This window comes from Cyrtonyx montezumae, unplaced genomic scaffold (genome assembly GCF_038088225.1).
Source record: "Cyrtonyx montezumae isolate F1298 unplaced genomic scaffold, pur_monq_1.0 scaffold_10, whole genome shotgun sequence".
Classification (NCBI taxonomy): domain Eukaryota; kingdom Metazoa; phylum Chordata; class Aves; order Galliformes; family Odontophoridae; genus Cyrtonyx; species Cyrtonyx montezumae.
The window spans coordinates 43,417,099-43,625,420 of record NW_027071826.1 but is presented as its reverse complement, the minus strand read 5'-3'; the positions used below and the strand labels follow the sequence as shown (position 1 = coordinate 43,625,420).

General features: G+C 39.4%; 2 protein-coding genes across 2 annotated transcripts; both read right to left on the bottom strand.

Moving 5' to 3' along the window:
• Positions 1-68,138: 68,138 nt before the first annotated feature.
• On the bottom strand, positions 68,139-110,899 carry LOC136060550 (mucin-5B). The gene is made up of 49 exons (XM_065755195.1): positions 110,763-110,899; positions 109,126-109,326; positions 106,928-107,183; positions 105,490-105,604; positions 104,195-104,282; positions 102,879-103,012; positions 102,303-102,528; positions 101,417-101,542; positions 100,472-100,589; positions 99,349-99,487; positions 98,697-98,798; positions 97,974-98,043; positions 97,590-97,727; positions 96,760-96,924; positions 95,827-95,921; positions 94,920-95,046; positions 91,643-91,895; positions 90,625-90,677; positions 90,142-90,242; positions 89,688-89,839; positions 88,392-88,530; positions 87,152-87,262; positions 86,212-86,391; positions 85,629-85,865; positions 84,575-84,731; positions 84,258-84,386; positions 83,738-83,822; positions 83,488-83,525; positions 82,604-82,759; positions 81,856-81,921; positions 81,423-81,515; positions 80,485-80,726; positions 79,970-80,147; positions 79,438-79,688; positions 78,835-79,018; positions 78,144-78,336; positions 77,152-77,330; positions 76,592-76,661; positions 76,325-76,446; positions 75,949-75,980; positions 75,430-75,607; positions 74,596-74,700; positions 73,724-73,764; positions 73,026-73,148; positions 72,050-72,145; positions 70,723-70,851; positions 69,853-69,892; positions 69,074-69,197; positions 68,139-68,542 (listed from the first exon to the last, which is right to left on the bottom strand). The coding sequence occupies exons 1-49, from the start codon at positions 110,857-110,859 to the stop codon at positions 68,368-68,370; spliced, it is 6,609 nt and encodes a 2,202-aa protein (XP_065611267.1). The 5' UTR covers positions 110,860-110,899; the 3' UTR covers positions 68,139-68,367.
• Positions 110,900-119,055: 8,156 nt separating this feature from the next.
• MUC2 (mucin 2, oligomeric mucus/gel-forming) lies at positions 119,056-185,049 on the bottom strand. The gene is made up of 73 exons (XM_065755598.1): positions 184,980-185,049; positions 183,195-183,459; positions 180,504-180,618; positions 179,704-179,794; positions 179,187-179,296; positions 178,733-178,949; positions 178,157-178,282; positions 177,505-177,622; positions 177,080-177,218; positions 176,315-176,425; positions 175,166-175,235; positions 173,721-173,855; positions 173,027-173,191; positions 172,337-172,431; positions 171,463-171,589; positions 170,562-170,817; positions 169,677-169,729; positions 169,302-169,411; positions 168,712-168,863; positions 168,141-168,279; positions 167,490-167,600; positions 166,969-167,148; positions 165,774-166,013; positions 164,532-164,688; positions 163,358-163,486; positions 161,214-161,361; positions 160,656-160,699; positions 159,841-160,063; positions 159,492-159,508; positions 158,618-159,241; positions 157,597-157,767; positions 156,000-156,608; positions 154,593-154,832; positions 153,346-153,999; positions 152,456-152,695; positions 151,545-151,784; positions 150,674-150,913; positions 149,790-150,029; positions 148,554-149,198; positions 147,680-147,919; positions 146,797-147,036; positions 145,910-146,149; positions 145,020-145,259; positions 144,131-144,370; positions 142,886-143,554; positions 141,995-142,234; positions 141,112-141,351; positions 140,225-140,464; positions 139,336-139,575; positions 138,453-138,692; positions 137,568-137,807; positions 136,679-136,918; positions 135,793-136,032; positions 134,878-135,117; positions 134,006-134,245; positions 132,461-132,921; positions 131,393-131,567; positions 130,576-130,823; positions 129,507-129,690; positions 129,179-129,383; positions 128,366-128,544; positions 126,790-126,859; positions 126,383-126,483; positions 126,192-126,223; positions 125,851-126,028; positions 125,107-125,211; positions 124,617-124,657; positions 123,444-123,566; positions 122,882-122,980; positions 122,143-122,271; positions 121,442-121,481; positions 121,068-121,197; positions 119,056-119,643 (listed from the first exon to the last, which is right to left on the bottom strand). Exons 1-73 carry the CDS (start codon positions 185,047-185,049, stop codon positions 119,391-119,393), a joined length of 14,838 nt encoding a protein of 4,945 aa, XP_065611670.1. The 3' UTR covers positions 119,056-119,390.
• Between the last annotated feature and the right edge of the window lie 23,273 nt (positions 185,050-208,322).

Here is a 208,322-nt window from a genome sequence, read left to right as displayed (position 1 = left end):
TAATTTCCATGAGTTCTTTCATTATTTTTTTTTCAACTACATTTGTTTAAACTGTGTAAGTCAGTTTATAAAAACTGGCAAAGCTGTGGTTCATTTGCTGGGGTCTAGACTTACATCAGGACCTGTGCTCCATGCAACATGATGACCCTATACCACTTCCTGAGCTTTTTTTTGTTTTGTTTTGTAGGCTACTGAAGTATTGCAAGGAAGATAACAAAAATGTGCTAGTGAGAATATGAGCATAGCCTTATTCTATTAACTGTCATAATATCACCTTGATATTTTGTTACGCATTTCAGATAAATGACTTAATTTTCTATTTAGTGATTGTTATGTCCTTTAATCATAAGTAAAACCCTTTGTCTATCCAAAGGACTTTAAAATTAGTTCCATTTTTTACAGGATTAACCCATTTTTGAAGAGAAGGAGCAATCTCTATCTTCTGTTACTGAAAGCCAAAGGTACTCATTATTTTACTTTTTCAAGCACTTTTTATAAAAAGCAGACAAAAAAAAAAGCTCACAAGCCACACATAAAACATTCTCTTTCCAGAGGTGAAATCATTTTTCAGTCCATTCCCCTAGAGCTTCAAAGTAGGAGTACACACAAAATCTGAAGGGCCCAGAAGGCATTTTAACTCGTTGAGAGTTTGTCAGATACAGGGTAGGTTGCAGGGGAGGCCATGCCAGCTGGAATTTACTAGGAAGGCAGACCAAGCTGACTGTCTGTTGTGTCCCACATCAGGGCAGTCCATGGGTAGCACCACTAGAGGGGCTAATGCTGAAATTAGAGCTGAAGGGAATTCCATATATCCTTTCCTTCTTGCACCAGCTGGGAATCTGCAGTTAGGATTGGAAGGACACATTATACTGCTTTTGGTGATGTGAAATGGTCCATGCTTCTGGGTTCCTCTCCTCCATTCCCTGTCCTCAGAGTGCTAATTCTTCTTTCTCCATGTACAGTATGGCTCCAACACTACCTAGTGCCACATGCTTCAAGTGTATCGCATTTCGTGGTAATACTACAGCTAGCCTTCTGATGGGTTACTCTTAGACAGCACTACTTTTTAATATACGTTAGAGTGGAATTATCTGGAGGTAAAAAAATATGAAGTAATTCACTAAGATTTATCTGAAGCCAAAACACATTAAAAACTAACACTGTTGTCATCTTAGTCTTTAGAGAAAGTTGACAGGTGGAATATGAATAAAATAGAATAAAAATCTGTGAGTATTAAGTGCTTTTTTATAATATTTAAGGCAAATCTGTTAGTTTCCACACTCTGAAAAAACAAACCTCTGCTCTCAGCTTTTGTAAAATCTCATGCTTAAGGATAAATGAACATTTAAAATATAAAGTATAATACTTTTCAAGAAAAATCCCTGCTGTATCATTAGCTGGTAAATCAACAACAAAAAGAGTCTTATATAATGCAAACAGATTCTACTAGTTTATTACTTCTTAAATGTGTTTTTGCACTTTTTGGTTTGTATATTTACAGAAGATGTACTTTCAGAGGCTCACATCAATAGTTAAATGCCAATCTTGAGGTACAGTGATAGAAATATGAATTATTCCAGATTTCAGATTGAGAAAATGTGTTAAGAACATGGACTAGAATATGAACCTTGAAGACACTTAATTTCCTCTTCTTAGGAAGGAAAGTATTTGGAGCAGAGAAGAAAATTTTTCGTAAAGGTATTTGTTAGCTTTGCAAAGCCAAGAAAAAGGTTTCAAACTCTGAAGCAGGTCATAAATTCTTTAAAATTGTAAAAATGCCAAGCAAGTAAATCCTCCTACCTTTGATCTGTATGTAGGCAAGTGCTAGTATTGATATCCATAGTGGTATTTGTGTCCCACTACCTGTGCCCATCTTCTGGAAGTCCGGTAGAAACTACCGAACAACCTGCCTCTGAGAAACTACTGGCCTGCACCTGAGTTTTATATAGTGAGAGAGCAAGTTTTGGCTCAGTTCCCAGATTGCTTCACAAGGTCCTTAAAAGGTGGGGCTTCAGACGTTTTACTTTTCCTTTGCAAGTGCACAGGTAAATAGAGGATGCTCTGACTTCCCTAAGGTATTTGCACTGTAGGAGGAGTCTTCTTTCTACAAGTCTTGCAGATGAAATGTCAAGAGGTGAACAGGAAAAATTTTTGCTCAGGCTTAGTCCTCAGAAATTGTTAATATTGTAAGATAAATATAATTAAAGGGACTTCTGAGTGATGTTTGCACAGGATCTTGGAATGAATAACTCCACATTTAAAAAATTTTCCTCCTTACAGTTAAAGATGACATTTATGACAAAATTTTTATTGAGTTTTCACCTATGTATGCATCTACTTTGCCTGTGAAAATGGATAAGATTAAAAGCCATCTAAGGTCGGCATTTATCCACAGTACGTAGTGAAAATCCTTCTGCTTTAGATAGTTGGCAGTATGAACCCTTCCTTGAAGATTCTTTCTTCTCACATGTGCAATTTTATTGCTACTTCAGCAGTTTCTCTTTGTGAACATGATCTCATCATAATAAATGTGATTAATTTTTACAGTTAAAAATATATTTTTTTTTACAATTAGAATGGATATATTTTTCATGATTCCTTTACCTAGAGACACAAAAAGACTAATTTACAAGAATATCCTTTGGAATGTTCAGTGTTTTAGGAACAATGAGAGAATGAACAAGGTTTTGTGAATATGTTAAATATTAAGATATATTACTATAGTGAACTAACCTTTTAGAATATTTTACCCTGGGCTGTAGATAAACAGTTTTTCAGGATGGATATGAATTGAACAGTTCCTGTCAAGAGGAAAGTACTAAGATGTTTTCCATATTCACTGAGAACAGGACAAGATGTAATAAGGTGTAAAGCCGGGAGTGGCTTTTGGGTTGGACAATGGGGAAAATAAATTCTTTTTGCACATCTAGTGAAGCACATGTTTGAGAGGTTGTTTGAGGAGACTATTGCATTTCTATCACTCGTGTTGTTTAAGAGCAGTTTAGACTAACACCTATAAGGATGCTGTCAGTGTAGCTGATAGTGTACTGGGGCAGGGGAATGAACAAGATGACCATTTTAGATTCCTTTGAACCCATTTTTTTCTGAAAAATATTAATATATTCTGTCTTCGGGAGCAGTTATATTTGAATAATTAACTTCATTATTAAGAAGGGAGAAGTAAAAAGGCACTTTTTTTTTTTAATCCATAGGAAGAAGCAAGAAATGATCCTATTTTTATTGAGTGCTTTAAAATTACAAATGAAAGTGACATAACTAAATAAAGTTGGAAGTGCTGAAGAAGAGAACTGGTCACTGTCAGTCATTAGTACCCCTGGCAATTTCACTGATATGTGTCAGTAGTGTAGAATTAACCTTAGTGTTATCTGAATGAGGGAAAGAAGATGGCTACAAAATGCTTGCATGTGTGGGAATATATGCAGTACAAAATTAAGGGAAATTTTACCACCTTAGTTACTATGAAGATGAATAACTGAAAAAGAAAAATTTTAACAGAGGTAACTGGTGCGTAGTTAAAGTTGTGATAAAAGGAAAAAATAAGGTAAACTCATCTGGCTAACAAGCTTAAGTTTATTAAGTGATTCTGATGAAGTAACACATCAAAGTGAGAGGGAAAATATACTTTATGAATCATTACATTGCTACCACTGAAAAATCAATTAATATCAACAGTTGCTATGCTGTGGTTTCAAATACATGGGTTAATACTTCCTGCATGTTCAGGGAAGTATGACTTCTCTGAAGCCCAAAATTTGTCACTGTTGATATTCCCTTTGCAAGCCATCATAAATTAGGCCTAAACAGATTTATACTTAAATGTAATTCTTTTGACCTCTAAGACACCGCCAGAAGTGTTTGCACGTATCTGCATTTTTTGTTACAGATTATATTATTCCCACACTCCTAAACGATTACTTCCTTCATTAGTCTTCTTGCCAAGTTAACTTTCATTATCTGGCACCGAGTCTTTTAAGAAATTATAATGAAATGTATCAAAATATATGAGACTTGTGAAAATAATTTCCAAATATTTATGATAAATTAATTCATTAGTATTACCGATTATTCAAATGAAGTTGTTTTTCACCTCCATTCACTCAGTAGACTTACACAGGCAAGATGGAAGAGTATTTTTTAATTCCTCCTATTCAAGGAAAGAGAAAACATTTAAATACTGAATTTCAAATACATATACGCTCATAAAGTAACTAAACTTTGTTTCCTGGGAGAGATCTGAAACACCATGACTGATGTTGGCTAGGTCAAGTGAACAATAATGTTAGCATTAGCACAATAATGTGACATTACCACAAGTTCCCAGAGTAACTATGTTAGTAACTAGTAGAGGTGTTTTTCTTGTCAAAAAGCATTCAGAGGTTGAACAGCACTGTTGTAGCCCATTTCTTCCCTCACAACTTCTCTGTAAATCCAGGTTGTTGCTCCCATGATTTTTGCATACAGAATAACCCTTCCAGTTACTGGCTACATCTGCCAGCTGGTTCTTCACATCAGCTCTACTTTCCGTCATTGCTGCTCTTCAGTCTCATTTCTTTTCTTCTTCCTCCAGTATCCTCTATCTTCCTCTTCTTGACATACCCACTCTCCTAGCTTTTGCTTTCACCAAATTTGTCCTGAGTTTTTTGTCTCCTACAATAGAGGCAAAATGGAGAGAGATGTCCTTCAGGAGCCTGGAAGGTTCTGACTGGCCATTAAGAAAATCTTATTTACCATGAAGGGGGTCAGACACAGGAACAGGCTTTCAAGGCAGGTGGTTGTTGCCCTGTCATGGTTAGGCTGTTGGACTTCATGATGTTTGGAGGTTTCTTCCAACAGAACTGTTCAATTCTATTCTTTTCTATTTTCCTCTATAGGAAGCAGTTTAGTGTTTGTGTTTCTTGGTCAAAGTTTAGACATGGTAATAGGCATGATGAAATAACAGAAATGCTTCTTTAAAGCAGGGAAAGAGAAAAAAATGTTATTTTCTGCAGAGACAGTTAGTGCCTTTTGTGAGCTTGTATTCTAAAATCAAGCTCCATTTATTTGCTTTCGTTGATCTTTGAATCCACAGTGCTGTTCATTGCTCATGATTCTTTTATGACAGCATTTCCATGAAGATGCCCAGAATGCAGTTTTAAATGCAGGCATTTTTAATGTTACCTACTGTTTCTCCAGAAGTATAGGAGATAGAGGATGTGAGCAGCATTGTTCCTTGAGGTTTATGTAGCTATAATCTGCAATTGCAATTATGTGAAATTAGAAAATACCAGAATTTAGATTTATCCTAACATTCTTCTCTGTTGGGCAAATGAACTGTGATCTAGTGTTAAGTTTTCTGATAAAATATGCATTATGTAGTGGCACATGACTTTTCCAGAAGATTCTTACAGCTGAACCTCTGTGGTTTCCACTTCACAGTTAATGAACAAAAGTGCTTTATTTTGTTTATCTCTACTCAGTAGTGGACCACATCTTGTTTACTGGTTCCTATTCACACCCTTCTCTGTAACAGAATGACTGATTTCCTCAAATAAGTCTCTGTAGTGCTATCACTGTAGCAACTGATTTCTCACAAATTGTTATTACTAAGTGTGATTTTACAAAATTAAGGCAGATGAAACACGACTGAAGTATGGTCAGTAGTTCTACTAAGTTTGGGTATACTGTTGAAGGAAATATCTTTTTTTTCAGAGTATTTACATACCATGTAGCATGGCTTACATTGGTTTTGTCAGTAACTCAATGATCAGCATTTCTCCACGTTCTGTCTCAGTGTTTCAAACTAATTATCCAGAAAATGAAGAAAGTGCAGTGAAGAATCGTGACTATAATTTGGTACAAATCTTTTAGCTGATATCACCAATGAAGTTTATGGAACTCAAGCAGCCTGATGATACTGTCCTTGATCTTTTCAGCATTTCCCTCATTCAGTCAGCTCAGTTTTAAGTTATCCAACAAAGAAACAAACCAGGAAATCTTTCAGGCTATATTCTTTTGCACTTAAGCTTAATTCTTTACCAAAAAATCCCTACTCTGCTCTGAGTAATAGAAGGAGCTGTAGAAAAAACAATGTGCATCCTGCATCAAGAGGAAACAAGTGACAGTAAGGTTGTCATGTCACCTGCAAACATCCAGGACCTCTCTGTGTATAGAGGGGATCAGTACTTAATCCTTTTTACAGCTTGTAAACACAAACATTACAACTGTGCATATTGATATTTGTGATTGACTTTATAGACTAGAATACACATGTGTACACACATACTTGAGCACAGGTTTACATTGTGCATTAGTGCGTGTTGCAGATATCCTCCTGCTAACAACAGCCAAGATAAATTTATAATACTAAATAGGAGCATGAAGTTGCAACTAAGTGAATTTACCTTTCTTTGAGGCACTGGCACTGCAGCATTGTGCTTGGGATCTGATCTGATATCTCTGAACAGGACTATATGCTCATAGTGGCAGTGGTGAAAACCACTGAAAACTGGACAACACTGTTGTGTACAAAAAAAAAAATCAGTCTTTAGAAGCAGGTGGAAATGTTTACAGTCTCAGTAGAAAGGCAGAAATAAGCAGAATGACTAGTACAAATGTAAGCTGGTGAAAGGGATGGCTGAGCTGAGCAGCACAAAACCCTGGAAGGAACAGTAGTGATGCACAACCTCGAAAATGTCTATGTATTGGAACTGGTGGACATCATAAAGATAGGTTTGTAATACAAATAGAAAGTTGTAATACATATACAATAGAAGGAACATATTGTCTAAAAACTGGATATATAAATTTTTATGTGTATATATATATGTATATACAACATTACCACTATATGAACTTACATATACATTATCCATACTGATACAGTGAATTATACAGCTGCTTCCTAAGGTGCTAAGGTTTCCCTCATCCTTTGTATTTTTCCAATTTCATACTTTCTGTAAAAACATTTGTTCTTTTGCACTCATTTTCCTCCTCTCTTTTTCCTTCTTAACTGCTTAATTTGACAGCAGGATGTTAGGAGAGTCTCAGACAATGGGACTACATTTGTCACTATTTGTAACTGGATTGTCATCAACAATATTGAGCCAGCAGGCTTGTTTGGTTTACTTTGTTGGCTTCACATGCACATTTTTGTGGAGATGTGAGAAATATCTGAGGGTTCTGACGCATGCCGTCTTTTCAATGTATCAGAAATTAAGTCTATTCCTACATGGCAATATCTGCTTGCCACATTCATTTCTCAAGATCCAACTTCTCCAGGCAATGTTATGGTGATCTGTGGACCACAATCACACTCACACATTCAGACTTGATTCCGGGTTCACTCTCCCTGCAGCAGGTTCACGAAGCACATCCAGTGAAATAGAAACCCTGTGAATTGTAGGATCTGATTATGTAATTGTAGATTGTGTAATAGTGCGTATGCACAAAGATGGCACGTTACAGCTTCAGATAGCCTGCAGGCATTATTCATATAGACAGTACTTTCCCAGTGAGTCTGAGTAAGTCAAGGAGAATTTCTCATGAAAAATCCTCATTTCTCTGAGCTCTGTGTTGTCACTTATCGTGGGCTGTGTTTTTTTGATATTTTCTCCAAATATGCATGGTGGAGGTGACTAATTCGTGTGCATGTTTTGCTAAGGCAAGCTGTTGACATGCTTATCGTTTTGGAATGTCTAAGTATGATATAAAACAAAAATGCTGTCAAACTTGAACAGCTAGACTTGCACTGTATTGAACATTAAATACGTCATTGGGTGAATTGTCTACTGATCTTTTTATAGTCAGTTTTGGGTTTTATTGTTCAGAAAACTATGAAAATCCTTATCTGCTTTGATTTGTTGCTGCAAGTAAATTTAAACTGGTGTTCCATGTTCACATTTTGTATTTCAGAACAGCATTGAGTGATTTTGCTTCCCATGACCTGAAATGCCTGACAAAGATGGATGACTAAATGAATCTGCTCTTTCTGTTCTTATAATCAGGCAAGTTTTATTGATGGTAATGTGACAGTCAGTCTTCAGCAGGAATATGATAATATAAGCTGGTAGTGATTGCTATCTCTCATGTCTAGTTTTGACAGAGTATAACATCAGCTCCTTTAAACGCTATATTTCCAACTGAATGAAGGCAGAATCTGCATTATTGTTAATCAGGTGAACTGAGAGAGGCCCCCATAGACTTCAGAGCTAAAAGGAGGCTTTGCAAGCTGCTAAATGGGAAAGTTATAGTGGATTACGAACTGTTTGTGGTCACCTTAAAAATTGAAACAACAGCATTTCTAGATTCCTTGAACTATGTAAAATTCACCTGATTTTCATAATAAATTACTTCCTAGAGGATAGATACACCTTTTCATTTTATTCTCCAGGTTCTCAAATACTTGATTTTCTTCCATATCTCGTCTGTTGACATAGTAATCATTGTGGTAAGGAGAAATATGTGGAATTTTTTTGTCTTTCTTTATCTTTCTGATACTTTTGTCCTGCATTACGTTATCTTGAGACTTACTCTGTGTATAGTTAGTTCTGATACATGCTTGTGGAGTGGAGCCATTATATAGGTACAGAACAGAAAACCTGTGATTTCTTTTTGTATGCTACGACAAAGTACATTTATCTCTTGTTTATATTGTCCCACAGCTAGCTTTAGGGAAGTATCTTTCTATCAGTTGTTCATGTGCCTTCAGTGCTTTTTTTCCATATTTTTACAACATGGGATAGAACAAGGATAATTTGTGCTAGAATGTATTTAATGCCCTCATTGAAATATATAATTTGCAGATGTTTCAATTTCATTACTGAAGTAATAGCAGATATGGCTTATTAGTGAAATAACTAAGCTTTAATCTTGAATAATTTAAAGTAATGTTGTGGAAGCAAGTTTTTAATTGTTGTTTCAAACTAAGCTCAGCACTATTATACTTTCCCGTCTTACTAAAATGGGAATGTTGCTTTGGTGCTTCTGGAAATTTCTGCACAGTACAAATACAAAGTGCTGTATTAGAGCAAATAAAACATGATATAATGTATCAAATGTAGATCTTAACTTATAATACCTTACAATTATTTTTCAGTGAACATCAGAGTATTGAAGAAAGTTTGTCTACAATGGAATTTATTAGAAGTTCATAAAAATGATTACAGAGCAGATTTGGTAAGAGGATGACTTTTTTTGAAATTGAAAGTGGATTAGACTTTTTAATAACGTTTATCTCAGATTAATATTGACACAAAGGGTTGTCTTCTATTATTGACTTTATCAATGCAATAACATTTTTGATAGAGAAAATGAGGAGTCTTTTTTTTCTGTCTTTACAAGTAGGAAAAAATAAGTCTACTAAAATCCCCAGAAAGTAATAGAAAATTTTGCTGTATGTTTCATAGTAGACAGTGAGCTCTTAGGCTTTCTGAAACAATTGCAACCCGGGAAGCTGTCCATCTCCATGTTCTCATTTTGGCTGACAAGAAGAGGAACAGGAAAAGTAAGTTTGCTTTTATGGTGTGGATCCTGCAGTTTTGGAACTCCTTTGTATGCTCATTTGTTTTCCCTGAATCATTAATGCAAACAGGTGGAGAGCGCTTTCTTTTCTTACAGTTTTTGGACTGAATTCAAGACTCCAGGAAACTCAAGTCTTCTGTGCTGGTGTACTTTCAAAATACTTCTGCAGAACTCAGTGGAGCTGCACAGAACTAAACTTGAGCCATGCTCTTCCAATGATTTTCAAAACATTTCCTAATGCATTTCAGGGCTCAAAGATGCAAAGCCATCAGAAATAATTGTGACAATTTTTGTTGAACCAGACTGCATCTGTAATTCAGACTAGGTTCATAGGTTCATTAGGTTGGAAAGGACCTACAAGATCATCTAGTCCAACCATCCTCCTATCACCATCCCTACCCACTGAACCACTAAATCAAATCCCTTAGCACCTCATCTAAACGCTTCTTGAACAGCGCTTGGGATGGTGCCTCAACCGCCTCCCTAGGCAGGCCATTCCAGTGCCTGACCACTCTTTCAGAAAAAAACATGTTTCCTCAGGTCTAATCTAAATCTTCCCCGGCATAACTTGTGGCCATTCCCTCTCGTCCTGTCATCATTTATCAGGGAGAAGAGGCCCACCCCCTCCTCACCACAACCTCCCTTCAGGAAGTGGTAGAGTGCAATAAGGTCTCCTCTGAACCTCCTCTTCTCCAGACTAAACAATCCCAGCTCCCTCAGCCGCTCCTCATAAGACTTGTGCTCCAGACCCCTCACCAGTTTTGTTGCCCTTCTCTGAACACGCTCCAGGGCCTCAATGTCCTTCTTGTAATGAGGGGCCCAAAACTGAACACAGTACTCGAGGTGCCGCCGCACCAGAGCTGAGTACAGGGGAATGATCACCTCCCTGCTCCTGCTGGCTACACTATATCTAATACAGGCCAGGATGCCGTTGGCCTTCTTGGCCACCTGGGCACACTGCCAGCTCATGTTAAGCCGAGCATCAACCAACACCCCCAGGTCCTTTTCCTCTCTACATTCTTCAAGCCATTCTGCCCCAAGCCTATAGCACTGCATGGGGTTATTGTGGCCAAAGTGCAGGACCTGGCACTTGGTCTTATTGAAACTCATCCCATTGAGCTCAGCCCAGCTATTCAGCCTATCCAAATCCCTCTGAAGGGCCTCCCTACCCTCAGGCAGTTTGACACATCCTCCCAGCTTGGTGTCATCTGCAAACTTACTGAGGGTACACTCAATCTCCTCTTTTAGGTCATCAATAAAGATATTAAACAGGATGGGCCCCAAAACTGACCCTTAGGGGACACCACTTGTAACAGGACGCCAGCTGGACTTAACTCCATTAACCACTACCCTCTGGGCACGGCCCTCCAGCCAGTTCTCCACCCAGAGAAGAGTGAACCTGTCCACACCACAGGCTGCCAGTTTCCTCAGGAGAATACTGTGGGAGACCGTGTCAAAGGCCTTGCTGAAGTCCAGGTAGACTACATCAACAGCCTTTCCCTCATCTAGCTGTCTGGTCACCCAGTCATAGAAGGAGATGAGGTTGGACAAGCACGACCTGCCCTTTGTGAACCCGTGCTGGCTGGGTCTGATCCCCTGGTTGCCATGCACGTATCATGTGATCTCCCTCAGGATCATCTGCTCCATAACTTTCCCTGATACCGAGGTCAGGCTGACAGGCCTGTAGTTCCCCAGGTCTTCCTTACGGCCTTTCTTGTAGATGGGAGTCACATCAGCAAGCCTTCAATCTTGTGGGACCTCTCCAGATAACCAGGAAAGCTGATAGATGGCAGAAAGTGGAGTGGCAATCACCTCTGCCAGCTCCCTCAGCACCCTTGGGTGGATCCCATCTGGTCCCATGGACTTGTGGCAGTTCAGATGAAGGAGTAGACTACACCCTCATGTGTTCATTTATCCTTTGTTTTTTTTCATATTACCTATTTACATTTGATTTAGAGCATATCTTTTAAGCCAGTGTCCCTTCTTGACTCGAAGATTCCCCAATGCAGACAGTTGTCTCCATCTCTTGATAAGCTGTTCTGGCTGTTATATATGCAACATTGCTGAAACACAATCTTATTTTTCTGAAGGAAGAGTCAAGGTGAGGAAGCATACATTCATCAGTCATTGAAGAGTTGCAAAGCTGAGTAATACTAAGGCAGTTTGCTAAAAGACTGATGTAAAGATTTGGCTAAAGTAGGTTTGACTGCCTTGTTTTCTGCTCCCAGGTTGTCAATCCTTTTTTATTTTGTCCAAATGAAGGTAGATCAGATCAAGACAAAATACTGCCTGTAGGTGAAAGCAGTAAGAGAAGCCATTCACTGCATAGGGAGTAAAATGGGTTGCACGTAACCAGGGTTTTTTTTGCCATATTGGAGCTGTACAATGGTTACATCAGTATATTCTTTTAGGCTTTATGATGTATTCAGCTTTGCAGTAACCACTGCTTATCAAAAGATATTCCATGAACCCAGAACCTAATTTGAAGCAGTTTATCATGGCTTGCATGAATTCCTTGTATTTGCACTGATTAAACTAGCTGAGGAAATTCAAGGTGTTTTCTTTCTGTGATCAGTTTTCCTCATTATTACCTAGTTGTTCCAAGCTGAATTTGTAAATAGGAACAGGAGAACATAATGTAAATTCTGTACATTTTCTGTACTACAACATTATAATAGCCTAGATTGTCAAGTAGTAGAAACAGGTTTTGGTGTATTTGACCTATAAAATCTTATGATATTCTGCTAAGCTTTATTTATTGAATAATTCCTTTGCAGAAATTCTGAAAGCTTATTATGTTGTTCTCAAAGCAATAAGCAAAACCCTTGCTCAGCTTGCTCTCAAGTCTGCAGAAATTAATGATTATGTTTTTATATGCAATGCAACCAATTAAACCTCATGGTCCTGGGTGGTGATTCACCTTGAGAGCACTTTGACAGCCTACTTTTCCATGAGAGAAACAAGGGGAAAATTCCATGGGCTCATAATATAAGCCTTTTTAACCACTTAACTGCAAAAGTCCAGGGTGGGGATGGAGGTGTTGTGTTAAATAAAAGCAGATCTGCAGAATTGGCTTCTTGTTCAGAAGCTTAAAATTTGGAGGCATTCAGGGGATGGTTGTTTATACTGGTAAATAAAGGGATAGGATAGAGACACCAGGGAAACATGATCAGAGCCAGAATTACAAACAGTGAAGTAAATAAATGGGTCAAAGATCCTTCCCTTGGGTAAAGAGAAATTCCTGTTTTACACTTTACAGTTCCAGTGTGTAAGATTAACCAGGAAAAATCCTATTAAGATCTTAAATGTATATCAAGCCCTATCCACTGTCTGGAGGAATGCATAACAAAATTCAGTATTTGATAACCCAGAATAGCTGGCAAGAACTTCTGGCACTGATGAATATTTTAAATACCAATACTCTGGGTTTACATTTCTATCACTTTTCCATTTGACATTCCCTGAAAAAAAAAAAAAAAAAGAAGGTGTTCTAAATCTCAGATCCAGATTCTGTAGTGTGAAAAGTGTTGTGTTTTAATGAAATGCTGGAAGTCTGAAGCTATGCTTTTGTTGGCAGCCTTCTTGACACATGCTGAATCAAATGGGGAAAGAAATTTTATGATACTCTGCTTTCGAAAAACAGCTCCAGATAAAGATATTCTTACCACTGCTTTTTGTTTTTGTCCCAAAATCTACAAAGACTACTCTTAATGGAAATGGTGCCTCAGAACATGCTCTGGCTGGGATTCTGAGAATTTTCCTGTGGTCCCTTGTGGGAAGTTTGGGAGAAAAGAGAGGAGAAGTGGAAGGAAGTATCTGGTAGAGTAGTAACATTACATCTTAGCTCTGGCCACAATCCCAGAAGAAATTTGCATATGGCATACTATTTCTTGAGGGTACAGAAACATTGGTTAAAATGAGCCAAGAAAGGGCCTTCTGAAGAAACAGTCAAGAGGACCAGACCGATCTGAAGATGTTATGAACAGGTTTCTTTTTTCATGTGTCTCTACCCTAACCTACAAATACCAAGATTTCCCCTCACAGTTCATAATGCATGTGGAGTTATGCAGTTGTCCAGCTTACTGGCAGTTATTTCATATGTCCCCAACACTTTAGTTCTCATTAGTATATCTTTGAGTGCATTATTTGAGGATAACTATAGGCTGATGGTGATTTCTGATGCTATTGTTGTCAGCAAGAAACATAATTATGATAAGAACCACTGGTAGTTATAGATAGAAGTATAATTTGGTAGTTTTTCTAATAAGGATGATGAAGCTGCAGTATACATTCCTGGTAGCTTGCATATAAAAGATTGTGCAACAGTGCTTTGAAAGTGTAGGAGTCTCAAATTTATTCAGTAGTAAACAGGAAATAACTGAATGGAACTTAGTATGATGCTATTTTACTAACAAACTAACTGGAAATTATAGCAAACTGTATGCCATTTTCTTGTCTGTTTTGTGGTACCTAATTCTCTGCAAATGCAACCCCAAATCTGCTCAAAAAATTTGTATGTTCTGGTTTTTATTTTAGATACCTTTTATAGTTTATCTGTATAATTTTGATGCCTGTTTATTTTTCCAGTGTACCTGCTGACCATCTTGTATCATCAAGAAATATCATTATCCAAATCATGAATGTGGAACTGCGACCAGAACTTTTCTACAAAGAGCTAAAATGGTTTGATATCAAAAAGGACAATTATGTCTGTAATTCTAAGGTAAGTGTTCCAGTTTTATGTGTAGGCATATACGTTTACAAATACATTTAATTCCATTATTAGTAGTATTTTAATGCTAATATATTGTGAGTTATAAATTTTCTATGTTATTTTAATAAATAATCAGTTTATAGAACTGTGATGTGTAGACAAGTAGCTGAAAGGAAATTTGTCAGGTTGTGGTAGAAGAAAGTACAAATCTTCCACTTTATTTTACCCAAAATAAATACCAAACTTTCTCTTGATAGTAACCAGGCAGCCCATAACCATGGATGTCCTAAAACTGGAATTCTAATTCAGCTAAAATTTCACTGGTGTGTACTACATGGTTAAATCCACTTGTTTCTCTAATGACTGTGGGGTGAAAAAAAATATCTGACAAGGTTTCCTGGGAAATATGATGTAAATAGAAGAATCTTTCATTCCTAGTTGTGTGCTGTGGACCTTTAAGGAAGTTAAATATCCTGAGCTGAATATGAGAGTTAGTCAGTGTACATGCTGAGCATACCAATATACATTTCGTTTCTTTTATGCAACAGAAGAGACAAATGATACTGTCTGTCATGGGTAGCTGGAAGTGATGTTGGATATCATCAGTATGAGCTTCTTTCCTAACTGACTAAACAGGGAGTAACCACCTGAAAGGAAGTGTTCTAGCTGATTGCCATGAAGTGGTACAGTGATGGCAAGAAATAAACAGAACCCTCGGAAATCTAGCGTGCTACTGTACATGCCCCGTGCTCTTTATGGAAGTATATTCACTTGCAGATCAACACATTTCCCTCAGGAAATCTAACTCTGTTTTGATCCAAAATACAAAGTTAGGCTAAGATCTAGATTATGAAGTGTACTGAGCATGAGATACTGTTCAAACTTACAGAGATAAAGTTAGAAGACAAAGCCAAGTTGGAATTAAATCTGGCTAGGCAAATAAAAGAAAACAAGAAAGGCTTCTGTAAGTACTTTGTTGTCAAAAGGAAGACTGGAAAATATGGGTCAACTACTGAATGACTTGATTACACAGGACATGCAAAAGGCTTAGATACTGAATGCTTTTTTTGCCTCAGTCTTCACTAGAAAGACTACCTTTCAGGAATCCAAGGCTCCAGAGGCCATGCCGGAAAAACAAAGATGTATATTTACTGGAAGAGGATCAAATACTTAAGCAAACTGAACATCTGCAAATCCATGGGCTCTGATGGAAAACACATGCAACTGCTGAAGGAAGTGGCAGATGTCATTGCAAGGCCACTGTCGATAATCTCTGACCAATTGTGGTGATTTGGAGAAGTGTCTAAAGACTGGAGGAAAGCAAATGACACTTGTACCTTCAGAAATGGCAAGAGAAGCCAGGGAACCATGATTCACGTGCTGCCTGGGAGGAATACAGAGATGCCATCCAGACATGCATAGATGGGATCAGGAAAGCCAAGGCATAGATGAAACTGAACTTGGCAAGATGTGAAAAATAGCATGAAGGGGTTCTTTATGTACATTGGTCAGAAGGCACAGACAAAAGAGAGTGTATCCTCTTTGAGACAGGAGAAGTGGCTTCAACAGACATGGAGAAGACAGAGGTACTCACCAAGTCCTTTGCCTCAGTTTTCACTGGCAGTCACGCCATGGCAGTTCATGTCCCTGAACTTCTAGGTGGAGGTCAGGCAAAATCCCTCCCACTGTAAGAGCAGAGCAAGTCCAAGATTACCTCATAAGACTGGATGAGTACAAGTCTATGGAGGCTGGACAATGTGCATCCCAGGGTTCTGAAGGAACTAGCCAATGTGTTTGCTAAGCCAATTACCCAGCGCTTCCCTGAGGAAGGGCAGCTGATATCATATACCTGGACTTGTGCAAGGCCTCTGACATGGTCCAACATGATCTAGACAGTGGGATTAAGTGTATCCTCAGCAAGTTTACTCATGACACCAAAGCTGAGTAGTGCAGTTGATAGAGTGGAAGGAAGGGATTCCATCCAGAGTGACAAGGACAGAATGAGAAGTAGGACCATGTGAATCAAGAGACATTTAACAAGACCAAGTACTAGGTATTGCACTTGGGTAGGAGCAATCCTGTATGTGTATACAGACTGGGAAAAGTATTCCTCAAGAGCAGCCCTGAGTAGGACTAGGGGGTCCTGCTGGATGAAAAGGTGCGTGAGTCAGTAGCATGCACTTGCAGTCCATAAGGCCAACTGTGTCCTAGTCTGCAGCAAGGACAGGGAGGTGGTTGTTCCCCTCTATTCTGCCCTCGTGAGGCCCCAGCTGGGGATCTGCATCAAGGCATGGTGCCTCTAGTATAGATAGGATGCAGAGCTGTTGGAGTAGGTCCAGAGGAGGGCCATGGTGATGATCAGAGGGCTGGAGCACCTCTCCTATGAAGAAAGCTTGAGGGAGCTGGTCTTGTGTAGCTTAGAGAATAGAAGGCTCCAGGGTGACCTCACTGTGGCTTTCCAGTACTAGAGGAGTTTACATGCAGGAGTGGGACTGACTTTTTACACAGTCTGATAGTGACAGGTCAAGGGGGAATGACTTCAAACTGAAAGGGGATATTTTGGTTAAAATCAGGGAAGAGTTCTTCAGTCAGAGGATGGTGAGGCATTGACATAGGCTGTCCCTAGAGGCACTGGATGCCCCATCCCTGGAGTTGCTCAACACCAGGTTGGATGGGACCCTGGGCAGCCTGATCTGGTGGGTAACAACCCTGCCCATGGCAGGAGTTTGCGACTTCCAACCTAAGATATTCTGTGGTTCTGGGATATGAATGGGTGTGATGGAAGTTTTTTCTGCAGGAATCTTGTATTTCCTGTTTTCATCTACTGTTTGATTGACTGTTAATTAGCTGTATCATGCCCTGGACCAGCTATCACTGGCTTTTTCTGCCCAATCAGGCCCTCTGGCTCCATTGAGAAGTTGCTTCCTGTGACATTTGATACGCTCATTTAATATCATGGTATCCAGTCTTCCAAAAGTATCTGACCACTTCACTGCCTCTGCAGCTAGTGAGACAAGAGGCTACTTCATAAATTAACCTTTGAAATGTTGTTTTCTTTGGCATTTGGAGCCTATGCTGAATTTTTAAAGAAGGTGACTTTGAGAAAAACCTGCTTACAATATTTAATTTGATTTTAATTTTATAACCATATAACCTTTAAAAATAAGATAAAGACATTATAATTTAGACAAGTCCTTTGGTAAAACTGAAAAAGCATCCCTTAGTTGTTACAAAAAACAAATGGAGACAAATTCTTGAATACTGTCAACTGCCTTACTTCTACTAACATACTTCTAGCTCTAACAATTTACTTAAGTTACGAATTTGGTCCGTGAAGTACTGTAACAGAGGTGTATACAGTCCCTACATCTAGCCTTTAGAAGAGATACTAAGTAAAGATTCTCTGCCCTCTACTGTGGCAATTTAAATTTAGCTCAGAAAATTAGCATTGGAACTGTGATTTTCCAAAAGCCTGAGAAAGTATGGGTCTGGATCATGCTCTTTTCTCTTACCAACCAAAGGTAAGAGGGATAATAACCAAAGGCAACCAAAGGTTTGTTATTTTACAATGCATGGCTCAGATTATGTGTCTAGTAGAAGTGAAGTGTTGGGAATTCGGGAAATATGGCCCACTACAGGAATAATTAATACAGGATATTAAATACAGGAGGGGAAGGAGATGAGTGACTGCCAGTCTTGTAGAAGGATGCAAAAAGAGTTGAACATGTACAAAGCAGATGAACTGCTGTCCTTGCTGTATATAAATAACAGTCTCAAGACAAAACTCTTTTCTGCTAGACATGTAAGGGCAAAAGATTTCTGTCTTTCACAAAGGTCTTGCAACAAAGGAACAAAACAACAGGCAGCAAAGTAGTTGTGGATGGCAGGCAGGTAATAGTCTACAGGAAACTAGATAGCGGTCTTAGAAATAGATGCAAATGCCAGAATGCACTGAAGCAGGATATATTGTGCAGCTGTTCCCTGGAACAGAGAATTCTTTGAGTAAATATTAGCGAAGAATTACCACAGGTGTTTATCCAGGACCAATTAAAAATTGATGTGTGCATGAAATCAGCTGATCTGCTCAGCCACTGTACACCTGTTCTCTTAGAGACATGTCTTTGACTGGAAGGAGCAAGTGCAAGGCTGAAATACCAAAACACCCTGCCACAGCCTGTTCTGCCAGGCTTGCAGCATTGCACAAGACCCTCATAAAAGGAGAAACTCATGAAACTGTGTGCAAAATGTGAATACCCTGCAGGAAAAACATCTGCCTCCACTAAACATTTACCTCCAAGATGTGACTGTTAAGGCTGGGGCTGGGTCAATGAGGGAAATGAGTTGCATTTGAACCTATTTACCCTCCAGTTATATATGTTCAATCAGTCACCTATAGCAAATGTTTCACTCTGTAGTGACAGGCCTGAGCTAGACAAGACTCTTTTTGTAGAAACAGTTCTTCAATGAATGAGGTGATAGGACCCCATAAACCTCAGTTCAACATGTATTCACAGTACTATGGTGATGATGAAAGAGGCTCTCAGTTGGTAGTCACATTTCATTGCTACTTCAACAGCCACATCAACAGATGGCAGTATCTGAGGTGGTCTTGATAGAGACTGGTTTCTTTGCCTTTTTTTTTTTTCCTCAATAATGCTCATGCAACCAGATTTGACAGTGAAACATGTATCCCTAGTTCCCAACTAGTGTTCTATGTGAGAGTGAAGATGCGATTTGGACCCTAGAATAATCTCACCTGAAACATTTCTGGGCTTCTCATCTTGACTGTTTTAGCACAGCTAACTTTGGGTCAACTCCTGTCCTCAACTCTATCAGACACAATCAGTTTGTTCACTAGTGACCAGTCAGCTGTCATAATACAATGTGATGGTAAACATTAATTATGTTAATGATTTATAAAGAAATAATTCACCTCAACCTGTACACAGGGATATAGTCAGATAGCCAATTAACCATATGGGATTGTTGTTCTCTGAGTTGCTTCAAGAAATAAAGTTGTGTCAGTTTGAGGTTTAACAGAACAGTCCCTGCTCTATATCAGCCCAGGCTTTTATCCTCCTTAGTGTTGTGTATATGTAGATGAGTGGTGGATCTCTGGGAGGTGTCTGGGAGAAAGCAGAGCATCTCCAAATGTTTCTTCCCTCTGGATATTTACACTAATTACGCTTCCCCAAATAAGACTCCATAGTCTGGAAAGGTGCATAAAACTTAACATGTTTAACTATGTCTGAAATCTGCGTCGCAATTATTAAAGTCTCCCAGCCATCAGTTCCCCAAAAAATCAGATTAAAACCCAAAGCTATTCCATAAAACAGTTTTACCTTTTAAAAGGTATCTTGGCTGTGCAGAGGAGCAGGACCAGTAGCAGGAAAGGAAAAAGTGGAAACAAGTCTTGAAGTGTGCAAGCCTCCCACTGAATAGTTGTTTTTGCTGAGATACTGACATTGGACCAAAGGATTTTAGCACAGCCAGTATAATTTTCTGGATCTCTGAGAAGGTAGAAGTTATACTCCCTACTAGCCATAGTTACTGCTCCTGATTTTTGGGAATAAGCTGATTATTTGGTCACTTGCGTGTTAGAAGATGCCAAACTAGAAGAAATATTACACCATGGTATTACCTTCATAGGTAATTATGAGGTGTGGTATGTGCCCTGAACATAATAGAATAAAGGTGTCAAAATAGATTACTGTGGCTCTGCATACTTTATATCCCAATAGAATTATATTTGGTACCATACATAGATCTAACATCTTGTGCTACTTTCTGTTCTCTAGAAAACATGTAAACCATTTTAATAGCTAATAAAACAAAAGCAAACTAATTTACTCTTCCTTTTTGTATACTAACGTGTTAGCAAATAGAGCTCGTATTCTCTTATCTGGTTAATAAAAATGTTAGGGGTATATGGAAATATAGGGAGAGATGTACTTTTCTTTTACAAAGAACGTAAGGAAGGTATAAAAACACACATATAAAAACAGAGTACACATATATGAAATCCATAAACAACATAATAAATGGCTTGTTGTAGGTATTTGTATATCATACATATACAAAGTCAGAAGATCATTGAAAGAAAATGGTACTTATATAGAAAAATGAGAAGCAAGTATCATTAATTGAGAAAACATCAAGCAGAAAGTTGCTTGGCTTAAAATAAATTAGAAAGCAGAAATTCATGCATTTTAAAAGAAGAAACTATTGAAAGGGAAAAGAAAATACGTACATGAAGGAGTAATAGAAATATAGCTTAATTTGAAATAAATTCATTGGAGGACAAAGTTAATGGAACCAAATTGTGAAAGAAACTTCTTATATTAACTTTAAGCATTAAAAAAACTAAGTGAATATATAAAAAATAATGTTCAGGAACAAAGATTATAGTTATAATTATGGTTCTTCCTTTCTAGACCTGCAAAAATTTCCCATTCCTCTACCCCTTTCATCTAATCATTTTGAAGCACTTTTTTTTGTTAATATTCCATACTATAATAATATTAGACAATCACATACAAGTGCTTCTCCAGATGCCCATTACATGTAGCTCTAACTGTAGTGCTGTGCATTAAAGTCCATTAAAAATGGACTTCTTCACCCACTCGAAATTTTCATTTCTTCACCTGTTGCTCTTTTCAAGTGCTACCTTTCAGTGTTCTTTTAACTCCACTGAATTCCTTGGTTTGGAATTGGAGCAGGTATTGCTCAAGGAGGCATGTAGGCTCAAACAATCTTGAGAAGTCCACATTATAGGTTTAAAAGAGTGAGTGTTCATAGTCAAGTCTGAGTAAATATTTGCCCCCAGTAGTGGAATATACGGGTTTTGTTCTAGGATACTAATACTTGCTTCCTTTGAAGCCAGGAAACTCCATTTGTCTGAAAACAAACACTGAACCAGGAACCTCACAGAAGCCTACATTCTCCCATTAACTGGAAGATGCTGCTTCAACAAGATCTTGGTTTTCATTACAGCTGGTTAAGGTATGTACTATAGGTTGTTTTGGGGACATTATAGGAAAAGTTGTTATCCTCTGTTCACCTCTGCAACTCTTTTCCTTTCAAGTTCTGTTCATTTTAAAGTAGGAACCACTGCTGTAAGAAAATTTTTACAGGGTAAGAAAATGTGTTGGAAAATCACTTGTCCAGTGGATATGTAAGGAAGACATATAAGGGGTGTCAAAGAAACATCTTCATTACATTATTCTACCAGTCTTTTCAGATGTTTGTGAAAATGATAATGGAAAAAAAAAATCCTGATTTTTTTTTCTTTTCATTTCCTCTGGAGGGCTTTCCTTTATTTTTTAAAGTGAATTGCTATTTATTCAAAAAGCCATTTTTTACTTTAGTACTGAATTCAGTGGGATATCCTGTGACTATCATATTATATATTTTATATCTAGAAAAGTAAAAGAAGTAGAATTTTTCTCCTGTTGTCATCTATTTTATAGCTTTTGACCACACCCCTGTCTCTGAGATGATGTTCCTGTGATAGGTCTGTGGTAAACCACCAGGGTGAGAAAGGAGCTTTAGCTCTTTGAAATGAATGTAGTTAAATTTGTGTTACACCCTCTGTGATCTGATAACAGCAAATCTAACACGCAAACCTTTGCAGAAGGTAGGTAATCCACTTATTTCCAGACTTGAACAAATATTGACAGAAAACATCATACTTGTGGGTAATGTGCAACCACACTGATGACATATCAGAGCCCTAACTAGAACTTGTGTGTGGAAATACTGCATGTGCAGAGCTTAGCTCCGTCTTTCCAGCAGTGTAATAAGGCTTTCTTTTACGTTCAAATTGATAAAGCCAAAGGAACAGCACCAAGCTTCCAGGGTTGGACATCAGAAGTTACTTCTGAATGCTGTTGCAATTATGTTTGCTACAGAAATAACGACTTCAGTTGTAGCTATACTGCATGTTCCAGTCAGCTTTTAGGTGGGACAAATGGCTTCCTGCCAGCACCTCTCCATACAATAGAGAGGGAAAAAGAAACTTTAAAGCCAGTTTCTGGATACAAGAGACTCAGATACATGCTTTTTTTTTTTTTCATAATTTTTTTTTTATGTACTACACATAATACCTGACTTCATTTTGGTTTGAATGATAGAAGTGTGTTTTGGACCGATGTAAATTAGAATGCAAGTAAAATCCCTTCTGTAAAATATTTTTTGAAAAGTAGCTCATCTAGTTTTATAGATGCTAGACATTTTGACATGTTGACTATACTGAAAGTATTCTACACTTTGGAAGGACATCACGTTTTTTGCCATGCAGTGAGAAATTTGAAAATTAATCTTTTTTTAATTGTGATGGTCTCAAGATACACAGGGCAAATTTTTTAGAGAAAGGTACTTATTCAGTATGATACATATTCAGTAGATACATATTCAGTATGAAAATCCTCAGGCTGAATAATTCTCTCTTTAGCTGGGATAAAGCTGGATCCCTGCAGCTTCTTAAGTTGCATAACATTACTGTCTGCTTCCACTCTGGTTCTTTAGCCTGGAGGTCCAGACAGAAAAAAAGATGTTGAGTCTGAGATGTATCACAGAAGTTCAATAGAGTGAAAGAAAGGAGAACTGCTCTGTTATTTTTAGAAGATAAACTGTTTGGTTTTAATCCATCTCTAATTATGTTCCATAACTTACCACAGTGAAGCTACAACAGTACGTTTTGTGAGGACCAGCATTTTTCACCTCTTTGGGTAGATAGGAAGGCTTGTGTCCTCCTGATGCCCTTGGCTTAGAACTGCTAAAGGAAGTCTGTAAAGGAAAGTCTTCTCTTATCACTTGGCATTTCTGACTGGCTAATCTGATTTCAAAGAATAATTTTTTATAGGAGTTCCTGGTTCAGATCCTCTTCCCTCCTGAAGCTGATGTCAAAGCATGCCCAACAGTAACTGGATGAGCAAGTAAAGCTTGTTGTGTTCAGATTCAGATATGCTAACAATTTACTGATTTAGTAGTTAATAACCAGAGAAATAACAAGCCATGCAAAGTTATTGGGTCGGACAATCTGACTTCCTCCTACTCTGACACCAAAGAACAAGTCTAAGTGATTTTCAAAATCGATGTCAATGTGAAGTCTCCCTATCAGGAGATATTTAATATCCATCCAGACAACCTGTGTTACCTTCTATAGAGTACCTTCTTTAGCAGGGGGGTTGGATTAGATGATCTCCAGAGGTCCCTTCCAAACTTTATGATTCTGTGTGATTCTTTGTGTGTGATTATGTTTATCTGATACCCTTAGCTAGGTAAACTGATAAAAAAACTGTATTTTCTCCCTTCCAACCTCCTCCTTTATGTCCCATTGCTATTTATATAGTTTTATTGTTCATGCTGTCTCTTGCAGCATGGATGAGTGAGTGAAAGAGGATACCATAAGCTATTTGGCCAAGTTCAGCCTCTTCCAGGGTAACAACATGGAAGTACCATCATAATAGCCTTCACTCAGACGTATTAAAGACCCACCGTAGGGTATTGTTTTGAGAGAGGAAGATCTACAATATACCCCTCACAGGATCAAATGGTTATTGTTAGAGCTGTGTGGTGATGTGGCCACAAGTTGGACAGAATAGTCAGTATTTTCCAGGTGTCTTCTCTGTGTCCCAAATCAAATGTCCAGTTCTGTTTTTAGAAGTATATATTCCTAACAACATATAAAACTTATTATAGAAAATACACATCTGCTGTCACAGAAAGAAAATGAAACTTTTCACAATTCCTTCACATGGTTTAACCTGTGTTTTTTTTTTCCCTTTTTCTTATATTTTTTTCCTGTTCTTTTTTTTTTTTTTTAATCAGCTAAATGTAATTATGCCTCTGAAGCATTGACTTGACCTGCTCAATAGAGACAGGCTTGGGAGGGTCAGTAATTAGACTCTTGTTCTTATTTATTCCAAAGTACTAAGGTAAAGCCTTTAGGGACTGTATTCAAGCAGTCAGTATTTTTACACTGGTACCCCTGGAAATCCTTCTGACAGCTCCCATCACTCCAGGTTAACAGGGAGGAAGAAATTTGGGAGAACACAGGACTCTATTCTGCATGGCTGTTGTACTCAGGGCTCTTGCGGTCTGTTGGTCAACATGTCTGTGTGCATGGCTAGTGGCAAGCCATATTCCTTTACAGTAACATTGACAGTGCATCCATTCCCTGCAGAAAAAAGCTTGTGACCCCAGAGGTGGGCCACTTGCATCCTGTTGGCACAGTTCACAACAAGGATTGTCTCAGTTTGGCTCCTTTCCCTTGGAGAGACGGGGAGCAGCTGTGCAGGAAGTAAAGAGTGCCCACACCATCTAATGCTTTCTCCTGCACAAACATATGGTGAGGTACATAGCTAGGTTAAAGGAATGCACAGCAAGGCTGAAGTCAGTTCTACTCACGTACATGGCCACAACACCAAATGAGGGCTGCCACAACTTGTGGGCTGTCTGGAGACATCCCACAGCTGAGGTCTGACCTATACTGCTGCCAATAATGCCAAAGTAGAGAGACACTTGAAATGTCCACCTCTTGGGCACCAGCCCCCAGAGCAAATAAGAAGGGGGCTGATTGTCTTGCCTGAAAACTTTAAGAGGTTTGTTTTTCAGAGTTAGTTCCAATTCCTACCAAAATATCTTAAGATTTCCATTACTTAAGAGTTTTAATCTTTAATTCCTCTATAAAAAGATTTTAAGCCCTTTTCCACTGATAATTCTAACACAACCCATATATGGGCTTGTTGTTGTATCTGTTATTTTATTTCCCACTACAGCTTCTCATAATTTCCTTTCTAAAAGGAAAGCAAAACTCTTTCTGGCTCTAGGAAGTCAGAACCTAATATGAGATGCCAAATTTCAGCAGTGTGATAATTACAGGGAAGAGTGAAATTAGTTTCTGGACATACACACTGAGCTATGACTTCACAGTTGAAGGCATCATCAAAACAATCTCTGGCTGCCAAACCTTGTTTCCTCTGGAGCAGACTAGCCACATTCCTGCTGGGAATCTCTTGATTTGAATTTCCTCTGGGCCCTATATGAGGTTTCTGTTGCCCAAAGACATAACAATTCTCTGTGTGGTTTGGGCCTTTTTCAGTGTAAAAGGCACAGATCAGTGAGAAAGGAGGCAAACAGTGAACTGAATTTTGAGCATGGCACTAGGACATTTGATGATTCAAGGCCTAATTGGATAGTGCTAAAAGACTGCATGGAACACAGCAAGCTGGTCCTGAGGTTAGCACCTCCATTCTCCCTTGTGAGGGAAACTCCCAAAGGGAGATATCTCTTTAATTCTGATTTTACCCTGGGTGGAGTTAGTTTGTTTCCAAAGAGAGCCTGGGAGTAAGTTGGCATTACTTGCAGTATGAGCAAGCAATTGAAAGCATGGGAGGGAATATGAAGGACTAGAATTCAATTAGATTTCTTGTGAGGGAAGACCTAATGTAAAACTTTTCATGCTCATAGTACCAAGGATCTGGAAAAATTAGACGGGAATATATATTTTTTTCAGCATTAATTTTCTTTCTGTTCTACACTGACTTCTCTGGCAAACACTCACCATCAATTTATTTTAGGCCTCCAGAGCCCTATTAGTCTTCAGGCCTTCAAAGCCAAGGGTTAATTTTATCCAGGTAACAAACACACAGAGACATTAGTAGTCTTCTTTACTGCACAGTATCTTTCTACCTGGAAATCCCCATTTCCTTTTGGTCAGTGTATGAGCAAGCATTTGAAGCAATACAGAATGCAATCCTACAGATCATTATGGCAACTTGTTGCTCTGAACAGGAACAACGTATTCATTAGTAATGAAACATATGCTTCCTTACTCATAAGCGGTTGAGTAGTTTTCATTGAATGCATGAGACATGAGGTAGCAAACAGGGAGGTGTTTTTGAGGTCCAATTTCCTTTACAGAGCATGTAACTGTAGATATTTCTAGTGCATCTAGACGTGGTAAGAGATACCAACTTGATAATGTGGAAGTTTTCAAATCAGGAGGTTGTCATTCACAGCTGCTTTGTTTTCTTCTATTTATTTATTTATTTATTTATTTATTTATTTATTTATTTATTTTGCTTGAAGTCTCTTCTGTAATTTATCTGCAAGCTGATGTGAAAATAAGAGTTTGGGACAGAAAAGTATTTAATGAGAATGTTCATTTTTCTATTTCATTTTAATTTCAAGTATGGTGCGCTTGAAAACTTTAAGCTTGACAGTGGATTTCAGAAGTTATTTCAGAGTGATGCAGAACTTCATGCTGGCTACTTGTATGCAACTAAGCGAACCACATTGTTGCCTTGGCCTTTGGCAATAGCTTATTTTTTCCTTCTATACCACTGGGAGAAGAATTCAAATGTGTGAAATGAGAAGGTGAAAAAGGATTTAATGGGTTGTTTGCTCTTGTCTTACTTTATTGTTACCTGTATTATTTACTACTGCAAAGGTTATTAATTCAGGCTGTGTTTCTTCCAGTCAGCTCAAAATTGTTCCGAATATCTCTAAAAATACATCCATTGCTTTCCTGCAGGCATAAAGATTATATCATAAAAATCTGTTGATTGAGTACCTCTCTCAGGTTCTCAAAATTAGCAGTGTAATATTCTGTGTAAAATTTGAGCAGCATAACTTTATGCCAAAAAAATCTGAGCTCTAAGGCAGTGGCCTTGGAAACGTAAATTAGGTCATTCTCCATGACCACACAAAGAATTGCCTTTCTTTGAAGCTGATAGCAATGTTATAGGTTAAAGACAGTTACCATAGTGGGAAGCCATTGGACTGTGGTTCAGTTTGCACTGCACAAAGTAGCAGTTAGATTGTGGTAAATGACAGTCAGTAGAACTAAGGCTCAGAGTTGCTTCAGTGGTGGAGGTAATAGGAATTTACCTTCAATATTAATTATTCAATCCATTGAGTACCTGTTGTACTTCATTATCAGGATAAACCTCTGTAACCTGAGATTCTCCAATTCTCATTTGGAAAATATAAACTTTGTTTATATCTCGATTACATCAACTAGATGAATTAACCTTCTTTCAAATTTATTACATTGGCCTTTAATGTGACACACTTAACCAACTGATACAAAGAACTCCTTTGCAGATGCATAGTTAATGAAAGAGAAAATTTAAAAGTAAATAAACAAAAATAACCTAGCAAAGACATTTGAATTTTGAGATCACAGAGCAAAAAAGAAGGGGGCTGTTTTTCTTGATTGAAAACTTTAAGAGGTTAGTTCCTCTTTCTACCAAAATATCTAAGCATTTCATTACTTAAGAGTTTTAATCTTAAATTCCTCTATGAAAAGATCTTAAGCTCTATTTCAGTGATAATTTTAAAGTGAGCTGTATGTAGGCTTGTTGCTATGTCTGTTCTTTCATTTGGCAGTATAACTTTTTAGAACTTACTTTCAAAAATGAAAATGATTATGCTAGCACTGAGCAAAAAGGCAACAGAATGCAAAACGAAAAGTACGAGACAAAAAATAAGAAAGTAAAAATAACCTATCTCGTCTTATTATTATATTTGTCCTAAGGAGGGAATGAAAGGTTAAATTGATACAGTGAACTCCTTTGCATATATGTGTACGTAATGAAACAGGGAATTGATTTGCAGCCTTGCTGAAATGACTTTGTAAGGTCAGTGGAGCTGCCAAATCCCTTCTCTTTTTTTTTTTTTTTTACTATTACATTTGCGTAATTCTTTGTTTAATAGTATTTTAAAAGGTTTGAAAGTGAAACAAAACATTCCTAATACACTCACAAGATGTTTTAATCAACTGAAAGATTTTGATTCTGTTTTAAAAAATAATCTCAGAAAGAAAATTGTTTACATGCAGTGATTGGTTCTTGATTTACATCTTGCAACTTGCCCCTATAATAATACCTAAAAATCTGAACTCTAAGGCAATGGCCTTGGAAACCTGTAAATTAGGTTGTTCTACATGACCACACAGAGTTGCCTTTCTGTGAGGCTGTTAGCAATGTTGTGGGTTGAAAGCAGTTGCCCTAATGGGAAGCCCTTGGGCTGTGGTTTAGGTTGCACTGTAGAATGTAGCAGTCAGAGATTGACCGATGAGTCAGCTCTGACTTAAAGCATTAGTAGCTAATGCCAATGACAGCACTAATATGGAATATAACTAGTTAATTAATGTTTGAGTGGACTTTACTAGGATTCTTATACTTATTGACTGAATTCCTTGGTTTTGTTAATGGACTCAATCTCCCCGTGACTTCATGAGAAAAAGTGGTGAATGTCTATTTTAATTAATAGAGCAGAATTTAAAAAAATAATAAAATAAAATAAAATAAAGGAAGCTAACAAAGCACCAGTAAAACAGCAAAGAATTTGGCACCTATGGGTTGTAGAAAACCAAAGGAAAGGGCTTGCCAAAGGTCAGACAAGAATTCAGAAGTCATCTAAGTCTGATCTTCAGCATAAGTCCAGGGCTGGCCAGTAGCTGTTTTTGAGATAAAACTTCAGTTACATGGGAAATACTTCATTCACAGTACTCATTTTTCTTTGTTTAATGTGGGAGAATTGTTTGGCAGCTTAACCACACAAAGCTCAGCTTTCAGAGAATGCATTCAGCATAGCTACATGAAAGCCTCAGCTGAGGCTATCCGGTCATTGAAAATCAGTGGAACTAATAGTTGCTTAGAAGAAATAAGAGCTTGGTCTCAAAATGTCACGCTGCTTTACCAAAGAAACAGTATAAAATCATGATTAGCTGAACTACTTCTACCAGTAACCATAGTTTAAAAGGGGGTTAAAACAGCTTTTTCTGAAGGTCAGAGAGGGCCAGAGCATTCACCAGTTACCTTTAAGTAAACTGCACCTACAGTATCTTAGACCCTGTAATGCATAGAATTGCCTTTGTGCTAGATATCCTATTGACTCTGTATGACTCATGTTTTATGACCTCACTGGAGAGATAACACTTTAATTTGATAAAAAGCTACATCAATTAAGAAAAGCCCTGCTGTCTGATAACCTGATTAAGAGCTGAGTACTCAGGGTGGTGTTGTGGGACCTTTCATTTCTAATCAATTCTGGCTTCTTGTTCAGCACCTTTGTGGAATTATCCAGCCTTTGGCAAACTTGCGTATGAAAGATGCTTATTGCACTCAAAGATAAATTATTCTTTATTTGTTCACTTTCCTGCAAGGTGGGGCCCATCTGCTTGTAGGGATCAGTTTACTAACGACTTGGTATCAGAATGTTCATTTTCCATTTGAGTACTTTTAGGACTTTTGCATTTTTAGCATCTTTAGCAATTAAAAAAGGAAGAAAAAAAAAGTTGTAGCATAGAAACTTGGGCTTTAAGATCACAGATTTACATGCATAATTGAAAGTTCTATGACCAGAAATGTCAGCAATTTGTATGCAATTTGAGAAAATACCCAAAATCCAGAAGTGGAAGAAAGGTTTTCATTGTTTATGTAATCCAGTGACTGTAGATTGTAAAATTCATCAGTTATTTCCACAACAAGGCCAAAGCCTTCCCTCTCTAAAACTATTGTCATACACTGCTATCAGAAGGTAATGGAAAATTTGATACATATTGTGAGACATGCTATTAAGGTTTATGTTCCCTTTTCCAAGGGTGGAAACATCTATGAAGAAAATGCTATTAGTTCACTTCATAGTTTGGTTCTCCTTTTTCTGTTGCTCCCTTTGGGATGTCTAATCTTTGGATCAGTGTTGAACTTTTACTTACATGGCCCTTAACAAAGCACCTGTATAGGAAGGAGATGTGTCCCTTTTTTCTGTTCCAATTTGAACACAAAAAACTTCTGATAGCACTAGTATAGATAGCAGTGAGATTTTGCTCCTTGGTAACCAGCAGTGTTTTGTGGTGGCAGTAGGACTTGCAAGTTCTGGGAGCCATTGGTGGGGCAATGGAACTTGGGATAACCTGTCTCCACCCTGCCTGACAGCATGTGTACAAGGCAGAAAGCACTGTATTACTGGGTTTTTTTTTTCCCTTTTCTTTTTTTTCCCATTCCCCTTTTTCTCTTTTCCTTTCGCTTCTCTTCACTTTCTTTTCCCCTTTCCCCTCTTCTTTTTTTTTTTTCTTAAGGCTAACCCATCTGTTTCAAATCAGTTTCTGAGCTTACTTCTGCTGTTTGAATGGCTGCAGTTTTACTTCGTGGGCTGAGATGCAGTTTAGAGTTCACTCTGAGAGTGAACTTTAGTAAATATTCTATAAGCAAGCAGATGGCATCTCCCCTCCTAGTGCAAGGCTTTATTCTTCTCAGCCTCTCCCAGAACCTCCCCATTTCAATCCAAGTCCTTGCGTCACTTCTTAGATGAAGTGTGGATCAAGTCATATCCTTCATCTTAATCATAGCCTTCTTTCATTCTCTCTGGTCCTTTTCATATTTTTGGGTTTCTCGAAGCAGTGCTTAAGTGGAATAGACATCTGGAATACAATACTAAAATAGCTTCTTTCACAAAATCTTAGTTGACTTACCTGAACAGCACATAATAGGTAGAACTGCGATGTAATAATGTTTTAAGTATTCTCTGTTCATACATAATCACATCCCAGTAAGCATTCGAGCAGTTCATAATTTTACAGCATTATATTGTCTTCAGAATAATTTATGTGAGAGCCTGAAGGCATAAAATCTGATACTGCTGTCAAGCCTCAAAGGTTGTGAGTACCAAAAAAGTTTCTGCAGACTTGGGAGAGAATGAAGCCAAATGCAAACAACAGTGCTATGTAGATCATGCATAAAGAACTACAATAGGCATATACAACTACAAGCTAGGCTCCCAGAGTCTTTATTTTAAATCCTTGCTTCACCAGTGACTTCTTATGACATACAGTGAAAGTGTCTAACTTTGTGAAAAGGGAAAATGCACGACCTGCTGTGCAGCAGGCTTTAGCCTTGTACCACCATCTTCCACACGGGCCCTACCATGGTTTGAAACGGGATGCAAAGACATATAGCAGAGACTCTCTGTGTACACTCTCTGTCATACTTGAACAGTCATAGCTATCAGGGAAAGTCCCTGGTGACTAGAAAAAGAGAAACATCACTCCCATTATTAAGAAAGGGAGAAAGGAAGACCCAGGCAACTACATGACAGTGAGAATCACTTCTGTGCCTGGGAAGATCACGTAGCAGGTATTTCAGGAAGCTGACAGTGTTAAAGCACATGCAAGATGAGGAGGTGATCCAAGACAGCCAGCATGGCTTCACCAAGGGCAGATCACACCTGAACAGTCTGGTGGCCTTCTGTGATGCAGTGACAGCACTGCTGGACAAAGGAAGGGCAACTGATGTCATTTATTTGGACTTGTACAAGGCCTTTGATAAAGTCCACATAACACAGAGAGTGGGATCAAATATGGTTGCAGCACAGTAAGTTGCATGAAGCATCCATGGCATACCTTTCACTTATTATTAGATTATTATTATTATATGTTATGTGCTGGGGGACATAAACCAATGTTCACATGCAAACTGAACTAGGAGTATTGCAGACATAACAAGTTGCTATTTTTCAAGAAGTATACACCAGGAAAGAGTCAGGTCAGGACCTTCTTATCAAAAAAATGAGGTCTGTGTGCATTTATACTCAAAACAGCAAATAAAAAACGGAGGCTGTACTTATTGGTTCTGGATTTAAACAGTAAGGAAATGCTTAGTTAAAACTGGAAGGTGTGAGACCAGCAGTTGTGGAGATAATTGTAAATTGTACACACACTGTTCTTTTCCTGCAGTTTGGTTTCTCTTATAAGTTCTTTTACTTATTTATTCCCCATGAATTTGTTTGCCAGCTATGCAAAACTTAGACCATGTGAGCATTTAAAAATTAGCTGTATTGTTGATGAACACTGGGGAATCTGTCCCTGCAGAGATTCACTTTTCAAGTAATGATTTCTTTGTTAGAGAATGTCTTTTATAAAATTATATGTTTCCAGATATGAACATTTGTCTGTCTGCTCCCCAGAATGTTTTGTGGACCTTTGGCTGATTTCAGTCAATCTTGGCAGATGGCTTAGTTGCTCAAAGTCATTAAGTTTCTGTGAAGCTAGAAAAGTAGTCAGACAAATAAAAGTATGCAACTTCATTAAGATATCTCTGTTCTTCCACTACAGGAGAAGCTTCAGTATGAACCTTTCCTGTATTGCATGAGAAATCAGCAAGAGAGTTGAACATCAGAATGCTTATCTACTGGAAAAAAAAAGTTTCATTGATTTCATCACACCTGAAAAGCCTCTGTGCTAAGGGTCCATTTTGTGGTGTCTAGTAAGATGTATATACTGAATTAAAGTTGATGCATCTGTAACACTCTTCACTTGAATGGATGAAGTGAGTGCAGTTCAATTAAAATTACATTAAATGTAACTCAAAGTTTCCATGTACTAAGACAGAAAACCCCAGGACACCAGACCATATTAGGTCTGATGCCTGTTTAACTAATGTTAGGGAATTTATTTTTTCTCGTCCTGGAATGAAATAAATCTTCTTTGGTCATCAGCCATCATGCAATAACATTCTGAATGCATTTAATAAGCTTCCCTCTTAGCCCTTGGTTGAAAGCTGTGCTTTTTTATGCACTTACTTACTTTCCAGTAGCTGTGAGTTGTGAAGGCCTCTTTAGCTCTCCTGCATCCTGCATTCCCCATCCTCCCTTCTCCCTGAGACTGTGTCCTGTTTGTTTCACCTAGCTCTTGATTAAAGCTTATTCTCAAAGGTGATTTCTTGGTAGTCTTTAATGTTGTAAAAGAAAGAGACTTCTTTAATATGCAGCTACATGAAAATTCAGTCATACTGACCGCTGCTTTCAGGAAACAGGTCTGCTTTGTCATTCCCATAGTGAACAGAAATGACTTAGTTCTTCCTGTAAAATTAGGTTTGAATTGATATTAGTGGACAGGTACTATTTCCTCAGCTAAATGGGAAAAGGATAGTGGCATTTCAGTTGGTTTACACTACCAGCTATGTAGATTTTATCACAGAATGTGGCAGCGTAGGGGTTCACATTCTCTTCTTGGTTACGTGAAGCAATGCATTTGCAAATGGCACCTCAGTAAATCCTTAAGCAGATGAGAAGAAAGATCAGCAGCCATCTGTCAGTCACAGAGAAAAGGTTTGCTGTTTCAGCTGGAACTCCCTTGATGTTAGCAGAGTGGTAGAGATATGATCTGAAATATCAACAGTTTGTGTCTTCAGAGTTGGGAACAGGGAACAAGCAAAGATTGTTGGTCTTTTTCCTGTCAGAGAATACAGGAAAGGAGAAAAGAGTGTCAGAAGCCAAGCAGCTGAGAACAGGTGGAACAAATTTCAAGGCAGATTAAAAAATTAAGGGGAGTGTAACAGAATTGGTTTCACCTGAAGATAGTAATTACTAACTGATAGCAAATGTGTGCTCCTATTTCCCAGAGCAGCATCAAAATCCTGAATTATTTATACAGGTCCTTCCGTCTGTTTGGTTTGGATAACTCTTGTGGGTTGTTCAGAGAGAACATTAAAGTGGTTAGAATTACTGCACTACGGTTGTGGCAGGATGATTTGGAATTTGAGTAAATCGTGTTTCTATTCATCTTACCTATTTCTGTTGGTTTTTTTTGTTTTGTTTTTACAGGTTATAGACTTTGTGAGGAAGCTTCTTACAAAAGTGGAATTGAGAAAGGTAAGTGAAAGAGAAGCTTGGTTTTCTGGGAGGGGGAATTAATAGCGAATTGAGGTTAATTGTGATATCAAATGATGTCTTTATTTTGTTGGTAGGAGGAAAGTGACTAATATGTTTTTTCTTCTTACTGTAATGAAGTCCATGACTGTATTTGTCTTACTGACTTATACATAGCTGATGCCTCTATGCACCTGTATTTCGCATAACTGTGACTCATTTATTAAATAGTAACCTTATTTATATTATTTTTCTCAATCTTTTATTTTATCTGTCTGTTTATCTAAGGAGGCAACGCTTTCTATGAGTTACCAAACAGAAAACATGTTGAACAGATGCAGATGGCAAAAATTATGTGAGAGAAGTAAACAGAAGAGAAATAACTATATGGTTATCAATCTCCAGTATGTGCAGGCAGATGCAACTCTGCAGCACATAACCTGATTGTCCTTAGACTTATTTTCTATCTCAGCAAAACAAAATTATTTGGTATGGGGGAATTTTGGAGATCTTTGTCTACTTATCTGGCTTCTCTACCTCACTTCTGCCAAAAGGCAAGAAAAACTGGGTATACCTTGAAGCAGGCATCTGAACTATGAATAATAGGCCATATTTGAAGTTGTTGTCAGCAGCCCTGTTCTTTCACTTTCTTACCTTGAGTTTTTAGCTAGTGGAAGATCTAGTCTCTTAAAACATTTCGTTGTGTTGTGCACTATGCCAAAGTCTAATTCTCCACTGTGAGGTTTTTATGAAGGTTTGCTTCTGATGGTGTAAATATATAACAGGAAAGTGCAATTTATTTCCTCTTTCTGGTTCTAGTTTTGTGTTTGTGGGGTTGTTTAGTTAAGTTCCAATAATGACTGAGGTGAAGGTATGCGCAGAGTTCCTAAACATGCCTTTAATAATTGTGCAAACTGGCTAGATAAAGTCAGTGATACTGAGGAAAAACTGGGGAGCAATTCTGCCATCTATCTCTCCAATCAAAAGTGGCAGAAAGTGGTGCTGGAAAACAAAAAGTATATAAACATATTAGGCAGCTACAGTGATACGTATGGAGAAAGACCAATTATTTATGTACATAGAAAGTTGGGAACAATTAGCATGCTGTAGAAGCTAGGCTGGAATTTTAGGTGAGAAAGGAATAATCTGAACAAAGCTTTCTACTATATATCCAAAAACAAAACAAAACCATGAAGCTTTAATGAAACTTTTTTGTTAGATTAATTTTTCAAGCTGTATTTTCCTTTTCTTTCTTGGATGTCTTTTTCTTTCTATGTCTGTATAGGTTTAGATCTATGCACATGATAAGGTATATGCTTCTAGAAGAAATCTACTTGCATTTTTTAATTTCAGTCTCTGTGCCAATGTATTATTAAAGGGAATATTTTTAATCCTTTTTCTCTCTAAATTAGATGTTGTCAAGCGTTAAAGGAAACCTAATCTGATTCTGAAGTTTACTTAAATGCTCATAGGGGGAGATGTCCTTCACTGGGGATTCAGAATTTCGCTGCTCATCTCTCCTATTCACACTCTGCCCTGTGACAAATGCTGTGTATGGTTGTGCATGTTTCCTTGCGTAGAAAACTTTGTTAAACAATAGCCCAATCTTTTCATGCCTTCTGGTCTTTATGTGCCCCTGAAGTTAAAGTTGCTCATATTCCTTTGTGCTCAGGACACAGAAGGCTGGAAGGTAAATACACTGAAATGTTTCAAACCACCTCAGGTCAGTATCTCAGATGAACCAGTGAGAGCCTTGATACTTCACACTGGGGCTAGGCTAGTCTAGCTTTGTCAAACTCAGAAATAATTCTAGTACTGTAATGTAGTGAAACCAGACTGAGGCTAATACTTCAGCTGTAAGTAAACGTGTTGGGCCAAAGGCATAAACGTGCTACCATTCGCGTAAGTGGTGTTTTTATCAGTTTGCTCAAGTGCTGACTCTTAGCTTACAACACTTGCATTTTGCCATATAATGCACTCAACCTCGAAAAACTGCTTGTAGCTGTAAATAAACACTTCAGATGTAGACCGATAAGTCTCAGAGTCACAAAACCATTTTTGTTTGCCATTTAAGATTCAGTGGCCTGGAGGAAAAATAGATAAGGAAACAGATATTTGTTCTTTACGAGTAGATTCTTTTTATGCTTGGTAGTTCATGCAGACTTGACATAAATGACAGATAAACAGGGATGGTTTCTAATTCTTGCTGCATAGTACTCAAGAAAGGGAAACAATGCCTTTAAGGTTTTATGTAGCTTTTCAGCTGTTCCGTCAGAAGGGCAATATTCAGGTAATCTTCAGGGCAGGATTGTGAATTGTTCCTTCTTTATGGAGTTGAAGCCCCTATTTCTCATTGAAAGGTGTAATTATGTCCCTGTCCCTCATTGCAGGGGCAGGTGCCTCAAGGTAGAAAAGTCTGGCATCTGTACAAGACCTGCATGCCTTTTGTACTTCATCACAGCACAAAAAACTTCTGCTAAGCTTCCTGTCCCTTACTGCTATTATGTAGCTGTCTCATTCACAAGAAAAGATCACTTATTCAAAGACTTTCATCACCTTATCTTGGCACTACTATTTCCCATCCTCCGTTTCAAGGACTGGTACAATGTCTACAAATGGTAGTGATTATGGAAACCTGATAAATTTTATAAGGGATTGGTAGACAATTAGGTAGTTTACAACAAATTCTACTCCTTTTATTTTCTGTAGTTCATATAGAAGAGAACTAATTTCTGATCACTACAGGACATATTCAGTAATAAATAGTCTTTCCTTTACCACTTAGAGAGCCAGAACTAAAAGTGGAAAGGGAGAGCAACATTTACTCGTGACTGTTATATATGTACTCAAAATGAAGAAGTGAATATGCATGCAAGACACATTGTCATAAATATGAAATTATAGCCATGTATTCTTACAAAAGAAAGTACTGCTATTGTTGTATAGGAAGATGCTTTTTTTTATCTTAATGAGAAATCTGAGAATTTCAGAAACAACCAAAACAGTGATGATTTTTGTTACATAGTGTCTAGTTTCTTCCATGGCTTTATTTTCAGTTATTCACATTAGCTGACAAATACATTATAAATTACTAACTGAGTAGTACAGTCATGTAGTCCTACATAGCGTACACCCAGCAGTACTCAGCTTACACTCAGCGTGTTCACTGTCAAGTTCTTAATGCTCTCAGTGCATTGCATGAATCACTGGCCAAACTGACATTCCATTTCCTGAACGCATGTCTACTTTGCTGTTGCTCCAACAACAATGAAGTTTGGATATACCACAAAACCTATGTAAAAAGAATGTAAATTTGTCTTTACTGCTGCAACTGATTTCTAAAAGTATCTAGATTTTTTAACATAGGCAAAAATATCTAAGAATATGTATTGTCATTCAGGAGGAATCCTTTTACCTAATGAGCAGCCTGATGAACTCTGATTTTACAGGTTCATACATATCTTCTTTCCTCTGAGGGGAGAGGTGGGCATCTCTAGAAGATGATTCCTCTCTCTTGGGGTGACTGGAGTTTCATGAATTGAGGTGCTTTGTAGTCTTAATGCTTAACAATATCCTCAAAGTGAAGTGAAAAGAACATCCTGCGTTGTGGTTGCTCCAGTTACCTCCAAATTGGGGCATAATAAACTGTTTCCTATGTGATATGAGACCATTAAGCTTCATGTCACCGCTGAAGGTCCCAACACAACACTGCAAAGAGAATGACTGTAGTGGATGTTGTCTGATGTGATGCTGAAATTAGAAGCCTGTGTCAGGCTTTTTAATACATCAGCATATGAATGTAGATGGTCAGCTGGGTGCATTGAGGTATTTATTCACTGGGTTAGAGCTTTTAACTCTAATGGCCTTAGAGTTTGCAAACAGAAACCAATTAGGGTTTGAGCAATTTTGCTAAAAGCTACCTAACTGCTCAAACAGGAAAAAAAAAAAAAAGGTATAAACATTGAATGTGAGGCTAAAATAAGTATATCATGGTTTACTTAAGTATAAGAACAATCACATGACTACCTTTAAAGGAAAAATATGAGCATTTAATCTTGTAGTTCATTCATGTGGTAAGATTGACATCTTTCTAAATTATGCAGTAAAGGTATTCAGCATCAAATATCCTTTTAAGTCAGGCAGTATTTGCAGGACATTTACCAAGTTAATATTTGACAAAGTTTCTAGTGATTCTGATAATATAGAAGTGATGTAATTAAATGTTAACCAATAAAATAAGGAGTATAAATTACAAAACCAATGCAAGTACTTTATAAACATATTCAATTAAAAAAAATAATAAACTCTTCATTTCCAACATCTGCTCTTCTTCCTTAAGTAAAAATCTTTGTGAGTTCGAGGACATTTGTGATATGATGCTGTTACTGGAAGGCTCCAGGCTATTAGGATTGTTTAAAATGGTTCCAAGTGAACTGCAATAAATATCATATTTCTACTGAAACATGATACTGATTTTTAAAAATAGCTTTTCTCACTGACCTACTATGCATGTATTTTAATATCTTTGCATTGAAATTAGTTTGAGTCATTTTAGAGTCCTATTTCTGTAACTCCATCTTTTCCACATTGGTAAATCTTGTTTTTGTTTAGGTTATATATTTCTAATATTTTTAATATTCTGTATGCATTGACACCCTGATCTTTGATTTGCATTTTTTGTGGGCTTTCATGACCGCTATCTTTGTGTGTGTATAGGTAAAATGCTTAACTGGAAAAGTTTATGGGTACCTTTTAAATCTGGTTTTTGACAGGCTTGGAAATGATAATCCTGCATATAATATCTAGAGTAACCATGGCATTCTGGGACATAATAGTGCTTTTAAAACACCTTGTGTTATCTTATGAACCAAGTTTTCTTTTAAATTTGTCATACCAGTTTGTTTTAACCCCCATCCCATTCATTATCAGCGCTAACAGTCACACTACAACCTCTGAACTGATGCTGTACATTATTTTTTTTCATAATTTGGAAATATTAAATCTGCAACTAGGTATACACAGTAGATACTACCTTAATGTTTTTGAGTTTGGTGACAGCTGAAGGCAAATACTCACAGTTTAGTTATATTCGCTGAAAAGCGGAGGCAGCAAAGTAGTAAAGTCATAAGCACTATTACTGTAAGTTTTTTGTACAGAACACCTATACTTAGAAGAAAATATAGACCTGGTGCAGTCACATTCAGCCAGTCTATATTCTGATTATTTCCCGGTAGTCCTAATTTTTTATGCTGTTTTAAGACTTGGATTAATCAATAAATAGAGCCATACTGTCCATGTGAACAGTGTGTGTGTGTGTATATATACATATACAAAATAAGAAATGCACAGAGCAGCTACTAAGTACTTGCTGAGCCACCCCCAATGAGCAGACCCTGAGCAGTGGTAGCCCGATGGCCAAGAGTTTTTTTCTTTTTTTTTTTTTTTTTTTTTTTTTTTACAGTTTTTTCACGTGATGCCCTCTAGTATGGGGGGGCTCAATGGGTTCGTTATTTTTGCATCAGATTTGCTTTGTTTACACATAGAAGTGAGATATTTTATTCTGGTAAACATATATAACGTAGATCTAATTTGATTGCTGTTTGATGTTTATTTCTGTACTAAGGGGAACCTCTTACAATAGAGCGTATTACCTTTACACTGCTATAATCACAGGGATGATAAGGTTTGTACCGGTGCAGAACTAACAAATCTTGCCTCAGGACCATATCACCCATTATTTTTCTGTATTGAAATGCGGAGTATTTCTCTGCATGGTCTGGCAGATGAGGCAGTATACGATAAACAAGAGAAATTTTATGTTATAATTAACGTAATATTAATGCACCTAATGTTTATTTTATATTGGGAGAATATATTTCATGTAATCCAGTATTTGTCGTTTTTAATAATCTTTTCTGTGCTACATCATTAATGTGTTGCATGTTTCAGTTTCTGGATGACTAATAATGTTCATTATAGACTTTCTGATACTCAAAACTTCTTCCTAGTAGAGTGATATAATATGGATAATTTACAAATAATTCTATGCTGTTCCAGTCATAACAGTGAGATTCAGTCCTGGTGATCCCTTAATCTAGGTGTGCAGATGAGAAATATTTTTTCTCTTCTCTGACTATGCATAACACTCAAAGTCACACAGAGAGATCATTCTCCTTTTGGTATAGTATTTACCTTGCTGACTCATGGATGACAAGATATACTGTTTCCCATCATGAAAAAGAACAGAACCATGAGGAAGTAGTTGCATCAAAAAAAAAAAAAGTTAGATGTGTAGATTCTTATCATTAGTAACCGTAATAAGCCTCACTACATTGAACTGCATGTTTTTACATTAACAAAATTGAATGAAAGAGTATGACATAAAGGATCACCTCCCAGTTAGATCTGAGACAAGATAAATGTTTTACAGATATGGCTGCTATTTCCTGAGTGTGATTAATTAGACAGAAGGAAAATTTGACTAAATCTTACTCCTTGTTGGATATTTGCAACTGTTGTACAAGAAACCTTTGTCTCTCTTTGTAGTGTCTGGATGGAATCAGTGTTATTCAAGCAATACAAACAAAACATAGTGTTGAAAGATGAACTGTTTTGTAAGATCTGGGGGCTCGTGAAAAGGAGCTTGTGTAAAGTAATGCAATGTAGCTAGTTTTTCTCAAATATTGCTCAATCTCATTACACTTTTTTTGTCTTTTTTCATCTATTTTGAGAGACCAGAATTACCTTAGTCATAGAATGGCTTGGGTTGCAAGGGACTTCAAGGATCATCCAGTTCCAACTTCCTCATGCTTATCTGCTTATACCTCTGACTAAATTAATCACTTTTTTTTTTGTTAGATTATCTCCAATTCCTTAAACAAATGTCAGTAGTTTCTCCAGAACATCAGCCTTTCCTTGTTTCAGCCTCCTGGATTTCAGTTAGATCTTGATAAACACTGACTGAAACTGATAGGAGAGAAAATCCTCTAACATACAGAATACTGCTGTATATAGGAACTTAAGTGGAAACATGGCTGTTCAAATGAATACATTTTTATATTTCTGATGTGTGACTTGCAGCAGGTAGTCTGTGTGCAGATATAGGTTAAACACCTGATAGCTCATTTTGTTTTGGTATCTTATGAAAAACATTGATCAATTAACAAGTGTATGGCCAAAGAGTGAACAATGTACACTGTATTCACTGACATCAATGGAAATATCACAGTAATATCACTGTCTTTTGCAGCATGTCTCACCTGAGGAAGTATAGCTCTCACACTTGATCTTGCAACAGAAAGATAACTTTTTCATAATAAAAAATTATTATGAAAAAGGCCAACACAGTTGCAGAGGTCACATTCAGTTACTTCACTGGCACTTATTCTTTTTCTACAAAATCAAAGTAAAGCATCATCCACATTGTTCAAAACACTCTCTGTGACTAATAAATAAATAAAGCAGTTATTGGATGAGTTGGCTGAAGCAAACCAGCATCTGGTTTCTGTAAGAAGTTTCCAAATTAATATTAGATTTTCCTTACTCGTGGTAATCTGATGAGGTGTTACTTTTAATCAAAAGAACTTAGAAGTGTAATAGACATAGGCCAAAACCTGTCAAGCCATTCTTGTATAGTCACGCAATGCTCATTTACATTACCTCATCTGTGATTAGGTTACGATACATGCATGTTTCCATGGGCCTAGTTGTCCTGGTAAGAACACTGAACCAGCAGCAAGGTGTAACTAAATATCCATAGAGATTAAATGATGGTGTGTATTAGTCAAAGTAAATGCCAATGTAGAGTTAAGGAAAGGTCTTTAGAGAGTTTCAGCTATGTATGTTGCACTTTCCTAGTCTGTGTCAGACTTAATCACTGAATATAGCAGGGTAACATCTGATATTTTCAAAATGATCTCCATGTTCCTAAGTATATCTTAACTATACCAATAATACTTTAAGAATTTGGAGAAGTACTCCAAACTGGAGTAATTTGCCATGTATTCTTGCTTTTTTGTTTGTTTGTTTGTTTTTGTGCATGTGTTTTCAGTAGAGCTGCAGCTGAAAATACCATGCAGCAAACAATGCAGAAGTGGCCATCTCTCTGTCAAAAAAAAAAAAAATTGATGACTAATTAATTTGACATAAACACAAAACCTAATATTTTCTGATTTGTTCTAAGGGAAAATTCAGCAAGACTTTGGGCATGGTGATCTTGTTGAAGAAGCCAATAGGATAAGGCTCAACCTCGTGGTGTGTTTTTTTTTTTTTTTAAGGGATTCTGCAAGAACAAATATCTAAGAGATGTGTTCATTTTGGGCATTTTGCTGATTAATAACAGCCTTTAAGAGCTTTGTTTTGGATATATCTGTGTGGATATGATTTTTTCCAGACCTGGACATCAAGTTTCATTTAAAACATTTCTAAAGGATAGCTAATTATAGTCCCAGGAGAGTAACCTCAGAGAAAAATTGCACAACTTAATTTAGCGGAGATTACTATTGTTTTGCTGTTCTTTTTATTAGTGCCAGTAAGCGAGTGTGGCATACACGGTTTCCAGAATTCCTTTTTCTGGATACAGTCTGGCAGCATAATATTGGTTACTTTGGATTTGAGTAGCACTTTTTAGAGACCCTTAAGGCATACTGAGTTTAGTAGGTAACTAACTCACCTTTTATCCCAGCTTTGAACATTGTTGTCATCCATCATATGTATAACTAGAAGATGATATTTTGCTTAAAAGACAATTTTACAGTTCAAAATTGAAGATTAAATTCAATAAAGCAGAACTTATCAATCCCATGGGGGCCTGATTCCAGTTTGGAGTAGTTTTCATGACTTTGAAACTTGCCGACTATTTTTAGCTATTGTGCTACTCTTATTATTTTCTCTGCAGAATTTCCTGTTCTCCGTATTTCCTGTAAAATGGAAATCACCAGCCCAGACGATATTCTTAAATTGTGAAAATAAGCTCTAAAGGATTAATGCAATAGATTGGATAGTAGAAACATTTACTGCAGTCATTTTCATTTTGTTTCTGGTCCATTTGTTGTCCAAATTGTTTAGCACTGCAGACAAGCTGAACTAGGGAGCCTAAAATGCCATCATTTTTTCTCTAGTTCTTTTTTCAGCAGTAAAAATAATGACTTAGGAAATGTTTTCTAGAGGAAGCTAATACTTTGCAGTTTTCCCTGAAGTTTAACCACTGTCCATAGTGGAGTGATTCAGTAATTGCATTCTCTGCAGAGTCTTTGCTTATGTGTTCTTACCTGGTTTTGCATAGTTCTGCTATGCCCTTAAACTGTAGGTGTAGCAGAAGTTACGCTGTCCTTAATGTTGGCCTTGGGCCAGTATCTGTCATGCATCTCAACCCTAAGCTTTTTCACTTGACCCCTAATAGCCTGACTGTGATAGGAGGTCTGTTCACCTTCACGTAGCAGACTGACCCTGCTGCTGCTGACTTTCAATCTGCAGTGTTGGGAGTTCACTCACGTGCAGATCTTAACACAGAACATAGATGGAAAGGAATTGCACAATTCATGTTTCTAGCTTCTGACCTGTTAGAATGCTCTCTTTTATTCTGTATGGAGATGCATGGAGTGGAATCAAGCTTTTGCAGACATTCCTTTCAGAGATGGAAATCACCTGGAAGGGGAATGTCCTTTAGGCATCTTAGGGCCCTTGGCAGGAATCTTGGTGCTGACCCAAGAAAAAAAATGGGGTGAGTATGGGTTCAGAGCAGGATATAGGGCCTCATGTAAATCAGGGACAGTGGCTGGTGGAAGGCATAACAAACCAGCTCTTATCAGCACAGACATCTTTTAAGTGATCTTCATTCTTTGTTAACTGCAGGAAGTGTGTGCATTGAAGTCATGTTCTGATCTTCCAAAATAAGACCTAATGTTTTGGGCATACAGTGTTTCAAGTCCTGTGTTGACAAATCAGAGTATGTATCCTTTAAGCACACAGCAAAAGTGCTCAGCTCTCTGAGAGCAAGTTAGATGGTTCTTTTCAAATGTGTTGCAGATGCAGCATCATCCTGTTCTCAGTGGTGCAAAATGAGTGAATTCATCTGGCAGTAGCTCTAAGGATTAATGGGGAATGCTGGAAGATATGTTGCCAAAAGAGCAGGAAAAGTATATGGAAAATGTAAGGCTGTAATCAAAGTTGATGATGGTAGCAGCAAGAGTCCTTGTGAATCTGACGGACTTTGAATAAAAGCTTTTTTTGTGTGGTTTTTTTTCATTTTTTCACCTTTTGTTTTTTTTTCCTAAAAAACAGGAAGTTAAGAGGTGGGGAACTTTTACAGACCTTGCCAATCTTTGCCTGCACTTGTTATTTTGTCCTTTAAACATACGTCTGTGCTCCCTGAATTCCTCTTATTCTGGGCTCAAACTAGGCATGTGACTGCACTGGCCTTGCATTTCAAAGGGGGAGTTAACCAGGCTTTTGAGTGTCTGTTTTGATATCCTAAAACAAAGATTAACCTGTTAGAAATACAATTTTTAAATTTACATTTAGATAATACCTTCAGTAGAATCACAAAATCACATACTCAGAGTGATAAAAGTGTGAAGTGAAATAGTGATGACTCACTTGTATTACACTATGCAAAAAAGCATCAACATACAAACAGCAAAATGAAGCCAGAGATTTGCGTCTGATAATATCTCATTCCTTGGGTAGAAATATGCGGAGATTTAAACTGCATGCCACAGACTTCTCAGGAATTGCATTTATCTAAAGGTTCGTAGCAGGGGAGATGCATAAAAGGCAAATGCCAAAATGATAAGTAGAGGAAAATAAAAGCTTAAAGGACATATTAATGCTTTATGTCCTCATCAGGCTTAGCCATCTGTATTTAGCCAGCGTTACGGCTATAAATATGTTTATGCCTTATCAGATTGACCACAGAGGTTAATTAAACTTCTCCCTAGATTTGATATCTTTCCAAGAATGTGTAGCAAATGATTTGTAGAGGCTAGTCTGTTTGATAGAGGTAATGCGGTTATACACAAGAAAAGACAAATCATGGAGAGCATGGTAGTGAAAACCTATCAGAGATCTGCTGTAAAAAGAGAAAAGAGGTTATATGTGCATAAAATTTCCTCCTGTGAATGAGAATGTATACTCAAAGTCAGGCTTGCCATCACTCACTTTACAACGGACCTCACAGTCTTTAGGTGCCTGTCGTAAAGCAAGCACAGCTGGTGTTGAGAGGATGTACGAAAATCTGAACTTTTCACTTAGTGCAGCGATAGCAGGATAAAGTTCTAAAGTGACTGTTAGCTGTTGATAAGCTCATCAGTGCTATGTAGGTAGAAGGCTTCATGAAAATGCTGATATCTGTCTCTATTGTTGCGTGGTAGAAATCTGATAAATTTCATGTCACTGTGCCCTACTGTATTTTACTTTGTGAAAGCATTTTCATTCCTTCTTGAATGGATATCACGTATAAAAGCTTTTCTGGAGGAAGTTCATCCAGAGCTTGTGAATCAGGAAAGCGTGAGCAAAGCATCCTAACCAGGGCCTATAAGGATTACTAAGGATTTAAAAAAGATAGGATGTAGTTTTTGTTGTGTAAATTCATTTGGCTGAATCACATATATATTAAAGAGGAAAAACACCCCCAAACCAAGCACCCTGTCAAATAGAGGGGAATACCAGAGAGAAACTACTGCACCGTTGCCTCTGCTCTGTGGTAGTACTTCTGAGTCTGAAAAACACAACTTGAAGCCAAAACATGTATAAAGGGGAATGGAGTAAACAATTGCTTTCTGCTGCCTCCTTCAGCATCCCTGTCCGTGAAGCTATGGGAGGGTATTTCAATGCTTTTAAGTCTGTTTCTAGGATTTCTCCTCTAATTTTATATAATCTCTTCTGCAGGGATCAAACTCCATCTTCAAGTCATTTATGTTTCTAATAGTCTTTTGTAAAACCGTTAACAAATCTGGTCATCTCAAGGTCGTGGCCATCTCCCCATTGTCTGATGTTTTGCCTACTTCAGTTTTCAATTTGCATCATTTTTCTTTGCCTTGTTCTTCTCCCCCCCTCCCCCCTTCAGACTCCAACCTTTTACGTATATACAATAAAACACTATCACAACCTTTGAATCTTTGGCTAAGTTACTCTCTTTTAACTTATTTTAATAAACTACTTCAAAGCCTTTAATCCTTCTCAAGAGAGAATTCAAGTATTCTACAGAAAAAGAGGAAGATTGAGCAGATCAGACAGTGATGGTTTAAGTGAGAACGGGAAGAGGAATTAAACCATCTATACATACGTTCATCTATCTTTATGTGTATAAATTACTGTATTTAGGCAGAATTTAGTTTTTCTTAACAAAATCTCTCTTTACATGTAATTAACTGTCTCAGCCTCTTATTATACAGAAAAGCTGTGAATAAAGGTCACTGCAATGATATTTCAGTACGACGAAGAGTTATATGCAATCTCTGTATTTCTGTTGGAAATAAGAGCTTCTTGGATGGTTGTCAGGTGTTCAAGAGTTCCAGTGGAAATACTCAGAGACTTGGTAATATTCCAAGCATTGTATTTTTCCTACATAATTAAGGTCATGTTTTGCTAGCTCTTTAACATCACCTTGATTTTGTCTGCCCAGTTCCCCCTTACTCAGGTAAGCTACCTGAAGTTTAGCCAAATTAATACTGCTTCCCTGTTTTTGAATGAAATCTGCAAACTACTACTTATCATACTGAAATTTAATCTTTTCAGATTTTGTCCAATTCAGTGCACTCTTAAGCGCTGCAAAATTAGGGATTTCACGTGTGGAATTAACCTATTAGTTTCACACTGCATTTCGGTAGCAGTTGTTCCAGCACATCTTATACTTCTACTTTCGGAGTGATATCTCCTCTATAGTTTAATAGATTATAGGATCCTGACTCTTAGGTTTAAATAAATAAAAAAATAAAAACAGTACTCAGGATTTTACTGTTTTACTTTCCCCACCCTTTGTAGGTTTGCAAGTCCTGCTCTGCAGTGAAAGTATGACAGCTCAAAAACAAGCTGAGATTGGTTTAGAGTGAGGGACAACTGAGGATAATGGGATGATATTTGGAAAAATGGTTTTGAATGAAATATGTGGTGGCTTAATGAGAAATAAGCACCTCAGTTCTCTGTAGCAAGCTAATCTGTCATTGTTAAGCCATTGATATTACTGGCTTTCAAAGTCTGAAATAGCTCCCTTGACAACTCATATGTAGCTGTAAACCAGATTATTTTGAATATAGGAAAACGAAGCTGCAAACGTAAAAGAAAGGACTCTTGGCCATTCTAGTGGTGTAACGTGTTTTTGTCAGTAGTCTTGTATCTTTTAAGTATGCTGGGCAAAAAAAGGCATGATTTATGGTACCTTGACCCTGAGAGCTGTCACGTAAGTAGTGACTACGATGCAAACAATATGCTGTCGCTCTTAACTACTTTAGGCTATAGAGCAGGTTTCCCTGGGGGAAAAAGCAACCTCGCTAACCTACAGTTGATCATGTTCCTTCACTTCTCTTTTTCTAGTGCACATGCTTGATGGATTTTTGTATAACAACTGACCATTGTCCATACTTTTATTTATCTCCTGCCCTCCTGCTCTGAAATGATTCCTGCAGGAGTAGCCAAGGATTTCTTCCTCGTGGAAGTCTCTCACAGTGAGCTTTATATTCCTCTTAACTGATGCTTCTCAAGTCTTTTCAAGCCCTTCTGTATCAGTAGGATTTTCATCCTTGACCTGATGCTGCAAAACAGAATCCTGGCCTTGCACATCCATCTGATGAACATTGCTGTACTCTCTACAGGCAGCACAAAAGTGGTCTTAATAATTAAGGAAATACCTACTGGGAAGATAGTTCTATGTAGGGATATTCACTGCTAAGAGAAACCTCGTACATGCTGCTCGGTAAATTCTCTCTAATTCCTCTCCGCTCTATGAAAAAAAACATATATATATGCAGGATAGAAAGGGTAGGGCATACCTTCATGAGGAATCAGGGACATAGATAGGAGAGTGAAGTGAGTGGAAGTGGTGGAGCTAACTATACTAAACCTCCGCTCCCCTGGCTAGTTCAAATGTCTGATGAGGACATTCTGAGCAATCAGTATCAACCCATTGGGTTGCCTCAGCTATGCATCATCCAGTCAGACAAAGCAGAATCTTTACTATAGACTTTTAACAAGTTTATGTTTAAACAGGTAAGATTTTCCTCTGTTGGGACATATCCTTGTCTGAGCACAGATATGCAAATATGCAATCCATTGTTCATTACTGTGGAAATTTTATGTGACTATTCCCTGTATTAATCTATGACTTAATCTCCCCTTCTACTCCTAAAAGGAACTGATTAACACTCATCGATGCACATTTACTTTTGCATAACATATAATGATAGTGCTTGGTTAAGCTGTACTTAATCAGGATGTTTTTAATCTAAGAAACAAATTAAGAAATGTGTTCTTCTGAAACTGTGGCTGAAGAAACAATAAATGGGTAAAGATAGAGAGTTAATAGTGTTGTTTTCCAAGCCCAGCAGTTTAACAATACCCTTCTTTGTAATTACCCAGAATTCATTGGAATATCTAATCCATAAAGAATGGTCTCATTTTCTTGGGTCTTACAATATTGACTGTCTCTGTTATTGTATTCAAAAGTTTTATTAAGGTTGGTAGACAGGTAGAGGTCAAAATCAGGCTGAAAAAACAGTAAGTCAGTAGGTAGGAACTGTACTTAAACAAATTAGCCTTCATTAAGTGACATTTCATCTTTATAAAGTAGTATGAGGTACAGTAGGAAGATCCTCAGTGTCCTGACAAGATTGACAAAGGATTCTAGAAAGTGTAAACTTTTTATGGTAGTTGGGATTTGGCAGCTTTGTGGGACTAAGAGATGGCATCAGTGACTGCTGTGAGAAATCAAAGTGATATTTAACTTGACATTTGCTAACAGTACAGCTGAGCTCTAGTTCCCTAAAGTTATGGAAAATTTCCATGATCGTGAAGATATTTGCATTTTTATGCTCTTTCCAATCTTCAGAGTCTGCAATCTCAACACAGACCCATCTCAGGATTTGTTGTGATTATTGCTGTATCACTGAATGTAGGCGCAGGTCAGACCATGAGCTTTGTGGATGAAAAGGGGTTGTAAAGTATGTCTTTTCAACAGGAAGCATGCAGAAGAATTTGAATGTTATCTGGAAAATAATGGCAGGAGTAAGAACGGAAGATCGAGTTTGAGGTCTACTCCTAATGGAGTCCCTTTCAATATCAGACCACAGTCTTCTGGTTTGAAGGCTCTGCAAGTCAGATTGGAGCTTTGCCAAGTATCTTTAAATGATTACTGAGAGCAAATTCTAGTTTTAATGGATGCCAGAACTTATATACTAATGAAATAGGAGGGCTGTAAATATGTTCTATCTGGTGTGGGCACTTGACATTTGAGCCAGTGGAGTGTAACACAGGGAGAGCTGTCTCTCTAATGGATTGAGCTGCTTTGGTAGTGTATTGACATGATGTGGAACCTAAGGGTCTTGACTCACTGTTATGGGTAAATGACTGAAATTAGGCTGTATAAACTCAGGGTAGTGTTCAAGATACTCAAGTTTTGACCTGTCCTGTAAAGATTAAAACTGGAAGGGGACCACAGGAGATAAAAGGTAATTTGACAAGCCAGAAAATTTGTAATTATGTAAAATCATATTGAAACTGAGAAGCCTTCTTGAGATCTGCAGCTGTGAACTACTGCCTTAAGACCTGAAACCTAGGAGTTTCTTTCATGCTTAAGCATTATTAATAGACTTGAAATTTTATCTTCTATTTCATGCATTTTTTTTAGACTGTCCCTTTCTAATGTCTGTCAAGCAAACTTGTTCTCCAGCTCTTCTTAGGCACTTGGCTCATATAAACCTAGGAGTAGAAGGTGCAAGGTTCTACATGTTGCTGTACATCAGACTCCACAAAATTTGTGTCTAATGTTGGCCTTATGCCAGCCTTTGATTATGCAGGGTAGGTCAAGCAGTAGGTTGTATTTTCCCATTGAATGAGTTTAAACCAGTGTTCCCGTGGAACCAGGCTGCTGACTACCTTCATGAAGAATGTAAGCACTTAAGAAGTCATCTTAGTGACCTTAGGAAGAAGCAATTATCTAGGGAAGGACAAGGTGTGGTGTGGGAGAGAAAAGAGACTGAGATCTACTGTCAGTGACAGTAGTGTGAACAAGTCAGTGAACATACTCTCGTGTTTTGTTAGGTACTGGGGAGTCTCTATTGCTGTTTCTGGAGGTATTTTAGCTCTGCTCATTGTCTTTTGTAGAGAGAAATTTATTTTGGAAGATGGTTATGAGTAACAGTTACTGCTATACTGACAAAGCTGAAAACTTCTTTCTTTGAAGAGGGATTTAACACAGTGGATAGACATTTTTAGTGATTCACTGCTAAGGTCAATTTTGGTTACTGCGTTTCCAAACACTTAGCCCTCTCATCTTCTAGTGTCCTTTTCCACTGTTAGCACAGAAAGATGACCGAAGCTTTCACATATCCACCTAGCACACTTCTCCCTTCACAGCTCTACAAATCTGGTCACAGATATGAAACACTACCTACTATTACACTACTGGAGTTAAACTATCACCATTAGTTATATCAGGAGGAAGACTAAACAACCTGAAAAGTTTCAGTTTACTTGGAATTGTTTGGAGAAAATTACCAAAATATTTTTTTCTTAAAGTGTGAGCAGACTATGTACCAATCTCAATTGCCTATAACAGGAAAAGTTTTTACTTTCCTCTTTGTGTGCAAACCATTAATCCAGAAAACAATGCCTCAATTCTTAACATCTCTCCCTCTTCTCAAGTAGCTTATTGCTATTTTCTCTTCATTAACTCCTCTACCTCCACAAGTGCTGTACTCCTGGGGCTACAACACCTCTACTGTGAGCATGGGCTGCCAGGCCATGTGCTGTTGGTGAATTTGCATCACAGGCACAAGGTGTGGGAAGGAATGAGTAGACAACTAAAGATAAATGGTGGGAGAGGTAATTCAAAAGGATTTTATCCTCTGCAATATGCAGATCCCTATCCTTCTATGCTTTTTTCAGTGAAATAGGGAAGGATCTCATCTGGAAAATCAAAATACAGAATTCGAGTAACTTCCAAGTTTGGTTGGTTTTGCTTTGAGTATCTGGTTAGAGAAACATTTGAAGTCTTTCTGGTTTGTTTAAGAGAGGTAATGGGTTCTGACCTGAAGCATAAAGAAAATCATGTATATACATAAGGTCTCTGTTTAGTAACTGATGAAGGTGTGTGTTGAAGACCCGCCTGGATGCCTACCTGTGCAAACTGGTCTAGGGAGTCTTCTTTGGTGGGGGCATTGGACTAGATGATCTCCGGAGGTCCCTTCCAACCCCTACAATTCTGTGATTCTGTGTGTAGTTTAAAAAATTCTGATTACTCCCACTCAGAACTTTGTAAGTTGCAAATCTTCATTTTCCTAGAGAGAAATCTTAGATGATTGGAATGAGCTAGATAATCTTTCTGATTCCTTATTCTCCTGAAAGATAGAAATGTCCAAAACAGCAACAGGATTAAACACTGGAGAACCATAATTGAAGGGAGATCTCGTATCATGTAAGGGTAACAATGCATGAAATGAGTAGGGAAAGGCAATGAACCTTGAGGGGCCTTTCGCCTTCGGACTACTTTTGAATGTCCTTACACCGGTTAGTTTACACCAAAGATAGATGGGACCTAATCAGAGCTTGATCTTTCTTCATGATGCATATTTTATTATCTGTTTCATGTTAGACTGTGTTCCACTGACTTTACAGAAAGTCTTGTTCAACTGGGGACCAGAAAGAGATGTTTTTAGCTTTTTTATTCTCATATTATATTTCAGTGACTTTGCTCTTTTTGCTGTTTTTCCTTTGGAATTAATGCTACAGACCAATAGCAACTCTCATTATAAGCTGCTCTGATGGTGTTCTTGGCAATGAATGCAGAGAGGCTGGAAAATGATTTTACTGATGGAATTTCCTCAATACCTTTAGCATTAGACACAGTGGAGAGAACATGACTTTGACGTGATAAACCCACTAGGATATTTGCTTAAGGCCAGCCCTCCATGACTCTAGAACGTAACTCAATCAAGAGAAGATGGGTTAGGAGCACAGTAATTGGTCTTTTTAATGGAAAAATGTCTTTTTTTTTTCTGAAATATATAAAGCTTTAGGATCTATATAGGCAATAGGTTGACAAACTAAGTATCATTATTAGTATCGTTATTAGGTCAGATGTCCTTCAAGCACTTGATAATTCTGATATAGGATCAACAGCAAAAAAATAAATAAACCAACTTCCTGGTACTGTGTTTTGAGGTCACCAAACTGTGTGTTGTGACCTCTGGCAGTGTGGTTCCTGCTCTCCCTTCTTTCCCCGACTTCCTCCGCTCTCACTAATACAAATTAATCACCACAAACCTGTCTGAAAGAAATGATAGCAGACACTTGGTTCAATACCTGAGGGCCAATTGAGCATGTGCCTAGAAGCTAAATACTCCTATAAGCATATCATCTTACTCTGTAAATAATGAGTAGCCCAAAGCCCCTCAACCTCTCCTGCATGGCAGCAGGCTGCATGACAGAATCTCCCCTTGAATCGGGGTGCTTTACAAGGCAATGCCTGTGCAGAGATCCCTTGCGCTTTGTCAAGTCACCTTGTCAATAACAGATCCTTGGAACGTGGCTCATAGTTTCTATCAAGCTTGTTAGCTTTGCTAAGATTACATCTTAGCTTCATTGTGCACGTTTGATCCTGTAGACATAAACCATTGTCTAAGTCTGGGACAAGTGGATCCAGCCACACCTGAGCTCCTTCCTTCCATGGCTCGAGTTTAGAAACAAATGGGGTCCACTCTGAACCTCATGACTCAACAGGACGGTCTCCTATGCATGTGTGTTTAACACTACTCTCTATGCAGCAAATTATGAAGTGCATCCATCCCTCTCAAATCTCACTGAGTTGCTGTTAGTTGACTACATTATATCAATGAATATATTCCTGCTTCTTTCTAATGAGCGAAGTGTATAGTGTAGTTGTTTCTGTCTGTGATGTGACCCTCCAAAGAACTGAGAAGTTTCTATGTGAATGTAACAGGGCTGCTTTTTTTTTTGTCTTATAACTGCCTTTACCTCCTCCTCCTCCTGACTCCTGCTTCTTGCACTAAGCAGTAAAGGAGTGGTAGATATGAATCTGGATTTAAAAGAGGTCAGATGTAAAGAGCTATCAATTGGTGACTGGCCCAAAACCTGGATGAGGAATGAATAAAATTTAGTGAGCTTTCACTTACTTTTCTAAAAGTAGATGGAGTCTGGAGAAACTGAATTTTCCTGAGAGAAGTAAAATTTTGAGATGAGTGGAAGAGTTCTTAGATAACACTGAGAGCCAGAGGATATAGAGGGCCAAGCAGAAGTAAATTTTGGCAGTCATCAGTAGGAATAGCCAGACTTGTCCAGGGCTGCGTAAGACCCACAGCTGTGAATGTGATAGCCTAATGTGGTTTGGTGAGGAATAGAGATGACTCACAGGACTACCCGAAAGTCAGGACTCCAGGCAGTGGCTTATCTCATTTACGCCTGAGGCTAACTGCAACCAATCCATGGTCTGGAATGAGGTCTTTTGTATAAAGTAGATCATTGTGTGGCTGCTGCTCCCTCTCTACACTGAACACCACCCTATCACATGGCCGTGAAGCAATGGGAACGGGTGACTTTTTCTCTGAACATGCTCCCAGCTGGTGAGGAAAAGAATCTGTAAAACACTGCTGCCAAAGCTCCCTCCCTTCCTTCACCAAGTAGCTTTTTGTGCTGTATAAAGAGGGAATGTGATCAAGTCTTATCGATACCTAACTCGAGTTGCCATAAAACCCGAGTATGCACTGAGCTGGAGCTCCTGCAGAGCAGATGGTACTTCTGTGGGTGGTGATGAGAAAGCAGCACTTGATCTATTTCAGAGATTCTGAGAGAGGAACTGTGCCAAGGATATGTAACTGAGGGACAAAGGGGAAAGCTAGCTGTAAAATCCTCATGTACCTGGGGAAGCTTAGAGCCAAATGGGCTCAATGTAGTGTCTAGAAGCATTGGGCTGGGAACTACCTCCTTCTGTAAAACACACAACCAAGACACTGGTCTGTTTTCTTTATTTCGGCTGAAGGAAATTGAAAATGCTAGCTGCATGGCTGCAGAGTGAAAAATGTTATCACTGCCTTTGAAAAACATAGGATGTGGAACAGAGAGGGTTTTCCCCTTGGCTCATGTGCCAGGAGCAGTATGTAGCATTATTTTGTAAGAAGTTCAACAATCTTCTAGCACTGGAAAAGAAAATCTTAACTGCAAAAAAAAAAAAAAAAAAAAAAAAAAGGGAGAGCCAGGAATGAATTGTACAGGAATGAATCTAGCCAAAGTAAGCAAAATCCAAACAACCCACACTTCCCAAATTATCTTCCTTTCCTGCTTAATGCACTGTAAATGAAATTCAGTTGGACTTTTGACATTACTGTGGGCTGGATTTAATCCCATTTAAATTGTACATAGATAGGAATTGATGATAAAGCTATATTGTTTGAACAAATAGCTCACTTCCTTTGCAGTAATTACTGTTGTTAATGTATTAATAATGATAATCATGTACTGCATTAATAATAGTGCCTTTCTTCACCAAGAATCCTGACATGCATGTGAAATAAACCTGTACTGTACATAAGCAATCTTAACTGAAAACATCCAACATCACAGCTCTTCCTGTAAATCATTCTTTAAAACGCATGAAAATTAACTTTACTACATAATATTCCACTTTCAATATTTTTTCTATTGTAAAAATATGCCTCCACTCGTTCCACTGTAGAGCTTATAAAATGCTTTCCACAAAAATGAATTTACAGCATTAGTCTCCCTTCCTAGGGGAGCTCCTCATTTCTTTTCAGTGCTCCATTTTATTTAGGTTTGATTTTCCTTGATTTTCATAAAACCAAGAGAAAATTTGGTGACACAGTCAGACTGCTATTTGAACAGTAGTATTTTTCAGTGCTTTAATTCTGCCATTACCATTGACACTTGGGGGGGGGGGGGAAATGTGAGGTAAGGCTTCATTGTTCAGTCTTGAGTGAAGCTGGAGGGTCTATGCTTTTTTGACTCTAAAGCTATTTGAGGTCTGTCCTGGGTAGAAGACCCTAAGTAGCACTTGTTGCTTAATGCTGTTAGACTACAGGTCCTGATTTAGGCTAGCTGTCTCAATTAGAAATAAGTGAATAATCCTTACATCTTAATGTAGATGAACAAAAGCTGTCTTAAATCTAACTTGTGGACAAAAAGCTGTGGTCTAAGTAAATAGTTCGCTAATCTATAAAGAACTTCTGGCATTCTTGATGCAGTAAGCTTGCAAAACAGTTTTGTTTGGGTTCACTGGAAGAGTCAGAACAGAAACTAAAATGTAAGGAGAACTGTTTAAAGGAGCTCGGTCTGTCTTTAAATTCAAAAGTAAAAAGTTGTTGCAACAAACTTAACGTGAATGGTTCCTCTTACTGCTCAAGGTTTAAACAAGGATGTTTTGGAGGAGTTAGAAACTGCACAGTTAAATCCTTTCCACCAGGTATGGCATTTCTTAGTGATGGTGAATTTAGAGTGTCCCTCCACTGCCCTTGTCATAGAATCACAGAATTGTTTGGATTGGAAGGGAACTCAAAGGTCAGCTAGTTCCAACCCCCCTGCCGTAAACAAGGCTGCCAGCCACTGGATCAGCTATGCACAGCCCTGTCCAATCTGGACTAATGCTGAAACATCTCAGAGTGATAGGGGTAAGTGTAGAGAATCTGTGCTGAGATCTGCCTGAGAGTGCTGAGAATTTTTTCCTTTTGGGACCTGTGATTATATTACCGTTATCCAAATAGACAGTAGAATTAATCAGTATTGGCACTGTTCTTCATCCTTGACCTTGTGCCAAAATTTAATCAATCTCTGTACTTCTTGAAGTACATTTTTATGTATTATCTTACAGTTAGTATGCAAATTAAATTTATTGTCTTTCTTTACCAAATCTAAAGATTAGAAAGTAAGGAAAGGAGTAACACTGATGGTTGATATAATAGCAGTACAAGTCATATGAATATCCTGCCCTGTGAGTCCTCAGACTGACAAGGTGCCAGTTCAGGACAACCAGATGCAAATGCTTTGGTTACAGGATCTGAATCTACACTGGTAAGCAAAATGGAAGTGTGAATGCTGGCATCTATCCAGGGCGCCAGGTTGTTAACGCTTCTACTTCTGTTAAAAATGCTGCAAATGGTGTAACATCCAGCACATAAGGAAGAATGGTAAATGCTGCCTGAGATCTCATATTACTTGCAGAAGACGTGCAGAAACTTAGCAGCTGCAAATACATACCTCCACTGTTATCAGCTCATGTGGTTATGGAAAAGTAGGCAGGTTCATGTTTGATGCTCTCTGTAGGGCCAATAGTACAGTCCCTGCTTTCCTTCCCTTCCTGCCTCTTCTGAGCATCTTGTGCTAAGATTCACCCCTATTCCCTGTGTGACCCTGGTACTGCAGAATAAGCATACACCTGTAGATGAAAGTAAATCAGAAAAATGCTTTTTGAAGCTGGAAAGAGTGTCTTTTTCTGAGTTAGCTCTGTCCATGGACCACTCTTTATTTGCAGATAAGAACAGTCATCCAGGAAGCCAACCAGTGACATGCAGCACAGTTCGAATTTGTACACACACCCTTAATCCAAATTCACTTCCACGAGGAGATAAGCTTTCAGTAAGTTCACTAATCAACCTGTACGAGTGGAGAAAGCAGAACAGGAGGTTTATTTTGCTGCTCGGTTTATTTTCCATGATTTACATTTAATTTAAGTCAAAGGTAAAATGAGAGCAGTTCTCCCATACTAATTTCCATCAGAAACATTTATCTTCTAACGAGACAGCATTTGTTGATAAACACAGACAAATTTGTGTCCAAAACCCTGAACGCGTCAATATGGGCTGTTGTGCAATACATCTGACAAGCTTAGAGGCAAACCCTCCTGCAGCTGTCCTGACATTTGGCTCTGCAGAGCCCAGTGGTGACCATGGTGGGTCACCAGATGAAGCTGAATTCTTGTAATGCTGTAAGGAGTCTTTACTAAGATCACCAGGAGAATGTATAGAGGCAGCTTGATTTTAGTCCATCCCTTAGGAAGTTTGTTGTGCAGGAACTTTTCCAGATCGTGAATCTGAGGCACAGTTCAGAAGGGAGGAGATGGTTCTGTTGTCTGCAGTGAAGGTTCTCCTGAAGTCATACTCACTCATCAGACCTGGTTTGTCTCATTAGTGCTTTGTTAGCAATCCAAATGAACTCATGGAAATTCTTTTGCATCAGTACCTTTCTGTGGTATTGTCCTTTTTGCCTTTCACTGCATGTGTCTTGAGGGACAGGACTTCTCCAGCCTCGTGCAGATCATCTGCTGCTCTCCAAGTAGCTTCTGTCATTTACACTGACACCACACATGTACTAAATTAAATTTGTTCACCTTTGATGTCAAGCTCATTCATGCATGGTGAAAAAGACTTGGGGTTGGAACGTGGGCAGGAAGAAGGAGGACTCTGATGCCATAAAAGCTGTTCAAAAGCACTTGCTCAGTTAGAAATCACAGAAGTGTTGTCTGGTAGCACTTTGTCCTGGATTCAGAAATGCAATGACTTTAAACTGTAGCTGCTTCCTTGTAATTAACCAAGCACAGAAGCTGAGCCCATGGAAATTGTACAGTAAACACTACTGCTTACTGACATAGTGGAAAGAACAATGAGAACGCAGAATCCCATGGCAAAGCCCAAGAATAACACAATATACTTTATTTTGGGGGTGATTCCATTGTGCTGGTATATTTGATTTAGGGAGAAATAGATGTTTTGATCAACACAGAAACAAATTCACCCCTGCCATTATGTTTGGGCCCCTTTTGAGCTGTTCCATGTACAGTGTTTGCTGAAGTCTGCCTGACCAGTTAAGCAGGAGGTTAGCTATGCTGCAGCAGACGTGTGAAAAACAATTTAATGATTTATTAAATCTGTTGAATGCAGGTTTTGAAAAGCAAACATAGTCCATTGCAGGAACACCATTAGTGGCACATAGCAATTTGCTTCATTAATGTTCTCCTCTGACACCTCCCAAAGCATGTCGGAATACCACTGCTGTAACACTTGGTTACACAGGCTGTGCTCTCCTGAAAAAAAAGTAAGGCCAATCTAGGATGAAAGAGGTGCAGTCACCTCCTCTGCAGTATGGATACTTGAAGGGAGCCTCTGATTTTGTGACTGAATTTCAAACAACAGATAACCCAAAAAACAGAGATGGTCTTCCAAGCTTCCACATCTCATCAGGCCCAGCAAAAATGGCCGAGTCACTTGATTCAACTTCAGGCCTTGAGATCTGCAGTGTTGTGATGAAAAACAGGTCACAGATAAGATAAGTTGACATTCAGTGATATTGCTTCAATTAGAGTAGAAATGATAAAGCTAGCACTGGAGGAACATGTGGCAGCTGGGTGAGGAACACTAAAGTTGTAAGCTGTGCTAAATGTTCAGTTTGGCAAAGGTCCTGGATGTGTTTTTGTAGCTATGGTGTATGTCAAATCATATTGAAGGCAAGACGATGAAGTTTAACTTGGCTGATCATATAGAAATACGTCAACAGTCATGAACATATTGTTCAAACAGGGAAGATAGACTTGAATGGGCACTAAAAGCATCAACATGGCCCTTCTGACCTATGCCATTAAAACTCTTGTCTCTGGTCTACAAGTGCATTTTGTTAAGAACCTCAAACTAAGCAAACTCTCAAGCTGCCAGATTTCTTTTGGCATCCAAAAGGAATCATGTTAGGCAATCTCTCTCTCTGTTGTTCTCCATCCTAAGCCCGATAGGTTTTCTGCCTTTGCTGTTCCCTAAAAAAAACTGTTTCAGAGTCTTTCAGTTTGATGGCTTACGAACTATATCTGATTTCCAGATTAAGGAAAAGAAAAGCAAACACCTTTGCAAAAGCTGTTGATCATTCCACCCACACTATGTTGACTTTCTGGGTGTAGATGGTCTGTGCACCAAAATATGCAAATTGGCTCTGTATCCTTTACCTAAAAAAGCTCTCTCAACACCAGATGTTTTTGGTTCTCAACAAATATTATTATTTACAGTCATGAGGATTATGGTTGTATATAGGAATTAGAAGAGCTAGAAAAAGGGATTGCATGAAATAACATGATTGCTATGCAATCACATGGATTTGTTACTAATTAATGTGATGCTTTATTGTAAACAAATGATTAATTCTCTCTTAACACAGGTGGGATTTGTTTTCTTATCTTTTTCTTCACTAAAGTTCTATTGACTTGAGCTAATTTTGTCCTAGTTTATGTTGGCCTAAATAAAAACAGAAGAGCACCCAGTAATATCTGCATTGGAAATATAGCACTGCTTCAAATAGATGTTAAAGGTAAAGTAATCAGCAATACTTAATATTTTCTCTCCACATGCATATGCCATGCTAAAACTGAAGCAAAGAAATCATAAGAAGATAGTAAGACATTCTATAATTGATGATATAAATGCATTAGGAGAATGCACCAGCAGACCCTGGTGCAAACAGAAGAAAACAAATACACCACCTATGAGGAAATCAGAAATTAAATCTAAAAGAATGAAGAAATATTTAGAAGTAATTTAGTATTGCTTTAATAATTACAATAAAATTCTCATCATTGTGAACATTCTGACACGTAATGAAATGGAAGGCCTGTGAGCATTTTATCTTCAAGACTGATTTAAAGGTCATTTCTCTCTATGTCATCCTTACATCCAAAACTAATTTCCGGTAAATGACAAACACATTTATCTGGGGCTGACATATGGTTGGCCTCTACTCCTAGGTAACAGTGATAGGACGAGAGGGAATGGCCTTAAGTTGTGCCAGGGGAGGTTCAAGTTGGCTATCAGGAAACGTTTCTTCTCAAAAAGAATGGTGATGGCTGGCACAGGCTGCCCAGGGAGGTGGTGGAGTCACCGTCCGTGGAGATGTTAAAGAATTGCAGTGTGTCACTGAGGGGTGTGGCTCAGTGGGCATGGCGGGGTGGGCTGACGATTGGACTTGGTCATCTGAGATGTCTTTTTCCACCTTAATTATTCAGTGGTTGAACTGTGGATTTTTTCCTTACTGTTGTACATCTGTGGTTGCAGTTTAGTTGTCTCTCTATCAAAACGTGAGAATGCATCTTGGTACTGTGAAGTGTAATATGAATTTCTGGCTTCTAATTTGCTCTGTTGATTGTGTTGTTATAATTGCGCTCTCTTGATATTGTAAAAGAAAGATCAAGGCCTGCCAGAACGAATGAAATAGCAATTTTATGAAGTTTTGTTTCTGGAATGCTGACAATACCCATGATACATTTTCAAAGCCACAAATAATACCAGGAATATAGCAATATAATAATCTAATCTAAGTCAAACAAACAGATTTTTTGTGGGTTTTTTTTTTTAATCACTTCTGGAGTTGTTTTTTTTTTACCATGGCAGTTTGTCTCATTTAAAAATACTGCAGATGGTTCAGGTGAAGGTTATTTTCTGAGATGGTGTTGCAAATCTTTTGTCAAAGAAAAGCAAGATGTGTGTAAAATCGGCTGAACAAATATCTCTGGCTGTGCCTCCATAGATGGGAAGGACACCTGTTACAGGCTGCAGGGGATCCTCTCTGGAGGAGGGGATGGCTTCTCCCCTCACAGCAACTACGCGGCCTTGGTGGGGAGGAGGTTTGGGAGGGCAAACAGAGCGTGAGAGACATGGATTGAGTTTGAGTTGGGAGTGCAGATGGTAGAGGAGTCACAGGGGCCTTTGGTTAACCCAAAGCTTGAGTTCAGATGTGAGGGTGAGGAGGACTTCCCAGAACCCTGCAGAGCTGGCCACCACAGCTGGGCCAAGGGAAGGATCCGCTCTACCTCAACACAGCTTTGAAAATCAGCTTGGCCCAGGGGCTCTGCAGTTCCTCTTCTGAGAGCTCTCCTGTTGCAGATTGTTATTTCGTTTACTAAACTCCAGCTCAATGGATTGGGAAGCATCTGGTAATTTTTTTTTTGCATGGGAGAGCCCTTTCTGCTTTAAAAACATTCCACTTCAGCAAATCGGCTGATCCTGACACACCGTGTTTGTCACATCAGCACACCGCTTTCCATGTCAGCTCATACCAAATGCCAGACTGAGAAAGGGCTTTTCTTGCTCTGCAGTCTTGCTGGTGCAAGCATGAATTTCACTCTAAGGGTTGTCCTGAGCCACCCCATCTCTCCAGCTACGATGTGAACTGAACACATAATGAATTTATATTTCCTTAAAGGTAAGCTGTGCAGCTGAAGCACAACCTGCTAGCCCAGTTAGGATCCATTAACAACAAAGATTACCTATTTCAATGTTGGCTCTGTTGTTTTGACTGTGGGAACAAGGAGAAACGGTTCTTAATTACTAATAATCCTCTGCATGCATTATTGACGGACTATTTTGTTCACATAGTTGGAGCCTGCAGTGTTTTACTTGCTCCACGTACAAACTATTTATCTTTGCTGATGGTGATGAAAAGCTTTTTTTCTGCATTGTTTTGTTAGGAGAATCTTTCTGGTGCAAAGTAGCCCATCTTATGGGGAAATGAAAAACAAAAAATGTAGTTCACTTTTAATCCTGTAATACCATAACTTAAAAAAAAAAAGCTCCTGAGTTATTCCAGGTTTATACAGTAGAAACTAGGAATAGAATCAGCCCAAAGAGATCAGGAAGGAGAATTTCAAGTGATTCAGTAGCAGTGAGATGTAAGCACACTGTGGAAATCCTGGTCTCTTTCAGGGTCTCTTTCACTAAATGACTTATTTCTTTAGGATTTTGTTGTCAAGTGCCATGATATCCACCAGGTTGATGGTTGATCTGTGTGTCATTAGCACTGAGCTCTGCTCTCTGGTGACAGTGACAGGGCCCAAGGGAACAGCTGCATCGGGGAGGGTCAGGTGGGGGTTAGAAAAATGTTTCTCTGCTGCAGAACCTGAGGCATAGAACAGGCTCCTCAGGGCAGTGGGCACGGCCCTGAGCTGCTGGAGTTCAAGGAGCATTTAGACACTGCTACCAGACCTAGGGTTTGAATTTTCCATGATCTCTATGGAGCCAGTGGTTAGACTCGAAGATCCTTGAGGGTCCCTTCCAGCTTGGGATATTCTGTTGTTATTATGGTTCTATGATACTCTTGTCTGGGATGCAAAGAGACACCGAGTCTCACTTTGAAGTGAAAAATCACCATCAATTGCAAGCCACTTAATTCATTAGTTATTAATAAAAATGTCAGGAAAGTTGAGCATTCTCTCATGCAATGCTCTGAAAGCAAAATATGAGACTGCTGGGAAAAGTTTTTTTTCTTTTTTTTTTCTCAGATGTTTTTCCACTGACTGATCTTGAAGGAGGGAAAGGTGAATAAATAGGCTTCGCTCCTGTTTGTGCCACAAATCTTTGTATGACCAGTAATTGAATACCTAATTATCCAATTATGTAAGTGTGGATGTAGGGTGAGAATGTGCCTGAAACTGTTTTTCATTTCAGGAAGGCTTAAAGGACCATTATTATAATATAGTGTGAGCAGAACAACACCCATTATGAAAATGCCACTGAATCAACTGCTGGAAGTTCGCAGATGTCCGACCATATCCACTTGGCACTGGAAGGGAACAAACACCCACAGTGACACCACAGGACTGACCTGGTTCTCAGTAAGTAGTCTCTATGTGTGCACTTCATCGTACTGAGCAAGTGTTGCAGACTATAACAATTCTTTGAAGGGTTTCTCAAGTCCCATTATAGCAAGGGCATGATGAATGTAGTGGGTTCTGAAAACTTTTCCTGGGTAGCAACTTGGAGAGCTACAAGTAAGTTGGGGCACTAGGCGGAAGTAAAGAGAAACAGATCTAGGGGAAAAGCCAATTCCAAGCAATTAAGTGGCAGTGTAGAGCAATGACTTGCTGGCATGGCTACATGGCACTGCAATGGCCTTTTGTTTGTAAAACAATGCTCCCTGAGGGTCAGATTAAACTCTGGTTTTAAGCCAGAATTTTATGGTATAGCAGGAAATGGATTGATCAGTACAGAAAAATGTCTGGATACACAAAGGAATGAAGACAAGAAGCTGTAAAGGAGCAGCAAGGGACCTAACTCATGACTATCTTTGAACAGCAGTGTAGGGTGAGGCGGTGAAACAGGGAAAAAAAACAACATTTCAGAGCTTGAACACAAGAGAGTTTATACACTTCCTCAGTGATTTTCCGAAATTGAAGCTAAATCTAACTGATGTATAAAACACATAGGAATGGCCACAAACTCCCTAGCTGTCAAGTTATCCCAATTTTAAGCTCCTTTTCATTTGCAGGAGTGATGCTAAGAGACGCTGAGATAGTTCAAAATATGACTCGCCCTGTCGCATGGGTGAGGATAAGGAAAATTCCCCAAACTACATTAAAATAAAACACACAAAAGGGACTAAAGGTAAAATTTATTTGACCAATACAAATGTTAAAGGTAAGTGAGATGAAGCCCACCCCAAAGAATGTACTGAATGTGGTGAAACCGCTCTCACTATCATTCTTGTTGGATGTCTGGGTGAAAGATCTTTCACTGAAAGTCCTGAGGATGGTTGTGATGTTCCTATTAGGATATGCAGTTGTAAGAATTCAAGGTAAATTTCTGAGGCAATTATCATTAGAAATGTATATGCTGATGTACATACTCATCAAATTCTTACGCAGTTTAGATTTAGACAGTGTACAGGTATACTTACCTTAGACTGCCTATGAAGTCAAGAGAAAGGGGAGAGCACTTCCGTAGGTGAAAAGCGTGTAAATTAGCAGTAACTACACTGCAAGTTTACAGTGCCTTAAGTCTCAGATTAGATGCATATTTATTTTGCCTGAAGGTAGATGAGATAAACTATGGTTTAGCTACCCTGTCTTACTTCTACCCAATCATATCAGTGGGAGACCTCACTAGACTGTTCCTCTGGGGGATCACAATTAAATAATTTCCTTCTCAACAAAAAGATTATTTTTAAAACAGACCTTCACAGAAAACAAGCTTGAGTGAAGTGGAGCTATCTATAAACAGAACACTTAAGTTGGATTGACAGGAAGCCACCAGACAAATTCCTTCTGAATTAAAAACAACAGCAGCATTAAATTAAAGCCAGTATCAATTAAACTGTCATAGAGATGAAGTTTGTCTTCATAGCCAGAGAAGCATAACGTGCATAAGAAACTAAAGCTTTGTAGCTTCCTGATCTAACATTGGCCTACTTTTGACACAAAGCCAACTGGCTGGGCACACATCTGCACGTGTTTCTTTACTAAGAGAAGAACTGGTGTAGTCAAAGAATTAAATTCATGTGAGAATAGCCTTGTACAGGATAAGCTAATACTTAAAACCCACTGCTGCCCTAAAGATACTGAATAACCAGATCTCTTGTAGTGTAAAAACCAGAAAGATTTTCACAAGTGAAACCTTTGTTTTGGTGTCTTTGGAAAACTGTCACACTTGTAGACCATGTTTGGTATGCCTGACAGAAGCAAATGTAGCACCTTCGGATTCACAAATGGAATGTTATATACCAGTGCAAAAAGTTTTATGAAATGAAATGTTACAGTTGCATAAAAGAAACAAGGCCCTACCTTCATCATTATTTGAGATCGTAAGGAAGATAGAAACAAGGCCAAAAACATGTACTTGAGCACACAAATCAGTAGAAGAGCAAGCCACAACTCTTACCCAGTGCTTGGTCTCCACCTTATTTGAAAAATAATCCACTGAATTTACCATGCCATTTTCTTTTCTGGTTTGTAACTTATCAGGTAACTTTCCAAAATGATACTCAGACAATTTTTTTCACATTTACATTGCAAATTTCTCATTCTAATAGTTAAGCTACTGCACTGAAACAAAACAGTTGCAGCATTCTTTTAAACAATCCCTTCTGTATTAGAGGGCATGTACAGTTCATGGTCTTTGTTTTCAACTCAAGATTATAGATACCAGAATAGATTGATACTGATACAGCACACTGTAGATAAGTAGAGGTCTGATTCTACAGGCAGGGGGTTCACTCAGTGGAAAAGTCAGTAAAAAAACAGTGCCTCTGCTCAAATAAATATTCAGAGCAGACTATTACTTTTCTTGTCCTCTTTGCAAACACCAACAAAATCCAAACAAAAAATTAGCTAAACTAGGTAAAAGTGGGAATTAAGCTTTTCAGGCCACATAACCAACAGGCAAATCAGAGTTCACATTGTAATGGCAATCCAGCTCAGTTCTCATCAGTGACATGATAATGTCATAATGATTTGTTCAGCTGACACAAGGCAGTATCTCTGGCAAATATTTATTTTAGTAATATAGGACAGTACTTCCTGGTATTTTTTTCTCAGAACTGCTCAACAAGTGGGAGTACCATCCTCTCATAATTTATAAGAATGGCTACAAGCTAAAACCAGTTGAGGCCTGGCCTGACTGGCTCATCCCAAGGGTGGTTCTCCTGGTGCTACTCTAGTAAAGTGGATGCCAGTGCAAAGAATCCACGTAGAAAGGATGAAACTTGGAGCAATGACATTGATTTTTCTTGCTTTATGCTGGGGAAATGTTTGATTTGCAGTCTGGTTGCTAGCTGGAAGAGGTTCTCTGGGGATACAAGTGAGTGGTTGTGCATGCACATAAGAGAAACAGCCAAGCAGGTTTGTTTTTTTTTTTTTTCTGGGAGAGCTGGCTGTGGTCATCACTCTGGTCATACTCCACAGGCCATGTGGTGCTTTCAGGCTGAATTTTGGTCCTGTGTGTTTGTGCATGTGGTGTGAGGGAAGGTGTTTGACTTGTTGACTGTCTATGAGCTGAGGAACCTTTAAGCTTGCATAAAAGTGACTTCAGCTTGCTGGCTGCATCTCATCTAACTAACTAGGACTCTGCCTTCACTATCTGGCCACTGGAGCTGTAGACAGCACAGCACGGGCCAGAGAGATGCCAGACTGAGTGAGTAAGTGTAGTATCAAGGTTAGTTTGGAGAGAGAAGGGGAATATGAGGTTTCACATGTTCCTCTGTTTGAAAGCTCAGTGCAGAAAGGAATAAGTTGTTCCAGCTCTAAGCTAAAAATAATTTCACTTGCCTAAAAAGCAAAATTCATGACAAAAAAAATGAACAGGAAATAAGCCTTTCAATCAATGGCATTCTCAATTTCTGGAAAACTCTTAGCACCAGTAAAACACACGGAAGAGCAGACTTCTAAGTGTATGTTATAAGATTAATTTGCATTCTATGCCCTTCTCCCATCTGAAGATAAAGCAGAGATGGAAAGGATTTCCACTGGTATTCTAGCTGAGCAGTGCTACTGAGAATGATTGATTTGCAGGGCTTACACGAGTTTGTTTCTGAATACTTAAAAGCCTGTTTAGTCTTCTGATGACAAAAAAAAATAAAACACTTGAGAATGATTTCTTCCCCCTCAGGGAAAGGCAAGGAGGAAGGGAAGGAATGTTCTTCCTTGCTGCTGTTCTTTGCATTGCAAAAGCAGGCCTGTGCTTGATTTCTATCAGTAAGAACATTATCTGGGCTAATGTGCAACTTATACGTGAGCCTTACATGCAAGCAAGTGCAACACGTGCCTTCCAAGGGAGTTGCATTGCACTGACAGTTATCTTGAATTATTTGAGGATTTCTATCATTCATGAGCAAACTGGTTTAGTGATTACAACAGACGCTGGGAATGGAAGGTTGAGTTGCAGTTTGTTGCCAGTAAAAACGTCTTGATTTTTTGTATTTTTTTTTTTTTGCCAATGTATACCACAGATGCCTGCACTGTGTTATTCCAATTGCAATCAACTGTTCTCACTGCTACTGTTAGGAACACCCAGCTTTCACTGTTTTTAAAGAAACAGAATGATGACAAAGGAAGGAATAAACCTCCTCTGAGTTCAGCTGCATCTTCTGACTGCAGTGGCTCTCAAAATGCCTGGTGCTGCAAAATCGGCACCTTCCCGAAGGCTCTTAACACACCAGTTTCTGGTGGACATAAATCATTCCAGAAAGGGGCTGGAGAACTGGTTACTTAAAACCAGATGTGCTGAATCCCACAGAAACATAATGTGGGCTGCTTTACTGTATCACTGCGATGATCCAATAAGTGTGGACCTATCAGGTAAGGGTGAAGAAAGATTTATATCATTTCATTCACGTGCCTTTTAAAAGTCAAGGATTCCAGTAGTTTTAAGATTGGTTACACCTTAATGAAACAGAACGCTTGAAAGTAACCTGACATCAACTACAAAGATTTATTAAGAAAGATAATTAAGAGATTACTTACAGCTCAATAGCTGCAGCATTTTAAAAGGAAAAACTAAAAGTTAGTGCTCTTGTTAGCTGCTGTGTCAGTTCACAACTATGGCCTTTGAAAAAGCCCCCAAACTCCTTCTCAGCAGTTGTAAGACACTGCACTAAGTCCCGCTCCTTAGTCCTCTTTCATGTCACAAAAAGCCCAGATTGCTCAAGCAGCAAAAACATCCACCTTACCTGCATGCTCTGAAGGTATTGCTGAGCTATTCTGACCGCTGTCCAGATAAGATGCTGTCACAAATACCATGTCCCATAGAACATTCTGTCTGGAAATGCATTACTCATAACACAAATGATAGTCACACAGGGAGCTGTGGATCAGAACTTCAGTCTCTCACCAGACACACAGCTTGAAGTTTGATTTGGCTAATAATGAAAAAACAGTGAGATGGAGTTCACAAAGAGGATGTGAATATATCAGTATTGTAGGGTACACTTAAAGCGTGTTTTTACACACCTGAGGTAGTGCTTGCTGTGTAGAAGTTAAAAGCACCTTGCTTTCCTCCATTGACCCTGATTTTTGTTGCCAAAGTAGGCACAGGACCACAAGGGAGCAGATCACCAATGTACTCCTGCGCTGAGACCCGCATCTCCAACTGAACCACCCCTGTACAAGTGATTGCTGTTTCCCTTCTGAGGAAAATCAGTTGAAGCATCTCATTATGGTTTTGTAATGTCTGCCTCCTTCCAGCAGGACTTCTGAAAGGCGTGAGCTTTCTCTGGAGCGCCTTGTGATAACCTTGTTTTGTACACCACTATGGGATTAAAGCCTTTAGCCACCTCACCCCTTTAGCAGCATTTCTGAAGCAAGAGAACGAGTCCTCTTTGAAATGCAGTTTATTCTACAAACATTTAGAGCAAAATCTTCAGCTGATTTCCTTAACTGCCTATAATACCAGAAGGAAAAGGCACAGAAGTATGGTCACTTGAAGGTTACTTACAGCTGTTGTCTAAACTACCCACTTGCTACAGAAGCATGAAACAGGAGCTGAAATGTCTCCTTTAGTTTATACTCATGTTCTCCTCTTCGGACATTTGGTTTCCACACATCCACATTCATCCACATGCACATATGTGAATTTGAGTGTCTTACGCTCCGAGCAAACCAGTTCCACCTTCTCTACATGACTCTTTTTTTCATGGCAGCAAATGCATTTGTGTTCCATTTCATTGTTCTCAAAGGAATACCTATAGAAGTGAGATTTGCACATCAGTCCACCCGTTGTTTTCTTCATAAACCAGTCTGTATTTGCAACTCTGAACAGAGGTAATTCTAATGAGCAAAGGTACACACTTTACTATCTCTTTTTTCTGCTTATTCCTAACAGCCTTTCACCAGGATGCTACTAACCATGCAAGGCCACATTCTCTGGGATCAGGGAGGAAAACACCAGAAACTTGGGAGATTTGGGATTTAAGCCTACTGTGGCAATACAGAAAAGAACAATTCATGTAGAGGAGACCAAAGAGCAGGAAAAAAAAACTCCATCAAACCCCATAACTGTTAAAAAAGTGAGTAAGGACAGGAAATGAATATATTTAGATGGTCTCTTTTCAGGGGGGCCTATTTTACTGACTAAGATAAGGTACTCCTATCATAATAAGGACATTCTGTTACATTGCTAACAGCTGCTGTTCTGCACACCCAATTTCCCAATCGGGAAACTTCTTTAAGCAAGAAGCCAGAAAGACCAGACACAGGAAAAGGTTCCTACTTACACGGAATAGGTACTGCACGTCCCCTCACAGAAGGGTACTGGGACTGGAGCAGCAGACTTACAGTGCTTGTGAACAATGTACTGCTCTTTCATGCTGCGTTTGCATTTATGTGGCAGGTCGATACCTGTGGGAGAGAACACTGCTGTTAGACTTCTTCAGATGGTGGAGTAAAAGAAATTTGGAAAGGAAGACATCTCCGGGGAAGCCAAGGGCAAATTCTACTATAACCTGTAAGTGCAGAACATAACAAAACAAAACACATTTTGTGTGTGTGCATGTGTTTTGTTTTGTTACACACACACACACACACACACACACACACACACACACAAAATAAAAATCAACAAGCAAAAATCAAAAAGAGAAAGCAAAGAGGCACTAATGCAGCAAAGCAATTCCCCATTTGTCTGGATACTTCTCTGGAGAGTGGCTCAAATAAAGAAAGACTTATGTATGAAGCTCATGTAAAGATGCTGCTGAATGAAGACAAAAAGGAGAGGTAGTGTTTTGTTAGCTAGTTTGTATTATAATTGCTATAAGTGGTGCTTGTTAACATTTAAGACTCTATGACAACCTCTAGTTTTAAGGTGGATGCTACAGTGTCCTTATTGCAAGAACAAAACAAGGCTTTGAGCCTCAACTATGAGATACAAACTAGCTCTGCTGATTTATAAACAGCCTTCCATTACATGCAAAGTTCAAGCTCTCAATGCATACAGAAGGGCTACAAGCAGTGGAAACCTAGCCATACTTGGGAATCAGTGACTTAATACACTCACATGTCTTACAGCAGCCATCTGAAGTCACATCAACAGTCCCCTGTATTGAAAGTAAACCAGAGAAGTTCAGATACTCAAGTCTAACATGCACATATTGTTAAGCAGCTGGTAGAAACAAGGGGAGTTCAGAAACATAGCCTCATCTTTAACCAACACACCAATTCCTCATCAGAGCCATTTGTGTGTGGTGTACCAGTCTAATGCAAAACAACTTTAAAAAATCCATCAGGGAGTGACTTTTCTTTAAGTCCACTTATAAGCCAGTATCTGTAACAAGTGCCTTACCTTACCTAGGTTCTGTTGAAGCCAGCTCAAAAGAGGCAACTCTCTAAAGCCTTCTAAAGAATGACACCTGCTCTTGAAATCAAACAGCCTGCCCTACACAAAACCTAGCCCAAAGGTAATTCAAATCCGGTTTCACTGTGATCCATGGTTTCACAGATCACTGACAGCCATGTCACGAATGATCCCCGTTATTCATCTATTGTTTCTTTGCTTAACAGTGCAACACATAGCAGAGGCAGTGTTCATCAGCTCCCCCAAGTCTCCATTGTAAGTTATCACTTGTTCACTTCCATTTCGTAACTTTAGTGTTTCCTAATTGATGAAAAATTGCACTTTGTCATTGCCCATCTACTCTTCTCTTTGAACTTCCAGTGCTTTACTTCACAAGAAGTGTGTGAGTTGCTCACTAATACTTCCTGAGACAGTCCATTCAGGGTTGAAACAGCACATCTCCTTCTAACAGGATGATCAACTCGAAAAGGCCAAGAAAAAATGAAGTGACCCATTCAAAAGAATAAAGAAATCTCCCAGAGCAATGGCATGGCTCATTTCAGAAGGCTTTTTTCCTACTGCTAAAATACTTACTGGGACACAGTTTGATTCCTCAAATGGTAGGCAGACCTTTACTGTACTTGTCAAGGAAAACTGGCCCCCAGATTTGCTGCACGTGTACTGAGTACAGTTATCATATGGTGCTTTATAGCTCTTTCCAACCTGAAAAACAACAGGAAGGATAAATAAATCATAACATGTTATGACAATGTTATGACAATACAAACAATAGTGCAATGGTAATACAGTCAATACTGTCACTGGCAGAGGGGCTGCGATGTTCATATCAATCTAATAGTGCTTAGATGTTCATTTCACATCTACCAAGCTTACTCACTACCAGCCTCCACAAAATCCCTTTTCTGGTCACCTACATAGCTGGTGGCAGAATGAATGGAGGTATGAACAGAAATGCTAAGAGACACCACAAAGCACAGAAGGTACATCTGGTAATATAGGTGGAATGAAATATAAACAAAGGAAAAATAATTCTTCTGCAGGATTTCAACTGTTTTTTAATAGGTGGAAGAAAAGCAAATAATGGTTTCAGAGAGGAAAATAATCTTCATAATAGAGGTTGATGGATAAAAGCAAAACCTCTTCATGGTAAACACTTTTTAAGTGGAATCATAAATAATCTATATTGGCACAGGAGAAGCCAATTGCAACGTAAATTGTCAAGGAATGAAAGGATGAAATAGAAGAGATGCAGACCTCAATTGCTACCAGAGAAGAAATATCACATAATAGCCACTGGGTGAGACAGCGTCATTAACTGTTCACAGCAATAGCAGGAGGTAATAAAAGCAAACAGCTAGCCTGAGGCTCAGCTCACATCTATGCAACATTAAGCTGAAAAGACTTAGTGTATTACCTGGGTGTGTTGGCAAGGTGCACTACGTACACTACAGCAGCTATGCAACTATCTATTTCTGCCCCAGCAAATTCGTAACAAGTGTTAGTACAGTTACATGGCTTGCTCAAAATATTTAGCCCTGTGTCTCCAAGCCAAGATAATGACTGTTTCCAGTACTGGAGCAATACAACGTGAAGCCAGCTCACTTATCTCTGCAAAAGCAGTATTACACAATGTCACCACCTCCTACAAATTTCTCCTCTGCTGCATGCCAGGAGGAGGGAGTGACATGATTTCCTTTCCTGACAGAGAGAAGTTATTTTCAGGACAGTAGTGTCTGCAAGATGGGCACAGCAAAGAGAGCAGTCATACAAATTCTGACATTTACTTTGGAAATATATTTTTTAATCTCCTAAATGTCTTCCCAGCCTCAAAATGTATGACACTACTTCAAAAAGCATTGTTGTCAATTCACCTTATCATACAAAGCAAGGGAGTGCTCACCTCAATGGTCACATTGCCAAATGGAAAGTTTGCCACACAAGCCACTTGCTCACACTGGCTGCAGCACTGACCCTCCTTTTCCACGTGGTGGAATCCCTGTGGGAATAAGGCCACCATTTAGCTCTGTTACCTTGTTCAGGAAACACCTTTGGATCAAAGCCACACTGGAGATAGCAGGGGAAATAAGCCCACTTCTGTTTTCCTTTAGAAATCTGTTGGAACCACTTTAAGCCTGACAATTAAAACTGACAATTTCTTTCCCATTTTGAATAGTGACCTCTGGGGCACTTCATTTACCAAGTAGACCCTGTTTCTGGCTACTCTTCTTTTTGCTAGCACACAAGTTAGAACAAAAAAATTAGTTCACCATAAGATTATTTGCAAAATCTACCATCAGAGCTTGATCTGATACCATGATTCACCAGAACTGTCACTGTCAAACACATGAAGATCAAGCATCAGTTATTTTCTTCCCTGTGCTTTAGGTATCCACCAGTCATTTCAGGGATGTGGCTGGCTTCAAGATACAGGATATTGGTTTTATCCATTTTTTTAGGATGGGTACAGATTCTAGCTTTATCTGGTTGAGAAAGAGAAGGAACCTTCTTTGCTTATGTTCAGTAATAGACTGAGCAGTTCACGTACAGACTCTCAGCTCCTGAGTACTGTGTCCGTCAACACATAAACAGCCATGCAGTTTCTCTATAATCTTAATTCTTGAGCTGAAAACAACACCAACAGAATGGTATAAACACCATCTTTCAGCAGTCAGACTTCTCCTTGACAGCTTTGCAGCTGTTCACCTTCAGGGCACCTCCCCAAGGGTAAACTCTTCAATTTGCTAGAGCAAAATAGCCAGCACTCCAAGAAGGACTTGCTAAAAATCGAACAGATTATATCCTGCTATCCTTCAGTGAGACAGCTTTACAATCCATGCTTTGAACATCCCCCCCCGTTGGGTGTGTGCAGTACTGACCTGCTGGCAGGTGGTTTGGCATTTCACTGGGACGCATTGGATGCGGTTGGTTTGTGTCACAGCATCCTGCTCATCTGTGCACACACAGTCTTCACAAGAGTTTTTTGGCACCACTGCCCCAGGCTGGAAAGATAAAGAAAATCAGAGAGAAAAGAGGCAATAGCAAGAAATTGGTGGGTTGTGAAGAAACATATGTCACCTGGACCACTGAAAATTAATGATTATGCTCAGTATTTATTTTTGGCACAGCTTCCTGGAAAGAATATCTCAGATCTTTAATTGTGAAACTGACGTTGGTATCACAAAATGTGCACAAGGCTGACACACCCAAGTGCACTGAACATACTGCGTGAGCTGTTGTCTCATAAACTCTATACTTCATTTGTTCCTCAGTTTGGTCTAGTTAGTAATCTTACAGCATCTAATGAGCTTTTAAATTTGTGTTCCATCACAGTTCTGACTTTCACACTCTACAATCTAAAGATCTTTAGCAACTATCTCATTTACTAAAGAAGCTACTGATCTCCAGGATTACCCATTCATTAATATTTCCTGTAACAAATAAAGTTACTGGCAGGAAAAAATTAAGGACCACTTTAATCTTGTTTTCTCATGTGCTGGTTGGCAGTAACGAGCTCATTAAATTCTGATTCAGCCTGCATCAACCTGTGGAAAGAAGTGTCTGGAAGAAGACCTACCTTAAATTCAACTCCTTCAGAAACACATACACCTTTTGGTACTGTAAGAAAAAGAAAATGAAAAGGAGGTGCTAGGAATGATATAACCACTTATAGTACTCAGTTCTGAATTCTTGGTGCTTTAGAGAAAACAGAAAGTAGAACTGAGTTTATTTGCTAAGCCTCCATACAACAGAAGGAAAAGCACGGCTAGTACACATTGCTAACTGTTATTCCAAAGCCCACGTGTAACATCTGCTCAGATGGTATGCACAAAGTGTGGGGTAATTCTATATTCTGGTAATTTCCATATGGCAATACCGATATGCTTTATATAGTTTTACCCATACTTGAAATTAGTTGATCTTTTCCTTATTGTTAGCCACCTTCCTAGTTACTATGTAGCTAGAAAGTTGGGTGAGGTATGCAATTCCAAAAACACGATTTGGCAGCAGAACTTCTGGATAGGTTCAGTGTAATACAAATTCAGTATTTGATCAATAACTTACACACTGATTTCATCGAATACTATCTACAGAGAACTTACAGCATTTAATCTTGCTCCACAAAATGTTCCAGGAAGGGAAGGGGAGAGGCTACTTCTTGTCATTTTGACTCATTTAGCAAAACTGAAATAGTTCAAGGAATTAAAAATCAAAGAATCCTAGAATGGTTTGGGTTGGAAAGGACCTCAAAAATCACCTGTTTCCAACCCCCCATTGTGGGAAGGGCTGCCTCCCACCAGCTCAGGCTGCCCAGGGCCCCATCCAGCCCAGCCTTGGGTGCCTCCAAGGATGTGCATCCACAGCTTCTTTGGGCAGCCTGTGCCTGAGCCTCATTGCTCCCTCAGTGAAAAATTTCAAAAGGGCATCTTACAGAAATGTGGTACTTACTACAGGAGAAGACAGGACAACAACCATCCTCTGATATAGCTACCACTGGCTGGAAACCTAAGTCGCATGCTGTTTTGTTGATAACGCAGGTTTTTATATCACATTCTGCAATGAACAGTGGAGATAAAGTAAGCAAGACCATCCTGTCGAGTTGTTTTATTTGCAGCCTGAAGCTTGAACACCCACAAAATAAGTGATTCTCAAACAAAACACCTTTGGAGGTTGGGATTTGTTCAGGTTAAGTTTCTTGAAGCTTGATCTACTGTAAAGCTCTTTCATCAGCATACAGTTCTAGCCCATGTTTCTCTTCCCGCACTGGATGTCATCTCTAACAAAATACACATGCTCACCTCAGAGGAAAAGAGAAATGATGGAGAAAACCTTTAGGTTGAAAGCAAAGGAGTTAGAGTGGAAAAAAAAAAAAACAAAAACAAAGAGGCAGTGGTTGAGGGACAGAGACAGAAAAACAGGAAGATGCAAGGCAGAGCACCCTGCTCTGAGCAGTGCCCACAGGACATCCAAAGGAGCCCAACAGATCTTTCTCTGGGAGTATGAAGGAACGAGGAAGAAGAAAATATCTCAATACTGCCAGGATCCCTTATCCTGCAGCCTCCAATGGATGTTAGGAATGAATGTCTGGGGTCTGAGTAGACTTATGAGGAGGAAGAATCTATTAGGTCATAACACTAGTTTAGAATACAAGCTGAACCAAAGGAGGTCTCTGACAGCAAGAGTAAAAGTGACTACTCCAGTGTGTTTATTTGAATCTGCTAGCTCACCACGAGGCACATGATGCCAATTGATGACATGACAACACATGAATCCCTGACGTACCACAGACTGTCTCTGTGCAGCATGGATCATCCAGACGTGGTTTTATTTTGCTTACGAAGCCCTCTTTGGTGCAGTTGATAGGTGGGGATTTAGCACAAGGGCGGGGAAAGCAAGAGATATTCAAGGTCTCTTCATCACAAGTACAGTATTGACAGTCATGCTCCCAAGCCTCTTTAGGCTGTGAAAACAATAGAGATAGTCATTAGAGAACAAAAACTAGAAGCATTAGATGAATGAATGCCTGCCTGCTATGATGCATGGTCTGGGTTGCCCCATTCCTATATGCAGGAAAATTCAAATGAGTTCAAATTCCAGAGGAAGAGAAAAAAAAATGTTCTCTGCCACTCTCCTTTGTAGATTTACATATTACCAGATGGGAAATGCAATGCTTCTACCAGAAAAGTGATTCCCACTAACTGCTAGTTCTGTTTCCCTCTCTCTTGTAATTAATGAAGTTCTACAGACAACAAAATCTGCTGCTTTCTTTTACTATAAAGTTAGCATTTTCTTTTTCCTTACCTGTTTCACTGATCCATCTTGTGCAGTGCAACCTATCAAACAAATAAGATTCTGTTAGTGATTACTGAACTGGGGAAAACAACAGAAGCAGCAGGAAAGGAATAGGAGGCTTTTGAAATCCAAGAAATGGACACAAAGAGAAGGATTAAATGTGCAAATTCACAGGTTACATAGTCAAAATATCTTAAGTAGCCCTATCTTTGATCTCTCAAAAGTTTCACTTGATGTGTAAAAGTAGGAGGAAACTTGATCAGAAGCCTAGCTAGAAAGGGTCTATATGAAGGCCTCCCCCATTTCCTCTGTACCCAGAATCCTTATGTGGGCTTCTACACAGGGTCTTATCTCACCTCATCCCACCTTCTGCATTATTTCTTACCGCAGACAGAAACACAAATGCCATCACGATCATTCAGCAGAATATTTCCATCAGGGCAGTAACATCCCTCAACAAACACTGGTGTGTTGTTTTGGGAGGGGGGGGTGTCCTTAATGACTTCTCTGCACAATTAAAATATAAACAGAAATGAATGAGACAGAAATGTGCACAGGGACAAGCAGACACGTAAAACCCAGGGGAGTGCTATCTTTGAGCCTTCCTTGGCACTTTCCAAGTTATGGACCTTTGCCATAGGAAATGACTCACCTGCTGAAGCAAGTGTTTCTTTTTGCTTCCCCACATGGCTTGTAGACCTGATCCTGAGCACAGGTGGCCTCTGTAGAGCATCACAACACAGAGGTTAGAAAGCCCAGGACCACTCGTACCCTTCAATGCATGATGGACAGGCAGCTAACATGGCCCAAGCTCCTGCCTAGCGAGGGGTCACTGCATCTTCAGCAAGAGGAGCTTCATGCATTCTGTGTACTTGCAGCAGTACCAGTGGTGCTTACTCAGACCCTGAGCAGTGAGAAGCTGTGCATTGCCATCTAGTGATGAAGTTGTAGCTAAAACGAAGGAGGTAAAGCAAGAAATGTCCCAACCCACTCCTCTGTGAGCATCTCTGGAGAGCCCATGGACCTGATTCCCACTTGTTTTGCACTATTTCTACACTGCAATTTTTTATTTTTATTTTTTTCAATTTGTTCCCATTTTTCTCAGGTCCTGAGCAGCTAAAGAACTATTGATAAGGAGGAATAGAAATGGTTATGTAGGTTAGGAAAGAACAGATCAGAGCCACTTCTCCATCAGGTCTTTGCCAGGCTTACCGCACTGCCCGCTCGCCTGCCCCCTCCAGTCCACACAGACCCCGTGTAGCCCGCACAAGGCTGCATACGTCTGCAAGCTCTGGCACTCCGTGCTTGCGTGCTGCTGCGAGCACCTGCTGGCCACACATGCCTCGTAGTAGGGCTGCGGGGGGACCACATGGTGGCACCCAGTCAGGTTCCTTTGCAAAGGAAGGAAACAGAGCATTTCACTTCCTTGGACTACTTGGGTTAGAATTCAACTCACATCTGAACTGATCCCCACTCAGAGAAAGCATCAAGGCAAAACTACAAAGACAAGTTGGTGTGATTGGCAGTACACGCCCATTGAATGGTGGGGCACCGGCACAGGCTGTCCAGGTTGGTGGTGGAGTCATCATCCCTGGAGGAGTTGAAGAACTGGAGCACTGAGGGACATGGCTCAGTGAACAATACTGGTGGTAGGTGGTTGGGCTAGATGATTTTAGAGGTCTTTTCCAACAATAATGATTCTGTGGTTTAAGTAAGAGTGAGCTTTACCTCCCATTCTCTACAGTGTTTTGAAACAAAGCAATTTTGCATTGGACTGACGTGCAAAGAAGAGTCTTCTGAGCGGCTCATTTATACATTAACATTCCAACGTCATCACAGTTGGCAATTCTGTTTTAAACCACCACACTATGTAAAAAACAGACATAGACACTTGCCTGCTCTATTCTGATTGTATTCCTTTTCATCTAGAGCATCCAGATAGATGCTGAGCATTAGCCAGTTTCTCATTAACTTAGCAAGAAATGACAGGCAGAGACACAGTTAAAGGAAGTCTGATGCTGCTGCAACTGAAAAACAGCTGCCAAACTTGGGAACATTCACACATCAGTTCACTGCTCAGTTTTTCAAGGTATGCTAGAACTCATTTTCATTGTGTCCTATAAGCAACTTACCCAAGTAGCATAGTTAAGCACAAAATTATATCTTATGGACTTACTATTTGGCCTCTTTGGAAGTTATCTTACCAGATGATCTGACAAAGCTCAGAAGGCTCACAGTGCTCATAATTTCCAATCTTAGCTGCTTCTGAGACACTTGGATTACAGTATCTGTTGGTAGAAACAGGGACTTTCCAATCTAATGCCATCTCTTTGAAGGACTCGATGACTTCACCATTCCTCTTCATAGCATCATCAGATTTCTGGTTGGTGCATGTACCTGGTTGCAAAACATAAGCAAAGTGCCAGTTCAAGATGCTGATAAAGCTGTTTTTACATAAAACAGCAATACCTGGGGTGAAGTACCTGTGAGAAAGTAACAACACACAGGGTCCTGAGTGGGCTCACAAGAGCTTTGTAGGAGAAAGCTTGAGGAAATAGTTTCCCCTTTACTTGTGAAAACCAGAGCTAAGGTGTTGCCTAGTGCATTCCTTCAGGTGGCTAAAGCAACTGAGATGGTTCCATCTAGCTCAAGACCCTCCATAATGAGTAGGTATGAACAAGGGTAAGAGCTTGGAAAGAGCACGTCTCCAGCAAATGTACAAAGTGGAAGGAAGTGACTCAAAACGTGGTCTTTCCATCAAAAAGAGGTAAATTTGTTAAGGTTTGTGTAACAGAAATCATTGGAGTTGCAAAAATTTAGGGACGTTTACACGGGGACAGGAGAAAGGAGGAAAATGTATTGCATTCTTTACTGTCACCTTATGAATACACTCACCACACAGTCCCATGGTATTGTTATAATACTTTCCAAAAGGAAGTTTTATGTAAAATGCAAGTCGACTGTAAGAGACATAAACTTCTAATTCAGGTATTTCAACTATGATGTAAAGGCCAGAACTGGTTATCCTGATACCATTCTTGGAAATGTCTGGAATAACTTTCTTATCATTAAATAAAACCTAAAAAGAAGAGAAACAAAAGATCTCAATGGATATTCTTCTGTTGAATAAGATACACAGTTCATGTAACTCACGAGAGCCCAGGTTCAGCTCTCTCAGGTGCACAAAATGGAATCTGAAAAAGGCAGCCCTTTAGGCAGTTCCTGATTATTTTTCCTTTTTAATATGTTGTAATTTGCACCTAAATACTTACATCAGGAAGAAAAACACAATAACTTTAAGTTGTTTGATGATTTCAAACTTTTGGAGCATGCAACGTTCTGCTGACACAGAAAAAAAAAGAGCAAGGAAGCAATGTAACTGCATTTCCTACAGTTCTATTTTTCTCAAGCTTCATCCTTTGACATGGTAAGGCATTTGGCACTAGAGTAATGGACTAGAGCAAAGTAATGAGAGCTCATTTTAACAAAATACTTTACCAAATTTGTTTCTTTTCCATGTTCCTTCGCTTGTGTCAGAATAACAAGAGAATTGGAGTGAAAAATGAGGAGGGACATTGAACAAACTGCTCCATCTGTGGCACCACAATAGTAGTTGTCTATGTGAATCCAGAACTTTGGAGAGTTGGGCTGAATTAACTCCACGAGGACATATGTGCAGTTTTCTTTGAAGTGATAATACGTTCCATCGAAAGTCACATAATGCTCATTTCCCCACCCACTGCAAATACCTGGAAGACACACACACTTCAAGTTTAGTTTCTCAGCTTCAAGATGGTTTTAATTCTCTTAATCTCTTTCTGCAAGATTTGAAAAGACTAGTTTGGCGAAGAAAAGCAAGCACAGTTTTATCTACTCTTAATACCTATTGTTTAAGGTGGGAATTCTGCTCCATTTCACCCTACTGAATTAATACAAACATAATACAGATGTGGACCACATAGATTCATCTTGCTTGAGGCCCAGCTGAATGTAACAAAAATTTCACAAATTCACTTGTCACAGGACTTACACTGGCACTCGAAGACTTCACAGCAGCCAGTTTCATCATGGTGTTTTGTGAATGGAAAACCATTGACACAGAGTTTCAGCTGCTGAGGAGGGCAAGTGATGCTGGACAGTTTAATATTATTTTCTTCTCCCAAGCAAGTGGCAATCTGGCAGTTTCCAAAGTTCCATGATTCGTTAAACTATTGACACATTAGAAGAGAGATGGAGAGGAACATAGCAAAGTAATGTAACAATCACATGCACCAACCACACTCCCTCAGATCCCTATCTGGTATGGCATTATTTACTATTCACTCTTTCTCTGCAAAGAAGAAAATTTGAAGCATATAGCAACCAGTACAGCTTTGAAATCATCTTTTCTACAATGTTTTGCGCGTGTCTCAGGAATAAGGTCTGGACTGCTTCTGAGAGTGTGATGTGGCTAAATGTGGCTTCCTAGCTGCTCTTTAGCTCAGGTAACTCTGCCTGCCTACAATGCTCTAGCTAAAGAACCATATCTTCTTTCAAGTCTCTCACCCTTCTGGGAGGAACGAGCCCAAGACAGTCGTTCACAGGAGCCAGTGTGGTAGCAGGAACTAGGCTTGTTGCACTGGGAGCAGCTGTTGGTGGACAAGCTTCAGAGTCTGGTTCACAGGTCTCGAGGGTCTCAGTTTGAACAACTTTACACTCTGCCCAAATTAATTCAATCTGGCACGATGCATTGCAAATGGAGTAAGCACAATGACCTGATACATTCATTGGCAGAGAAACATTTTCTCCTGTAAGGCCAAAACCAAACAGTTAGCACTGCATTGCCCTTGAAACTGGTAAATGTTTGCTGTGAACCCTCAAGGTCAATGGTTCACAGGTCACATACTCAGCCCTGCATGGAAGTAACTGGGTCTGCCTGCACCTGATGGCCGCATTCAGTGTGTCTGTCTGCAGATCCCTGAACCTAAGGACTGAATCAGGTCTCAATTCAAAAGGCTGAGGGAAAGTCACAGGTGGCAATTCAGCACTTCTTCACCTCTTCAGAAAGTACACTGGTGGGAATTGAATATGAGGCCAAAAAGAGAGAATATTGAGTGTATAACTGAGTGCATCTGGTCTTTACAGAGACCGTGGTAATACATGTTCAGGAGCTATGAAGAAAAGCTTTCACTCATGTAACTTTGGAATAGGAATGTGGATTACAAACCTGAATCCCTGTGGGATTCAGGGATTGCGCTGGAGTACATTAAAATTAACATCTAACATAAGCTTTCTTACGCCAGGGGTATCCAAACCAGGACTATATTACAGGATGCAGGTAAAAAGCAGTTTTGGAGGTGTTAGTTACAATTCACAGATGTAACAACTTCTGGTAATGTGCAATTTGCAGCAGGCTGAATCATCACATGCTGGAGCACATTTATCTAACAGTACATCTTCCCACATCAGTGGTGCAGAAAAAAATAAATTGCTTGGTTTCTCACCCATTTGCATCAATTGTCCATTGTCAGTGCAGAAACAGGGAGTGGCTACTGTTGATAACAGTGGTGCAGATGTTGCAGGTTTTAGAAGTTGTTCTGCAGGAAATGAAACCAATTAACATCCAAAGCCTCAGCTACTCTATATTCAAGTTCAATGACATCTATCACAATTTCTACATTTACAAGAAAAGGAACAAAATCATTATTATACCTCCACCACATTCCGTACAAGTTCACACTAAAAATATTCCCTGTATTTAATAGCCCTCATATACACACAGTGTATGCTACTAGGGTAATGCACACACTCCTCCAGGTGTGTGCATCAGGTATCTTTATGTCTCTATACTCTCTTCCGTATAGAGTAAGCCTCCCTTCCACTGTCTCTTATTTTATTCCCAAGTCTTCTTAACTTTCTAATCCCATAGGACTTCACCTGACTTTGGAGAGGTGACTTCCAGTGGCACAACATTTTGTTCTGTAAAGGTTAGTTGTGAAGAATCTGTTGATTTAAATACAGATGGAACATTTAGACATTAAGAGGCCACTATGTACTGTGCTCTAAATAGTCCTTCCTTTTCTAGCTATTACAGCATTATATGTCTTATTCTAGACATTACCACATGTAGTAAACAGGAAACAAACAAGCTTACCATCAAGTCTTCAGTTCATCCACTCACTTAATAGAGAAGCTGTGTGTTAGTTTTGATTGCCTCATTTTGTACAATTTGCTACCAAAGGATAATAACTTTTTAATCACTGATGTATTTATTTGTTTATTAGGCCATAATCATGGCACAGCTTCATCTTTTGATCTTTTTATTTTTATTTTCTGTTTATTCTGTCCCCTTTGCTCTGCAACTTGTATTTTGTGAAGAGATGAAACCGCAAGGTAACTCTATTTTCTTGTTCCAGTGAGTCATTGGAGACTGACTTAATCCAATGTAGAAAACAGTACAGTAAGATCAATACTGTGAAATAACAGGTGATGAGAAGGAGGAAAACAAGGTTTAGAACTATGAAATTTTGAGAATAACAACAGCAGAGTGCCAGTTGTGGAAGCTGTGTTGAAAAATGGCTAAAACTCCCTATGTTATCTTTACAGTGACTGTAAGGATTTTAAAAATTAACACAAGATTACAGATTTGATAAAACCACCACCCAGCCTCATAGAAATGTAGTACCTTGTGCTGGTGCAGATGGTGTACTGCAAGGGATGAATGTTTTAATGATCACTCCGTTAGGGCCACAAAAAGCACTGCCACACTTAGTCCCATCTGTTTGGCTGTATATAGTTTCATTTAACGAGTAGGTCTTCCCGTTGTAGCAACAAAGGCAATCTGAGGCAACAAAAGAGTAAATACTGTTGTACCAGAGAACACTGCCTCATAACGGAAATATAAATGAGAAAAAAATCTAACCTAGGATTTACAATTCTGTAGCTCATATATGCAAAAGTTAATCACTTGTCTGAAAAACATTGTTTCTGCTTGAGAAGTTGCAGTGGGAGACTACCTCATTTTTTTAGTGAATTGGAACTTTTTTGATGCTGGTTTTCCTTGGAGTCAGCTTATTGGCTGGTGAAAGCATCAGAACTGGCACTGTCCTTGTCCCACCCAGAGCACAGGGATATTCCCCCTTGGCAGGGAACATGGCTGGGACTACTGCTTTGATACTGATAAGACACTGGTGCATCCACTACCACTAGTGAGGAGCATGCAGCAAGAAACAACTTCATTTAAGTATATAAGAAACGCTGTATTTTTTTGAGAATGTGTATTCAGGAAGCACAAGGAGATGTATCTGCATTACTGTAAAAAAAATCAGCAAAATTGAAGGAGTGTTAACTGAGACACCTTGCATTTTGAGGATGTGGCTTCTCCTATATATGGGAATGAACTCTTAAGCAAGTGTGTCCCTGAGGCACATAAGGCTGCTCTTAAGCTTGCTGTCTAGGTTTCTAACGTAGTTACAGGACAGAAAATAGCACCTCTAGAAGATTAATCAACAGGTGACGTTGGGTTGTTCCAGTCTTATTATCACTCAAGGAAAGGTGGGCAAATATTACCTTTGGAGTCTGCAGTACACAGCTTCTCCTCAGAATTGCTGAAAATAAAGACAAGAGAAGACTTGTTTTATTGACTTGAATCAATATGTGGAACTGTGTGTGAAATGGTTTCTGTCTGCAGACAGTATCTGCTTCTACAAAGAAGCCTGCTGCTTAAGGTGTTGATGGTGGTTTCTGCCATGATTTCCTGTGAACATACAGTGCATAGCTTTCCAGTGCCAGTGTATCTTCCTTCGATCAAGTGACCTACCATGAAGTGCAGTCAGGGAGGGAGACGCACTCTCTCCTCTCCTCATCAAAATACGGCTCGTCAGGGCTGCACTCCGGGTAACAGCCTGGAAAGTTCAAGTAAACAAAACATCTTTAGTCTGCTTTGCATAGATTCAAGGCGATCACATGAACATCTCTATCAGATGCAGACTTTATCCCAATCTGACTGTGATCCAGTATGAATATTCTTCATTTTGCCATTTTCCATGTCCTCTTTTTCCCCTCTCCTCTGAAAGTTTTAATTAACTCTGTCAACAGATGATTATTCTTCACAAGTTTAGACTGAGTGACCTTGTATCTCTGCCCAGTTTGAAAGTAACACATACATTCTGCTACAAATAGCACTATTCCATGAGGAGTGAGCCCCAGGCAAGGCACAGTCAGTGAGTTTCTAGGGCAAATGAGATATTATGCCATGGTAAGACAGGAATCTTGATGCTTAAGGCATTTAAAATCAGACAGATCTTCAACAAACTGCATCAAAGTCAAGGAAGAATTACCTTCTAAACTGTACAGTATCTTTCCACATTTTCCTTGTGGGTTCCTGCAGGTCTTTAGACATGGTGCTCCACAGGGTTTATAGAACCACTCGTGTTTGTCAGGTGGATTGTAGTAATCACAGAACATAGCTGGAACAGAAGGGAAAAAAAACAAACCTCTGAGTCTCAGGCACTGGGAAGGATTTATTTTCTGATTCTTGCAAACAAGATCTTACTAAGTCACAAACATGTCGAGACATCAGAATTCTGCTCTTCTTTCTCTCGTGTTGCCAAGCACTTGCACTCTTTTCTGTGTGCATTTCCAGTGTAATACTTACGGCAGATGGCTGGCGTTCTCCAGTTGATACAGACACCAGCTGTGCTACAGCTTCTTGCATAAGCAGCTACTGAAGTACAAAAGCACTCACAGTCTCCCACACTGTCACAGCCACAGAAGTCAGAAACACAAGACTCATAATATGGTATTGGATTCACCTATGAAAATACCAACAGATCTGTTATCACAGCTGTACCTCTTGCTTCACGTTGCAATGAAAAGGCTCTGAATTTCTGCTATCCCTGGCAGTTTCTTCAGCAGAACTCTCTGTGACAGTCTGGGTTTGTCACGACAGAGCTAGGATATATGACAAGAGGTAGTTTTCTGTTTTCACCTGTCTGGTAGACTTGGACTTAAAATCTTCTCTTTCTTATTTGTGTACTGGCATTTACAATCACGTGTCTTTCCAAGTATAATTTCTTCAGGATTAAACTACCTGGCTTTGGGTTAGCACACCTATATAGTGCCTGCGCTTTCTAAATCACAGATTGAGAGGGAGTGTAGAATAAAATTATATGTCCACTGAACTTCACGTTTCGTGTGTTTTAACCTGTGTCAGCATGAGCTAACCAAGGAAATCAGGCTGCCAAGTTCACTCCTTAAGTGTTTCATTAAACTGCACTGAAGCCTTGCATAGGCATTCTTATTAAGAATTAGCACATCTGTTTCAGTTTAAAGTAATTTGACGTGTCTAAAATAAACAAAATAATTTATTTCTGTTGGTAATTTGAATAAACTTTCCCAAGGATACTCATGAAAACAGCCCTATGCTGTTATCTCTAGATGTTACAAACTGATACCCAGCTTTTTCCATCTGATAGCCAACTACTATCCTCATTGTCCTTGGTTACTCAAAACAGGCACCACTGTTTCCCCAGTGCCATACAACAGGATTTAACTGCCACAGCAGTAAGGGGAGGTTTTGAGAGACGTAGCCCCTGTTCTCAAGGATGTTGTGTAATAGCCTTTAATAGTAACAATTCATACACAAATATGCTGCATAATAGCAACAAATACCCGGGGCGAAAGTACTGATGATGGGAGAACAAAATTACCTTACTGTGGCACGCTTCAAAGACACTACTCTTAATGATGCTGCAGTGCTTCTGTCCCAAGGCAGATTTGAAAGGCTGATCAGCACACAGGTCAGTCACGTTGATATTTGAGCAGGTGCTTGTTATTTTCCAGCTGTTTCCAAACTCCTGGATGCTCATCTCCACAGACTGCCCTCTGGTTGTGAAGTCATTCCTTGAGCGGCCGTCGAAGTCCCCACAAAGGCCACAGACTTTTCCCTGAATAATTTGTGTAGGTGCAGTAAGTGTTTTGGTTATGGTAAGTGTAGCCCACTCTTTGACAGAAATAAACTACAGAACAAGTCAAGGAAAAATAGCTGTGAATTTCTAAACAGCCACCAAAATATGTTTTAGAAAAAGCTGTACTGGAAGTGACAAGATCACTCTTTTAGCCCACAAGTACTGCAAAATATGTGGCTTTACACAAAACACAGGGCACGGACTGCTTGCTGCTTCTTGCCCACAGGACTGAACACTTCTCAAGCCCTGAATTTCTACATGAGGTTTCAGTTCTGGGTGTCTGATTTTGAGTGCAAAATTGTAACTCAGTCTGTTCTGCACCTACCTGGAAAGATGGTGTCACGTGAACAACAACTGTTGTCTTCTGGTCCCACATGAAGCTCATCCCTTGAGTTGTTTCAATTACAATATAACCTCCTCTGAGATCCACCTTATAATTCTTCTCAGCTTCTGGATCAGTGGCTATCTCCTGAATTCTTCCTTCCAAAAGCCTGATTTCACTGCTCTACAAGGGTCAAATATATTGCATGGAAGGAAACCAAATGGAAAACTTAGGGTAACAGCTCTGGTATTCTGTCTCTTGTCCTTCATCTCACTTTTTCCATAGTTCTTCCACTACAACTTGGCCTATCCCAGGACATGTGAGCCACAGACAAGACCCATTGAGTTCAATGGGAAACATCTGCCCATGCATGACAAGTCTTACTTCATGTTCACATAAATTGTCCTCGTTCTAGATGAAATCTATTTTGCTGGCACAACAGCTCCTGAGTGCACGGGTAATGGGGCATGGCGGAACACTCCTTGTCACGCCACTTTCTTTCACCCTACCCTCACCCCCCACTTTGGGATAAATTTCTTTGCTCTTTTGTGTTTGCTTTGGGAAAACACTAAAGCTGAGCTGGAAGGAAGAAACTCTTCCCCCTGTGGTTGACATCTGCCCTGTACACAAACCATGGCACAGAAATATACAACATGATCCTCTAAAACTATTTTTTCCACCTATGCACCACTAATATCACAGATGCACACATACACACATATGTAAGCTGAGTGCTGCTGACCCCTCTTCCCTGCAGAAGTGTCCAGCCCGGGTAACACCAACTACCTACACCCTTCCCAGCTTGTCTGCCTGTGCTTTCCAGCTATTTGATTAACATAGGTACTCTATAGCAACAACTGAGTTGGAATATAAAGACGAATTACATTTAACTGCTGCAAAATCAAGACTACAGCTCCTCAGTTGGAACTGATTCTAGACAAACCTCAAAAATCAGTGTGATCTTTAGGGAGCAGATGGAGAGTGACTTCCCACAGGCATTGTTCTGAATTACAATTCGGAAGGTGCCAGCATCCATGTTATTGGGGCAAAAATCCTTAGAAAAATAAGGATAATAAAATAAGGATACAATAACGTTGTATTGGATCTTTTCATGTAACTACTCAAATCTTAAACATCATCAAGAGATCTAAATATGTCAGTCTGACTTCTGCTACTTTATTATGACTCCACTAAAACTCCAGACATTTTAGAAGAAGTAGTAGCTGAACTGCTCATACTTATTTGGCCAGAAATTTTGAAGAAAAAAGTTGAGGTAAAAAAATGAGCCCCTCATAACACCAGTCCTGCACAGCTGAGAAGTTTCAAATACCTTTTTCTCAATACTAGCAAAAACAACTGTGATCTGGAGACAAGAGTGTCTCATTCAGCACTATCTTATTGCATGTAATAGTTGCACATGAACTGAGATCCATATGATAACCTTTACATGCTTTTGATGAAACAAGGGATCAGAGAATCATTTGAGTTAGAAGGGACCCTAAAGGCCATCTGCTCCAACTCCCTTGCAGTGAACAGGGACACCTACAGCTCGATCAGGATGCTCTGTCAACCTTCTGTCCCTACTGTCACTCTTGAATGATTCAGAGAAACATTTAATTTTCAATACTACATTAATCCTTTCCTTTTGCAGATGGTAGAGTTACACCAGGAAAGGGCAGCCCAGCCCAGGAGTTAATAATTTAGGATCACACACTGCCCTCTTGTGTCATTTCTGAGGGTTAATTGCTTTGGTTTTGAATGGACGATATGGATCTGCTCTAAGTACAAGAGCAGGTTAAGCTCTGCTCATGAGTGTTCATTGTTTTGCATGAGGCAGCCTTTATAGAATCATAGAATCGTTTGAGCTGGAAGGGACCCTTAAAGACCATCTAGTTCAAGTCCCCTGCAATGATCAGGGACATCTACACTAGATACGGTGCTCACAGCCCCGTCCTGCCTGACCTCAGGTGTCTCTAGGGATGGGACATCCACCACCTCTCTGGACAATCTGTTCCAGTATCTCACTGTCTTTATTGTAAAAGAATTCTCCCTTAAATCCAGCCTAAATTTCCCGTCCCTTAGTTTGAAACCATTTTCCCTTGTTCTATCAAATTATTTCTCAAACTGAACCCTGAAGTGTAAGCTGAGAGGAGCACATAGATAAGAAAAGAAAAGTGAGTTACCTGAGCTAGGATATAGTCACAGTCTCCCAGGAAATCAAACTGCTCCCCATCAAAGCTCATGTAGTGCCCGTTGCCATACACAGTGCAGGTTCCCTTGCAGGGATTGTCTGTGCAGTTCCACTGCCTTTTGTTACAGGTGCTGGGGGGTGAAATGCAGAAGTTTACCATCTTTGTACAAAGTGTGTTTTTTCCTTAACTGCAAACATAGGTTGAATAATGGAAAGCTGAATCCTCTGCAGTTCTTCAAAATAATCTTCTTTGAGACCATGCCATATAATGGACTGCTAATTACAAAATTCATGTTTTCTACCAAGACACCTTGTGTATTTTGATTCTATTTTTTTCCTTTAAATATCACAAGAATCATTAAGGTCTGACAGCAGACAGTGGGGATTTAAGATGTAAGTTCAAGATGAAGAACTAGAAAATTCAACCATATCTGACATACCTTGTGGCCAGTTCTGTTCCTGATCATGGTGTGAAAACCAATGCTACCTCCTACCTTTCCCTGACAGACTTCACCTCCAGCTGAGGAGCACCATAGACAGAAAATGTTAGTTGTCATTCCCTTAGCACAGATACTCTGCAATTATTTTCCCTGTGTGTGATCCATTCTCCTAAGAAAACAAAGACCTCACTGCAATAAAACCTCTTAATGGCCTCTGGGAGAACAACAACTGCTTATCAGGGTTTGGCCTCACATGTTAAATGTATTGCTTGTACCACTGATAATCAAAACAGTGTTTCTGGCTGTTATTTTCTCACTATATAATGGGTAAGGATTCGAAGAATTTTATCCAGCGCGATAAATAATATCTGTGAGAACTATATCAGCATTATACCAGCAATTGGAACAACAGGAGCATTCATTTGTCTTACTGGGAGATCTGTGTGCCCAGAAACATTTCAGGTTGCTGGAAGATCACTGTGGTTCCTCCTTCCTCTATATGCAGCCCTTTTCTGGGGGTGAGCTGAGTCCCACAGACATAGACCCCATTCTTCTTTATGCAGCGAGCAGCCGCAAACCAGACTGCATGCAGCTGGGATTTCTAAAGCTGGAGTGGAAGCAGTTTGTAAAAAACAATGGAAATTCTTTGTCTTTTGGTACCCATTCCCTTAAGTACAGGCTCATGCACTATGACAAAGAGAGGGAATGTTTCCTTTTTTGTTTTTACTAGATGTTTGATGGCTCTAATGGTGAAGAGAAAGGCTTCAAAGGCATCCTGCCCCATGGATGTACTGTGCACTATTTTTAACAGCCTTTGCTACAAAATGTGACTCCCTGAAATAACATACCATGTGTTGCAGTCAACCCTGATGGTTTCACCAGGTTTATAGAAGTGCCCTCCATGGACACACGGGCATTGGTCTTTAGGAATACATCCGCCATTGCCATCCAACACCAGCCCATCGGGACACATGCAGCCAGAGACACATTCTGTGACATACTGCATATATAAAAACATGATATGAGGCAATGCATTAATGCTCAGAACGTACAGTGAAGCAGCAGAAGCATTAGTGCTGGACGCCAGACTTTTTAGATTGTCTCTCAAAATGCCGTGCCAGTAAGCTAGTAACAATCAAGCTACAAGCGTCACAGCTAGGTGGGTAGCTGCAGCTGCTGTGTTATCAGTGCAGAGATTGGTCCTGTGAACAGTGTAATCTGTTACCGCCAGCATTTGTTCGGGACAATCACACACGCACAGTCACGTCATCCCACAGTCCTGACAGGAGGTGAAGCCCTTACACAGTGCATGTCCTGCGTCTTACAACTCTTCTGACACTCTGATCCGATGGCACCAGGACCGGCTGAGCTGCAGTTGAAGTAGTACATAGGAGCTGGGCAGTCTGTGGGATGAAGGACATTGGAGGAAGGTCATTTGGTGAAAGTGATGTCATCAGCCACTCTGCAACCGAGTAGAGCATTTCAGACGGCAGCATATGTCTCTCATTTACTGTTTCCATTAGCTTTCCCTTCTGTCTATCAGCAGGATGAAGGAGGCAGAGAGTCTCTGAGCTTTGGGAAATACCTTCATCTTTTAAAGAATTCATCAATTCTGAGGGCATTCTTATAAAGACAACTGTTACCAATAACTCGCACATTATAAGGAGAAAGTAAATAATGCACAGAATACTAAAATGCTACAGAAAGCAAGAGATGTAAGAGATGTACAGAGAAACATTGTAAAGCCAGCTGACACCATAATGCTATTATTTAACAAAAGCTCACCTTTTACCAGGACAGTTTCTCCAATGCAGTCTAATCTTCCTTGAATGCATTTGCTAAAGAGATTCCATAAAATGAAACACATCAGCTCTTCACACTTGTCTCTCTCACTAGAGAGAAAGCCTCTGCAAAGCTTTGCTAGTAACACAAATAACAAATTCCCATCAAAATTAATATTTGGTACAGATGTGAACTGCCATCCTCAGAAGGAAGATAAGACCTAAAGATGAAATTCTTTTCTTTCATCTGTCGCTAGTTTAGTGTATGCCTTTTCTAAATCAAGTCTTTCCTAAGCATTTATTTTCCACTCTCTGAGATCTGAGTAATACTTTCTTAAGTTAAAAGCCTCCTAAATTACTAAGCAAATGTGTATCTACAAAGTAGTCAGAAATTTTCAGAGAAAAATCCAAGAGTCAGAAAAGAGAGAGAGAGGGAATACAGACATCTAAAGATAAAAATGGATTGTTTGCATGATTCAGCCCTCTCCTGGTATTTCTTTGCATTTATTTGCTACCCTGAGCTGGTTGACAATAAAAGGCAGTTGTTTTGTGCACTGGAGATGCAAGATAATTACCTTACTCTCAGTATTTCCATCCCCAGTTTTCTCCTTATGTTTAAAAACAGATTTTGCTTTTTTTCCCTTGGGCAATTTTTTTTTAATAGTCTGCAGAATGTGTGGGGGGATGTTTTTGACTCCTTTTCATATTAAAGCCAGAAACTCTCCTCTCTAAGCCTCTATCTTGCTCCCACTGTAAGCAAGTATTTTTTGACACGACAGTGAACTTTGCATAGAGACAGGTCACAAACATTACACGTTTTAAGGTTCTTGTTTGCTAACAGGAATATAGGATCTTAATCTTCACTGTGGCTGCCCTTCCTGCCAGGGGAACATTTGCTTTGGTAAAATCAAGCAGAAATTAATCACTATTCCTTACAGTAAAATGACCCCATTCAGGGATTAGAGCAGGGACTTCCTCGGTGAGCCCAGGTGTTCAACCTTTGCATCATTAGCGCAGCTTACCACAACAGTTTGTCTTCTTGGAAAGAGTTGCCAGGCTGAACAATCTTGCCTTTGTAGTAACAGGGACAGTCATCTGGAGTGACACATTCCTCCTCGTCATTGAGGTAGGTCCCGCTGGGGCAATCGCAGCCCTCCATAGGAGCAATCTGAACTTTACACAGAGGATCAGGTTCATCCAGTGAGCGGCACGACTGGTTGCAGTACTTCACGCTATAGTTATAAACCATAGTCTCAGGACACTCCTCAGAGGGATCTTTGGAAGAGAAATAAAATGGATGTATGGCCTTCTCTGTGCAATCACCATTCATGCTGTTAATGCAGCTTTCTGCAGACTGAGATCTGTAAAGGTACATTTTCCTAACCGGAGCACCTTGTCTCAGAGCGGTCTGGGAGAAGCCTGCTCACGTAAGACTGCATAAAACTAGGTGAGACTGAACAGCAAAATACCCAACAGGGTATATCTTGACTGAATAAGAGAATTTGTATTGTTACAATTCCATCTTATATCCAGAACTGAAGCCACTAACTTCTCACTTCTCCAAATAGATAACATTGAGTTTTCTCTCCCTACCTAATGATTTATTTGGGTAGGAAACAAAAATGGGAGAATTGAGCTATTTTATAGGGTTAATTTTTGGCATTAAATGGGCAGTGATAAGGAACTCTCTTCATCATTTGATGTTAGCTTTTCTTTCTATCCTTCAAAGAAATGAGAAACCAAATTTTTTAAGCACCCTGTTGGGTCAACCAAAGAGTTAAACACCAAAAATCTATAGATCTCAACTAAACCTGTAGAACAGTGAAAAGGTGATTAACCTTTTTGTGCTAACAAGAAGTATTACCTTCAAAACTCTGCCATAAAATCTGCAGTAGAACTCAGTAGTGATGATCAAGTTGTGTAAGGAAATATCAGGGCTGTGACTTTCAAGAAAGGCTGCCATTCAGATTCCTCTGAAATTCAATGAGATCTGGGGACCTGGTCCTTTTGCACCTCTTTGTCTCAGATCCCCAGAGATTAGATCCATTGCTTTGTTTTTCAGACATGCACAGAGGTACTAGATGGTACAGGGTGGTAGCTTATGGGGAACTGTGCTAATCTTTGCAGCAGTATTATCATCATATCAGCCATAGGCTCCGTGCTTAAACAAAGCTCTGTATGGTTTTCCAGTCAATGACCATTGGTCGTTTTCTTAGATTAGTTTGTGTGCTAGGTGTGTGTACACATGGAAAACCACCTCTGCCAACAAAAGCCAGTTGGTTTCCTGTTCTCAGCTGGAGCAGGCACGATATCCCGTCTGTCAGTTAGGCATGCCATTTTCATACTTCATAGGAGTGCTATGAGGATGCAGCAACTGGTACACATAAATCACAATAGGTCAATGAAGAAAGATATTAATAAAGTTCCTTGAACTCAAGTTTATATCACAGTCCATCTGATATACCAAAAGATTTATCTGAAACAGTGTTTCAATTGTTAATAATACCATTTCTAACAAATGTGTCTCCTCTCTCTCTTTAATTATTTGGTGGGAAAAGATCAATTTTGGTATAGCTAGGTCCAGTAAGAAAAAGGTTATTTGATTATAGTACCCACAGTCACAGATCTGTAATCTTAGATTACGTGTATATCACAACTGGAGGTGTAAGTGCAGAGCACATGAGCATACCAAAGAAAGTTACAAGGCAGCTTGCACAAAGAGGACTAGAAAAACAGTGCTGTGATTTAAAAGAGACTACTAATCCCAGAAACAAGTAGCTCGACTAATGGTTTGTGCTTCCACTAAGGACATACATACACACTGCCTTCTGTTAGCTAGTGGGGTTTTCTTTTTCATACACTCTACTGACTGTGTTGTAGCCATTCTGTGCAGTATAACCTGTCTCAGAAGGTGCCTGCAGCACAGCACATCTGCACACAGCTACAGGAGCTGGTTCACAGCTGCCACCAGTAGAGAGGGCACTGGCAGTGTCTGTTCTGGCCCATTTACTCCTTCACTCCTGAATAGCACAACCTTCAGTCTCATCGTAGGCATGTTCCCAAAAGATTATTTCCTCTTATAAAAAAACAAAACAAAACAAAAAAACACAAGACTAAAATGATCATTATGACTAAGGCATCAGCACTTTTCTCAAGGTTACTGCGCTAAGTTAATATTGCCATGAGTCAGGTTTCAGACCCATGTCACAAAATTGTCTTGCTTTGGTGTAAAATATGTCAGTTATTCTATATTGACGACAAACTCTCAACAGACAAGAACTATCCAGTGCATAAGTCTGCATGACTCTAGGATAATATGCTGTAGACTGCACTATATTTCCTTATAATTATTTCAGTACAGGTTTGTTAAATTGTTCTTCAATTTCCCATGCCTTCAACAAAGTGTGAGCTGCATTGTCTCTATTAATTAATCCACCTAGCCTCTAACTCAAGTAATGAAATATATCATAGCTGCATCAAAGCTGCATTAAAATAACTCCTGTTATATTTTCTATTCAGATAAGTTATTAAGAAACCCATACATTTATTCTCATGCTGAAGTAGGCAAATCTCATTTGAACTATCTGGTATTTAATGGAAAAATGGCAAAATTCATACTAAAATTAAGAAACTATGAAAAAACAAAACATACTAAAATTAAGAAACTCATTAGTTTTACTCTCAGCTCTGGTAGCATCCCATAACAAATTCTGGCAGTATCATACAAATATATATCTGTGGGCTCTTAACCCAAGATTTACTGACTATGTATGTGCTTAAATATACACTTACGTTCAAAGAAGCTTTTATGTATTTGTTAGATAGTCCTGAGATGAAAATATTTTTCGACACTTTCACATTCTTAGAAAAAAAAGCAACATGCATTTATTAAAAGTTATAGCTTGAAAAAAATGCAATTAATGAGAATGATATCATGTGCATGGCCAATGCCTGAGACAGAAATGCTGAACAGAACTGTAAAGAAGTCCTCAGAATTGCTATGTACTGGGAGGCCTGGGAATCCAAAACTAAGCTAACTGTGACTCCTCGTTGTGATTCAATGCAGAATTCACCTAATACGATACATTGATATCCTAAGAGCCTATTAATATCCTAAGAGCTTCTTCATGAAGTGTACATTAACTGATACTGGCAGGTAGAGGTTTTTAAAGAGCTTATATATGCTTCTGTTTTTCAAAGATCTATGACTTGACTGAGCTCAGAAGCTATGGGCTGCCACAGCCTGCAGTCTGGAGATGTTCCCCTACATCCCTACTCAAGACATTACAGAATGCATACCACAGATCCCCTGCCTCCAGTCCTTAAGGGTGATGCCTGCTGCAGCACAGTCTCTGGAGTAAGTAGAGAGCACGCTACACAGTGCAACTTCACTCTTCTCAGCATTACAGGTGTCATACATGCATCTCTAGGGGATAGAAAAGGACATGGGTATTATGCCTGGTAAACAGAAAAAGCAAGGAAATATTCAGCAATTTGATGGGGTAAATGATAAGCCATAGTTATGTGAGTTATAGGTATCTGAAGACACATTAGTTTTTATGCAAAATTTCAGGCTCAAGTGCTATCTCAGTAAGCTGTATCTCACACAAATCCTACATGAATTCTCTGCAGTTTTTGCAGGAACTGCTTTACTACTCATAGAAATGTGGTAACTTCCCAGCTTATCAGCAACGTTATACAGCTGAGCACCAAGAGCTGTTATGCCTGTCCTGCATTTGAAATACAAATAGAGTAACATCCTTCCACAGTAATGAATGGAATATAAACACTGTAAAAGTAGTGTATATTCTCCCACTGGATGTGAATTTTAAATGAAATAATGAGATCAAAACCCCTTGGCTTGATTCCAAACAGAAACACTGATCTATCTTTTCAAAGACTAAACAGTTTTCAAAACCAGCAAACCTTATTTTACCTATTTTTCCTCAGGATCATGCAACAGAACTGTCAGTGATGGCAGTGCTGGTTGTGGAAGACAGGCACTTAATCAATACTTTCAGGACAGCAGGCAGAAAGACCCACCGTATCTTGCATAAACTCTCACTTTATTTTTCTCATCAGCATTACTGAACTTCTTTGCAAACTCACATTACTGTAACCCACTTCACTCCTGAAAACCAGATCATTTCCCTGTCAGATCAGCTTCTGGATGAGAACAAACCACTGATTTAGACCACTGCCTTACCTTGATGTACACAGAAGGGTCTACAACAGAATGGCAGGGAGCAAATGAACTGCTTGTATTAGACAGAAGGGCACACCAGTGTTGGGCAAATTTTTCTGAATGGGAAAAAATATTGTCCACAGTCACTTAAACCACATTACTACTTGAATTTCTTTTCTTACAAGCTATCATATAGTCCTAGAATGTCCTGAAGTGTTCCAATGATGCTGGAAGGAAATAGAGGGCATAAACATACCAACACATTAAGCATGGTTGGGTGAGTGAGCAGTCATTTTTCTGAAAGAAAGGTTTTACCTTTCTGAATACTAACAGTATTACCATGGCTGGATCTGAAAAAAAATTCCCCATTTTCACAGTTTTCAATTAAACTTGTCTAATTCTTTATGAAGTACAGTCAAGGAATTACACAAAGCATATCATAAGAAGTGAGCTTTTACTGTATGTGGTAATACCTAGGAGACTACACTGTAAATCCAATATATATTCAAACCCAGTGAAAATAAGAATCTGGGCAGGACCGAGTACAGCAAAGTGCCTGCTGAAGTCAGTAGTGATGATATCTTATTAAGTCCAGCACAGCTGTAGTGAGCTAGATTGGATGAAGACTGGGCCCAAGTACTGACAGCCAGTTATGCTCTGCCTTAAGCCTAAATTGCTGTCATTGATGTTGCGTGTGTACTTTTCAAGTCATCAGCAAAGAAGGTGCTGGCTCTTTTTCCAGAACTGCATATTTTGTGGGATTTTTTTTGTTTTGTTTTTTTTAGAAAAAGCAAAGCTGCCACCTTAGAGGCTCACAAAAATCAACGTATTCTCTCTAGAAATAGCCTCAAAGGCAAAGACACTTGATGTTTATGAGACTTCTAAAGCTTTCTCAGTTATTTATCACATGAAAATTATTTAGCACTGATAACTCAGGGATGAAAAGCCTGCTACCTTTATCCACACTGTTTGAACAAGGATCTTCAAAGCTGTCCTCAACATCAAAACAGCTGGCTCTGGTTTTCCAAGAGTTACCAAAAGCAGAAGCTGAATCTTCCACAGCTCCAGTGACTGTTCTGAAATCGTCAGTCTGGATGTTATTGAAATTGCCGCAGAGACCTTGAGTGGGTGGCAGTAGGGATAAAAAAAGAGGAAGAAGAGGAGGAAGAAGTCATAGTACAAGCGGGAAAAGCAATGACTTCAGGATAAATACCCTCAACTATATAATGGTGCTTGCCTGAAGGAAGCTCATTTTCCTGATGTCCCCACAAATCAGACAAAATCCTGTCTTTAGTGCATAATTATTATTTCCTGTATTACTTATTATTAGTGAGAGCTGCTTAAATATGTTTCTGCAATCACTAGCAGGCATCGAAGAACCTTCCCAAAAATTTATAGTCAAAGGAAATGGCAAAAGCAAAACAAAATTAATTGGAGGGATTGGACGTCAACCGATCCCACAGATAGGAAAGAGAGACACAAAAAGTTTAAATGAAGTTAATGGGAGATTGGTGGCAAAACCAAGAACAAGAACACTGCCTGCATCTTGCACTCTGATGATAGCGTGCTTTTACAGAGTCCAAAAGATCTGCACACACTAAACATCACAGAGCTTCAGCAAAGTAAAGGTTTTGTCCAATCTTTTGTTTCAGAAATGTATAGATTTAATCCTGGGTTCTAAGGTAAAATATCAATATAAAATAAATTCTTTTGTTCACTTCAAGTGATAGATAAGCAGCTACAACTTGTTTAAGAGTGAACTGAAAGGATACAGTGTGTCCTACCAGATGTGCGATTCTGATAAGAATGATCAACTGTTATGGAGAGCTGCATTACAGGCTTCATTTGCACTCGAATCCGTACTCCAGTTAAGCTCAAGATTTTGATGAAAAATGTAGACGGTCTGAAGATGGTGATGCCATCTAAAGAGGAAACAAGTGAAATGGATAACAAGTACTTTCAAACATTTATGAAGCTGAGAAAACAGGAACTCCCCTTTACCAGTGCATTCAGCTTAACACAAGAATCTCCCCAGGAGTCCCAGACTGTATCCACCTAAATCAGTGTCCTGATAATGGGCAGGATCAGGTTCTTCAGAAAGAGGAGCAGGAATCAATCCATAAATTGATGTAGGCTATTCTGAGAAAGTTGTGGAGAAAGATATCTACCTTTGCTTACTGGGAGCTTCACGATGAAATTGTTCATGTAGATATTTCCACAGGAACAGATCTTTATAGTCTGTAGGGAAAAATAAAAAAGCCCATGGTTATGAATGCACATGAGGCAGGCAGTTACAACCTGAAAAGCTTCCTTAAGCATTAAGAAGCAGTGTCTTCAGAACATGATTACCTCTGCGGCAAATATAACTCAATGTCTGAACTCAATACAGAAGCATAGAACAAATCTGCAGACAAAACCCTCTCCACCAGCAACAGCCTTGGCTAAGTGTTCTTGCATACCTAAGAAGTTCGCTATCTTTTTGAGAACTGCACTCAAGATGCTAGGTGTAGGCTCCCATCCATCTCATTGGATATGTAACATAGCCATTACTGCATTTCTTGCACTGGGGAAAACCTCAGGAATCAAAATTTTTGTAAAAATACTTGGGTCCCGTAGAAATCTCCATCCTTCAAAAAGAAATGTTTGAAGTTATAGAAAAGATGGGGAAGGATGATGAGGATAATTTTGAGCCGTTCACCTCTGAAGAAAATGGAAAAGAAAATAACTCCTGCAGAACAAAGCTAATAAACATGGGCACTGCATCATCTGTTGCTATTAATCTAGCATTCTCAGGACCAAAATGGGTACACATTATTAAAGAGAACATAAATGAACCCTGTGAACCTAAATAAAAGCAACATTCTTTGTGCCAGCTAAAGGACATTACTTACTGTTTTTCCTAGTGTGACTAAGACATTCTTTAAGCAAGTCATTGTCTTTGATGTCCCACACTGGATGATCTCTCCAATCACCACGAATGTGTCATCAGTGTTCTGAAAAGAGGTGAGAAAAGAGATGTGCAGACATCATTAGCATGATGTAAAAAAGGAAAAGAAAAATGTATGTCTGAAAGGGTAATTTAAAACTGCAAACGGCTGTATTTCACTTCCAAACCCAGTAATGTTCACTGCCTTTCCCCTTTACTCTTTCCTTGAATCAACCTGTGCAGACTGTGTATGTGTGTAGAGTCACAGTCAATTTTTGTGAAGGAATCAGCTCATCCACTCCATTTCTACAGTCACACGTGAAGAAAGCTTCAGGATCAATGCTTTAATCTACATTAATGTATCCAGTAACAAAATGAATTCATAAGAAAAAGGATGTAAAACTATGTTGAAAATGCAAAAGTTTGATGCTTAGCATCACAGTTGAAATGTTGTCCATTGCAAATAGAAAAGCGTGTGTGGTTTAGCACTGAGTCCGTATTCAAGTGCATTGCCGGGCTGAGGCCATTTAATCAAACGAAGTCACACCAAGTTAATGGTGTGCTTAATGTTCATTCTACTCTAGAGATTCAGGAGTAAAATGGGAGATTGTTCATACCTTAGCTAAGACATAATGGCAGTTACCATGAAAATTGAACCTCTTATTATCAAAGGTTGTTATATGGAATCCTCCATCTATACTGCAGCTTCCAGAACAGGGCAGAGAGATACAGCTCCAGTGGCCTCCTTTGCAAGTACTGTACAAACACAAAAATGAGTAGTTAGAATAAATATAGCTGCAAAGTAGCAAAGGTTGAGATCTATATCTGATCAGTTCCTCTTTCTTTGTCTCATCAGCTGCTTGTTACGTAGCTGCTTTTTAAATCCCTGAGGAAGGAAGATTTTATACTGGACCCTTGAAGTGATAAAGTGTCTGTCAGTAGGAGTTAATTGCACTGGGCTTCACACTGCATCCTTCAGAGACACTGAGTTGGTCAAATAAGAAATATTTTCCAGGGCCTAAATTGCCCACTTAACTTTTTAAAAGAAATAACCTCTTCAAGGGGGATCTTGTCTCACTTTATGCTACTGATGACTCAGCAAGTTGCTGTTATAACTTTTCAGAGCCAGGCTGTGGAGGACATGACTTAATAAGCAGTTTAGAGCTGTTAATGCAACAGGAGAACAGCCTGGCCACATCAGGCTTTGTGAAGACTGAGCCTATGGCTAGATGGGAACCATTCAGAGCCCTTCCAAACTCTGGTTTTGGGCAGTATTTCCTGCCTTTGAGAATAGCGTAGGCAATATTTAATCCAAAGAGATGTGCCATGTGCTCCACCCAACCATGCACCACAGAGTACTTCTTTGAGATCCAAACTTTGGAACAGCCCTTCAGAGATAGCAGTGATTGGAAAACTACTCATTAGCATGGAATGACTCTTCACTGCATGTTAGTGGCCAATGCTTCAAAACTAATTGGCAGTCTCATTCTTCTGCATTCTGGTATCCCAGGCTTAATACTTGCTGGCAATTCCAAGTGAGGGTGATAGCAACGCGTGGTTGAGGGTTGCCTCAAAGTTTTTCCAAATGCTGTTGCTATTCAGACCCCAGTTTCTGCATTAGTGCCATGATTACTTAGGATGTTAGGAACAGCAAAAAGGTGAAAAGAGCAGAATTCAGCTAATCAGTGATCTCTAATAACTGCCTCTATCTTGTTAGTGCAGTCAAGTTCACAACAGTACCAGTTTTGGCAAGGAGTGAAGTAAGTCCCTCCAGAAGAGTAGACTTTGCCTTGAAACATACAGGGACAGCTGTCTCTGGGAACACATTTTTTGCCACCAAGGTCATCAAGGATAGTTCCTGTTCAGACACATTAATATTCCTTAGTAAGTCTGGGAAACACCACAAAGGAAGATCAAAACAAAGAAAAAAAACATGTACAATTTGCCATTTCTACAAATAAATGGGTGTGGCATGTTTCATCAGAAGCAGCAAATCAGGTCCTCTCAGGCATTAATTGATGTAAAAGAATTTTCACTAGAGCTCAAATGAAAGCAACATAAGATCAAATATCCCGAAGAATATCAGTGAGCAGAAATACCAAGTGCCAGTCTGCAAGGAGATGAGCCAGTTTCCATCCATTTCTAATAGTGAAACTAAGAGCTCAGACCTCAGCTTCTTCATGTGGAAGATTGCTCACACGTGAACCTGCCAATGCATTTATTTTAAATATGACATAACCTACAGCAAGTCTTATTCTCCACTAGGCTACACATACACCTAGACTTGTAACTAGAGGGCACTTCATCAGACATCCTCATCTACATCACTACTACCTAGAAAACCACTCTCCTTTTTCCACATCTTTAGAAAAAAATGTCCTTTCTATCTTGAATCTTTAGAGATTTAGTTCTTCCAATACCCAGCTAGACACTTTCGTGTGCAACCTACTGTAGGCAACTTGCTTTAGCAGGGGCTTAGACTCAGTGATCCTTAGTGGTCCCTTCCAACCCTTACAGTTCTGTGATTCTGTGAAGAAGGAAGTTGTTAAGTTTTACTAGCAGAAACAGTTTATTCACTGATTTTAGTGTAAAATCAGTCAGGAAACAAAAAAACAATCCACTAACTGAAAGGAAATGCCCTCCATTGCCTATTTGTGACTGACTGGAAGAAGCAAACTGCCTTACCAGGAGGACAGAAACAACCATCTGTGCATGGAGCTTTGCATATCTTGCTCCTTTCTGGGTCAGCGCACGTGTCAGCACAGGAGTTTCCACATTCCATGTACTCCATGTTGCTTGGGCATTCCTGATCTGCAAAACCAAAGAAAAATGTGGTATGTTAATGATGAATTTATGAATGCTCAAAAATGATTGCATCACTGCCCAAGTCCTTCCTCCCTTCCCCCAAATCTTGACTGCAGAACTTTCTATTCAGATGTGTCATGTCTTGTTGCAATCTAAAAGAACATCTTACAAGTGCTTTTACTTCATCTTTAGAGAAAACAATACTGCTGGTAAATATTAGTTATTTAACATTATTTTACTAGCTTGAGGTTGGCTGAAGTCCTGATACCAGCAAGACAGCAGGACCCCTAATAACTAATTTTTGCCTCGAGCAATTCTCATTCTGGTATTAATCTTCCATCCTAGTCAACAGCAGCTGCTTGGAAGAACTGCCTGTATTTTTCTCTCCAGAATTACAGCAATTTCCTGTTCGGTAGCTGCAGCTACTGAGTAGGAAAGCAAAGGATCAGCTAAGAACAGGTATGTTAGACTTTTGTGTTACTTCTTTAGACTGGACATCAACATTTTAAACAAAGTTAGCTGTGAATTAAATGTACATTGTAAAACTCAATTAAAAAAAAAAAAAGAAGATGCTAAGATACAGTTTCTAATTAAGGAGCAAAATTGAGTTAAATTTGTATAAGTTTTTCCATTAACAACATTTCTGTCAAAGTACTTCTACAGATTTGAGTCAGTGTAGTTAAAGGAGCTCCTATCCTTGCTCTACTGGGATTAGGATTCATTCATATATGTCTAACATCCTAACCTCCAGAGCAGTACTACTTACAGCAAAGCTCTTTGGTTCTCCATTCCCCAGGGTCTCCCTTGCTGAGGACACAGTCTCGAGAGTATTGGTTTAAAGTGCTGCATATGCAGCTGGAAACCAAATCAGAATGAGAAGAATTAACCACACAGTTGCACATATCCTCAGTGCAGGTAGCTACATAATCATCAAAAGCAACCACTTTGGGGCAGTTTCCAAACCGGGACAGAAGTTTCTTGCACTTTTTTTTCTGAGGGAAAAAAAAAGAGGAGGAGGAAAAGAAAAGCAATAATTGACATGTTACCAACTGTAGACTGATGGATGTGAACCCTAACTTCTGATGACACAAGTCCATGAGTCACAGGAGTCACAAGGACCTCCAGAGGTCATCCAGTCTAACGTTTTGTTATGAGGTTCTTTTTCTTAGACTGGATGTGGTCATAAAATTGCGTATTTTCCCACTTATCTATTTCTATAGAGTAGATAGCCCTTCAAGTATAAGATGACATTCTGTTCTCTAAATAGCCCTTGTTTCAACACAGTCACTCCAGTACTGTAGTGTTTCAGGAAGGTTTATACTTCTTAGCGACACATACTTACATATTTACTGCATCTACTGTCATCCTCTGTAGGATGTCTTCCAGTGTGGTCATCTGGCCTCACATCAGGACATTTTTCTGATGGATCCTCAACTTTGTGAAAGTTCCCAAACTGCCTTGGGTGCATTTTATACCCTGCAAAATCACCAGATTCATCTGAATAACTGCCTACAATCCTTTAGATCAGTTATTTTGCTATTAATATGTACCTCATCCTTACCACATCTTTCCCAAATGCCTCAATTTAACCATAATACAGTACATAACTTCCTGGTATAACTTCCATTTGGGTTAGGATCAGGAATTTGGCATATTTCTATCAAGAACTGCTGATAGTCTTGGCAATGATAATTATGTGAGACTCCTGACCTTTCTGTTTCATCTCATCACTTTCAAAAACTTAGGTTCTTTATGAGCACATCTGATCTTACAGAAATTTGTATTTGTATGTGTAATGGTCATACAGATCAGTTTGCATTATACCACTGCAATCTAAAGCACACTTGTGGATGTACGTGTAGAATCCAGTAACTTGCTGTTTTGTACAGGATAGAGAAGCTGGGATGACATACACACAATATATGTATTACACTGAGTATAGGGACTTACTTTCCCAAAGCGTTACCAGACACTTGACTCTAGATCTGAGAAATCTTTCAGACAAAGTCTGAAATTTAATTATTCTTTCTGAATGGTAGGTGACAAGATTTTTTTCGTGACTTAAAAAGCCCGGATACTACACTGTCATTACACATTATTTGCCTCAGTCCTGCAGTAAATACAATAGGGTGCAGGCTTCTTGCCACCTGTACCCTGCTGCAGGACTGCAGACTCTGCAGACTCAGAGCTGCATCTGAAGGTGTTGGTGTTGGCACCGCAGTTCCTGCAAAGATGCTCAGTGAAATCTGCCTGGGTCACCCATGGCACTTTTGTTTCATTACATAGCCAAAACTAGTCACTCCTGATACATGACTGTAAAGTGATGAATGCAGAAGAACAGAAGTACAATCATGCCTCATTTGAGACTGCAAATTCCTTAAAGTTTGGTACAAACAGTGGGATACTTGGCAATACTGCTGCATGACAAGTGGGCAATAAAATTGGGTCAGCAAGGTTTGAGAGACACTTGCAAGCATTCAAGCAGCAGAGAATCTCAAATAATCCCACAAACTTTTAAATTGCTTCATCTATGGAAATGTTTGGGTATTTCAAGATTTCTGTCCAGAAACCTGAAACCACACATGGAAAAAACAGACACCAAGTTTCATGTCATGTATAACACACTCCTACATTCAACATGCTGTGTTCATGGCCTACCGTCCAAAATTAAATCATTCTTCTTATTGCCATCATAGTTCCCACACAGACCACATATTTTCTCTTTGTATGTTTCTTCTAGGTCCAGCTAAGAAAGAAAAGCAAAGAAGAAACAGGGTTTAAAGATTTCTTCTCCCACCAGCAGCACATTACCACATGGCTCTCCATAAAAAAGCACAGTGGCAGAAATGTAGCAGTTACATTTTCCATTGCAATCCTGTCATAAAACCTACAGACAAGCTGAATTTAAACAGGAAGATGATTCTCCAACAACTAGCATTCCTACCTATCAAATAGCCAACTGAAGCATGCTTAATACTGGACTGATCCTTGGTCCAGTGCCTCCCAGTACACACTACTGGGTAGATAACTGTATCCCAATGCTGAAAGCTGCAAAGAATTGGTTTCTGGTCAGCTTTTAGCAATATCCAAGTTTTTTTTTCCAGTTCATAGGCTAAATGGAAAACTTCACACAATCTCTATGAAAGGATCTGCTCCACATCACTTGTTCTGCCCATCCACAGGGCAACAGAGACAGGTTAACACATTATGGCTTTGCTAGATAGAGCTATTGCAACTTATCCCTTACATACTTGGTGGGTAATACTGGCCTTGCTCAGGTCTAGATATAAATGGCAGTGTTTTTCCTACAGGTGTGTCAAGCTAAAACTGTGTCCACTCCACAGATGGTGCCTATGATGTCTCAGGTATAAAAAAGTACAAGGGAGGGGGGATGACAAATAGTTCATTAGATCCTGAATCACCACATGACTGCTTCCTGATGTGGACATTTTTTTCCTCTCCATTCACCTTCTCCTCATTTTCTGTCTCTGGACTGCAAAACAACATCTGCTTATTTAATCTCACTCCTAATTGAAGAGGATAAATGCTCACACTCAAAAGCGTAAATACACCACCACTGTAGAGGGTATTTTGGAGTGAATATATAGAGAGGAATTTCCCCATAGTGATGTCTTGGAATGAGAGATGCCAGGATCTTCTCAAATGACCACACAGATTGGGTTTCCACACAAGATGTGCATTGGGAATGAGCTGAAGTCACCTGCTGTGCTCCACATAGCAAACAGATAACTATAGAGATGCTGCCTCCAGCATTAACAGTGGCACCTTTTGTAGTGTAAAACTGCTTAGGGAGGCCTGGGCATTGCCTGGGCACTCCCTTGGGCTCCCACTGCCCCTCGGTTTCTTATATTAACACGGTGCCTGCATCCCGCTCTGCTTTTCATCATTGATGGGGTTCACTAAGAGAAAAACAACTAACTGGCTGTTCATACTAGGAGAGTGTCAGCCCAGTTCCACTTGAGTGTCAGACCCAGCTTGGAGGTGACTTGGAAGTAAGCACAGGTATCCTCAATCAGGATGCTCTTCAAGCTGAAGGGCAGAGGGATCCTGGAAATTGGAGGGAACAAAACAGATTACATTGGGAAAAAAAGAGCAAAATAATATTAATAAAAAAATCAAACCTTCACAGAGATACAGGAAAAAAGAAAAGTCAAAAGGAGGCAAATAAGCCATGGAGCTCAGCCTTCACACTAACGCATTAAGTTTTAGTATTATCACCTTGTCTATTGTGACAATCTAATAACCCACCACACAATTTTGGTCATGAGCATGTCAGTATTATGTCAGCCACTCTATTGATACCAAAGTAGCTTTTCTGCTTTACATGAATTGAAGACCTAACTCAGAGCGTTACAAGGAACAAGATCCCAATACTGGGATATTGCAGCCCATGTAAGGATACCACAGGCTCTCACAATCTCTTCAAACTTTTCCTTGTCACTTGGAAGTTACAGCAATATTATCAACTACTTTGCTACCAGTGCATTGATGTGACTCAGACCTGTGTTACTTTTTGATCTAACCAAGCCAATTACTGCTCACTTCCCCAAAGCCTGAAAAATAGATCAGAAAATGGCTGAACATGTGACATTTTCGCCTCTTTGATTTAAGACATACGTCTGGGTGATGTTGTTGTATTTGGTTGTTTCTGGTCAGATATCAATAGAAGGTAGCGGATAATACTTGTGATTTTCTTTCCAACAGGATTGTGAGGGTTACTCCCAGAGCCAATGCCTGCCTCAGCCTCTCGTACCCAAATGCTGGGAGTAGGACACTGGAGTATTTTGTGTTTCAGATTGTTTGTTTTCAGTGTTTGTTTTCAGATTGCTTTCTGGTTTATTTCAAATTGAGATTAAAGATGTGAATTTTGATTTCTGGGAATTCTGCCCTTTGCGTAGAAGACATCAAGGCAAGCTGTGGTCTGCAAAGGAGGGCCACTTCTACACTATTCAGTCTGGAAATTAAACTTTTAAAAGGGTGGTCTGTTCCTGAATAGCAACAAACAATACTAAGGTTAGCATCACAGAAATAATATTTTGAGAAAAAAATTCAGATTTTCTACAAAATTGACTTTATAAATAAAGCATTGAATTTATCTTCCCCCCCCCCCCATTGAATAAAACATCATCAAGAAGGTCTAACCTTATGCCTTTTCTAAACACGTTGTTGCTGACCTTTGGGAGCTGTCATTTATGTACTTCTTGACCATCTCCACTGCTATGGGCTCACAATACACTGTTCAGTGTGCTATTACATATGCAGCTCTTTGCTTCTCTGCACAGTGCGATACCTTTATAGACAGATCACCCCTTGCTAACACCTAGCGATAAAACCACAATGCTAGAAAGCAGCTGTAGCATCTTTACTTACTGGTTCCCATTCACTGTGATACCTGACTCTTTCACTTCTAAGATCACTCCGTCAGTAGTGACAGTGAAGTAGATCAGGTGACTGTTTTTGTCACTGCGCCTGATTTGGATGTTGAAGTCCTGGTAGCTGTCATTGCAGTGAGAAGCAAAGACGTATGTGCAGGTTCCAGGAAAAGTGAACTTAACGTGGTCAAATGTATGAAAGTGGAAGTTGCCCCAGGTGGTACACTCGCTCCTACCAACAGTGGAGACCTGGACTAAGGAAAGATTCATAGCATCGAGGTTAACAATTTACCTTGTGTGAGCTGCTTTTGTTGTTGTTGCTGTTTAAAAATGTTAAGGAAGAAATGTGAAGTCCTGGAAGATACTTTGGGAAGTACTTTGAGAAGTTCACGTCAGAGAAACCTCCAATATGATCAGATAACCCCAGGCTCCTTTGAAGCTAACAGCGAGAAGCAAAGGAGACTTTTCATTCCTGTTTTACATATCTAACCAGTCTAGGAGTCCCTCCAACACTGCCCATTTCTCTGTTATCTGTAAATGATGGTGAGGGGTGGCAACTCAGACAGACACATAACTTTAGACAGCTGTGAAGTGAGGGCAGACCCCTCCTGGCTGCCTAAATCTCAGTTCTGCCTTGGAAGTCGTACCCCTTAACACAGTGAACAATTTAGTCTAAAGTCTTGAACCAGGGCATACCACAGGTCACCCAAGTTTTCAGAAAAATGGCAGTCTCCAGTCTCAGCAGATGAGGTTGCCACTAGCTTCAAAAATCAGCTCACAGCTGCTTATTTTTCAGCTCAGACAAACACATTTCTTGGAGCTGAGCTGTATCTCTGTCAGTGGTGTTGATAGGAAAGCTGCTCCGAAAGTAATGCTTCCTATTTTATTACATTGGCCCATGATGTCAGAGGCAGATGGTGCAGGTACGGCAGCAGGGGTTGAACCTTCCCACCAATACTGCCATGTTACATTTTATTGCCATGTATCAGATGGCAGCAGAGGGGCATTCTGACAAAATGGTGTCTGACATGGAAAGTGCACATTAAGCAAAGGTGTGTCATATGGCTCTTGTTCATCACTGGTGGAAAAGCATAGCTCATGGTGGTGACTATACTGAAAAAGAGTGTTTTGTAGCTGAGAATTTGCTCTATCGAATAGAGCTACTGTAATCTTCATAGCTTTTGTCATTTCCACTGAAATAAACAGGAGGCATTACTTTTGGAGCAACCTATATACTTCAAGTGCATGTAAGACATCACTTAAATTATTTTTCATACCGTTGATGCATAAAGTAAATATGAATCAAAGAAGGCTACACACAGAATTAAATAATTCTTGCTACATTGTGCTTTTGGCACCTCTTCTGGGCCTATCTGAATAGCAAGGAAAATGAGCAAATTTCTTTGCATCCCTGATACAGCACATTTAGGAATATCAACACAGCAGTTTCTTTCAAGATCAAATCAGAATCAAACATTGGTATATTCAGAGAACTCTAAATTATTGTGAGATGTTAATATCTAAGAAACAGCATCTTGAAGTCAGAACCATGAGACAAAAGCTCAAGTGCCAAAAGGTTCTTACAGAAACAACTTTTTAAACAGATTGGTATAAGTGTTCACAGCAATGAAGCAGAATAGTTAGCACTTTTTTACACAATAATGAAAGGAAATCAGATATTTTCACTCCTTCTTGGAAGTGTAATTGCTAGAATTACTAAGACAGCAGTAGCAGTCACATCAATTGTTTGTTTATCGAGTGATGAGGAGAAGTATAAGATATTCAAAGCCAAACCAGGAGGTAACAGTGCAAGAGAGCACAACAATGTGGTTCCTCCTAATGGAGGAATTCACACTAGTCAACCAAGCTTAGCAGGCATTATATAAAAAATGTATGCAAAATGTTTTAAAAAGGGCATCCCTTTTTTATGATGCATATTATATGCAGAGAGTCTCCTTTCTTAAGATCAGTCATTTAGGACATAAAGCAGCTGATACACTAACCAGTGTTGGAAAAAAAATAATGAAACAAGAATAAATGATTTGAATTACTTAAAGATGAGAAGGTAAAATGCTAAACAGTATCTGGCATGCCTACAGCTCTTACATGAGTATGTTACATCTTTTTATTTAACAAATGTAGTTGTCACCTAAGGAGATCAATATGCAAACCAAGAATCTTAGAATTTTTTCTTACCTATCTGAACTGGTTCCTTCCCTTTGCAAAAACTCCAAATGATGCAGAAGATCCAAAACGACCTCCCCTTTTTTATTTCCATCTTGCCATGAAGTGGTAACTTGAAAATCCTTCCCGGGAAGTGTTTTTTTTCTTGGCTTATAGGCAGATTTTTATAGTCCAGGAATTTGGCGTGAGAACAAAACATTGATGGCAGGGTACCTGAAAGGTGGAGCTTCATTCATTTTTCTTTCAGTTGTCCATGTTCAGCACCAAACAACCTTCTGTCTTTCGGAAAAGACAAGTATCCATTTCTCTCCTCTCTATGGGGATGGAGAATTGTCCTTATCTCCTTTCTTTAAAATGTTTGTTTTCACTTTCATTAATGTTGCTTTTTCTTTAAGTAATAGTTGTTTGTTTGTTTGTTTTTTCTTTTACAGCACTGGGTTAGTAACAAGCAACCACTGCCACTTTTTACAGTTTTTCTCTGGTCTGCACATCAGCGCAGTCCTCCAGCTCAAGGAAGAGTTTGTCGCTTCTGCTATCTTGATGAATATATTTCGAAAGGTTACAACTAAAAATATTTTAAGGTCAGGCATTGCGTACACTCATAAGGAGTCATAACCATAAAACATCCAGAGGGTTCAGTCATGTTATCTAAATCAAAATCTTCCCTCTTTTAGTTTGAAACAATTTCCTCCTGTCCTGTCACAACAGCCATGTCCTCTTCTTTCTTATAGCCCCCCTTTAGGTACTAAAAGGCCACTAACAGGTCTTCCTGGAGAAGTAAACATGACAAGAAGAAATGATTTCAAACTAGCAGGGAATATTTATATCAGATATAGGAAGAAGATTTTTACAATGGCAGTAAGGTACTTGCACAAGTTGCCCAGAGAGGCGGTGGATGCCACATCCCTGGAGACACCCAAGGTCAGGCAGGATGGGGCTCTGAGCACCCGATCTAGTGTAGGTGTCCCTGATCACTGCAAGGGAGTTGGAAGAGACAGCCTTTAAGGGTCCCTTCTAACTCAAATGATTCTATGATCAGATCTATGTTCTACTATAGGATAGTTATTAAATATCCTGTCATAGATGTTTGATGCCAGGAACTTTAGTGACTCCTGTGGACATTTATTTGATGTGTTGGCACAAGCTGTCCTTCATCTGACCCATGCTGTAGGTGGAACCACCTCTGAGGGACAGAAAGCCTCTCACCCAGACAAAAAAAATCTGTCAAACAAGCAGAAAAGACATTCCTACATGTTCAGCTGCTCCATTCTCCTTTGGGAATGCAGTAGTGCCAAAATGACACCCAAAAGTAAGTGAGCAGGAATGTGGCTTGAAGTGGAGTTAGGTTTCAGCCTTTTTGCAAGTCCTTATGCCTGAGCAGCCCACAGACTTTTATCTTGTTGGCAGGCAGTGAGCCTTAAGGACTGTGCCTAGCTCACCACTTCACCAAGCCTTCTGGTGTGAACAAAGTTAAATGTCTGAATACTACTCCTCAGGTCTTGCAGTCATTCCCCTCACACATTTCTGAGCCACTTACTCAGGTGCAAACATCTGCCAGGCAAAGATTTGCGGCTGCTGCTGCTCTTAAGAAAGTCCCGCACTAGCAGGTGAGGGCATTGTGCAGTGCATGAAACATGAGTTCACGTTACCCTTTTCCCACTGTCTGTGCCTCATTAATTCCATTGTCAGACGCACTCGAGGCAGGGCACTACTGGAAGGTAAAGTCTGTTCTTGAAGCCATGCCATTTTGGCTGCTGTACAAACTGACAGACTTCACGGCACCAGAGATGGAAGTTATAGATTTCTGTTTCTTTTCCTTTTAATCCTCCTTCCCACTCTTCTCCACCCTAACAGTTATGATGTAGGACTACAGGATACCTAGCAAATAACATGTGAGAATATGACATTGTAGTTATGAGGATAACCTGAAATCCCATACAGTGCAGCAGTAACATTCAAAGCCAGCAGACTCTTCTGGTAACTTTCAGATCGAGTTTTGGTTGATGGAGCCTCCTTCTTGATTTTCCAAATCAAGGCTACATTCAAAACCTGCATGTAGAACTCTGTTAAGATATTGCTCTTTTGTTTTGTTTTTAAATCATGGTCCTCTTCCTTTCCAATTCCCATATAGGCAATCAATACATCTATTTCATTCACGGTGATATGAGAGTATAAAAAAAAAAAACAACCAAGAACCCAAAGATCTGATTCCTAACTTCAGAACAAAATGCCATTATCCCTGATGGGTAGCGTAAAAGCAGCATAAGCCACTTACAAAACAATTGCCAAAGATACCTTTCAGATTAGAGTGTCCCTTTCATGACAAAGACATGGTGAGACGTGCCATCACAGCTTCCAGCCCTCTGTCTCTTACATGAGGTTTGGGGCATGACAGAGTGGGAGGGAGGGATGAGCTGAAGCATGATTTTACCTTCAAGCCCCAGTTAGCACATATAGACGTGGGAGGAACATTAGCAGCACACGTTAACAATGCTGACCAAGGGACAGACAGAACAAAACAAACAATTCATCGAACCACCATCTACTTCAGCTCCATTCAGAAGTAGCATCAGACACCTGGCTGATCCCTCCTGCAAAAAAACAGAGACCCAGGAGATCCAATCCTTTTGCTGTGTATCATTTCTTACCTCTGCTTGTCTGCTCTGTCAAATTTGCTATTCCTCTGCCATTTCTTGGTGAGCACAGATCCTGCCAGTGACTAACTAGAGCTGCTGCTGTCAGCTTCTCTGCAGAGAACATGGGCTACATTCCTTGGGAATCACTGGATGCTCCAGTTCCCTGTAAACATTTTAGAGCTACTGATAAGTGAAGGATAAATGCATTTTTCAAATGAAATTTTTGCAGGCAAATGCAGCAACACTGAGGGTTTCAGAAGGAATATGTGGTAGCTTTTAGGAAGAAAATTCGGACCAACGCGTAATTAGTGAATATGTTGGTCTGTTGCCATGCAATTGTTGCTACGGCAGGCATGCAAGTTATAACTAATCCCCCTATAGTGAAACACTGGGAAAATATTTCCTTCCTTTATTGGGCCCTCCAGCTCATGAGGCCTTCACTCAGGTGCAGCTGTACTATCAAAAAGAACAATTCCTTTTGGCCTCTTTACAACCCATTTCATGGATCATTTGCCACTAAGGGGTATGTGATTTTAGTAAATGCAATTGGTAAATATTAACTCAGCTTCTTTATCGCCACTGACTCACTGGAGATAAACCGTCATGAAGGTAGTGTAATACATCAGTGACTCACATCCCACAAGCTTGGTAAAGGGGCAGTCAAACTGGAGGCATCTTAGGGGTCAACACCACTCGTACCCAGCAACTATGCTGACATCTAGCAGTTGCATTCGAATTGCAACCTTCTCTCAAAGGGTGATCCCATACGTACTGTAACTATCAAAGCTACCACGACATTTCTAATTCTCTGTCTTGAGTGAACTCAAGTGCTAGAGGTTTTGGCCTGGAAATCCCTTAGCATTCCAGGCCTTTCCAGGCAAAAGTAACTGTACCATTTCTTACACTGTGTGTCCACTGGGAAATTGCGTTTTACCAGCATTGCCTAGATGATAACTAGAGAAATGCTATCTAGTTCATCAAGAAGATAAAGTTAGCTAGGAAAACGATTAAATAGGAATTGGTATCGAGCCCTGTCGTGCTGACTCGATAACATCTGAAATAAATTTGGCAAACTATTTTGCATATAACTGATGGTTACAATAATCTTTTGCACCTTCCTAGCAGCCAGAATAATTCAGCATGGATTATGTTTTTGCCCTTGGTATAATCCCATAAAATTTAGGGAAGATTCAAAGATTTATTTACCTTTGGTTCGTTAAGTTTGTATCCATCACACAGTTTGAACTGGCTGATGGTATAACAGGCAGTTCATTGTCTATCAGGCAAAGTTCTAACAGGCAAAGTTCATTGTCTATCAAAACACATGAAGAATGCCTTTGGTATTTCAATTTTGGTAGGAGATGGGTGGGTGTTTTCTTATATTTTTTGCTTCAAAACAACAAGAAAAGAACTCCTTAACCTCTCATCTCATTTATAGGGTTCCTTGACCTTTCCAGAACTGATCAAGGACATCAGTTACTCCCATTTTGCAAGGAATCAGTTCAGCTGCTTCCTTTCTGCTTTTTTTTTGTTTTTGTTTTTGTTTTTTTTCCCAAGAAGATGTAGATCTTTCAAAATCCATATCCACAGATTGCAACGACATGGCTGAGTGGTGTTTGCGCACACAGGTCTCACTGACCTACTGGCACTTCCTCACTTAAGAAAAACTCTCTGCACAGAAAGCCATCTTATCAGGAGCCCTTGGGCTTGCTCTAACCAAAAGATTTTTCTTTAAACAACCTTCCTGATGAAAAACGTGGAGTATCAGAATAAAGAAACCCTTGGACCCACTTGGGGGAGGATATGAAAATTCTGCTTTAAGAATTACAACTTCATGGGTTTCAGAATAGAGCAAACACTACCCCCTCCCTGTAGTAAAAGCAATTTCTTCCCTCACAGATGCCAAGACAATGCAGAAAAGGCCACTGCATACTTAATACCAAAGTCAGTATAACTGTGAAATTACATGAAATTACGCATGCAGTCACCAACTCCACCACACTGAAAGTTACTAGAAGCCCAAAGAAATGCAGGATTTGACTTACTACGTTCCTATTCAAGGCCCTCAGGCCATCTGTGTTTTTAAGAGGGAGCAGGAGTGTACAGCTCCCACAGATACTGCAAACAAAGAGCAAAGAGTCCTCAGCTACACTAGTCCAAAGAGACAAGCTATTGAAATGTCACTGCAGTGCCAGGTCACGGGCACTGTGCAAAGCTGTGTTCCTTGATCAGAGTTCCTGTTGCTTTTGTTACTGCTTAAGAAGAGAGCTGCGTGAAGCAACATCAACCCCAGCTCTACTTGATTTCTAGGGTAGTTGGATATATACTTCTTCACTTATGTAAGAAGGAAGAGCTTTCTTCTCCACCTCCCTCCCCACATCTTGCAAATCTTGCCAGAACATGATGTTTCTCTTGTCATTAAGTCAGACTAAGCTGCCTGGGAAAAGTCTATTTTTCTGCTGCTTCTCTGAATCAAGACCAGCATCAGCATAGCTGACACTCATAACTAGCCCTTCCTTTTAGCCTTCAAGGCAAATGAGAATGTTTTACCTGCCAAATGTACCACGTAGTTCAAGAAACACGTAGATGTGGTACTTAGGGACATGGTTTAGTGGGCAATATTGGTGGTAGGTGGACAGTTGGACTAGATGATCTTAGTGGTCTTTTCCAACCTTAATGATTCTATGATTCTACAATAGGTCCAGGAATAAATTTCCAGGATCATTCTTAGAAGGTGATCTTTGTCTACTACATAAATGAAAACAGAATCCTCCCAGAAATCATTTGTGTTGAAGTGGAATTTCTTCTCACTGGAAGATTAGTGATCTCATGGAACTAAGGTAGACTGACAGTAGTTGGGAGAACACGTTTCTTTTTCGAAGGTGGAGAGGGGGGCTAGCCAAAAGCATAGCCAAATGTGACATACAACATTTTCTGTCTTTATACTAGTCTACAACAAAAATATGCTTCAATGTGGAAGTTGTTTCACTTAAAAATATCAAAAATACATTGAGTTCTGCTATTTTTTGTGAGTTTTCTCAAAGTTTAAGTCTTAGAATAAGAAAAAAGTATAAGTAGGTCTTTTTACTGTTCTAGAGACAAGTTTGTAAAACGAATTCAAGTATTTTATATATGAATACTGAAAAATTGGAATGTTAAAGGAAGCCCAGTTAGAAGGGTGATGTTGAAAAAAAAGGTATCATGATTTTCTATATTGGTGATGGGAATAAAGCTTATATAGCCTGGCTGGAAGTTAGTCTGTGAGGCTGCCAGTTAAGAGAACAGAGATTTACAGTAGCCTAGGAAGACTGAGTTGATTTAGGAAATCTGGCTTAGGAAGGGGGCTGCTGAATTAGAACTTGTTTTCCATTAAAATACACCCCACTCTCCAAAACTGCTGTTAGAAGATGAAACATAAGAAACTGCATATCAGCTCAACAGTTATTCAACAGTATTTCAGCTTTTTGTTCGCTACAGTTTTCTTTCCTATGACTTTAGAGTTTGTCAATCTATCTCTGCCTCCTCTTTTCACAGTATCTGAGTTTGCTTTGCTACACAAGCTCAAACAGTGTATAACAAGCACCATAACTACATGATTATTTACTCAGGGCTTTGCCTTTGCTTAAGTCCTTTGATTGGGGTTTATGTGCTGAGTACCATGTGCTTAGTTCAATTAAGTTTGGTTTAGCAAAGTACAGTTCAACAATCAACATATGGAAAATTCTATCTTGCCCTTCCTCTCCCATGGCATAAAATGATTATGTCCTAATATTAAATTACATCATTAAAGAAGATAGCAATTCGATCAGAAATCTCTTATTTGTTTTCCTTTGCAGGAGGTAGTTCTTGTTTTGTATAGGGTTTTTTCCTCCACTTCTGAATCCCATCCACGTCAGCTCAGAGAGCAGCAGTGATTTTTTACACACCAGTAACAAGCATTTGCCTTTCTGGCCCAAACAGTTGTCCAGCAATGGTTCATGAAAGAATTGCATTCACTTTAACAGAAAACCTTCTGAGAAGTTCTCCCTCTGTTACTGGTAGAGTCATATGAACAGCACTGATTTGCCACAGTAGCTCCAGATAACTGGGAAGAAACTGTTCAAGATTAAAACTGCCTTGGAGAAGACACCAACTGGGAATAACCCATGTACTTCCAGACATGGTGCATGCCACAATCACCTTGCCTCCAGGGAAGCATGTAAAAAAGATTCAGGGAATACTTGTGTACAACCTCAGCTTATCAGAGTGGCCAAATGTTTCAGAGCTGTGCTAGAGGTCCCCTGCTGCAGTGCCCTTTATTCATGTGGCAATGGCACCTACTGTGAGCTACAGTCAACCCACTCAGGTTTGCTTCAGCATTCTGCTGCAGTCTCCTTGGCTGAGCCTATGCTGTAAGACTGCTTCTGCCTAGGAATTACTTGTCTGAGCAAATCTGAGGCAGGGACTCAAAACCTCAACCTCTAGCAAGCAAGGCAATGATCTTGCTGTGGATAAATTATAGCTTTAGTCTTTGCTTAGGATATTTCAGCCTGCCCTTATCTGCCCTTCCTTCCCTTAGCCTGTGTGTCTGTGGCAGGGGGGGTTGAACTTGATCCTTGAAGCCCCTTCCAACCCAGGCAATTCTGTGATTCTATGATCAATTCTGTGTTGTGATCAAATCACAAGAGAGCTATGATTTTTTTGTTTCGTTCACCAGAATGGCCATGCAGGCTCAAGCACTGTAATGAAGGCTTCAGGTTCATATTCAAATCCCATGCTTAATGGAATTTTGTTTGTCTCCAGCTTAGGGAAAGTATGCCAAAGTGAGGTCAAACCAAGCAGCTCTTGTAGGGCAAGAGCTAAGGCTCTACTTTTGGTCCCTTGAAAGTTCCACTTGCCTCTCAAGAATGCTTCCTGTTTTTGCAGAGCAAAAGTAAGCAACTGGAGAATAAAAGTAAGAAACAAACCTAATGGAAGCTCTTTGCCACCAACTGAAGTGGTGAATTAGATAAAAAGTGTAGGAGGAGAGGAACATGGTTCTCAGATATGGAGACACACCAGTGTTTCAGCCAACCTGACCCCCAGCTGAACTCTGCTGGAGCTTTTGCTGCACTCTTTGCTAGACTCTGGAGGACTCCAAACTTCCTGAAGGACAGAGAAATTCTTGGAGGACAGCTCATTTTCTTCCAGTACCAATACTTTTTGCAAAGTCAGTGCCCTTTTATGTCTTGCTTGGAATCAGAAGATTCCAATACCTCCTCTGTAGCCCCTTAATGGGCTAACACAGCTTTGTGTTCAGTTAGCCTCCTGGGTTTTCCAAAGAAGGATGACTGTATCCTGCCAATGCAACAGTTCTTGCTTAAGAAATTAAATACTTTGTGGGTCAGGAAGGGCATGTTGCCACTTGCTTTCAAGGAGACTGTGGGAAGGACCAAAACCACTGCTCACTGCCACTATTACTCTCTTTGATGATATGCACATTTAATACTTCTTTCCTTCCTCTCTTGTCATCCACTATAATACACGTGTGAACTGAACTGCAAAGTTCTGAGGTGACAGAGTGCAGAAAGGAGGATTGACGTACAATTTGACCTGGAACTGCAAAGCACTTGTAAGTGAGAATTCTCTGACAACACCTGCTCTCAGGAACCTGCTTAGAGGCAGCACTGACCCAGCAGCAAAACCAAAGGGGCTGCTGAATTCCTAAGCACTGTAAAGAATCATAGAATCATAGGGGTCGGAAGGGACCTCAAGAGCACCATGTTGTGCACATTCATACCAGAAGGATTTATTTTAATGCTTACTAAAAGTATATAAGTTCAGTGGGGAAATATCTACATCTACTATTCTCAGAACTAAACCTATTTACCTGGTAAAATACAAACTCCCTGTTGTAAGCAGCAGGATTTTTTGTCCCTGAAGTCATTTTTCATTCTTAGCCTTACACTGCCCTGTAGTGGCAAAGCCAAAATCTGCAGTGATACTGGTTACACAGAAGCTTTTAACTTCCGTAATTAGAACTGGTTTGCCCATCACTAAGAGGGACAAAATAAACCTTGCAGTGGCATTAAAATGACACTACAGAATTGGAATAGTTTGTCTTTTTCATAGGAAACAAGACAAATTTGCTTATGCCATGCATCTGCTTGTCTCCAGAAGCTACTGACTGACTCCAGACAAATTCAGCTGCAAAAATGAAGCCAGACATCATCAGATTTTAAAACAAGTGGTCTTAAAACAACTCAAGGAAGAGAATGGATGTACTGCCAGCACAGAAGCTGCTAGACAACAGAGAAAGTGAACTGATAAATGCCCCAGGAGAAAATTCTCAGTCACATCTTACAATGAACCAAGAGACAGAAATCCTTAGAATCCTACACTGAAGTAGAAATCAGGCTTCATCAGAGTTGGAGCCTGCTACTTAAAGTGAGTAAATTTCCTTCTTCTCAGATCAGCTATCGCTTCCCCCCAGCTCTATAAAGACAGTATTCTGAGGATGCAAAATGTCCAGTGTCTTATTTTCTGTACATCCCTACTGTTTTCTGTTTTTCAAGCTGTAGCACATTCAGCAGGGCTCATAGCAACACAAAATGGCATCAAGAGTTCTAGTACTTCAGGTAGCAAAGATGCTTGTATTCAAGTTGGTGGCACAAGAAGAGTTACTTTTAGCTCTCAGAAGGTTAAGACAGCTACTGTTCATCAATAGAGGCAAAAATAACACAAAATGCAATGCCTGCACACAGCAAGTATGTGTTACTCTAATTGTACTTGAGCTGTCTTCAAGAGAGCTGTCTGGCTTTCAGCTAATGCCCTTCAGCTACCTTTGTAATGAGATCAGATAAATAGGCATTTCAGAATGCAATTCAGTGAATCTCCTTTGGTATGAGATGAATGAACGTTGAAAATGGCTATGTCACTCCATTTCATGTAGGGAAAGCCTTGATATGGACATCCTTTGTGTGGAGGTGGAAATTTGAAGACCTCCCACTATAGCACTAATTATATATTCTTCAAAGTTCAAACAATGTGAATGAATTTCATATTCTCAAAGCCAAAGGACTACTATCTTTGTGAAGAGACGTAACTGTGATGAACTGAGACTGTTCTAACACACAGCCCTGCTAAAATGAGACCTGGTGCCAAACTAGAGTGAAAGTTTCTCAGAGTCGTTTGAATAATTTTATGATGCATTATTCTTCTTATTCTTCTTCAGATTCGGCAGTCACAATCAACTTTTATCCCACCAGACAGGATCCTCCAGACAGGAATAGTTCAGTTTTTAGAGAGTTCCAAATTGATATTGCAAAAGTTTTGAAAATACATCAACAAACTTCCTCTGACTTGAAAAAAAAAGACTTTCCTTCTCTTTTAAAACTCAAGCTCATCTAGATAGTACGTGAATAAGCACAAAACCCATGCTTTTTTTAAATGTGCTTTTAATCATTCAGAGAAAATAAGTTGATTTAAAAATGATCCAGAGGGGTATGCAACTTGGAAGAAAGTTCACTGTACTTCTGTACACAAATAAATAGAGCAGTGTTAAAAATAATCGGAGAACATACAGGATAAAGTAGTGGGGAAAAGCTAAGTTCAAAAGCTATCAAGGAAGATCAGTGTGGTGCACAGATCCTTTAATTGAGAGCTGTTAGCTTTTTTTCTGCTTCATTTTGATGTTAAGCCGATGGCCCTTTTCCTGTGATTTTGAGTGCTCTCATCATTTTCTTCTGTGCTCCGAGACTCACTAGATTCTGAGGTTATGCACTGAGTGTCCTGACAGCCGCAGCTTTCCACATACACATACTTATGTTTAATTGACTTTCCAGAGGGACATTTCAGTTCCACTTCCTTCATGCTAGTTTTTACTTCCTTGCAGCAGGAACAACTGTGCTCCATAGAGCTGGCCTCAACAGAGTACCTGTTAAGATGGAGAAAGGCAACATCATTTTGCGCTAGAAGCCAGCATACAAAGGAGAGAGTGAAGACAGGTACAGGACTCCTGTGGGAGTTTGGTTCTGTATGCAAAAAAGCCATATTTGGGGCTGATGAACAGTCCTAAGCTCATCTGACAGAGCAGTAGTTATAACGATATGAATTTAAAATTTGTTGCGTTTGGATGAGATTTTCTTGTAAAACATACATCTTATTATAGACTAGGTCCTACTGAAGAAACACAATGAGTTCTAGGAGTTCAGTTTCCTTATATTCCTCTCATCATCCCAGCACTGAGAGATGCTAAACACACTGGATCAAACAACAAAGGGCAGATGCAGCCCTGAGCTGAGAAAGAAAACGACATAGACTTGTGGCTACAATGCCATCTACAATGGCATCATATCAGTGGGCTAGAAGAGCTACAATTTTATCAGATGAATCAAAGCGTATATTCCAAAACAGGAAGTGTTAAGAGGAAGAGGAACCAGCAGCTCCTTTTGTTGCTATCTCACAATAAAGATGTTTTCTGCAGCACTGTGTCCATCATCTTTCCAAATAACAATGTAACATGCAGAATCTGTCAATATCAGGCCATAAACTGTGCCAAGAACCATCTTTTTCTTATGCTTGCATGCAGAGGCAGCTCCAGCAGGACTCTAAGACTGTGAGGTGTTTGAAAATATTAATAAAACCCTCTGGCTAACTGCGGTTCAATCTTGAGTAAAGGCCAGTTTTCTTTCATGTGAGGTACCCAATGGTATATGCAGCAACAGGCAGTAAGTGACAGCTTATTTGGGGATTTAGAATTATCCTATTCTAATGTGTTTTAATAGCATTATACCATGTGTCACACTAGCCTCTTTATTGTAGATTTACAGAGAGTAACATTTAATGAAACTACTCTACCAACACTACTCCTAAGGCATTTGTTTTCTCACTTTTTTATCGTATAAATATTGTGCATGTTTGAAACTTTCTTTAAAAGATAGTCTATTTCATTTCATATGTTAATGTATATCTCTATATGCTAACTCTTGAGAGGCAGCTTTTTAGCTTATGAAGGATTGATTGCTCTCTGGTCTCACTGACATTACAGGAAATAATCCATGATCTCTTTTGCAGTGACTTCTATCCAAGACAGGCTGACACAAACGAAAGACGAGTCATCTCTTAACACAGATAGAACTTGCCATAGCTGTCTTAATCCCAGTGCAGTCTACAAACCTTTTCTGCTTTTTGTTAAACTGAATCAACTGCTGAGTCAGAATTTTCATTATTTTGTGCCCTGAGTTTGAGCTGATAGTTTCAAGTCTTCTGTTGTTCTGTAGTCCATCAATTTATTGCTCCTTTTACATAAACAATGTCAGTGGCAGAATTTAAATCTCATTGTCCAATCAGTTTACTTACAGTGAGAAAGTTCCACATGTTCCTTCACATTCAGTCAGGACAACTCTCTCCAGAGAACGGCAGTTCTTATAGACGATAAAGTCTTTTCTTTCACGGACAGAACATGGTGTGGGGCTATCCAGAAGTGCACCTAAATGGAAAGATCAGCAAATACTTCCAGTGAAATAGCTCCATATTTTCCCTGAAGTTCAGTCTTTCTGCTTCAGTTTAAACCTTCCCAGACAGATTGGGCACTGAATGCTTACAGTAACAAGCATAAATACAGGTGCACCTATTTAAATACAAACATATCAGACTCTGAATAATAAAATTGGCTGATATAAGGAGAAAAATAATTTCCTGTATTGTTAATTCAGGTATACTGACATACTTACAGGTTTTGCAACAACCATTAGGTAAGAATGTAACAGTCCCCTAAAAGAAGAAAAAAAAAGACAGGAAAAATGGTATTATTTTCTTTCCTGTATTAAAGAGGTTTTTAGGCCAATAACAGAGAAGAGCAATTCTTCAATGGCTAGAAATTACTAGCTAAAACTCTGGCACTTGCCAGAATAAACAAACATTATGGTCTATACCAGACTTGAAATCTATTAATTTACTGAGGACTGTGGAAATACAGATGAAATTTTAAAGGAAGTCTACAATAATCATCAAACCATTATTCCAAAAAAAATTAAAAATATATTTTCTCAGAGACTTCTTTTATATACTTGTATGATACATAGTGTTACCGCCTACTGACTGGACAGCTTGTATTTCTGTGACATTCAAAAAACCACAATTCTTTTTTAGGTATGATCTCTCACAAAATAATCAGCAAGTACTTTTATCTGAATTCTGAACAGTTGTTTTTTTTTGACTACTGAGATTTGCCAGAAGAACCTTAAACTCTCAGTCAGCTATCTGATTAAATATACTTTGTAGGTCTGCACTTAGATGAAACAAATATGTGCCACTGAGATAGAAACTTTGCAGAATGATCACCAGAGTCATGGAGACATTGGTAGTTTGGTTGTTGAACTAAACAGAAGTAATTTATGCATTACGTAGAGGGCAGTTTTCCACATCAACTTACAGGTTTGCAGCTCTCCTCATTGAATGCAGGACAGGTAATCTCAGATGTGGAAGAGATAAGCTGGTTCTTGAGACTTGTACAACTGTAAATGGTGCAGTTGTTGTAAGGATCATTTACAAACTCTCCAGGCTGCAAATGAAATACAAAAGGTAATACGAAAAGGTGAAGGGAGCTCAGACAAATCTTCCTCTTCTCTGCAAATGACTTTCATGTTGTTTCTCAGTCAATTATGTTTAGGTTAACAGCAATTTTGAATACAGATTTTTGTGTACACTGCAGCATGCAACAAGTAGAGAGAATCTGCAGTTTAACATGGGATTTCCCTTGAAAAAGAAAAATCCCTCTACTTAGAGTACATTAGCAATAATAGCAAAGTCACTGTGTCCATGGATTTTGCCTGGGGAAAGATCCAGGCAATAAAATTGTTTCATCTGCAGAGTTTTCTAACATGCTTCACTACACAGAAACTAAATAACAGAGAAAACTTCAAGCTTCTAATCACCACTAAATAATAAAATAAATCTGCAAAAACCTTCCCATGATATTACTGGCTTGTCAGTCCAGAAAAAGTCTTTCAGAAAATTTGATTTCATTAATACTTCCCTCAGGCCAAAATACTGCAGATTGTCTTTGCTTTAGGTATGTTGTTGACATTTCAGATGCAAAGTTACAGAAAGCTTTCTCTTTGAAAAGAGGAAGTTGACAAATTTGGTAGAGGTAACATGTAGAGCACACTTACGTTCAATATGAGACTGGAACCATGTGATGTATGTATAATACACTTTGTCTGCACACATTTTCCACAACATTCACCTTCTACGTGTTGTCGTTCATATCCCTAGATGTTAAAATTAGATAAAAATGATAGCACTGATAGATGCACTGTGGAGAAACAAGTGAAAACACACTGACCCATGAACTGATTATGCCTTGAAGCACACTCTAGAAATGTGCATTTCTGTGCTAGAGTCCACCAAAAAAGAAGTTTAAAAAGTTAAAAAAAAAGCAGGCTACAGATGGAATCAGCAGAAACACTACGTTAAGTACAACTAAAAACTAAGTACCATTCCATCAAGTGCACTAAAGATATTTCTTAGCTAATCCTCCCAAGGTTAACTGGATACTGATGGTTACACTGTCAAGCTACACAAAATAGATTGCTCAAGGACAGTCAGTGTCCACGATTTAATTGTATGCTTGCTTTCAGCTCCCCATAAGTAACACATGTAACATATTGATTACAATGCTTTTTATGTACATGGGTGTTATATTTGTTTGTTAGTTTCACATTTGTCACTTACTGGTTCACAATAAGTATTGCATGGAATATGTTCACAGGAGATGACATTCAGTTGAGTGCTGATGTTAACTTCATTAGTGCAGAAGCAATCGTGGCACTTATCAATGAAGACTGAGGAATTAGGCTATAAATTTAAAGAAACAAAGGTTCATATATTAATGAGATACAACAAGTGACAGACATTCTTTAATTCCCAAAAAACCACTAAACCAAACAATAGAATAGGAATCCATCATAAACACCACCGGAAATATATTTGTCTAGATGTTTATGAAGACAATAAACATTAATGTTTAAGTTAAGATAGTTAACTTAAACATTAACTATCAAGAATATCAATATAACAGTTACAAGAAGATTCCTGTATCAATTATCAATGATCTATCTTCTCCTAGACACATTAACAAGGACATTTTGCTATGTTAAGCTGAGTCCACAATCTCAGTAATTCTGTAGCTGTTTTTACAGGCACCTATAACCAGGAAAGCTGCATGAACTCTATCTGATCTCACAGTTGTAATACCATGGTATCAGTAAACAAAGTTTGTAGTAACCAACTAATGGAATCTGACTGCATTTATTACTGCTTTCATTATGGTATCGCATGCAGTCTCATTAAATCTAATTAATTAATGTTGAATTAAACTTCACATGTCTTTGTTGAAGTCCTACATAGCAAAGATAAACTCAGATATTGAAAGCAAAGGAGTCATATATATATATACATATATATTACATATAAATATATATATGCATACATATATATTACATATAAATATATGCAAGAAAATAGTCACTAGACCTTAAAGAAATCATTAGGGTTCTATGTTTGTTCAGAATAACCTTTCTTTACAAATCTTCTTATTTCTGAAAGCAGTGGCTAAAATTAACATAAAGTGCTAACAGTAAGCATGGACTGACTTTTAAAAATGTATAAACGCTTCACTCTGAAGCCAAATCACTCTCTGGTACTGACATTTAAAAACAACTCTCTATTCACAGCAACACTTTCGGAAAATATTTGAACATTATTAAGCTGATAAAACCCTGAAAAATTTTGAAAATTTCTAAGATTTTGTTTTTCTACTGGATAAACTTCCTTATAGCACTTCCGTTGAAGTATGCTGAATGGTCTTTTAAGCATTTTCAGAAGACTGTTGAAATATTAACTCACCAAGAACTCAGCATTCTGATGTACACAAACGTTCTTGGGAACTGTTAACAAGAAAGGAGTGAGGCAGTTACATGACAGAAAAAAAGTGTTTACTCCAACTCTAGGTACACTCATTTCTTCCACAGTGAATAACAATGCTCACATTCAAATACACTGGTCATTCCACATTTCTGATAGCAGATGTGGCATACATGAAGTACAAGAACAAATACTGAATGTGAAAAAGGGAGGAAGATTTAATCCACCATACACAGTCCAGTTCCCAGTCAAGAATATCAATATAACAGTTACAAGAAGATTCCTGTATCAATTATCAATGATCTATCTTCTCCTAGATACATTAACAAAGACATTTTGCTATGTTAAGCTGAGTCCACAATCTCAGTAATTCTGTAGCTGTTTTTACAGGCACCTATAACCAGGAAAGCTGCATGAACTCTATCTGATCTCACAGTTGTAATACCATGGTATCAGTAAACCACAGACTTACCACACTGGTACTGAGGACAGCACTCATCACTGGGAATGTAAGTGTAAACTTCAAATCCCAATGTACACTTGGGAGGCTCAGTTGTGCACAAACTTGTGTTACATTCTGGAAAAAAAAAAAAAAAGGAATAACACAAAAAGTATATTAAATCACAGGTAGGAAAAGGTATCTCTCAGAGTTCCCATTTAAGCACTATTTCATTGCTAGGGACCCTCCCAAAAGGAAAAAGTTAGAGGATGCATTTTTCCTAGTAAATCCAGTCACTGGACTGGAAACTGCACTCGTTTATATATATTTTTCTAGTACATAATTACCTACTGTAAGGAAAGTATCACAATTATTTGCAAAGAAAGAGTGGATAACTTCTACAGGTCTCTCCCTCTCTCTCCTTCCAAGATTGTAGGCAACTGTTACAAAATGAAAACCATACAGCCACGGAGAGTTCTATGATCCAACTGAACTTTTGTTTGAAAAAAATTTTATTCTACTCAAACCTCAAACTCAAGAACTGTAGATGCAGTTATGCTGAATCCCAGAATATAAAATTCCATTATGTTTATCCGTATTATCCACAGCAATATTAAAAAACGTTTTATTTAACACTGGATAAACTGATTTAAAAAAAAACAAACAACACATTATTTCTTGGCTCCCTATTTCAGATCTCTGATGCTAAACTAGCTCTTTTCCTTTCTGTTCCTAAAAAAATAGAGAAAGGGTTAAAAAAAAAAAACATTAACTCACTGCAAGTGAAAATGGGGCAGCAGGGGTCTTCAGAGTTGACTTCACTGACTTCATAGAAGCCTTTCCCAGTACAACTCCTCTTATTTTGTTCAGTACACTTGTGAGGCTCACATACAATACCATTTCCACCTTCCAGGCAAATACAGTCCTGGCAGTTTGCTGTAAACTTTTCTCCAAACTGTTATTACAGAAAATAAAGTGAATGATTGTATATTTATCAATTAAAAAGAACAAAAGTAAAAACAGGAATGAAAAAAGCTGAGGAACCACAAAACTGCAGACTACTTTCTTCTCCCCATACCCAACCTCGCCTTAGAATACAAAAGTAAATGGCAGCGTACCTCTCTTGGTATCATATCCAATCCAACGCAGCCTGTGAAAATATCAAAATAAATCTGCATTACTAATCAGGTAACAGTAGATATCCTCACTATATGTTGTATGGATATCATATACAGATCTACATTGTATGCATCAGAACAAAACAAAATAGGAAACAAATAAGTACCCAACTGAAGTAAGTAAAACTCACCACAGGTGTTTACACAGACATCCACACCAGAGTCAAACAGCATTGTACCATCAGGACAGAAACAGCCTTCCACTTGTTTAACTGAAGTTCCATTTTGTGGACTGTATGAGACAAAATGTTCAGAGGAAAACCCTTACTATCATAGGCACACATAGGAAGGTTAAGCTGAATAACCATTTACTGAAAATAAAGTGCAAATAATTGGTTCTTCTGAGATTTACAGGTTGTCAGGTGTTCAGTTTAGTCAAACAACATGAGTACAAGCATCTATATTTAGGATCAAGAGAACAGTGGTAACAAATAAGACAGTTATGACAGGAGGTTGGCTGATTTTTCTCAGCCACCTATGCTTCAGATATGGCTGAACAGTTTTATGAGATGTAACTAACAGTGGAAGAATTCTTTACCTTGACTTGCAGGTTGCCTCCTGAGTAGGACCACATGCTCTATATTCTTTATGTTTGGGACATTCATAAGCTGGAATGGGAAAATAAAAAAGAGGAAGTACCCCGTAAGAATATCATACAAAGTTCTCATGATCTTATGCCAAGAACTTAAACATTAACTACTCATTTGCCTATGTATGTTTGACAATCTTGAGAAGCTAAGAGGTTAAACAGATATCAGACTCATGCCATTTTGCCACAGAGATACAGTACCATCATTTATATTTAAGGAGATAAAGCCAGGAAGCAATATATTGACTACAATTTTTTTCATAATTTCAGCTTCTTTTGTATAAGTTCTCAAATAGGAATGTATTCCTACCCTCCTATTCTCCTTTGATTACACTAAATAAAAGAGTCATCTGCCAATACCTGCAAAATACAGGTATATAAATATCCCAGTTCTCTCACACTCTCTTCACAAGAGGTCCTCCAACCCTTCAATCATTTTTTCAGTCTTTCCTAGGACCCACTTCTATCAGCCATGTACCTCACTCATACAAGGCACTCCAGGACTGGATGCAGTACTCCAGATGCAGTATTCCATTACCTACTCTGTTCTGATATTGGGGGCTGTTCTGACCCAGGTGCAGGACATAGCCTCAATGGATTTATGAGGCTCCCATAGGTCCAGAGCTCAAGCGTGTTAGGGTCCATCTGGATGGCATCCCTTCCCTCAGACTTATCAGCTGCACCACTCAGCTTGGTATCATCTGCAAACTTGCTGAGGGTACACTCAGTCCCACTGTCTATATCACTGATTAGCACTGGTACTTTTCTTAACTACCATGACTTCTCAAATCTGAGGGAGTGTTGTTTAGCAACTACATCGGACGATTTCCTGTGCAATATACTTCATAAGGTCTTATGGACTTGTGTACATTCCAGTTCAGCAGATGGTCTCAAACTGGCTCTTCTATCATAGTGGAAAGGACTTTAACACCCCAGCCCCTGCCTTGAGGTTCCAGGAATTGAGAGATGTGGGAAGAGAGATTACCAGAGAAAAGTGAGGCTTTTCTGAGAAGCAATACTTGTAGAAGCCCATCTTATTCTTCACATTCCTTGCTACATTCAACACCAGTTATCCCTTAGCTTTCCCGATTCCATCTAAGCACTGTCCCTGTATTCTTCCCAGGGCACATGACATCAGTTCCACTGCCTATGCATCCCCTACTTGCATATCAGTTCAGTAAGAAGACAGACATCCCAAAAGATGCCCCTAACTGTTGGAAAGTCCTGGCTGCTTGAGTTCTGTAGTAGCTGGTTCTATGAAGATCCCTGGGAACTGACAGCTGGGGCAGCCAGAGCTCCCACACTCTCAGTCGGCCCTTTCATTAGACCTGCTATGTGCCAGCCAGCCCCTCTACACAAAGCAGCAGCTCAGAAAGCTCCTCAGAAGCCCCCAAGGCACCTCACATGCTTCAGCAGCTACTGCTGCTGCTAGCACCAGCTTCCTGAGGTTTGAACTGAAACAACTGAAACGTACATTCAGTATAAGATTCCCTACACAGTTCATGATAAATGCCCAAATACTTACAGCAAACACCATTGGTATGACTTCTCCAGTCAATGCAGACGTTTTGATCAGCACAGACAGATGCATAGATCTGCAGACTTGAGCATTCCAGGTCTAAGTCGGGAAGCGTACAACTATCAAAAACGCAAGCTGCATAGTATCTATCAGGCTTAACAACATCATGGCACTTCTCAAACACACTAAAAACAGAAACATATGCCATTATTAGTTATTGAATAATACGTAACTTCTCCAATGTGCTTAGCATGTTATACTGTGGCAAAAGTGACACTTAAGGAGATGAGAACAAGGATTATTACTGACAGATTTCCACTAAGATCATTTGACTAGATTGTAACCTTCCAACAAACTTTAAAACACTCTCCCCCTCAGCTATGAAACACCCAGGCACCAATATTTTCACTCTAGGAGCTACATTAATATTATGAAGTGTACTAATTAGCTATTTTTCAAACTAGATTTTATCTGAATTACTTTTTCAAAATTACTAGGTTCAAAAAACTAAGATGTTTTTTTCAGCTGGGTTCTCTTTGCTGCTAAGTGAACATGGACAAAGACCAGAGAGTGGGAGAGTGGAAGACAGATAGCGCAAAAGGATATAAGAGCATGAAGTAAGGCTAAGGTAGCAGCCAGAGGGTTGTGGGTAAAATACATCAGCAAAGGATGACATTTAAGAATAGCAAAAGAAACAGCAAGAAGAAAGAGCTACAAGAGACTGAAGAATAATTAGAAGCAATTTTACTGAGAAATGAACCCCAAAATTGTGACCAATCTTAAAAATCAAACGCTTATAAACACCAGAGGAACGCCTACCTTCCCCAAAGAAGTTCACAGAGGGAAGATTCTTTGCAAGGCTGCCCTGCTGTTGTGCTAGGTGCTTTTGTAGGAATTAAGCCTGGAGAACACTGTGGTTTGGAGGGATCAACCACTTGCCAATGATCTGCCATGGTTTCACAGCTTTCTGCAATATTTCCATTTGGCAACCTGCAGTCATCTGCTGTGTTGTTATTGCAAGTGCCTAAAATAAAGGAGAAAAAAATCACTCACAGATTCATTGTAATATGCCATTCATCTATGTAGCAGCACTATCATGTTCATAGATTTCTGAAAGTACAAAAAAAAGCGTAAGAATAAGCCTTACCACACTGTCCTTGAGTGTTGTTTCCAAACAGGCTATAGGGCATTCTGATAGAAAATGATAAACCATTGAAGGTCACATTCACTTTAAGTTCAGGAATTTCCACTACACGACTTATGCCTGACTGATAGACGCTCAAGCCAAATTTCTTATAAGGCAAAGCCACGGCCTGTTTGTTTACAGTCACCTAGTAAATAAAAGAAAACAAAAAAGAGACATACATTTCATTTGACTTTAGAAAACTATTGTTCATTGCTTTGCATTGGATATAAAAATGTGAAGATATTTAGTTTATAACAAGTGTCCCTGTTTTCCCTTATATGATACTGGAAAGTCAAACTTGCCTTCTCCAAGCCAAAAACATCCTATCAGCCATTAATAAATCAGAATACACTTCAGAATTTAAATGCTCTACATATTTATTAGGGTGACTATGACATTGAGTACTACCTAATGCAGTCCAGGATACTATAAACCTTTTTTTGTGGTGCATTTACTGCAACCTAATTTGTAATACTCCTACGCAGTAATGTTCAATAGAAACTTGACAAAAGTCTAAACACTTCTCAGTCAATTTTGAATCCCCAAAGCTGGAAATTATATTTATCAATTAAACACATAAGAGACTCTTCTCTGAAAAATTATAGAAGTAACACCAATCAAAGCTAGTAAGAATTGTTTTTTTAAAATGCTTAAGCCCAGTTCTTTAATTGCAGTGTCTAGTTCGTATCCTCCCATTCAAAATCTAATCTTTTCCTTTCTAACACAAATATCAATAAATTTCTTTTATAACCTTAACTCTTAGCAGTTCATCCACGTTTATGCATTTATGAGAGAGATCACACTGGAAAGATTTGTAATAAAAAAGACAAGGAGTTGCTGAATTTTTTTCCCAGTATTCAGATTCAGAAAAGCATCCCTTAAATGCAATACTAGTTAATAAACCAAACTGGATTAAAACCTAAAATATACATTCAATATCCAATTTTCTCCTAATGCTGTGAACGTAATTATGAGCTCGATAGTTTATTAATATCACTGTCAATAAATCAAAGGTGACTTTTTCCAGTACCTCTACTTCCAAGGTATTTGGTTTCACAGTTACAATGCGCACTTCCTGAGTCTCATGTCTCACAATGAGTGCTCGTGGACAGGAAACTACATCCCTTGTGTCACAATGGTAGTTATCAATATAGACACCAAAGTTATCAACTCTTTTTTCAATCTCTTCCACAAGAATATATGTGCAATTCCCTTGATAGCTGTAGTACAATCCATCAAAAGTCAAATAATGTGGGTCTCCCCAGCCAGTGCAGTAGCCTGAAAATACATACAGCCAGGTTAGCTACTTATGAGAACATCAGATAACAATCTGATCAGACTACAAACAAAATCTGTGTGTGTGGGATCCATCTACTCTAACTTAAAGAGTTTAAATATTTAACGTATATCTGTCAGTGCATGAGCACTTTCCTAGAACTTATCAATAATAGAAAAAATCCAGGGACTGTTTATCTAACTTATTTCTGAATGACAACAGAGAATAGAATTAATCGCGCCCTAGAAGGATGTTTACAGATTGTCTAGACAACTAAGACATACGCAGATTTGTAGCCTATAGATGTCTGCATCTGGACTTTTAAAACCTATCTTAAGAGAACAAATAGTTCTACAGGCAAAACAGTAGCATAGAAATAATGGAAATCAAAGTAAAATGCCCCAGGTTAGTGAAAACGAACCAGTGAAGCACTCTAAACAAACCAACACTGGAAGTCTCAGGAGCACATCTTGCACAGTGTTTGCCCCCAATAAACATTGCTGCTCTTTAAAACTGTACTGTTCCTACCCTTCTGCAGGAAATAAAGAATTCCATAAAATATTATACTTACAGTCACACTCCCAGTGCCAACAGCATAGATCATCATCGATGACTTGCACAGGAGCAAGCCCATTGGAACAGGTGGGTTTAGGAGGAGGCTCACAGATTACCGGAACGAGCACAACAGTATTGTTTTCTACACATATAGCCTTGGTGCAGTTACACAGCCACCACGATTCACCTGGCTGTATTTGGAAAGAGAAAAAATAGGGAGCCTTATGAAGCAGTGAGATTGAGTCAGACTTAACATTCATGGCTGAATACCTCCTAAAAAGTTTTAAAGCACCACTTTATTGGCAATTTTCTTCCCAACAGAAGTTTGAAACTGGGAAAGAACAGCATTCAGTACCATTAAGGCCTGAAAGCTAGATTTGTTCTAAGCTGCTGAGTGAAATGAATAATTATAACAGCTAAGCCAGTAACCATAAAGGGGAATTGCTTTTTTCAGTTTCATTTGTCTAAAAGTTACATATATTATCTAATTTCATCACCTACACTCTTCCTCTCTAGATCAACAGGGAAAGACAGGATATGATCAACTCTGTTCCACAGCCATCTGCTGAAGCTACAGTGAAAACCAACAATTTGGGATGCAAACTTTCTGAAAAACTGTGAAAATTAAATCTGGTGATGTGTTTCAAAGTTAGCTCTTGCAATCAGACTAAACCGAGATAGACTTAATTCAGCCCTCTATTTTATTGGGCTGTACTGTAAATACAACACACTTCTCATCACACACTGGACCTATTAAAAAGGAGAAATAAGCAAAGAGAGTTTAGTGCCCCTTAGCCCATGGTTTCCTTCTCAGAAAAGCTTCTGATGAAAAAGAGAAGGATTGAGCTGTTATCTAACACCTTGAATAAAGATGTTTTAAAACTATCCGTCCTTGAATAACTACAATCATTATAAACTATAAAATAAAGGTTTACTGGAAGTCAAGCTGATAGCCAAGAAAATCGGAACAAACAAAATGAACAGACAGTTAATTTCTATCCAGATTAAAACACACACTCTAAACACGTACCTAGACTCTCTTCAAAGCACAATGTTAAAAATACACAAAATTAAATTCACTAACCGCGTAAGTTTCATTAGGTGAAATAGTACAATTAAAGCTGGAACTGGCAGTTGAACTTAAAGTACTGAGTGTAGTAACTGTGCTATACGTAGAGCTTCCTGAAACAGTGACTGTACTTGATGCCGGAGTTGTCCCAGAAGTACCAGTTGAACCAGAGGAAACAATTCCAGGCATGGTAATCGTGGTAGCAGTGACAGTACTAAAAGAACTAGAGGTTGTTCCTGAAGTGGTGGTAAAAGACTTTGTAGGAGTTGTTCCAGATGTTGTGACTGTCGATGGGACTGTTGAAACTGAAGGTGGTGACATACTGCCAGATGGAGTCAATGATGGAGAGGATGCTCCTGCAGTTTGTGTGTTAATGGGTGTAGAAACAGAAGCTGTTGAAAAACTCTCCATCACAGTGGTTGTCCCTTCGGTGCTAAAAGAACCTGTAAGAATAGTACTGCTGTACGAAGACATCCCTAAAAAAACAAAGTTAAATGGTTATTACCAGCTCTGATGTCATAGAAAAAGCACAAGGCAAGGGCATTCATAGAAAATGACAACAGAGCCTAAAATAACAAGTCTAGACAACAAAAACCAGGTGGCATGGATAGAATGGTAAGAGTTATGGAGGTGGAGTGTATTACTCTGAAAGCAGAGAGATAACAATTCCCAGTGCGTGAAATCTTGGTGCCTGTACAATCTACAAATGCTTTCAATACAAGCCACTGGTCTGACTGACACTGAGAAGCTCAAAGAGCAAACTCAACTCTATACTTTCTCTCAGGTCTTCAAAACCACTCTCTCACACCTGCCCAAGCCATGCCAGTAAACTCCAGCTCAAGTACAAGCTTCCTTCTCCGAAGGTACCCAAGGAATACACCTTAAGGCAGGACCCTTCAGAACTGCTGTCAACAAGCATGTAACAAATGCTCGGTTATACAAAAAGACCAGAAACAGGAAAATCTGTTTGCTTTTTTATAACACAGGGTGAAAGAAGACAGGTCTGAAAGAGAATAACCATCAGCATACAAGAAAAAGGCTACAGAAAAAATGACAGAAGGTCTTAAAAGCCATGAACCAAAAGAACTTGAAAGAAAAAATCCACAAAAAAAAGTCCTCTGCCTTTGAATAACAAGCTGCCCAAGGAAGATACTCTTTCCAGCTAAAGGACAAGACTGTGCACTACTAATAAAACCAGATCAAAGCAGATACAAACAAACATAAGTAAACAAGCTGTGACTAGAAAAAAAAAAAAATTTCAACCACATGAAGAGCCAAACAATAAAAAATCCTATCAAAAGGAAAAAAAAAAAAAAATCCAAAAGAGAAACAATTGAGACAAGTTTTGCTCATCAGTTCATTTAAGTAATGTTCAGCAATTAGACAGGGTCACCAAAAATGTAGAAAGCTGAAGACAAGGCATACACAGAAATTAACCTCTCCCTCAAAAAGGAAACAAAGAACAGCAAAGACAGCAAATTACCCTAGGATGTCAGGGTTCGAGAATATCTAAAAAGGAAAGTGTAAAAGGAAACATACAACCACGTAGCCAGACATTACCTTCCGTAGTTGTGGTTGGAGGTGTGAGCGAGGTGGTGGGTGTTGGTGTGGGTGTGGATGTGCTGACAGTAGTTGGGCTGAAGGACGGAGTGCCAGTAACAGGCGTGGTGCTCGTGGTGCTGCTGATGGTGCTGCTGGAGACCGTCGTGCCAGACGTGGTACTGGAGGGTGACTCAGGTGATGTTGGTGTGACTGGGGTGCTTGAAACTGTTACAATCGGGGTGCCCGAGGTAGTGGGACCTGAGAAAACACAGGGATTCATCATTGCAACAAGGCAAAATACATTTCCTCTTCATCTAAGCGTTTCCCACTAAAGTTCATCAAACTTAACTGCCAGAAACCCAGGAAGTTCAGACACCAGAGAAGCAAGTTTTGCCTCATTCAGCAATTACACAGCAAGTACTCCTTCAACTTTCCTGGGAGACAGATGCAAACCTCTCTACAATGACAAACGTAACACAGCTAACCACTGCACGCACTGCCTAAAATATCCAAGGCAAGAACTCAGCAGCCCCTCAGCCGTCTCAGTTCATTCCCATAATCTTCTGGTGCCTTCCTTGTTTACTGTTTCATGCTCTGTTCCCTTCCCTTCTGCAAGAAATGCTGTGGGCCCATTCGAGGTACTTTGAGAACCTCAAAGCAGAAAGAGCAAGAATTCCTGACTGCACAGAGCTGGTTGTAGTGGGCAGAATGGCAAAATAATTTCTACAGGGCCTTAAACATAAAGAAAAAAGCATTTTCTACCAGGACTAATGCATTCTACGCAGGGATAAATAAAAAGCTTGAGAAATAGCGTGGGACAACTAAACAATAATGAATATCTTGGAAGGAAAGTCTAAAAGGAAACATACAACCACGTGGCCAGACATTACCTTCTGTAGTTGTGGTTGGAGGTGTGAGCGAGGTGGTGGGTGTTGGTGTGGGTGTGGATGTACTGACAGTAGTTGGGCTGAAGGACGGAGTGCCAGTAACAGGCGTGGTGCTCGTGGTGCTGCTGATGATGGTGCTGGAGACCGTCGTGCCAGACGTGGTACTGGAGGGTGACTCAGGTGATGTTGGTGTGGCAGGGGTGCTTGACACTGTTACAATCGGGGTGCCCGAGGTAGTGGGACCTGAGAAAACACAGGGATTCATCATCGCAAGCAGGAAAATTGCAATTCCTCTTCTATTCCACATTTCTCCTTTCAGTTCATCAAACTCAACCGCCAGAAAACCAGGAAGGTCAGAGACCAGGCAAGCAGACAGCCTCATTCGCAATACTGGGGTCAATCAGCAATTACACACCAAGCTTGCCAACAGACTGCATGGCAGACAGAAGCAAACACTTATCCGATGAACAATGCTGCAGCTAACGACTGTGTGCACCGTGAAAATTATGCACAGAGAAGGAAAACTCAGCAGCACGAGAGCTAACTGAATTCAATCCTATCATCTTTAGGACACCTTCCTTCCTTCTCTACTGTTCTCACAGTGTATTCCAGGGAGTGCCCAAAGCACCTTCGGCAAGAAATCCTGAGGCCCACCATGAGGTACATCAAGCACCTTGAAGCACAATAAGCAAGAAAGCCTGTCAACCCAAAGCTCGTAGTAGTGGGCTGAAGGGTGAAATAATGTCTGCAAAATAATTCAAATTAAAACAACAAAGGACAGGGCACACAAGACCAATGCATTCTTCTCAGGGAACAAAGAATATATGAAACCAAGTTTGGGGCACCAGCACGAAAAAGGAATGTAATGCAAGGAAAGTGTACAAGGAAATACATAACAACCACATGGCCAGACATTACCTTCCGTAGTTGTGGTTGGAGGTGTGAGCGAGGTGGTGGGTGTTGGTGTGGGTGTGGATGTGCTGACAGTAGTTGGGCTGAAGGATGGAGTGCCAGTAACAGGCGTGGTGCTCGTGGTGCTGCTGATGGTGCTGCTGGAGACCGTCGTGCCAGACGTGGTACTGGAGGGTGACTCAGGTGATGTTGGTGTGACTGGGGTGCTTGACACTGTTACAATCGGGGTGCCCGAGGTAGTGGGACCTGAGAAAACACGGGGATTCATCATTGCAACAAGGCAAAATACACTTCCTCTTCATCAAAGCGTTTCCCACTAAAGTTCATCAAACTCAACTGCCAGAAACCCAGGAAGATCATAGACCAGACAAGATTTGCCTCATTGAGCAATTACATACCAAGCTCTCCTTCAACTTACCTGGGAGACAGAAGAAAACTTCTCTACAATGACAAACGTAACACAGCTAACCACTGCACGCACTACCTAAAATATCCAAGGCAAGAACTCAGCAGCCCCTCAGACATCTAAATTCACGCCCACAGTCCTCTCATGCCTTCCTTGTTTACTGCTGGCACTCTCTGTTCCAGGAAGAGACCAACTTTTCCTTCTGCAAGAAATCCTGAGGCTAAGTTTCAGGTACTTTGAGCGCTCCAGAGCAGAAAGATCAAGAATTCCTGCCTGCACAGAGCATAATGCAGCAGGCAGAAGGACAAAATAATTTCAACAGGGCCTTACAATATAAACAAATAAAGCATTTTCTGCACAGGACTAATGCATTCCACGCAGGAAAAAATAAAAAACTTGAGAAATACCTTGGGGCACTTAAACCACAATAAACGTCTAGGAAGGAAAGTCTAAAAGGAAACATACAACCACGTGGCCAGACATTACCTTCCGTAGTTGTGGTTGGAGGTGTGAGCGAGGTGGTGGGTGTTGGTGTGGGTGTGGATGTGCTGACAGTAGTTGGGCTGAAGGACGGAGTGACAGTAACAGGCGTGGTGCTCGTGGTGCTGCTGATGGTGCTGCTGGAGACCGTCGTGCCAGACGTGGTACTGGAGGGTGACTCAGGTGATGTTGGTGTGACAGGGGTGCTTGACACTGTTACAATCGGGGTGCCCGAGGTAGTGGGACCTGAGAAAACACAGGGATTCATCATTGCAACAAGGCAAAATACATTTCCTCTTCATCTAAGCATTTCCCACTAAAGTTCATCAAACTCAACTGCCAGAAACCCAGGAAGTTCAGACACCAGAGAAGCAAGTTTTGCCTCATTCAGCAATTTCACAGCAAGTACTCCTTCAACTTTCCTGGGAGACAGATGCAAACTTCTCTACAATGACAAACGTAACACAGCTAACCACTGCACGCACTGCCTAAAATATCCAAGGCAAGAACTCAGCAGCCCCTCGGCCGTCTCAATTCATTCCCATAATCTTCTGGTTCCTTCCTTGTTTACTGCTGGCACGTTCCGTTCCAGGAAGAGACCAAGTTTCCCTTCTGCAAGAAATACTGCGGCCCAGTTTCAGGTACTCTGAGCGCCTCATAGCAGAAAGAGCAAGAATTCCTGTCTGCACAGAGCCTGATGCAGCAGGCAGAAGGACTAAATAACTTCTACAGGGCCTTACAATAGAAACGAATAAAGCATTTTCCACTGAAGAACATGGAATTCAAAGAGGGAATAACAGAAAGCTTGAGAAGTAGCTTGGGGCACCTAAACCACACTAAACATCTAGGAAGGAAAGTCTACAAGCAAACATACAACCACGTGGCCAGACATTACCTTCCGTAGTTGTGGTTGGAGGTGTGAGCGAGGTGGTGGGTGTTGGTGTGGGTGTGGATGTGCTGACAGTAGTTGGGCTGAAGGACGGAGTGACAGTAACAGGCGTCGTGCTCGTGGTGCTGCTGATGGTGCTGCTGGAGACCGTCGTGCCAGACGTGGTACTGGAGGGTGACTCAGGTGATGTTGGTGTGGCAGGGGTGCTTGACACTGTTACAATCGGGGTGCCCGAGGTAGTGGGACCTGAGAAAACACAGGGATTCATCATTGCAAGCAAGAAAATTGCATTTCCTCTTCATCTAAGCGTTTCCCACTAACGTTCATCAAACTCAACTGCCAGAAACCCAGGAAGATCATAGACCAGACAAGCAAGATTTGCCTCATTCAGCAATTACATACCAAGCTCTCCTTCAACTTACCTGGGAGACAGAAGAAAACTTCTCTACAATGACAAACGTAACACAGCTAACCACTGCACGCACTACCTAAAATATCCAAGGCAAGAACTCAGCAGCCCCTCAGACATCTAAATTCACGCCCACAGTCCTCTCATGCCTTCCTTGTTTACTGCTGGCACGTTCATTCCAGGAAGAGACCAACTTTCCCTTCTGCAAGAAATCCTGCGACTCAGTTTCAGGTACTCTGAGCGCCTCATAGCAGAAAGAGCAAGAATTCCTGTCTGCACAGAGCCTGATGCAGCAGGCAGAAGGACAAAATTTCTACAGGGCCTTACAACATAAAGAAAAAAGCATTTTCTTCACAGGACTAATGCATTCTACGCAGGGATAAATAAAAAGCTTGAGAAATAGCTTGGGGCACCTAAACAACAATCAACATCTAGGAAGGAAAGTCTACAAGGAAACGTACAACCACGTAGCCAGACATTACCTTCCGTAGTTGTGGTTGGAGGTGTGAGCGAGGTGGTGGGTGTTGGTGTGGGTGTGGATGTGCTGACAGTAGTTGGGCTGGAGGAGGGCGGGCCAGTAACAGGCGTGGTGCTCGTGGTGCTGCTGATGGTGCTGCTGGAGACCGTCGTGCCAGACGTGGTACTGGAGGGTGATTCAGGTGATGTTGGTGTGACAGGGGTGCTTGACACAGTTACAATCGGGGTGCCCGAGGTAGTGGGACCTGAGAAAACACAGGGATTCATCATTGCAAGCATCAAAATTGCAATTCCTCTTCTATTCCACATTTCTCCTTTCAGTTCATAAAACTCAACCGCCAGAAAACCAGGAAGGTCAGAGACCAGGCAAGCAGACAGCCTCATTCGCAATACTGGGGTCAATCAGCAATTACACACCAAGCTTGCCAACAGACTGCATGGCAGACAGAAGCAAACACTTATCCGATGAACAATGCTGCAACTAACCACTGTATGCAGCGTGAAAAATATGCACAGAGAAGGAAAACTCAGCAGCACTAGAGCTAACTGAATTCAGTCCTATCATCCTTAGGACACCTTCCTTCCTTCTCTATTGTTCTCACAATATATTCCAGGGAGAGATCAAAGCACCTTCTCCAGGAAATCCTGAGGCCCACCATGAGGTATTTCAAGCACCACATAGCAGAATGATCGTAGTGGGCAGAATGGCAAAATAATTTCTACAGGGCCATACAACAGAAACGAATAAAGCATTTTCCACTGAAGACCAAGGAATTCAAAGATTGAATAACAGAAAGCTTGAGAAGTAGCTTGGGGCACCTAAACAACAATAAATGTCTAGGAAGGAAAGTCTAAAAGTAAACATACAACCACGTGGCCAGACATTACCTTCCGTAGTTGTGGTTGGAGGTGTGAGCGAGGTGGTGGGTGTTGGTGTGGGTGTGGATGTGCTGACAGTAGTTGGGCTGAAGGACGGAGTGCCAGTAACAAGCGTGGTGCTCGTGGTGCTGCTGATGGTGCTGCTGGAGACCGTCGTGCCAGACGTGGTACTGGAGGGTGACTCAGGTGATGTTGGTGTGGCAGGGGTGCTTGACACTGTTACAATCGGGGTGCCCGAGGTAGTGGGACCTGAGAAAACACAGGGATTCATCATTGCAAGCAGGAAAATTGCATTTCCTCTTCATCTAAGCATTTCCCTCGACAGTACATAAAACTCAACTGCCAGAAACCCAGGAGGTTCAGACACCAGACAAGCAAGATTTGCCTCATTCAGCAATTACACACCAAGCTCTCCTTCAGCTTTCCTGGGAGACAGAAGCAAGCACACCTACAACAACAAATGTTACACAGCTAACCACTGCATGCACTGCCAAAACTATCCAAAGACAAGAACCCAGCAGCCCCTCAGACGTCTCAATTCATTCCCATAATCTTCTGGTTCCTTCCTTGTTTACTGCTGGCACGTTCATTCCAGGAAGAGACCAAGTTTCCCTTCTGCAAGAAATCCTGCGACCCAGTTTCAGGTACTCTGAGTACCTCATAGCAGAAAGAGCAAAAATTCCTTTCTGCAAAGAGCTTGATGCAGCAGGCAGAAGGACAAAATAATTTATACAGGGCCATACAATATAAAAAATAAAGCATTTTCTGTACAGGACTAATGCATTCTACACAGATATAAATAAAAAGCTTGAGAAGTAGCTTGGGGCACCTAAACAACACTAAACATCTAGGAAGGAAAGTCTAAAAGGAAACATACAACCACGTGGCCAGACATTACCTTCCGTAGTTGTGGTTGGAGGTGTGAGCGAGGTGGTGGGTGTTGGTGTGGGTGTGGATGTGCTGACAGTAGTTGGGCTGAAGGACGGAGTGACAGTAACAGGCGTGGTGCTCGTGGTGCTGCTGATGGTGCTGCTGGAGACCGTCGTGCCAGATGTGGTACTGGTGGGTGACTCAGGTGATGTTGGTGTGACAGGGGTGCTTGACACTGTTACAATCGGGGTGCCCGAGGTAGTGGGACCTGAGAAAACACGGGGATTCATCATTGCAACAAGGCAAAATACATTTCCTCTTCATCTAAGCGTTTCCCACTAACGTTCATCAAACTCAACTGCCAGAAACCCAGGAAGATCATAGACCAGACAAGCAAGATTTGCCTCATTCAGCAATTACACACCAAGCTCTCCTTCAGCTTATCTGTGAGACAGAAGCAAACACACATACAACAAATGTTAAACAGCTAACCACTGCATGCACTGCCAAAACTATCCAAAGACGAGAACTCAGCAGCCCCTCGACCGTCTCAATTCATTCCCATAATTTTCTGGTTCCTTCCTTGTTTACTGCTGGCAGGTTCCGTTCCAGAAAGAGACCAAGTTTCCCTTCTGCAAGAAATCCTGCGACACAGTTTCAGGTACTCTGAGCACCTCATAGAAGAAAGAGCAAGAATTCCTGTCTGCACAAAGCCTGATGCAGCAGGCAGAAGGACAAAATAACTTCTACAGGGCCTTACAATAGAAACGAATAAAGCATTTTCCACTGAAGAACAAGGAATTCAAAGAGGGAATAACAGAAAGCTTGAGAAGTAGCTTGGGGCACCTAAACCACACTAAGCATCTAGGAAGGAAAGTCTACAAGGAAACGTACAACCACGTAGCCAGACATTACCTTCCGTAGTTGTGGTTGGAGGTGTGAGCGAGGTGGTGGGTGTTGGTGTGGGTGTGGATGTGCTGACAGTAGTTGGGCTGGAGGAGGGCGGGCCAGTAACAGGCGTGGTGCTCGTGGTGCTGCTGATGGTGCTGCTGGAGACCGTCGTGCCAGACGTGGTACTGGAGGGTGATTCAGGTGATGTTGGTGTGACAGGGGTGCTTGACACTGTTACAATCGGGGTGCCCGAGGTAGTGGGACCTGAGAAAACACAGGGATTCATCATTGCAAGCATGAAAATTGCAATTCCTCTTCTATTCCACATTTCTCCTTTCAGTTCATAAAACTCAACCGCCAGAAAACCAGGAAGGTCAGAGACCAGGCAAGCAGACAGCCTCATTCGCAATACTGGGGTCAATCAGCAATTACACACCAAGCTTGCCAACAGACTGCATGGCAGACAGAAGCAAACACTTATCCGATGAACAATGCTGCAACTCACCACTGTATGCAGCGTGAAAAATATGCACAGAGAAGGAAAACTCAGCAGCACTAGAGCTAACTGAATTCAGTCCTATCATCCTTAGGACACCTTCCTTCCTTCTCTACTGTTCTCACAATATATTCCAGGGAGAGATCAAAGCACCTTCTCCAGGAAATCCTGAGGCCCACCATGAGGTATTTCAAGCACCACATAGCAGAATGATCGTAGTGGGCAGAATGGCAAAATAATTTCTACAGAGCCTTACAATAGAAACGAATAAAGCATTTTCCACTGAAGACAAAGGAATTCAAAGAGTGAATAACAGAAAGCTTGAGAAGTAGCTTGGGGCACCTAAACAACAATTAACGTCTAGAAAGGAAAATCTACAAGGAAATGTACAACCACGTAGCCAGACATTACCTTCCGTAGTTGTGGTTGGAGGTGTGAGCGAGGTGGTGGGTGTTGGTGTGGGTGTGGATGTGCTGACAGTAGTTGGGCTGAAGGACGGAGTGACAGTAACAGGCGTGGTGCTCGTGGTGCTGCTGATGGTGCTGCTGGAGACCGTCGTGCCAGACGTGGTACTGGAGGGTGACTCAGGTGCTGTTGGTGTGGCAGGGGTGCTTGACACTGTTACAATCGGGGTGCCCGAGGTAGTGGGACCTGAGAAAACACAGGGATTCATCATTGCAACAAGGCAAAAAACATTTCCTCTTCATCTAAGCGTTTCCCACTAAAGTTAATCAAACTCAACTGCCAGAAACCCAGGAAGTTCAGACACCAGAGAAGCAAGTTTTGCCTCATTCAGCAATTACACAGCAAGTACTCCTTCAGCTTTCCTGGGAGACAGATGCAAACTTCTCTACAATGACAAACGTAACACAGCTAACCACTGCACGCACTGCCAAAACTAACCAAAGACGAGTACTCAGCAGCCCCTCAGATGTCTCAATTCATTCCCATAATCTTCTGGTGCCTTCCTAGTTTACTGCAGACACTCTCCGTTCCAGGAACACATCTCCCTTCCCTTCAGCAAGAAATCCTGCGACCCAGTTTCAGGTACTTTGAGCACGTCAAAGTAGAAAGAGCAAGAATTCCTGATTACAAAAAGCTGGCTGTAGCGGGCAGAAGGACGAAATAATTTCTACAGGGCCTTACAACATAAAGAAAAAAAGCATTTTCAGCCCAGGACTAATGCATTCTACGCTGGTATAAATTAAAAGCTTGAAAAATACCGTGGGACAACTGAACAATAATGAATATCTTAGAAGGAAAGTCTAAAAGGAAACATACAACCACGTGGCCAGACATTACCTTCCGTAGTTGTGGTTGGAGGTGTGAGCGAGGTGGTGGGTGTTGGTGTGGGTGTGGATGTGCTGACAGTAGTTGGGCTGAAGGACGGAGTGACAGTAACAGGCGTGGTGCTCGTGGTGCTGCTGATGGTGCTGCTGGAGACCGTCGTGCCAGATGTGGTACTGGAGGGTGACTCAGGTGATGTTGGTGTGGCAGGGGTGCTTGACACACTTGGAGTTAATGTAGTGCTTGTTGTCGGTGAGGGGGACACTGGCGTGCTCGTTTCCACTGGCGTGGAAGTTGTGGTAGTTGTGGTAGTTGTAGTAGTTGTGGTAGCTGTGGTGCACTCCGGACTTAATGGAGGAGTACAGCAGACTTTGATCTGGTAATTCAGGCACATTGGCACTACTCCCACTGTGGGTTGATCCTTGTTTTTACAGATTAGTCCTGTGTTGACGTCACACTCCACTTTCTGCCCTAAATCTTCTATAGGAATGTCTGGAAATTTCTCTGCTCTGCATGAAACATTCTCAACCTTTGTACAGTTCCATGAAGGGATCTTATTCTGAATAGTTTCAAAGGTCTCATCATCACCATTCTCAGGGCCATACTGTGGGTAACTCACATCAATCCAATCCGTCCAGATGCAGTCCTCGGGGGGGAATGTGCAGACTACTGTAGATGGACATCAGAAAAAGTAAACAATCAGAAACAGGAACTCCAGATTCAATAGCAGGAGGTCAAAACAAATGTAAGGATCGTGCAGTCACTGATAGTGCTAAGTGCCATGCTTCCGCCTGAACACTAACCCATGAAATCCTCCAGGGAAAACATGCAGTTCCCTGAAGAGAAATGGTGTGCCCATGGCAGAAAAGCACAGAGGACAAGCAGGAGAATAAAGGCAAGAAGGTCAGAAGCCACCACTGAACAGCACCAGGAACCAAAGGGTTACAAAAGGAAGCACCATGCCATACCAAAACAGGTTTCCCACATAGAATGCTCTCTCCAGATGAAGGAAAGCATCACAAAGCATTAAAAGACAGAATTTCATCCATACAAAGCTTATTCTGCAAGGCTAAAGGATGAAATATTTTCTGCACAGACCAGCAGATAAAATCAGCAAATCAGTAAACCAACGAATAACATCCTGCATATCACAGAGCAAAACAGAAAGAATGAGGCAAAATATAGGGCACCTGCAGGATAAAGGAATGACCAGCAGGGAAAGACGACAAGGAAATACATAACAACGAGGCCAGACATTACCTCCAGTAGTTGTGGTTGGAGGTGTGAGCGAGGTGGTGGGTGTTGGTGTGGGTGTGGATGTGCTGACAGTAGTTGGGCTGAAGGACGGAGTGCCAGTAACAGGCGTGGTGCTCGTGGTGCTGCTGATGGTGCTGCTGGAGACCGTCGTGCCAGACGTGGTACTGGAGGGTGACTCAGGTGATGTTGGTGTGACAGGGGTGCTTGACACTGTTACAATCGGGGTGCCCGAGGTAGTGGGTCCTGAGAAAACACAGGGATTCATCATTGCAAACAGGAAAATTGCATTTCCTCTTCTATTCCACATTTCTCCATCCAGTTCATCAAACTCAACTGCCAGAAACCCAGGAAGATCATAGACCAGACAAGCAAGATTTATCTCATTCAGCAATTACACACCAAGCTCTCCTTCAGCTTTCCTGGGATACAGAAGCAAGCACACCTACAACAACAAATGTTACACAGCTAACCACTGCATGCACTGCCAAAACTATCCAAAGACAAGAACCCAGCAGCCCCTCAGACGTCTCAATTCATTCCCATAATCTTCTGGTTCCTTCCTTGTTTACTGCTGGCACGTTCATTCCAGGAAGAGACCAACTTTCCCTTCTGCAAGAAATCCTGCGACTCAGTTTCAGGTACTCTGAGCACCTCATAGCAGAAAGAGCAAGAATTCCTGTCTGCAGAGAGCATAATGCAGCAGGCAAAAGGATAAAATAAATTCTGCAGGGTCTTACAATAGAAACGAATAAAGCATTTTCCACTGAAGAACAAGGAATTCAAAGAGGGAATAACAGAAAGCTTGAGAAGTAGCTTGGGACACCTAAACAACACTAAACATCTAGGAAGGAAAGTCTACAAGGAAACGTACAACCACGTGGCCAGACATTACCTTCCGTAGTTGTGGTTGGAGGTGTGAGCGAGGTGGTGGGTGTTGGTGTGGGTGTGGATGTGCTGACAGTAGTTGGGCTGAAGGACGGAGTGCCAGTAACAGGCGTGGTGCTCGTGGTGCTGCTGATGGTGCTGCTGGAGACCGTCGTGCCAGACGTGGTACTGGAGGGTGACTCAGGTGATGTTGGTGTGGCAGGGGTGCTTGACACTGTTACAATCGGGGTGCCCGAGGTAGTGGGACCTGAGAAAACACTGGGATTCATCATTGCAAGCAGGAAAATTGCATTTCCTCTTCATCTAAGCGTTTCCCACTAACGTTCATCAAACTCAACTGCCAGAAACCCAAGAGGTTCAGATACCAGACAAGCAAGTTTTGCCTCATTCAGCAATTACACACCAAGCTCTCCTTCAGCTTTCCGGGGAGACAGAAGCAAGCACACCTACAACAACAAATGTTACACAGCTAACCACTGCACGCACTGCCAAAACTATCCAAAGACAAGAACCCAGCAGCCCCTCAGACGTCTCAATTCATTCCCATAATCTTCTGGTTCCTTCCTTATTTACTGCTGGCACGTTCATTCCAGGAAGAGACCAACTTTCCCTTCTGCAAGAAATCCTGCGACTCAGTTTCAGGTACTCTGAGCACCTCATAGCAGAAAGAGCAAGAATTCCTGACTGCACAGAGCCTGATGCAGCAGGCAGAAGGACAAAATAATTTATACAGGGCCATACAATATAAAAAAATAAAGCATTTTCTGCACAGGACTAATGCATTCTACACAGAGATAAATAAAAAGCTTGAGAAGTAGCTTGGGGCACCTAAACAACACTAAACATCTAGGAAGGAAAGTCTACAAGGAAACATACAACCACGTGGCCAGACATTACCTTCCGTAGTTGTGGTTGGAGGTGTGAGCGAGGTGGTGGGTGTTGGTGTGGGTGTGGATGTGCTGACAGTAGTTGGGCTGAAGGACGGAGTGACAGTAACAGGCGTGGTGCTCGTGGTGCTGCTGATGGTGCTGCTGGAGACCGTCGTGCCAGACGTGGTACTGGAGGGTGACTCAGGTGATGTTGGTGTGACAGGGGTGCTTGACACTGTTACAATCAGGGTGCCCGAGGTAGTGGGACCTGAGAAAACACAAGGATTCATCATTGCAAGCAAGAAAATTGCATTTCCTCTTCATCTAAGCATTTCCCACTAAAGTTAATCAAACTCAACTGCCAGAAACCCAGGAAGATCATAGACCAGACAAGCAAGATTTGCCTCATTCAGCAATTACACACCAAGCTCTCTTTCAGCTTTCCTTGGGAGACAGAAGCAAGCACACCTACAACAACAAATGTTACACAGATAACCACTGCATGCACTGCCAAAACTATCCAAAGACAAGAACCCAGCAGCCCCTCAGACGTCTCAATTCATTCCCATAATCTTCTGGTTCCTTCCTTGTTTACTGCTGGCACGTTCATTCCAGGAAGAGACCAACTTTCCCTTCTGCAAGAAATCCTGCGACTCAGTTTCAGGTACTCTGAGCACCTCATAGCAGAAAGAGCAAGAATTCCTGACTGCACAGAGCCTGATGCAGCAGGCAGAAGTACAAAATTTCTACAGGGCCTTACAACATAAAGGAAAAAGCATTGTCTTCACAGGACTAATGCATTCTACGCAGGGATAAATAAAAAGCTTGAGAAATACCTTGGGGCACCTAAACAACACTAAACATCTAGGAAGGAAAGTCTACACGGAAACGTACAACCACGTAGCCAGACATTACCTTCTGTAGTTGTGGTTGGAGGTGTGAGCGAGGTGGTGGGTGTTGGTGTGGGTGTGGATGTGCTGACAGTAGTTGGGCTGGAGGAGGGCGGGCCAGTAACAGGCGTGGTGCTCGTGGTGCTGCTGATGGTGCTGCTGGAGACCGTCGTGCCAGATGTGGTACTGGAGGGTGATTCAGGTGATGTTGGTGTGACAGGGGTGCTTGACACAGTTACAATCGGGGTGCCCGAGGTAGTGGGACCTGAGAAAACAAAGAATTTCAGCATTGCAAGCAGGAAAATTGCAATTCCTCTTCTATTCCACATTTCTCCTTTCAGTTCAACAAACACAACCGCCAGAAACCCAGGAAGGTCAGAGACCAGGCAAGCAGACAGCCTCATTCGCAATACTGGGGTCAATCAGCAATTACACACCAAGCTTGCCAACAGACTGCATGGCAGACAGAAGCAAACACTTATCCGATGAACAATGCTGCAACTAACCACTGTATGCAGTGTGAAAAATATGCACAGAGAAGGAAAACTCAGCAGCACTAGAGCTAACTGAATTCAGTCCTATCATCCTTAGGACACCTTCCTTCCTTCTCTACTGTTCTCACAATATATTCCAGGGAGAGATCAAAGCACCTTCTCCAGGAAATCCTGAGGCCCACTATGAGGTACTTTGAGCACCACATAGCAGAATGATCGTAGTGGGCAGAATGGCAAAATAATTTCTACAGGGCCATACAACAGAAACGAATAAAGCATTTTCCACTGAAGACCAAGGAATTCAAAGAGTGAATAACAGAAAGCTTGAGAAGTAGCTTGGGGCACCTAAACAACAATAAACATCTAGGAAGGAAAGTCTACAAGGAAACATACAACCACGTGGCCAGACATTACCTTCCGTAGTTGTGGTTGGAGGTGTGAGCGAGGTGGTGGGTGTTGGTGTGGATGTGGATGTGCTGACAGTAGTTGGGCTGAAGGACGGAGTGACAGTAACAGGCGTGGTGCTCGTGGTGCTGCTGATGGTGCTGCTGGAGACCGTCGTGCCAGACGTGGTACTGGTGGGTGACTCAGGTGATGTTGGTGTGACAGGGGTGCTTGACACTGTTACAATCGGGGTGCCCGAGGTAGTGGGACCTGAGAAAACACGGGGATTCATCATTGCAACAAGGCAAAAAACATTTCCTCTTCATCTAAGCGTTTCCCACTACAGTTCATCAAACTCAACTGCCAGAAACCCAGGAAGATCATAGACCAGACAATCAAGGTTTGCCTCATTCAGCAATTACACAGCAAGTACTCCTTCAACTTTCCTGGGAGACAGATGCAAACCTCTCTACAATGACAAACGTAACACAGCTAACCACTGCACGCACTGCCTAAAATATCCAAGGCAAGAACTCAGCATCACCTCGGCCGTCTCAATTCATTCCCATAATCTTCTGGTGCCTTCCTTGTTTACTGTTTCATGCTCTGTTCCCTTCCCTTCTGCAAGAAATGCATTGAGCCCATTTGAGGTACTTTGAGCACCTCAAAGCAGAAAGAGCAATAATTCCTGACTACAAAAAGCTGGTTGTAGCGGGCAGAAGGACAAAATAACTTCTACAGGGCCTTACAACATAAAGAAAAAAGCATTTTCTGCCTAGGACTAATGCATTCTACGCAGGGATAAATAAAAAGCTTGAGAAGTAGCGTGAGACAACCGAACAATAATTAATATCTTGGAAGGAAAGTCTACAAGGAAACATACAACCACGTGGCCAGACATTACCTTCCGTAGTTGTGGTTGGAGGTGTGAGCGAGGTGGTGGGTGTTGGTGTGGGTGTGGATGTGCTGACAGTAGTTGGGCTGAAGGACGGAGTGACAGTAACAGGCGTGGTGCTCGTGGTGCTGCTGATGGTGCTGCTGGAGACCGTCGTGCCAGATGTGGTACTGGAGGGTGATTCAGGTGCTGTTGGTGTGGCAGGGGTGCTTGACACACTTGGAGTGAAAGTAGTGCTTGTTGTCGGTGAGGGGGACACAGGCGTGCTCGTTTCCTCTGGCGTGGTAGTTGTAGTAGTTGTAGTAGTTGTGGTAGCTGTGGTGCACTCCGGACTTAATGGAGGAGTACAGCAGACTTTGATCTGGTAATTCAGGCACATTGGCACCACTCCCACTGTGGGTTGATCCTTGTTTATACAGATTAGTCCTGTGTTGACGTCACACTCCACTTTCTGCCCTAAATCCTCTATAGGAATGTCTGGAAATTTCTCTGCTCTGCATGAAACATTCTCAACCTTTGTACAGTTCCATGAAGGGATCTTATTCTGAATAGTTTCAAAGGTCTCATCATCACCATTCTCAGGGCCATACTGTGGGTAACTCACATCAATCCAATCCGTCCAGATGCAGTCCTCGGGGGGGAATGTGCAGACTACTGTAGATGGACATCAGAAAAAGTAAACAGTCAGAAACAGGAACTCTAGATTCAATAGCAGGAGGTCAAAACAAATGTGAGGATTGTGCAGTCACTGATAGTGCTAAGTGCCATGCTTCCACCTGAACACTAACCCATGAAATCCTCCAGGGAAAACATGCAGTTCCCTGAAGAGAAATGGTATGCCCGTGGCGGAAAAGCACAGAGGACAAGCAGCAGAATAAAGGCAAGAAAGTCAGAAACCACCACTGAACAGCACCGGGAAACAAAGGTTTACAAAAGGAAGCAACATGCCATATCAAAACAGGCTTCCCACATAGAATGCTCTCTCCAGATGAAGGACAGCATCACAAAGCATTAAAAGACAGAATTTCATCCATACAAAGCTTATTCTGCAAGGCTAAAGGATGAAATATTTTCTGCACAGACCAGCAGAGAAAATCAGCAAACCAGTTAACCAACAAAGGATATCCTGGCACACCACAGAGCAAAACAGAAAGCATGAGGCAAAACATAGGGCACCTGAACGATAAAGGATGACCAGCAGGGAAAGACAACAAGGAAATACATAACAACGAGGCCAGACATTACCTTCCGTAGTTGTGGTTGGAGGTGTGAGCGAGGTGGTGGGTGTTGGTGTGGGTGTGGATGTGCTGACAGTAGTTGGGCTGAAGGACGGAGTGCCAGTAACAGGCGTGGTGCTCGTGGTGCTGCTGATGGTGCTGCTGGAGACTGTTGTGCCAGACGTGGTACTGGAGAGTGACTCAGGTGATGTTGGTGTGGCAGGGGTGCTTGACACTGTTACAATCGGGGTGCCCGAGGTAGTGGGACCTGAGAAAACAAAGAATTTCAGCATTGCAAAAAGGCAAAATTCCATTTCCTCTTCATCTAAGCGTTTCCCACTAAAGTTCATCAAACTCAACTGCCAGAAACCCAGGAAGGTCAGAGACCAGGCAAGCAGACAGCCTCATTCGCAATACTGGGGTCAATCAGCAATTACACACCAAGCTTGCCAACAGACTGCATGGCAGACAGAAGCAAACACTTATCCGATGAACAATGCTGCAACTCACCACTGTATGCAGCGTGAAAAATATGCACAGAGAAGGAAAACTCAGCAGCACTAGAGCTAACTGAATTCAGTCCTATCATCCTTAGGACACCTTCCTTCCTTCTCTACTGTTCTCACAATATATTCCAGGGAGTGATCAAAGCACCTTCTCCAGGAAATCCTGAGGCCCACCATGAGGTACTTCAAGCACCACATAGCAGAATGATCATAGTGGGCAGAATGGCAAAATAATTTCTACAGGGCCTTACAATAGAAACCAATAAAGCATTTTCCACTGAAGACCAAGGAATTCAAAGAGTGACTAACAGAAAGCTTGAGAAGTAGCTTGGGGCACCTAAACAACACTAAACATCTAGGAAGGAAAGTCTACAAGGAAACATACAACCACGTGGCCAGACATTACCTTCCGTAGTTGTGGTTGGAGGTGTGAGCGAGGTGGTGGGTGTTGGTGTGGGTGTGGATGTGCTGACAGTAGTTGGGCTGAAGGACGGAGTGACAGTAACAGGCGTGGTGCTCGTGGTGCTGCTGATGGTGCTGCTGGAGACCGTCGTGCCAGACGTGGTACTGGAGGGTGACTCAGGTGATGTTGGTGTGACAGGGGTGCTTGACACTGTTACAATCGGGGTGCCCGAGGTAGTGGGACCTGAGAAAACACAGGGATTCATCATTGCAACAAGGCAAAATACATTTCCTCTTCATCTAAGCGTTTCCCACTAACGTTCATCAAACTCAACTGCCAGAAACCCAGGAAGATCATAGACCAGACAAGCAAGATTTGCCTCATTCAGCAATTACACACCAAGCTCTCCTTCAGCTTATCTGTGAGACAGAAGCAAACACACCTACAACAAATGTTAAACAGCTAACCACTGCATGCACTGCCTAAAATATCCAAGGCAAGAACTCAGAAGCCCCTCGGCAGTCTCAATTCATTCCCAGAATCTTCTGGTGCCTTCCTTGTTTACCTTTTCATGCTCTGTTCCCTTCCCTTCTGCAAGAAATGCAGTGGCCCCATTTGAGGTACTTTGAGCACCTCAAAGCAGAATGAGCAAGAATTCCTGACTACAAAAAGCTGGTTGAAGTGGGCAGAAGGACAAAATAATTTCTTTAGGGAACTAGTATTTAAAGAAAAAAAACATTTTCTTCACAGGACTAATGCATTCTACGCTGGGATAAATAAAATCTTGAGAAATAGGTTGGGGTACCTAAACCACAGTGAATGTTTAGGAAGGAAAGTCTAAAAGGAAACATACAACCACGTGGCCAGACATTACCTTCCGTAGTTGTGGTTGGAGGTGTGAGCGAGGTGGTGGGTGTTGGTGTGGGTGTGGATGTGCTGACAGTAGTTGGGCTGAAGGACGGAGTGACAGTAACAGGCGTGGTGCTCGTGGTGCTGCTGATGGTGCTGCTGGAGACCGTCGTGCCAGACGTGGTACTGGAGGGTGACTCAGGTGCTGTAGGTGTGGCAGGGGTGCTTGACACAGTTATAATCGGGGTGCCCGAGGTAGTAGGACCTGAGAAAACAAAGAATTTCATCATTGCAAGCAGGAAAATTCCATTTCCTCTTCACCTCCACATTTTTCCCTTCAGTTCATCAAATTCAACCTCCAGAAAGCCAGGAACATCAGAGACCAGGCAAGCAGACAGCCTCATTCGCAACACTGGGGTCAATCAGCAATTACACACCAAGCTTGTCAACAGACTGCATGGCAGACATAAGCAAACACTTATCCGATGAACAATGCTGCAGCTAAACACTGTGTGCACCGTGAAAAATATGCACAGAGAAGGAAATCTCAGCAGCACTAGAGCTAACTGAATTAAATCCCATCATCCTTAGGACACCTTCCTTCCTTCTCTACTGTTCTCGCAGTGTATTCCAGAGAGGGATAAGAGCACCTTCTGAAGGAAATCCTGAGGCCCACCATGAGGTACTTCAAGCACCTCATAGCAGAATGAGCAAGAATTCCTGACTGCACAGAGCTGGTTGTAGTAGGCAGAATGGCAAAATAATTTCTACAGGGCCTTACAATAGAAACCAATAAAGTATTTTTCACTGAAGACCGATGCATTCAAAGAGGGAATAACAGAAAGCTTGAGAAGTAGCTTGGGGCACCAAAACCACAATAAACGTCTAGGAAGGAAAGTCTACAAGGAAACATACAACCATGTGGCCAGACATTACCTTCCGTAGTTGTGGTTGGAGGTGTGAGCGAGGTGGTGGGTGTTGGTGTGGGTGTGGATGTGCTGACAGTAGTTGGGCTGAAGGACGGAGTGCCAGTAACAGGCGTGGTGCTCGTGGTGCTGCTGATGGTGCTGCTGGAGACCGTCGTGCCAGACGTGGTACTGGAGGGTGACTCAGGTGATGTTGGTGTGACAGGGGTGCTTGACACTGTTACAATCGGGGTGCCCGAGGTAGTGGGACCTGAGAAAACACAGGGATTCATCATTGCAACAAGGCAAAATACATTTCCTCTTCATCTAAGTGTTTCCCACTAAAGTTCATCAAACTCAACTGCCAGAAACCCAGGAAGATCATAGACCAGACAAGCAAGATTTGCCTCATTCAGCAATTACACAGCAAGTACTCCTTCAGCTTTCCTGGGAGACAGATGCAAACTTCTCTACAATGACAAACATAACACAGCTAACCACTGCACGCACTGCCAAAACTATCCAAAGACGAGTACTCAGCAGCCCCTCAGATGTCTCAATTCATTCCATAATCTTCTGATGCCTTCCTAGTTTACTGCAGACACTCTCCGTTCCAGGAACACATCTCCCTTCCCTTCTGCAAGAAATCCTACGACCCAGTTTCAGGTACTTTGAGCACCTCAAAGCAGAAAGAGTAAGAATTCCTGTCTGCACAGAGCTTGATGCAGCAGGCAGAAGGACAAAATAATTTCAACAGAGCCTTAAAATATAAACAAATAAAGCATTTTTTGCACAGGACTAATGCATTCTACGCTGGGATAAATAAAAAGCCTGAGAAATAGCTTGGGGTACCAAAACCACAATAAACGTCTAGGAAGGAAAGTGTAAAAGGAAACATACAACCACGTGGCCAGACATTACCTTCCGTAGTTGTGGTTGGAGGTGTGAGCGAGGTGGTGGGTGTTGGTGTGGGTGTGGATGTGCTGACAGTAGTTGGGCTGAAGGACGGAGTGACAGTAACAGGCGTGGTGCTCGTGGTGCTGCTGATGGTGCTGCTGGAGACCGTCGTGCCAGATGTGGTACTGGAGGGTGATTCAGGTGATGTTGGTGTGGCAGGGGTTCTTGACACACTTGGAATGAAAGTAGTGCTTGTTGTCGGTGAGGGGGACACAGGCGTGCTCGTTTCCTCTGGCGTGGAAGTTGTGGTAGTTGTAGTAGTTGTAGTAGTTGTGGTAGCTGTGGAGCAGTCTGGACTTAATGGAGGAGTACAGCAGACTTTGATCTGGTAATTCAGGCACATTGGCACCACTCCCACTGTGGGTTGATCCTTGTTTATACAGATTAGTCCTGTGTTGACGTCACACTCCACTTTCTGCCCTAAATCCTCTATAGGAATGTCTGGAAATTTCTCTGCTCTGCATGAAACATTCTCAACCTTTGTACAGTTCCATGAAGGGATCTTATTCTGAATAGTTTCAAAGGTCTCATCATCACCATTCTCAGGGCCATACTGTGGGTAACTCACATCAATCCAATCCGTCCAGATGCAGTCCTCGGGGGGGAATGTGCAGACTACTGTAGATGGACATCAGAAAAAGTAAACAATCAGAAACAGGAACTCTAGATTCAATAGCAGGAGGTCAAAACAAATGTAAGGATCGTGCAGTCACTGATAGTGCTAAGTGCCATGCTTCCGCCTGAACACTAACCCATGAAATCCTCCAGGGAAAACATGCAGTTCCCTGAAGAGAAATGGTATGCCCGTGGCAGAAAAGCACAGAGGACAAGCAGGAGAATAAAGGCAAGAAGGTCAGAAAAGCCACCACTAAACAGCACCAGGAACCAAAGGGTTACAAAAGGAAGCAACATGCCATATCAAAACAGGCTTCCCACATAGAATGCTCTCTCCAGATGAAGGACAGCATCACAAAGCAGTAAAAGACAGAATTTCATCCATACAAAGCTTATTCTGCAAGGCTAAAGGATGAAATATTTTCTGCACAGAACAGCAGAGAAAATCAGCAAACCAGTAAACCAACGAAGAACATCCTGCATATCACAGAGCAAAACAGAAAGAATGAGGCAAAATATAGGGCACCTGCAGGATAAAGGAATGACCAGCAGGGAAAAATGACAAGGAAATACATAACAACGTGGCCAGACATTACCTTCCGTAGTTGTGGTTGGAGGTGTGAGCGAGGTGGTGGGTGTTGGTGTGGGTGTGGATGTGCTGACAGTAGTTGGGATGGAGGAGGGCGGGCCAGTAACAGGCGTGGTGCTCGTGGTGCTGCTGATGGTGCTGCTGGAGACCGTCGTGCCAGACGTGGTACTGAAGGGTGACTCAGGTGCTGTTGGTGTGGCAGGGGTGCTTGAAACAGTTACAATCGGGGTGCCCGAGGTAGTGGGACCTGAGAAAACAAAGAATTTCAGCATTGCAAGCAGGAAAATTCCATTTCCTCTTCTATTCCATATTTCTCTTTTTAGTTCATCAAGCTCAACCGCCAGAAACCCAGGAAGGTCAGAGACCAGGCAAGCAGACAGCCTCATTTGTAAAATTTTTGTCAGTCAGCAATTACACACTAAGTTTTCCAACAGCTTGCATGGGAGACCAATGCAAACACTTCACCTTTGACCATGGTTGCAGCTAACTACTGCATGAACTGTGAAAACTGTGCTCAGAGAAGAGCTCAGCAGCCCTTCAGCCAGCTGAATTATTCTCCTCATCCTTAGGCACCTTCCTTCCTTCTTTATTGTTGTCACACTATATTCCAGGTAGAGACAACTGCTTCTTCTGCATGAAATCGGGTGAAGCAGTCCATCCACAACTATTTTTTTTCCCTGCTTTGTGGTTCCAATACAACCACACTAACTCAGATCTACACTTCACTCACATCTTGAAAACCATTCTCCCACAGTTTCCATGACACATCATTATCTCCAACTGCACTTCCATCCTTCTCAGGTCACCATGTCACTGGTCTGTAGGCAGCCTCCTTCAAAATTCTTCTCAACAAGCATTTAAGAAATGTTTCATGATGCAGACAAATGGGCCTTAGAAACAACTTCTTATTTTCCTTCAGCATTTCACACAGCTGACAGAGAAGCACAGCCAGCACCATATGAATATTGACTAACTCTCAGGAAGACGTGGCAGAAAGTCTGAAAAGCAATGAACTAACAGCCGCTGAAACAAGAGCATCACAAACACAAGCACATGGCTCTACACAAGACACCTCACAATTTGAGTCTTCTCACCTGAAAAAAGACAAAACCTTCCAGTTGTGAAAGCAACACTTGCCATCAGCTAAATACCCTGCTTAGACAATCTGATACTAGATGAATAAACTTCTCATAGGACTTGCAGTTTGAAGGAATAACAGACTGTCTTCCTGGGAAAACTGTACTCTCCTCAAAGCACAGAACTTGAGTGCTAGCTTTAGGCACTTTCTTATCCAAGTAAGTTTCAGCAGCCACTCCCAGCACTCATCCCATTCAGAAAGCCTATGGTCCCGTGCTTGCAGACCTTCATCTCTCCCTCTACAAGGGAACTTGTGACACCATGACTAGACAATTACCTTCCATTGTTGTGGTTGGAGGAGTTAGGGAGGTAGTGGGTGTTGGCGTGGATGTGGATGTGGATGTGCTGACAGGAGTCAAGCTGGATGAGGGTGGGACAGTAGCAGGCGTGGTGCTCACAGTGCTTCCACTGGTGCTGCTGGAGAGTGTTGTGCCAGAGGTGGTACTGGGGGCAGACTCAGTTGTTGGTGTTGGAGCAGTGGTGCTTGACACAGTTGAAGTCCATGTTATCGTTGTAGTGGTTGACTGAGACACTGGTGTGCTGACTGTCGTGGTAAATTCTGTACTTGGTAAACACTCTGTTTTGTTTGGTGTGCAGCAGATGCTGATTTCATAATTATGGCAGTATGAAATATTGCTGCTGTTTTCTTGATCCTTATTGTTACAGATAAGCCCTGTGTTAACACTGCATTCAACTTTCTGCCCCAATTCTTCAAGGGAAATGTTAGGGTAATCCTTTGCTCTGCATGAAATATTCTCAGCTTTCACGCAGACCCAGGAGGAGCTGTTTATTTTGTCAAAGGTTTCATAGTCTCCACTGTTCACATCTGATATATCTGGTTGACTCACATCGATCCAGTCGGTCCAGATGCAGTCACAGCTTATTACTGGGAAACATCAACAAGGGTAACATTTAGGAACAGAGCAGACGGAGATAATTGGTCTTAGTTCCAAGCACAGTTACTGGTGGTTTACTGGGCCTCCACTGCACACAAGGGTGCACCCTGGGCTCTGCTAATCACCTGCCCTACTCAGCCAACCCTGGCCCCAACAAAGATCATTAGTATGGTCATACCTCCCTTTCTCAGCCCTATGGAGCAGTCTAGGACAATATCAGGACTTAGGCACTGTTGAGCTATGTGTGTCTCCCCATCATAAACATAGCAATTCTGCTTGGGGCTTCTTGTATGCAAAGAACTTCCCTAAGGGCAACACATGAGGTAGAGTAAGATCAAGCAGGGACTCTCACAACTCTCAAATCTGTTCCCAAGCACATTACCTGGGCAAATCCAAATACAGGAAAGGATTACCATCACAAAGCAAGCAGGCACTGGATGCACACTGCTGCCAAAACCTTGAGCTGCTTCCCGGTAGCATGGGGAAAGCTGGAGAGCAACTCTGGCAGAACCTTGCTGCCTAGAGTCTCACTCCAAGCTAGAGATAAGCTGTCAACTGAAATCTTTCCCCAGACCCTGCCAGGGAACAATCAGCCTTCAGAGAGACAGAATTGAAGGTGAGTTGTTGAACAGTCCAAGTTAATGCAAGAGAAGGAACGGAAAAAAGTCATTACATAAGGGCATCTGAAATGACACTGCCCAAGAAAATGCCATGTCACACCATATGTTTATATGTTGAAGCACCATAAAAAACAACCTTGCACTCAGGATAATCAAATAATAGGAAGTGACATCCAGAAACATGTTATGCACTTTCTCTCCTAAATGGAGAGCTTAATACCCTAGAGCTCCAGAGGCTTCTTTTAATCTGCATAAACTGCTCTTGTCAGAGTATTATGGTGAGGACATACATTAAGATACCAATAGACAATTTCTCCCATAGCAAGGTAAGACATAACAACACAGAGCAAAGAATTACTTGGTACTGAAGGTGGATGAGACTGCGTTTGGGTTGCTATTGTTGGTAGGGTTGTGCTTGTAACTGTCGGAGTGGACGTTGCTCCCTGGGTGCTGCTGCTGCTGAAGGGTGTCGTGGTGGTAGTACTGGGAAGAGACTCTGATGGAGTTGGTGTGGGAGCAGTGGTTGATACTGTGAGACATCACCAAGAGGAATAATAGTCAACAGCAGTGACAGAGAGAACAGGTAGAGATGCAAGCATATTTATGAATGGGACACAACAGGCACTGACCAGTAGAACCTAAATGTCAGAAATCTACAGCTGACTGAGCCTGGTCTTACTGCAGAAAAGGCCTGTATTATTTGCCTTTCCTTCCTGGCTCCAGAAAGCAGACTAGGGTCAAATCAGAACACAGACAAGGTTAAGACACCCCTATTTCTACTGAAGAGCACTGTTACATTGCTTTGCTGAGCTTCTCACTAAATGAAAAATCCCCACTAGTGGATAAGATGGAGAAAAAAAGCCCTGTGGTTCTTTCCATCTCAGCCCTATCACTCATAACACCTCACTACTTCGCAAAGTAAGAACTGAGAGAGAAAGCTGTAGTCAAGGAACAAAGTATGCACAGGGATATGTTTTTATCTGAAGTTTATGTAAGGTCTCTGTAGTGCAATGGCAGCCTAAGGAAGAGGTTCACAGCAAACGGCATCTTGCAGGGTGAAACCATTCTGCAAAGGCTGCCATGGGAATCCTTTCTTCCTAGATCTACAGCCAGACAAGAATCACTACTGACAGAAACTGAGATTAAGAAATTCTGCACAGTTCTGCCCAGACAATGCCTAAAATGATAATACACCAAATCAAGCCTACTCTAATTTCACACAATGGGTCTTCCTGAAAATGTTCTCTCCAGGAAAAGGACAGTGATCAAAAACAGCACAGTAAGACTTCATGCCTGCTCAATATCTGCTTTAAGTAGCTTACAGCCCGTTATTCATCCTATGGCAAGGTAAGAAAAGAGAATATTGGTCTGCTAAATACCTGTGGAGGCTGAAGTTACTGGTGTGGTTACTGATGGTGTGGGCTTGCTTGTGGTTGCAGTGGGTGTTGGTATGGTGCTAATTGTTGTCGACTGTTGGGTTGTAGTAGTGGGCACAGTTGTTCCAGTGGTGACTGAAGTTGCAGTTGGTGTTGGACTTGGTGTACTTGCAGGCACACAAGGAATTTCATGCCATTCACAACAGTTTACCCTGATTTCATAATTATAGCAAAGACGCCAGATACTTGCATCTTGCTCCTCGTTTTTACAAATGAGTCCATACGTAACATTACACTCCACTTTCTGGCCAAGTTCCTCTAAGGTTTTATCAGGACTGTCCTTAGCCCTACACTCAATATTTTCAGGAGCTTTACATATCTTGTCTCCATGTTGAGTTCTTATTTCTTCGTAGGTTTCATAGTCACCACCATCTTCTTCAGGGTTACTAACATCAAACCACTCAGACCAATCACAGATTAATCCAAGGCACGGAGCTGCAAGAAAAGACCCAGGTTCATTGTCAGAGCTCACAGAAGACATTCTGAAAAGTCTGATTTTGTATTCAGCTCCATTAAGGACTAAAACAATTACACTGCAATTTGCCATTTCTGCAAGAGAAAAGAATCCTACAACTGGTCAATGACCAATTTCCTCACCAAGTTTCTTCACCAAGAAGCTTTGTATCACCAATCTGGAGCCTTTAAAGGTCTTCCACCTCTTTATATTTATCACATTTTTGCAATTTCACATTCTTTTTTAATATATGTTTTTGTTGGTTTTTTTAAATGTTTTTCAGTAGTGGCCACCCTTTAATTTACTCATCCTTTGACATTTTATGGTAACTAGTTTTTATATTTAAGACTTACTTGTAGTTACTGGAGGACTTGTGGTAACTGCAATAGAAAAAAAAAATTACTGGCATCATCTGCAAGTTTTACAAAAACATATAATATTAGTTTTAAACATCCTAACTACAATTTTTACTGTGACTACTGAAATAATTTCTACCCTCCACAGAATACTAATAAGACAGAGTTCTATGCATTACTAGTCACAATTGCTTCCATTGGGGTAAATAAACTTATGGTGTTAAAATCTTCCTCAGTGCAATACAATAGAATTGTTTGGAAGTATCACTCTAGCTTTGTCAACTATGATAAATCTGTACTCTTGTACATTCTATCTTTGAAGTATTTTCCTTAAATAAAGTTCTTTTTAAATGCACATCTCTGTCGAAAACTTACCCCTAGTGGTAGTGGTTAGAGTACTTGTACCAGGAGAGGTTGTAATGGTTGAAGGTGAAGTAGTTGATGGACAAGGATAAGTACTTCCAGGAATTACAGATCCATTTTCTGCACAGACATATGTTGTGCATATGTCACCATTTGTTACTGTTGCAACAGTTTCTCCCACATCATAACTCGTTCCATTGATGACACAAGGACATCCTGCAAGAAAGAGTTCAACATGCATGTTTTCTATTAACACTATCAAAAGAGGACTATAGCAAAACAGAAGTAAAAGACAAAGAAAAAAAAAGATGCAGATTTGGCAGGGACACAAATATTTCAAATGTATTACGTGCTCCTTTGAGAGCTATATGTAGAGCTTAGATCTAGCATCACACTAATTTATCTTTATATTTAGAGGAATGGAAACAAATCCAACAAAACCCTGTATACAATGACTTGGAAAAACAGAAATACAAACCAGGTTTAAAAATACTTTGAGAGAAACTGTAACTGAAGTTAACTATCTGATACTCTTCTATGAAACCACACATTCAGAGAGCGCAAACTCTTGTAGTGAAATCCACAAGTTTGGATACAGGACATTGGAAGAAACACTACAGGGGGTGATTAAAAGTTTGAACAAGAAGTACTAGCACCAGGATTCAACAAAATTGCTGTTAAAATTTCTTTGGGCAGAAAGCCTTTGTGGAGATATAATGGTTCCATGGTTTCTCCTCCCCTTACCCCACTTTTTCAATTAACAAAAAACAAAAACAAAAACAAAAAAACACCTAAAAACATGATTTACCTGGAATTGGTGTACACTCAATGGATCCTGAGGGGCGACAGACACTAAAAGCAAAAATTTCAAAAATTAAAACATTACAGATATTTTATGGCTAGCAGAGCCAAGAGCACAGAAGTTTACTATTTTGTCACTTGGTCTTCATTCATATTACTGGATATGTTTCTGATTGTAAATGATTGTTATCATTTATGATACTTTCAAGAGTATATTTAATGATTCTACTAACAGACCTATCAGAAGGGCATAGTCATCCTGAAATTTGGATTATTATGGGTCTGGAAAACTACAGATGAAATATTTTGAATCTGTATGTAGTGGAAGTGGCATTTCTTGAGATTAAATCTCATCTAAAATAAAAGTCATTGTTCCTCAGATTTATATATATAATATAGAATATATTCTATTTTATAAAATATATATATTCTATAAAATCTATACAAATAAGTTGCATCTCTGCCTACAAAAAAACATGCTTGAGGCCCAGCAAAGTAAATGAAGGGCTCAGCATACATAAATTCATTCCTGAATTACTTCAAATGTATTTGCATTTTTACATACCATTTCGTACAGTTCTCTTCCGTTGGTATTTCTCCACCAATGATAACAGGATTACCATTGTGGTAACACCAACACTCGTCTGCAGCCACACATTCATTTGTCTCTTCATTATAAATGGGCTTCTCATGAGGGCATCTGGGGTAGCAACCTGTTGATGGCAAGTAGCACAGAATACAGAGTGAAAAAAACTATAATGAGCTAACTCAATGACAGGATATATTCTGAAAGTAAATGATTCTCACTGAATCAGGAATAGGTAAAGAGATTAAAAATTCCCAACTGAAATCAATCCTTGGACATTTAGCCACTTCAAAACTTAAGCAATGCTCACTGATAATTCTGAGAAAACTAAATAAGAATTTACTCAGGGAAACTAAGAAATATTTTTCTTAGTTCAAAACACTGCAGTAACCTTTATATTCTGTGGGCAACTAGTAATTTTAACACAAAGAAACTGTTCTGGTTTCAGCTGGGACAGAGTAGATTTTCTTCATACGCTAGTATGACGCTACTTTTGCCTTTAGGAGAAAAACAGTGCTGACAATTTTAGTTGTTGCTGAGCAGTGCTGTACAGAGCCAAGGATGTTTAAGCTTCTTGTACTGTCCTGCCAATGAAGCGGCTGGTGATGCACAAGAAGCTGGGAGGGAAGAACACTAGGACAGATGACCTGGACTAGCCAAAGGGATATTCCATAAAAGATCATGTGAAGCTATAAAACTGAGGGAATTTGGCCAGGGCAGGGCTGCCACTGCTCAGGGACTGGCTGGGTATGGGACGGGGTTTGGTGAGAAACTGCACTCTGCACCACTCATTTTGTAATACATACATGCACACACACAAAAATATGTGTATAAATATATCATTATTATTATTTCTCTCTTCCTTCTCTGTCTTAGTAAAAGGCTTTAATCTCCATCTACAAGAACTACTTTTTTTCCCCCAATTGTTTCTTACACTCCACTGGGCACAGTGCAGTGTATGAACAACTGTGTGATGCTGAACTGCCTGCTAGGTTAAATCAGAACGTTAACATACTGATTTTTCTAAAGATATTAAAATGTGATCACTATATCAATAATCCATTTGTGAAAAATATGGAAATCCATTCAATAACAATCAAGTTTTCACTACATTTAATGGAATAATAGAACTTACTGATGTGTCATCAATGGACCAGGTATCTCTACCACAAACAGAAAATTTATCTGCATTTTTCCCTACCCTCAACCAGTGACACAAACTCCATCTGCAAAAGCTGTACATTATCTTTCAGTCCTCATTGCATTTCTCATGCAAATACTTCTAAAAGTTACATCCTGCTTCCAAACAAACTCTAACAAAATTTGAATCACAATTATACAAAGCTTTCCTTACACTGTCACTTCACACTGTAAGACTGTACTAAAAATGTTCTAACAAAAGTAAGCTTACCCTACATTTCCAATGAATATAAAATAATAATAATTTAGAAAGGTAATTGGATGGAAAGGCAACTAGATATATAATGAATGATCTGCCTTCTGGCTCTTTTCAAACCTTTTCAATATAACCTGTCTCAAACTATAGGGTCAACTTTCTTTTTATATTTTTATTTTAATTCCTGCTTTTTAACATATTTACCATCAGTTCAAGGATTAAAATCACAAAGCCAAACTTCTGTGAAGGACACAAAACTATGCCTGTTTTCTCCAACTTTATCATTCAGTAAAATAGAAAATACTTGTAATCTCAGCCATATTTTTGGACCATAGCAATTCCCGTAACATGAAATCCTTCTCCAGTTATCAAGCATATAAATAATATTAAGATTTTGAAACAACCACCAGTAACTTCTTTATCACATAAAATTTTCTACATCTTGAAAAGCTCTTAAAAATGATGTAATGGTGTATTAATCCTACGTTTCAGAATATTATCCAAGCACAGACTTAGTTTTGGGGCTGTTAGCAATATAACTATCACCCACTGATATTAATAAATGATAAGTTAAATTATATGAAAATCTATTTATGACTGGAGACAGAAATCCAAGAAAACAGAATTAAGAAAATCTTGTCAAGCTAAACAACTAATTCACAATTGTCATATACACTTTGACCAATTTTTATGAAATAGAAGACTGTAACAGCAAGAAATTCATTACCTTCCAGGTATGGAACTGAAAAGTTGGTGCTCACATTATAAATCATTCTGCAAGTCATGACATTGCTGCCACAAGGCTCGTAGTGCCATTCACACTCGTTACGAGGATTATAGTAGTCACAAAATATTGCTGATAATAAAAAAGGAAAGTTGATTAACAATACAGCTGTTACAATGACGCTCAGCCCAGGCATTTAAATATAAAAGCTAAATTAATCTACAAGTTAAGCTTGAAAAATTGTCTTGAGGTACAGGACTTGGACTTCCTTCTATTACACATAAACATAGACCATGTCAAAATTGGAGATAAAAATCTAGGATTTTGATATTAAACACCTAAGCTGCAGGAGGAAAATGTTTGATTAAAACCACACAAAAAAGCAAGAATTAGTATTCATTAAAATCTAAAATGAAGAGTAAACTTCTGTGAGCTTTCTTCCCCTATCTACCAGGAAATTTGTAAAATCTCTTGCCATGTATGTATTCAAAGTAGCTCTATCTTGCTGTATGATGTGGGCTGAGTCACCTCCAGTAGGTCAAGAACAAGTATATGAGGTATTATGGATACAACAAAGAGGAAGGATCTTTTCTGTATCACCAACTTCTTACTCCTGAAAACTTGAACTAGTGCGTTAATTTTGAACTAGAATAAATTTTTACAATTAAATTGGCTTTCCTGGCATCTAGAATCTCAAAATGCGGTTTTGACACTTTTGGGGGAAGGAAAATATTATTTAAATAAGTTTTACATTATTTTATAATTTCTAGTATGGGCACTACTAATGAACACTGCTTAATACACTCAATACTGATGAGGTTCACCTAGACAGGAGTATTTCTATATACTTTTAAAAAAATAAAATTCTGAATAATTTGTCAAAATAAAAGAGAAGAAAGATAACAGAAGCTGTAGTTCACCCATTATCAAGCAATACAAAAGGACCACTTAACACCTAGTCTTAAAACTCCTAACACCACCATCACCCCCCAGAAATTTAGGCTAAATAAAACAGAACTGTTACAAAAAAAATCTACTAGTTCTGATTGTTCCCTGAAATGCTGTGAAAATAAGTCACGGTGCACAAGAAGCACAGCCCTGAAGTATTCATAATTTCTTTAATAGGGTCCCTGACAGAACACACAGGAAGATACAATTGTGGTTAGCTGTTACTCACGGCATATATCAGGACTTCTCCAGAAAACACAGGCCTGAGCCTTGGTACATTCTTGTGCATATGCAGCAACAGCAGAACAGAAGCAATCACAATCTCCACCACTGTCACAAGAGCAGGCATCATGAACACAGGCATCATAGAAAGGAGATGGGTTCACCTATTGGAAAAAGAAATGATGCCCCAGTTCATCTCCAAACTAATAAGCCTTAGATGACTCTTAAGATTACTGGAACTGAGCTGGTCAAGAATGAGAACAACTAGACTAAAAATTGCTTCATGTATTTAGTATAAAGTAATATAACACCTTCATAAATTGTTGAGGTTAAAAAATATATATTTTTTTTTAAATGTCCACATCTTCTAAAAGAGCTCCATTCTACTGCTCTCAATACTAAATTGGATGAATGCAAGTCAAGCCTTTGTCTTCCAGCAAGCTTTGCTAGCCACGAGTCTCAGAAAGACTGCACTTCATAGCAAATACAAAGCAAATAATTTTGTGGTTGACAGCTTCTGGAGTTCATCCAGTCACACATAAGCAAAACATTTCAACATTTTTGCTTGGGACTGGAGAAGGAGTAATTTGGATTGGATTTTAGCTCCTGAAGAAATTCATATAGAAACACAAGTTAATGAAAAACCTATTCCATCGTGACTTTTCCACCATGAAATAAAAACAGTTGTTAATATTGGTATACTTCAGGAACAAAAGAAGAAATAGAGAGGTACTATGGCAATTTAGGGCACAGTACTAATAGCTAAGCTTGTCTAAACCGCAGTCAGTTATTTACAAGTAAATCACTTCTGAGGTTTGAATATTAACAGGAACAGTGGTCTCTTCAGCAGTCACATTTTGAGTAAGCATGCGGTTCTGCCAGAAAATGGGTCTGACGATTGTAAGACCTCTCAGAATATAAAGCTGTGACATTTTCTCTAGAAGAGATGGTACAACTCTAGCACAGATACTAATTCAAACTAATTTATGAAGCTAACCTGCCAAAATGTGGTGATAAATATGAGCTTTTACAGTTGAGGCTGCCACCTTTGCTGACAAACTCATAGCAGTCGTAACTCAAACTACTTCATCAAGGCTAGCTGAAACGTGCTGACACCTCTAGTTACACTGAAGATTTAGCCAAAGATAAGTCTACTTAACTATTTCCTCATTCATTTCTGATGAACTAGTTTTTCCTGCAGTAACAGAAATGCACTGTGTTATTCCATAGATAACCGCCATCTACAGACCTTGGAATGACAGATTTTAAAGATTTCACTCAGGATAAGGCCGCACTCTTTCTCTGCCCAGGACTTGCGATGCGGTTTCAGATCACAGGGCTTAATCTCTTCTGTGACATCAGGGCACACAGATGACTGTTTCCAGGAATTCCCAAACGTCAAAGCACTAGTCTCTTGCAGCCCACTCCTGCTTGTGAAGTCATTGTTGGACTTGTCATCAAAGTTGCCACACAGACCACACACTTTCCCCTGTAAAAGTAAATGATGGCTATTAAATACATAATGGAAGTGAGAAATAGACTCTCATAATTAGAAAAACATTCACATTAAGAAGTACAAAAGACTCTCCCTGTAAATTACAGACTTTCATCTTTACTTGAAAATAATTTATACAGAAATTAAGCTTTCATTTGACTGTGTACTTAGCAAACAAATCAGCTGCCATGTTTCCCTTCTTTGAAACCAACTTTACCTACTGCATTTCTGTGTCATTTCATTCCACTTATAACACTGAAGAGTGGCTAAACTTCTTTCAGCTGAGAAGAATGAATTTATTTTCCGTTATTTATTTTCTATTCTGAATTATTATATTAATAACTTAAGAGAATTTAATTATGCAACTAGCATCGTTTCTTCATCCATGAAACAAAAAAGAGGTGCTAATTTGTCTTGAATGAAAGAAGTTAACAACCTATCTGCAGTAGTGAATTATTGGTAGTGCTAATTAAGGTATACCAGTTCTCTGAAGGAATAGTAAGATCCTGTTGTAAAACAGTGCAACTTCCAGTTTAGCACAATGAACATAGTACTCCATGATTCAGAATGCTGATTTTCAGAAATCTAATCCATCTCCAGACATTGCATGAGAAGTCTGGTTTACACTCAGGGCTTAGATTCTATACAGGTTTCTGAGTGTGTACACAGTCAGTTCAGAACCCGATGAATTACTCTGGATGCCTGGCTCTTAATATTTGCAAACTCAGAATGTCTTAGACACTTAGCTTTTTTACTGCAGTGATATGCTATGCATCTTCTGTCATATAAGAAATTCTAGTAGAACCTCATCTAGGAGTGATAGTAGGAACATCAGCTAATCATCAGTGTGCAGAGACACAGAATTAGGCTCTTAGTCAGAAAAGATTATCTACATTCTCTTATCTCATTCACACTTCTGTTTCAGAGAAAGAGAGAGATTCTAACTTACTTTATAATCAGGAGTAAGTTTGATGAAAACAGTGGTCTTCTTATCCCAGATAAGCATCACACCATTGCTAGCCTCAATGACAAGGTAGAGACCTACTGTCCTGTTCTGATAATACACATCATCACCAACATCTCGCTGAATTTCTTTATAATCCTTGTTCTCCAACTTCAGTTCTGTTTTCTAAGTGGTAAAAAGATGAGAAAAAAAATAACACTAACTTTTGCAATGAAATAGATTATTAAATACTCACAAGAGTACAACTCAGATTGAAACTAAGAGCTCAAAGTCTGTTGGATGACTTCTTCCAGGATGACAGAAAACAGTGTAGCACCTTTATTTGAGACAACTTGAACAGACTTCAGTAGCTGAGAATCTAGAGCTTTACACATTATTTTGATAAAGTCTTTAACCTTTGCCTATTACAGCTGTCTTTAGGGATCTGGCTTTATATCTCTGTACATTTGGAGCACTATTTTCTATGAAATACTTGAATATACACTCACTGAATGCTCATTACTCACCCCTATAAATATTTTAATGGCCTTTGAGCAGGTGACTCCTGTTGTTCCACAAGGGACGTTCTCTGTGATGATACTGAATGAGCCACCAGAATTTTTGTCACCACAGTAATCCTGTGGACAAATGAACAAATAAGCAAAAAAGACTGAGTAGAATATTTAAACTTTATTTCAATTTAATAATAATAATTAGAAACATCAAAATATCCACAGTATATAAATTTTTAGTACCTACGTACATGTATTTTTATAGATGCATGAACAGATACACATACATGTCTGCATGTATAGAATATGCAAAGTCACATGTATGACAAAACCTGGGAAACCAGCAGTACAACAAATCAAATGAGAGAAGTATCTTCAAATTTTTGTTATGTAAACTCAAAATGTTGACCTAGATTATGATGATAAGCTGTTAACTCTCACTATAAGCTAGTCCTTTTACATGCAATTTATGAATCCTGTAAAATAAGAAAACAGTCACAGAACTTGACTATGCTAATAGACAGAATTTATCTTGGCCTAATCATCAGTCATTCTCAGGAACAGTGATAACAGCCAATAAGGAATAACAAAATCAGAAAGGAAAACAGATCTTCAAGGCAATCGAAAAGCACTCTAAGATTCCAGTTCAGTCCTCATGAGCATTACCTGAGTAGCCACATATTCACAACTTCCATCGAAGTCATAGAATTTTCCATCAAAGGTGATGTAATGGCCACTTCCATATATCATGCAAGTCCCATAGCACACATTTTCAGTGCAGCTCCAGATACCTTTCTGGCAGGTACTAGAAGAGAGTGGAAGAGTTGACTTTTCAGATGTCAACAATAGTGTGTTGTTTAGAAAACTGCATGATAATGTGCACAATATTCATTTTGATTTTACTTAGTCTCTTATGTATCAAATTCAATAGTTTAGCCTATTTTAAGTTTATAACATGAGTTTTAGCTCTGGCCCATTTTTAGATTCTGACATATTTTAGATGGGTTAGTGATTATGTCTAAAATATGAATATGCCTTCCCAATAAGAGATGTCTACCGAAAGCAGAAGTTGCTAGTTACCCTAATATTCTCAATATAATCTATATTTCTTCAAACAGAAAAAAAAAAGCCTGAAAATAAAGACTTTATACTTGCAGCAATCATAGCTACTGTATGACTATTAATTTACTACATGGAATATATTCTTGAAGAGAAATACAGAAAAAAAACAACATACCAGGTGTTGCAGTCCACGGTTACGCTCTGTCCATGGTTATACCAGTCATTGTTATGAATACACGGGCAGTCCTCTTCCTCAACACAGCCCCCTCTGCCATCATCGAACAGTCCTTCAGGGCACACACAGCCTGAGACACACTCCCCCTGATACTAAGGAATACAAAGAAAAATTGGTCCTTCAGCAAAAAGCACTACATCTTACTTTCATATCTTCATCTTGGTACAAAAAATATTTATAACAAAACAGTCCAATGACAAACTGTTTCATAAGGCTTTTCTTTCTAGGTTCTTAAGGTATTTCATTTTCTTTTTTGTTGGTGAATTTGAATTGTATGTTACTTGGGTGGTGCATCTCTTCTAAACTCCCAAATAAACATAATGAAAACAAAAAAAGAAGGAGGTAAACAAGAGTGGAATTGAAATGATACTGGTAGCAGACTGAAATCACTGGGGAAGAAGAAGGAAGAAAAGAAAGGGAAATGAAAAGTGTTAGTTACAATTGCTTCTTCTGAAATACTATGTTGCACTGTGTCATTAATAAAATACAGAATAAAGAAAATGCAGCCTGGAGAATAACTGAATACTTACAAGATCAGTTTGGGAAGTACCACAGCGAAGCTGCACAGGTGTTTGCGAAGTCCAGTCTGGGAATGCATTGCAGTCAAAGTAGGTTTTGTTTGAAGTACATTCTGTTATACCTGAAAGGTATATTGTTGATTAAGGTGAATCAAAAGAAGCCAAAACAAATTTAAAGGGTGGTAGACATCGAGACACAAACAATGTCTATCCTTGTGGAGAGAGAACAAAGTGAAAAACATGCAACTGTTTCAAAGCAAGAGGAAAAAAAACTAACTAGCAAAATAAATAAATGGAGAATTCAAGAGGAAAGTGCAGTCTCGGGTTCGGGGGGCTTGGGTTGCTTGTTTTTTCTTTTTTTTCTTTATTTTACAGAATGTCACTTACTTTTCATTCTCATCGTCACTGAAGTACACTGGACCCTTGCATTTCGGCAAACACTAGGAAAAAAGTGAAGAAAGACAAATTAAAAAAAAAAGTAAGCTCAGTGTCTTCAATTTAAATCTAAGCAAAAATTAGACATCTGCATAACCAATGACATTTCTAGGTGAACTCTATTGGTACACTCATGAATTCTCACTTGGAGGAAAGGTGTGGAGAGATCTTGGTCACAACGCATAAAGGTTATGTTTTAAGGAATGAATGCTATTCCATTAATCAATACTTTGCAACGTCTCGGTAAACAGAAAATAATTTAAATCAAAGCCTTAATATGGACACAAAATAAATTTTCATGCCTGTTCAATTCAGATGCTGCATATCTGTTGGCTTGTATGTTTCTTAACGTCCTTGGGAGAGAAGGAAGTATTTCACATTTTGCACTTATGATTCATTCAGTAATCAGTTATCAGAGGGCTCATGATTGAAAATATTAGACTCATGAAAGCTGCTCTCAAATGATACAGTAAATACCTATTAAGGATACCTTCCTCAACTGGAAAACAAGCAATTGGTCTTTGACAGAAAGGCAAATAATAAAACGTAAAAGCTAGCCTTTTATCTTCCTTTTTCCCTTTGTTCAATAAAGACCTATTGACAGTACAGCTTCAGGTTCACATTTACTGGTGAAAGCCAGTAATAACTACTCAAAACAAAGCTGTACTTCTCAATTATTAATAAATTTCATTGCAACAAAAAGATATTTTGCTCAACATGAAGATAGCGTGAATCTTATTACAAGTGTTCATTAAAGCATCATTAATAGCCAAACAGCTTACACTTAAAAAGCAAGGGCTTTTATCCCAACAGACAGGAAGATACAATAGAACATACCAACGCTCTCCATCTTTTGTAACATAGTCCCCAGGTTCCAGGTAAGATCCCTTGTAATAGCAAGGGCATTTGGAGACGGGCACACACGTATCTTTGTTATCCAAGTACGTATTATCTGGGCAGCCACAGCCATCCACAGGAGCAAAGTCTTGCAAGCAATATTTTTCACCATCAGCAATAGAACGACAGGTTTGCTGGCACATTGTAAGATTGTAGAGGAAGATTTGATTTCCTGGGCAGGCAGACACTTCATCAGCTGAAGGAGAAAAATGCAAACTCAGATACAAGGAGTGGAAGGAAACCTTGATATTTCTATTTTGGTTTCTTTGGCTGTAATGGTAATGGTAAAAATCTTCCTTTGATTTCACTGAAGTATAAAAATACCATAACCCATAAGTAGTACTAGTCTAATCTAGCTTATCAATTGAAGACTACTTCTTAACCACTACCAACAGTTGCTACTCTCATACCCATTTATTTCATATATTGACAACCAGAGACAGAGCACATTAAGACAATCCCTGCCAATACTGCACTGGTGATGAAAAGCAAAGACAGTGACAAACAAAGACACAGATATGCAAAGACGAAGTAAAAACTACAATCCATCCCTGCAGATGGACTCAGTCAAAGATGGAAACAGCATTATTTAGAGTAGAGAAAGGTGAAAATGAAAAATATTGCTTTCTCAATTTGAAATGTGCGTCACAAACAAAGAACAGATAAAGAACATAACAGAAATTAATACATATTACAAGTATTGTCTAATTTAATTTCATAGAATATTTCTAAGATACTCTAGATCCCTTAACATCAAGATCACTAAGAACCAAACAGAGAGAAATCCTGTTCATTCCCGGTGGGTAATTGATTTCACAGGAATCACAGTTTCATTACTTACAGCAGACACTTTGCCTCCAGCCACCCAGTATGATCCCTTTGAAAGCACAGGCTCTTGAATAAGAGGACAGGGCAGCACACAAGCATTCCTCACTGTCCTTGCAGAGGCAGGTGTCGTATTTACATCTCTGAAAAAGGAATGGAAGGGTCAAAAAGACCATAGGAAAACAATTGGCTATTCCAACTTGGTTACTATAAAATATCCTGTGCACTTTTCTCTGCTGTCATTTTTATTAATTCCCATGATCTGAGAATTATGGAAGGAATGAACAAAGCCCAGAGCCTGAAAGTGCTGCTTCATTTCATTCAGAATAAAAAGCCAAGCCTCTTGAATCTTTATAAAGTAGCTGGCCTCCTAACAACACTTTCCACGAAGGATTTTGATATCACCCTTTCTCAGTTACAACTTAAAAAGGCAGAGATCCACAAAAATTAAAAAGTTACAATGGCAAACTGTTAACCAGATCTATGAAGATATTCAAAAGAACTTGAGCTCAGATGGGGTTCTAAGAATGCTGCAAAGACAGGAATTTTTTCCTTTTTTTTTTTTTGCTCAGGTAAGCACCATTAACACTTCTGTGTACACCTGTATCTGTTGAATCTTCTTTCCAGTTAAAAAAAATAAAAAATAAAATAAAATAAAAGGAAGAATATACTTTTATTAAAGGAGCACTCCGTGAGAACCTCACCGTGAGAACCTCATGACAGGAGGTACTTTGGATGTTCGCTATGCAGCTTGACAAACCTCTGCAAAAACTTCACCAGCTATTATGGTCACACTACTCAATAATGTCCCAAATATTTGAGCCATGATAAATGTCTACATCACCCATCTGGAATAAAGCAGTACCAAGAAGACTGCAAGATTACAATACCTTATAGTATTCTGAAGGATCAATGACTGAGTGACATCTTGAAAAAGGGCCCTCTGAGCTTTTCAGCAAAGAACACCAATGCTCAGCATAATTTGCTGCAAAAAAAAAAAAAAGAAGAGAAAAATTGTATTACATAATTATATTAACTAAATTCATGTATCTTCCTTGTGCTATGTCTAGTTACATCAATAAATGCAATGTAACAATACAGATGAGAGAACTGTGAACTCTGGGGAGTGGAGGAACTACATGCAGTCACTGTACATGTACTTATACTTTATGATTCAGATTCAGACATCTAGCAGTAGACAATCATAAAATCAAAAACTGTATCTTACTGCTGCAAACTGCCTATGTAGAACTGTGACAGCCCTTTTCATTTGGGGGCCATCACCGCCAAGTTAAACATAAGAAGAAATAATGCTACAATATACAACCTGCTCTTGCAGAGAAAAAGTGACCTCGCTTCCCAGTCTCCCAGCTCAGGATTCCACACCAATCACAAGTTACACTTTCGACCCAATTTAATGTGAAATCAGTGCTAATATGCATACATACTTAAATAAATTAATTATTAGTTTGGCAGTCTGCTAAAGTACATCAGTGCCACAGTACAAGTCTTCTATGCCAGCTGCAGTATAGCAGCTCTTCCTGTCAGGAGACAACAATTTGTCTTATTAGTATGCTTACCACTTTCAATGCTGAGACTGCAGGGGTCTTCCAGCTTTTCTACTTGGTCTGTGCAGGTAGACTGAGCTTTCCATGTGTTAGCAAAGGCAGATCCTGTAGCTTCTACCAACCCATTGGTTGTTCTAAAGTCATCACCTTCCATTCCATTAAAATTTCCACAAAGACCTATTGAAAAAGTAAACATTTTCCCTTTTACTCATTCTCATTCTGCAATACAAAGAGACAACTGATTATATAAACACTGGAGACAGAAGCAAATATAGCTGATTCCTCAACCTCAACGCTGATGCTTACTGTAAGTACTGAAGGTTTAGAAGACCTATTTTAAATCTAAAATCTTAAAGGTCAATGGCCTTCGTGACCATATCTTTATTTCAGGAGATCATCCCCATAATCTGATATTAGGAAGAAATTCTTCATCATGAGAGTCGTGAGGCACTGAAATAGGCTGCACAGAAAAGTTGTTAATTTCCCATTCCTAGAAGTGGTCATGCCAGGCTGGTTGGGGCTCTGGGCAATGTGATTGAGGGGAATGTGTCCCTGCCATGGCAGAAGGGTGAAACTCAATGAACTTTAAAGTCATTTCCAACTCAAACCATTATGTAAATCTATTAATTAGTACTCAAGTAAAGAATATATGACTTAACATCTGTGGAAATGCATGAATTTGCTTCCTGTTTCAGAGGACACTTGCCTTGAAGGTCTTGGACTGACTGATCCGCAGTCACAAACAGTTGCATGACTGGAGACAACTGAATCTGCAGCTTAAGCCCAAAAGAAGTTTGTACAATGAGGTAGTAGGAAGATGGCTTGAAAACTGAGAAGCTAGCTGAAAAACAAAACATAAACCGTGCTGTAAACACACATAGGTTGCTGAAAGAAACAGTTTTTATTAACTTATTAGCCTAAAGATTACAAAAAATCATTGGATTTAGATCACACACTGCCTTTTTCATATTGCTAAATGAACAAGTGCTTTCATATTGTAAAAGGATGACAGCGTATAGATTAACATCACTGCCTCAGAACAAGTTGCAATGACAGTCTGTGACTCAGCATAAACACCTCTGAGAAACTGAATGAGCAGATGTTAAATCAAATGCAAATGTACCTCAGCTGGTTATAACATGATCAAAAACAAAATGATTCTGAGGATTTTCTTATAATTTATATGAGTAGCATAACATAATCAACCCATTATAGAACAATCACTAGAACTGACATCTAAAATCAGTATGGTAGAGGAACTGGATTTCCAAAACTGCTGATAAATAATTTCCTATAGCAAATCTATGATTATATGCCCTATTTATTAGATAGTCTGTTCTATTGCCAAGAACAGTTTGATTTCTCTAAACTTGCAGCTAAGATGTTGTAATTGATTTTACACAAGCATTCATGACTCTGTCCTGTAAGTGAATACTTAACTGTATCAATGTGCTGCAGGAGCATATCTAAAAAGACATGATAGAATGTAGAAGCTCCACACTGCTTCAGAAATTGCTGCAGGACCTTGCAGTTGCTGTTTGATAATTACATCCCACCAGAACTAAGGCTTCTGAATTGAGTCATATGAGTCAAATTCAAAAAGTGTCTATGTCTACTGATTATTCAAAAAGATGTACCCCAAGCTAGCAGGGAAGATAAAAGGGTTCTACATAGTACATCTGTCTTTCCTGCTTTGGTCAATATAGCACTTACATTCAGCCAGGCTTTCTGCCTATGGACAAAAAAGGCATGGAGAGGAGATGGAAGCTTAAGCCTTCACATCACTGAGAGCCAAGACATGCCCACATCACATACTCAGACTTGGAAAATTCTAAATGCCCCTCTCTTTAGGGAAATTGACTTATTCACTTTAAGTTTAAGCCATGACAATTTCACTTTCCCAAGTTACGTGCTGTATCAAGAATGTGAAGGGACTTTTTTTTTCCAGTCATCACCTGCATAATCAATCTGTCCATGAAATTCTCAGTAGAAGCTATCAAATCACATTTACCTCAAAATCATTCCAAATTTAATTCTTGTTTCAACATCTGAACAAATTCCATATGTCTGTCTCCAACTTTTGGCTCTGAAAAATTTCAACCTCCTCGGCAGAATCAGGTGCATGACAACATGTAAGGTTGTGATCCTTACCTGACACATGAGGCACATTCACTGTCATCTCATTCAGTGACACACTGCCATCTGATCTGAAAACCACCACCTGTATAAAAGCAAATGGAATTGATGAGGTTCCAGATACTGAGAAGAACAGAAATTGAGAGAAAAAATAACTTTTTAAGAGGGGAGAGAAAAGAGAAAACATTTTGCACATTTAGACTGTGGCTAGAACTTAAAATCTATGAAAGGAAGAGTCTGTCTTAAAATTGAATGTAGCAGTGGGCCTGTATGATAGAAGTAAGGTTTAGTCTTCCTATTCAGTGTTTTGATTACATCTGTCTAAAACAATATATAACAAGTAATAAAACAAATTGTCATTTATTAAACATTTTGGTCACAAAAGTAGAAGAAAATATTGGGCCTTCAGGATACAGAGCTAGCTCTGGTTTCCTATAAAAGCAATGGTGATGGTAAATGTAATGGTTTAGTGTGATTCTGTCACAGTTAGAAAGCAGTTTGTTAAGCTTTATCATAAAATGCTAGTTTGTACACACAGGAACAAAAAATGCTTTTCTGATTTGGTTTGGCTTCTTAATTATGCTGGCAAGGTCATGGAAGACCTGAAACACGGGAGAAAAATATCATTTATGTATACATATACATTATACAAATTACGTATAAACATAGTGTAGGTATTCTTGCAACCAAACATAATACTTCAGAAGACTTTACATAAATATGAATCAGAAATGTAGAAAAGCACTGAAGATTTCCCATCACTTTCATTTACATTATTAGTGAATTAAATACAAATATTCAAATAGGTTGGATTATACGAACATTAAAAGTTTGGATGTCTTCTGAAAAAGACTCAATTAGATCTACCAAATCAATCTGAAGAAAAGTAAGATACCGTGAGGTGAGAAAGGATAGTACTCTCTTTCTCACCATCCTGGAAGACTGTGAGACATGGCAGAGAGAAGAGAAAGAGGAAAATGTTAGCTTATTTGAAACTCAGCATTTGTTCAGCTGAGGCCTGTTTTGAATTTCTGAGGTGAACTCTTTAGTTTTTTATCATCAGTCACTCTGAGATTTGTCATTCACCCTTTTTGAATGACTTTGAAACAGTCTGAGATGTATGCTAATTTTCAAAACACCCAGCAGAACCCAAACAACGCTTACATTTTTTTTGTCATCTACTAGCAGCACAACAGTCTTCAAACAGGTCTGTCCATCTGTGGAGCCACAAGGAGCCAGCTCTGCCAGGAGGGCATGAGTATTATTCACAGTACTCTACAATCACAGGGAAATAAAAATCCATTAGTCCAATAAAAAAATCTCTCACACCAGATGATTTCCAAAACAAAGACTAAAATCAAAGGTTACAATAGATATTGCTATAGAACTTAGCTATTAAAACCTCAATTTTAGCACAAGTTTCATCAGATGAACTCTCTCTCTCTCTTTCAAAGTTAAAAAAAAAGGAATGGTTCAACAAAATCTTTGGAAAACATGCACCAGATATTTTAGGGACAAATGAATGAAATAGCTGCCAAGCTCTTTTCCCTATCTGACTCTGACACACAGACACAGAAATATCTATAACAGATCTGGCTAAGACATTCCAATCCTGAGAACTGCACAATTTTTGTTGACTACCTATCCATGCAGTCAGTATGCTCCTTGATTTTTTTTATACATGAAAGACTCCGCTGTGAAATGACAGCATATGTAGTCTGCTAAGTGACTGAGGAAGACACTCACTGCAGTAGGTGCCCAAGTCCTTCCATGGGGCAAAAATAGCCCATCCTGAATTTTCCAGTGAGGCTTTTGACATTTGCTTCCCTCATCCCATAAAAGTGGAATAAAGTGACAATTCACAGCTATTCCATATGAGTGCACAGACACATTTAACAGCTTAGAGAAAAGCTCTACAGTACACAGTACCTTGGCCAACACATAGTAACAGTCTCCATGGAAGGTGTATTTCTTCCCATCAAAGGTAGTAATATGGGAACCTCCTTCCACTGAACATCTGCCTGGACAGGGTAAATCTTTGCATGTCCATCTTCCTGAATCACAGGTGCTACAAACAAACAAAAAATAATCCAGAAATACATGTATATATTATAGGAACTGAAAGCATCTGTACAGCCAGCAAACAGCAAGTTAATTTTTAATATAAAATCTGACCACTTCCTAAAGATTTCTCTCATCATATGCCACAGATAGAAGAAAATCTTTCAGAAAGGCTGCACGGATGTCTAATGTAAGTTTAGAATGTTTTCAGGAAGTCAGCTACAAATAAGTGAAAGTCTGAAAAGGACAGACCCATATACAGTTGAAGAAAGGAGGATGACCGTGACCCTTACCATTCTTCACATTCATTGGTAATGGTTTCTCCAGGTGAATACCCCTTTCCATGGAGTTTGCAGTAGCACTGGCTAACAGGTATGCAGCCATTTTCAGTTATATCGTCATACACAGTTCCTGTAAAGCAAAACAGCAAACTATTACAGTTCCTTCTGAATTCAGCAGTTTCCACAGAGGAGAAATACTGAGATTAGGGACACTCTTCACTTGACACAGAAAACAGAGGCTGTAGTTACCAAAGCAGAAGAAAACCATTTCTACTTTTTTGTAACACAAGACACATGGAAAATACTTCAAGCCAGCTTTAAAAATCTGTCAATCTCTTTACATAATTTTACATAAATGAGAAAGTATAAAATAACAATCTCAAAAATTCTCATGTTCAAATTTTTCAAACCTTCTGGCATCCACCGCAAGCTAGCACTGTAATTTTTTTTTCGAGGATTGACATATTTGTCTTAGAATTTCATTCAAAACAATTAGTAGCACTAGTAATTTTTAAAATATAATTTGACTTCATCTAATATTTTAATTATGATCTCCCTTGCTAGTGCTCCTGGTTTTGTTCTTGGTTTTTTGTTTTTTTTTCTTTTAAAGACAAGTAAAAACAATACAGACATATAAACATACAAGAACTGGAAACACACTTGCCTTCAGGGCAGAAACAACCATCCATGTAGTGTTCCTCACAAAGGCTGCTGATTTCCAAGTGTGAGCAAGTATCCATGCAGGGTGAGCTGCTTTCTCTATAGACCATGTTGCTAGGACATGTCTTGTCTGGAAAAAAAATGAGGAAGATATCACATTTTTTGAATGTTAAGTCCATCATTCATCAGAAACCACAGATCATATGACCCACTCACTTCAAATAAGTGGTGTCTCAAGCAAGGCTCCATTTTGCCAAGTATTTTTAATCTTTGACTGTTTCTGAATTGCTTTCCAGTTGCTTTTTTTTTCCCTCCACTTTCTCCTTTTGCTTATGAACTCTCTTACTCACCTACAGCATCAGGTCTCAAGCTTTTTAACAGGAGCATAATTTCTACTAGCTGAAAAAGATTTCTTAATAACAAAGGTAATAGAAGAAAATGGAAAGAACATGATATGCTGTTTATTCAACTACTGGTATGTAATTTATGGTATATACCTATAACTTTGTAAAAGAATAATTTATTTCAATGTTTCACCGTGCTACACCAATGAAATATTTATTTATAAAATGCTGCTTACAGCAAAAGTTCTCTGTCCTCCATTCACCCGGCCGGCCACCTGCATGTGAACACTGGCGAGAATACTCAGAGATGGTGCTGCAGAGGCAGAAGGCGTCCTCATTTCCTTTACATGCACACTTGTCCTGCATGCAGGCTTGGATGTATGTTTCCAGATTAAGGCGTGACTGACAATCAGCAAATGCAGAGGAGGTCAGCAACTTCTCACATTCATCACGCTGGGAAGGAAGAGTAAAAGTATTTAAGAGACTTGTAAGCACCTGAGCTTCTTAAACACTTCCTTTTCTAGTAATAAAAACCATAACCTCCTAAAGAACTACATTTACACATGAAAGGAAGAAGAAACCATTTGCCTTAGAATGGATAAAGTCTTCCCATCTCTCCACACACTAACATCTCACAGTGCAAGGATGTCTCCATGTGTCCATGAAAGTGAAGTTCACATGCTTACTCACATGCTCACTACAGCTTGGGAGAGCCTGAGTTTCATCAGGGTCTTCACATTCATCATTGGGCTTGCTGATCTTCTGTAAATTCCCATATGTAATTGAATTGTAGCTTGCAACTGTGAGGAAAAAAAAAATAACAGGAGGCCTTGCTAAGAACAAAAAATAGACAAGGAACATCTGAGTCTTGGGAGAACAGTTACTAAGATACAATCTCCATCTCTCAGATATGGATCTCCATTCTGAATTATGTCTATTATAAGCGTACTTAACAGTTTAAACATCCTAACCAGAAAAGGTCAGGAGAGATGAAACGATGATGCATCTGGACTGAAAGAATCACAGATTGGGAAAGCAGCACTGGCTCATAATGTTCACCCTGGGACAAACACAGAAATATCTGAGATAAAAGGTCCACCCACTCCTATGATGCTCCTATAAACCATGCTTAAGAGCCTATATTTTGTGATAACTGTCACAAAGCAAACAGTATACACATACATAGTACACAGTGTGTATGGCTCACCTGCACTAATAAACTCATTGTAGACTGGAACTCCATTGTAATCCCCACAAAGACCACATGTCTGGTTACCAAATTTGCTGTCCAGCTCCACCTAGGTAGTGGAAAGAAAAACAAACAAACAAAAAAAAAAAGAATTATCTGGAGCATGGAGACAATGTTTAATTGAAGTATGTTTAATTGAAAGGGAAGTTGGTAAACGACAGAATTGATAGCAAATCCAAAACTCTCCCAGAAGTTGCTTCTTCACGGCAAATTAGTTTCTAACAGTTAAGAAACACATAACTGGATGCAAAAAAAGTAACACACAAGAAATAAACATTAAAAAAAAAAGGTCTGAAGGTCATTTATTTTAATAATGACTATAAACATCATGGTGATAAAGATGAAAACATTCTGTAAATTTCAGTTCTTTTTCCTTTTTTTTTTCCTTAACTGTTGGGTTAAAATTTAAGCCATACAGACATTAGGCACGTAGATGATGGCAATGATGGCAGTTTTATAAAAGATACAAGAAGGAAAATGAACAGAGTGGGAGGGTGTTACATCAAAAGCACTAGTTATTATTCAGAAAACTACTGTTGCCTTTCTTTTGAGTAGTAAGATCATCTGCACCCCATACTACTATCACATTGCAGAGACAGGAATTTTACCTTTTTAAAATCATATACTATAAGTATCAGCTGGATGAGTAAGTCTAACACTCTGGCTCTGTCCAGTCCATGAAATTCTACTTCTTTTCAGTCCATAGTGGTCTGTTAAACACAGGAAATGCTACTAGAAAATAAATAGATTTTACATACCATCAGTGCATCTTCCTGATTCCATATCAGAATTAGGCCTAGTTTGGCATAAACCTTGGTATAAATGTCATTGCTCTCAATGAGCAAACCAGAGCTGTAGTAAGGTGTCTTGACACTAGGAAAAAAATCAGACTTTGCATTAGTACAAAAACATAAAGCGTTACTTGAATGTCTACTATATGCCAAATACTCTAATGAATGGAGATCCAGCCTCTATCACGTTTATAGGTCCTATGCCTGTCTCTGTTCAAGAGGCAGGTGGACAACTCCCTTAATAATATACTTTAACTTTTGATTACCCCTAAAGTAGTTTGGCTGTTAACCTAGATCAGGTCTGCAGGTCCCTTCCAACTTAGTTATTCCATTCTGACCCTACCTGCATAGCATGTATTGTTTTAGTGAAACATATAATACTCTTCCTTTTTGACAAGATAACTTAGTGTCTTTAAATTGTAAAACAGTACCAGAGGTAAAAGGATCCTTGAGAGCACAGAATCTTTAAGAAGAAAATAAGAAAAAAAAAAGAGCCAGATGTCTTTAACTTAATTAAAGGAAAATCCATCATCATTTTAGTGTTAATAGAGGATATTCAAATGCTTATTAATCATTTACTTCTACCAAAGAAGTAACAGCCTAAATCAAAGTTTTCTATATTAAAAACACTGGCAATCATTCCAGAGGGATTGAATATTCCTTTAAAGAGATCTTCCTCTTCAAGAGAGAGTTCAAAAAGCACAGGCAGATATGGGGATTGCTAACAAAAGTGATAGAAAAATGTAAACAGAAAGGAGCAGGTTAAGAGGAATTCAGTACTTTGTTTCAGTAGTTAGCCCAGTAGTTTTCAGTTGTCAGGACCAAGCTTATTAATAGTGACAGTAAGGTATGTTAATGTGACAGAAGATATTTTGCAGAAGGCTCAGAATAGATGGTTTTGTTTGATATATCAATTCATGAGACATCTCTCATATACCTGTCTACCTGTTTTACAGTACATTATGTCACAAGCTACACCACTGAAATTCATTCAGCAATAAAGGTACTGTGGCAGGCAGCCTTAACCTGTAAAATCTAAAGAGCTGGAGTCTGTTCAAACAAAAATAGTGTACCTAGAATCCAGATAAAATAACCAGTACATTTTCTACCCATTTGCCAGTACGATTATCATCTACCAGGATTCATATATCTGTGCACATCTCTGTGTAACTAGTGGTGTGACTGGGAGAATTTCAGCTCTTTATTACCTATAACTGTGTTACTTCCAACTGTTTACTGCAGGTATTTTTCACACGGCCAAATGATTTGTGCATATAAATACTAGGCAGGAACTCAGAGACCATTATTTTCACGGTTGGCCGCACTGTCCATCCTTTACAATGAGGCCATAATAGACTGTGGTTTTAGAGAGGGATTATAAAACATTGGGCAACATTTCACCTCAGATATCGCAGAGTGGAATCTCTCTCTGTCTTCTAATACTAGGACATTCTACTAACCAGTGGCTCAGGTGCCAAAAGCCAAATTCATAAATTTATCCGCTTTATAGATTTTGCTTCAGTGTTATGAAATGCTATTTTTTATACAGCAATGGACCATAAGCCATTTAAAGAGCAATTTGAAAATTAAGTTCTACATAAACTAAATACTGCATGCAGCAAAAACCGGTTCTACAAGCCTCTGTTCAGAAAGGATCTGTTGTTTTATGAACAATACTTAAGATAAAAAGAGGTCTGAGCTCAAGAAAGGATTTCTAAACATCTTTCGTTGACCCCTTTTTAAGATCTGAGAACAAGAATGCATTCTGTATAACTTCATGTCATTTTGTTATGTGTTCTGGTATGATGCCTGGAAAACGTTGTATCTGATTTTGAACAGTTTTTCATTGCAGTGTATTTCAAATTTCAGATCAAAAGCCAAGGTCTGGACAAAATCCAGTCCTACACTGAAAATAGACTGTTCTTTTTAATTACTCTAAGACATACAAGCATACATTTTCTTTCACTCTCATTCTGCAGAACTAAATCTTAATCTATGAGTTACCTCACTTCTTTCAGTCTGTGTATACATAGACACAGAGAAAGGTTAGGTTAAGACACAACTTGACATGAATAATGGTGTCAGACTAGTTCCTTGTGTGACCATACTACAGGAGGAGCCTTTTCATGATACGTATTGCTACAAAGAAATTCTTTTTTTTTTTTTTATCTACACTCTACCATAACTGCAAGAAGAATGGTTATTGGACTTTAAGGAAATGCTTATGAATATCAGAAAAAAACATGTCTAATTCCAGAAAAATAAGATAGCATAGAAAAGGTTTTACTTCTGAGGATTTGCTAGATGGACTATGTGCTAACATAAACACGAGGTGATACCATAAAACTAATGAAAGTACATCATTTCACATTAGTGAAAGATCTGGCTCATGAGCTGCATTTTGTTTCCTGCACAAGTAGAAAAAGAAAATTCACTGAAGCCTTTTCCTGTCTTGCATTTAAATCATCCCTTGTACCCGTGCAGAAATGACCATTAACAATAAAGCCCTTTCCCAAAGCCATTTTTATGGTGGATTTCAAGTTTCTCGTTTGTTTGTAGAAATGCTTTTAGCCACTATCTTAAATGGTATACAGTCAGATATGAAAAGAATCAATCCTGTTTTTATCTTCCCAGCACCATCACACTAAAGGTACTTACATCCGCCCATCCACAACAGCCAGTTTGGGTTTGAGGTACACCGTGAAATCCGCGACTGTTATCAGGATATACTGGATCTCAGGGTGATTATTGCTGTTCAGAGCACGTTGAATGTTGACAGAGAACTCCCTGTAAGAGCCTTGGCAGTCAGAAACAAAATTATACTCGCACATGCCAGGAAACTGATAGATATCTCCATCAAAAGTTTTGAAATGGTTGTTCCCCCAGGTGCTGCAGACATAGTGGCCATGGTTTCTTGTTCTTCCTGTTAAGTTATAAAAAAGAAATAGTCAGGAAAGCGAAATGAATGATCTGGAGTCAAGAAGAGTTAAGTGTTGCAGTACACAGAAGAAGCCATTTGCAATTATGCCCATGGTGACTCCACAGATCTCAAGTCTAATCAAGAACCTGCATACTAAGCAGAAGAAATGCGAATATCTAAAGGAAAACAAGAAATCAAGAAAAACTGTTGGGAGTAGTCCTCACTTGATATGATGGAACTTGCCTGCATGAGCTGAGGAAATCTACCATCCGACAACTAACAAGTTAGTGCATTGGTTTGCTTTGCCAAACTTATGAATTTATTATGAATCAAATAGTTCAGCAATGTTAAATATTCCTAAGAGTTACTTTCTTCTCTGATGCAATATGCACTAGAAAGGAAACAGCATCACGAGTCCAAGAAAGTGCCACAACTCCTCTGGAGGGCAAACAGAATTTCTATTACCTCAGGCCTCTGCAGGAGGTAGGGCAGAGAATAACTGTGGTAGCAGAGAACAAAAAATAGCAAAAGATTAAGCTGATGCTCTGAAATTCATTCCCTCCCCAGCCATGCTAAATATCAAGATGCTGCATATTATGGCTGAGCATGAAAGCTGAGCTGACTTGGGAAGCTCACCAAAGTAACAGGAAAATTTACCACTCATCTCCACTGGGCTTTCTTGCAACATTTAATTTGAGAAAGTAGAACCATCATGAGGATGTTGAAGTTTAGTACTTTGATGGTTAGCAATAATAATAGATGCATCCAGCCTTATTGGCACTACCAAAGCTTATGCACTTCTCTCTCCAAAAAGAATGCTACGGAGAGATTCTCCCAGAGGTCACAACTAGGATCAATGCAAGACAATTCTTTCATTCTATCAATGAATTCAAGACACAGCAAACCAGGATCAACATCACAAGCCCTATCAGTGCACAAAATTCACAACCTAGTCCTATAAAAATAGTTCATAGTTTGAGAGTTCCATTCCAATACTTCAAAGGAAATAACATATAGAGTAAATCAGAGCCCATAGCAAAGGATTATTCATGTCCTGAACGACAAAATGAGCTTTGTCCTATGTTAGTACATTGACTTTTGAAGAAAGCTTTCATATCATTCATGCATGTTCCAAACTAATCAAGTAAAGCACAATCATCTGCTTTCTTCATTGCTGTAATAAATAACCTACCAAACTCTATATTTTCCTTCTGTGCAGCAGTTGCAATACCTAGGAAGCTCTCAACATATGGAAAGAAAAGTAACAATGAAAATATTTGCCAGTTACCTCAAACTAGAGATTAGTGCTTTAGATACCAATCACTCCAAAGAGAGTAATATCCACCTGTGTTGGTGAAGCCATGCAGCCTTGCTATTTGAAAGTTAAAGAACATCAAGAGACCTTAAGACTCCATTGTGATATTAAAATGCACTTCCTCTTTCTATCTCTGCAGTGATATTTTAATTCTCCCCTCTCTCACTTCCAGGAGGTGATTTACCACCAAACTATTTCTAGAGCTTACCTTTTCTTATTTCATTCGTACTGGAAAGGGCCAGCCAGAGCATAAAAAGGCTGGCAACTCTTAGCCCCATGGTGGCTAAGGTGGGTGAACTGTGAATGCCACTGAAAACATTTCTTTATATAATATCCACTGATGCAATTGATTCTATCACAGGGGAGGAGATACAAAGGGAGGAGGAAAGAGGAGGGTAAAAAAAAAGTAGGTGTGACATTTACAGAAGATAAGAAGTAAACAGATAGGTATTTTTCAGAATAAATGAAGGAATTTAATATAGAGGAAATGGTATAATATTGATTCAATGATCGTACAACTTTTTATTGCTCTGTTTCTTTCTCCTACAGGATGCTACAGTTTTAAATCCTTCTAATGCTCATGCCAAGCTTAAACTTCAGTATTTCCTATAACAAACTGAATTCTGGAGAGACTGAAAAAGGAAATCCCTTGAATGAAGTTTAGAATGAGATGCCCTCAAACAACAGCTTCAAAAGTAGAGGACTTTCATCTGTCACCATCACACAATAATTTCTGTAAGCATTGAATGACTCTAGTGAAGTTCCTTGTAGACAACAGTAACACTTGTACATAAAAGTTACAAGGCAGCGCACGGTAAAATTATTTTGCAGACAACTGTTGGACTCCATTTATAAAGATACAGGAGGCTTTGAAAACAATACAAAGCCCACATTGTGTCCAAAATGAATTTGAGCTGAGGTGTCAAGAAAAGTTCAAGGAATTCACAGTACAAGAGATGTTCTACCAACACTGCTGTGATGCAACAGAAAACATCAAGAAGAGTTGTCGAGGCTCGCACAACACATTAAGCTATAGTAAACCCAAATACTCCCCATTCCCCTCCCTACAAAAAAATTAGACAACATTGCTGTTCAAACCAAGTGAGAATTCAGGTTTATTTTCAGACAATTCGTTCTTGCTTACCTTCTACATGAGTGAAAAATTTCCAGTCTACTGTCCCTCACCAGATCACAAAAAAAGCTACAGGCTCAGCTTTGCTTTATGCAGAGAAAAATGCAGAAGAAAGCAGAAAACAGAACTAGGTGCCAGTCTGGAATCTTGCTTCAGAAGATTCCATATACACTGTATTTAGCTCTGACAAATTCCTCAGAGGAGATGTTTCTGGAACTCTTTGCAGAAAACTTAACACAGGCTACTTGAAGTACAGTAAAATTATTTCAACTGATCTTTCAGTACAGTTGCTATATAGCACTAACAGTTCACATTGTACAGCTCCCAGGCCAGGCTTTATTTTCTCACCAGAAGTTTCTCATTGCAGCGTCATGACATCTCTAATCCTCTTAATTGTTCCGAGTGCTCCTTACTTTCACTGCTCAAATTACAAGTAAATAGAACTTCTATAATATTTTGTAAAACACAAGGAAACTCTTCACTTAGCACTTTTGGTTTCTCGAGTTAACTATGAACACCCTTTTGTCATGAAAGCATAGTTTTAGCTGTTGTTTTCTTTTTTCTTTGCATTTTTTATCACAGAGACAGCCTAGAGTCACCCCTAACATTGTCCTGCTTTCTCTCAATACATCTCAAAAGCTCTTGGGCTTTCTGCTTTTCCTATTTGAGGATGCAGATTTGCACTTCTCTCACCCACACATAGAGTATCTTTCACTTTATAGTCCTAATTGCATTTTAGTATTTGCCCTTCTCTCCTGTGAAAGTCTATCACTAGTAGAATATATAATTGATTTTCCTTCATGAAAAATAAAAATAAATACATTCAGAGCCACTTAGAATTAAGAATTCAGAGAAGAAAGAAATAACACCACCTACAGAGAACTCTCTCTGACGGTTACTTTATCAGGTCTTACTTCTCATGACACTTCAAAGGCATCCCATCTTGGAATTTTCTTTCTTTTACACCACCACAAAAGCTCTCTGTTCAGAAATGTTTTATAAAAATTCTTATATTTGAAAGATTTTATTCCCTGCTTTTCTTTTCCTCCCTATGTTTTTCTAGATAAAGTCCTGTCTGGAATTACTCAGAAGAAAATAGGTCTCTAAGGCTAAATTCATATACAGTCTTCAGAAACTTTACCAGCAGTTACACAGCAGAACTGACCCTTTTTCTATTAAATTGAATATGTAATGCTCATAGGTACAAATTGGAAACTTTTTATTTCCTCTTCAGGTTTCTTTGCCACTTCCTCATCTGAAAAAAGCCTCATTAATTTCCGAGGACTATGAAAGGTAATCATCTCTTCCCTAAAGATGTACCATCCCTCAATTCATCATATGCTGGTGTTTTATTTCTATGCACAGTGTAAGATGTAATTTTTAGTGGGTGTTATGGATAGTTTTAAGCCCTTGAAGAGCACTTCATAGCCAAGCAGTACTATTAGAGCCTGATTTTCTCTGTCCCAACTCCAGTCTGCCTGTACACTGGGCATGATCCTATCTTGGGCTACACAGACAGAACAGCATCCCTTCCCCCCTGAAGACTTCTCAGCATTGACCCTTATTCTGATATATAGGAAGCTTAGCTCACTGTGACACCCCAACTTGTAGAACAAGAGAGAAAAGCGTGTTTGTGAGCCCACTTGTACAGAAACATACTCAGGTCATCATAGCTGTGATTATCTGTGAAGTGAGCATAGCTCCTTATCATCACTATTCATAAGTATTCATACTCTTGCTCGCGTTGGAAAATATCCTGAACTATAGCTTTCATTTCCTTATTGCCAGAAAGGCAATGATCGTGTCTACCAGCTGCTTTATATGCCTGTCAGAAACAATCAGTAGTTCAAGTACACAATCATAGCTTGCTTTGTGTCATGCTCAACCTCACAACTTGTGGCTTTACTAATTTTAATCAAGAAGAATCTTACAGTTAACGCACAGATACACATCCGTATTTCACTATAAATTGCTTGACAATCTAAAATAATCAAACCATTTTGGAACGAAGATAACTCTGCTTTACTGTTAGCATCTTTCCTTAAATGTTAGGTGGATTCTCTGCTACTAAACCAATCAATATCAAATGTTTTCTTAAAAGCATTGAATCGTGCATTGCAATTATGTTTGTTACAGCAGTGGGTGGAGGACAGATGAAAAAAAAGAATTGCCTTTTGAGTAACAGTTGCATGAATGATCAGGAGCTTCTCTACATTTAAACTTTTGTGACAGTATTTCTAATCATTCCACCAGCACAGCTGTTTTAATGTTTGTATTAACTGAATCTGAAATTTATTTTGCAGTATACTTTTTGTTAAGAAACCCAGAAGATTGTGGTTCATTTTGATTCACTGCAGAAAAGAGTGCCCTATATGAAAACATTAAGGTATTTTATGTGAAGAAAAAAAAAAAAAGAAGCAAAGATCAAGCTAGGCTTATTGTTCTAGGAAGAACAAATCTCTTTTTGTGAATTTTGTGTCTTCTTGTTTTGGTTAACACACACCAAGAGGAAGCCTCATTTCAGTCTTGTCAGAGCAGTGCCAGAATGACCACAGTACAAATCCCTCAGAAATTAAAGGATCAGAGGTCAGCAGGGTCGGTCCATCTGGTCCAGCTCTTGCTCAGTCAGGGACACCCAGAGGAAGGTGCCCATGACCATGTCCATTATCGACATTATTCGATATCTCACAGACTCGATTACAAGGAGGAGACCCCTCAGCCTCTGACTGTGACAGTCCCCCAGTACCTGCACAGCACAGAAGTGCTTCCTGATGGTCAGAGGAGTGCCAGTTTGTGCCCACTGCCTCTCCTCCTGGTAGCGACACCACTGAGTAGAAACAGACTCCATGCTTTGCATCCTCCTTTCAGGTATTTATATGAAATCCACCTGAACCTCCACAAAACTAAACACCTCCAGGTTTCTCAGCTTCTCCTCACAGAATTGCTGCTCATATCTTGGTGGCCCTGCACTGAACTCTGTCCACTTCGCTCTTGTAATAGGAGAACAGAACAAGGCACAACACTCCAGGTGTCAAGGAGAGGGGATGCATCACCTTTTCAACTTCTAGTGACACTTTGCCTAATGCAGCCTATAATACCATCATCCTTCTTAGCAGATGGAACATATTGCTGGGGTCATATTCATTACAATTATATCCAGTCATTAAAATTGTTCTGTCTTTTCTATTTCTGACTTGTTGCTCATCACAGGCTGTCAAGAAGCTTTTCATCAGTAATGATGAAGACTTCCATTAATGATAATAAACAGAAAGAGCACCAGGATTTCATTCTGCAACCTGTCAGCATTTTACCTGATCACACAAAGCCATCTACATGCCTGCTCAACTGCATAACATACGCTACACTCCACGTATCTCATGTTCCGAATTCCCTAGCAGCCATCCTAAAAAAGCTCTGGCAAAATATAGGCAGATAATAAGTAAAGAGATATCTACAATACACCTTTATGAAAAGAAAACAGAGAAAAGCAGCAGAATGCTGAACAGAAGTGAAAGAGTCTTAAATCAATGAAGCAGAAGTAACAGAGATGCTTTTCATTTGTATATATTTAATATATTTTCAAGCAGATTAACCTCAAATTATCAACATGAAAAGGTCATGTCTTTATAAGGAGGTACAACTGGTATAAAATCACCAAAATTAGCAAGTTAATGTTTTGTATCTTCCTAGAAACTCAGAACGAGTCACAAAAAATGAGCCCATAATCAGCTTACGGCCCTCTCAGACACTCAAATGGAGACAGCACTAGCTGCTATTTTTATAAACAATTCTAATACATGGAATGCCCATTTTAATGTATTCAGCTAACAATCTGATTCCTATGTGCATAAAACCCACATAATTTTGATTGACTTCTCTCTCCTATTGGGACATCATAGCATACAATTAACAATTTTAATTTTATTCAAATGTATTTGATGTCCGATCGGACTAATCTCAGCACTATCACCAATTTCTTTGTTGTGTCCTTGAGCAAGTCTTTTGAGTTCTTGCCACTCCTTCATATTCAGACAAACAGATTTGTGTAAGATATCTGCCTAATGTTAGCTGGAGTATAATTTTTTAACATAACCTTCCTTAAATGGTTTAGCATAGAAATTATGTCCATTTTCCACTTGTAATACTTCCTTCTTTTAGTCAGTAAATCATCCTCAATTTAGAGACAAAGGTTGCAAAACTTTTCATTCTCTTCAAATAAGTACAAATTGAGACAAACATGAGACACAACTACTGAGGATTAGGAACAGATGTTGTAAGTAATAATCTCAACTAGTAAACTTTCTTGCTAACACCTCCTCTCTAGAAAAAGGTTTGTTCCGGAAAAATCTCAGCAGGACCGCTTCTGTTGTGTGGAAAATATTTCAGCATTTTTAAAAAGATTACTATGGTTCTCATTGACTCGGTTTTACTACAAGGAACTGGATGTTGCCATGATAGGATGAAACAGAAAGGGCATAAAACAAACGTCATTCCTCATTCCTTTCTCACTGGCAAATCTTGCCTCAGTGGAGTGGGTTTTTCCTAACCCTTTATTCTCTATCTAGGAAACATTGGAAAGAAAATTAGTGGCAAAATATGCATTTTGCTTCCACCATCCTCTTAAGAAACCCCTTCCCCCCCCCCCCCTTCCCCCCCCAGAAAACACATCTCATAAAGATGCTGGGAAATGTTCTATGCAAAGCAAATGCACCAAAAATTGTGTTCTCTGGATGAAGTCACACGTTAAGAATTTGAAAAAGAAACAAAAATTAACTTGTGCAGTAACTCTAACTGTCCTCCCATCAATGGCTCCTACTATCTCCTTGTCTCAAAATTCCTGATGACATTTGGAAGCAGAACTGAAGTAAATTTGCATTTACTTCACGTTTTCAGGTATCACGGGGAATCTATCTCACTTTACTGCCACAAATAAAACCACAGAGCAAACCCTTTTTCTTTTCCCTTCATTTTTGCAGTGGTACATGGATAGAGCTTAAAAGGCAGCATTTACTATGAATTACCTTTTAGCTTTCAAAACTTGAATTTTTGAATGACTCTCCAAAAATTAGCTTGAGTGTCTGCTAATTACAATATTTTCTCATGTTTCACAAAATGTCACATCCTAATTATTTGGCTGATGAACTTTTCCCATCTCCTAAATTCTCAATGAATGGCTTAGCTAATGCTTCTTATGGACCTCACTGAGTTTCTTACATTTAAAATCCAGTATTAACAGCTTAGGTAAACTGTAGTTTGAGCAACAGTACACCTATAGCGACGGTTTCACAGGATCGTTGCTGTGGAAACTTGAGATAACCGGCATGAATATTTCAGCTAAGAATATTTAGTCTTCCTCCTCCTGCTAGGATGTACTACACTTGCCATAGTTAGGGTAAACTTCAACAACTTCTATTATGTAAACAAGCAGTTGCATAACTTATAGTGCCTATTGTTGCGTGTCAGGGAAAAAAACTACGTCAAATGCAAGAACGCATCTGATTCATATCCAAGCCTTCCAGCTGCTATGCACTTTTTTATTTAATGAAGTTATTTTATTAACTTTTGAATCATCAGAAAGGCAATACTGTAAATAGAGTGCATTGTATCACGGAAACATGTGAATATAAAGGTATACACTGAAGAACACTGAATGCTGCAGCCTTTCTCACAGCAAAGGAATGAAACTTTTGAAGGAAAATATTTCTTAGGCCATCCAACACTTCCATATTATTTTCCACTTTCTGTATTTATTTTCCTTGCATTTGCAAAATTTGAATTGAATAAGAAAATAAACAAAAAGACAAAGGTATTCATTTAGTTTCCTTTCTGCATTCCTTAATCCTTCTTTTCAGTTATTCCTTTTTTTTTTTTTTTTTAAGTGTTACTTCTCAGAAGTCAACATCTGCACCATAAAAAGCCAGCAGTGAAATTGAAATTCCATGCCATCCAATGGTGCACCTATTAGGAGTACCTACATCGAAATTTTGGAAAGGCCAGAAGGCCTGGACAAAAATATAAGGAAAAAAACAATACAATTTTAATTTCAAGTCATATCCAAGAAAAAAAGAAACTGAAGTCCAGAACTGTTATCTAGACTACAAGAAAACTTGACAGTTTTAATATATGACTCCATAAAACTCCTATCCCAGTATTTACAGCTACAGAATTAAACATGCAGCCGAGACACAGAACTACAGGAGTATTTAGGCAATCCACAGCATAGGTTCAAAACCACATTTACTTATCCAGTATCCTGAAAAACTTGCTGCAAGAGCAAAGTAAAAACAACATATAATAAAAAGAAGAAAGAAAAAGAAAATTATGTCCAGATTTGTCCAAATTCTAGCTATTTCTTATGGACCATAACTAATACCTTCACAGACACGACCTTCTTCAAGAACATAATCTTTATAACGTAGATGACTGAGCACCAGCACAGGCTGCCCAGAAAAGATGTGGAGTCTCCTCTTTGGAGAGCATCACAAGTCACCTGGACATAGTTCTGGGCACCCTGCTCTCAGAAGAGTTAGATCAGCCCACCTCCAGAGGTCTCTTCCAACCTAAATCACTCTGTTATTCTACAGTAGGTGTTTCATGTCTTTCAGGAAGCAGTTCCATCTCTTCAAAACAGCTTCTTCCCAAAATACAGCTCACCAATTACTCATTCAGAGACGAGCAATATACCTGAATGTGTCTTGGCGGTCTCATATTCATATCTACTGTAAAAATACTCAAATCTCTGAATTCTGGGGCTCCCTCCTATTTTTGGAACTCTTCAACTTTGCATAGAATACTTAATAGTTTCATCATTCCAAAGACAAGGGAAGTGGCTGTGAGGATGAGAGGAATCAGAAGGATGCACCTGTGAGCAGAGATCTTGTCTCAGATAATCCAAACACTCGGTACACAACAGCGGTCATGTCCTGGGAATAGCAACTTTGGTATGGATATAAGCAGAAATTGTTTAAGATCATTATCAAAGATATTTCTAAGTGTAATGCAAAGATTTAAAGAAAAAATAGTTAATAGTTGTCTCTTGGCCTGAGCAATAAGACTTAGTTGAATATACCACAGCAGAAGGCTGATGTGTTGTGAAATGAGTAAGAGAATATGCAGATAAAGTAAAATTATGTTCCCCTGTGTAGTTCAAAGAACACTTTTTTTTTTTTGAGGGGGGGCAATGTTTTAATATGTTGAAATCATCTTTGCAAAATAATATTTCATAACAAATCCATAAGGATGACTACTGCAAACAAACAGCTTAAACATGCTAAATCAAAAGCAAGTCCAGGAGAAAAATCTTCTGTGTACTTTTCCAAGACAGACCAGAGTAGAGCTTCCAGTTAAGAACAGTACTTCATTAATATTACTTTCAAGCATTGCTCTAGTCAGGCAAATACACAATAAAAAAGCTTCCTTGCTTCTGCTGTGGTGGGATATTCTTGGCTGGCTACCAGACCCCTCACTCAGCAACATTCTCACTCCCTTCCTTCAGATAGGCAGGGGAGGAAATAGGATGACAAAGTTTATGAATTTCTAATAAAGACAGGGAGATCTCTTATCAGTTTCTGCGTCAAGGGCAAAGCAGACTTGACTCAGGGAAAATAATTTATTGTCAACTAAAAAATAAAAGTAGAATGCTAAGAAACTAAAACAAAAGCAAAAAAAAACAATATCCCACACTGGCCCCCTTCTTTCAAAACTCAACTTCTTCACTCCTGATTTTCTACCTCTTCCCTAATCAAGAGTGTCATAGGTGGAATGAAGAATGGGGCTGGCAGTTAGTTCCTCTCTGACAATCTTTTCACCTCACAGTTTTCCCTTGCTTCAAGTACAGGTGTTTCCCACAGACTGCATTCATTTGCCAAGTGCTCCAGTCTGAAGCCCCTGCCAGAAACCTGCTTCAGCATGGCCTCCTTTACACAGCTCACAGTCTTTGCCAGGAGCCTGATTCAGTGTGGTTACTTTCCACAGGCTGCAGCTTTCTTCAGGGTATATCCACCCTATCAGGCATAGGACTCCCCATGGGATGCAGTGGATACCGAACCCCAACATGGTCTTCTAAGTGAGCTGCTCCAAAGAGGCTCTTTCCATAGGCTACAGGAGAATACCTGCTCCGGAGCCTGAAGTATATCTTCCCTTTCCTTCTTCTCTGACCTCAGTGTCTGCAAGATATTTTCCCACACATTTTTTCCTCATTCCTATCTCTCTCACACTGCTGCACAGCATTTTAAATTTTCTTAAATATATTTTCACAGAGGCAACACCAACCTCATTGTTGGGCTGAGCTGTGGCCTGTGGTGGGTCCACTGTGAAGCTGGCTGGAAACCGTCCCTGTTCTCTTTTCTTGAAGAAGACTGTTTTGATAAAATATCATGTAAATCATACTTCTAACGATCATCAGAATAAAAATAATCTGGCAATGTTGTATTCATTTGGGAGTAAACTTTTCTCAACAACCCCACTGAAGAAATTTTTGGGAATCCAGGCACATGATAGCAAAATTCCACTCTCAGTTCTTTATTTTTTCAAACTCTGTTTTCATCACCACATCCCATGCTCTGCATGAATGGTGCAGGCAATAATTTTGAACTAGTAGAAGGTTTTATAAAGTTTAATACTATTTGTACAGTCTTGTATTTTATCTTAAATCCTGTTACATACATTGTGTTAAAATAAGCTGGTAAACAGAGTGTACCAGAATGAACGTGGAAATAATTGATGCTTAACTTCTGGCATTTACCTTCATAGTAAGCTAACTAATTGACTAAGAAGGTGTATCCTCTCTGTGTGAATCCTGAGAAACTATCATACAATCTGGTAACTCCCATTTCGCAAAGTAAATCTAAAAACTATAAAAGTAATCTGATGTGAACAGAAGATTAGTGTATGCTACTGAGTCACAATCTGTAAGCAAGTTAGGTGTATGCACAGTCTACATGAGCCTTACAAAAAAACATTCTTATTTGACTAGCTGGAAGAGAACAAAAACAGAAACCAGGATACTTAGTGAAAATGAAGTTTCTAGCTTTCTACACAATCTATAAACAGGTATTCGTATTAATACAAGACAGATATGTCACAATATGCCTAAATGTTGTCACTGAATGGAAAAATATTCCTACAAATTCTTCATTACCACCAGTCATTCATTTTCTCACAGAATCTTACAAGTAATTCATATCTGGATCTGCTTGAAACACAAATGGCCCTAAAAATATTAGTCAAAACTTGAAAAAAAAATAACAAAAATAAAACAACAACAAAAAAATAGAGACAAAAAATGAAGAGAGTCTGATCAGTACTGAATGATACTACAAAGCCAAGAAACACATGGCAATCAATGTGTAATTCCCAGGAACTTTGCTCTTGACTTCAGGGAAGCTGGTGAAAGTATGCAAACGATCCTGAACATTGGCAGTTGCAGACATATATCCAGGAGAAACAGTCTGATCTACCAGTTCTACCACTAGTCAGTTTGTATAACTTCTCTGTAACATTTCACAGAGACATGGTATACAAAAAGATACCTCTATGTATATTCTGCATAACTACTTCAGGATGTTGACAAAGTAATCACTTTGATTACAGGTTTATGGCTCATCCTAATGGGATGGAGTTTGTTCAGTTACTAAAACAGCAGTATTCTTGAGCTGAGGAGTCATTTTATTCATATCATCATCATGTTTTTTTTTTAGGATTATTATTTAAAAAATTAATATTTAGCTTTAAAAGTGGGAAACGCCCAAGGGAAACTAACAAAATAAGAAGTCTCCTGATCACTATTCGAAGGCACTGAGTTAAGTGCACAAAATAAATGATTAACATGAATCAAAATGGACCAAAAAGGATTAAAAGGGAGAACAAAACCCAGCATGGAGAAACAACACTACAGTAGAAACAACATCTTACAAACAAACAAAAGGAAATCAGATACAAATGGTAACAAAAGGTATGAGCTTTGATATAATGAGGCAAGCTTACCGAGGCTTTGAGGAGCAGTCACTATCTTAGGTTATTAGAATCAGTAACATACTGCTCAATTGTATCAGAAGCAGGAAAACTGCTACTTAATGAAACCGGAGAGGACAAAAAAAAATAAATAAATCAAGAAAGAAACTGTAACTGTTGAAGTGTTAAATGGTTTCCTTCTATAACAATCAGCCCATCCTACAAAGCATATTATAGAAGTAGAAAAGAAAATAAAGCTCAGAATGGGATGCATTCCCTGAACTGTCAAAAGATTTCCTTGTAACATTCTGGTGATATGTTAACCAATTCTAAGGTGAATGGTTTCAGATGTATTTCACGGACTGAATAGCTACAGCCACTTTTCTACTACACCATTTTTTTCCATTGCTAAGTGCACCTGTTACATATTAAATGCCAGAGAGTATGGGTTATATCATTAAAAGGCAATGACATCCAGAACTAGGTAATGCTGAGATCCACACATGTTCTGATAGTCCAGTTTAAAATTTGGGTCTCCAAAAACACTAGTAGTGAGAGGGATATCGGCATGCATCTGACACAAAGTTACTAATTCACCAAGTAACGACACTGGGACAAGATATACATATCAAAATCATATTTACAATGAGCAAGAGAGAAGCACTGAGCTTTGGAAAAGCTTTATTATGTGCATGACTCGCTCTCAATGAAAGACACTATCTCCTGTTGAATACTGCTGAGATGCTTATACAATGGCCCTGAAAGATATCACAGAAGCATAGAAAATGCCTCAGACCAGCTTTCACGTTTGCAACACTTAATTTGTTCACACAGCTTCTTTGCTTCTTCTGGCCATGAGCATGCAAAATTGACAATGCAGATGAATTTCACCGCCTGACCAAAACAGAAATATCAACTCAGTCACCACTAAAAAAAAAAATAATAAAAAAAATAAAAATTAAAATAAAAATAAAAAAAAACACTGCTGAAGATTATGGATAACAGCAAAGACCTAGCTTACCTTTTAAAATATTCTCAGAATTCAAGATATATGATCTGAAGAGAAACTATAAAGATGTGCTAAAAAAAAATAATAATCTTAGTGATATGAACATGAATGGAAATGGGTTTGTGTTTAAGCAGCAGCAGAAGCAGTAGAACAAGGGTTGAAAGAACAATAATAATGAGGAACACTGTTCCCAATGGGTAAAGCAGGAGAGTGCTTTTTTACATCAGGATGAAAAGGCTTACAAGTCTGTTAAGAGTACAAAAGAGGTAACAGCAAAGACGCTGCACCCTAGTATCAGGAGGATGACAATTAAGAAGCATGATGCTACATACACCACTACTTTTCATGTTAGTTTTTCAAGAAAACTAGCTAAAGACAATAATCCAAATGAAGAAAAACACACAACAAATAGTAATAAGACATAAGATCCATAAAAGCTGAAATTAACCATCTCCCGTGGGAAAGCAAGTACAGCCAGCAAAACATGGATGGCACATATTTTTTCTTTCATCGCTACTGATTTCTAAATTCCAGTTGGGCTTGTTTTGCAATTCCTTCACTGGGTCCTGGCCGTGGTGCTGAAAACAAAGCCCAGGTCAGGCAATAGTTTTCTGCCTTTTTCTGACCCACAGGAATCAAAAGTAACTCCACAGTGACAGAGGCGTTGAGCCAAAATCTCAACTGAAGTAAAACAGTAAAGTTTTTTTTGGACTTAAGCCAATACATATCACGATGCATTCAAAGGCTTTAAGAATCAATGATCATAATTTAGACAGTATTCTTTCTGAAGGACGATTCAAGAGCAATGCAGTGCTGCCCACACATAAGGAATCACAAACTGCAAACATCCAAGGAACTTAACACTCTTTAAGTACTCCCTCTCTCACATCAAATGATGCAATACCCACAGCCTTTCTATTAACAGTAGTGAAGTATGCAGACACCCTAATAAGGTAACATAATAGGATAGCTGTACCTCATATAACAAAAGAAATTTTGATAGATACTCCTTTTATCAAGCTTTTTCTTCAGCAAGTCAGGAAACATCATCAATGTTTGCAGCCAAGTGACACAGCTTGACTAGATTTTCCGACAAAAAAAAAAAAAAACCACAAAAATAAAGCACTGTCATGAAGTAGAGGTTATGCAGGAGAAGTATGCAGAAGTAACATGCAGGTTGTAAGAAAACTCTGCATGAGTAACAATTAACTTTTTTTTCTATGCTCCACAAAAGCAGAAACTGTTAATCATGAACAAAAAAAGGTTGGCTTGAGAATTCACGGAATAACATGAACACTTTACAGAAAGTATGTTTATTCATCAAATCGCTTCCAAAAATCATTGTTGGCCCTATTTTTTGGTAGTTGTGGAGGAGTGCTGCATGAGTATACAAGAGTTTGTTTTTCACCAACTCGGGGGGGGGGAAGGGGGAAGAAAAGTGTAAGAAAAAGCAGCAGCAGTTCTTCTGAAATGCTCCAAACTGTTTGAACTGTAATGCACATGCACTACCTAAGCAGACATATTTTCTCTGTCTTTCTCTGCTCTGAAACCCTGCACTTCTGCCTCTGCCTATGTTACATATGTAATCCTAATTACATGTGTAATGTAAGTACATTAACATAGCCCTAACATGTAACAGTATGTTCCCTAAAGCAGGATCAGACTTTGTACCTACTATAGTACTGTGATTTCCATTCATTTTTAGATATCTCTTAGCACAGAAAAAAGGCTGAATCTCTCTTTGGGGTTACCGGAAAAAGGCATTAAGAAGGAAAAGATGCACCAATATGTAGCACTTTCTGCCAAGGCTAGACTTGTGAAATAAAAGCCTCTCTTCACCCCATAGGTACTGCTAAGCAGTACTCTCAAACTGAGAACAGTTTACTCCTGTCTATTCCTCCATAGTGAGATTTTATGAAATTTGCGAGTACCTTTCTTTTTCAAGTTTCATTTCTCAGACAAGACTTGCCTTTTGACCTCTGCTTACATGCTTAGTAAATGTATCCTTTTCACAAACTAAGCTGCTTATGTACACAACAGTTTTTATAGATGCTAGCACTAGTTCCTTCTTACGTCATAAAAGTTATTTCAAGCTATTGAAAAAAGAAACTAATAAAAGTCATTTTAAAAGTCAATATAAAATTATATTTTATTTATCATATATATATTGTTTTTCCTGTCAAGAAATCACAAATGTGATTGAAAGATATTGCCTAATTCATTTGAATGCAGAGACACATGCTTTTTATTACCTCTGGTCTTTAGTGACATGCCTGCTTTCTGAAAAATACTTTTTATTTCCTTAAACCTATCTGTAGATTACTCAAATGGTGCCAGTTCCAAGAGCTACCTCCGTATGGTGTTCTATTCATTCTGAATTCCAGAAGTAATTTATATTCCACTTATTAGCACCTACAGGCTTTGAGCAAGTGTGAAAAAGCATTAAAATTTTCTTACCTCTTATTTTTAATTGTGCTGTGTATATACAATCACTTTGACCTTCTTAAACATATAGCACTCTTTACTGTGTAACAAACATCTATACTTTGATAGCACCAAAGCTAGCATGTTTTGTTGATAACTTCATTGCAGTGAACTGCCAGAAACAATCTAACATTGTTCAGCAAAAAGTGAAGGAAATGACCAAGCAAAAAGATGGTGATTATTTGAAAATATATATAATTTGCAATAATTACAAATGCTTCTATATGCATACATAGATGCTTCAAATTGGATGAACCATTTGTACCACACACTTCCTAGTATGTTATACTGATTTCAGTTTCTTAAAGCTATGGTTGAACAGGAACTAGAGATCAGGAGATAATCAAATAGAGCACACCTTTACAGCTTAGCCTTTTTCTTTTATATGACAACTTAAAGACAAAGCAAAAGAACATTAACTCAAACGCACTTAAAACTGCACGCACACACAGGTTTAAAAAAAATCTTAGCAGGAACAGTAATTTTTTCCTAGTGACTGTACATAAAGGTAAGCATGACTGGAGAAAAGGTTAGAAGACGGATACTTAGAAAGGCTGCACGTAGGAAGCAAAGGAATGCACATGAATCAGGTCTCATGGTTAGCACACCACTGTCACTGTAGACCATTAATCTTCTTAATAACTGTTAATGAGATTTAGAGTCTTTTCGTATCTTGGTCAGAAATTCAAAACTAACTTACATAATGGTGCTAGGGTTAAATTATTATGGGCTTAGTGGTCTGCATAGGAATGTGGTGTCTTCTTTCTAGCTCTTGTAGGCAGCAGGCATTCATGTGACTCAAATCACAATCAAATGTAGCAATAACACAGATATTTTTCCACTACTACCAGTGGTTAATGTGCACCAGAAAAATCACATTGAGAAGGACTGAAGAAGCATGAACTCGTACTGACTGCATTATATGATTTCCATGGTTGTATAAAGCTTTTTATATTAAGATTTTTTAGCACACAACTGTAACAACTTATTCTATTCCTTAAATACTGACGTGGTTTCTCAATTGAAAAAAATAAATAAATAGATATCACATATTGCAGTGTACACATTCACTTTCAGAACAGTGAAAACTGGAAAATTACAAACTTTATGCACAGACAACATTCTTACAGTTGTACTAACACAGTTTGCTGCTTGCACAGTTACCACAGCAGACACTTCAGTTCTATCTTCACCAAAGAATTTCTGCCTTCCAGAACTCCAGCATACAGCTCAACAGGTAAACAATTTTTCATTTGCATTCACTTTTTGTAGAGAAAAGCACCTCTGAAACAGGATCAATTGGTGCAGAAAAAACTCAATACTCTGTGGAAGAGTATTGAAAAGAAACTGACAGTTCAGAAGAAGCAATCTAAAACTCTTGGAACACTGTAGTAATATTGAGATAATGAAAATGAAAACTCTTTTTGCCACGGAGTAAGAACGGCACTTATTGAAGTAGCTGCCAAGCCCAGTGCCTTGAGGGAAAAGCAATAGGTGTTCTGAGAGGAACTGAAGAACCACCAACAGCTGCTTACCTCGGCAGATTTAAAAAAAAACAAAAAACAAACAACTATAACATTGTCTACATGTGGAGTTTGCACCCGTCTCCATGCTTCCGATGGGATTTATGGCAAGTTCCTGGTACGAGGAAAGGGAGTTCCAGTTTTGTAAACAATGCCCTTCTCATAATTACATGAACATAGGATTCTGCTAACAATTTCCTCCAAAAATTTGCTTCTGCTTGTACTATAAGACAGTTCTAACACATGTTAAGAAAACATTATTATGTCATGTAATAGAGCAGACCAATGAGCTCTTACTGTGACTCAAGGTTAAAATGCCATACATGTTTTGTTGCACAGTGTATATTTGTTATAATCATACTGAAGTGGCTATTAAAACGTGAATCAAAAGGAATGCTTAAAACAGAACTTGAAAATGTGAAGAGAACAGTACTATTTAGTTGACATCTTGGACTTCTGGAAGATGAACTTTGAATTGTTCAGGAAATTGGCAGGGAGGGGGGCCCTGAGATTCAGTCTCGAAGTGCAAAGTGGTCCAGGACAGCTAGTTGCTCGTCAAGAAGGAAGTCTTAAAGGCCCAGGAGCAGGCTATACCCCGGATTTTCCATAAATAACAATGTTGACAAGTTCAAAGAGTCTGTCAGGCACTTGCAGATACTGTGTATCACCTTAAGCTCCCCAGGAGTAGTTGGATTCAAAAAACAATGCAAACATTGTGCTGCTCAATCACCTGTCTTCTCAGATTACTGGACTCCCTCTTTCCTATTGTCCGTCTGGTTTACTGTCTGACTTCCTTACAGCTTTTTAGCCTCATCAAGAATGGAAGGATATGGACAAATATATACAATTTGTGCTTTGTTGATTGCAGTATAAATGCCTGTGTATATTCTTCCATTCCTGCAGCAGCTAAAAGGGTAAGGAATTCAGATAGTTAACTAAGTCTATATCTGTGCACACAAAAACACATCCCACTCATAGGTACATGCACACACACACATCCCAGATGGCTGCAATTTTGGTCATAATGACATTCTCAAGATTTATTTTTAAATCTTCTGAGGCTGCAGCAGACATAAACAGTTCTCAGAGTCTGTAGTGGCCTAAGCTTGACTGCACAGTGAGGAGGAGTTAGGTGTGTTCAGAGCATGCCACACATACCAGACTCTTTGGGAAGTTTAAATGCGAGTTCACTTAGTTCCTGGATTTATGTAGAACAGAGGAAGGAGACAGAACACGTGTGAAATCACTGATTATAAAGCATGCATATTAACACACCCTTAGATATAAAGTATAATTCTGCTAGACACCTCGGGCATAACACAGCATTTTAGGCAGGACTTTTAGAGGTCTTTGTGCTATTTTAGAGATAACCTTCAACATTCTAATGCCATTTTATAACATCACAACAAACTTTAGCTGAGTATCAATCCCGGGGCCCCCAGTACAGGAAAGATGTTGAGCTCTTGGAGAGGGTCCAGAGGAGGGTTACAAAGATGATTAAAGGGCTGGACCACCTCTCCTACCAAGAAAGGAGAAGGGAGTTTGGCTTGTTCAGTCTGAAGAAAAGAAGGCCCTTGGGAGACCTCTTTTCAGCCTTCCAGTACAGGAAGGGAGCTTAAAAGCAGGAAAACAGACATGATCTGATAGTGACAGGAAAAGGGAAAATGGCTTTAAATTAAAAGAGGAGAGATTTAGGTTAGCCATTACAAAGAATTTTATTTTTTTTTTTACTCAGAAGGTGCAAAAGGTGCTGAACAGGCTGCCCAGAGAAGCTGAGGATGCCCCACCTCTGGGAGCACTCAAGACCAGGTTGGATCAGATCCTTGTCAGCCTGGTACAGTGGTTGGCAACCCTACCCACCATGGGAGGAGAGGTGGAATTAATGGTCTTTAATGTCCCCTCCAACCTAAGCCATTCTATGATTTTATGATCACTAAGTTGCAGTTCACTGTCTAAGTTCTTAACTTACTTTATTCAAACAATTTCAGCATTTCCAATGAAGAAAATCAGTCCACGTTTTGTGCAGCCAAGAAATAACTTTAAGTGTTGCACGTAGTTAATAACCACTTCCCTCACTGTTTTAGCGAAGTGCATGATACTAAGGATACATTTACTGAAGTGCAGTGTCTTCTAAATCTAGATGAGCAGTACACACACCAACATGTTCTGCTGATATCAGCTATGGATTCATTTCTGAAAACGACAAGGAATAGTATTTAGGTTCTAGCACAATAGATGGACTGGTCAATATAATAAATTAATCCAAACAGCAAGTGAAATACTGATAGGATGATCAAAGAGGTCTGTCTTTCAGGAACGAAACACAAATGACAGTCCATCTTAGGTACGTAACCTAGCTTTGCTAACACTGACTTTAAACATAAGACAATATACAGGAGAATAAGATTTAGCTATCTCTAATTCACACTGAGACACTTTGGGTGTTTCCAACAAGAGTGTGTCAAGAAAAAAAAATTATAGGGGGAGTCTGCCCACTGAGCTTGTAGTTCTTAACCTCACTGATATTGTTGCTACTCTAGTAAGTACTACCACAATTAAAACTAAAAAAAGTAAATACTATTAATACTTCATGCAAACCTTGCTAAAATTCATAATAAGAGTCAAAAAGCTTAACTTTGCTTGAATTGGAAAACAAAGTGAACAACTGAGTGAGAAGCACTAAACCAAAACAACTGCACTGCCAGCTGAGAAGGTGAGAGAACAGAAAAAAGAATAAGCATAAAATAATCATGTGAAAATAAGAGTATTGTCTATGCTAGGATTTCAACTGCAGTAATAGCTCACAGAGTGCACTGCATTGTCAGCCTAACACATTGAAAACATACTGTGTCAAACCACGGAAAGATCATGGATAGAGTTTTATTAATTGCTTTTATTTTTCTCAAATCCCCAGTTCTCCATAAAGAACATGGCAAAAAAAAAAAAAAAGCGACTTGGACTTGCATAAAAGAGGTTTTAAAATAAAATTATGTTACAGGAAAAAGAAAAGTCTGTCCTAGGATTCAGGTCATCCAGTTTTCTGTTTGTCCTCTCAATCCCATCACACAAATTCTAATTTGTTCTTTTTTTATTCACCTAACTCCTTTCGTTCACCTCCCTCAAGTTAAGCATACATGCTTTAGCATCCTGCTTAAAATGTGATACAAGCTCCTGTTACCCCAAAGAGCATACACCTTCCTCCTGGGCCTAATGGTGGGAGCTCCCCTTTATCATCCTGCTATTAGAAAACTGAGTGGATAGAGAAGCAAAGAGAAGTCTGATCCTTTTTCAATCAGACTGGGGTGTGGAGTGTGCCAGGAGGATTAGCTTTCAGTTTCAGCATTGCTTCTCATCATGTTTTTACTTCTATAGGAGATTTATTACTTTATTTAATACTTTCTTTCCAGTATACGTGTATCCAAACATTTCCCTGTTCATTAGAAGAATGACAAATATGATTATTTCATTCTTATGACAAACAACTGCTTGCTCTAGTCTACATTATCTGATAACCAACAACAACAAAAAGGCACTTCTTGGTAATTTTAGCTCGAGATAGAGCATTTGTATATCCAGAGGAGAAAAGTCTGACATTCCATTTCTAACCAAAACACCTAATTTTGTCCTGTAGTTGGTAAAAATGATCAAAATAATACTGCTCTTTCTCAAGACCGAACAGTGCAACATCGCGTGCTCTTCAGTGCCCCTCTGTGGTTACTCATGAAAAAGCATGCCCGTAGCTTCCTAAAGGCCAGGGCTTGCAACCACCAGCATCCCGTGGCCTACATAAAATCTACAAAAGCAAGCAAGATCAAAACGGGAAGTTTCCTTTATCTGTGTCCTCATGATCAACACTTTTCTGAAAAGAGGAGGAACAATATCATTTACATAGTGTTCAGAAAGCAGTGTGCACAGGAGCTGAATGAGGTTATAATAAAATCCACTTCAAACAAAGAGGAAAGGTTGTTTAGCGAATCATTTTTCTTACAAATTTTCCTTCCATCTTTTTCCGGCTTCAGCTGATCATCTGTTAGAACAGCACCACGAACAGAATTTCAGATGTCCCTCACATGATGCAGTACTATTATGCACGCACAGGTTTTTTACTTTTTTTTTCCTGCAATTCCAGAAATTGTACTGAGCTAACAGTTAGAAACAAGAAAAATTGGTTTTTTTAAACGAATCTAAACTTACAAAAAAAGATACGAGTGTAAACTAGAGTCATTTTTAAAAGGGCCAGTGGCTTGACAGAAAGGATTCAAAATCTGTCAGTATCCTCAAACCAGAATAAAGTCAGTTTCAAGAGAAATTTCTCATACTAAAAGAAAGAGCAGCAGAGTCTGAGGGTCCCGTTGTCTTTAGTTCAAACGACAGCTACACTGCTGAGAGAGGGACAGGAAATCCCATTTGCATTTCAGTTGACGACAAAAAAGACCACTGGACACAGGGGTAACAGAGGTGTAAGCTTGTTCTATTGCTGCAGTTTTCCAAGGCAAAATAAAAAAAATGTATTAACACTAAAACTAGCGTTAATACTTATAATATAATATTAATTAAATAATCATTATCATACTTAATATTATTGCTTTGTTAAATTCCTTTACAAGGCTAACAGGTTCTTGGCAAGAAAAGCATTTGTCAACATGATTTTCTGACAACTCACTATAACTCACAAACTGCACACAGAAATAATTGGCTCGATGTTCTATTTATGACCGAGGTCAACGGCTTAAACAGAGGAAAAAGGGACAGGAAACTCAGCAAGATAGCAGGCAAGCTTTGTCAGCAAAGTACCTGATCCCATAAGCAGTCCGTTCTCTGCCAGTAGATGGCAACATTACTTTTTTAGGAAAAGGATTCAAGAAAAAATACCTGTAATAGAAAAAATCTGGCCACTATATACTTATTCTTGCGCTTTTCCTTTTGCTTAAAATAGAGCCCTTTGCCTTAGGAGCTATTTTTGTATCTCACTAGACAAACAGCACTATACACAACCTGACCATACCAGGAGGCCAAAAGAAGATACTGAATCACATCCTAACAGAAGATCAAAGGTCTAGTAACCAGTGGCTGTGAACAAGATGCAGACAGGGAATTTACAGAGACAGTACCACATGTAATTCCAAACCTACATCCACATGTAGGTACAAATTAGTTATGTCATTTTCACATACAAAAACTGTTTCCACATTTTTTCCCCTCTTAATACGTCCACTCAGGACCTTAATCACAGTATTTGAAAACAAGTATTCTATTTTTAGAACCAGGCATTAAACCATGCAGTAACTCATGAGTAATCCTATGAAACAACTTCTAGTATAGGTTAATTTTAGTTGGAAACACCAAAGTTTGGCTCTGTATGAAAATATTTTATTAAAAATGCAGACTAAATTTTTTTTGGAAATAAAAAAATGATACTCCAGTAAAAAACAGCTTTTGTCTGTGCACCAGGGAAATGAAATCAGTTGTATAAAATTGGTCGTAACACATGAACTTCATTGTCTCAGTGGTTAGGACTTTTTAGGTAAAAACTTATTTCTCTACTACTCCAGAGGAAACACAATACAGATCTTAGGCTAAAGATGTTTGCCACTCAATCTGAAACTCAAAGGTTTCTCTTGGCTGGTACCTAGAGATTCTTTAATGCGTTCCAGGTGTTGTCCTATGCATTACAACTAAATAATATACTGTAAAACTATCATTACTTATATATACACACTGTATAATTAATGTGTCTATATATATATAGTATTATAATTTTTAAATAATATACCATTGCCATATTGTACATAAAGCCACACTTTTCCAGCATTGCAAAATCATTGATCTGCTATCTTCTATTTTCTTTACTATAAAACAAACTTTAGAGAAGTTCTGTACACACACACTATTCAGTCCATAATGAAAAACAGCAAAAAAGGAAGAAATACACTTAGTTTATCAGAGGCAATACTCCTAAATTACTCTTGTAACCAACAGTTAGAAAAAAAAGAAAAAAAACAAGCTATCTGCAAGTTAGCACCCTTTCAAAGGGCCTTAATTTTATTCATATCCCCATACATTCTGCATCTTGTCATTTGGTTTCGACAGCTGTCACATTTACTGACACCAGTGGACACTTCTCCCTGAGGCTCTTAGAATTTAATGTTTTATCCCACATCTCAGTACCTGGAAATGATGACATAGGAAGACCAAGATGAACATTGAGAATAATTGATATCTTGACACATGAGGTAACCTCACTGTGTTCCAGCATTATTCAGAAGCTGTTCCACAGCACTGCTTAAACACCAAAACTACATTGCTTTATCTTAGTGCCCTTCATATCCAAAAACAGAACCCAGAGAAGATCAGCACACCTTGTATGATCTCAGATTTAACCAATTTAGGTTTCCTATATCATAGCTCCATCAGAGAAATTATGAGAACCAAACCTATAAAAATACACAGAACCATCCTAAAATGACCACTGGACAACTCTATTCTAGATCCATTCAAATAAATTAAGATTCAATCAGTCAAAGAGTTGTGAAGACCAGGAGCTGTGAAATATCCTGAAAGAGAATAAAAATGAACTTGCAAACTAGACCGAACAAAAAGAAGGTGGCAGAACCGTTCTTTCAACCCACATTTTCAAGCAAAATATTTTATATTAATGCTCACATCTAAACTTGATATGATACAAACCACCAGAGAGCTCTCCATTTTACAACACTGTAATAATTTTGAAGCTGGAATCACAGAATGACTGAGATGGGCAGGCCCCTCTGGCCCAAACCCTGCTTGAGCAGAGCCACCCACAGCAAGTTGCCCAGAGCCATATCCAGGTGGCTTTTGAAGATCTCCAGGGAGGGAGACAATACAATAAAGAATAAGTCTGCAGGGACTCACCTAAGAAAATGGATTTCCAAAGCTGCATGCACACAGATGAAATGAAGCTTTTTGCTTATACCTCAACATTACGTGGAGCCAGTAAATCAATTCTAGCTAGTTCCTAGACAACTTTCTTGCTTTACAGGCCAAGATGTGTATTTATAAGCATACTCCTGCACAGATTTTCAATGAAATCCATTTATACATTACCTTTTTCTTCTCAGATATCTGGAACTCCTCCACTAGAACTATGCACTAGCCATTACTTTTGCTTATAAATATTACAGCAAATCTTGAGAAAGAAGAAAGGAAAGTTAAAAATAAAAATGCGTATTTCATTATAGGAATAATTCCTTCATTCTTGGAAGAATATTTACCCACCGCTAAGACGTAGTTATATCTGGTAGAAAGTTTGTGAGCTCTTTAAATCTGAGCAGCAACAATACAAAGCTGTTTTGACAGTAACATGAAGATGTCATCTGCAGCATCAGTTGACAGAAGAATATAACACCTCAGAAGACAGAACTCTGTCAGGCCCATTTTTCACCACACTGAGACACCAATTCACTACTGGGATAG

Bases quoted from the DNA above. Each gene is read 5' to 3' on its own strand.
- LOC136060550 (XM_065755195.1), bottom strand. From the start codon at position 110,859: ATGGCATGGCTTCAAGAACAGACTTTACCTTCCAGTAGTGCCCTGCCT. The intron at 89,840-90,141 runs GTAAGGGCTTCA...TTATATATGCAG, and splicing joins AGACGCAGGACATGCACTGT to TATGTCACAGAATGTGTCTC. The intron at 81,922-82,603 runs GTACTACATTTC...TTAAATCAACAG, and splicing joins ACCATCTGCACCAGCACAAG to ATTCTTCACAACTAACCTTT.
- MUC2 (XM_065755598.1), bottom strand. From the start codon at position 185,049: ATGGGGCTAAGAGTTGCCAGCCTTTTTATGCTCTGGCTGGCCCTTTCC. The intron at 175,236-176,314 runs GTAAGCGTTGTT...GCTTTTATACAG, and splicing joins TAGTAGATGACAAAAAAAAT to GTGGTGGTTTTCAGATCAGA. The intron at 123,567-124,616 runs GTGAGTTAATAT...TTAAATTTATAG, and splicing joins ATCAGAATGCTGAGTTCTTG to CCTAATTCCTCAGTCTTCAT.